The sequence below is a fragment of the Mustela erminea genome, chromosome 10 (assembly GCF_009829155.1).
Source record: "Mustela erminea isolate mMusErm1 chromosome 10, mMusErm1.Pri, whole genome shotgun sequence".
In the NCBI taxonomy this organism is placed as follows: Eukaryota; Metazoa; Chordata; class Mammalia; order Carnivora; family Mustelidae; genus Mustela; species Mustela erminea.
The window spans coordinates 56,653,636-56,941,993 of record NC_045623.1 but is presented as its reverse complement, the minus strand read 5'-3'; the positions used below and the strand labels follow the sequence as shown (position 1 = coordinate 56,941,993).

General features: G+C 40.8%; 2 protein-coding genes and 1 long non-coding RNA gene across 7 annotated transcripts; 2 read left to right on the top strand and 1 right to left on the bottom strand.

Moving 5' to 3' along the window:
- Positions 1 to 45,650: 45,650 nt before the first annotated feature.
- On the top strand, positions 45,651 to 135,830 carry RAVER2 (ribonucleoprotein, PTB binding 2). 2 transcript variants are annotated; one of them, XM_032302460.1, is made up of 12 exons: positions 45,651 to 46,313; positions 66,759 to 66,825; positions 72,094 to 72,563; positions 75,862 to 76,053; positions 85,222 to 85,348; positions 94,054 to 94,136; positions 95,998 to 96,102; positions 96,255 to 96,366; positions 98,285 to 98,553; positions 107,551 to 107,662; positions 109,223 to 109,359; positions 134,798 to 135,830. In XM_032302460.1, exons 1-12 carry the CDS (start codon positions 46,074 to 46,076, stop codon positions 134,942 to 134,944), a joined length of 2,061 nt encoding a protein of 686 aa, XP_032158351.1. In that variant the 5' UTR covers positions 45,651 to 46,073; the 3' UTR covers positions 134,945 to 135,830. The 2 variants fall into 2 exon arrangements, with proteins under 2 accessions (XP_032158351.1, XP_032158350.1); XM_032302459.1 differs by having other exon boundaries at positions 45,653 to 46,313; positions 94,051 to 94,136.
- Positions 135,831 to 136,247: 417 nt separating this feature from the next.
- JAK1 (Janus kinase 1) lies at positions 136,248 to 263,842 on the bottom strand. 4 transcript variants are annotated; one of them, XM_032302458.1, is made up of 26 exons: positions 263,617 to 263,841; positions 259,735 to 259,839; positions 186,593 to 186,675; positions 183,696 to 183,894; positions 180,111 to 180,234; positions 173,875 to 174,028; positions 170,108 to 170,271; positions 167,886 to 168,228; positions 166,173 to 166,358; positions 162,147 to 162,304; positions 159,808 to 159,931; positions 157,658 to 157,844; positions 152,418 to 152,524; positions 149,473 to 149,616; positions 148,606 to 148,693; positions 148,032 to 148,159; positions 147,304 to 147,439; positions 145,491 to 145,642; positions 144,436 to 144,586; positions 144,223 to 144,317; positions 143,019 to 143,211; positions 142,176 to 142,300; positions 141,642 to 141,814; positions 139,992 to 140,109; positions 138,965 to 139,075; positions 136,248 to 138,152 (listed from the first exon to the last, which is right to left on the bottom strand). In XM_032302458.1, exons 3-26 carry the CDS (start codon positions 186,596 to 186,598, stop codon positions 138,057 to 138,059), a joined length of 3,462 nt encoding a protein of 1,153 aa, XP_032158349.1. In that variant the 5' UTR covers positions 186,599 to 186,675; positions 259,735 to 259,839; positions 263,617 to 263,841; the 3' UTR covers positions 136,248 to 138,056. The 4 variants fall into 4 exon arrangements, 2 of the variants coding, with proteins under 2 accessions (XP_032158349.1, XP_032158348.1); XR_004276214.1 differs by lacking the exon at positions 259,735 to 259,839 and adding an exon at positions 138,546 to 138,834 and having other exon boundaries at positions 138,084 to 138,152; positions 263,617 to 263,842; XR_004276213.1 differs by lacking the exon at positions 259,735 to 259,839 and adding an exon at positions 138,546 to 138,823 and having other exon boundaries at positions 138,084 to 138,152; positions 263,617 to 263,842.
- Positions 263,843 to 263,851: 9 nt separating this feature from the next.
- On the top strand, positions 263,852 to 281,753 carry LOC116567419. Its single transcript, XR_004276215.1, has 3 exons — positions 263,852 to 263,997; positions 278,496 to 278,868; positions 281,407 to 281,753. It is a non-coding gene; the product is annotated as an uncharacterized LOC116567419 (long non-coding RNA).
- The last annotated feature ends 6,605 nt before the right edge of the window (positions 281,754 to 288,358 follow it).

Sequence of the window (288,358 nt, the reverse complement as noted above, 5' to 3'; positions counted from 1 at the left end):
ATTTCCCCCATTAACACTTTCTTCATTGATTTTTGGTGAGAACATTAAAGTTCTCGTTTCCACTCTTAGCAGATTTCAATTACACAATACAGTGTTGTCAACTCTAGTCACCATGTTTTACATTAGATCCTCAGACCTTATTCATCTTAGAGTGAAAGTTTGTACCCTTTGACCAACCTCTCCCTAGTTCTCCCACACCCTGTAGCCCTGGCAGCCACTTTACTGTTTCTAGGAGTGTGAGCTTTAAAAAAAAAAAAAAATTACACGTGTTAAGTGATATCATGCACTGTTTATGTTTCTTTGGCTTATTTCACTTAGCGTCATGTCCTTATTACACTTAGCATCATAGTTGTCACAAATGCTAGAATCTCCTCATGGCTGAATGTTCATGTTTTTTGACCTACTTTATGTTCTCTTCTGCTCTTAAAAGAAATACCTGTTCCTCTCACCTCTGCAGATCTGAATTTCCATACAACTTCTTTCATGACCAGCCAAATTCCTTGACCCTACTTACACTCCTGTGCCTGATAAAAATTGAGCTCTGCCCATTCATATCTTCTAAAGCTCCTCCCCAACAGTCTGAGCTTCTGGTTAATCTTGGCTCAGGTGTCAGCTGCATTTTTGTATGACCTTTTTTCAGAGCCTCAGTTAGACCCCTGCTTCCCAAGAGCAAAGATTGTTTCTTCTTTGTTGTGCTCCTGGCCCCAGACCCTCTACTTTGCAGGGAGGGCCTTCAGTGTGTGTTGAGAAGATTAAATGTCTCGAGTGTCAACTACAGCCATACTTACAGTTGACCTTTGAAAATCACAGAGGGGAGGGGCCCCAACTCCCCACACAGTTGTTAGACTCCCCAAAAACTTTTTTTAAAAGATTTTATTTATTAGAGCATGAGTGGAGGGAGAGGGAGAAGCAAACTTGCCACTGAGGAGGGAACCCAACATGGGGTTCGATCCCAGGACCCTGAGATCATGACCTGAGCCGAAGGCAGAGGCTTAACCCACTGAGCCACCTAGGCACCCCAGAATTTAACTCTTAATAGCCCGTTGACCAGAAGCCTCAATAGTAAACAGCTGATTAATGCGTTGTGTATATGTATCGCATACTCTGTTGTTATAATAATGTAAGCTAGAGAAAATGTTAAGAAAATCATGAGAAAATAACATTTACAGTCCTGTATTGAAAAAAAAAAAAAATGGACAAGTGGACTCATGCAGTTGGAACCAGTGTTCAAGGGTCAACGGTAATGAGTTACAACAGATACTATACTATTATTTAAAGTAGTAGATGGAGTAAATTTATTCCTCCAAAATAGTTTGCTTTATCAATTAGTATATTTTTAATTAAGGTGTAATTAGCATAACATTTTAGGTATGCAAGGTAATGATTCAGTCTTTGTATGTATTGCAAAATGATCACCACGGTAAGTCCAGATAACATGCATCACCTTACAGTTACAAGTTTCTCACCATGAGAGCTTTCAAGATCAATTCTCCTAGCTACTTTCAAATAGACAATACAATATCGTTAGCTATAGTCACCATACAGTACATTCTATTTCCATGACTTAAAACTGGAAATCTGTGCCTTTCGACCACCTTCATTTTGCCCCCCCTCTTCCGCCCCCCTCAGACTCACACAACCACCAGTCTGTTCTCTGTGACCGTGAACTTCATTTTGGTTTTTTTGGTGCAACTGTTTCTTAGTACATCACACTCAAAATTAGTACAATGTTCCATGTTTAGCAGCTGTTTAATGTTATCACTGGCATAAGAATCAACTTCCTGAGACAGCGTATATGCCTTTAAAATTCCACCTAAATTTTAATAATCTGTGTGATGTGTACCTACATCCAAGTGCAAAAAAAAAAAAAACAAAACCTGTCGTGTAAGTTAAATGTATAGTTACGCAATACAGTTTTAAATGGCATTGATTTTGAAGGAGTCCCGTTACAATCTTCTCGTCAGACTTCTTGTGTTTGTCTCACACTACTCATTCTATTTCTGGGCACTGCTTGATTAAAATGTTTTATGTAACAATATACCCACCAGGATTACTGCCTTACTTCCTACTTCAGTCTAGTGCTTTTGGAAAAAGAAAATTACATAACAAGAAGCTTGGCTCCCCTGCAAAAGTGTGTCCCTGACTTTCAAGGCTCCTTGGCAATCCTTTGTCCAGATCCAGTTTGTTCTCTAGTACACTCCCCTCAAATTCTGTTCCAGAACGTCTCCTCATCCCCCTGCCCTGTGCCCTGCCCTGCCACAGCCTCTCTACAGCTGCCTTCATTCCATGCTGACATTTGGGTTGAAACCCCACAACTTTTCCACTTTCCACGTCACCATGGCTCTCATACTTCACCCTCTCTGTTCTCAGAGGAAGGAATGTTCCAACTCCTTCCCAAATTTACAAGCCCAGCTTGCACCACAAATGCACATCCTCACTTCCACTGGTCCAGTCAGTGCGCCTGAAACACCCCATCATCCCTACAAGGACAAACCTTCCTTCACCTTGCTTTCCCCTCCAAGGACGGTGAGAGATTCTCCCTGCCTTTCTGGGCCCCTTTTACACAGTTGCAGGGTTCCCTCAAGCCCTCGCCAGCCTCTCCTGCTGAGCCCTGGATGCAAACCCTCCCCACCCCACCCACCTCGGGCTCCTTCTTTGCTGGGGCTTCAGCCAGAAGCTACAGAGGCACCATCCCCAGCCTCCGCGCACCATCTCTGCTTTCCCCAAATCTCCACCCCCTGTCCCGTCGCCTGTGAGATGGGCCACAGGGGTGCTTCACAGGCAAGTGCAGCAGAGGGCATCCCACCAGCCCTGCCCTGCTCCCCGTTGTTGGCCTTTCTCACCTGGGTGGCCAGACGGCTTCGTGGCTGTTCTCCCTGCTCCCTTCTGCCTCATCCAGTTCGCTCTCCAGGCAGACATCCCCCTGATCTCAGTTTTGAGGAAATGTCATGTACCATAAGCTTAACCATTTTGAAGAATACAATCAGGGCACTTAGTAGTCAGTGTTAGGCGATCATGCCCTCCGTCTAGTTCCGAAGTATTTTTGCCACTCCAGAGGGAAGCCTTATACCCATGAAGCAGTCACTCTCCAGTCCCCCGTTTCCTTAGCCCTTAGAAACCACCAATCAGCTTTCTGTAGATTGCTGTGGATTTACCTGATCGGGATAATTCCTTTTTTTTTTTTTTTTAAGATTTCATTTATTTTTTTGAAAGAGAGCAAGACAGTGAGTATGCACATAGAGGGAAAGGGAGAGGAAGAAGCAGACTCCCCACTGAGCAGAGAGCCCGACCTGGGGCTCGACCCAAGGACCCTGAGATCAAGATTCGGCTTGAAGGTAGAGGCATAACTGACTGAACCACACAGGCGCCCCTAATTTGGACATTTCGTATAAATGCAATGAGTGGCCTTGTGTGTCTGCCTTCTTTCACTTGGCATAATACTCATGAGGTGCTCCCGTAATGTGGCATGTATCCGTATTTGATCCTTTTTCGTTGCTGTCTACTATTCCATTATATGGATAAACCACCTTTTGTTTATCCATCATCATCTGATGGATGTGTGGGTTGTTTCCACCTTTTAACAATTGCATACGGTGCTACGTTGACTGTTTGTATATGCGTGCTTGTCTGAAAACTAATTTTTAATTCTTTCGGATAAATCCCAAGGAGTTGGATTGCTTGGTCACGTGGTGATTCTACGTTAAACACTCTGAGGAACTGCCAGGCTGTCTCCTAGAGCGGACATGCCATTTCCCACTCCCACCAGCAAGGTACAAGAGTTCCAATTTCTCTGCTTCCTTGCCAACACTTATTTTCCTTTTTCAAAAAAATTACAGTCATCCCAGTGGATGTGAAGTAATCAAGTAATATGGATTACTTGATTCATATTCATTGTAGCAGAGCAATCTTATTTTTAATGTAAAATTAACACCTGCTTTAACCTTTTCCCATTGCCCCATGCTCCTTCTGCCCTTGGGCTAAAGTCAACCTTAACTCCGTCTTACCCCCAGTCTCTTCATTCCCCCTAGGCTTCTCTTTATTTCTCATGTGCCTTGCCCTAGTCCGGCTCAGGGACTGTGTGTGATCTGCCCACTCCGCCTGGAACCCTTCCTCTCCCAGCCCCACCATGGCCCTGGGTAACTTGCTTCTCCTCCAACCTCAATTTTAAGGCCACTTCCTCAGAGACTTACCCACCAGCATTAGCTTCCATGGTTGCAGGGAAAATGTGATTTAAACCCCAAACGGGCTCTGGCTGCTTCTCTGCCTGCTAGCAGAGAGGGCGGCATGATCCTTCGTGGGAAAGCCCATCCTTACACAGGCCCTTGCCCTTTACAGAGAACAACAGTCTCAAACTCGCCAGTTTTTCTGTGCTGCGAAAGGTTGAGACTCTTCACCCTGCGAAATCGGTCTGCATCAGAAGCTGGGGTAGAGGGTGCTTCTGAAGGGGCTCTGAAAGCAAGAAGCGGGGGACACGTGGGGTGTCTCGAGCACCCACACAGAAAGGGGACCCGGGAGAGCGTGCCGGGCACCAGGTGGCAAAGGAGGCTAAGGGAGTGTCAGATACGGACGTGCTGGCTGTTTCGCGCGCACCTGCACCTCCCCCAGCCTTCACTGCAGGTTCACGGACACGAGCTCCAAGTGAGTGACTTAGAGGAAGTCAAGGGGAATGAACCAAGGGCGACGGGTCAGGACAGAGTAAAGCCAAGAGAACTGCGATGCTGCGGAGTAAGAGGCCAGTGACACAGCGGAGTTGAACGAATCCTCAGTGCGGGAGGCCACCAAAGCTCTGAGGAATTCACAGGCGTCTCGGGAAGGTCACGGGATTACTACAGGGCTCGGGATAAAAGCTCCAGGCCACTTTTATTTCAATCCCCCAACACAGTTGGCGCCCAGCCGCGTGCGGGTATTTCACAGCATCCCGTGTGAGATGTCTCCTCCTTTGCTGTCATCACACAGAGCTATTTGTTTTATGTCTGTCTTCCCACCAGACTAAGCATGGGACAGCCGGGGGTGGGGGTGAGGGGGTGTCTGTGTGTCTGTCTGCGTGCTGCGTCCTGGTGCCCCTCTCCAGCAGGTGCATGAAGATATTTGCTGGGTGAGTAAACTTATTTCTGACCAGAACTGGAGGTGGATTAGGACAGGAACAAAAAATACTAATGTGGGGTAATTTCATATATTTTTTTTATTTCTCTCCGTTGCACTGGGAATAGAGTGAAAAAAGATGGCTGAAAATCCCAGATGCCTGAAATTATAAGAACAGGTTTATTTGCTAGAAGATTGGAAGAGGTTGGAATTGCCTTATCAGAATGTCCCATAAGCACATCAAAAGCAACCTGTCAACTATAAGAATACCAGAAGGAAGTAAAGGCTTGTGTTCATGACTTGGTGTAAGGAAGACTTTCTTAGACAGGGCCCACTGAGAAAGCAAAAGTCCTAACTGAAAGATGGGTATAAATTAAAAATCTCTGTACTATAAAAATAACCCCCCCAAAAAAACCTTAATTGCTAAAATAAAACAAAGGCTTGGCACTGACAGTAATATATATTAAAACTAATGTAATAAGAAGGACTAGCCTAATTAAACTATGAAACCAAGAAGAAATTACCCAATACAAACTTAAGCCAGTCCCTCTTCCGCAAAAAAGAAGGTACATATCACCACTAACCTTGGGAAGAAATGTTCAGTGTTTCTAGAATTAATAAAATACAAATTAAAAAGAGGTAAAAGTGTTCGCCCATAGATTGCAAAATCTCCAAGACTGTATAACCCCCTCAGCATTGATGGGGGCATTTACAGTGGTAGAACTGCTTTGGCAAACTACTGGCATTTAAATGCACACACTCTCTGATTTCACTTCCCCATATGTATCCTATAGAAACACATGTGCACCAGGAAACATGACAAATATGTTTCAGAGCATTTGTTGAAATGGAAAGAACTGGAAAGCACCTCAGTAATGATTCAAGGGTAAAATGTGTATATTATGAAATATTCTGCAGCTGTTTTAAAAATAAGGTGGCTCTCTGTGCATGACCATGGTTATAGCTACAAGACATACCATTGAGAAAAAAAAAAAAAAGCCAGTTGCAGAGAGGTACATATAATGTTACACCTGCTGTTTAAGAAACACAACAGAGGGTATGTGGGTGGCTCAGTCATTAAATGTCTGCTTTCAGCTCAGGTCATGATCCCAGGGTCTTGGGATCAAGTCCTGCATTGGGCTCCCTACTCAACCAGGAGTCGGCTTCTCCCTCTGCCTCTGCTACTCCCCCTGCTGGTGCTCACTGTCTGCCTCAAATAAATTTTAAAAAACACAACAGATATCCTAGATGTCCATCAACAGATGAATGAATAAAGAAGATGTGGTATATAGAGAGAGCAGAATATTATGCAGCCATCAAAAACCCTGAAATCTTGCCGTTTGCAAAGACATGGATAGACCTAGAGGGTATTATGCTAAGCGAAATAAGTCAATCAGAGAAAGACAATTATCATATGATCTCTCTGATATGAGAAATTCGAGAGGCAGGGCATGCATGGGGTTGTGGGGCATAGGGAGGGAAAAAATGAAACAGGATGGGACAAACCATAAGAGATTCTTAATCTTGGGAAACAAACTGAGGGTTGCTAGGGGGTGTGGTGGTGAGGGATAGGGTGGCTGGGTTACGGACATCGAGGAGGGTATGTGCTATGGTGAGTGCTGTGAATTGTGTAAGACCGATGAATCACAGACCTGTACCCCTGAAGCAAATAATACATTATATGTTAATAAAATTTAAAAATTTTTAAAAGAATTCTGCTGGCTGAGACTGAATAGAATAAATAATTTTAGAATTTAAAAAAAAATCAGATTCCAACAAATGATCTCCAGGTGGAGGGGGAAAAGGCTGGCATTGGCCAAAGCACATTAGACTTCTTGTGTATAACATTCCAAACTTTTGCAAGGCAAATGTAACTGCATACTGTTTGTATTTTACAGTAATTTGAAGTGAAATGCATAACAGGAAGACTCTCCAGGGCAATAAGAAGAGAGGAACTAGTGATAGACTAAGCAGAAGGAGCCAGACACTGAAGAGTGCATTCCAAGTAAATCCTCCGAAGTGAAGTTGTGCATGGATGAAATCCACGAAGATGAAGAACATAGTTAGGGGCGCCTGGGTGGCTCAGTGGGTTAAAGCCGCTGCCTTCGGCTCAGGTCATGGTCTCAGGGTCCTGGGATCGAGTCCCACATCGGGCTCTCTGCTCAGCAGGGAGCCTGCTTCCCTCTCTCTCTCTCTCTGCCTGCCTCTCCATCTACTTGTGATCTCTCTCTGTCAAATAAATAAATAAAATCTTAAAAAAAAAAAAACTATTCTATAGTTAGGAACAGAAATCAAAGCTGTGGTTCTTCTGAGCCTGGTGAAGACAAAGCAGTGAGGGGCTCCCAGGTGATGGAAAGATGGGGTTCCTGTGGCTGAATCCATCGTGAAAACTGGACCATTGGGATCAGGGCATTTCAATGGCTGTAAGTTGACCTCAGGAAATGAACAAAACTGTCGAGCTTTGTGTCTGTCATGATACAATGATCGAAATGTCCATTTTGCCCCAAGTTAAACTGATGCCTCTTCCTGAAACACACTCATCCTGGTTTTCCCATCTCTGCCATCCTCCCGTTGGCAATGTCACCCCAGCTCAGCTTACACTCCACGAGAGGATGACCAGGTGACTCTGGCCACACACAGCACAGTTTGAGGAAGAGAGGAATGTGTCCCCATTTGTTAAATGTGGCTGGCGGGCAGGTGTTTTATTTGTGGAGAATGTATGTTGTGAGTGCAGCCTGGCCAGCCCCAGGAAGGGGACCAAGGAGGGGAATGGTGAGTCATCTCCTGTGCTACCCAATCAGTATGTTTTGTGTTCAGGAGTCAGTTTACAGAGATGGGAAGCAGATGAATAGGAAAAGGATACCCGTTCAGCTTTTTAATTATGGAAAAGTTGGAAAGGGGAAAGAAACAAAGAAAAGGGGCATGTGCTCCTGAGAGAGAAAGATGCAGCCTGAGACTTGTTCTCTGCTGGCCTGCAAGGGGTCTTCTCATCCGGTCTTACAGGGAGGGGAACACATGTGTAGAATTTCAGCAACAATGGGAGCTAGGCTGGAAAGGGGGGTGGGGCTGGTGACAGGCATTCCTAACAAGGAAGATGTCCTTCCAACCAAATGAACAAAAGATTTAAAAGGTAAAATATTTGGGGCTGGTTATGAGGATTAAATGAACGGTTGCATTGGGCAAAATTCCTGGCATTAAATAGCAGGCAGAGATGTTATCATGAAAGAATGACTGCCCCTACAGCGGTAATAATATGAAGCAAACTGAAATTCAGACTGTTTTGTCTTTTTGCTAATGTGTCTTAGTTAATTTTAGTTTTAAGAACTTCAACCTATCTCAGCTGGAAGAAAAAGCAAAGAAAGAAAATAGAACATTTTTACAAGTTGGTCCAGATCGAAGGGGGATGTGGTAGTTTCTTCCTTTGGGTTACAGACGGAGGGTGTGGCCCACCCAGAAACTCAACCCGTCCCGGACCTAAGGGAGACTGGGGCAGATGGTGAAATAGCATCAAGGCAGGAGGCTAAGGGAAGCATGGAGGCCAAAGCACCTTCCTAACAGAACCATCCAAGCGGTAGACCAACAGTGAAATGTTGGTTCTTCTTCCTTACTTCCCAAGGTCTCTTAAATCTCATCCGTTAATTGATAGACTGGCTGATTGTCAATGTTGGAGGACTGGGTCCAAACTGTAGAACTTGTTTATATATAAAAAACGTTTTTCAGGGCACCTGGTTGGCTCAGTGGGTTAAGCATCTTCCTTCAGCTCAGGTCGTGATCTCCGGGTCCTGATATCGAGCCCCACCTCAGGCTCCCTGCTCAGTGGGGAGTCTGCTTCTCCCTCTCTCTCTGCCCCTCCCTCCACTCATACACATGCTCTCTCTCAAAAAAATAAACTTTTTAAAAGTATTTTAAAAAATATTTCTAATATGATAAAATACATATGAAATTTGCCATTTTAATCCCAGTAAGTGTCGAATTCGGTGGTATGAAGTACATCTACAGTGTTGTACAACCATCACCACGATCTATTTCCAAAACTTCATCACCCCACTAGGTGGGTATTTTTTACCTTTGCTGACTTGAAAATGATGTTTTTATAATTGAATATTAGAGCTAGAGGTCTCGATTGGACATGGTCTCCAATCACCTCATTTGTATAGATCAGGAAGTTGATACTCATAAAGGTTTTATTCAAGGCCACAAAGCTATGAGATGATGGCAAGGCTGGGACTCAAATCCAGTTTCTTGATTCTTAGTCAAGAGCTCAGTCCCCTACCATATCCCCTATTTATTCTGCTTCCACTGCTTCTAGCTACCCAGATTAATTAGTCTATGGCGGGGGTCAGAATGTCAGATACTTGCCAGAACCTATAGGCTCAAGATAGTCATTCAAGAGGTATTTCTTAGATAAGGGAATTAATAAATCTGACAACCTGAAGAGGTTAATAAATCTTCCCAGCTGAACTAGAGCAGCCGAGGGCACCTGGGGTCCTGAGATAGAGCCCCACCTGGGGCTCCCTGCTGAGAGAGGATTCTGCTTAAGGTTCTCTCTCTCCCTCTGCCCCTCCCCCATCTCCCACTCACATGTGTGCTCAGTCGCACTCTCATAAATAAATAAATAGATAGATAGATAAATAAATAAGCAAGCAAACCAGAGCAGCCAACTTTAACATTATTAACATTATAACATATAGATTGTCAGTTTTTAAATTTAGATTTAAATCTGTATGTGAAATGTCTTAATGTTAAACATTATATGGGAAAAAATATGTTTGGAAGCCATAGTCATTACTCAGACCTCTGTACCCCCCAGAAATCCATGTGTGCTGTGTAAGAATCACCAGAGAAATAGGAGTCCCCAGTAGCATGGACTATACCCTGGGTAGCTTTCCATTGGATTAGTGGGTAAATACATCATGAGTTCACTCCACCACATTTTCTCCACAAGCTTGAACCCTGGAGGTGTTCAAGAAAAGCCCACGGAAAAAAGTTCTTGTGTTTGGTGAGAAGCTAGGAAATTGACCCGTCAAGCTACTTATTTATATGTTCACTCACTGACTTATTGATTCACAAATTCATCGACTCTAGATTGTGTAGCAGGCTCCTTGCTAGATATTGGTTATGCAGAGAAGAGGAATCCCAGGCACTCACAAGCTCATGTCAATAGTATGTCAAACTCATAACTATAATAAATGTTGCAACTGTTATCGGGAGGTTGGTGTACAGTGCAAGAATGATGCGAGTGCACAGGTGGGGAGTGTTGAGGGCTCAGGGGAAAGTTCAAGTGCTAGGAAGAATTAGGAATAGTTGACCGGTGACATGAAAAGGGGGTGGTTGTGTAGGTGGTGATTATTACCCCACGATTCTACCCTCCTCTTGTCTATACTAGAATGGAGGCTCCTCAGAAGTGGGGATGAGCTAGTTGTTCAACTGAGCTTTCACTACACTTCCCTTAAACTACAGATGTCTTTCAGACCTTACGTTATGGTCCCCTTTTTAATGCCTAAAAGAACCAACTACAGAAGTACATTGAGATTTATTTGCAAGGATATATACTATTGTATTATCTCAGTTTTTTAAAAGTAAAAAATCAGAAGCAAAAAAATCATAGAGAACCATTTGAAGAAATTAGGCAGTAGAGTACCTTACAGTCATTTAAAATTACTTTTAAAGAATCTATAATTTCTTTTTTTAAGATTTTATTTTTAAGTCATCTCTGTGCCCAACATGGGGCTCAAACTCACAACACTGAGCTCAAGTGTTGCATGCCCTACTGACTCCGCTACCCAGGCACCCCAAAAATATATGATTTCATGGAGAAATGTACATAATGTAATAGTTTTAAATTTTGAAAAGAATACAAAATTGGGATTTTTCGTAGCAGATTGACTTTTTTCAAAGATTTTATTTACTTGAAAGAGAGTGAACACGTGAGAAGGAGCATGAGCAGGGGGGTGCATCAGGGGGAGAAGCAGAAGCAGGCTCCCCACCGAGCAGGGAGACCAATGATACAGGGCTCCATCCCAGGACTTCAACTGAAGGCAGGCACTCAACTGACCGAGCCACCCAGGAGCCCCCCTCAGTTTTATATACATATATATAGAGATTAGTTTGCATAGACAAAAGAGTTAAAGTAAATATACTAAAATGCTAAATAGATTTTCTTGTTGTCACAGTTATAGATATTTAATTTTTTTCTCTGTATTACTTTTATTTCCCCAACTTTTAACAATGACTACTATCTTGGCTAAAAGAAAAAAAAAATGGTTTGTAATGTTATTTTGGACCCATATTAGGTTGTCTGTATGGCCAGACAACTTGTCTAGGAGGTGTCCCCAAACTCCTCTTCTAAATCCACAAGGTTCTAGAGGTGCCTCTAAAAACCCAAGAGTGTATGAAATAACCTTGTCCCCTTGGCTATGGTCAGGGAGTCCATGGGTGGGCATCTAGCCCAAGCTAGTCTGATCAAATTACATTTCCTAAAAACTTGGAGATTAAAAAGATTCCCAAATCAAGTTCTTGGAATGGAAGAAATACAAACTTGAGAGCTGGGGAGGTGACCATCTTCCTCTTTGTGTACTAGGGATAGAGAAAAAGAGTCCTCGGAGAAGGAAAGAACATTGACAACGTGCAGAAAGGAAGCCAGGTGAGAGACCGCAACCAGGTGTCGCCAGATTCCAGGGACAGAGCTGGTCCTACTCCCCATCCTTCCTGAGGTCCTGGATACCTTCAATGCCATGGGATATCCATACACTTTATAAGAATTTTCCCTTTTTTGCCGAATCTGAGCCAACGTGGCTGTTGTTTCTTGAAACCTGGAGGTCTGTCTAATACAAAGATCTTCGAGAGCGTAAGGAGAAAGGCAAACCCACTAAGAAAGGTTCATGATGATGCTCTTCTGTAAGGACAGGGACTGTGTTTCTCAGCTCAAGCTCCCATCACTGAGCCCACCAGGCACTCGGCAGGTACCTGACCCGCACTTCCTGACTGGCAGCCCGGAAAAGCAAATGAAGGATGGAGAGTGGGGCCTTTAATCCCTCTTGCTCTATGTTCCTATTTAATAAATGGCAAAAATCTATATCTAGGGTGGTGAAAAGGATAATTCTGAGTCACCTTCCCCCTCTCCTATAGGAAAAATACAAAATATACGCAGCATGGGAAATGTCAGGTTTTATTAAATTCCACAATAATTCTATCAGCATTCAAGTTCACCCATCAGTAAAGGCTAGGCATAGGTGAAAACCTCTCTTTCATTGCTTCAGGGCAAAGAGCTTCAAACAGGAACTTTCTCATCAAAGGAAAAGAATGCAGGTTGATGCACAATGTCATCCCATGGCTCTTCTCACAATTCATTATTCCTTGGTCAGACGCTGAAGGGCAGCCACAGTGTGCACCTTCCAGGCCATTCTCTATTTTAAACATCATGGTGAGTTACAGGGAGAAAGTGCAGAATCATTTGAATTGAGTCTTTTTTTCCCAAGGCAATAGGACAAAATATGTACAGTATATAAATAGTGTCACTTGCAAAAGTTTTGGGTTTTTTTGAAATCATGAAACCAGGTCAAATTTCTAAAGTTTCCAACAACTCCAAAATCTTCCTTTGGAAATAGGAGCATCTGTTTCAAAGCTGAGAAAGCCCTTGCATTAATAGCACAACTGGATGTTGTTAACAGTGTGAAGTCTTTAAGACGTTGTCTGACCTACTAAATTTAAATTGGAGGTTTAAAATGTTCTGGAAGTTGTATAATGCACTACCTTCGGATTGCAATGTCAGGCTGTTCATTGACGTATTCATTTGCCAATTTAAGACTCTTCCCCCACATCTATGACTCCTACAGGCCTGGAAGCTGGAAGGGAAAAGCTGGTAGGGTCAATAACAGAGAAAGGGAACCAAATCCCAGCCATCCAAATATTTGGAATGTCTCATCTTTGACTCTTTGGAAAATAGACTTACAATTTTTACTCAAACAGAGCCTTATACGTTCAGAGTTAATACTTGTGTTAAACTCCCCTCTAGAATCATAAAGATGTTCAAGGAGCCTCTGCCACATGTCAGGCACTGTGCTGAACACTGGGGATATAGGGATGAAGGAAATGTACAAGTTCTTCTCATGTATGGTCCACATGACAAATGACCTTCAAGTTCAGATGTGAAGGGTGAGTCACGATCATGTAAACAAGGAATGGGCGGGTCAGTCAGGGGAAGAGTGTATTGAAAAGCCCAAATGAAACCCAAATCTTCTTGAGTTGTAGTTTTAAATGTGTACCTGTATTGGGGCACCTGGCTGGCTTAGTTCATAGAGCATGCGACTCTTGATCTCAGGGTTGTAAGTTCAAGCCCCACGTTGGGTGTAGAGATTCCTTAAAAATAAACTCTTTTTTTTTTTTTAATTTACCTGTATTAATCGTAGTTTGTATTTTTGGTATTTTAGGATGCTTTGGTCTCTTGAGGCCTTGAGGAGCTGGGAAGAGACTGCCACTTCCAGAATTAGCCAATTCCTAGAGATTGCCAACAGGGCTTCTCTCTCTCTATTTTTCAATGGATTTATTTTTTACTTAATTTTATTTATGTATTTATTTGAGAGAGAGACAGAAATAGTGATAGAAATAGTGAGAGAGTGCCTGAGCAGGGAGGAGGGAGAGTGGCAGGCTCCCCACCAAGCAGGGAGCACGATGCAAGGCTGGATCCCAGGACCCTGAGCCAAATGCAGATGCTGAGCCACCTGAGCACCCCCAGGCGTCCCCAAACATGACTTTTCATATGTGTGCCACCCAGTCCTGAGTTCTTACCTCCACCCACCTCCTTTTATGGGGTTCCTGTAGTCTAGGACACTATTCCCCTGGCCTAAGCCCCAAAGGCCAGGTACAACTAGGGATTACCCCTGTGGCGCAGCGTATGCTGAATTATTCAAACTAACTCAACCTAAATCTGCTTACCCTGCCTTTCTTTGCCTTTTCCACAGAAACCAAAGTAAAGGCTCACAATCATTCCTTCCCCACGTTCCTTCGGCCTCCTCACCCACCCTGGTGCTTCCCAAGTGGCCTTGCACAGCATGACATGCCCGCTCTCTTGGGAATCGTGAGTAACAAACAAACTATCTCCCCACCCTACCCCACCATATTTTACCGAGATGTAATTGATAAATAACATTGTTATTAGCTTTAGGGGGGAGACCTGATGATTTGACATATGTACATATTGCAAAATGATTACCACAATAAGTTTAGTAAACATCCATCAGATTATCTTTGAAATGGCAATCATCTCTTGATCTGTTGGCCTCACCATACTGGAATAAAAACAAAATCCCCATACATTTTTAAAAAATATTTTATTTATTTATTTGAGAGAGAGAAAGAATGAGAGAGAGCATGAGATGGGAGAGGTCAGAGGGAGAAGCAGACTCCCCGCTGAGCATGCTCCGCCCCCCAAGAGGGACTCGTTCCCAGGACTCCAGGATCATGACCTGAGCTGAAGGCAGTTGCTTAATGAGCTGAGCCACCCAGGCTTCCTCCCCAGTACATTTTAAAGCAGTACCTACCTCACATGTTGTCATAGAGTGATCCAAACTGAAAAAAATATCAAGACAAATACTGCCTAGAGAAGTATTAGTATACGCACTATTAAAAATATTTTGAATGCAAAACTGAAAAAAGTTTCTTGTAAACATGTCATACGTAATAGAGTGACACCCATTTACTGAACATAGATTTGTAAACATGCCATGTGCCAAGCACTGTGCTAGGTACTTGGATATAAGTGTGAACAGAACAAAGATCTCAGTTCTATAGAGCTTATATTCTAGTGGGGAAGAGTGAAATTAAAAAAAAAATCAAGAAGTACATAGATATAAAAACATAGTATAAAGGGGAAAAAATCGCAGGAATGGGTTGGTCTACGGGAGCTCATTGAGAAGGTGGGGAGTGATCTAAGATTTGAAGGAGATGAGGGTCATGTGGTTATCTGAGGGAAGAGACTTCTAGGAAGAGGTCCAGCCAGTGAATGGCCCTAGAATATGATCTTGTATGGCTGTTCAAGGAAAAGCAAGGCTGGAACAGTGCAGCTGGAACTTGTGAATGAAGGGGAAAGACTGACAAGATTAGGGGAATGACAAGGACAGAGAGGTAAGAAGTCGGAGGTGGCAGAAGGGCAGACTGTGTTGGGCCCTGTGCCTCTTCTTAAGGACTTTAGCTTTTATTATGAGTGAAATGGAGAGCCTCTGGAGAGTTCTGAGCAAAGGAATGATACGACCTGAGTTGGATTTTTAAAGGATAACTCTGGATCCATGCTGAAGACACACAAGAGAATGCAAGGGTAGAAGAAGGGAGCCATTGGAAAAGTTCCTGATAATCCAGGCAAAAGAAGATGGCCGCTCAGACTGAGATGGTGGCAGTGAAGATGGTGAGAGGTGACCAGATCTGGTTATATTTGAAAGGTCGAGTCAACAGAATTTCTTTACCAATTGTATGTGAAGTGTGAAAGGGAAGAGTAAAGGGTGATGTCAACATGTTGGCTTGAGCAACTAGAAGGATGGGGTTGCCATCAACCAAGATGAAAAAAGACAGTGATGATGAGACATTGGGTGTATAGTGTGGAGAGGAGAGAGAGGCTCCTGTTGGTAACAAATTGGAGTGCAGTCAGCACATAGTCAATTAAAGTCATGAGAGTGGGGCGCCTGGGTGGCTCAGTCGATTAAGCATCTGCCTTTGGCTCAGGTCATGATCCCAGGATTCTGGGATCGAGCCCTGCATCAGACTCCTGGCTCAGTGGGAAGCCTGCTTCTCCCTCTCCCACTCCCCTTGGTTATGTTTTCTCTCTCTCTCTCTCTCTCTCTCTGTCAAATAAATAAGTAAAATCTTAAAAAAAAATAAAGTCATGAGAGTGGTTAAGAGTAACTGGAAATGAAGAATAAATGATCAAGGACTCAGTCCTGGGGAGCAGAATCTTCATTCATGATGAAAATTAAGTGATCAATATAAGGAAATCATGGGTATCCACATGAAGAGATAGGATGATCCCATCTAGAAATGTTGAGAGCCCACAGAATATAGAAAAGTATTTGTTGGCATGGGAACAAAGAAGTATATAAAATTATGTATTCGGTAATGCATTTACTGATAATTATGTGGATGAATTTTTTAAAAGATTTTGTTTATTTATTTGACAGAAAGAGATCACAAGTAGGCAGAGAGGCAGGCAGAGAGAGAGAAAGGAGGAAGCAGGCTCCCTGCTGAGCAGAGAGCCGGATGCGGGGCTCGATCCCAGGACCCTGGGATTATGACCTGAGCCGAAGGCAGAGGCTTTAACCCACTGAGCCACCCAGGCGCCCCTGTAGATGAATTTATGAGGCAGAGAGAGGGAAATGCCGTACAAAACTGTTTTGTTTTGTCTTTTAAGATTGTATCTATTTACTTGAGAGGGAGAAGGAGCAGGGGGAGAAGGAGCAGGGAGAGAAGGCGACGGAGAAGCAGACTCCCTACTGAGCAAAGCTCAGTCCCAGGACACTGAGATCATGACCTAAGCCGAAGGCAGGCAGACACTTAACCCCCTGAGCCACCCAGGCAGCCCCATACAAAATTGTTAAGAGCAGTTTTCTCTAGGTGGTAAAACTACAGGTTACTTCTCCCTACTTCCTAATTTATTATATTTTCTAAATTTTTTTGTAGTGAATATACATTATGTTTATAATCAGGGGAAAGTTTCTTTTGAAAATCAGATTTTCTCATTTCAGAAGTCATAAAAATGTTACTTTTCTGCAATGACCAGATTTTTAAATTTTTTTCAATAAACTAAGATACCTATGGGTTAATTTAGTGTGTTTAGATTGTTCGTCAATAATTCAGCAATAGTGAATTTTTTAATGAAATCAAGCACATGTCTTTGAAAGTGAACTGTTGGTGGCAAATCTCGCCGTAGCAAAGCCATGAAATCATTATGCAGAACTTCCAATCATCTGCTACCTAAAACTTTCTTCTCAAGGAGTGGTTCCTCGTTATCAAGTCTTATTGATCTTCTGGCCAAAAATGTGGAAGCCATCTTTGCTTTCTCTTTCTTTCACATTCCATTTCCAATCCATCAGGAAATCCTGCTGGCTCTGCTTTCAGAATGTATCCAGATGTGGTCGCTTCTCATCGCTTGCCCTCTCTCTAGTCAAAGGGGCCGTCACTTCTTCTCGGGGTTACTCGAACAAACCACTCACCGGTCGGTCTCCTCGTTTCCCCACTGATCTCCTGTGTGGCAGCCAGGGCGTGTCAAATGGCTCCAGTGAGGACAGTCTTCAGCCGTCAGCCCTGAGAGAACGCCCATCACACTGAGTGAAAGGCCAAGTCCAGACACAGCCGTGTGGCGTTACACAACCTATTTCCCCACACATACGCTACCACCTCACCCCCAGGAGAGCCTTTGACACGGCTCATGGTGAGTTACTCCCCGTCTCCCTCACTCTCCTCCAGCCATACCAGCCTTGCTATGGCTCAAACATCCCACGCGTGCTCTGTGTTCTACCTCAGGGTCCTGACACTGGCTGGTCCCTCTGCCCTTTTCCTCCTGATACTCGGCAGTGTCAACTTCGCTCATCCCCTTCATGTCTGCTCAAAGGTCCCCTCTCAGTGGATCTGGTCCCCTGTTCCTGAACTCTAAATTCCCTGTATCCTGCTCTATTTTTTTCTCACCAAACATTTGTCCTCTTCTAACATACTATCAAGTTTTCTCATTACCATATTTATTATTTCTCTTCTGTCTGCCCCTATTGGAAAGTAAGCTCCATGAGGGCAGCGATTTTTAATTTTGTTCACGGATATATTCCAGGTGCCTCGAACGGTGCTAACTAGTAGCAAACAATTATGTTGAATTACCTCATTACCATAGGGTGCATTTTATACACACCCCTTAGCAACCCATCCATGACATGATGACCCCTGGTCTTCTGGAATGCTAGGAAAGAGATAATAACCCTGGAATAAGTTAGAATAATAATAACAGCTAAGACTTCCCGAGTGCTCAGTCTGGGCCAGACGCTATTCTAAGGGCATCACAGGCAGTAGGTGATTTGATTCTCAGTCACCCAATAGGGTGGGTGCTATCATTGTCCTCATCGTGGAGGAGGAACATGAGCAGGGGTTAAGAACGCTGTTCAGTGTCACACAGCTTCTGAGAGGTGGAGTCAGCCTGCCTTTCAACCCAAACAACCCCGAGCCAAAGTGTGTGGTCCTCACACCTCTTCTCTACATCTCTTGGAAGCACATGCATTCAGGGAAGAGAGCCCATGGAAGATTTTCAGTGCAAGGTGTAGCATGACCAGTATTTGCTGAAGGGGGAGATAGATGGCCCTCCTCTGGGCAATACCCCTCAAATATTAAGAGATTAACCAGAATTTTTTCCCATTTATGAAACTGTAAAAGTTGAGGTTAGTAAAGATGTATTTCAATCATTTAACAAGTCCTTGCTTTTTCTTAGTGATGGGGGGAACTATTTTTTTCAGCATCCATCTGTTATCCACATATTTCCTTCAATCAATATATTATCTTTCCAAATCAAATTCTTGCTTAAATGTAACAGTCTTTGCATTCATAGGAGCACGGTTTTTTAAAAGAAAATGGATGTTTCTGTTAATAAGAATACCCAGTTGAATATATATCCTGTAATACCTAAAGGATATATATGCCCTGGAAGTATTTTTTGACTATGAGAGAGAAGTGATACCCTGTGCCCAGCCCAGATTACTTCCACAAAATGGAAATTGGTCTTTGCAGCACTGTTCGGATATTTTCATCACTACACTAGCGGGAGAATTTATATCGCTCTTTCCCTGTGTGTTCATCTTCCACGATGATTAAAAATTTAGATAAGTTTGCCAGTAGCCCTGTTTGGCAGCTGTTGCGCCTATTAAATAGAGTACTTCTCTAGAGCATTCCATTCACCGCTAAGTGGAAAGAATTTTAAAGAAAACTAACCTCCCCCCCTCCAGGGAGTGAGGAGGTTATCCATATTCAAGGGAAAGTTAAGACATAATGGAGTCATTGTGAGTAGATAGGATGGTAGTGGGCAAGAGCTTCAAGTCTAATTATAACTTGGTGATTCAGATTTCTTTAGCTGTGGAGAATCCCACTGGGACAGGGTTGGTGTGCCCATCTTTGTGCCTCTCCAAATTCGGAGTTCACCACGGGTGGGCTTCAAGTGAAAAACTCCTTTCCCTCGGGACTTGGTCCATGAAAAATACCTAGATGTCACAGAGCTAAGTTACTGCTTGATGCTTTTGATGGTGTGTGCATCAGATCATATGACCTCTTCATCATCTTTTTTCATCTTTATCAAAGAAGTGAGAAACACCATTCCTTCTTCAGAGAGGTGCTATACATGTACGTAGGACCTGTCTAAATGGTTCTCCTATAGCGGTGCTCCTCAGATATGTAAGGATTATGCAATTACTATGGAGAAAATTATAATTTATATTACCCGTCGCTGGTGTTTTTATTTTATCACTGATATTTAAGCCACTATATAAGAAAAGTATTTATATCTAAAATAGGGACTGGACTGGCTAGGTAAGAATCGCCCAGAGAGTTTTCTTTAAAAAATGCAGGACTCTTAGCATCTGGGTGGCTCCGTCGGTTAAGTGTCTGCCTTCGGCTCAGGTCATGATCCCTGGGTCCTAGGATAGAGCGCCACATGGGACTCCTTGCTCAGCAGGACTTCTGCTTCTTCCTCACCCTCTGCTTGCCTCTCCCCCTACTTGTACTCTCTTTCTATCTCAAATGAATAAATAAAATCTTTTTTTTTTTTTAAATGCTGGGTTCCAAAGCCTACCTTCAAATATTCCGATTGCATAGGCTAGGATGAGATCTAGGAGTCTGGATTTCTAAAAGTATGCCCAACTGGTTTGGATGTTTAACCATGTATAAAAGCCAGTACACGAAGGCATTCATATGGCTCTATTATAGACTCCCAGTCCTTAGCCACTGCTAAAATTGTAAGCAACCTGAGAAGAAGGAGTGTCTTACCCATCATTATACCCCCTTCAATGCCTAGCCCATAAGACTTGTTGAGTTTATTTGAGCTGAGTTGCTTTGACGCAGGAGGTCATGCCTGGAAGTGAACACAAAGTCACTGGAAAGCTTCATCTCTGCAAATTAACAGGCCTTTGGCACAAAACGTTCTGTTACGCAGGTGAGTCAGATATTCCCCAGCCTAATCACCCTTTTGGGAAAGAGCTTGTACTTAAGACTCACACGGGACCCAGGTCTGCCTTGACTCTACCCTTGACCATATATCTGTATCTATATTTATTTAAATAGATAATTTATTTCTATATTATATACACATGTGCTTAACCTCTAGCATCCTGTGCCCCCGTCTATTAAATAAGTATAAAACTAATCATCTAGGATATTTGTAAGGATTAAAGGAGAAAAACATATGTTAAGTGCTTGCTACAGGGAAGAGGCTAAATCTCTGTTTTTTTCTGTGGGGCTAAAAACTGTGGATCTGTGCTATGATGAGTGAGAGACCACATACTGGTCTCAAACCATGAACAGTTTGCCAAAGCAAAAACCAACCTGCTTCTGGAGAACTACAGCTGAAATGACATACACTACCATTACTATTACACCATGCCATGTTGCCCTTGACCTCAGCAACAGCTACAAGCAACATTTTGCATTAGTTTCCTAGGGTTGCCATAATTAATTTCCAAAAGCTTCATGTCTGAGAACAACAGAAGTGTACTCTCTCACAGTTCTGGAGGCCAGACATCTGAAATGAAGGTGTTGGCATGGTTATTCTGCCTCTGAAAGCTCTAGGGGAGGACCCTTCCTTGCCTTTTGTGAGCTTTCTTGAGCTTTTGGTGGCTCTGGTGTCCCTTGGCTTGTGGCAGCATAACTCCAATCTCTGCTTCCATCTTCACATGGCCTTCTGCTGTGTCTCTGGGTCCTTTCCTCTTCCAAAGGCACCAGTCACTGGATTTAAGGCCCATCTAAAATTCAGAATGATTTCATACTGAGGTCCTTAACTAATTATATTTGTAGAGACTCTATTTCCACATAAGACCTTATTCTGAGGTTCTGACATCAATTCTGGAGGGATATTATTCAACCTACTACACTAACCGTTTATGATATAGATTGTGAAACATCCCCCAAATCTGTTCTTTCTTTCTTCATTGGTTAATATAAACTTCAAATATTTGTTAGACACAGGACTATCCAGAACAAAGGCTTCATTTCCTAGTCTCACAGCTAAATGTGATCTTGTTACTAAATTCTGGCCAATAAGATTTGTAATCAGAGCTATGGTGTGAATTTAAATGAAGGAACATGTTCTACTCTCCTATTTCTCCTCCCTGCTTCCTGAAATGTAGTAGACATGGTGACTTGACTAGAGCAGCCATTTTGGACTCTATCACAGAGGACACAGGTTGAGGATGGTAAGAGCCCAGGCCTCTGACAGTTTCATGATGCTTTCTACCTTGGACTCTTCCCTTGTGCACTTTTGTGTAAAAGAGAAATAAATTTCTGTCCTGCATAAGCCAGTGTTATTTGGGATTTTTCTGCTACAGAAAACTGGACCTAATCCTAGCAATCACCATCTGTCTTCTCTTGTATGATGGATTTGAGGCTTCAAACCTCAGAAGAAGAAATCAGAATTGTATTGAGCATTTTAATAAAAGTTTTGGTGGTTCCAAGTAATCAACCTTCCCTTTCAGGGTATTTTTGTCATTATAAATATATTTAGTTGTATATTATATAATACATATAATATATAAAAATATATTTAGTTAATAATTTAGTGAAACATTATGGTATGGTTATTGGTTTTGTATACTTTCTAACTTCCTTTTTATGAGACAAATCAAATAAGATAATTTTTCTGTTATGCCTCTAGCACTCTCCTTGGCTAGGCCTTGGTATAGCACAAATCTGGAAGTGTCATTCACAGTGTAGTCTCAGTGCTCCCAGAGGTGTCTGATATGTTGTTCCTACCGCTAGAGTCCATGTATTATGGGGAAATAAAAGCCTTAGAAGATGGTTGCTCTTATTGGAGGTGCAATAATGAACTTATAAGCTTTCCAATGTTTAGCTTTTAAACCATATGTCAGTGTCATATTTCTGAAAATAACTGCTCAGGGCTTGATCACAGACAACAGAATTCACTAAAGATAGTTTAAGAGGAAAGGTATGACCTACTGGATCAACAGGATGGCCTGGGCTGTGTCTCAGTTATCAACAGCACCCCAATTTTTTTTTAATAAAACAAAGGTTTATATCTCACTCATGCTCTGTGAACACGATGGGTTGACTAGGGATTCCATTCTGTGGCATCCTCACTTCAAGCTAATGGAGTCACTACTTTCTAGAGCATTGCTATTAGTCATGGTAGAAGAAAGAGGTGGCATTTGTTCCCATTGCCCTAGCACAAGCAAGTTACACAGCCAAACCCAACTCCAAGAGGGTGGGGTACAGCAGTCATACCATGTGCCCAGAAAGCAGAAAACCAGAAATGTAACTGGTGAACAACACTAATGGGTTTCCTTGACTGGAATGACTGGCGGAGGGAGATCTAGGTTGAGCTTCCACAAGTGACTCTCAGAAAAACACTGCAGAACAGACCAGTCACGAGTGCTGTTGCCTCTGACAAGATTAGGAAGCTGCAGCCATGACAGCTGACTCTAGGGCCACACTGCCTCAGCTGGACTCTTTTTGAAACATTCCCTAGCTTAGGCTTTCCAGCTACATCCTTCACTTCCAAATACCCTCAGAGTTAGGGACCAGGGACTAGAACCTCAGTTCCATTGCTTTCGAAGACTTAAAAACCTCCAGAGAGAATTGGCAGGCACATGCATGCTTTCTACCTCACAATGATCACTTCCATCTCCCGATTTTTACATAGCTGTATTAACTCAGTGAAAATGAGCTTATATATGGAAACTGGACAGTGAGAAAGTATGAAACATGTGGCTTTGAGCTTTCCAGCCTCAGCTGCTCAAAACACTTTCCAATGGGGTTGGAATGGAATTGAGTGACATATTCCATATGATCTATGCCACGTATAATATTAATTTACTCTTTCATCCATTCCTCCACCCATCTTTTCATTTGTTCTTAAGTCTGACACTGATTGAACTCCTACAGTTTCTAGGCCAGGTACTAGAGAGTTGTGATGCAGGCCTATCAGGGGCTTCAATGCAAGTAATGACCTGGTTTTCAATTATGATCTATGATCACTTCCAAATAAAACTTAGTAATCCACATAACTAAATTGGGAAATAAGTTTGAAATAGAGCTGTGGAAACACTTCTTTTTTACACATACCATAGAATGTTGTTGTTGTTTTTTTCCCGAATTAAATAATTTAAAATGTGTAGAAATCAAAAGGTTTACACATCCAGAGGGGAGAGATGGTTGTCGCTGTAGCAAAGTACTCGAGTGGGAGCTGGAAGACATAAAAGCACTTAGCAGATAATAATTTCCTTACAAATACTAAGGTACCTTTAGGGGTTTTCCTATTATAAACAATGAAATAAATGAAAATTTACTTTAATGAGCTATGTAAACAGCACCGGGGAACAAGTTAAGATTCTTGTTCACTACCAAGGGAATAAAAGTATATATTTGAGGATGCAAAGAGGTTTATAATATTTTAGAGCTCTATGAACATACCTATTCTATTGAGTAAAAAGCTACAGCTTCCCAAGAACCATCATTATTCACCCAGAAAAACATTCCATTTCTTCTTGTCATTCCCTGCCACCACTACCACCGATGCCTAGAACAGCGTCCCACTGCATGTCAGTATCGCTGCAATGAATTTTAGCATCCATGTTACGAATTTATGTTCCTTTGAAGATGCAAAATTACTGATCAAAAACCATTTCATCATCTACTTAATCTCTCATTCTCCATTCCCAACTAGTTCCCTTTTTATTTTTTATTTTTATTTTTCAAATTTCTATTTATTTATTTGAGAGAGAGCGAGTGAGAGAGAGAGCATGAGCAGGGGGAGTAGCGGAGGGAGAGGGAGAAGCATGCTCCCCACCCAGCAGGGAGCCCAACACGGGGCTCTATCTGAGGACCCTGAGATCATGACCTGAGCTGAAGTCCAGACACTTAACCAACTGAGCCACCCAGGTGACCCTAGTTCCCTTCCTATTAGCACTTAAACTTGATCAAGTCTTTCATTAAAAAAAATAAGCCTTCATCCTATACCCATGTTCTCCCCAAGCACCACATTACCCCTCACTTCGTTTCACAGCCATACTTCTTTATGTGTACTTGCTGTGAGGACTGTTCCCACCTCCCCACCACCTCACCTCCCTCTCACTCCTCAGTCACTATTAGGTGACTCCTTCCCCACCCGTCTCCTCAAACCACCTTGGTGAGGTCATCACATATCCTCACATATCCTCCCAGTGGATATTTTTATGTCCTTATTTTTCTTGGCTTCTCAACAGATTCAAAACTGTTGAGCACTTCTTCTTGAAACAGTCTTTGGCTACCGAAACCATACATTCCCCTGGTTTTCTTCCAATCTGCTTGGTGGTTATTCCTAGTCCACTAACAGATAGAATAACACGCTAAATGGGACTTTCCCTGATGTCCCACATTTTAGCTGAAAACAAATGGCCCATGCCCCTTATCCAAAAGACAAGTATTACAACTTGCTAAAAGTGGACAGATCTTGTTATGTGCCCCTTAACTCATCTAGAGATCCCCAGAGGAGGAGGATTTCTTGGAAGAGAGTTGCTGACCAAGCAGAGAGCTGCAACAAATTTTTCTCCTCCCATGAAGGAGGTGAGGGGCATGCTACCTCATCTCAAGCCAAGCGAGGAAGGGAGTAAATGAGAACTCAGAGAAATTTATGGTGAATGCATTCCAGCAGTCAACACTGGACCCGTACTCTCTGCTGGATGCTCAACGAAATGCAAAAACTCCCTGTTCCACTTCCAGGCTCATACAGAGCCAAACATAGTTTGGGGGAGTTTTGTTTCGTTTTGCTTTGTTTTTGAGACCTGACATAGGCTTCAAAGACTCTTGAGAGTCTATATGATAAGACAGGAGCTGGCTAGAAGAAAGGCTCTGTTAGCAAAGGGAGTGGGAAGGATGGGGAGAGATGGTGGGAGTAGCCTATACTACCAGGGTTTGGAATATTTCCTCCAGGCCAACTGGACCATGTGAGGATGTGGTAGTCATTAGTGTTCAAAAATATTCCAGTTCTCTTCATCTGGACATGTGGATTGTACATCCTCATTCTCCTTCAAGTTAGATTTGGTTGTATGCCCAGCTTTGGCCCAAGAAATATGGGCAGAAGAAAGGTGTTACTTCTGGGTGGAAGCTTGAAAAGTCAGCACAGGATTCACCATGGGTTTTTTTCCCTCTTGCCGTGGCGATCATGGAAGCATGAATCAAGAGGGAGTCTTTCCCACTCTGTGTTCCTGGATGACTATGACTAGCAGAGCCACTACTGACACACAATGGACACATAGCATGAGTACGAGTGCGTTTCAACTGAGATTTATAACTGCTGTAGCATAACCTACCTGTCTTGCTACGACCAGAAGACAGCGTGATCTTGCAAGAATCAAATTCAAGAAGTGGAGGGTTGGTGAGCCCAGCAGAAAAAAAGATGAACATTGAAAGGAGTTGTGAGAGGTGAGCTGGATAATGGACTTTCTGAGTCAAGGAATAGTACTCTGTAGAGGTCCCCAGATGTTTGGGGTGAGGAGGGCAGAATGAGGGATAAATAAGTACCTTTAGAGAGTTCACGAAGCTCCCTATAGCAGGAAGAACATTTTAACATCTGTCATGGGAGAGGGCATCTGACAGCCAACTACAAAAGAAACACTTTCGTAATTTTTTTTCTTATTCCACCTTCTTATAGTTACCTAGGAGGGACCAAGAGCCACAGGAGAAATAAAAATATGGCACCAAAAAAGCAAAAGAACAGACCCCACCTTTCCTCCACTCCATGATTGGGAACCCCGAGTCAGGCTAGAGCTAGAAGTAAGGCCGGCTTGGGTTGGAGGAAACTTTTAGATGGAAGTTGTAGCTTAGATTGGTCTGAACATTTTAGCATATGAAAATAGTACTATTTGAATACGAGAATGTAACAGAAATAATGAAGGATGCTCAAGATATTGTCTAGGGTAGAATGGTTTAAAAGCAGCGATGGGGGGAAAAATAAAGCTGAGCGCACTTTACCAATTTCAACCAATTCAATAAACATGCTCTGTTTCCTTTAAAAAAAAAATCTTAAGTGTGGATAATCCTCAGGATTTTATTCTAAGTCCTGTTTTCTTTATTTTATTTTATTTTATTTCTTTTCAGTGTTCCAGCATTCATTCTTTATGCACCACAGCCAGTGCTCCTTGCAATACATGCCCTCCATAATACCCACCACCAGGCTCACCCAACCCCCCGGCCCCTCCCCTCCAAAACCCTCAGTTTGTTTTCATACTCTACTTTCATATATTTCCAAGACTGGAAAAATTCTATGGCTATCCTTTTCCCCAAAACTGTTTTTCAGATACAAGCTGCTCTCCTGATTATAGAATTGATAGACATGATGGCTTACTAGGCTTGGATATTTGGATAGCTTATAAGAATCTCTACTAACTGGACTCATTATCATCCACCTTATGCCCCCCTAACCCTTTCCTCCTCAGGGTGACATTGATCATTTCATTGCCCATGGTGAACATCTTGACTTTTTCCCCTGCACAGCTCCTAATATCCAATCAATCACTAAGTCCTGTCTACGCTGTCTTTTAATATGTCTTAAATCTGTTCATTTCTTTCCATGTCTCCCCACCCCCCACTGCAATTGCATCACTCTGAATCAACTTCATCTCTCATTTGGAGAATCCCAGTGGCCTCCATCTGGACTCTCTGCTTCTAGTCTCATTGAATTCCAATCTATTCTTTTCATTGTAGCTACAAATGATCCTTATGAAATAAGACATTCCTTCAACAATTATGTATTGCATGCTTACTGTGTGCCAAGACCTGGTACTAGTCCCAGGGGATAGCAGCAGAGCCCAACACAGTCAGAGTCATTGCCTTTGTGGACTTTATATTTCAGCGGGGAAAGATAAAATTTAAACAAACAGAATCATCTATAATAGCAGTCAACAAAGAATTTTAAAAGCTGTAGTTAGGTAGTTATGTATATTTGGTAGTTTCTATATATTCTCTCTGTGTTAATACTAATAGAATTATAACTTATTTAGTGGGTTTGAGAGAATATGTTTGGCCCAGACAAGATAAATAGATTATAAATTGTTCACATTTTTGCAACTGCACAAAGGAAACAAATTAAGAGTGGGAATTTGACAAGGTGGAACAAGAAGTCTGCTGAGGCTTGATTGCCTTGGGACCTTTTCCATTTGCTTCTGTTAAAGTCCTCCTATTTCCACCCCCCATCCGCCATTTTATCCATGTTATCATAGTGAGAAGTGCCACATTCAACTGAATTAAACTATAATTAGGGTGGGATTATCTCGAGAACTTTCTGGGGATTGAAGACCTGTTTTATCTCCCACAGATTTGATCATAGCTAGTGTGAACAGACCAGGTGTTTTTTATACCTACTCTTTTGCCTGGCAGGATCACTTCCTAGAAGGCATCTTGGATCAGGACACAGAAAACCTTACTTTCCTGATGACTTTTTGAATTAGCTTCCCTTGAAAATTGCTATCTTGTTGTCTGATTGCTCTCTCTGCTGGTGCCAACCCAAGAAGAGTCAAATTTTCCCAGGGGGAGTAAGGAAGATATGAGGTTGCCTTAGTCGTAATACAACCTTCAACTTTCAGTGGCTCAATGCTTAAAAGATTCTTTGTTGCTCACACCAAGGCTGTTGTAGGCTGGTAAAGAGGTGTTCTGCTCCACGTAGTCATTCAAGGACCCAAATGGTGGGGATTCTACCATCTAGAATGTTGTTGGCCAACTTGTTATAAGAAGAGCAAGCTGATGGAGAATCTTCCAGCTGCCTCAGCCAGAAAGTGACACACATTACCTCTGCTCACACTGTATTAGCTTGTACTTGCTAGACAGCCTATATTATTTAAAGGAGACCCAGGAAGTGAAGATTTTCATATGCTCAGGAAGGAAAGGAGAACTGGATATTGGTAATGTCTACTACCTAAATCAAAGTTGCTTTGTTCAGAGAGCCTTTCCTTAAAAACACTTGCCACTTCCAAGTAAGCTGTTGGTTTGATATGCTTTCCTAGTGCCTTTACATCCATTTTCATTTCAACTATTATACATTATTTTACTCCTTGTTTAATTGTCTTGCCTTATTAGATCTCCCCTTGCTGCCTATAGCACACTTGCCTCTCTACTTTCTCTGGCAAACTTCTACTTATCCTGTTGGTCTTAGTTCAAAACTATTCTCATTAGCAATGAGGAAAAATAGAACATAAACCCCTAGTATTCATAGTTTTTGTCCTTACAAAATTCTTCAGTAAAGGAAGTAGGGCTCCTTAGAAAGTATGTGGTACCAGATCTGAGGAGAGGAGGGGGAAGCAGAGCCTGAGACATCTTGTTGTTATCAAAAACTAAAGTTTTTTAAAGTTAATTTATTTTTAGTAATCTCTTTACCCAATACAGGGCTCAAACTCACAATCCCAAGATTAAGAGCCACATGCTCTTCCAATTGAGTTTGCTAGTCTCCTCCCCAAAACTAATGATGTTTTTTATAAATACCTCTTAGTTTTTTGAGAGTAGTCACTGGACAAATTTGACATTAAAAATGGCCAGAGTGGGGCACCTGGGTGGCTCAGTGGGTTAAGCCTCTGCCTTCAGCTCAGGTCATGGTCTCAGGGTCCTGGGATCAAGCCCCGCATTGGGCTCTCTGCTCAGCGGGGAGTCTACTTCACCCCCCTCCTCTCTGCCTGCTGCTCTGCCTACTTGTGATCTCTCTCTGTCAAATTAATAAATAAAATCTTTTTTAAAAAAATGATCAGAGTAATTGGAAGATGAGTCTGTCAAAGGAACCCTGAGGCCATGGTACTTTTCAAAGGGCAGAGTGATTTAAAATATTGCCAAAAGGATGATTTGAGACTAATATTTATTTATTGAATGAATGAATGAGTTGTACTTTGATTCAAATAGAAAGTGGTCATTTATATAGAAAATAAAACAATTACAAGTTAGGACATATATGACTCACTTTGTAAAAATTTAAAAAATCATGTGTTTTTTAACCTCTATCTACGACATAAAGGTTACATGTCCGACTCTTGATTTCAGTTCAGGTCATGATCTCAAGGTAGTGGGATCAAGCCCTGCATCAGGTACTGAGCTCAGCAGGAGCCTGCTTCTCTCTCTCTCTCTCTTTCCTTCTGCTGCTTCCCCTACTCACACACACACACACACACACACACACACAGTCTCTCTCTCTCTCTCAAAAAAAATATATGTATATATATTCTAAAAAATGAATTTTGAGTCATAACAGAGAGATTTCTATATTCAAAGAAGAAATTCCTGACTGTGATCATTGTTTAACTAAAGCTAAGTGGTTATTAACTTTCTTGGAGGTTTTTCATCCTATCTGGCTTGTTTATGTACAGTTCTGCCCTAATATAGCAGAGATGATTTGTAAAACTCTTTTAGGCATATGACTCTCTAAGGTGGTCTATGAAGCAGGCATAGTTATGCCTGTACTGTGTTAGACTCAATTCAGTGGAAACTTGATGAGCTCTGTGAATGCATATTCTGTAAGTGAAATATTTATCATTGCATTAAATGTGCATCAAAGATAGAGGTTCCTATAATTTTGGGTACCTGGGAAACTTTCAACAGTATGTACAAAATTAGCACTAACCTACTTTACTAAGGTTTTCTTTATCATGCCTTATCCTGGAATCTTTCTCTGTGTAAGGAATAAGCTCACCAGCTGCAAAGTACATTAGGAAAAAGATCTGTGCTCATGTGAAAACTATTCTAGAATAGTACAACTTCAAAGGTTGGGTTTCTGTTCTTGGATGAAGAAAAGCAAAATGCTGCCCGTAAATGGACAATTGAGTGCAAAAGCAGAAAGGGTAATGGAATATTACAACCCAAAAAGAAATGGAAGCCTTGGCAAGAGACCTGGAATACAGCAAAATGGAGGGATGTAAAATTAGCTGAAAACAAAGGCAGTTGCAGGAACACTCCTTTTGAGTGGACAGTTCAAATGCTAATGATTCTACAAGAAATTTAGCCTTTAACTAGAGAATCCTAGGAATTTAGATTCAGCAATATATTTAGGAAGGAATGAGGGGAATTAACTTGAAAACCCATACCTCAGTTGGCTTAGAGGTAGGAATGTAGAATCTGTGAAGGGAAGTTTAGTATTTTTTTTTAACTGTCTGCTAAATGAGACCAGATAATTTATGCATATTGATGATGTGAAGCACCTGTTAGTTTGGCTTCAAAAGCAGTAATTGTCCAAGGGCTGCAATCCACTACTAATTAGAGATAAGACTGTTGTCAGGACTGTGCTAATTAGATATGGTCTTAAAAATGTGCTTGAACGCCAGATTCCAAGTAAGCATTGACAAACGTAACATGGAACTATGCCAGGGCCTGGAAACTAAAGGGATGAAACGGAGGGAATGATGTAAAACGGCAGAAGACTAAACTAAACAATGAGCATATGTCAAAGTGTGTTTGTAGGGAATTCTAAATATCAAAATTCAAAAAACAATTTGTCTCATTTGGGGTCCTCTAAGAAGCAATTTACCACGATAGAGTGAGACAGGCAAGAAATTCCTGAGGAAAATGCCGAAGAAGGGTAAAGAAGGAAGGAAGCAGAAGTGGGCAAGGTGGGCTCTCAGGCCACCGCGGAGGTCTGACCTCTGTGAAAAGAGAGAGGAAAGGAAGGGGAGTCTTGTATAAACAACCTCAGACTGCATGGCAGCAAGGTCAGCGGCAAGTGCCCTAGAAAATATTGCCCACTGGACCCGTTACTCTCTGGAGAGAAACAGCCCAGCTCTGAGAGTGCCACTGTGCTCAGTCATTAGCTAGCAGCAGTTTGGGGGCAACCTGGCTTCAGTAATGAATGATGTGCTGGGTCACAAAAGGCAACACCTGGAGATGGTCAGTCCACTGTACTCTTCACCGCAAGTTCTTTGGGAGGGAAATCTGAGAGACGTACTTGTATGGCTGCCATGGTCCCCCCTTTATGCCACTCAGATACGCTTCTCCACACGTGTCTGGGAGCAGCTCTCCCACAGTTTCTCTTCCTGAGCCTCTCTTCCTGAGAGGAAACTTCAAAGAGGGAGGCTAATGGGGAAAACAAGCAAACAAACAAAAAAAAAAACAAAACTACATCTCCAGAGGCTGTAGTTGGTCTCAGAACTCTAAGTGGTTGGTATTCAATTGTTTCCCTCCTGCACTGTCCTTTCTAAACTTCCCTCATCCTTAACTATCACCTCTGTTGTACCTGTTGGCTTACCTGGTAGAACGACCCATACTTTCATTCCTGAGGGACTTTGTTCCTTAGTAATCATCCCTAGTCATCAAGCTAATGTTGCTACATGTGTCTATTCATGATTATAATTGGTCAAGGAAGTACTAAGAGGCACCCGAATGGATCACCCTGTGAAAATGCAACCTTATCTCCTCCTGCTGTTCTGGGTCTATTACCCGAGCAAAGATGGTGTCTTCTCTTCCTGCCTGCTGGTTACGGATACAAAGAGTCCAAAGTGCTTAAGCTGCAGCCCTAGCTCAAGTGAAAGGGAAGCTTTGCTGTTGCCCTGGCAAGAGCATACTCCTTTTGAGGATGAGAACCTCACCCACTCTGAGCTCAGTGTTGCAGGGATAAGAAGCAAAATGTCCTCCAGTGGACCATTGGCAGTGACGGTAAGTGGGCCATAACTGCTTCTACTGTTGAGTTTCTGCACACAGGCATTCTTCCATTTGGAGATCCAATGTTATGTAGAGGTCTTTGATTCAATACATATACTGTATCCTAAAAGAGGTCATTCTATGCTTGCAGAATATCACCTCCACGATTGTATTTCAGCTATGCTTTAGTAAGCTGTTTCAACATTCTATTCTGCTGGCTATTTTAGGATGGTGAAGGATCACCATCCAGAAGGACTCTGTGGTCAAGGACCCAATCTTGGATCTCTTTCACTGCAATATGGGGTTCCTGGTCAGATGCTATGTAATATGGAATTCCATGTCCATGTGTCAAGCATGGTATAAACTCCTGGATAGTGATGCTAACTAAGCTCTTCAGGCAGAAAAAGAAAATCCAGACCTAGAATAGGTATCTATCCCTGTGAGGAGGAACTGCTGGCCTTTCCAGGACTGAAGAGCTCAATGACACCCAAGTGGGTATTGATTGCCATGAGGAATAGTGCCATACCAGGTCTCAGGGTTGGTCTCTGCTGCTGGTAGATTAGATATTCTGAGGCATCAGTAGTTAGATTGGTCTTTGTAAATAGGTATTCATGCCATGGGGCCCATCCATAAATTCCGTCTTTGACACCACAGCCATTTCATTGATGCGCTCCTTGTGTCAATTCTGGATTGACCAATGATGAAGGCTGGCTAACTGACCACCCATGTAATTTTGGCTAATTGATTTTTCAATGCCTTTTCCGATGTTCATGCTTTTTGATGGACATTAATATGCAATACAAAAATCTTCACACTTCATGTCCACTTCCATATGTCCATCCACATGCTTCCACTGCAGACTTCCTCATCTTTCATCTTCCAGTGGTATGATTGTTTGAGCTATGGTTTGAGCTTTACCTCCTGCCAGCCTCTTTTCTGTTCCAGTTTCTACTGAAATCTGACAGCTTTCCATGTCAGTCGTCAATGGGCTAGAATAGAGTTCCACTCTAATGTACAGATTTGGTTGCCTCCAGAACCCAAAGAAGTTCACCAGGTGTTGTACTTCTTTGTTTATAGCAGGAAATATAAGATGTAGCAATTTGTCTTTTCCTTTAGAGGAGATGTCCTGGCCTGCCCCTGATCAACGAACTCCTAAAAACTTTCTTAAAGTGGTAGGTCCCTGGAACTACATAGGTTTTATCTTCATCTTCCACCTTGTGAAGCTCATGTGCCAAGGCCTCCAACATTGAAACCAACTCTTGCTTGTCCTGCCAGATCAGCATCGTATCACTAACATTTTGGATTGATGTGATGATGCACTCTTTGAACTCTATTATGACAGAGTGTAGAGAGTTAACACAGTCCTGGGGTGAAACTACAAATGAATCTTGTTATCCATTCCATGTCAGTGTGAACTGTCCCTGATCCTCTTTTCTGATTGGTATGGAAGTGAATACAAGCATCAAATCAATGTTTGCAAACTACATAGCTGAGGCCTTGCTGATCTGCTTTACCATCAACATCTTGCTTGGCATAGCAGATGCAATGGAGTTACTAGGTGGTTGAGCTTGCAGAAATCTATCATGGTTGTGCAGGATCCATGTGGTTTTAGAGTTATCTGATTGGTGAGTTAAATGGAGATAAGATAGGGACCACTACAGGCATCCTTTAAATCTTCAGTAGTGGCTGTATTAGTTAGGATTCTCCATAGTAATAGAACCTATAGGGTATGTGTATATGTGTGTGTGTGTGTGTGTGTGTGTGTGCATGCGCACCTGTGTGTAAGTGTGTGTGTTTTAATAAATAAATTTATTTTTAAAAAATAAAAGCATTTTTAAAAGATTTATTTATTTGAGAAAAAGAGGATGAGAGGAAACATGAGATGGGGGAGGGTCAGAAGGAGAAGCAGAGCAAGGAGCCCGATGTGGGACTCGATCCCAGGATTCAAGAATCACGACCTGAGCTGAAGGCAGTCACCCAACCAACTGAGCCACCCAGGCACCCCAAAAGCATTTTTTTAAAAGATATTTATTTGGCTCATGTGATTGTGGAGGCTTGGCAATCCAAAATCTGACGAGGGAGACCAGCAGGCTGGAAACACAGGAAGAGTTATAATTCAAGTCCAAAGGCAGTCTGCTGGTGAAACAGGAAGAGCAGATGTTACAGTTGAAGTCAGAGACATAACTGCCTCTTATTCAGGGGAGCTCAGCTTTTTGTTCTATTCAGATTTTTAGCTGACTGGGTGAAGCCCACGACCGTATGCTTTACTTAAGCCTACCAGTTTACATGGAAATTGCACCTGAAAACACTCTCTTAGAAATACCAAAAATAATGTTTAACCAAATATCTAGGCATTGTGGCCTCGCCAAGTTGACACATAGAGTTAACTATCACAACAGAACTAATCTGCGCTACCATTTTTGGGATGCAATATTATTTTTCATTTATTATCATGGCTTGGGAAAGTGGTGGCTTCGGAAGCTTCCTCTTGGCCTTCCTCAATATGACGGTTCTTTTCCTGCTGTCCAGGGACCTAAATGAGTCAAACTGCCATCAGTGTTAATCCTAATTTTTCACCAAGGACGAATGCAATGACACCAGCTAGGGTCATGAACCCAGTAGATCCAAACGACATTTATTAACTGGATCCCAAATCTCTTTATGGCCATGATGACACTTGAGATTTTCAGTCATCAGTGTCAGCTCTGAAAGTATGTCCAGAAGACCTCAGTATGTACAGTCATCCTCCTTTGTCCAATGTATAGTTACCTGGAGAAATGGCCAAAGATCCCTTAGGGAAGAAATGGGGAAATCATTATAGTTAATGCTTCAATTGCTTTTGTAGCGTTCCTCCACCTTGGGACACAGCCATCTCTCAGTCACTGCATTCTCATCTCAAAACTCATGCAGCCACTATGAAAACAATATGGAGGAGCCTCAAAAAATTAAAAATAGAACTACTATACGATCCAGCAATTGCACTCTGCGAATATATCCAGAGTAAATGAAAACACCAACTTGAAAAGATATCTGTACCCCCATGTTCATAACAGCATTATTTATAATGATCAAGACATGGAAATGACCTGTGTCCACCGATAGATAAACCAATAAAGAAGTTGTGGTGTCAAGGTGCCTCGGTGGCTCGGTGGGTTAAACCTCTGCCTTTGGCTCAGGTCATGATCTCAGGGACCTGGGATCGAGTCCCACATCGGGCTCTCTGCTCGGCAGGGAGCCTGCTTCCTCCTCTCTCTCTCTCTCTGCTTGCCTCTCTGCCTACTTGTGATCTCTCTCTGTCAAGTAAATAAATAAAATCTTAAAAAAAAAAAAAAAGAAGTTGTGGTGTCATATGCAACTATACAATGGAATATTATTCAGCCATAAACAAAAACAAGGAAGTCCTGTCGGTTGTGACAACATCCATGGACCTGGAAGACATCATGCAAAGTGAAATAATCCTGTAAGATCTCACTTACATGTGGAATCTAAAAAGAAAAATAAAAAACCAAAGTCAGAAAAAGAAATCAGACTTGTGGGTACTGGAGGTGGAGGGTTAGGGGAGGAGGGAAATTGGAGGAAGGAGAACAAAAGGTTACCAACTTCCAGTTACAAGATAAATGAGCACTAGGGATATAATGAGCAATCTGATGGTCATAGCTAACATTGCTGTTATATATATATATATATATATATATATATATGATTCAGAGAGTAAATCCTAAAAGTTTTCATCACAAAGAAAAAGCATTTTCCTTTCTTTCTTTTTTTAAATTATTTTTTTAAAGATTTATTTATTTATTTATTTATTTATTTGTCAGAGAGAGAGAGAGAGAACACAAGCAGGCAGAGCAGCAGGCAGAGGCAGAGAGGGAAGCAAGCTCCCCACTGAGCAAGGAGCCCAATGCGGGACTCGATCCCAGGACCCTAGGATCATGACCCAAGCCAAAGGCAGTGGCCCAACCAACTGAGCCACCCAGGCGTCCCTTTTTTCTTTTTTTTTTTTGAATCTATATAAGAAGTTGGATGTTAGCTGAACCTATTGTGGCAGACATTTCATAATATACATAAATCAAACCACCATGCTGCATGCCTTAAACTTATGTAGTGATGTAAGTCCATTATTTCCCAATAAAACTGGAAAAATATTAAATTAAAACAGGGAGACACCTTATGGTCACCTCAAGAGATCAAAAACATTATATCTGTAATGATATCCATTAATAAATTGTACTAATTAATTATTTTAAATTTGTCCCAGATTCAGAAACTGAGCATGAATTTTTATTGGGGCATCTACCCCTATCTTCCTGCTTCTCTGTTCTTGCCTGTTTCTGATTATAGAGGCTAAATGGCATTCTCGTTGGTTGTCTCATTTTGCAGCTAAGGACATCAGATTCTCTTAACCATTTCCACAGCTTTCTATGGGTCATGCTCCCTTGACAGGTACTCCAGTTCTGCTGGTAGTTATAGCTATGGTGCCCCTGTCCCAGCTTCTGGCAGTCAAGTTTTGTTATATGGCTTCTATTATTTTCAAGTGCTATTATCCCTGTTGGTATGAATAAGCTTAAATCTTACTTTCTTACTTACAGGAGTGCTACCACTAGACTTCTTAATGATGCTGGTGCCCCTCTCATCAGTGGGGTCTTGGAGTATGCCCCTCATCATTGCTGATGGCCTTGGAGAAAAGTGTGTTCTCCAGGCCCAGCTATGGAACATACTCTTCTGTTGGGTTCTCTGGTCTCACACTGTGAAGCCATTATAACATACTCCCTCCTATAGCCCTTTTATTCCTTCCTCTACTGTCTGTCACAGCAACTCGGGCATTTCAACTTCATCTTGAGTTATCATCTTTTCTAGGTTTCGAAGACCCACCCTGCAGTGGGTTTGCCCCATCCTATGAGGTGGAAGGTTAGCCCTTGCAATGGTATTAAATCCCACTTTCCAAGAAGGTGCTCAAACAGGCTCTCTGTCTCTCACAACTGTGCCCTTTACTGTTTCACGCTTTCTCAGTTTCTCATGATCCCTCTGCAAGGCATCGTCAAACTTTCAGATAACCCGCCCACACCACTGTAGTTGTAGGCTTTATTCTCCCCATATCTTTCAACTGTCTAAATCATTCCACTAGCAAAGCTGTTTCCACTCCATAAGGATGCATTCCCAAGTCCCCAGCAGTGACATCTTCAGCAATCATGGGGCTTCCTTGTGCCAGGAACTTTCTGTTCCCCACATGCCAGTCAGGATGAGGTCCTACTTGCCAGCCAAGCATGAGTGAAAATCCCTAGACCTAATACTACTGCTGGCTTTCTTGAACCATTATTATTATTATTATTATTATTATTATTATTATTATTATTATTATTTTTACCAACTGTGTCAGTAGGGTCCTCTGGGTAGCAGACACCAAACCAACATCAGATGTGCAAAAGATGTATTGAGAAAATGTGTGCGAAGGATCAAGGGGAGGGGAGCAAGAGTAGGTGGGGAGAGCCTTCAAACCACAAGGCAGGTCTGACACCAATGAAAGGAGAGAAGATCAGGTAGGAAGAGCCCCAGGCCACGGTGCAGCTTGGAGAAAGTCTGGCCACGCAACTGAGGAGTCCCCGAACAAAGATTGCCCAGTAGAGAAGTCTTAGGTCAGGCAGAAACAGCCCAGCGACAGTACTACTCTGTGTTTGGTTATTGACTGGGAGCCTCCTGAAGGGAGCACGGCCGCCACCCCAGAGATCTAGCAGCTAGCTAGAGGCTGTTGGCTGGCAATACCTCATACACTCCTTGAAAGAAGAGTGTGGAAAAGCAGCACAATCACGTCCAAGTAGTAAGAGCAGGAAGGAAAAAAACCACAACGTGGAGGCCAACTGGAAAACGGACTGGGAGCCCGCCAAGGAGCACTGTGGATTAGCACAGCTGTGTGCAAGTTTTACCTTTATTTACATGAGTATGGGTTGGATGGACTAGTTTAAACATTTTCTTTTTTTTTTTTTTTTTAAAGATTTTATTTATTTATTTGACAGAGAGAAATCACAAGTAGATGGAGAGGCAGGCAGAGAGAGAGAGAGAGGGAAGCAGGCTCCTTGCTGAGCAGAGAGCTCGATGCGGGGCTCGATCCCAGGACCCTGAGATCATGACCTGAGCCGAAGGCAGCGGCCTAACCCACTGAGCCACCCAGGCGCCCCTGGATGGACGAGTTTAATGTTACAACAGGTATGAATGAGTCTGTGAATAAATGGGCTTGCAGTAAGAAATGAGCATGGACAAGGAAAGGAGGCAAAAAAAAAAAAAAAATCTCTAACAATCAGACACAAGAATTAAGAAGGCATAGCTTCATGGAGCCATTTAATGTAGGGGAAAATCATCCTATCGTCCTCAATATACCCAGAGAACAATCACTCTATTATTGGAACCTTCACAAAAAGAGAGTCAGGTGGAGTATCATCTGTCCTGTGATGTAAATATGTACTCCCCTATGTATGTACTTTGAGAAGATTTTCAGCAAAATGATTTTTTAAATGGCACCTGCTTAAATGGTACCTCCCTCCGTTCTACCCCAGAACTTTATGATTTAGAAAGATGGATTTCCTTGCGAGACAGCTGGGTTATACTCTATTATCTCTCAAATATTCATGCCACCTGCTTTATGGTTTTTTCCTCTAACTTGATAGCTACCATTTTTAAAAATTACATTTTTGATAGAAAATGTGTTAGAGAGTGGTTGAAAGACTTCTGTAATTCAGAGTGTGAAAAGAATTCAAACTTCCGTGGCAAAATGTAACATTCTTTTTACATTATTTAATGCAATTCCAAGTTCGAGGGAAATGTTTGCGGTTTACATACTAACAATTTTCAGAATACCTTTTGTAACCTTGGAAATAAAAGTAATATAAAGTCAGAGCTTATAAATATTTTAAAGACATGTTTAGATTATAACAAAAGCAAAGTCTATAAATGTTACAGTGTGATTACTGAAATGAAACTCAGAAAAGTCATTTGTATTAAGTAACATCCTTGCATTGTAGGATCTTGTGGGCTGTGCTTTATGGCCTAAAGTTAGACGCGAAACTATTGCTTGTCATTAAATTTTAAGCAACAGAAGCATTTATCTCTCTATTATGATGAGCACTACCAACATCTGATTTCGTCTTACTCATCCTCCTTCCCACTATTATATACTAATATAGAAGTAATAATATTTATAACACTATACTTATTATTACTCCATCAATACTTCCACATGCCCCTTGGTGGTAGTGCAATGAGAAACAGGGAATTTGGCGACAGACCTGGGTTTGAGTTCTAAATTAGCCTCACAGTGCCTGCAGGACTTCTCTTCATTATGTCAGCTGCCTTCATGATGCCCACTGCGAGGGTGGTGGTGAGAATACAGTCCGTATAAATCACCTATGTGGACTACAATTTCTCATTTCTTGCCAGATTTCCTCACTATCAGAGGGTGAGCTTCTTTCTGCTTCATGGAGAAAATTAGAAGGTACAAAGGTAATCTCACCAGTTCTTTTTCATAGATTGGTCTCTTGTCCCTTTACCACTTTTTTAAAAAAAGATTTTATTTTATTGATTTGAGAGAATGAGCCAGGGGGAGAGAGAGAGAGAGAGAGAGAGAGAGAGCGCACAAGCAGGGGCAGAGGGAGAGGGAGAAGCAGACTCCCCCACTGAGCAGGGAGCTGATGGTACGGGGCTCGATCCCGCACCCTGAGATCATGACCTGAGCTTATGACCTGAGCCTTAGGCAGAAGCTTAATTGACTGACACCCAGGTGCCCCTCTTTACCACTTACTTGAAGTTGCTCTTATTCGAAGACACTAGGAGCTTCCTAGCTGCCAAAGCCAATTACCTCCATCTCCGTCCTCATTCTGTTTGCCCTCTCTGCTGCGTTGACAAGTTGACTCTTCTCCTTCTTGAAATGTTTTGCTTTCTTGGCTTCTCTAAAGCTATACTTTCCAGTTCACTTCCAGTCCTTTTTCTTTCTTTCTTTCTTTCTTTCTGATTTTGGGTTTCTTTTATAGCTGGCATATCATGGAATGCAAGGCCAGTAGCAAAAAGCAGTGGTGAGTCGGTTCAGCTCCTGATTCAAGAAGCAAGCCAAAAAACCAACCAAGACCAATACTGTGAAGACACAAGCCAAGGAGGGGAGGTTCCAGAAGCTGTCACAGAGAGCTGGAGCCAAGAATCGGGAGCTCAAGATGGCCACTAAGATAAGTGGAGATAAGAAAACAGGGAGAAATACCTGTGATACAACTGTGCTTGCTGGACACCCTTTTCCTTTTTACCTGACACTATTTTTACAGGTGGGGCACAAAAATAGTTTAAGCAGCGTCTTAATAGCATTGCCGAGTTACCATCCACTTTCTTTCCTTCTGGGCTTTTAAATGTTGTTCCCTAAAATGCGATGTCTTAGACTTCTCTTTCAATATACACTCAGCCTGGATGATCTCATGTAGTCTTGATTTTAACTACCTGGTTTGCTTAAAGTTTTAGACCATCTAAATGGTCTAGATCTAAACCAGACCTAGATGTCCTGCAGTATTTGGAGCTCAGATGCCTACCTTGAGCTTGGTATCTTCTTAAACTCCCTCCTTCACTTGTGGCATCACCCCCATCCAGTCTCTCATATTAGAAACCCGGATGCCGTTCCTCACTTCTTTCTCTTTGCTGACATCCTTGCCAAGACTTCTATAAATAATTAATGAGAATTTACTATTGCTACTACTCCCACTACTGTGGCTGCCTTTTTATCTAGCCCTTGAACGGAGCACTCTCCTAAGCCTTTTCTATACATTACCTCATCTAATCCTCACAATAGCCTTTAATAATAGCCTGTGGGTGCTGCTGTTATCTCTGTCTTAGAGATGAAAAGTTTGAGGCTTGGCATATTTCAATTATTCTCTTATGTTTTAAATAGCTTTCTCCAGTTACACAGAATTGAATCCAGGTATTTTAACTCTGGATCCTGCTTTCTCTATCACCGTGTTCGGCTTCTACTGTGTTCCTCTCAACAAAGTCTCACAAATCGAGCCCCTCCTTCAGCTACAGTTCTGTAAGTTCACGTACCTGAGCTCCAAAAGCTGATGGATTTGTACTGGAATCCTGGCACCCCTGCCTGCTCTGTGACTTGGGACAGGTTACCTTCTCTGCCTCTGATGCTTCATTGGTAAAGACGTAGGTACTAGCTGCATTACAGGTTAATTATAGGGCTTAACATTAAATAATATAAAGAAAAAATGAAGAATTAAAGCATTGGTAACATACCTAAAGCTCTATACACTTAACACATAGGTTGCATGACACTTAATACATTTGTTACTGTTCCTATTCTACTCCAGTATAAGCCCTCAGATGTTTTTATAGCATATCAAAAGATTTCTAACTGGTCTCCCTCACATAAGACTTAGTAAGATCATTCAGTTGTAGTCAGAATTATTTTTTTTAAAGCTGTAGCTGATCATGTCATTTCCGTTAAAAGCCTCTAATACTGCTTTTCTCTATAAGTTTGCTTTTTGTGCCATACCAAAGCATCGACTTAAAGTGGAACCAACTTGCCATCTTTCTCATTTATTTTTCTGCTCCTCTCTCAAAAGTAGCACAGCTTTCATTAACATCAAACTTATTAGTTCATGGACATGCCAGTCCCTTTGATGCTTTGGGGTCTCTTTCTGTCTCCTGTGTTAGTATTTACCCTTTGTCATCTAGAAAACCCCTGCTCGTCTTCAACACCTGGTTCCTTACTATACCTTCCCCTAAGTCAAAATCAAACACTCTTCTGTGCTATTGAGCACTTTATTCATAGTACTTATCATGCCAAATCTGCAATTATTAAATTGCAACTACTTTCCTCAGGGAAAAGACCATTTCCAAATAAAAATCAATGAAATTTGGTGTGTGTTGCACAGTATCTGGTATACTGTAGGCAATCACTATAGGTCACTGAATGAATAAATGATAGCTAAAAGATTCTTAGAGTTGACAGGTCTTTTCACATGCTTAACCTGTTTTCATCACATTAGCATAATATATAAGCTTAAGACTGTCTGGCTATAAGTGGCTCTATTATTATCAGCTGGGACTTACTAAATTTCTCCAACATTTTCCCCATTTGCAGAGCTTCAAAAATACATAAAAACAGCCACCCAAACTTTTGAAAAATAAGAGTATGTTTTAAGAACAAGGTAATTATACAGATCATGATAATTACCTGTGGTTATTGGTAAATACTTTGCAACTTGGTAATGGTACTCCACTTCAGGGTCAGATTAGAATGTTCATCTAATTGCCATGAAGGCTGCTTTTAATTTTTTAAAAATTCAATGTAGTTACCATATATATAAATATATTATTAGTTTCAGGGGGAGAATTTAGTGATTTGTTGGGAGCTGCTATTTAAAACGTTGGGCTAAAACCTGGAATGAGAGAACTGTCTGGAATTATAGTAGCATGTCTAAGTCTTTGCAGTTTTCATCCATTTCTCTCATGTGGCAACATAATCAATTCAGTTAAATAATTTAAAATCAGTGAGTTCTATTATTTCCCTGAATTCCTTGGAAACAGCTCAACCAGAGTAATGAGGAAAATCACTGGTTTGCAAACTAGAGCAGTGTTTATCAAAATGTGAGTAATGACTCATTAACAGCACATGAAATCAATTTAGTGTATCACCCCCCCCAGCAATTAAAAAAAAGGAATAAAAAATACTATAATGTGCTGCATCAGGTGAGTATGTTGTTTCATAAAATCTTTGTTACAGCTGCATGTGTGTGTGTTTACTGGGTTGGGATGTAAAATGTATTTCCTACTATGGTATACAGCTCTCACTGGACTGAGAAGTCGTTTAAAAGCCACCACCCTACAGGACACAGCAATATTGTTCCAGAAGTGGGATCACATCCAAGTACCCACTTAATAAAATTGCTTTAATAACTTGATAACATTGTAATCATGCCCCTCTTGGGGCCCCAAACCCTAATTACATAATCATAATTCCAAAAGCATAGTCAACACCTGATTCATTCACCAGACTTCGCTTCCAATAACATTTAATTATTTCCAAAGTCAAACCCATCTCTGAGACATGCATATTCACTCCCGCAGAAACTAGGCCAAAAAATTCGCCATAGATTCTGAAGTCAATACCAAAAAAGCAGTCTGAAAGATATTTTCAGCAAAAGCAACATCACTAAACTTAGACTCAGAGCACTGTTTTTCAGGGCTACTCCTGAAGTTTCTGTTTCCATGTTTATCACATTTAATTATAATTATTGTATAATTTTCTCCCCATGAAACTGAGTCCCTATTACACAGAAACCTTATTTTACTGCTTCTGTATTCTAGTGCCTGTGTGTGTGTGTGTGTGTGTATGCATGCACATAAGAGATACTTAATGTTAGAAACACAGGACTCATTTGGATAAATACATGTTCTGAAACTTAATGAGTGAATCAGGGTCAGAGCACATGCTAAGGCTATTCATGCTTCCTGCCCACTTCAAAGAATGTATTTCTCATAGTCTCTCAGCTACAAAATGGGACTTTATTGGAATTTAAAATTCACAACTTTTTTTTTTTTTTTGGACAGAGAGGGAGAGATAATAAGTAGGCAGAGAGGCGGGCAGAAAGAGGGGGAAGCAGGCTCCCTGCTGAGCAGAGAGCCTGATGCGGGACTTGATCCCAGGACCCTGAGATCATGACCTGAGCTGAAGGCAGAGGCTTAACCCACAGAGGCACCCAGGTGCCCCAAAATTCACAACTTTTTAAATCAAAGGAATAACATTGAAAACAAAATGAGATACTATTTTGATGTCAAATTATCATGGATGTAAGCAGGGAAATGAGCACTCTCAGATAATGTCTGTGATAGGGAAAAACTGAAGAAGATAGTTTGGAAATACATACCAAAAACCTTTAATTATATTTTTTCTATGATGTAGAAATTTTGCTTCCAGTTCTTTATTCTATGGCATATTAAGCATCTACAAATATAGACACAGGATATTAATCTCAGGATTTTTAACAATGGAGAAATATGTCTAATACTAGGAAATTAATGACATAAATTATAGTGCTTGTCACAATAGAACAATATGCAACCATGAAAAATGACATTCAATTATATTGGCATAGCAGGAGGCTCAAAAAACAAGTTAACAAAGTGATAAATTGTAGAATATCATTTTTTAAATTTCCAGGTGAAATTCACACGACATAATTAAACATTTTACAGTGAAGAATTCAGTGGCTATTCAGTCATTCACTTTATTGACCAACCACCACCTATTAGTTCCAAAACATTTTCATCACCCCAAAAGGAAAATTGCACCTGTTAAGCAGTTACTTTCCAATCCCCTTTCCCCAACCCCTGGTAATCAACCATCTGCATTGTCTCTATGGATGTACTTATTCTGGATATTCTATATGAATGGAATCATACATATGTTACCCTTTGTTCCTTCACTTAATGTTTCAGAGGCCCATCTGCCTTGTAGCAGTACTTTATTCCTTTTTATGCCTGAATACTATTCTGTTGTATGTACATACTACAACTGGTTTATCTGCTCCCAGGTAGATAGACATTTGGGCTGTTTCCACCCTTTGGCTATTGGGAATAGTTTTGCTATGAACATGTACTGCAGAATCATTTTGATGATCTAAGTATGTACTGGTAGAGAATAAATTCAGAAGTATTAGGAGTCATTATTTGGGGATTACAAAGGAATCTCTTTATATTATTAAGATCATTGGGCTTTAGAAATAAGCAGACCAGACTCCATTTCTTCATGTGTATTGTGAGGAAATAGAGCCTCAAATAAAACTGGATTATTGGGGCGCCTGGGTGGCTCAGACGTTAAGCGTCTGCCTTCAGCTCAGGTCATGATCCCGGAGACCCGCATCAGGCTCCTCGCTCAGCGGGAAACCTGCTTTTCCCCTTCCACTCCCCCTGCTTGTGTTCCCTTTCTCACTGTCAAGTAAATAAAATCTTAAAAAAATAAAACTGGGTTATTGTGAAGAGTAGATGAAATATATATAAAGCACTTAGAAATATGTAGGGGTACAGTGTAAGTACTGAATGGTAGTATTTTTTATTGTTTTTATTTTTTGGCTACCTTAATTTGAAATATTTTCCCCTAACGGAATAATACTGGTGTTAAACAGGGTTTTTGTTTTTGCGTATGTTTGCACAGTACACAGTTAAGATGCTTAGTCCAAATAGTCATTTGGGCTGTTGCGAAAGGTTGCTGATGCTTTGATCTGATAACATCATTTTGAAAACAGTTCTACAATGTAACTCTCCCTCTAGGTTTCAGTGAAAATTCTTCAAGTAGGGTATTCTCAAGTCTCGAGCCCCCCGCCGTAGCTCCTCTTCCATGTTAGTTTTTGCTTCAGCATCGCTTTCTACGTTGCACATGCAACCATCCAAGTTTTTCATATTTTAGTAAATTTACCCAGGGGCGGGTGAAAAGCCCAGGCTCTCTGGTACAAAGCAAGGAAAATACTTTTTCATCAGGTTTTTCCAAATATATACAATTTCCTCCAGAATATCTTTGTATTCCCTAGAAAATCTCAAATTTTATTTTTCAGTGTAAACTCAGAGTTCTTTGCCAAATATGCACATCTTGAGCACAGAAGGTTCAAGTCCGGAGCCCGACTTGGCATCTGCAGCCCCCGAGCCGGCCCAGAGCGGGAATTTCGAGGAGAGCCTGGGGACAGCTGGGTGTCACGTGGGGAGGCCGCGCGGGGACAGGAGCCTGGGGTTCGAGTCCCCCGGGGAAGCTGCCGCCAAGGGGCCGCATCCCCGGAGCCCAGGCCTGGGCGCTCGTCTAAGGCCCTGCGGGCAGGGGAGTCGGCGGTCCGCGGCCGCACAGGTGTCCGGGTGGCGGCGCCCGAGCCCCCACCGGCGGGGCGGGCGGGAGGGATGGGCGCCGCCCGTGCGCGGGGGCCGGGGCCCGAGGGGGAGGTTCCCGCGAGGTGGTTCTCGGGCTCCTCCTCGGCGCTCAGGTTTCCTCTCCCGCCCGCCGGCTGCTGGCTGCGGCGCCGCCTCCCTCCCCGCCACGGCCGGGCCCACTCTGCGGCCTCTGCCCGCCTCGCCCCCGCCCGGGCCTCCTCCAGCTTTCTCTCTCCGCTTCCCCTCGAACCTCCGGAGGAGCCCGCAGCCGCGGGGCGCGCGGGAAGATGGCGGCGGCGGGAGGCGGTAGCGGCGAGGGGGGCGCGGGCCTGGGCGGCGCGGCGGGGCCAGGGTCGCGGGCGCGCGGGCCGAGCCCCTCTGCCGGCGCGAGCGAGGACGCCCGGGGCCCCGCGCCCAGCGCGCTGCACCCCGAGGAGGTCGCCGCGCGGCTGCAGCGGATGCACCGGGAGCTGAGCAACCGCAGAAAAATCCTGGTGAAAAACCTGCCCCAGGACAGCAACTGCCAGGTACGAGGTTAGCGCTGGGAGGCGACCCGTCCGGGGGCATCGGGGCAAGGCTCCGGGGGAGGCTGCCCCGCGGCGTCCAGGCGGGTGCCCGGCGCCCTGGAACGCTCGAGGGGAGGAGGGGGTAGATGCGGAGTTAGAACCGTCTGTCGCTTTTGCAAAGCCCCCCGGTTTCTGAGCCTGCGGTCCCCCGGGGAGAGTGGCAGATTGGGAAACCGAGGCTCGGAGAGGCAAAGCGGCTGGTCCAAGGTCACGGGAATCCGGGGAGGCTGTCCTTAGTCCGCCCGCCTCTTTTCTTCCCCTGTGGCCCTTACGTGTGTGGGGGGGAGAAGAAGTCGCGGGAGTAGTAGGAGAAAGGTGGGTGAACGAGAGTGGAGGGGACCCGTGGAGCACAGTTTTGGGGGACCAAGTTTTCCGGAGTACCTTGAGAGGGTCCCTCCGGGGTCCTCCGGACTTGGGTGTGCCATGGGGGGCGGGGTCATGGGAGAGCTGGGAGTGAGTTTTGCTGCTGCAGAAGCACTTGCCCAAGTTTGTATGGAAGAACTCTTGTCTCCTCCGTTTACCAAGGCCTCGAAGTGGAGAGATTATCCCTGAGCTTTGGGGAACCTTGCGACCACCTCTGCCATGCCAAGTACTGGAGGATTTGTTACTCAGTGACTCAAAGAGGCTTAAAGACAGGCTACTTTGTGTCTTTGATCCAGATTAACTGGTAACTGTTGCTTCAAGATTAGAAACTGCATCTATTTAACTTTAACACCCCCCCCCCACGCCCTTGATTGCCAAAGTCTACATGCTCATTGTAGAAAAGCAAGAAAATACAGAGAAGCACAAAGGGGAAGAAGAGAAGTCACCTGTCTTTCTTTTCTCTCTTTTTACTTGTAGTTGACGCACAATGTTTGATTAGTTTCAGGTGTACTGCATAGTGGACAATTCCATACGTTAGGCTTTGCTCACCACGATGTTACCATCTGTCACCATACAAAGTTATTACAATGTTACTGACTAGTTTCCCGATGGTGTACTTCTCATGCGCATTATTTATTTATTTTATAACTGGAAGTTTGTGCCTCTTAATCTCCTTCACCTGTTTCACCCATCCCTTCCCTTCCCCAGTCCTTCTCCCTTCTGGCAACTACCGGTTCTCTGTGTCTGTGAGTCTGTTTGTATGTTCTTTTGTTTTTTAGATACCACGTGTAAGTGAAATCATATGGTATTTGTCTTTCTCAGTCTGGCTTATTTCACTTAGCCTAATACCCCGCAGGTCCGTCCATTTTGTCACCAATGGCAAGGAAATATTTCTGTGTTTCTGATACTTAAAGACAGCCATTGTTAATGTGAGGTAGTATCCTTCCCCCTTTTCTGGTGCCTATGTATACATATGCATTTTTGTTTCACCCCCCCCCCCACACACACATACACAAGGAAAAGAGAGAGACCATTTCTATGTACTTCCATGTTTCTTAATTGTCTAGATGTTTGTGTATATTTCATATACAGCTTGAAATTACGTATTTTGTGTGGATGGGGGAGGGTGGTCTGTCCTGGCAGTGGGAGATTTGGGCCGATTCATGTAGTTCTTCGTGTAACAGGATACAGGAAATTGCAAGTGGGCTGGCTATTGATAACTGCACAGCAGTTCTTCCATAAGACCTGTAAAATAATAAGGGCAATGCCTCATTATTATGTAATTACACCTTAATAAATGAGAGTGTATAACCTTATAATCTATATAAACGAGGGGCCATTTTGTTTCAAAAAGCAATGTATCTTATTCCTCTTTCAGCTCTTTCTATTATTGCCCACTTTCCATCAGGTAGTATTTTGTGATGCTACCTATAAGAACACCTGCAATGGACTGATTTCACACAGGCCAATTTCTCCTACCCATGCAAATAGAAGACAGGAAAGGGGCTCAGGAGGAGGGATGCCTGGTAGAGGCAGGTGGTGTTAAAAGGAAAAAAAACCTGAATGGATAGCAGCTCTGTTTATAGATAATCTAGGAAAAGAGAGATAGAGAAATGTCTTATTATTTTTGTGGAGTGTCATCTATTTTTGTTGTATTTCCTTGCATTCTAAAAATGTTTAGACAACATTCTAGACAGTTGGCTCTATCCTTCTTTTGCTGTTGGTGTCTTTCTCATTTCCCTCATTAAGAGACATGAAAAAATATACCAAAGGGTCTAAAAAAGGGAACAGTTTTAATTACTTGGCATGAGTGATGGATGGAGGTTTTATGCGATTTAGACTGATTTCTATTTTTGAGATATCCTTTCTCTGTTATGAATTTATGTTTGGCCTAAATCTTAGGATTTTCTGTAAGGTAGCAAGCATAAGCTATTGAATAAAATTGGTATAAGATCTACATATCTAGATGAGTCTTCCACTGCCAAGGGAAGTTTCTTAAATTTTTATGTTGTTAAATTCTTATGCCATGTTTTTTTTGAGAATTGAAGAATTTCATCTAAAAGCAGAAAAAAAAAGTTATTAGGATCTAGAGATTCGTTTCCAGACTTGTTCTAGCATTTTTTCCAATGACAATTTATATTATAAAACATTGTTTTTAATATTTCTGATGTGTAGTTTTAAAATCTAAGCATATCAGCACACAAATAACATTTGTTTGAGTATTTTTTTTTTTCTGTCATCTTCTGTATTTGTATCTTTGCTAGTTTTCTGCTCACAATTGTAACTATGTGGTCCGGTTAAATAAGTAGAATAGAATAGTATACTAATTTTTAAAAGCAATTAAAAGGCAGTCTTCAGATTAATTAGACTGAGCATTGCTATTTTTGGTTGAATAAAATTAACATATACTTAATCTACTCTAAAGTTCTAATACTTTCATAAGTAGGTTTTGCAAGAATTTGTTATATTTTCTCTTTTATTTCCCTTCACAATTCTAATTGCCTTAGTGGGTGCATTTTACTGTCAATTAGAAATGAGGATTTAACTTGAGATTTATCTTGTGCCTTTTAGCATTTATTGCTTGGCTAAACTACCTATTTATTCCTTGTGAAATAACTAAACATGGTTTAAGAAAAAGTTATTACTTTATGTTCAGTTGTTGAGTAATCAGATAATTTAAATATCAAATTCCTGTTCTTTTCTAGAAGACTCTATAGGTTCATTCACTCATTTATTTTGGAATATTAATTACATTAAGGACGAAGGCTATTACTAACTTCAGTTCTCAAGCTGTATAGCAATGTCTCTAGAAAAATTCCATTGGTAATTGATTAGTTAGGAGCCCAATAATATCCTTTAACATTTTTAAATCATGAGTTTTTCCTTTATTAAGCAGGATTTTTATAAATCTTACTCAAATTGTAATTTTGGGTAAAAGCAGTTCTTAAAAGCTGCCTCATACAATAGTCACTGTGTAGTCAGGTGCTGTCTGTTGGCCTCCTACGCTTTCTTGAATCCTCCTAGCCCTCTGTGTCTTCAGAGTCTCCTCTCTGGTTCATGTCCGTTTTCATCTCTTGCCCAGACTATTACAACTTTTCTTCTGTTTGTCAATTACCCTCATTATTGTCCTGTGTCTTGTGTTTTAGCCCATCCTGCTTACTGCTTCCCCTGACAGAACTCCCCCAAAGCACAAATCCAATCATGTCACTCTCCTGAAAAAAAAAGAAAAAAAAAAAAGAAAGAAAAAGAAAAAAGAAAGAAAGGAAGGAAGGAAGGAAGGTTGGTTTGGCTCCATATTCCCAGCACTGCTTCTCAAACACTTCCTCAAATGTCCCTCAACATATCTCTTCCTCAAATTGTAAGGAATAGTGGAGCACCGCTAGCCTACCCCAAGAATGAAATTGCTTTGAAGCTTCATGTTCTGACTGAAAAATTCTTATTAATTTTATGTCCTACGAATAAATTTGGATTTAATGTAAAAAACAGTGACTTACACTTATTTCACTGTCCTCCAAATGTTTTTCATAAACTTAACACTTACGGAAGACTCACTGTGAATTTCTGCCCTCCTTTATTACCACGGAGTACTCTGACCTTAGTTTGAAAAGTGTGACATAACAGGATAGAAATCTAAGACTCTAGGCTTTTTGTGACTTGGCTCCGCCTACATTTGCAGTCTCATTTCTTCTTAGTCCTACATTGGATTCTACTCTAGTTTTCTCAAGCTACTTAGAGCCCCAGGTACTCTGGGCCACTGTGATTTGGATATTTATAGTAACGTCTTTGATTGTTTATGTTTTTGGAATGTAATTGTATTAACATATCATGAAAAACATTTGTAATAATTATAATTACATGAATAATTAAACAATAAACAATGTTGATAACACTGCTTCTTAATCAGAATAGCCATTGTGAATGTGTGTATGTGTGTGTGTGTGTGAATAGTCTTTTACAGCTCTGAACTTAGAATTTTGATTTAAGGTAATGTCCTAATATGTGTTTTTAATTGCCTTCCTACACATTGTATATATTTGTTGGTTAACCTGGTCCTGTTTCAATAGAATTATTAATTCTGGGGTTTCAAAACAGAGAAGACCGTGGCATTGACTCTCTATGTTGTTTGAATTCACTTTTTTTTCTAACATGTTAGGTATGTGTAAATGTGTTATGTTCTTGTTGTGTTTATTTTAGAATCTGAAAAAGATTTTCTTGTGTAATTAAGAGAAAATGTGAAGTGCTTAGGGCTAACAGCCAGGATCCGTAATAGAAGAAACATTCTATTGTCTCACTCTGGGCATTATTAGCTTTCATTTCAAAGTACTTTATTATAATAGTTAATTGAGAAGCTTGATGGTTAATTCACAGAGGCCCATTTGAAAGCATGGTATTATCAACCAAGTACTTTTTAGAATAACAAACCACCTAATGTAGAAAACTCCAGTTGATTTTTTTTTTAAGATTTTTTATTTATTTATTTGACAGATCACAAGTAGGCAGAGCGGCAGGCAGAGAGAGAGAGAGAGAGAGAGGAGGAAGCAGGCTCCCTGCTGAGCAGAGAGCCCCATGCGGGACTCGATCCCAGGACCCTGAGATCATGACCTGAGCCGAAGGCAGCGGCTTAACCCACTGAGCCACCCAGGCGCCCCTGATTTTTTTTTTTTTTTAAGAGCTACTTATTCCTGTTTTTCTTTCTTACTGGTTGAAAACCAATCAAATTTTCTCACATATATTTTGTTTTTTAACTGTAAGATTTAAAAATATACATTATTTGTTTCATCTAATACTTTATTCAGTAATTCCAGCCTCTATTTGTATTGGGCTATTGCTCACTTTTTCCTGATAATACTGGGATATCTTTGTATTTTGAAATTACTATTTTTCTTATCCAGAATGCCATTTTGCTTACTTCCAAAAGCTACTTTTCATGGTGTAGTTGACATGCCTGAAAAGTTATCATTTTCTAATATAGTTAATCAGAATTTCATGATGAGTTGTACCTCTTTTCTGCATGTTTTATTATACTATTCCCAATGTAACAAGGACCCTGAAAGCTGCTAGAGGAACATCTTCTAGATTTCTGGGTCGCCACTGGCTCAATAAGTTTCTTGTCTTGGCAGGAATTCTTGAAAAGTCTTTGAGCAATGCTTATTCTCTGATCTGGAAACATAGTCACGGAGAGCAGTACTTGGTGGCCAGCATCACAATGCTGCGTGTTAACAAGCAGCCCAAAGACGGTCAGGTGATTTACAGACCATGTTCTAATTCATGAATAGGTTATGCTCACGAATTATTTTTTTGGAGTTTTACCATGTTTTCTCACAGAATATGGTAGAGGATATTTAGTGCTGTTGGTTAGCATTTTAACAACGACTTAAGCTATGGTGCTTTGGAAGTTTACGAGGACTCTAACTAGTACAATAACCTGTAAAGAGATTCGTGCAGGAAGAGAAACACTCCCAGCTTCAAATCATGGACGGGAGCACTTGTGCCTTATGTCAGTGCTCAAGAAAGAGTGGTGTTTAAGGCAATTGCTCTTTGAGTAAACAAGATTCTGAACATCAGGAAAACAATAAATCATCTCTGATGGAAAGCTGTTGCTGAAAGGGATCCCTCTGACCCCCTGAGTTTTGTCTCTTACTACTTCTATTGGCACTTACCTTCCCTACCTTAGAGTTGGCTGTCCTTAGGAGCTACCAGAGCCCATTTCTTATTATGCTTACTTTTGCTTAGACCAGCTGAAACAGGCAAGTAAAGGGATGTTTTTTATTTTAAGATTTTTATGTATTTATCTGACAGAGCGACCCGGTGAGAGAGGGAACAGAAGCTGGGGAGTGGGAGAAGTGGGCTTCCTGTGGAGCAGGGAGCCTGATGCGGCGCTCGATTCCAGGACCCTGGGATCATGATCTGAGCCTAAGACAGATGTGTAACGACTGAGCCACCCAGGCGCCCCAGGAATTTTTTTTTTTTAAGATTTTATTTATTTGAGAGCGAGAGAGGGAGCGAGAACAAGCTCGAGCAGAGGGAGCGGCAGAGGGAGAAGCAGATCCAGGGTTTGATCCTGGGACTCCGGGGTCCTGACCGGAGCTGAGAGCAGATGCTTAACCAAGCCATCCAGGCGCCCCCGGAATGTTAAAATGTAGATAAAACAAAATTATCTATAAGTTAAATATTTTAAAATTGCTTATCTGAAACCTTGGCTCTATTTGTTTATTGTTGGCTTAGGGAGGTAATTGCCTTACTCTAAGGGGATGATGTGCACTGAGAGGGGTAAGAAGTGAGAAGTGGGAAAGTCAGAACACTAGTCTGTATATTTGGGCTTATCCTTATCTGCAGAGGCTTGTCCTTGGTTGCTGTGCTGAATATCTTTCATTTGTTCTTCCAGATCTGTCTCCATCCTTCTTACCTGCGCTGTATCCTGGGAGGCTTATCTTACTGTGGATTGCAACGACAAGGCTCTGTCCTCTGGTTTCTAGGTTGCATTTGGCCAGACCCACCAGTGGGAGATCAAAGAGTGGAGGAGAGATAGATTGGAGCATTTATTCACCCAGCTCCCTTTCTGCTGGGATACCCTGGGCTGGCCGTTTCCTCTTTCAAAGGTCACGGTTCTTTCCAATGGTGTCCTCCATGCAATTAAGCTCTCGCGGTTGTTGTAATCATCACCTTTGCCTCTTTAGGCTTAGGGGTTATAGGGGACTCTTGCTATCCATAGGCTTTTTTTTTTTTTAAGCCTTTGTAAGTAGTCTCTCTTAAAAATTCTCTCCAATTACTGAGTGTTTAAGTATGCCATATGTTTCGTGCTGAGAACCTGATGCTGTTGCCTGCCCAGTCTCCTTATTTTCTCTTTGTTTTTCCTAATAGCACCCAGATTTTTCTTTGAGGCTCTACTCCTCCCTCATTATTTACCAGCTTATATGGCTTGGGTCAGTTTGATAGAGATTACCCCCATCTGTTAGGACGACATAAACCAACACACAGTGTTCTTCCCTTTTGGCATTAGAGTTGGTTACAGTATGGGCAATAACCTGGCCCTAAGCCAGTCAGTATGTCACAGTGCCTTGGCCACAGTGATTGTTTCAACCCAATATAGTAAGAAGCTTAGAACCTTTGTTGGCTTGTTAAGGTAGGGGATTCTCTTTCTTCTCACTGGATACAAGTGCAGAGACATACTGCCCTGACTGCAGCTGGCAATCCGGGGACAGAAACAGAAATCCAAAGAAGGACTGATCCAAAGGGAAACAGAGTAGAGAAGCTGGACGGGAGCCCTGATCAAACTATGTCTGAAACCTACCTCTGGATTTCATAGTTATACAAGTCACTAAGTTCTTTCATGAATTTCAAGTTGGGTCTTATGTTACAACCAACCATTATTATCCTAATACAGAATTTTGATTTTTGAACAAAAGCAGAAAATCTCCGTATTGGAAGGGATGGTAGAAGACATTTTATCTGACTCTTCTGCTTACTATGTACAGCTAATTTAGAGCTCTTGACACATGAATTCTTGTACACTTTGTTAAAAGGTGTTAACCTTTACTTTCAAAGACATCACTCTTGGTAAGTTATCCTAGTCCATCTTCAGTTAGCTTTGTTATAAATATCTTATTTATACTGAATATGTAAGTTAATTTCCCTGAAATTTTGATTTCTTGATACAAGTTCTCTCCTCCCATAATACAGAGAGAATTTATGGCATTGATTTTTAACTTATAACTTCAATTCCTCCAAACCACTAGTTTTTAGGAGTCCAGATTTCCTTGCAGTCTTATTTACTTTCCCCTGGACACACACCACTACCACTTTGTCATTGTATCTCTTAAAACAGGAGCATGGTTGTCTAATTGAGGTCTTCCTGTAATCCCTCTGCCAGAACAAATTTCTCTTTCCTCTGGATATCTAGAGCAACCATAACCCATTTGTTTTATTGGGTACCTATTATTGCCAGATACTGTATGTTGCATTTTGCTTACTTTTGTTTATACTGTACTTAATCCTCATTTCAAGACTATAAGATTAGAATTACTCATTCCCATTTTATTGGTAGGGAAACAGATGCAAGATTAATGCCAAGAAGTTTGCCCAAGGTCATTCAACTAATTCGCAGTAGAGTAGAAAAGACTAATGTCTGTTTGATTCCAAAGCTCATATTCTCTTTTTTTCTTTTTTCTTTTTTTTTTCAAAGCTCATATTCTTATCCTGCACTGTATTATAATTGTAATTCCCCTTTGCACACATTATAATGTGTTTCAAAGGACTGGGACTGCGTAATATTTACCTTTGTATCACAAATTTTTCACCTAGAACCTGACACATTGTTCCAAGGGAAATTTAAAACAGAAGAGTACCACCCACCTACTTTGCTCTCAAATGTTAAACTTCTAGACATATGTCTGACATGCTGAAGCCCTCAGGATTGATCTGTGAAATGAGCAAATTTTGCATTGTACGGTTGTGCTGGCTTTTTTGGCAATGATGTGACCCCAGTTACTTACAATAATTCAGTCAACTGTTTATGGCTTAGGAGTAGGTTGAAAGCCATAAACCCTCTCTCCAGGAAGTGCTAATATTCATAGACACACAATGATTTACACGCAAGTTCAAGGGATTGTGAATCTCTTATAACTTATGCCTGATCTCGCTGGGGAATTCAGACCCAGGTTGAGAAGTGCCTTTCCAGGCAGATATCGTTTGATCATGTTTGTGGGACTTCACCTGAGTAGAGATCACTTGAGCAGATCTAGAGCTGCTGCTTGAAGAGTTGTCAACAGACACTGTTGTGGGCCACCTTTAGGCCAAGGTGGGGGTGGTCCTCCATCTAGGCAAGAATAGAAATCAGGCTCCTTAATTTTCTTTCCTAAAGTCAACTGTGTCGCTTCATGTTTGATGTAAAAACTCTTTGCTCTCTGGCCACCCAGCAGTACCAACGGATATTTTTAGGCACTATGCCTGGCACAGAAGTTTACAAGGAATTGCAGTGTGTTATTTCCCCCTCGAACACTTATTCAATGTCAAAGACTGTTTCTCTTTAAAGAATGTTTCTCTTTGAAACATGGGAAGACTCATGTGTTGTTCAGTGTTCTTCACAATAAGTATTTATTGATAAGAAACAAGTTTCTCTCTTTTGTTAAACTTCTGAGTCCCTAACTCATTGTGAGCCCCTAAACCTGTTTTTTATGCATTTTGTGCTTAATTTTGTGCTTATTTGCTGTCATTATCTTTAGGTGTGTGAGCTTAGTTCTCACTTCCCTGTGCTTGCTTGTACGTTTTCTTTGTGTTTGAAGCTTTCTGTTTAATGTTTGTTACCATTTGAATGCCAAAATAACATTAGAATTCATTGAATTTGCCTGTATTTGTAGGCATAAATTCTGCCTCTCATCCTTCTCCCTTACCCTACCCCATCAGACCCTTTTTGCCCCCAGTCAACTGGGCTTTTTATTTTTCCGCCTCCACTCACTACTGTGATTATCTGCTCCTAGCTCCCAGCTTACTTTTATTTCTTGGACTTTGTATTTTCTATTACCCACACATTTAACTGCTTGCTTTTGAGTCCAGATTAGTCTCCATGACTCTGACTTTCAACCCTGTGGGCTTTTTATAGTCTGATCTAGTGTAAAGGTAACAGCAATAAACAAGAACATGTGAATCTATGAGGTTTTAAATTTTGAGATACTCTCAAACTTACAGAAAAGAATAATATGAAGAACTCCCCTCCCCCCACCGGGACCATTCAAGAGTGAACACTGACAACATGCTTTACCACCCCATGTACTTTACAAAACTGGACATTGTCTAGACAGCCACATCACTACCATTGAAGTCAGAATAATTGCCCCTAATCCTTGGATCACATTTAAGTTTTGCTAGTTGTCCCATGAAGGTCTTTCATAGTGAAAGAATCTAGTTTGGAATTATGTATTGCATTTAGTTGTCTTTTTAATCTTCTTTGGTCTGGAATAAGTCCTCCATCTTTGCTTGACTTTTATGACCTTGACCCCTTTGAAGTTTGGTAGGCCAGTTATTTTGTAGAATGTCCTTCAATTTGGGGTTGTCTGATGTTTCTCCACGATTAGATTCAAGTTAGTTGTCCTTGGCAGGAATATCACAGGGTGGTGCATGTTTTAGATTTTGGCCCATTGTTGATAAAGTTAACTTTGATTGTTTTGATTGATTTTTATTGAAGTGGGATCTGCCAGACTTCTCCATGCAAAGTTTTTTCCCTTTGCAACTAATAAGGATTTTAAAGGGGGGCACATTAATTAAGACCGTGTGAATATTCTATTCCCTTTCAAGTGTTTAATTTATTTACTAATTTATTTAAAAATGGGCTTATGGGTTCCTCTGTTACTTAATGAGTTATATTTCATTAATATGATTACTTACTTTCATGCTTAAATTATTTTAGATTTGGGCAGTGGGAGCTTCTTCAAGCTGGCTCCTTTTGCATTGTACAGTTGTGCTGGCTTTTTAAATCTTTCATTTTAAAGATTTAAATCTTTCATTTTCCTCTTCAAATGAAGATTTCTTTGAAATCTTTCAAATCCTCTTCTTAAATCTTTCATTTTGCAATAGTTTTAAAATTTAAAGAAAAAACTACAAATGTAGCACATAGAGTTCCCATATATTCTTTACCCGGTTTCCATTCATAATATGTCTTAAATACCCAGGGTACATTAGTCAGGACTAAGGCATTAACACATGGTACATTATCATTAATTGAACTTAAGACTTTGGATTTCATTAGGTTTCCCATGTCCTTTTTCTATTCCAAGTTCCAATTTAGGGTGCCACGTGGCACTCAGTTGTTATCTCACATTAGTCTCTCATCTACACCAGTTCCTCAGTCTTTCCTTGTTGTTGTTGTTTTTTTTGGTTTGTTTTTTGTTTTTTGGGTAAGATTTTATTTATTTATTTATCTGTTTGAGAGAGAGAGTGAGTGCGTGGGGGAAGGAGCAGAGGGAGAGGGACAAGCAGGCTCTGTGCTGAGCATGGGGCCCAACAGGAGGCTCGATCACGTGACCTTGAGATTATGACCTGAGCTGAAATCAAGAGGCAGTCACTTAACTGACTGAGCCACACAGGTGCCTCCATCTTTCCTTGTTTTATATGATCTTGACAGTTTGGGTGAAGTATCTTTTAGAATGCCCCTCAATTTGTGTTTGTATGATTTTCTCATGAGAGATAAGTGTTATGGAATTTTAGTAAGAATTCCACATAGGTGAAGTACACTTCTGATCACATCATTTTAGGGAAAACGTGACTTACTACCAATGATGTTAACCTTGATCATCTGCTTAAGGCGACATCTGCTCCATCACTCATCCACTTTTCCCATTCACAATTCCTTGGAGACTAGTCATTAATTCCAGCACAAACTTATGGAAGGGTCTGATGTCCTTGTGACATGTCACTGTCATTTGCTGAGTCCTGCCTTTGTTTTAACATAAAGATGTTGTGACTTATTTTGCACTTCCTGTGCTCCAGCTCTAGAATCAGCCTTTTCATGAAGGCATCTGCTATGGACTAAATGTTTGTGTTCCTCCAAATTCACATGTTGAAGACCTAACACCCAGTGTGGCCATATTTGGAGATGGGCGCCTGTGGAAGTAATTAAAGTTTAAAAAGTCCTAAGGGTGGGGACTTGATCCATTAGAAATACCCCCCAAAGATTAGTTGGCCATAGAGTTGAGGATCCATTTCTGAGTTCTCTATTCTGTTCCACTGATTGATTTGTCTGGTTTTGTGCCAGTCATACTGTCTTGATGATGACAGCTTTGTAATAGAGCTTAAAGTCTGGCATTATGATGCCACCAACTTTGCTTTTCTTTTTCAACATTCCTCTGGCTATTTAAGATCTTATCTGGTTCCATACAAATTTTAGGATCATTTATTCCAGCTCTGTGAAAAATGTTGATGGTATTTTGATAGGAATTGCACTGAATGTGTAGATTGCTCTTGGTAGCAGACATTTTAATAATATTTATTCTTCCAATTCATGATCATAGAATGTTTTTCCATTTCTTTGTGTCATCCTCAAGTATAAAATACTTCCTAAGTATTCTGTGGGTTTTGGAGCACAGATCCTTTACGTCTCTGGTTAGATTTATTCCTAGGTATCTTACAGTTTGGGTGCAATTGTGCATAGGATCAATTCCTTAATTTCTCTTTCTTCTGTCTCATTGTTAGTGCATAGCAATGCAACTGATGTGCACTGATTTTATATCCTGCCATAATTCCTACATGAGTTCTAGAAATTTTAGGGTGGAGTCTTTTGGGTTTTCCACATAAAGTATCACGTCATCTGTGAAGAGTAGGAGTTTGACTTTATCTTTGCCAATTGGAATGCCATTTCTTTCTTTTTGTTGTCTGATTGCTGAGGCTAGGACTTCTAGTACTGTGTTGAACAGCAGTGGTGAGAGTGGGCATCCCTGCCGTGTTCCTGAACTAAGGGAAAAGCTCTCAGTTTTTCCCCATTGAGAATGATATTCACAGATGGCTTTTATGATATTGAGGTATGATCCCTCTATCCCTACGCTGTGAAGAGGGTTGTTTGTTTGTTTGTTTGTTTTTTACTCTGAAGAGTTTTCATCAAGAAAGGATCCTGTATTTGGCCAGTGCTTTTTCTCCATCAGTTGAGAGGATCATTGGTCCTTGTCCTTTTTTAGTTAATGTGATGTATCATGTTGATTGACTTGCTAATGTTGAATCATCCTTGCAGCCTAGGAATAAATCAAACTTGGTCATGGTGAATAATTATTTTAATGTACCAAAAGGTACAAACGTAGTGATCTGAAGGGGTACCTGCACCCCAGTGTTCCCAGCAGCCATGTCCACGATAGCCAAAGCATGGAAAGAGCCAAAATGTCCATGGATAGATGAATGGATAAAGAAGAGGTAGTGTATATATACAGTGGAATACTACTCAGCCATCAGAAAGGATGAATACTTACAATTTACATCAACGTGGATGGAACTGGAGGGTATTATGCCAAGCAAAAAAAAGTCAGTCAGAGAAAGACAATTATCATATGGTATTACTCATATTTAGAACATAAACAGGGCTGAGGACTGTAAGGGAAGGGAAGGAAAACAGAATGGGAAGTCATCAGAGGGAGGAAAACCATGAGAAACTCTTAACTCTAGGGAACAAACTGAGGGTTGCTGGAGTGGAGGTGGGTGGGGAGATGGGGTGATTGGGTGATGGGCATGAAGGAGAGCACATCATGTGAGGAGCACTGGGTGTTATACTCAACTGATTAATTATTGAACACTACATCTGAAACTAAGGATGTACTGTAAATTGGTTAATTGAATTTAAATTTTAAAAAAATTACCCTCATCTCTTACCATATCACAAGAAGACACCAGAGAGCTTGCTGTCTGTTATGTGCTTCTCTTTCCCTGCCCTGAATATGTGCAAGCACTAAAGCAAGGCTGTGTGAGGATGATGAAATGTTTTTAAGCCATGTTAGGGAGTTTGGATTTTATTTTAAGGAAAATGAGGATCCATTGAAATATTTAAACAAGGGAGCTATGCAATTTGATTTCTAGCTGTCAGAAAGTAAAACTGTGTTGGTTTGGTTTCTATCTTTCAAATCTTGTTCTTGGCCTGATCTTCATGGCAAGATTAGGAGGTCAATGATGCAGTGAGCTTTAGGAATGTGATGGGAATTGATTATTTCATAGACTTTATTTTGCAGTGCTGACACTTAAGATGCAATACACATAGTGGGTCACTGTGTTTGCTCTGGAGTCTGTTAACTTGGGTTTGAATACCAGATCTATCACATACTGTGTGTACAGCAAGGCACTATACTTTCCTAGGCCTCAGTATCCTCATCTTTAAAATCTGCATTATAGGGGCACTTGGGTGGCTCAGTTTGTTAAGCATCTGATTCCTGATTTCTGCTCAGATCATGATCTCAGGGTTGTGAGATTGAGCCATGAGTTGGGCACTGTGCTGGGCATGGAGCCGGCTTAAGATTCTCTCTCTCTCTCCTTCACACCCGTCCCAATTTTTCACACACAGACACACGCACACATGAGTGTGTGTGTGTGTGTGTGTGTGTGTGTGTGTGTAAATAAAAACATATATATTCCAGCTCATTTGGACTGAATAGGTTTGGAGATAATGTCCATAGAATACCTGGGATAAAATGAGCACTCAGTAAATAATGCTTACTATTATTCTGCTAATAAAAAGAAGCTGGTAGTTTATTTATTTTTTTAAGGCAAAATCAGAATGTTCCCCTGGCAAGAAGTTTGTATTCAAATGAACTTCCCAACAAAGCAGTTTCATTGAAAATTGTTAAAAATTTACCCAAGTTAAAATTGATGTCACATTTACTCAGCTAATATCACAAAAATATATTATATGATAAATCCTGCATTGGGCACAAAGGAAAATAGAAAAGAAAGAAAAAGTATATTACCTGGTGTGGAACATGGAAATGCAGTTCCAAGCAAGCAATAGCATATATAGGTTTGGAGCCTAGAAGAGAGGTTTGAAGGTAGAAGTAAGAATTTGGAGATCTCTGCGTGAAGATGGGACTGAAGGCATCTCAACTCATGCAGAAAGCATTTGGTCAAGTTTAACACCCATTCCTAATAAAAACTCATACCGAGCATGAATAGAAAAGAACTTCCTCAAATTTGAAAATTATCTAGAAAACCCAAAGTAATGGTGTTCTGTGGTGAAATAGTGAAAACTTTACCCCTGAGATTAGGAACAATGCTGGCATCACTTCCATTCAAGATTGTACTGGAAACTGTAGCTAGCATAACATGGCTAACTGACTCAAACTTGATGAGTAGAAGGAAAATTTAAAAACTGTTGGAGCACAAAATGCCTTCATGGCTGGGGTAGGAAAAGATTTCTTTTTTTTTTTTTTTTTAAGGTTTTATTTAATTATTTGACAGAGAGCGAGAGAGATCACAAGTAAGCAGAGAGGCACATGGGGGTGGGGGAGGAAGCAGACTCCCCACTCAGCAGAGAGCCCGATGCGGGGCTCGATCCCAGAACCCTGAGATCATGACCCAAGCTGAAGGCAGAGGCTTAACCCACTGAGCCACCCAGGCGCCCCGGGAAAGATTTCTTAAGGCACACAAAACGCAAATGGTAAAGGGAAGAATTACAAATTTTTTTGGCTTCTATGACAAATTTCTCTTCATCAGAAAAAACTCACAAATAAAATGTAGGGGAATACATTTATAATAGTTTCCAACAAAGAATTAGTATGCAGAATATATTTTGAAAAACTCCTATAAATCAATAAAAGAAAAGATAAATACAATAGGAAAATGGCCATCAAGATGAGTGTTTTCCAGAAAGGGAAATAAATGGCAAATAAACACGAAAAGATGCCTATATCAGAGTTCTTCAAAGAAAGAGCTTATATGTAACATTTATATTAACATCTATTTATATTATATACAGATATACATAGAGCTGTTGACTAATTGTGGGAACTGGTAAGGCCAGAATCTGTCAGGTATACCAGTAGGCTAGAGAGTCCGGCATATGTTGGTGCTACCATCTTGAGGCAGGATTTCTTCTTCGGGAAACCTCAGTTTAAAACTAACCATCACAATCCTCTACCTTTACTAATCAAGGGAATGCAAATTAAGATCACAGTGTGGTACAGTTTTATATCAATTAAATTGACAAAACTTAAATAACTGGTAACACCAAGCATTTTACGGTTATGTGTCAGCGGGAATCTCGTATACTCTTGATGGGGACATAAGATGTTACAACCATTCCAGCACATAAGTTGGCACTTTCTTACAAGGGTGATCATTTGTATGTGTGCAGCCCCAAAATTTCATTCCTTCAGAAACTTGCACATGAATGCCAGGAAATACATAAACTTTTAAAGACTGTGTTAGTAGTTTTAAAATATGGAAGTAGCAAAGCAACCTAGAAACAAACCAAATATTCACTGGTAGAAAAGAAAAATGGATCCATAAATCGTACTGTAGGCATAGAACAGAATATCAAACCATAGTGAATAAATGGCCAGGTAGAACACAAGTGAATTTTTGGAGCATAGTATTAAAAAAGCAAGGCACCTGAATAAATAAATGGCCCAGAAGATTAAAAATAGCATAATAGCATTTCTCTAAAGCTCAGAAACAAGTGAAATGAATCAACAAATTGTTTAGGAATACATGCCTACGTTAGGAACTCCAGCCGTGGGGGAAGGTGGTCGGATGGGCTAGCAAAGGAATGCAGAAGTCGACGCAACAGTGTTGCTAATGTTCCAGTCTTCACGTTTGGTGATGGGTTCCCAGGTGCTTATTTCATTATTATGCCTCATAACTTAATATGTTACAGATAATATATTTGTATTATAAAATCATTAAAAATTTTCAAGGACAAGTAGCAAAAGTGTATTTTTCCCCCAAAAGAGTGGACTTTGAAATTAGAGTGCTTTAATCTGTGAAAGACTTTCTTAGGAAAAAGAAATAAATCAAAGTAAGTTGGAAAAGGACTTAGAAGACAGTGTGATTAAAGCTTAAAACTAAGGCTGGGTTTCATTGTGGTTGTCAGTTCTTTCCCAAGGAGATATTTTGTATGTGTAAAAGTTTTTGTTTAATTCCAGGAAGTAATAAGGAATGTGGTCTAGAAATAGGTTGCCAAAGCTCTCTAATACTATTAGTTTTGATGAACTCATCTTACTGTGAGAAATTTGGAACTGATATTCCTGGCCAGAAGGTGCTACTTTATTCTTTAAAATAAACTTGTAAGTTAATAGAAATGTCATAAAGTTAGAGTAGAATAGAGAGAATTTTATTTGTTTGGGTTCTGTGTGGTGGAGCGTAGTAGAATTCTGGCAAATTGTTGTTAGGACTCTCTTTCAGGTTTTAAGTTTTTAATTTGGCCAACTTACCGAGGCTCAAATTGAGGGGTGACCCACTTTTGCCTGGGTCAAATCAACCAGGACATGGGGGGAAAATAATTGTTGTTGTTTTTTCTTTGCAAAAAGCTTTGTAAGGTTTGCCAGTTGGCAGTCTCTGTATCCCATATCTGGTGCATAGAAAAGCTATAATTTGAAAGAGAGGTACTTTAAAAATAAAATTTTTAAGTTGCAAAATGCATCTTTGAATACGTAAGATCTCTCTCAGGTAATTCTCTCAGCTGAACGAGTAACATAACGTCATTTGTTTAAAGATACTTGATAATGTGAGCAGCAGTGTCATGTTTTCTTTATCTGGCATTCGACAGCTGTTAAACAGTGAAATGAGAGATTAGAGTCTGTGCAACTAAAAGCATACACTGGATCCCTTCAAACAAAACTGAGCCACCTTCTATATTAAGGATTAAATTAGTCGATTGGCAAGACGTATACGCTATGCTATTGAGAGAATTAGATCTTCTTAATGAATACACTGTATGCGTTGAGTCCAAGAAAACACTGAAGCTTACAAAAACTACCATAGCAAGATGTAAACTAATCTGTATATTGATCATGCTACTGTATAATTCATCAAACCGTATTATATGAAATCTGTAGTATATATATATTTTAAAACATACCTAATATTGATTTACTAATAGAGAATACTAAACTACCAACTTCACATTTCTCTAATTTCTTATCATAGGCGATTTTCTTTTTTCCACCCAGCATTATGTTTTTATTCTTTGTCTATTATATCATTCTTTTCCCCCTTGCATTGTGTTAAAAGGGAAAATATTGTCTCAACTTGGAACTGTCCACATATTTTTTTTCCATTTCCATGTGATCACATATTAGGGCACTAATAATACTGTTTTTGTAACTATTGGTGGTAGTATACTCTTATTAGTTAGCTCTGGAAGGAATCCAGTAGGATTATATAGGGGTTAAAGGTGCCAGACTGGTGAATCTCCCCTCAGCAAGTTATTTGATTTTGCTCTGCTGAGGTTTCTTGATTTTTATTTATTTATTTTTCTTTAAAGGTTTTTTTGGTTTTGTTTTGTTATTAAGATTTTATTTTTAAGGAACACGTGGGTGGCTCAGTTGGTTAAACATCTGCCTTCGGCTAAGGTCATGATCCCAGAGTCCTGGGATCAAGTCCTGCATTGGGCTCCTTGCTGAGCAGGGAGGCTGCTTCTCCCTCTGCCTGCAGCTCCCCCTGCTTGTGCTCTCTCTCTCTTTCTGACACATAATAAAATCTTTAAAAAAAAAAAAAAGATTTTATTTTTAATTAATTTCTACATCCAACATGAAGCTTGAACTTACAATGCTGAGAGCAAGAGTCACATGCTCTTAACTGAGCCACCCAGGTGCCCCCACCCTTTTTAAAATTACTTATTTAAGTAATCTCTCTACCCAACAAGGGGCTTGAACTCATGACCCCAAGATCAAGAGTCAAGAGCATGCACCTTTCTGTAGGATAGCCCTGTCATTGTCAGGCCGGGTTTCCTGATTTTTAATGGAAAAGGGTGACTTAGTAAAAGTGAAATGAAAGTTAACTATATTAATGGCAAGATTAAGAATTATTATTGAGTTAGTTTCTGTTGTGAACTTAGCATATTGGCACTTGTATATGTTTAATTTATTCATATGCAAGATAAAACAGATCAGCTATAACTTTCCAATCTAGGATCAGAATGTCCACCTATGTGATAGTCCAGTTCCTTTAGAAAATAGTAATTCCATCTGTGTGTATTATGAGTAAATTTTCTAAGGCCACATATCAATTCAGTGACAAAATAATTGTATTCACTTTAGTGTATATTTGAGTGCCTAGTATTTGCTAAGCAATACAAGGTATACACACATATATGAAATATAGTTCCTGTACTTAAGTGTTGTCAGTTTAACAGGAAGGATTAGGAATAGAAATCTGGTTTTTTGAGACCCCAGGTGAGTGAAATTGATACCAGCATAAACAAGTTCAGACTGGATTAATAATGGAAACAGAATGAATAGGAAAGCCAGTTTCAACACCTTAGGGAGCCAAGCGGGACTAAATTGAATTACATATATACCTTGGTGGCGGTTGTTGTTTTCATACCCAGGGATCTCTAGGTTTGCATCTACCTGTATCTATTCTCTTTGCTGATATTGCAGCATCTACAAGTGTATTACTTCTTAAAAACTCAGTTATGTGTCATATACAAAGAGAAATGTTTAATATTTCTGTCAGACAGGCATAAATAAAATATGACCATTGTTAGCATGGAGGTGATAGAGGTCGTATCCCACAGAAAAGAATTGGAATAAACCTGGGGCACCTGGGTGGCTCAGTTGGTTAAGCGTCCGACTCTTGATTTCAGCTCCAGTCGTGATCTCAGTGCCATGAGATTGAGCCCCACATTGGGCTCCATGCTGAGCGTGGAGACTGCTTGGGAGTCCCTCTTTCCCTTTCTCTCTGCCAAACCTCCCCCACCCACCACAACAGCTTGCACACTCTCTCTCTTAATCACAATAAATAAGCAAGTAAGTAAATAAATAAAATTGGAAGAAAACTTCATGAAAGAATATTTGAGTGGGATTTCAAAGGATGCATGTGATTTCAGGTGATGTTCAGGAGCTTTAGTGGTATCTTTGCACCATGCAAGGTCAAGGTATTGGCATGAGTAGCAATTCAGAGTGAGGGCTGGGCATGACATCCTGGTGGAATAGTGAATGCCCATTGAGCAGAAACATGATCTATGTGCACGTTATGTACTGGGAGATATGCTTGGGAGGTAGGTTGATGTCATACTTGGCATGGAATGCGTTTAAGTTAAACAAATAATGGAGATCCTGGCAGATGGTAGTGGTTAGTGGTTGGCTTGTACAGTTGGATTATCCACTAACTGCATTTGTTTTTGTTTTGTTTTGTTTTAAAGATTTTATTAATTTATTTGACAGAGTGAGAAAGGGAACACAAGCAGGAGTGTTAGTGGGAAAACAGGCTTCCCGCTGAGCAGGGAGCCCGATGCTGGGCTGAATCCCAGGACCCCCGGATCATGACCTGAGCCGAAGGCAGACACTTAACGACTGAGCCATCCAGTTCCCCCAACTAACTGCACTTGTGTGTTTATTTGAATTCATGTTTTGTCTCTTTCAGGAAGTTCATGATTTATTACAAGACTATGAGTTAAAGTATTGTTATGTGGACAGAAATAAGCGAACAGGTAAGATTTCAATTTTAATCACCTAGTTTCATTTTGATTCTAAGTGTGTGCATTATTAAACAAGATTACTGTCTTTTCATTCTTAAAATAATCTCTGAAATTCTTTTTTTTTTTTTTAAAGATTTAATTTATTTATTTGACAGACAGAGATCACAAGTAGGCAGAGAGGCAGGCAGAGAGAGAGGAAGTGAAGCAGGCTCCCTGCTGAGCAGAAAGCCCGAGTGCGGGGCTCAATCCCAGGACCCTGAGATCATGACCTGAATCGAAGGCAGGGGCTCAACCCACTGAGCCACCAGGCGCCCCAATCTCTGAAATTCTGAAGTGTTAAGTCATACAAATGCTACTCACACGATGTATTTTCTGAGGATAACATTAGTATCCTAAATTATAATCACATAATTTATATGTATGTCACTAAAGACATTATTTTATAAAGAATTTTCTAATATGTTATGCTATAATAAATATTTATAGGCTTGGTAGCCTTCCATTTTTTTTATTGAAGTGTAATTAACATACGGTGTTACATTTCAGGTGTATAACTTTTTTTTTTTGTAGGTATACAAAATATTGATTCCATAATTCTATGTATTACCCAGTGCTCACCACATTAAGTGTAGTTACCATATGTCACCATACAACATTACGGACTGTATTTCCCTATGCTGTACTTTTCATCTCCATCACTTACTTCATAAGTACAAACTGCAAGTTTGTACCTCTTAATTCCCTTTATGTATTTTGCCCATCCTCCCCACTTCCCCTCAGGCAACCAGTTTGTTTTCTGTATTTTTTTTTAATTTTTAAATTTTATTTATTTATTTTAAATTTCTTTTCAGTGATCCAGATTTCATTGTTATACACCACACCCAGTGCTCCATGCAATACATACCCTCTGTAACACCCACCACCGGGCTCCCCAACCCCCCACACTGTTTTTGTTTTTTTAAGTAAGGCCTATGCCCAGCATGGGGCTCAAATTCATGACTCCAAGATCAAGAGTCACACACTCTATAGACTGAGCTAGTCAGGTACCTGTTGTTTGTTTTTGTTTATTCATTTGTTTTTTAGATTCCACGTATTAGTGAAATCACATGGTATTTGTCTTCCTCTGTCTGATTTATTTTACTTAGTGTTACACCCTGTAGGTCTGTCCATGTGGTTGCCAATGGTAAGATCTCATTCTTTATTATGGCCAAATAAATTATGGCCAAGTAATTTGGCCATTGTATCTTTATCCATTAATCCATTAATGGACAGTTGGGTTGCTTCCATATCTTTAGTTGTTGATAATAATGCTGCAGTAAACAGGAATGCATATGTCTTTTCAAATTAATGTTTTTAATTTTCTTTGAGTAGATACCCAGTAGTGGAATTACTGGATCATATAGCAATTCTATTTTTAAATTTTTGAGGCACTTCCATATTGTCTTCCACAATGGCTGCACTAATTTGCATTCCTGTCAACAATGCACAAGGGTTCCTTTTTCTCTTCATCCTCATCAACACTTGTTATTTCTTGTCATTTTGGTACTATTCTTCTAGCTATTCTGACTGGTGCGAGGTAATATCTCATTGTAATTTTGATGTGCATTTCTCTGATGATGAGAGATGTTGAGCATCTTTTCATGTATGTGTTGGCCATCTGTGTGTCTTCTTTGGAGAAATGTCTATTCAGGTCCTCTGCCTATTTTTTAAGTCAGATTGTTTTTTAGTGGTGTGTGTGTGTGTGTGTGTGTGTGTGTGTGTGCGTGCGTGCATGCATGTGTGTTGACTTGTATGAGTTTATAGGTTTTGGATATCAATCCTTTATCATATATATCATTTGTAAATTTCTACTCCCATTCATTATGTTGTCTTCTTGTTTTGTTGATGATCTCCTTTGCTGGGCAAATTATTTTTGTGTAGGCACAGTGGTTTATTTTTGCTTTTGTTTCCCTTGCCTAAGGAGACATATCCATAAATATTTTGCTAAGGGTGATGTCCAAGAGATCATTGCCTCTTTTTTTTCAACCATTAGGGGTTTTATGGGTTCAGGTCTCACATACAGGTCTTTAGTTCATTTTGAGTGTGTTTTGTGTATGGTGTAAAAAAGTGATTCAGTTTCATTCTTTCACATGTCGCTATCTAGTTTTCCCAGCACCATGTATTGAATAGACTGTCTTCCCTATTGTATATTCTTGCCTCCTTTATTATACATTAATTGACCATATAGGTATGGGCTTATTCGGGGACTCTCTGTTTCATTGATCTATGTGTCTGTTTTTGTGCCAGTACCAAACTGTTTTGATTACCGTGGTTTGTAGTAGACCTTGAAATCTGGGATTTTGATACCTCAAGCTTTGTTCTTTCTCGAGATTCCTTTGGCATTTTGAGGTCCTTTGAGTTTCCATATAAATTTTAGGATTATTTGTTCTAGTTCTGTGAAAAATGTTGGTATTTCGTTAGAGATTGCATTAAATCTGTAGATGGCTTTGAGTAGTATGGACATTTTGAGAGTATTTGTTCTTCCAGTCCAGGAGCATGAGCTATCTTTCCATTTGTTTGTGCCATCTTCAGTTTCATCATTGTCCTAGTTTTCAGAGTACAGGTCTTTTACATGCTTGGTTAAATTTATTCCTAGAAATTTTATTCTTTTTGGTGCTATTAAAAATGAATTGTTTTCTTTCTCTTTCCTGCTATTTCATTATTAGTGTACAGAAAAGCAACTGTTTTTTGTGCATTAATTTTGAATCTTGCAGCTTTACGAATTCATTAATTCTAATAGTTTTTGGTGGAATCTTTACGGTTTTCTATGAATAATATCATGTCATTTGCAAATAGTGACAATTTAACTTCTTCCTTACCAATTTGGATGAATTTTCTGACCTAATTGCTATGGTTAGGACTTGCAGACTATACTGAATAAAAAAAATGGACATCATTGTCTTGTTTCTAATCTTAGAGAAAAAAAACTTCCAGTTTTTTACCATTGAATATGATGTTAGCTGTGGATTTTTCATGAATGACCTTTATTTAGCTTAAGGTATCCCCTGAACACACTTTGTTAAGAGTTTTTTAACATGAACAGATGTTGAATTTTGTCAAATGCCTTCTCTGCATGTATTGAGATGATTTTATGATTTTTATTCTTATTTTGTTAATGTGGTTTATCACATTGATTGATTTGTGAATATTGAACCTTCCTGCATCCCTGGAATAAATCTCACTTGTTCTAGTTGAATGATCCTTTCAATGTATTGCTGAATACACTTGCTAATATTTTGTTCAGGAATTTTGCATCTATGTTCATCAGGAATATTAGTCTGTACTTTTCTTTTTTTCATAGTGTCTCTGTCTGGTTTTTGTATCAGGGTAATACTGGCCTCGTAGAATGTATTTGAAAGCTTTCCTTCCTCTTCTGTTTTTTGAAATAGTTTGAGGACAATCAGTATTAATTCTTGGTTAAATGAAATGTAGAATAAACCTATAAAGCAATCTGGTCCTGGACTTCTGTTTATTGGAAGTTTTGATTACCAAATCAGCTTTGTTATTAGTAATTGGTCTGTTCAGTTTTTCTGTGTCTTCCTGATTGAATTTTAAGAAGATGATATGTTTCTAGGAATCTATCCATTTCTTCTAGGTTGTCCAATTCGTTGACATACAATTTTTTTGTAGTATTCCCTTATAATCTTCCATATTTCTGTTGTGTTGGTTAATTCTCCTTTCATTTCTGATTTTACTTATTTGTATCCTCTCTTTTTTTCTTGATAAGCCTGGTTAAAAATTTAACGATTTTATTTATCTTTTCAAAGAACCAGCTCTTGGTTTCATTGATCTTTTCTATTGTTCTTTAAGTTCCTAATGTATTTCTGCTCTGATCTTCCTTCCTTCCTTCTGCTGGCTCTGGGCTTGGTTTGTTCTTCCTTTTCTAGTTCCTGTATGTGTTAGGTTAGATGGTTTGAGATTTTTCTTGTTTCTTGAGGTAGGCCTGTGAATTTTTCCTGTAAATTTCCCTATACGTTTTCCTCTTCAAACTGCTTTTGCTGTGTCCCAAAGATTTTGGATCACTGTGTTTTTATTTTCATTTGTCTTTATATATTTTCTTAATTTCCTCTTCGATTTCTTTATTCACCCATTGGCTGTTTAGTAGCATGTTATTTAGCTTCCATGTTTTGGGGGGATTTTTTTTGCATTTTTTTTTCCTGTGATTGATTTCTTATTTTATACCATTATAATCAAAGTATATGTGAAAGGATTTTAGTTTTCTTAAATTTATTGAAACTTGACTTATTCTGGAGAATGTTCCCTGTGAACTTGAAAAGAATGTATACTCTGTTGGTTTTGGATGGAATGTTCTGTATGTATCTGTTAAGTCCATCTGTTCTAATGTGTCATTCAAAGACACTGTTTCCTTATTGATTTTCTGCCTGGATAATCTACCCATTGATGTAAGTGAGGTGTTAAAGTCCCTTACTATTATTGTATTACTGTCAGTTTCCTGCTTTGTGTCTGTTAATATTTGCTTTATATATTTAGGTGCTTCAATATAAAAGAAAATTTTTAAGACTTCCCAATACTTTGCATTACATGTTTGGGAAAAGTAAAATCTTTATGTAGCTTGAAAACATTATAAAAATAAAAAAACAACATTATAGTATCTTATAGTAGAACTCCTAATATAATTCCTATACTTTTATTTGAGTCTTTGGTTGTGAAATTAATTGAGTAGTGTCAGCATTAAAAAATAGAATAGATATTTCAGAGTACATCGCATGTAGTAGGAATTTTTGTTCTTATACTTTTGTTTCAGAAATGTGTATTTGTGTACTGAGTCACAGACCAAATAAACTCACAGTGTATATGTTGTGGCCAGTCTCGACAAGGAACAATTCCCCTAGAACATGGCTCTTCACGACTCCATCCTTTTCCCTAAACCTTTCCCTATGGACTGGTAATATCAGCTTGCAAAGTAATTAGGAATATATGTGTCTTTACTAGTTAACACCTACCAGCACTTTTTATTGTGAACTGTATTTACATCAGGATAGATCCTACTATATGTGTGCAAGGTAGAGGAGGTTGCATGACTTAGGGCCCAGGCTGACACATCTCAGAAAACTGCAATTACATGAACTGGATAATGCAGCCTCCTCGGACCTGTGCCGAGAGAGAGGACTGATGGTTTGGATACTGTTCTTCCCTGATTTCCTTACTGTGGGTCATAGTCATAAAAAGTTTGAAAACACTGGCTTAGAAAATTCTTTAATTCATTTTGTTATCTTCTAGCTTTTGTTACCTTACTGAATGGGGAGCAAGCCCAGAATGCAATTCGGATGTTTCATCAATATTCTTTTCGAGGAAAGGACTTAATTGTTCAGCTCCAGCCAACAGATGCTTTGCTGTGTATTACCAACTTGCCCACTTCTTTTACATTAGAAGAATTTGAAGAACTTGTTCGTGCTTATGGAAATATCGAGAGATGTTTTCTAGTGTACAGTGAAGTTACTGGCCATTCCAAAGGCTATGGATTTGTGGAATACATGAAAAAGGACTTCGCTGCAAAGGCTAGATTGGAGTTATTGGGTAAACAGTTGGGAACTTCAGCTCTGTTTGCACAATGGATGGATGTTAATCTATTGGCCCCAGAGCTCATTCATTCTAAGTGCCTTTGTATAGATAAACTCCCTAGTGACTACAGGGATTCAGAAGAGCTGTTGCAATTTTTTTCCAATATACATAAACCCATGTTTTGCCAGGTATGTATTCTTAAGGTATCATTTGAAATGTTTGAAAATTTCTGCTTATGTATTCTACATGCACTCTAAATTTATTATACCTATATGAATATCACAAAGGATAATCTAATTCTTCTTTAGTCCGCAGTGAAGTCTTTATGGTCACTCTAAATTTTAAGTCAAGTCCTTTTGTGAATGAGTCAATTTATATTATTATATAGTAGATATGTCTTAGTAAACCCATCACTTATTCACCTCATTCTATCAATTTTTTGAGCCCTTCATTCTTTGATCCATTCATCTGTCCACGTTTTACTTATTATCTTCTCTGCACCAGACACTATATGGCTTGAAGTTAGAAATACAGAGAAGAGAAACATACTCTCTCAATACTTCACAATTTTGTAGAAGGTACTGACAAGCAAATAATTATAAATACTGTATAAAGAGTAATGTAATGGAAGATAGGAAAGTACTATGAAGTTTAAAAAGAATGTGTAATTCTGTCTTAATGGGAACATGGTGAGACATTTAGAGACGATCCTGACAACTAACAACACTGGTAAGACTTTTCATGCACTTGATCAGTAAAATTATATATATATTCTACTAAATAGATAAAAATATGTACTATATAAAGCTCCTTCTCTTGTAAGTGTTCAATAGCAACTGATGAACTCTTTCCTCTCTTGCTTCCCTTAATTTCTTCCTTCCCTCTCTTCTCTCCTCCCGTGTTCCTTTTCTTCTTATCCTGTATTCCCTGCCCCCACCACCCACCATTTTTCTTTAATCATACATTTGTTGAGTCTTTACTATTATACTAGAAAGTTTGGAGTTGTTATAGTTTTATTTATAGATATATATATAGTATAAATATATAAACTACAAATATTATAGTTTTATATATATAAATGTAAAATTTATGTGTGTATATATATACACACACACACATATATACACACACACAACCACATATATATACACCTATATATTATTATAATGTATTATATATCATGTTTATATAAATATATACATTTATTGTATAATGTATAATACAGATTATATATAACTAAATAACTATATAAACTGTATAACTCTAATTATATAAACAATAGATTAATGCTACCATCTTTTTCTTACATTTCTACCCCTCCAATCCCAATATATACATCAAAGAAACCATCTAGGAGCATCATAAAGTTAGAAAATTTTGTGGCAGATCTTATATCCAATCTTTTCCCAGTTATTGAAAGGTGATAGATGTTGATATCTAATCCATATCCTTTTCTTGGATACTAAAATTATTCAGTGGTATTCTGTGGTCAAAGAAAATTCTTTGTAGTGGAGGCCTTTGAAACAAACGCGAGGAGAAAACCCATTTATCACAACTTGTATTTCAATTATGTATCCCAGAGTTGGAAGGTACATGACAGGTTCTCTAATCTAGGTTGCCAGTGGTAGAAAAATGTTTGTTATATTATTTATGAGTGACCATTTAGCTTCTATTGAATGTTCCAAGATAATGGGAAATTAACTAGATCAGAAGTCAGACCATTCCATATTTGAATGGCTTTCCTTCTGAACTGAAATATTCCTCTCTAAAACTACTGATGCTGTGAACTTAGATGAGTTTGTCTTTTGAAAGAATTAAAATGGTATTATAATTTATATGGCATGAAAGCTATCATAATGAACCAGGAATAATAGTAAATGTTTCAAAAGTTCTCAAAGGATCAATAAAACAAATTTATGATGCCTTTATCAGTGGATCTATGAAATTCAGGCTCTTTTGCCTGGTAGGTTGACATAGATTGTACTGAAGACAGTCTTTTATCTTGTGATCATGAGACACCAAAGACTGATGGCTTTTACAAATCTGATTGTAATATCTGGCTTGGATTACAAGAGGAATGGGGTTGTAGGAGAAATGTTTGGAAGAGGCAGATGTTTTACCTTTCTATCATGTAGTTGGAAAAGTTTTGTGGAAGAAAAGACATTTGAGGACAGTTTTAAAAGGAAGAAGAATGTGAAGGGAAAAATAGAAATTTGTTCTAACAATACAAGAAAGTGAAGTTTCTGAAATAAGATAGAAACTAAAAAAGACTGAAATTATTTAATTGTAATATTAACTTAGGAGACATGAAATCCAAACATGTGTTGAGGCCTACCATGCTGAATTTTATCACATTTACCACTTTATCACATGAATGTGTTTAAGATAAATCAGACATATTCAGAACTTCAAAACTTTTTAGTGTCTTATTCTTATTTTTGCTCTTTGTACCAGTCTTTACAGATCCAAGACTTTAGTATCTTCCTTTACACTCTTACAGGTGGGTGACTGGAAACAAATCAAGCTCAGCATTGCAGGAGTTCATTTAGGGCACATTCAGAAATAAAACTTGTGTGTTGCATATGGCATTTTAACAAACCCTGGGGCAGTTTTCCCAAATAAACTTTGATTTGGAATACTTGACCGACCAAATTCCTGAGATCTGCTTAAAAATTATTGAATTAAAAGTTGAATATGGTTCCTTCTACTTTTCTTCTCTTAATATAAACTTTAATTTACATAGCTATGTGGTCAAATAATTGTTTAGTATCTTTCATTGTCCACATATCTGGTAAATTCAAAGAAGGTTTCAGTTACTGAGTCTCCATATTTCTATGTCTAAATTATCAGTTCTACATCTTTCTTAAAATAGAGGGAATATTATCATTTGAGCATTGACTTTTTTTTTTAAGATTTTATTTATTTATTTGGCACAGAGAGATCTCAAGTAGGCAGAGAAGCAGGTAAAGAGAGAGGAGGAAGCAGGCTCCCTGCCGAGCAGAGAGCCCGATGCAGGACTCGATCCCAGGACCCTGAGATCATGACCTGAGCCGAAGGCAGAGGGTTAACCCACTGAGCCACCCAGGGGCCCCTTGAGCATTGACTTTTAAAATAAATTAGAAAATCAAAGAATTAAAAAACTTGACAGAATCTTGTTTATCATCCTATCTTCAGCAAGGACCATATCTAAGCAACTAATGAACTTTTATTTTTATTTATTTGTTTATTTACTCATTTAAAAAGTAATCTCTATGCCCAACTTGGGGCTCAAACTCATGACTCCAAGATCAAGAGTCTCATGCTCTCCTAACTGAGCCAGTCAGGCCTCCCACAACTAAGAAACTTCATTTTGAGAGAAAGAATATATTACTTTCACCAGCATCATGCTCTGATACACTTGTTTTTGAATTTGAAAATTATATACTGAAAATAAATATTTCTAAATGAATATTAGAGTTCTCCTCTTAACAAAATGTATTAAATCAGCTTGCACAGGATGAAGGTAGTTATGTTGGTGGCTTTGCAGTGGTTGAATATAACACTGCGGAGCACGCCGAAGAGGTTCAACAAGTAGCGGATGGCATGACCATCAAGGGAAGCAAAGTCCAAGTTTCCTTCTGTGCTCCGGGAGCGCCAGGGCGAAGTACGTTAGCAGCATTGATAGCAGCTCAACGTGTGGTAAGTCTAGCGTTCTTTACTAGGATCTAGAAACATTCGCGTACTGTTTTAGTCTCTCCAAACCAGTCGGCCATTCACTGGACCCTCATCATATTTCCATTACACAAAGATATGCTTCCTTTGAAAAAAACTGTCTAAACAGTATCTCTGTCACGTCAAGGTGGAAGTCATTGCAAAAGAAGAAATTGCTTTTGGTAACGTTTATCCAAATAAATATTTTTGGAAGGAACATTCTGTTCTACATTTTGAGTGTCAAGTCTGTTTTTTCAAAGCGTTCATAAGTATCCGTCGTGCAAATACAGGAAGGCGTGTGCTTTGCTTTTGCTCACAGGGCCCATTGTTACTACCTCTCTATTGTTAACTGTGGGCTGCTTCTCTGGGCCTCTCTCTCTGTGAAAGTTCGTGCGGATAGTGACTAATCCTCCTTCAGTGTTGACTCGAGGCACTTAGCATAGTAAATACTTGTTGACCGAACTAAGGAAGGAATACACTTTTGAGGGATGAGGGAAGAAGGCTTCATGATGGAGGGGACATTTGAGTGTGACATTAAAGTCTGATTTTGCATTGTACTGTTGGGAGTGGAGGATAGGGTAGCCAGATAAATAGAGATTTTGCATGAGACATTATATGGAAAAAATTCTTGCTTTATCTGAAACCCCAGTTTAAGTGGCCATTGTGTATTTTCACTTGCTAAATCTCGCAAATGTAAGGCAATCGAGTGAGTTGAACAAAAGCTTTGAAGCTGGAGAATGAGGCGAATTTGCATGCTTCCAGAGTGGTGAGGTGGAGGTGGAGCAGTGTAGGAAGGGGTGCCTGGTGAGACGGGGGGGGGGGGGGGGGGGGGGGGGTGCTCCTGAAGTATATAAACAAGACAGTGATGGGATCAGAGGTAAGCCATCAAGACATTAGTCTGAAAGTGGTTTGTAGGTGAACTGAGGAGGGAGGAAAACAGAGGAGATTGCTCTTGGTCTCACATCTCTTGCCCTTCTCTTCCTGTTCTTTAATCTCACCTCTGGTCCTGGATCCCGCCTCTTTTCTTTTGTAGTTTGTCCTTCCCTCTTTGGTTCTGTCATTCTCCTGTCCCAGCTTGTGTACGTCACAACTTCAGCTCTTCTTTGACTGTCAGCGTTGTGTCTCTGCTTAAATGGCCTCTGCTCGACCAGACTGACTGCGTTTAGAATTCTGAATCCATCCAGTGACGTATTTCTGCACCAGGGCACTGTGTCCTCTTGAAGAGAAACACCTATGCGGCTTGGTGCTCCTTCCCGTGTGTAATAAATGTTAATGGCTGCTCCCCAGCAAAACTCGAGCTCCTCGCCTCTCATCCGCTGCTCGTTTCCACTTTCTACAGCCACCATCTCAAACCTTCACTGTGTTTCTCCCTTTGTCCTTTCTTTCAGCTGATCATGGCTCCTCATGTTTAGAAATACAAAGGCCATATGCTGGGTCATTCATTCACCTCTTCTCATGCTGCCCCAGCAAATGCATCCCATTTAAAGAAAAAAAAAAAATAAGATTATTTGAGAGGGAGAGTGTGAATGTGCATGGAGGTGGGTGGGGGGAGGAGCAGAGGAGGAGAGAGAGAGAGGAGCTCAAGCAGACCTGAGCGGAGCACGGAGCCCATGTGGGGCTCCATCTCAGAACCCTGAGATTGTGACCCGAGCTGAAACCAAGAGTCGGATCCTTAATCTACCGTGCCACCCAGGTGCCCCCTGTCCCTGTTTTTTACTTCCTTTTCTCTTTAGTAGCATTCATTCCACAAATACGTACTGGGCACCTACTACATGCTCGGCACTGCGAGAGACGTTTATGATTCATCAGTGAACAAAATGGACAAAGATCCCTGCTTTCTTGGAGGAAGAGCTGTGCCTCATCCTGCCAGTGCTGGGGCTCATGACCACGTCTGCCATCTCCAAGGACCTTGATCCTCACCTTCCTACTTCCTGTCATTGGGTGCTCCACTAGCTCCATCCCTCCTGCTTGTAGACACGCTCAGATCCTTCCCTTTAAAAATGATCTCTACACAGTGGTCTTTCTATTACTCTTCCTTCACCTCTGGAGCTTCTGGAATAATTAGGCTCCATGTGCTGTCCTCATTTCTTCATTTCTGTCTCCACCAGATCCACCATAGTTTCTGCCTCTGCTATTCACTTGAAACTGTTCTCGTTAAGATTCATAGACATTTCTCAGTATTGAGGTTGAATAGGCGCTATTCAATCTTTTATCGCTTGGTCTCTTGAAAAGTCTCCACTCTAGATTTCTACCCCACCATTCTTTTTCTGCCTAACTACTCCTTCCCCTTCCTTTTCCTTAATGGCTGGTATCAGTACATGTGTGCATTTGGTTTTTCTCACTTTCTTGTGTGCTCTAGCAAGCCCCGGTTACCGCCGATCAAGAATGACTTGCAAGCGCCTCTTTTTTAACCCATTCACCCTCAGCACAAAATCTGTGCTTCCACGTGATTATTAAGCATTCCATCTCCGTGTTATATAAGTAGTTAGGTTATGAAAGTAGTTCAGTTTCAACATTTCCAAAAGAAAACTGTCTTTTCTCTGGATCTTGCTTTTCTGTGTTCTGACCTGGACTTGCTGGGTATACAGGTCTGAATCCATCCAATTGCCTACTTTGCACCAGGGCGCTCTGTTCCCTTGGAGAAGAACACACACCTGGGTGGCTTGATGCCACTACACCTGTGTGACACACATGTATAATTCTGTGTTGTGCATATGGCACCCATTCACCCAAACTAAAATTATCTGAACCAACAACTCTGTTAATCATGATGGGTCTTCCCACCTGCTCCCCAAATCTAGATGTTGAAAATATTAGCAAATCCATTCAACTGCACATCCTAACATCTCTTCAATCCTTGAGGCTTGTCAACATCTTTGTTTACTCAGGATCTCCTCTTTTCTCATCTAGATGATAAAAATAATCACCTGTGTAGTCACTACTATAACTCATCTTCTGTAGGGCCTTCAGAGTGATCTTTTCCATCCTCAAGTTAGATCGTGTCATTCACTTGCTTAATATTCTTTAATGCCTGCATAAGTTCAGGTTTCTTTGCACGGCGTGCTGGGCCCTTCGTGATTGAATGTCAGTGACAATGAGAAATCTTAAATGCTTCTTGATAAAAAGTAAGGCATTTGCATTACTTGGATTCTCGTATGTAGTTTTTTATCAAGTTTTCTGGGATATAAAAACAATCATAAATAGGTACTGAAACTTATCAAAATATTTCTTTAACTATTGAGATAATCATGTGATTTCTTCCTAAATTCATTCATGTGCTGAATCACTCTGATTTCCTAACCTTAAACCATCCTTCTGTTAGAAGCTCTAATTGGTAACATTTTTCCAATACATTGTTTGATTTGACTGGATAATATTTTGTTATATGCTCATGTTGTCATAAGTGAAAAATGCTGAAGCCATCATTTATTTTGGAATCAAGGGTGACTTATTTTGGAATCTATCAGTGACTTCATTAAATGATTTAACTATTTTTTTTTCTCATTCTCCCCCTTTTCTTTCTATTTCATGAATCAACTCACATAAAATAGGGCTTTCCTGTTGTTTGAAAGTTTGAAAAGTCTCATCCATGAAATCATGTAGACCTAGTCCTGGAGCCCCATATAGAGGGAAATCATTGGTTACTGATTACATTCCTTCTACAGATATTTAGATATTTTAGTTTCATTTTTTAAAAAAAGATTTTATTTATTTATTTGACAGAGAGAGATCACAAGTAGGTAGAGAGGCAGGCAGAGAGAGAGGGAAGCAGGCTCCCTGCTGAGCAGAGAGCCCGACGTGGGACTTGATCCCAGGACCCTGAGATCATGACCTGAGCCGAAGGCAGCAGCTTAACCCACTGAGCCACCCAGGTGCCTCTAGTTTCATTTTTTTTTTTTTTTTTTTTTTTTTTAGAGAGAGAGAGAGATCACAAGTAGGCAGAGAGGCAGGCAGAGAGAGAGGAAGGCAAGCAGGCTCCCTGCTGAGCAGAGAGCCCGATGTGGGACTCGATCCCAGGACCCTGAGATCATGACCTGCACCGAAGGCAGCGGCTTAACCCACTGAACCACCCAGGTGCCCCCCCTAGTTTCATTTTTAAATTTATTTTTCTTTCTATAGCATACTGGCATTTCATTATATTCTATAGATTCATCCACTTTGTCTACATTTTCAAATTTATTGGCACATAGTCATTTATAATATTATTTTAAAAATTTGTTCTGATCCATGCTCCTGAAGTCCTGGAATCGAACCCTGCCTTAGGCTCCCTGCTCAGGTGGGAGCCTGCCTCTTTCTCTCCCTCTACTCTTCCCTCTACTCTCACGCTCTCTCAAATAAATAAATAAAATCTTAAAAAAAAATCAAATTGTTCTGTTTACTGTTCTCATTTGTATTGTATATTTATTTGCATTTTCTTTTTTCTCTTTCATCAGTTTTTTTTTGTTTTAGAGAGAGAATGAGAACGCACACGAATGGGGGTGTTGCAGAGAAGGAGAGGAAGAGAGAGAATCTCCAGCAGTTTCCACACTGAGCACAGATCCTGAAGCAGGGCTTCATTGATCTCATGACCCCGAGATCATGACCTAAGCCAAAATCAGGAGTTGACACTTAACTGTTTGATCTACATAGGTACCCCTTCTTTGATCAGTCTTAGAAAAGATTTCCCTGTTTTGTCTTTTCAAAAAAACAGGTTTTCTATCTTTTCCTTATTTCTGCCTTTCTTTTTAAATTTTAATTCCAGTATGGATTACATATGGTGTACGTTTCAGGTGTACAATATAGTGATTCAGCAGTTCTATACCTTACTCAGGGCTCCTTAAGTGGACTCTTAATCCCCTTCATCTATTTCACCCATCCCCCACCAACCTCCCCTCTGGAAATCATCTGTTTGTTCTCTATGGTGAAGAGTCTGTTTCTTAGTTTGTCCCTTTTTGTTGTTGTCGTTAGTTTCATAAACTCCACATGAGAATGAAATCATAGGGTATTTGTCTTTCTCTGATCTATTTCACTTACCAATTACACCCTTTAGATCCATTCATGTTGTTGCAAATGGCAGGATGTAAGTCTTTTTTTTTTTGGCTGAGTAATATTCCTATGTATGTGTATGTATGTATCTCACTTTTTCTTTATCCATTTATCTATCGGTGGACATTGGGGCTGCAGCCCTATCCGGGCTATTGTAAATAATGCTTTACTAAACATAGGGGTGTATGTATTTTTTCAAATTACTGTTTTTGTATTCTTTGAGTAAATAACCCAGTAGAGGAATTACTGGATCGTATTACTGGATCGTATGGCAATACTATTTTTAATTTCTTGAGGAGCCTCCCTACTGTTTCCCACAGTGTCTATCCTTATCTTTATAATATCCTTGTTTTCTTCTTTAGGGTTACTCTTTCTCCTTTGTCTTTATTGATATTAATTCTTAGCACCTTTGTTTTCAATCTATATTATTTGTATTTTCTGATTAATTTATTTAAATCAAGTTTCTTTTTAACTGTTATACTTACGTATCCTGAATTTTATTTTATTTTGGCTTTTTAAGTTTTTCTTTTAATCCTAGTTAACATATAGTGTTATATTAATTTCGGGTGTACAATAGAGTGATTCAACAACTATACAACATGTCATAAATTTTAAATTATAAATGTTTCAAATTGTTTTATGATTTCCTTTTAAACTTAAAGCTTAATTACTTTTGTTTCCATTTTTCAGTTTATTCCACTGAGGAATTTCAAGAAACTGTTCTTCTGACATAGATTTGTAATTTATTGCATTGTGGTCAGAGAATCTAATCCCTAATGTTGATTTGGCTGCATTTTGTTGTCGAATGGTTACTTTCTGTGAAAGTGCTATGTAGGCTCAAAAACAATCCAAACTCTCTGTTTGTGGGTTACAAGGTTAAATGTGCATATATGTATGTATAAATATTAGTTTGAGACTATTGATTGTGACTCAGATCTTCCATATCTTTGCTTATTTTTTAATTGGATCTTTCAGTGTCTGAGAGGAATGTATTAGAAGTTATCATGTATAATTGTTGGATTTTCTTTTTCTCATTCTATTAGTTGTTTCTCCATAGACAGATAGATAGGTATAGGTATTATTATTAGGTATTTGTTTGTAGTCCTATTGATTACCCCTCTGTGTTTTTCTGATGTTATAGTTGCTACTTGAACTTTATTTTCATTTATATTTGCCATCCCTTCATTGCCAATCTTTCTGTCATTTTAGGTATGTGTCTTATAGCTAACATGTCGCTCTAAAACATTTTAGAAAATCTGTTTTTAATTGGTACTTAAACTGTTTAAATATGTAGTTATTATTTTCTTATATCATGTTTTCTTTTAACTATACTTTTAAAAAATATTTTCATTTCCCATCAAACATTGGATAAATAAGAATTTTCTTTGAGTCTGGGTTGTCCTGGGGAGCAGGTGGAAGTAGGTAAGCATCTCTGGGACAGGAAAAAGGAAACCCCTCAGACAGCAAACCCAAATGTGCCTTCCTTAATGTCACCCCCATAAAAGTGAAAATTAAATGGAATTCTGCATTTTCCATGTGAGGACAACAGTTTGAGAACTAAACTGGTTGAGTGCATACCCCCATTGCAGCAGCAATGTGCTTGATAGCTAAAGGCCAACAAAGGAGAGGTTGTAACGACTGATGGTTGGGTTCTCCCCTGGTCCATTTCATTCGAATTCTTCTCTAGAAAGGCAGGGAGCTGTGTCTTGCACATCTTGGTATTCCTCCCTGGCATCAGTCATACTCATTTACACTAGATAATAAATGTTTGTTAAATGAGGTTTTTAAATTATCTGAGGCCCCTACGATCAGGAAGTGAAGAGTTGAGATTTTGTGGATGAGGGGGAAAAAAAATCCATAGAAAGAGAATTACTTAAAAAAAAATTTCTTCTACACATTTGAAAATAATATGTTTTGACTTTATCCTATCGGTGGTGATCGCCCCTACTTTATTTATACACCTAGATTTATCAGTATCCCTTTCTTCCCACTTACTCAATCTTATCTCCATCCTACTTCCTCCTTCCTTACCCCACCTACCACCATACTGGTGTCCACATTTTAACTTTAGGATTGCCTGAAGTATTTTTTCCCCCATGGTACTGGATTTTGTGTGCAAGAATGAAATGAGCTATGCAATTGCATATCTTTATTTGCACATATCATGTAATATTGCATTTACTGTATCTCACTGTCTCATTTTCAGAGAAGGTATTAATGTAAAAATTTTTGAGAATTTGTGTAGTTGGAAGTATTTTTATTTTTCACATATTTAAATAATAGCTGGATATAAAAATATTAAAAATAGAGATTCAAAGTTCTTCCTTTGGCATTTTGAAAATACTAATTTGTTGCCTTCTCAAATCCAATGTTGATGCTTTGAGGGAGAAGATTGTATTATTCATTTCTGTTTCCTTGGAAATACATTCTTTCTCACTGGAAGCTTCTAGCTGTTTCTCTTTGGCTTTGATGTTCTTAAGTTTCAAACCCCAAAATGTGACTATGTGTGTTTTTCCTTATATATCATCTTTGGAACACCGTAACCACTTTCATTCCATGTTCTTTAATTTTTCTTCCCATAATGAGAAATTCTCAGCCATTATTTCTTCAAAGCCCCCCTTCTTTTTTCTTCTCTTTCAGGGGCTCCTATTTTATACAGGTTGACAGGTCCAGCCTCTCCATTGCCTTGCTTTTTCTCTTTCGTGTTTCTTATTTCCATGTTTTGTTTGGTTTATTTGCATTTTCCACTTCTTTATCCTTTGCCTTGTCTTCAGAGAGCTTTCTTTGATCTTTCAAGTCTCTGTTTTTCAGCCACACATAATCTACTATTGATCTATTCAAGCACAGGATAGAGGTTAAGACTGATGCTCTGCATGAGTTTCTTCAGTTTCCTTGTTTATAGAATGGTGATAATAGTACCAGTCCTGTAGAGTTGTTTTGAAGGACTACGTGATACAATCCACATAAAGTGTGTAGAACGATGCCAAGTATGTGGTGAGGGCAGCTTTTTTTCTTTTTTTAACGTTTATGTTTTTCATACCCAGTATTTCTAATTAGTTATTCTTTGTAGCTGCTTGTCCTTGATTCCCATTACTAATAAAAAATTTTTAAGGGTGATCTATTATGCCTATTGCTATGTGGTGTTCTTATTATTTCCTATCCATTAATTCTGGCTCATCTCTTTGAGGTGATTTGGTTTGTTACATTTAATGGCTACATTCTCCAGATGTCTAGCTGTGTTCTGTGAATAGGTATTTCCCTGGGAAGGTTTCGGCTTCCTCGAATGTTAGTGTTTAGAGGTTGGGCAGGGGAGAGCAGAAGCATGTTCATTTTAGCTAGGGTTTAGCAAATTCAGATCAGAGGAGAACCCAGGGCCAAGAACCTCTCCTTTACTATCTGTCCTTGACCACAGCCCTTTTCCCACCCAACCAGGCAATGGCTGCACCTTGGAGAAACTTAATTGAGTGGTTCTGTGACATTCCCTGGATTGATGCTGGGGGTTTCTTTCCTTGTGCTGGCCAGAAAAGCCCTCATTACAGTTGCACAAGACAAAAGCCCTTCCCCAAACTGGCGTAGACCCAGACTCCCTCATACTCCCTGTGGAAGTCTCTACCTCCATGTCTAGACCTCCCCTCCTTCTCTCTTCAGAGAGTTCTCACAGATTTTGTGTCCGAGTCTTAGATATGTCACCCTCTCCCTCTCAGGTTCACAGTATCTCGGTTTAGAGAGGGATCCCACTCATATTGTCGGTTTTCCAATTTTTCATGACTAGAAGTTTATGGTATATTATAACTGTATATTAATGTTCTCATCTATCAGGTTGGTTTTTGAAACTGAAAGCAATTTCATATATTGTATTGTGTGATGAGATTTATCTTACTAAATTATCAGTCCTGTTAAAGCCAAATTGTATTTCACAGAGACATTTTGTGAAGATTTCAGTATATGCTGTATAATAGAATATCTTAACATTATAATTAGGAATTGTAGAATATATACAGAAATGTATCATGTTAAGCAATTTGCATTTATCATTAAAGATGAGTGAGAACTTCTGGAAGAAAGCCTTTACAATCTCATCTTTTGTCCTTTTCCTTGTTCTGATGTTTTCTATTTCTGTATTTATTGAAGATGCACAGTAATCAAAAAGGCTTACTTCCAGAGCCAAATCCTGTACAAATTATGAAAAGTTTAAACAATCCTGCCATGTTACAAGTTCTTCTACAGCCCCAGCTCTGTGGGCGAGCTGTTAAACCAGGTAAGCACACGGGTACAGATTAAATATAGAATGTTGGCATGAAGTCAGCTTGTGCTGTTTTGCGTGAAAAACACATTTAAATGAGTCCAAAAATATTTTTCTAGGACTTGTCAGTGAATTTTAATTAATGATCTGAGCTGATATGTTTTCCCTATTTTTGGTAGATACAATCTGCTTATGTGTTTCCTAATTTCCTTTTAGTAAATGTTAAATATTAAAACCAGCTTAGCTCCTAGTTGACAGGAATTTAGAGACCAGATAATTCACACATTTTTGTTGTTATGGATTCTACCAACAAAGGATATGATACTTTTGCATGTAATATTTTTAGCAGAATCACTTTGTTCAAATGTCTTAAAGGTATGTTTCCTCTTCCCTTGTAACTCTTCTGTTGGAAAATTGTTGTACTCTGTAGAAAATGACAAATATTATGGAAGTGTTATCCTATTGGTATATGCTAAATACCTACCTATTTAGTATTCTGGTAAGAGCCCAGCTTTTGAAATGCACAACTCTATATACAGAAAATGTATATTTTAGCATTAGGAAGAAGTGGATTTTTATATTCAGTACTAAAGTTTAGAATAAAAAATGTTTCAGTATACTTATTGTTTCAACCCCAGCTGGTCTAACACGGACTGGTGGACTGCAATTTGGTTCTAGCACTAACTACCCAGGGTTAGCAGAGACCCCACAAGTTAAGGACTTAGCCCCCCACAGGTCTGCTCCTGATTCACACACCAGCTACAAGCTCAAGGGGTCCCCAGACCACCTGTATTTCTGACCAGCTTGCCACAGATTTGGGGGCTCAGCTTTAATGATTTGCTAGAACAACTCGTAGAACCTAGGAGAACACCAGACTGATGATTACAGTTTTATTGTAAAGAACACAACTCAGAAATGGCCAAGTGAAGATACTCTTACAGCTAGGTCTAGGAGGGCCCTGAATGCAGAGATTTTACACTCTTTTCCCATGGAATCAGAGCACATTACCCTCCCCGCCCATCTGTGTATTCACCAACCAGGGATCTCCATGGAATTAAATTTGGCATTGTTGGAGTTGCATTATGTAGCCTTGGTTGGCTGTTACGGAACTGAACCTCCAGTTTCCTTCCTCTTCCTGGAGGTCAGGAGGGCCAGCTGATACCACGTGACCCAATGCCCCAGCCCCCTAATCACAGGGTTGGTATTTCTGGCATTGACCAGCCCCTGTAAGGGTCCACCTCCAGTGACCTCATTAGCATAACAAAGACATACCCATCACTCAGAAAATTCAAAAGATTTAGAATTTTCCTTCCAGACACCAGAGACAAAGACCAGTTAAAATTTTTTATTATACAATAATATTCATAGTATGTATATCCTATAATCATCAATTATTTGTGTCTAAGAAGAGCATTAAAGGTTTTCTGGCTCAGCCTATTACATACTCAGATATCTTTTCTACAGTTTTAATGGTAGAGAGAGATGTTTTTATGTCTTGACCTCTCAAAGCACAAGAAGCTCATTATTTCCCAAGGCAGCCTATTCCCTAGTTGGACGAATTTAATAACTAGGTTTATTTTTTATATTAGATGGTAAACCCTATAATTTTAGTGACTTATTCTGTGCTTCTTCCTCTGAAGATCCACAGCATAAGTCCATTGCTTCTTCTATAAGAAAAGACTTCTAATAATATCTGAAGACCACTATCATGAAAACTTAGTCATTTTTTTGGTTTCCCAGTCTTCTATTCTCCAGGTCAGTGGTCTTTTTGAAATCTATTTTTTGACTATGCAGCGCTATCAGTAAATTTTTTTTATAGATTCTATTTATTTATTTGACAGACAGAAATCACAAGTAGGAGGAGAGGCAGGCAGAGAGAGAGGGGGAAGCAGGCTCCCTGCTGAACAGAGTCCAATGTGGGGCTCAATCCCAGGACTCTGGGATCATGACCTGAGCCAAAGGCAGAGGCGTTAACCCACTGAGCCACCCAGGTGCCCCACTATCAGTAAATTTTGAGCAAAGCTCCAGTGTATACACTATATTTATCAGTTATATGTCACTTACATAAATGTACCTTGTTAACCCTTACATTAAGAAATGATAAAGCTAATGTCTTTATTTAAAGATGAAAGTAAATATGAACAAGAGTTTTAGCATTTTTTTCCTACATCTCATAGACTTCTTTGGAGATTACAGTTCTATATCTGACTTTCCATAACATATCCTAAGAAATGCTCTCTAGTTTCCCCAACTAGTTGTCATCTTGGAGATATTAGCCTCAGTTTTCTGGGTTGTCCAGCAATATGGTGTACACAGACACAAACATATCCTGGGAATGGGTTTTGATCAGCACAGAATGGGGTGAGATTTCCTTCTTAAGATCATTATATTTATGTTAATGCAGTCCAAGATTGTATTAGTGTTTGAAGGAAATACAGCATGCTCTTGGGTCTTTCGGCAAGTATTGGACACACCTTTGGACTCTCGGCTCTCTTCAGTAATTCCTCTCCCGTATTGTATTTTTGTCTTTTCTTATTGGGTAAGAATATATATTCTCTACTCTGCCTTTCTACTCAGATTGATATGCGGCCATAGAGATCATGCCTATTTTAGTGCAAGTTTCACAGTTGTTTTTTGTAAAGATTTTACTATTAGAGAGAGGGAAAAAGAGAGGATGAGTGGGGTGAGGGGCAGAGGGAGAAGCAGACACCCCACTGAGCAGGGAGCCTGTTGTAGGGCTTGATCCCAGACTCTGGGATCATGACTGGAACCAAAGGCAGATGCTTAACCGACTGAGTCCCCCCAGACGCCCCTAGTTTCACAATTTTAAATAAGGCTTTCCGGGGTACCTGGGTGGCTCAGTGGGTTAAAGCCTCTGCCTTCAGCTCAGGTCGTGATCCCATGGTTCTGGGATCGAGCCCCACATCGGGCTCTCTGCTCAGCAGGGAACCTGCTTCCTCCTCTCTCTCTGCCTGCTTCTCTGCCTGCTTGTGATCTCCGTCTATCAAATAAATAAATAAATAAAAATTAAAAAAAAATAAATAAGGCTTTCCACTCATACACTAATGGAGAAGTTATTTCACCACGTATGGCTTTTTGTTTGTGTGGTATGGCAAGGGAGAAGGGCGAAATCTACCTCTGGAACACACGTAGAGCTTCTGGAGGATGTTTGGAGAGTTTCTTGGCGTTCCGGAAAGATGGAGTTTCTTGTTCATCAGTAAGCTCCATCTTTATTTTCTTCGATATGTCCTTTCTCTCTTTTAAAGATTTTTTTTTTTTTAATTTATTTGACAGAGATCACAAGTAGGCAGAGCAGCGGGCAGAGAAAAAGAGGGAAGCAGGCTCCCTGCTGAGCAGAGAGCCCAATGTGGGACTCGATCCCAGGACCCTGAGATCATGAACTGAGCCCAAGGCACAGGCTTAACCCACTGAGCCCCTATGTCCTTTCTGTGTTAGCGCTATCCGCTAACACTTACACTACTTTGACTTCCTCACAGAGGGCTCTGAGCAACCTAAGAATTGTAATTCCTTCTGCTTATATTAAATGTAGTACATATAGTATGTTTATATTTATACCCTTGTTTTATTTTTCACATAATACACATAACACATATATTTACTTATTTATAATTTGTCTCTCCTACTAGAATGTGAGTTCCATAATTGCAAGGATTTATGTCTTGTTCATCTCATGCACCTAAAGCAGCACAGTTATTTATAATGAAAGAGATATAGTATTTGTTTACAGATTAATCCCCTTCCTCTACATCTCTGTCCCACAACTCACACATACCTGGTTACTCACATGTGGTCTGGTTTGTTAATTCCTAAGGACACTTTTCTGCCTTTTCAGTCTAATCTGTACCCTTCCATCAGGTTGACTTTTCCCCCCAGGCCCGGTTTGGTTATGTTATTCTGACCATACTTATCTTTTCTCTTCAGTCCAGACCTTTTAACCATCTTCAAAAATACAATACAGTGTAAATATTCTAGACTTCTTTCTTTGTATATATGTGTGTGTATCCATTTTAAGTTTTAAGTAGTGTGCAATTTGTTGTAGTCTAAATTATATTTTTAACAGCTTTATTGAGGCATAATTACATATTAATTGGCACATATTTAGAATATTAAAAAATGGTATGCTTTTGACATGTATAAAATTATAAGTATACATAAATTTTGACATATGTGTATACCCATATGTACATCCACCAAAATCAAAATAATGAACATATTTGTTACTCTTAAAAATTTCCATCTGGCCTTTTGTAATCTACCTCTCCCCCATTCCCAGGAAACTACTGATTTGATTCTTGTCACTATAGCTCGTATTTTCTAGAAATTTCTATAAATCACACAGTATGTACCGTTTGGCTTCTTTTCACTCAGCTCACTGAGATTCATTTACATTGCTGCATGTATCAATAATTTTTATTCTTTTTGAATGAGGAGTAGTAGTCCATTCCACAGTTTGCATATTCATTGACTTGCTGATGAACATTTAGGTTATTTCTAGTTTGGGATTATTACAAATAAAATTTCTGTACACATTGTGTACTAGACTTTATGTAAGCTTATGTTTTTATTTCTTGCCAGTAAATTAGTTGTGGAATGGTTGGGGCATATGGCTGATGAATGTTTAAGCTATAGGAAACTTTGCCAACTGTTTTCCAGCATAGTTAAACCGCTTGGCGTTCTCACCCATCACTGTCTAGGGCTCCAGTGTGCTCAGTCTTCTCACCAACACTTGACATGCTAGTGCTTTAATGTTAGCCTTTCTGTTGGGTATATACTGCTATCTTACTGTGATTTTGAGTATCCCTTTTGACGGATGATTTTGAACATCTTTTAATATGCTAATTAGCCATCTTTCTATCTTTCTGTTATATCTTTTTAAATATATTACACATTTTAAAATTGAGTTAACTTTTTCTTATTCAGTTGTAAATGCCCTTTATTCTGGATGCAAATCTGCTGTTGTATATATGGGTTTGCAAATATTTTTTCACTCCCTAAGATGTCCTTTATTAACAATGTCTTTGGAAGAACAAAACTTATTGTTTTGGCGAAGCCCAGTTTATTATATCTGTTACAATTTGTACATCTTTTGTCAGATTTAAGGAATCTTTGACAAATTTAAGGTCATTAAGATACTCTCTCATATTTGAGAATTTCATAATTTTACCTTTTAAAAGTTATTTTTAATTTTACCTTTTGTATTTAGAACTTCGGTTCAATTTGAGTTAATTTTTGTTGATGATGTGAAGTAAAGTTCTAGATTAGTTTTTTTACAGATGTTCCAGCATCATTTGTTAAAAAAGATTACTCTTTTCCTACTGAACTTCCACTTAGGTTCATTATATATTCATGGCTCTATCTATGGACTCTCCATTCTAATCCACTGATCTAAATGTCTGTCTTTATCCCAATACTGCATTGTCTTGATAAATGTAGCTTTATAAGAAGCCCTAGAATCTGTTAGTGTAAGTCCTACAACTTTGTTCTTTTTTCAATTTGTTTCAAATTGTTTTTCAATTTGTTTTGTTATTCTATGTCCTTTGTTTTTGTACATAAATTTTAGAACCAGCCTGTCAAATTCTATGAAAAATGTCAGTAATTTGGTTGGGATTGTGTTGAATCTATATACTAATTTGGGCAGAATTGACAGTTTTGAGGTTGAGCCATGCATATGGTGTATTTCTCTATTTGTTTAGGCTTCCTGTAATTTGTTCCACCAATAGCTTGCAGTTTTCAGGGTACAAATATTACACATATTTTGTCAGATTTATCCATCGTATTCTACATTTCATGTTGTGATTTTAAATAGTTTTGCTTTTTTTTTTTAAATTTTTTCAAAGATTATTTATTTATTTGACAGAGATCACAAGTAGGCAGAGAGGCAGGCAGAGAGAGAGGAGAAAGCAGGCTCCCTGTTGAGCAGTGAACCTGATGCGGGGCTCAGTCCCAGGACCCTGGGATCATGGCCTGAGCCAAAGGCGGAGGCTTTAACCCACTGAGCCACCCAGGTGCCCCAGTAGTTTTGCTTTTTAAATCTCAATTTTGAATTTCATGTTGCTAGCATATACAAGTACAATTGATTTTGTGTATATCCTATCTTGCAAACCTAGCTTATTATTTCTTGTGGGCTTTTGTTCTTAGGATTTTCTGTATAGACAGTCATATAATCCACAAATAAACACAATTTTATTTCTTCCTTTCCAATATCTATGCCTTTTACTTCTTTTTATTAATTATTATTATTTTAAAAGATTTTATTTATTTATTAGAGAGAGAGAGAAGGAGCATGAGAGGGGGAGGGTCAGAGGGAGAAGCAGACTCCCTGCTGAGCAGGAAAGCCCAATGCGGGACTCAATCCCAGGACTCCAGGATCATGACCTGAGCCAAAGGCAGTCACTTAACCAACTGAGCCACCCAGGTGCCCTGCCTTTAATTTCTTTTTTTTTTTGTCTTACTGCAATAGACAGAAATTCCAGCATAATTTGTGCATTGAACTGGTAAGAGTGGACATCTCTGCTTTGTTTCCGACCTTAGAGAGCATTCATTCTTTTATTAGGTCAGCTATAGTTTTTTTCACAGATTTTCTTTTTCTAGCTGGGAACATTGCCTTCTGTTTCTATATTGCAGAGAAATTTTGTTGTGATAATTGCTGGAATGTATACAGTAATTTTCTCCATTAACTGAGATGATCATATGTATTTTTTGTTTTTGTTTGGTCTGTTAGCATGATGAATTACATTGATTTTTCAATGTTAAACCAACCTTTTATTCGTAGGATATATTATTATATATTATAGTCCTTTGTATATATTGTTGATTGATAGTACTGTTCAAGCCTTCTTGAGAAGGGGAGGTTGGGGCGCCATGGGAGATTAGCCAAGAGCTAAGGATAAGGGCAGAGGATGTGAGACTGTAGACATTTTCCAAGTGTTTTGATTTCAGTGGTGGTGGTTTTAAACTGGGAAATACTGTATTCATTAATAACTGTGAAAAAACATTAATGTTTTGTAACAAAATACAGTGACTAACTGAAAAAAGAGAGGAGGTGGTGTTGAAATCTCTAACCATAACTGTGGATTTGTCTACTTTGTCAGTTCTAGAAATTTTTGCCTTACATATTTTAAAGCTTTGTTATTTGAAGCACATTTAAGACTGTTGTATCCTTGATGAATTAATTGACCCCTTTATCATTATGAAATGCCATCTTTATCCCTCTTTGTTAATAAATGGTCTGTCTTTATAAACAACTAGTGCTAATGACCTAATCTTCCAACCACCAATCATGAAATGGACTCATTCTAAAGAAAGTAATTTCTAATGGTCATTTTTCCAAAGATGAAATAGGCTGGTTTAGCAAGTAGTAAAACTTGAAAAAAGTACTTTTGAAAACATGGGATAAACTTGTAGAGATGATATATATTACATATATAATATCCAAATATTTTTGATCATTGGATTAAATGCTTTTTTTTAAAGGCACTAATATTTTAACCCTCCCTCCTTTTTTCCTCAAAATAGGACAACGCAATTCTTTTTTTTTTTTTAAGTAAGCTCTGTGGGTGCCTGGGTAGCTTAGTGGATTGGGTGGCTGCCTGCAGCTCATGTCATGATCCCAGGGTCCTGGGATCAAGCCCTGCCTCAGACTCAGACTCCCTGCTCAGCAGGGATCCTGCTTTTCCCTGTCTCTCTGCTGCTCCCCCTGCTTGCCCTCTCTCTCAAATAAATAAATAAAATCTTTAGCAACAACAACAACAAAAAGTAAGCTCTACACCCACCATGGGGCACGAATTCACAAGCAGAGATAAAGAGTTGCATGAGTCACATGTTCCACCAACTGGGCCAGCCAGGGGACCTGAAATTAAATGCTTTTTGAAATGCTTTCTATGCCTGACCATTTCCAGTTAATTTATAGTAATTCGATGAAATTACTTCATGAATTTTCTATCTCATGGCCCTTTTTGTCTATATACTATGTATTCTGAAAACATCCCCTTGCCTTTAAAAAAAAAAAAAGATTTATTTATTTATTTGAGAGAGGGAGAGAGTGTGCATACGTGGGGAGGACCAGAGCAGGGCTGGATGTGGTTTCAGCTCACAATCTGAGCTGAAGCCAAGAGTTAGATGCTTAAATGACAGAGCCATGCTCTGGAGACATCTCTTTTGATACATACTCTGGTATTGCTCAGGCACACCTGATGAAAAAAAACAAGTGTGGTCACCATTTATTCTTTCTATCCACTATGATGCTCATATTTCTTTTTATTATGTAAATATTTTTTCTGTGCATATATTCTCTTCTTGAATGGATTGTAGGCTTTTTAAAGGAAAGGTCTGTATCTTTCCCCCACCCTGCCAGAATAATACCCAAACACCTAACAAAAATACTGAGCAAATAACACGAGTTCAGTTAGAATTATATTCACTAAAAGATGGAATTAGTTTTGTTGCTCTAAGCGCTAGGGAAAAGAAAGGCTAGGTTTGGTGTTTTATTATGATGATAGAAGGTGTTGGAATTTTAAATAAAACTCTAGGTTTGAGTCACAAGGAAGGGTCCTCACCAGTTTTTGTGCAATGACAAGGTCAGTTTATCACTGAGCTTTGGATGAATTTGTTAAGTTTTAAAAAAATACTATTGGCCCCTTTTGGAGTTTGTTTCTGTCTTATCATAAAGTTAAATTTTTACTTTTCTTTTCTTAAAGCAGTTCTCGGAACACCTCACAGCTTGCCCCATCTGATGAACCCATCCATCTCCTCCGCGTTTTTGCATTTGAATAAAGCACATCAGGTATATAAATAACATTGAGTACTGCAACTCGGAGTGACTCATTTGTTTGTTCCCAAAGTTTAAAATTCTCCTGAAGTTAAACAGGTATTTTGTTTTTTAAACAAATCCTTAGTAATAACTATAGCTACCTGAAAACATACTGAGTACCTGAGATCAAATTAAGCTGGTCAAAGCAGTGTAGTTCTACCTATTGATTTCTAGGCATTGATTTCTGGGCATTGATTAAAGGGGATTAAGGGAAGGAGGTGTGTTTTGTGGTATATTTTTGTAGAAATAAGTGGTTAAAAACAAGACTTCTGCTTAACTCCAAGTATTACAGAAAGAAAAAAAAAAATAAGTGAACATAAACTCTTAATTCTTAAAATTTAATCTATATACAAATAATTCATGTAAGAATAAAAAATAACTCTCTAACCTTTTTCAGATTCGTATTTTAGGACGCATTTGTATATACAAATGTACTCATGACAGTCAGGTACTGCTGAAGGCTGTGTCTGTGTAGGAGCCTGATTACAAGTCCAGCCGAATCCCTAATGGAGGTTTGGTGGCGGTGGAGTAAATGAGCATCTAAGTCCTAAACGTAACTTTTTAAAGCACAGGTTTATCTTTTATTTAGTTTTCATTAGAATCTAACATAGATTTGAGGATGGGGAAAAAATAGATAAAATATGAACTTTATATACGTGAAAGTTTATATAAGAATTTGCTTATTTTCTTAAATAATAGTAACTTGGAAAAGAATACATTAAAATGCATTGTATCCATATACCTCAAAAAAAAAAAAAAAAGAATCTAACATAGGACCATGTACATTGTAGGGTCTTTTTTCATCCCATTACTCCCCAGATTTTACTGGGACTCTGACCTCTACTGGACACTCTGCCGGTCACTGATGCCATAGCACAGAACAAAACCATTCCGATTCCTTGTTCTTAGGGAAATTCAACACATATCAAAAGAAATGTGAATTACAATAAGAGGTGAAGTGTGACATGGGAGGGGAATTCAGAGTATTAATATTGTCAGAGAATAAATAATTCTCTTTATTTTAGAATTAAGACTAGAATGTTTAATTTTGCCCGGAAGGCCTAAGCCAGCTGGGTCGCAGCCTCTCCTGCTCATCGGGTGTCACTGTCCCAGTGCGGGGGTAGGGGGGGGCAGGTAGCGTTAGGTCTTCAGAGGACCTTGCTCTCCTCCTCCTCAGGTCTTTGCTCCCCTGCTGTTCCTTCAGCCAGGAATGCTCCCCACCCCAACACCATCTGAGTCCCCCAGACTTCCCTGGTTACTTCCCCACAGCCTTCAGATCTCCATGGGAGAGTTAGTTCCTCGGGGACACCTTCCTTGAACTCACCACATCTAACTAAGTCTCCAAGTCTTCTCCTAGCTCCCCTGTGTTTCCTTGCTCTGCTTGTCACCATGTATAATTCCATGTGTTTATAATTAATGAATGTCTCCCTTCCCCAGGAGCCTCTAAGATCCGTGAGGGCAGGTCGCATTGTGCATGTCTCACTTTGTGGCACAGTGCTGGGCACGGAGAAGGTGCTCAACAAATATTTGTTGGGTGATTAAGTGAAGAAAGAAGTGATGAAGTGACCTTGACCTGAAAGCCAAAAAGGGGTGAGGGGAGGAGGAAGGATGAAGGCAAAAAATGGAGAGGATGTGGAGTTCGTTTCGTGACTCCACGGTCACGTCTTGTGTATTATTGAAAGAATTAAGTAGCATTGCCTCAAGTGGGAAAATGGAATATTAAGATGCTCTTGCTTTTGAGATCAGCTGGAGAGCGGCCCTTTAAAGTGGACTGGGTTCTAGGACAAGCAGCTCTCCCAAGTCGAACTAACAGAATGCTTTCTCATTTTCACAGAGCACAGTTCTGGGTAATACTTCCAGTTTACTCCTTCAGAATCTTTCTCATGTACCCCTGGCACAGCAACAGTTGCTGAAGTTTGAGAATATTCCTACTAATAACGTAAGTCTGGAGTTAATTTTTTTTATTTTCTAATTCGTTCCCTTTCTAGATTCAGGCCCTATTGTTGATGACTTTTCACGTGTGTAGCCTTTTCATGAGAGAATACCCTGCGGCCATGGGCAGAAGTCTCACTCTCTTTTCTTGTCTTGCAGAAACCCGGCTTACTCGGAGATCCCCCAGCTGTGGTGCTTCAAACCGCAGTAGGGATAGGGTCAGCACTTCCTTTGAAAACAGAGTTGGGTCATCATGGAGAAGCACATAAAAGTAAATGATATGCATTTACTGAGAAGTCCGTAAACAGATTTGAGACTTAAGAATGGTTTACCTATATCCTGTTTTTATTTGCAGAAAGGTCAAAGTTGAGTTTTAGTCAGTCATTTAAAATTTTAAGAGCCCTCGTGCCTTTTCTATTTTTAATATTAGAGAACTATTGATAAGTTATTGATGGACTCGCTTCCATGCCAAGATCACATTTTCCCTGTTGGATATGCTTTAATATTTGATGAAGGTTCACAGCAGCATGAGGCAAAGACCTAGATCCCTGTGAGACTGACATGCTGCCCGCTGGGCCGACAACATATTACAGAGATACCCATTTAATTTTTGCCTGAATAAGAAACCCTAAGCTTTCAAGGAAATATGTGGTATTCTGATGTAAGCGTTGATGGTTTACTTGATTATAATAATTTTTTGAATGTGATCTCCAAACTTAGAAAAAGGAAATGATGACATGTGTACTTTGGGCTTCTGAAAAGATGACAAATTTAAACAAAAGGATTATTTTTTAGAAAAACAAGAGCATGTGGTATATTTTAGCAAGATTTCTTATTTGAATGTGACTTTGAAAGGCACTTTCATTTGAAGTGTAATTGAAATTTGGTGATTATGCTGTGAAAAGCATATTATTATTTAATATTAATATTTATAATATTAACAATATTTAATAATAATAATAATAATATTATTACCACCAGTAATAATAATAATAAGTCAGTTGAATATGGATAGCATATTTAACCTTGACATAAAAACAATGACTCAAACGATTAAATGAGTTCTGACTGTTGGAATTGACTATGTGAAAGCTGAACTAGGATACAGACAGGTGTAGAAATTTTTTGGTATGATGAGGCCTGTTCTAAAAGTTAAATTTTGTATCATCAAAAGCTTATGCCCATGTTTATTATTTGTGTTGGATTAAAGAATAGGCCAGTTGCCTTAGCGTGCACTGCTTTAAGAACATTGAAAAAAATCAGTGTCCAAATAAATACATTGCTAAAAGAACTTAAGTAACTGCCTCTAAATATTAAGTACTAGAAATAATTAAATTTGCATAGTGAAATTATAAAATATAAATTTGACTCAAAGTAGTTATCAAAATTAGCTCTTTTCTCTTGATATTGAACTAGAGATTTTTTACAAGTAGAATGGGTCAGACTTTTCCTATTAAAACTTTAATTTCCTCCAGAATTTTTTGTTATTTCCTGTAAATAAAAATGTAAAACTTTCATGTGTTAAATTTGGTGCATATCTATTCACAAACATTGATGTTTTTTAAACAGCGGTGTGCTGATGTTTAAAAACCAGCTCTCTAGGTTTAAAAAGAAGAGTCTTGATTTTTACAGCATCTTTGGAGTTCTTTGTGTGAACACTACAACTCATAGCCAGTTGCCCACTGAATTCAGGAGCTGGGAAAAGATATGCACAGTCAGCTATTATGAACTGGTGCGAGTAAGCTGATTAAATGTATTATGAGATTCTTAAGTGTCAGAATTTTTTTAACTGAAAATTTATTTAATTATTCCCTTCAAATATGGAAGCAGGCAATTTTCAGTGATCGAGCATAAAAAAGAAGGCACCTGATACAACTTCAAGTGCCAAAAAATACATACATTTTCTCTCAAGATCTAAAATATACAATTAAAATTTGGAATTAAAAAATATCCTTGATATTATCCCAGAAGTTGTCGAAAAATAAGAAAAGCACGATTGCTGATAGAGGTTTTTGTTTTTCTGTATAGGAACCTGCTGCTTTACAACCACTAACTTAGCTTTCTGAGTGTAACTGTTCTCTAACAGATACAGAATAGACTTCACATTTCCCCCATAAGTTAACAAAATCAGACTGTTGGGAATGACTCTTGTCTAACCAAAAGCTTCTTGTATTTGTGATTCCCTACAGCATCTAATCTGATTCCAACTCCAACAACGATAACAGCTGGCATGGGCATATTACCATTCTTTCCAAATCAGCACATTGCTGGACAAGCTGGGCCAGGCCATGGGAATACTCAGGAGAAACAGCCAGCCTCGGCGGGGAAGGCAGAAGGAAATTTCTCAGGGTCACAGGCTTATCTTCAGAGCTTTCCAAACCTTACTGCTGGAGGCTTGCTGACGGGACATCATAAGCCACAGCAAAGTCAGCCAAGAGGCACGGAGATAAGTTCAGGGGTAAGAAAACTATGCACGCCCATGCATGGACACGTGCGCGCGCACACACACACACACACACACACACACACACTGCCTGTGTGTAGATACTATTCAGGAATATATGTATGCATGTATATTCTTTTAAAATTATATCTTAAATTCTAATTTTAGAAGATTTTAAATTGGGGGTTATTTTACATGTGGTATAATTTACGAAGTATCCTAAAGCTTCTTAATTTTTAAATTTCAAAGAAAGTTAATAATAGGGGCGCCTGGGTGGCTCAGTGGGTTAAGCCGCTGCCTTCGGCTCGGGTCATGATCTCGGAGTCCTGGGATCGAGTCTCACATCGGGCTCTCTGCTCAGCAGGGAGCCTGTTTCCCTCTCTCTCTGCCTGCCTCTCTGTCTACTGTGATCTCTCTCTGTCAAATAAATAAATAAAATCTTTAAAAAAAAAAGTTAATAATAGACTTTGAGTATATAAATATGGATTATAATCTAGGTAATTGATATGTCAAGGACATGACTTTTTCATAGTGTGCATTTACTTCTCAAAATAGAAAATACTGCACTCTAAAAAAAAAAAAAAAACACCAAAGTGCTGTTATTATAAGCAAACAAAAATCCATCTTTTGATAAGTGATGCTAGCTCATGTTTGGCCTTTGCTTCATTACTTACCAGTTCGTCTGTAAATAAGATAATTTGAGTAAAATGAGTTTAAATCTGTTATTTAAAATAATTTAAATACAGAATCTTTATCAGAGATATTTGCTTTTACAAAAAGTTCAAGATACTCAAAAATGCTTGATATTTTAGAAATGAAATATAAACTGAGTTCAAAATTTTATAGTTTGGATAAAGCTTAAGAGTATCATTAATACTTATCCAATTTTATATTATTTATGAGGCTTTCTAAGTTAATACTCTTCAAAATATGTTTTCTACTTTAAATGTATACTCTATAGCTAATTAAGGTAATATTGGAATATTTGAAGGCAAGACCAATTTTCTTTTATCTGAAAAATGTCAAAGTTATTTATTAAACTCTGGTCTGCACAAAAGAATCTAACCTCTGTTTTAATTCTGTAAGTTTCTACCCAGTTATTTTATTGATTCTTAGGCCAGTGACATCAGTAAATGTTATAACTGATAGGTAGAATAAAGTACATTTAATTTTTACTCACACCCTGAAATACCCTTTAGCATGTAAGTAGTATAAAACTCAGGTTATAAGCAGCATGTGAGGACAAAAAATTCATTTAGTTGGCCATTTTCAAATGTCAATAATACTGAATTTGGAGGAGTTTTTGCTGTCAATGAGTCATCGCAGCAAGTATGGATAGAAGGTTCTGCAACTGTTCATTGAGAAAGCTAAGGGAATCCTTCTAGAATAAATTTTAAAAATTGACCTGCAGTATTAATTTCCTGGGTTATTGAAAACTAAGCAAATAGAACTCATATATGAATATGCTGTATCTTTTTGGACAGAGAGCACCAGATCTTCAGAAAAGCTTGATTTGAGGTGATTCACATAATGGGCAGAGTCTATCAGGAAGAAAACAGCCAAAGTGGCGCAAGGCCTGGAAAACAGGGGGAGAGAATTGAGGGAAATGATTACATGTAACTCAGAAAGGGAGGACCAGCTCTATATACATTAAAGAAACATACCCTCAGACTAGTCACATGGCATTTTGTGTTTCGTCAGTAGGCAGACCTAGTCCAATAAGTATGACATACAATAAAACGAATTTAGGCTTAATATAACAAAGCGCGGCTAAAGCTTTCAAACAAAGAAAAAGTTGAACATAGTTAAGCAGACCCCAGGTGAGCACTGGTACAGACTGTTGTAGAAGTGTCTTTCTGACAGGGGTTTGAACCAGTTCAAGTAGGTTTTCCAAGAATTGTAACAAGATTTTTGACTTTGCTAGACATAATTGGTTTAACATGGCTTTAGGTTTTTAGACCTACATTTTTTTTTTTTTTTAGACCTGCATTTTTAAGAATTTTTTTTTTTATTAAGGTATAATTGACATACAGCATATTAGTTTCAGGTATAAAACAATGATTTGACATTTGCATGTATTACAAAATGGTCATCACCAAAAGTCTAGTTAACATCCGTTACCATACATTGTTATAATTTTTTTTCTTGTGAGAACTTTTAAGATCTACTCTCTTAGCAACTTTCAAATATAAAACATGGTAATATTAACTATCATTGCCATGCTGTACATTACATCCCCATGATCTATTTATTTCATAACTGGCAGTTTGTACCTTTTGACTTTTTTCACCCATTTCGCCCACACTGCCTCTGACACCAACAATCTGCTTTTTGTATCTGAGCTGCTGCTGCTTTCTTTTTTATATTCTACATATAAGGGAGATCATATGGTGTTTGTTTTCTCTATTTGACTTTTTTTAAAAGATTTTTTATTTTATTTATTTGACAGAGATCACAAGTAGGCAGAGAGGTAGGCAGAGAGAGGGTGAGGGAAGCAGGCTCCCTGCTGAGCAGAGAGCCCGATGCGGGGCTCCATCTCAGGACCCTGGGATCATGACCTGAGTGGAAGGCAGAGGCTGGCTTTAACCCACTGAGTCACCCAGGGGCCCCTCTATTTGACTTTTTTCACTTAACATAATGCCCTCAAGGTCCATCCATGTTATCACAAATAACAAGATTTCCTTCTTATTAAAGGCTGAATATATACACACATTTTATTTATTCATCCATCAAAGAGCACTGATGTTTTCGTGTCTTAGCTATTGGGAATAGTGCTGCAGTGAACATGGGAGTGCACTATCCCTTTGAGAAAGTGATTTCATTTCCTGTGAATATATACCCAGAAATGGGATTACTGAATCATATATGGTAGTTCTATTTTTTATCATTTGAGGAACTTCTGTACCGTTTCCCTCAATGGCTGTATCAGTTTTCTCCCATTCAATAGATTGTCTTTTTATTTTGTTGATGGTTTCCTTTGCTGTACAGAAGCTTTTTAGTTTGATGTAGACCCACTTGCTTATTTTTGCTTTTGTTGCCCGTACTTTTGGTGTCATGTCCAAAAAATCATTGCCAAGACTAATGTCAAGGAAATTTTCCCTTTTATTTTCTTCTAGGGGTTTTATGGCTTCAGGTCTTCTCTTTAAGTCTAATCCAGTTTGAGTGAATTCTTATGTATGGTTTAAGATCCTGGTCCAATTTCATTCTTTAGTGTGTGGACATCCAGTTTTCCCAACACCGCTTATAAGAGAAACTGTCCTTTTCCATAGTGAATTCTTGACTCTCTTGTCAAAGATTTTTTGACTATATATGTGTGTGTTTATTTCTGAGCGATCTCATTTGATCATGATGTACAGTCTGTGTGTCATTATATACAGTTGTGTACAGTAAATGTATTGTTGTAATATGGATTGGTAATATTTTGTTGAGGACTTTTGCCTGATATCCCAGTATCAGGGATATTGATCTGTAGTTTTATTTTCTTGCAGAGTTCTTATCCGGCTTTGTTGGGCATTAATTTTTCTTTAAATAAATGTCTGGTAGAATTCACCAGTGTAACCATCTGGTCCTGATATTTTCATTCTTGGGAGGTTTTTGATTACTTCTTATATCACTCTTGGTCTGATAAGATTTCTATTTCTTTATGATTGTTCTTGGTAGGTTGTAAGTTTCTGGGAATTTATCCATTTTTTTTCTGGGTTATCCAATTTGTTGGCATGTGTTTCTTGGTACTAGTCTCTTATGATCCTTCATATTTCTGTGGTGTCGGTTTTAATGTCTCCTCTTTCATTTGTAACTATTTGTATCCTCTCTTTTTCTCTTGGTTAGTCTAGTTAAAGGTTCTTCTGTTTTATTTATCTCTTCAAAACCCTAACACTTAGTTTCATGGATTTTTCTAGTCTCTCTTATTTCTGTTCTAATCTTTATTATTATCCCCTTTCTGCTAATTGTGGGCTTAGTTTGTTTTTCTTTTTCTAGTTCTTTTTTTTTTTTTTAAAGATTTTATTTATTTATTTGACAGAGAGAAATCACAAGTACACTGAGAGGCAGGCAGAGAGAGAGAGAGAGAAGGAAGCAGGCTCCCTGCTGAGCAGAGAGCCCGATGCGGGACTCGATCCCAGGACCCTGAGATCATGACCTGAGCCGAAGGCAGCGGCTTAACCCACTGAGCCACCCAGGCGCCCCTCTTTTTCTAGTTCTTTGATGTGTAATGTTAAGTTGTCTGAGATCTTTTTTTTCTTTTTGTAGGCATTGCTATAAGCTTCCCTCTTAGGACTGCTTTTTGCTATATTCCATAAGTTTTGATGTGTTATATTTCCATTTTCATTAGTCTCAAGATAATTTTGACTTCTCTTTTGATTTCTTCAACCTGTCGGTTGTTCAGAAGTATGTTGTTCAATTTCTGTGCATCTCTGAATTCTCCAGTTTCCCTCCTGTGATTCACTTCTAGTTTCATACCATTGTGGTCACAGGAATACTTGATAGGATTTCAATATTCTTATATTTGTTCAGACTTGTTTTGTGATCTATATTTAGATCTACATATGATCTACATTTTTTTTTCTTTCTTTCTGTCTCTCTTTTTCTCTTTCTGCTTCTGCTTTTGGTGTCAGACCCAAAAACCTATTGAAAAATTCAGTATCATGAAGCATTCTACCTAAGCTTTTAAGAGTTTTATAATTTTAGCTCTTGCATTTTAGGTCTTTGACCTTTGAGTTAATTTTTGTATGTGGTGTAAGGTGAGAATCCAGTTTATCCTTTCACATGCAATATCCAGATTTGTCAGCATTTTTGTTGAAAATACTGTCCTTTCGCCATTGAATAATCTTGACACTTTTGACAAAAGTCATTTAAGCACATATGCAGGGACTGACTTCTGGGTTTTCTATTCTATTCCATTTGTCTGTATGTCTGTCTTTATGCCAGTATTACACTGTTGAGATTACTGTGGCTTTATAGTAAGTTTGAAATCACAAAGTATGAGCCTTCCATTCTTGTTCCTGTTTTTCACCTTTTTCAACATTGTTTTGACTATTTGGGGTCCCTTGAAATTCCACATGTATTTTAGGGTGGATTTTTCTTTTTCTGCAGAAAAAGTTGGAAGTTTGATAGGGACTAAACTGAATCTCTACGTCACTCTGGTTAATACTGACATTTTAACAATATGTCTTCTAATCCATGAACATGGGATAACTTTCCTTTTATTTGTCTTTTTAATCCAGCAATGTTTTAAAAAATGTTTTTAAAGATTTATTTTAGAGAGCTGGGAAAGGGGCAGAGGGAGAGAGAGAATCTCAAGCAGAGTCTACACGGAGTACAGAGCTCCACACAGGGCTTGATCTCAGGACCCCAAGATCATGACCTGAGCTGAAACCAAGAATTGGACACTCAAGCAACTGAGACACCCAGGTGCCCCCGTTTTTAAAAAAACATTTTTAATGTTAAATATTAAATATTTATATTTAATATTTATATGGTATATTTAATATAGCATATTCAAAATATTAGTTCAAAATGGATATATACACTGAACTATTAAGATATTTTACATTCTTTGGTACTAACTCTTTGAAATTTAGTGTATATTTTACATTCCACATACATCTCAGTTTAAATTGTTTACTATTTCTTAGGCTCAGTAGTCATGTGTAGTTAGTAGCTACCATGGTGGATTTTCATGGCTAATCCCTCACTTTATTGAGATTCTGCTTAAATATCACTTTCAGCCATGTTGTATAGTTTTTAGTGAGTATTTTTCTTCTTTGGTTCAGTCACTCCTTTTTTTTTGTTCAGTTAATTCTTAAATATTTTATCCTTTTTGATTCTGTTGTAAATGGAATTATTTTCTTAATTTTCTTTTTGGATTATTCATTGTTAGTGTATAGAAATGCAACTAATTTTTGTATGTTGATTTTATATCCTGCAACTTTGCTGAAATTGATTTAGTCTAACAGTTTGTGTATGTGTAGCACTTAGCGTTTTCATGCATTCGCAAGCGGAAATCACTTTACTTCTTCCACTCTGGTTTGGATGTCTTTTATTTCTTTTTCCTACTTATTTTCTCTGACTAAAACATCCAATATTATGTTGAACAGAAGTGGTGAAAGCAGACAGCTTTGTCTTGTTCTTTATGTTAGAAGGGAAGATTTCAGTCTTTCACTATTGAGTATGATGTTGACTTCGTATATAACTTCTGTTTTATTAAGGTAGCTTCCTTCTGTGCTAACTTTGCTGAGTGTGTTTCATTTTATTTTGTTTTTTAAAGACTTTATTTGTTTATTTGAATGAGAGAGAGCCCACAAGCAGGGGGAGCAGCAGAGAGTGAGGGAGAAGCACGCTCCTTGCTGAGCATGGAGTGCAATGCGGGGCTCAATCCCAGGAGCCTGAGATCATGAGCTGAGCTGAAGGCAGATGTTTAACTGACTGAGCCACCCAGGTCCCCTGAGTGCATTGAATTTTAATCATGAAACCATGTTAAATTTTGTCAAATGCTTTTTCTGCATCAGTTGAGGTGACTGTGGTTTTTTTTCTCCATTCTGTTAATATAGTGTATTATGCTGAATGACTTTTGTACATTGAATCATCCTTGCATTTTAGGAGTAAATCCCAGTTGGTTATGATGTATAATCCCTTTAATAATCTACTCAGTTTGGTTTGCTAGTGTTTTGTCAATGGTTTTGGCACCAAAATTTATAAGGGAAATTTATCTGTGGTTCTCTTTCTTTTTTGTGGTGTCTCTCTGGCTTTGGTACTAGAACAATGCTGAAAGTATTCTCCTTCAGTTTTGTGGAAGATTTTGAAAAGAATTGGCATTAATTCCTCTTTAAATGTTTTATTGAATAGTGATTTGAAGGAACACATGCACCCCAATGTTTATAGCAGCAATGTCTATAATAGCCAAAATATGGAAAGAGCCCAGATGTCCATCAACAGATGAATGGATAAAGAAGCAGTGGGGTGTGTGTGTGTGTGTGTGTGTGTGTGTGTGTGTGTGTTTGTACACATGTGCATAGGCAGTAGAATGCTACTGAGCCACCAAAAAGAATGAAACCTCAACATTTGCAATGACATGGATGGAACTAGAGGGTGTTATGCTAAGTGAAATTATCAGAGAAAGACAAAGATATGATTTCACTCATATGTGGAATTTAAGAGACAAAGCAGATGAATATAGAGGAAGCGAAGGAAAAATAAAATAAGACAAAATCAGAGAGGAAGACAAACCATAAAAGACTCTTAACTCCAGGAAACAGTGTTGCTGAAGGGAAAGTGGTGGTGGGGTGTGGGTAGTGATGGGGTAAATGTGTGATGGTCATTAAGGAGGCCACTTGATGGAATGAGCACTGGGCGTTGTATGCAACTGATGAATCATTAAACTCTACCTTTAAAACTAATACACTATATTAATTAATTGATTTTAAATTAGAAATAAATATTTCATTGAATTACCCAGTGAAGCCATTTGGCCCAGGGCTTTTTTTGTTGTTATTGATACACTCTATTTTTTTTTTTTTATAAGTGATTTTCTTTCATAGCTAGAGTTGAGAACCCTGATAGGATAGAATCTGATTATCTTGGCAATTTAAGTACTTTAAAGACAAAATCTTAGAGTACCTTCCTGGCTACATTTTCTCAGTCTTTGAATTCTCTCTAGGCCACCATCTTTCATCATGCTATACATTTTCCTTTGGCAAATATGTAATGGTGGTAGCTCCTACCTAGAATTTTATGTTTCCATCTTAAACTTCTTTTGAGCTATCATATCTACTTAACTGGGAATTTTTTCTTTCTTTTTTTTTTTTAAAGATTGTATTTATTTATTTGACAGACAGAGATCACAAGTAGACAGAGAGGCAGGTAGCAAGAGGGGGACGCAGACTCCCTGCTGAGCAGAGAGCCCGACTCAGAACTTGATCCCAGGATCCTGGGATCATGACCTGAGCTGAAGGCAGAGGCTTTAACCCACTGAGCCACCCAGGTGCCCCTTAACTGTGAATTTCTTAATGGTAGTCTTCTTGTCCTACTCATTTTAGTATTATCAATGCTTACCACAGCACTGAATGGTAAACATTCAATAAGCATCTTTGAATAAATACATCTGTATCTGTGATTTATCTATCACAAGCAAATCTGGACTTCTTTGAGTTTTATGAAGATGTACAGGACAGATTTCTCAACCCAAATACAATAATATTGACCAGATAAGGAAGAAATAAAAGGAGTTGTTTATTGAGTTGTTTCTCAAATATAGAAATAAACACTTGATATTATATTTCATTCTGTTCAGGGAACAAAACAAAAATTAACTAGAAATGAAAACTTAGCTTCTAGCTTTAATTATAGTAACCTAAATTGTCTTATTTTAAAAAAAATTTTTTACTAACAGAGAGTTGAAAAGTAAAAAATTCCATCAGTACAAAACAAAATGATCTGAAGAATCAGCCCTTTTCTTCTGTTAAATGCTAGAACGCTTACACTTAATTATATAAAATTTATTGATTTATTTTCAAGAAATGTGAATTTCTAGGGTTATCTTCTAAATGTGGATTTGGATTTTATTAAATCCACTTATTTTGTTTGGTATTACTTTTAGAACCAGAAATGCGTAAGCTTTCCTTTATCATTTGGCTGTAGCCATACACTATAAAAATCCAAGTAGGAAAATTTAGATAACATATTTCTGGAAATAAGGTATGGGATTTGCTTTTTCTTGTGAACTAATTCTCTCCTAGTTCCAATGAAAAGAATTTACAAGAATGCCTTTAATTCTCTTTCAGTTCTAAAGTTCTAGGGTAGTTTAAAAAAAACTAATTGAAAAAATAAGTGGAGTGTGATCATTTTAATCACTATCCAGAAATACTCCATAACTTCATATGTTCAAACATTGGGTTCTACAAATTTCTACTACACTAAACTAGATTTACTGAAGAGTAAGTATTTCTCTACTTTTTCTGCATTTATATTTTCCTGTACCTCTGATTAAACACCTACTGTTTAATTTTTGATAAATAGGTGGCCTCTAAGAATCAGACTTCACTATTGGGAGAACCACCAAAAGAAATACGGCTCAGTAAAAATCCATACCTGAACTTGGCAAGTGTGTTGCCCAGTGTGTGCTTATCATGTAAGTAAGAGCTCAGTATTAATATTTTGGAGTTTTATTAAATACTTTCCATAATCAGTCTTACTCTAATTAAATGGAAGCAAATAATGCTTATTGGCCATGAAAGCCTAAATTATGACCTCATCTTTAAATTAAACAATAACCAAAATTAAGACACTTAAAATGTATTTTAACTATTTAAGGAAACATCTTTTGTAATATTTTATTAAGAATATAATAAATTTATTGAATTAGTGAATCATAATAGAAAATCTGGCAAGAGAATTCTTGGCAATACTATAATGCTGTATAATACATATAGAATCATTTGTATTCTAAATCTATTTCTAAAATAGAGATTTAAACCTCTACATATCTCATATATCCAGAATATTTGCAAACTATTCCCCCAAAACTGTGAGCTAATGATAATAAGCAGAAGTTGAACTCTTACTTACTTTTTTGGAAGACTTTCTCAGGCCTTCAATTAAGGTAAATTATTAAATATAGTTTTAAGAGAAAATCACAAATGTGTGTTTGAGGCACTAGGATGGATATTCACTACAATGTTGGTTGTCAATAGTGTAACTGAAAAGTGCCTTAATATTCCTCAACAGGGGAATGGTTAAATAAAAAAATAGTTCATCAGAAAATGGAATACAATACAACTCTTTGTTATAGTTGAGGGAGAGCTACATGTACTAATATGAAATTATCTCTAAAGCAAATTAAGTAGAAAAAGCCAACGTGTGCCTCAAATGATTCCATTTATGTTTGTTTAAAACTATGTATTCTTTTTTTTAACTATATATTCTTACGTGTACATATTTAATGTGTAAATGCATACAGTAAATCTGGGAAAATAAATTCTAAACTGTTACCTCTGGGGAAAAAAGAATAGAGTTAAAAGAAATGAAATAATATATATGCTCTGTATTTTATAAAGTATCCTCTTGTACCTCGACATTAATTTGTAATTTTTTAAAAGAGCCAGAAAAAAAAAATTTTTTTTTTTAAAGATTTTATTTATTTATTTGACAGACAGAGATCACAAGTAGGCAGAGAGGCAGGCAGAAAGTGAGAGAGGAGGAAGCAGGCTCCCCGTGGAGCAGAGAGCCCGACGTGGGGCTCGATCCCAGGACCCTGGGATCATGACCTGAGCCGAAGGCAGAGGCTTTAACCCACTGAGCCACCCAGGCGCCCCAGCCAGAAAAAAAATTTAATGTGCTTCCTCTATATCCACTGCATTTTTTACCTGGTCTAAAATTGATGGTTACAACTATTGCATTAATAAGAAGATTAGTTTACATTTTGTTTGCCTTCTTTTAGAGATTAGACATGTATCTTAAAAATTTTTCCATCAAAATTATCTATCCATTGGACAAACTTTCATGTTCAGTTGCTTTAAATGAACAGGACAGCATCATATACTGTATATCCTCCCCCTGGGGGATAAGAACTATAGCTATATGGAGGCAAATGAAAATCTGTTGAATTAAAGTTGAATTAATGAGTTTTGTACTTTGTTTATAATTTATAACAAAACAACTTTTGGCTAAAAATATTGAAATTTAACTTTAGCCCCTGCAAGTAAAACCACTCTGCAGAAGACTGGAATTGCAAGCAATATTCTGGATGCAATCTCTCAGGGAAATGAATCACAACACACATTGGAGAAGTGCATTTCTTATTCCCAGCCCTTTGGTGATTATGCACAGGTAAGTGATCCTCAAGTTTTGATGATATCTAGAAAAATTGGTTCAACTGTATATTGAGTTCATTGAATATGAAAATGTGATTCCTATGATATCATAGGAAAGTAAAATTGCATTAATCTACACAATATTCCTTGCTCATTTGGGATTTTAGGACATATTTAAGCAACACTGATATTTACCTAGATATTTATGCTAGATATTTACCTCTTGGTGTTTACACTAGTGGTCAACAAACTATAGACAAAATCAAGCCCATCGCCAGTTTCGTAAGTAAAGTTCTACTGGATACAGCTGTGTCCGTTCATTTACATATTGTCTATGTTGCTATTATGCCACAATGGTAGAGTTGAATAGCTGCAAGAGAGACCATATGACCCATAAGATTAAATATTTATTAAATATTTACTGGCTCTTTACAGAAAAACTGCTGACTTGTGGTTTATACCAATGTACACCTGACTAAAGAACTCAAGGAGATGTCCCTTTTCTTCCCCACTGCTTACGGATTACAGACACACAACCATAATGATGGGCGCTATTAGGCTAACATTTAAACCAATCAATCACTAACATAAAAAAATATTATATTCCAAAGGTATATTGTACCATTACTTAAATATGTCAATTTTACTTTGGCCTTCTCTCCTTCAGGTCATTCTCCATGGCTTAAGCTGAGAGTATATATCATGTTAGCAGGATATGATGATATAATCCTTGGGGTCTTGTACTATCCTTGTTCTGATTCTTTCTTATTACTCAGCACATCAGCTGCTTCTCAGCTCTGCCCTATCTGCGGCAGCAGTGCTTCCACTTTGATTTCCTTGGAGCACCTGTGTTTGCCTCATCTCTCTCTAATAACCTTTAGAACAGAAAATCTGTGTGAATTCACTTGGAACAATCGATGCCTCCTTATGCTTTTATGATAGGGTACTAGAAACACAGGTGAAATAGATTCTGTAAGAATGGTGCAGCTGGATATTAGAATAATATGTAATAAAGTCTCTTATATACCTGTGGAAAGGTGGAGAAATATAGGTTGGAAGATGATGTGATTAGGTACCAACAGACCTATATCCCAACAGACCTATATCCAAGGAAGAGTAATCATGAATTAATACAACCTGGAAAGCATTCCCTCATATGTTTCATAAGACTCCATTTTTCTTCCTTTATTAATTCACATTTTAAGAAATCAAGGTGAGGACATTAATTGACATTAATTGTATACTAATTATATTTACAGATGACAAAACCCAAGGAAATTATCAGAGATCTGTAAAATTTGTAAATTGATAGTTCTGTAAATTAGAAACAGCCTAAATTTCCAATAATTTTTAATACTAAGTACATAAATTGTCATATTTATTCCAGAAATACAATGCAAATAGTAAAGATCAAGTAAAACACTATGTAAATACATGATAAATATTTCATAATCTATTGTTCATTTTAAGAATTTATAAATTATAGTCCTGTACAATTCTAGTTTTTTGTTCCTTTACAAAGAGCAAAATTTACTTTCATAAATGGAAGCACAGTAAACTTTAAAAAAAATTTTTTTAAACATGTATAATTTAACTTTTTATATAGCTTTTTAATTTTTTATCACTTTATTTTATGATAAGAATACTCCTTACTCTCCATCCCCCATGCCCCCCACCACCCGTAACCATCAGTTTGTTATTTATAGTTAGGAGTCTGTTTCTTGATTTGTCTTTTTCCCTTTGCTCATTTGTTTTGTTTCTTAAATTCCACATATGGAATGAGTGAGATCATATGGCATTTGTTTTTCTTTGACTTCTGTTGCTTAGCTTAATACAGTCTAGCTCTATCCATGTTGTTGCAAATGGCAAGATTTTGTTCTTTTTTATGGCTGAATAATATTCCATTGCATGTATATACCACATGTTCTTTATTTATCTATTGGTGGACACTTCCATAGTTTGGGCTGCTTTTGTAGTTTGGCTATTATAAATAATGCTGCAATAGACATAAGGGTGCATGTATCCCTTTTCTTAGTGCTTTTGTATTGGGGGGTAAATACCCAGTGGTATAACTCCTGGATTATATAGTAGTTCTATTTTTAACATTTTGAGGCATCTCCATACTGTTTTCCAGATTGGCTGTACCAGTTTGCATTCCCAACAAGAGTGCACAGGGCTTCCTTTTTCTTCATATCCTTGCTCATACTTGGTGTTTCTTGTGTTTTTCTGTTTTAGCCATTGTGACAGGTGGGGGGTTATAATCTCATGTAGTTATAATTTGCATTTCCCTGATGATAAGTGATGTTGAACATCTTTTCACATGTATGTTATCCATTTGTATGTCTTCTTTGGAGAAATATCTTTTCATGTCTTTTGCCCATTTCTAAATGGGTTATTTGGTTTTGTTATGTGTTGAGTTGTGTCAGTTCTTTATGTATTTTGGATACTAACCCTTTATCAGATATGTCATTTGTAAATATCTTCTCCCATTCAGTAGGTTGCCTTTTAGTTTTGTTGATTGCTTCCTTTGCTGTGCAGAAGCTTTTTATTTTGGTGTAGTCCCAGTTATTTATTTTTGCTTTTATTTCTCTTGCCTCAGGAGACATTTAGAACTGTGTTGATGTGGCCAGTGTCAGAGAGATTACTGCCTGTGTTCTCTTAAAGGATTTTTATGGTTTCAGGCCTCGCATTTAGATCTTTAATGCATTTTGAGTTTATTTTTGTGTATGATGAAATAAAGTGGTCCAGTTTCATCCTTTTGCCTGTTGCTGTGGTTCTCCCCATCACCATTTGTTGAAGAGACTGTCTTTTTCCATTGTATATATATTCCCCCTCTGTTGAAGATTGGTTGTGGGTTTATTTCCAGGTTTTCTGTTCTATTCTATTGATCTGTGTGTCTGTTTTCATGCCAGTGCCATACTGTTTTAATCACTACCACTTCGTAATATAACTTGAAATCTAGATCGTGATACCTCCAGTTTTGTTTTTCTTTTTCAAGACTGCTTTTGACTATTTGGGGTCCTTTGTGGTTCCTAAAAAATTTAGGATTATTTGCTCTGGTTTTGTGAAAGGTGCTTTTGGTATTTAAGAGGGATTGATTAAACCTGTAGATGGGTTTGGGTAGTATGGACATTTTAACAGTCTTGGCTCTTCCTATCTATGAGCATGGAATGTCTTTCCATTTCTTTGTATTGTCTTGAGTTTATTTCTTCAATATTTTATAGTTTTCAGAATTCAGGTCTTTCTTTGGTTAAGTTTCTTCCTAGATGTTTAATGTACTTGGTGCAATTGTAAATAGGATTGTTTTCTTTTTTTTTTTAATTTTTAAAAGATTTTATTTATTTATTTGACAGACAGAGATCACAAGTAGGCAGAGAGGCAGGCAGAGAGAGAGGAAGGGAAGCAGGCTCCCTGCCGAGCAGTGAGCCCGATGCAGGGCTCTATGCCAGCACCCTGGGATCATGACCTGAGCCGAAGGCAGAGGCTTTAACCCACTGAGCCACTCAGGCGCCCCAGTAGGATTGCTTTCTTATTTTCAGTTTCTGCTGCTTCATTATTAATGTATAGGAATCCAACAGGTTTCTGTACACCGATTTTATATCCTGCAACTTTACTAAATTTATCATTTCTGGTAGCTTTTTGGTGGAATCTTTAATGTTTTCTATATATAGTGTCATGCCATCTGCAAATAGTGAAGGTTTTACTTTTTCCTTACCAATTTAGATGACTTTTACTTCTTTATGTTGTCTTAATGCTGTGGCGAGGACTTGCAGTTCTATGTTGAATAAAACTGATGAGGGTGGACATACTTGTCTTGTTCTTGATCTTAAGGGAAAAGCTCTCAGTTTTCCCCCATTAGGTGTGGTATTTGCTGTGGGTTTTTCAAATAAGGCCTTTATTACCTTGACATATGTTCCCTCTAGACCTACTTTGCAGAGAAGTTTTTATTATGAATGGATGTTGTACTTTGTCAAATGCTTTTTCTGCATCTATTGAAATGATCATATGGTTTCTATCCTTTCTTTTACTGATGTGACATATCACTGTGATTATGAATATTGAACCACCCTTTCATCTGGGAATAAATTCCACTTGATTGTGGTACATGATTTTTAAAATATATTTTATTGGATTCAGTTTTCTAACATTTTGTTGAGGATTTTTGCATCTATATTCATGAGAGATACTGGCCTATAATTCTCTCTCTCTCTTTCTTTTAATTTTTTTTTTGTGGTATCTTTATGTCATTTTGTTATCAGGGTGATATTGGCCTCATAAAAAGGACCTAGAAGTTTTCCTTCCTCTTCTATTTTTTGGACTAGTTTGGGAAGAATCAATATTAACTCTTTTTCAAATGTTTAGTAGAAAAAAATAAAAATAAAAAAATTAAAATGTTTAGTAGAGTTTGCCTGTAAAGCCGTCTGGTCCTGGACTTTTGTTTTTTGGGAGTTTTTTGGTTACTGATTCAATCTCCTTACCAGTACCTGGTCTGTTCAGATTTTCTATTTTTCCCTAACCTAGTTTTGGTAGAATATATGTCTCTAGGAATTTATCCATTTCTCCTAAGTTGCCCAATTTGTTGACATATAGGCTTTCATAATATTCTTTTAGAATTGTTTGTATTTCTATGGTGTTGGTTGTTATTTCTCCTCTTTCATTAGTAATTCTGTTTATTTGGTTCTCTCGCTCTCTCTCATGGGTCTTGCTAAGGGTTTATCAATTTTTATGTTTTTTTTTTAATTTAATTAAAAAAATTTTTTTACAAACATATAAAGGATTTATCAATTTTATTGCTCTTCTGAAAGCTCGTGACTTCATTGATCTGTGCTATTTTTTTTGTTGTTGTTGTTTTCGTTTCTGCATCATTTATTTCTGCTCTAATCTTTACTCCTACCTTTTGCTGGGATTTGGGTTTGTTCTTCTTTTTCTACCTTCTTTAGGTATAATGTAAGGTTGTGATTTTTCTTGCTTCTTAAGGTAGGGCTGTGTTGCTATAAACTTTCTTCTTAGAACCACTTTTGCTGTATCTCAAAGATTTTGAGCCATTCTATTTTCATTTTCATTTGTTTTCATGTAGTTATTGATTTTTCTTTAATTTCTTGGTTGACCCATTCATTGTTTAATAGCATGTTGTTTTAGCCTCCCAAGTATTTGTGCTCTTTCCAGATTATTTTTTACGGTTAATTTCTAATTTCATAGTGTTGTGGTCAGAAAAGATGCATTGTATACCTTCAGTTTTTTGAATTTGTTGAGACTTGTTTTGTGGCCCAATATGGATCTGTTCTGGAGAATGTTCCATATGTGCTTGCAAGAATGTATATCCTGGTGTTTTAGGATGGAATGTTCTGAAAATGTCTGTTAAATCCATCTGGTCCAGTGAGACATTCAAAACAAATTGTTTCCTTACTGATTTTCTGTTTGAATGGTCTGTCCATCAATGCAAATGGGGTGTTAAGGTCCCCTACCATTATTGTATGACTATCAATTGTTCCCTTTATGTTTGTAATTAACAGTTTTATGTATTTGGATGCTCCCATATTGGGTGCATAAATAAATACCATTGTTATATCCTCTTATTGGATCGTCCCTTTATTCTTATACAATGTCCTTCTTTGTCTCTTGTTACAGTCTTTGTTTTAAAGTCTATTTTTCTGATATAAGCGCTGCTACCCTGACTTTGTTTTGCATGATAAATATTTCTCCATCACTTTAAATCTGCAGATGTCTTTTGGTCTGAAATGAGTCTCTTGTAGGCAGCATATAGATGGGTCTTGTTTTTTAATCCATTCTGGCACCCTGTGTCTTTTGTTTGGAGCATTTAGTCCATTTACTTTCAAAGTACTATGGATAGACATGTGATTATTGCTATTTTGTTTCTAGTTTTGTGATTTTTTAAAAAAAAATGGGTTTTCTCTAATTCTTCTCTTGCTCTCTCTCATGGTTTATTGGCTTTATTTAGAGATATATTTGGATTTCTTTCTCTTTATTTTTGCATATCTATTACTGGTTTTGATTTGTGGTTACCATTAGGTTTGCATGTAGTATCTTTTGCATATAGCAATTTCTATTAAGTTGATGGTCACTTAAGTTTAAACCCATTCTTTACTCCTCTCCCCACACCTGACCCCCCCACATTTTAGGTATATGGTGTTGTATTTTACATCCTTTTATTTTAGGAATCCCTTGACCAATTTTTACACATATATTTATTTTTACGGCTTTTGTGTTTTTTACTCCTCCTACTCTCTCTATGGTTTTCCTTTCCATTCAAAGAGTTTGTTTTTCAACTTTAATATTTCTTATAGGACTGGTTTAATGGTCATGAACTCCTTTAGTTTTTGTTTGTATGAGAAACTCTTTACTCTCCTTCTATTCAGAATGATAGCCTTGCTGGAGAGAGTATTCTTGGTTGCACTTTTATTTTCTTTTAGCACTTTAAATATATCCTATCACTCTCTTCTGTCCTGCAAAGTTTCTATTGAAAAATCCTGATAATGTTATGGAGTTTCCCTTGTATGTAACTGTTTTCTTTTCTCTTGTTGCTTTTAAAACTTTTTCTTTATTGCTACGTTTTGCCATTTTAATTACTTTATTTTTTGGTGTGGACCTCCTTGGGTTGAATTTTGGAGGGAAGCTCTTTGTGCCTCCTGAATCCATGTATCTCTTTTCTCCCCCAGATTAGGGAAGTTTTCAGCCATTATTTCTTCAAATAAGTTTTCTGTCCCGTTATCTCTCTTTCCTTCTGAGATCCCTATAATACAAATGTTATTACACTTGACAAAATCACTGAGTTCCCTATGACAGATCTCAATTTGCATAATTTTCTTTCCTCTCCTTTGCTCAGTTTGGTTACTTTCCATTACTTGTGTTCCATTTCATTAATTCATTCCTCTGCTTCATCAAGCCTATTTATTCCATCAAATGTATTTTTAATTTAATTTATTGTGTTCTTGGTCCCTGATTGGCTCTTTTTTTTTTTTATCTCTGTGCTAAGGGTCTCCCTGATGTCCTCCTTTCTCCAGTCCAGGGAGTATCCTTGTGATTATTACTTTATATTCTCTATCAGGCACATTATATATGTTTTGCTTTGGTCTCTTGCTTGGTTTGGTCCTGTTCTTTCATTTGGGACATTTTTCTCTATCTTCTCATTTTGTTTGATTTTGCCTATTTCTCTCTGTTAGGAAAGTCAGCTACTTCTTTTGCTCTTAACAATAAAAGCCTTATGAAGAATAGATCCTTTAGTGCCCACAATGCAGTGTTCCCTGTTGCCCATGACCTGGTGCTTTAGGGAGTATCTCCTATGTGTGTTGCATGTGCTATGCTGTTGAGTTGTGGCCTCTTTTTCCTTCAGTCCAGTTGTTCCCTGGTCTTCTGGGGGAGAGGCCCACAGTGCCAGGAGTGAGGGATGTATGACTGAGAAGGATGGATCCACTGAAGGTTAGGATGGGGGTGGGGGGCGGCATGGATTGATGTAAACAAGTTAGGTAAGAAGTGTCTATACTGCTCTGGTTCCTGCAGGTAGCTGTTATTTATGCTGGGTGTAGGGGAGGGAATGATGCCTGCCAGGCCATGCTCTGAGATGAGAAATCACTGTCCTTCCTGTCTGCCCCAGCGTTTTCAAACTGCTGGTTCTACACCATATCTGCTTGGGCTCTTTATTGTCCTGTCTTTTTCAGGGTGGGGGCTCTGCTCCTTAACACCATCGAGGCTCTCCAAGAGCCAAGCTGGCTGATTTTTAAAATTCCAGATCTTAAGTCCTGATGATTTTAAGAACCACAAAATTTGGCCTTCTGAATTTCAAAAACAAATATTATGGAGATTCATCCTCTTCATTTGTGAGCGCCCCAGTGTGAAAGTCTGTTTTCAGCCTTTCTCTGTACCATTGGCTTCCTCCCTACCAGGATACAGTCCTTTTCACTCCAGACCATGTCTTTGCCCTTCCTCCTTCTTCACTGTGACCTCTTCCTGCCTTTAGTTGTGGCGTTCTGCCAGTCTTCAGGTCATGTCCTAGTATCAGTGTAAATATACACTGATACAGATGTTATCTATTTGTATCCAGGTGACAAGGCAAATTTAGGGTCCTCTCACTCTGCCATCTGCCTGTCCAACCTGTATGATTTAATTTTTTTAAGTTAATATTTTCCTTACCTTTTCATTTATTTCACTCTTGAAATGTGTTGAGTTTTTTTTTTTTCAGCAGTTTTGCTAACTAGATTACTGTGGTTTATTGTATACTTATATCCACAGAAAAGCCCTTTTCTATGTACACAAGGAGAAATTCTGTGATAAAGATCCCTTTTACATTGCCAGTCTTCCTCCTGCCTCTACCCTTGCTGTCCCAGAGACACTGTGGAGGTGCACGTCTTCCCTGGATTTATCGTCCCCCTGGACAGTCCCTGCTTCTACCTCGTTGTGTTCATCAAGTGAGATTTGTTCTCAGTCTGGTGATCTTTCCTCCTCAGGAAGTGAACTTAACTAGATGTTACTAATGGGATAAAGTAACTAGAAAAAGAGCAGTCATGTTTGAGAAATTCCTACTATTTCCACTGCTGGAATGGAGGAAGAGGTCTAAGGAAAAGAACCTGACATTTTTTGTTTTGGTTTTACCATGTGCTGAACACTTTGCAACGTAAGCATTTAATCTTTCTAACAAGCCTGTGAGACTGTCTCCATAACACAAGTAGAAGAGCATAAAGAATTTAATCATCTTTGTAAGTTCATAAAGTTGGTAAACAATTTCTGTGAAAACCAAGGTTTCATTATTTTCATTATACCTTGGAGAAGTTTCTTCAGACGTGGAAGTAGTGTCTTGTCTGGTAGAAACTGTTTCTTTGTTTCTTTTGAGTCAGCCCTGTGCATAAGGATTAAGAGATGAATGTATCAAAGTGTAGAGGGATATAATAATCTTTATTTCCAATAAAACTGTTACATTTAAAAATCCTACCTGGTATTCCAATATTGGCAAAGTTGCTTATATCAGATTATTCCCCCTGTAGGTAACCATTATTAAAACTGGACTAAATACAAAAGAGAAACAATTGTTTGAAGGTCCTGGGGTATGATCAAAAGCAGGCAGAACCTGAAGTGGGGAGTTAGTCCTTAAAAGAGGACAAGATTTATCATTTTGCCTAACACCACCTGTAGTCCAGGTTCTTGTTGGCTGCCGGAGTCAGAGCAGAGTTGAGAACCCTTAGGAAGGCTGAAAAGTAAGCATGAACTCTCTGAAAAAGGGAGTTGCTTAGGAAGGAGTCCCAGCTCAGCCAAGACATACTTGTCTGACCTCTGAACCATGTTTATGAGGGAGATTTCAAGTCCCTAATGAACTGAGAAGGGACTCAGTTCCTCCCCTGCACAGAAGTTTGAGTTTGAATTCAGCAAAGTTATCTCCTCCTTCCAACAAAAGTCAGCAATATTGGGGTGCCTGGGTGGCTCAGTAGGTTAAAGCCTCTGCCTTTGGCTCAGGTCATGATCCCAGAGTCCTGGGATCGAGCCCCGCATCGGGCTCTCTCCCTGGTGGGGAGCCTGCTTCCTCCTCTCTCGCTCTCTGCCTGCCTCTCTGCCTACTTGTGATCTCTCTCTGTCGAGTAAATAAATAAAATCTTTAAAAAAAAAATCAGTAATATTTAGAGGAAGGCTATACATCTGTAGTCTTTATGATATGTCATCTCTAATCAGTATATGAAAATCCTAGATAATTGAAGAAACAAGAAATGGGACGCACAATTAAGAAGAAAAGCAATATATAGAAACTGACCCTAAGATGACCCAGATGTTGGTCTTAGTGGACAATGATTTATTTAAAGCAGCTATTATTTGTTCAAGGACCTAAGGAGTATAAAGTCATAAAAACAGGTCGGGATTTTCAGCAAGCAATATAGACTAAAAAAGAAGTATGGAAACTCTCCAACTGAAAAGTGTAGTATTAGGGAAAGAAACAAAATGGTGGAGGGGCTTAGCAGAGATTGGAGAAAACAGGAAAAAAAGTTTCAATTAACATGAAGACAAAAATAATTCAATATGGAGAACAGAAATGACAATGAAAATCCATGAACAGATTCTGAAGACCTGAGGGATGATACCAAGCAGTTTAAAATATGGATAATTGCAGTCTCAGGAGGAGAGGGAAAAAATAATGTGTCACGAAATATTTAAAAAAAATAATGGTAAAAAATTTCCTAAATTTGGTTTAAAAAACCTCCAGATCTAACAGGCACAGACACAACCCCTGCAAAGCAGGATAAATAATAATATTTACCTAGACATGTCAGTTAATATGATGAAAACTTAAGTTCTAAGGAGGGTTTCTTGAAAGTAACCAGATAAAAATAATGTGCAGTATTCTTAAGGTAGAGTTCCTCAGCCTTGACTCTGTTGGCCGTCTGGGCTGGGTAATTCTCCGTCTGTGCTTGTAAGATATTTAACAGTATCTTTGTCCTCTACCCAGTAGAGTGCTTCTCATTGAGAGTTACAGTGTTAAAACAACTGGTAAATTTGTGGGGTAAATAAAATACTGTATTTTTTTTTCTTAAATTATTTAAAAGTTAAATTATGACATTTTAGTGTGGGGTTTATAATGTTCATAGATACAATGTATTTGATAATAGTACAAAGGACTGTATGGAGTGAATGAAAGTACAGTTGTGTTGCTATTCAAACGTACATTTTAAGTAAAATTTTACATTACATTTTACATGAAGTAGAACAGTAACTCTGAGTCATCTGTGATAAGTTATGTAAAACATTGTCATTCATAAAGCAACTATTTAAAAAAAAATACAAAACAGTATACCTGAAATGTCAGTAGTTTAGTTATAGTGGAATTCTAAGAACATTGATTAAGCCAAAAAATGTCAGGAAAGGGAAAAAAAAAAGAGGTGAATAGAAAACAAATAGCTAGGTAAGAAATCTAAATTGAATGATGGTGATAGTTAAATAAAAATGGAATACATGCTCTAATTGAAACAAAGAGATTGTCAGAGTAAGGCTTGACTATGCCTCTTCAAAAATTTTATGGGAGGTTTAGTGCAGGTAGGGTTTTTTTTTACAAGGGTATAAGAGGGCACGTGAGTGGCTCAGTCAATTAAACATCTGATTCTTGATTTTGGCTGGGGTCCTGATCTCAGGACTGTGAGATCGAGTCCCTGCACAGGGCTTATGTTGGGCTCTGCTCTGGGTGTGGGCCTGCTTAAGATTCTCCGTCTCCCTCTGCCTCTCTTCTCCAAACCTCGTTAGCTCTCTCTGTCTCTCTCTCTTTCTCTCTCTCTCAAAAATTAAATTTAAAAAGGGCATAAAATGGGAAGGAAATGTAAAAATGTCTCTCTTTGTCTGAGTGTTTATATGAAAAATCCCCCTAAAAAGCAATCATTAAACTAATAAACTTTGCATAGTCACAAGATAGAGGGTAATAAGCAAAAATCAATTGTTTTTGTGGACAAGCAGCAAACAATTGGAAAAGAATATTTAAAAAAATTTTTTAAATTTATATTTACAACAGCATCAAGCATGAAATACGTAGCAATAAGTTAACAGAAAATTTGTAAGAACAATGAAAGCTAAAGATATTGCTGTGAGAAATGAAAGATGCCTATGAATGGAGAGCTGTCCCATGTCAGTGAATTGGAAGACTTAATATTGGTAATATCACGGTTCCCTCTAAACTGATCTATAGATTGTTATCCCAACCAGTTACTCAGTAGCCTTTTTCTCAAATAGAAATTTTTAAAGTTTGTACTAAAATGGAAAGGAGCTAAAATTTTACGAAAGAGCACAGCTTGAGGACTTCCTCCGTATAACTTCAAGATATACTATAAAGTCGTGACAATCAGACAGTGTGGTGTGGACAAAATGATAGGCAATAGATCACTAGAACAAAATAGAGAGCCAGCATAGGCCCATACTTAAATGGTAAACTGATTTTTTATAAAGATTTTATTTATTTATTTGACAGACAGAGATCACAAATAGGCAGAGAGGCAGGCAGAGAGAGAGAGAGGAGGAAGCAGGCTCCCCGCTGAGCAGAGAGCCCGATGCGGGGCTCGATCCCAGGACTCTGGGATCATGACCTGAGCTGAAGGCAGAGGCCTTAACCCACTGAACCACCCAGGTGCCCCGGTAAACTGATTTTTGACCAAAATGCCAAAAGAATTAAATAAGCAAGGAACAGAAATGTTGTTAGAGCCACTGATTATCCATATTGGAAAACATGAAGCCTGATTCTTGCCTTGGACCATACTCTAAAATTGATTTGCAGCGTATCATAGGCCTAAATGGAAAAATGCAAGCCATAGATGACATCAGCAACAACGGACACAGTAAGAAGTTCCATCTATTCTCTCCTCAAGAAGAGCATCAGTAAAACTGGCAATAATTATTAGAGAAGGACCAAGAGGAAGTTCTGGATTTGAATAAGTACAATAGCTGAAATGATTTACTAGAGCATAGCAGATTTGAACAGGCAGGAGAAAGAATCAACATGTTTGGAAGATAGGTCAGTTGAGATCATCCAGTCTGAAGAATAGAAAGAATCGAGAATGAAGAAAAACGCGCCATAACAAACGTTGGCAACAGTATAGAGAAATGGGTACCCTCATACACTGCCGGGAGGGAATTAAAGTGGTGCAGCTGCTTTGGAAAAATTTGGCAGTTCCTCAAAATTTTAAACACACGGTTACCATAAGACCTGAGAATTTCACTCCTACCTATATATCCAAGAGAATTGAAAATCTAGGTCTATACACAAAGTTGGACGTTAATTATCATAGCAGCATTTTTCATCACAGCCAAAAGGGAAAGGACCCAAAGGTCAATCAGCTGATGAGTGAATAAACAAACTGTGGCGCAGCCATACAGTGCAAAGTTCTGTTGCTATAGAAGGAATGGAGGACTAATCGTTGTCACTACATGGTGAACCTTGAAATGATGCTAAGTGAAATAAGTCAGGCATGAAAGGCACATATTATATGATCCCGTTCGTATGAAATGTCCAGAATAGACCAGTTCATAGAGAACGTGAACAGTTACTGGGGGTCAGGGAGGTAGGAGTTGGGGAGTAACTGTTAACAGGTACAAGGCATCTTTTTGGATTGATGAAAATACTCTGGAATTAGATTGTGCAGCCCGCGTGAGTATCCGCAAATGTTGGACTCGAATTAAAAAAAAAAAAAGTCTGACTGTAGTAAATAGAGGGTAGCATTTTCACTCAGTGTTTTAGAGATCTTAAAAGTATGTAATGGTAAGAAAACAAGTTAAATTAATTATAGATCTCGTTCTAATTAGAAAACAATTGAATGTGGGTTACCTATCCTATTTCTCTTATTAATTATAACAACGGAGTATGGCCATTGAGCCATAGTTATGAATTTTCTCAACAAGTGCATCTCTTAAATGTTTTCTTATTGAGAAAACTTTAAAAATAGATGAACTTAAAAATTTATAGTAACACTTTAGCAATGATGGTAGCATTATAGTAGGCTCTATAATCCTCTAAGCTTGCATGTATGGGTTTTTATTTTATTTTATTTTATTTCAAGTAATCTCTACACCCAGTGTGGGGCTCAAACTCACAACCCTGAGATCCCTGAGATCGGGTTGTACACTCCATCCACTGAGCCAGCCAGACACCACATAATCCTGTTAGTTCAAATGTATAAATGGAGTTTGAAATGTCAAGTTCTCAAGTAACAGTAAGTAGGTACATCTATGTCAGATGGTTGGGAGAAGTCCACCCAAGGGAAAAGACTTTGAGCCAATTAAGTTTTTATTAAATGCCTCCACCTAATATTTTATTATAATCTATCAAAAATAAGACATTTCCTGGGGCACCTGCATGGCTCAGTAGTTAAGTGTCTGCCTTCAGCTCAGGTCATGATCCCAGAGTCCTGGGATTGAGCCCCGAATTGGGCTCCCTGCTCAGTGGGAAGCCTGCTTCTCCCACTCCCACTCCCCCTGCTAGTGTTCTCTCTCTCGCTGTGTCTGTCAAATAAATAAAATCTTTAAAAAAAAAAAAAAAAAAAGACATTTCCCTCCTCCCCTCCTTGCGTAAAATATGGTAAAATTGGTCACAATTCTCTTAGGCGGCTTTTCAGTTTGACATAGTCATGAGTGTAATAATGTAAAGAATGATATAGGGATTATTTCAGTTGTTTAAGTTGTGGTTTAGGGTTTTCCTTGGACTCTTGCCAAACTGGTTAGCTGTCTGGTACGTGATGCGTTAGGGGAATACTGTCTACCTGCCTGTTGTACTCTTGTGTTGCCCTTGGTTCCAGGAGTCTTTTCCTGCAAGGAAGTCGGTTGCCTGTTTCAGAATCAACCACAGAACGTGTACAAGACTCTGTGATGAGGAAATAGGAAACAAAATTGAAAAATGAACAAAAAGGCTTCGGGTTCCTTCCTTTCATCTAGAGCCTAATGCTGCCACCTAGTGGGCAAAAAGTGCAGAGACTGGCCAAAAAGATTTGTGTGCGGGCTGGTAGATCAGAATCTGGTGACAAACAAACGTCAACTATATAAAATAGTTTTTAAAGACCTAAGTCTATAAATAAATAAAATCTTAAAAAAATAAAAACCTAAGACTACTTTAACAATAACTATGGAACCACAGGTTATATTAACCCTAGCCGGTAATTTTGAAAATACGATAAAAATGATTTTTGCTAAAAACTGGAATTAAAACAACTGCATTTGGAATTTAGTTACCCTCATTACTTTAAAATCTTTGTCTATAAACCAACTCAGTTTTTTTAAGTGTTACAAAAAATTAATAGTGTATGGTATACTTAAATTGAAAGAGAGCTTTGAATTACTGCTCTCACATGTTATCCTTATTTTTCAAAGGATCTTAATGTTGTATTTTGATATTTTAAGAGTACTTTAAAAAAAAGATTTATGAGTGGTAGGGGAGGGGCAGAGGGAGAGAGTCTTAAGCAGGCTCTACGCTGAGCACAGAGCCCTACATGGGGCTCGATCTCACGACCCTGAGATCATGACTCAAGCTGAAACCAAGAGTTGGTCATTTAACCAACTTTGCCACCCAAGTGTCTAAGAGTCCTTATTAAACATACTTAAACCTAAGATAGAGAAATTGTATAACCTGGCACACTGAAACTAGCAAGGCAGTCAAATTTTACTTTTATTTTTTGGAATGTGCTGCAATACTTTCAGAGGATCAATCCTTAAATTCAAAGTTAAGATTTAGCATTATTCATGAGGAAAAGTAGCTGAGAAGAAAAAGTCAATGTGAAAATTGAAAACATCTATGCATATATATGAAGAAGAGCTATTTTATTGTTAGCTGTATCTTTAATGTCACAAAACAGCAAAGTTGGTTTTAAAAACAATTACAACTGGGGAGAAGAGAAAAATGATATTTAAATAAAATTTTAGAAGTGAACTATGGTTAATGCAGAAAAGATGAATAATTCATGTTTCTCTAGGTATAAAGTCTAAAAGCCGGACTTGAAGCTATGAGAAAGGAGTATTAAAGGGTTGCTACAGATTCTAGAAGAACTAGTGCAGTTGCTCACTTTAGGTTCTCCATCTAATCTACCTCCACGAATGAGGTAAGGCTTGGAGAATCTGAAATGGGGCTAATGGTAAAAGTGAGGCTGAGGAGCCCTAAGGAGAGGCAGAATTTTTGAAAAATCAATTTGATTTTGTATTTCAAGGACTATACACCATGTGTTCCAGTCCTTTCAGAAGAGCAGGAACGATAACTAGTGGGACTTTGGGCCAGCAGTACTGGAGATGAACCCAGTCCGCTATCAGCATGAATCTCCCAAAGGAATCTCCCTGGGGACTAGTCACAATCCCAGTTCTGTGAATTCTGCCCAGACTTTTTTTTTTTTTCAAGATTTTATTTATTTATTTGACAGACGAAGGCAGGCAGAGAGAGAGGAAGGGAAGCAGGCTCCCTGCTGAACAGAATCCGATGTGGGGCTCGATCCCAGGACCCTGAGACCATGACCTGAGCTGAAGGTAGAGGCTTTAACCCACTGAGCCACCCACGTGCCTCATGACCAGACTTTTAAAACCAGCCTTCAGTTCTGTTATGGAAGTAAGCTTAAATATTGAGTTTAAGACACATTGAAATTATTAAACTTTGTCAGTCCAAAAATGAAACTGCAATGCACAGGGGACTAAAAGGAAATTAGTCTACATTTACATGACGATAAAAATATTTGCTTTAATTAAAGGAAGAAAATAAGTCTTTAAATTAAAAAATAAAAGAGCAACTGCATAGTTACAGAATGAGCTTCATACCAACTAAATGTGTACAAAAATGTGTTTTTAGAAATAAGGCAGATAGGATTAATGAAAAGGACAGCAGAGTGAGAAAAAATGGGTTGGATTCATGGCTCTAACATTTAATAACTTTGTGATTTCATCCAGGTCACCTAAAGTATCTGAGCGTTTGTTTTCACGTCTGTTCAGTGGAGATCATTCCTTTTCTGTTTACTACACAGGGCTGATGTCAGTGTTATGGTGTAGAATATCATCATTATTAAATTTTGTCTGTTTCTCTCCCAAATATATTATGGTTGGGATATTTTGCTAATTTGATTTTCATCTGAATAGTAGACATTCTCTTCTACTCAGTGTCTTTCTCTAATCTCTCCAAAGCATAAATGCCTGTTGAAATTTTTTTATTTTCAGATTTTCAAAGTACACCACTTTCTCACTTGTTTATTCCATGTAAAATTTTAACCCAAAGTTTTAAATCGCATCTAATCTCTGTGTTTGCCCACATGTATGTATCTATTGTCTGTCTCTTCCATTACCCCATTTTTTATGGAGCTGCTGATTACATTTCCCAGATTCCAAAATCAAATTTATTATCCCACTTATAATCCTTAGCCTGGCATTCCAGCCCCTCCACGACGAGGCCAGATCGCCTTTCCACCCTATCTGCTCCACTCTCCTCCGTGACTCCGCCACTGCGTGCCCTCCCAGGCCTGCGCCTTCCTGCCACCTGCCTTTGCTCAGGCAGCCCCTCTCGGCCAGAACGGCCATTCCCGCTCCCCTCACGTCCACACCTGACATCCTCTCCAGATCCATCCAAGTGCCTTCTCATCCTTGCAGATTTTGTCCATGTTTCTCAAACTCTCCTCTCTCATTTTCCCTTCTACGAGAAGCTCGAGCTCTTCACCTCTGTGTCTCATTTGGCATGGTGGCGTTCTCCTTTTAGAAATAAGTGTTGGCTTTTCTTACTCCCCCTCCTAGGATATGAGCTTTTGGAGGGCACACCTCAAGCTTCGGTTATCTAGGTAGCCCCCTAGCACACAGCCCCATGCCCTCAATAGTTAGTCTAGGAAGGAATGCATGTCTGTATCCTGCAAATATGAATTAGAAAGAAGAGTGTTTGCCTGCTTTATACTCTTCCCGTCTTTTGTGGTTTTCCCTTTTTCTGATGTTTGATCCAGATTTATTTCTCTGAGAACACTGAGCTTTGTTTCAAAATCCTAATCAACTATCATCACTTCCCAATGCACCCAGCAGTCCTTGCACTAACAATTTATATATTTGATAAATGCATATTTATCAGTGCATATCAGAAATGTTAGTGCATATCAGAAAAATGTTCCTTTCCCCATGTCCTATGGGTGATAATGATGTCCATTTTCCTTTCCTCTTCTTACTGATCTTCCCTGTGCCACTTGGTAAAGTGTTTTGCTGATCTCCTGCCTTTCACTTGATTCTTCCTGTGAATGGTGTAGCACTACTGGGAAGTCTGTCTGTGAAGACACCTAATACATTTCTTCCCTGGCTTCTGAGAATAGAGATAGTATAGAAAGAGAGGAAAATTCAAGTTATTGATTTGCTTTATACTAAGACAGGAAATACGGACTACTACATAGCAGGAAGAATCACCGGAAGGGAACTGAAAGTGTGCGATTTCCAGATCCCAGAGTTAGGTGTTATTTCTTTCCCTGTTATCTTTGAAAAATGGATCAGGTTATCAAACGAGTAGCTTTTCCAAAATTTAGTTTAATGGACTGATCATTTGTTAGAGGAAGAACACTAATAAGAAAAAGAGTTCTTTATACCTGAAGCCAAGGGTCTGAAGGTGTTAGTGGTCACAGTCTAACACATGGTAAGATCACCAGACCAACCAAGGGGCTCAAATGAAAAATACAGCCAAGGAAAATTATTAGAGGCTTCATAGTGGAGGAATTAGGCTCTTTGTATGCAATTTTGTTGCAGGCAATCAAAATCTAGGGTGGAATTTCTTTTTTTTTTTAATTGAACTATAGTTGATATATAACATTTTTTAGTTTCAGCTCTACAACATAATATTTGCATATATTGTGAAATGATCATTATAGGAAGTCTAGAGGAACATCAACACACAGGGTTACACATTCTTGTGCTGAGAACTTTTAAGATCTACTCTTGTAGCACCTTTTTTTTTTTTTTTTAAAGATTTTATTTATTAGAGAGTGCATGAGAGAGAGCATGAGCAGTGGAGGGGGCAGAGGGAGGAGGGAGAAGCAGACTCCCCACTGAGCAGGGAGAACGATGTGGGGCTCGATGGCAGGACCCTGGGATCATGACCTGAGCCAAAGGCAGACACTTAACCAACTGAGCCACCCAGGCGCCCTTCTTGTAGCGACTTCTAAACATACAACACAGTATTATTATAGTTACCATGCTGTGCATTGTATCCCCAGGACTTGTCTATTAATGGAAGTTTGTACCTTCTAACCACCTTCACCCATTTCACCCACCCCACTCCCCACCATCTCTGGCAACAACCAGTCTCTGTTCTGTGTCTGTAGTTTCCTTTGCTTTCTTTTCTTTGTTTTTGAGCTTCACCTATGAGATCACATGGTATTTGTTTTTCTCTATCTGACTTATTGACCACAACGACTTCAAGCTCCATCTGTGTTGTCACAAATTGCAAGATTTTCTCTTTATGGCTGGATAAGCACTCTCTCTCTCTCTCTCTCTCTCTCTCTCTCACTGTGTGTGCCTGAGTGAGAGAGATTCTCTCTATCCATTTATCTGTTGATGGACGCTTAGGTTGTTTTCATGTTTTAGCTATTGTAAATAATGCTACAGTTATCATGGGGACCAGTTACCACTTACGAGTTAGTGTTTTTGTTTCCTTCAGGTAAATACCCAAAACTGGAATTGCTACATTGAATGGTAGTCCTATTTCTAATTTTTTGAGGAACCCTCTACGTTTGTTCATAGTGGCTGTACCAATTTACATTCCCACCAGGAATGCCTAAAAGTTCCCCTTTCTGCACATCCTCACCAATATTTGTTAATTTGGTCTTTTTTATAATTAAGTTTTTAATGTTAATTCCAGTATAGTTTTTGATAGTAGCCATTCTACTAGGTATGAGGTGATATTTCATTCTCACTCCCTTCATGACTGAGCCCAGAATGTCTTTCCAACTTCATTTGCCATTACTCTCTTCCATGTACGATCACAGGCTTATGCATTCCTGCTTTCTGTGGTTTTGATCTGCATTTCCCTGATGATATTGCTATTGGACATCTTTTTGTGTACCTGTCGGCTATCTCTACATCTTTAGACAGTTGTCTGTTCAGATCCTTCATCCATTTTATAATCATAGTTGGGTTATTAGTTATTGAGTTGCATGAGTATTTTATATATTTTGGACATTAACCCCTTATCAGATGTATGATTTGCCAATATTTCCTCCATTAGTAGGTTGTTTTTTCATTTTGTTGATGGTAACCTGTGCTGTGCAGATGCTCTTCAGTTTCTTGCACTCCCCCCTTGCTTTGTTTTTTGCTTTTGTTTCCTTTAACTTTTGGTATTAAACCCAAAAAATCATCACCAAGACTGGTGCCAAGGAGTTTACCACCTATATTTTCTTCTAAGAGCTTTATGGTGTTAGGTTTGCTAAAAAAAATCTGCTTATAGTCTTAAGGGGGTTCCCTTGCATAACAACTTGCTTTTCTCTTGCTCCTTTTAAGAATCTCTCTCTGTCTTTACTATCTAACAGTTTAATTATAATGTGCCTCAGTATAGGTCTCTTTGAATTCATCTTGTTTGGTACTTGAGTTTTATGGACCTGGATGTCTGTTTCTTTCCTCAGGGTAGGGAAATTTTCATCCATTATTTCTTTGAAAAGCTTTCTGCCTCTTTTGCTTCCTCCTTTCCTTCTGGGACCTCTGTAATATATATATTAATTTGTATGATGGTGATCCATAAGTCCCTTAAACTATCTTTGTTCTTTTTTTTTTTTTTTTCAACCTGATTGGATGAATTTCACTGACCTGTCTTCAAGTTCACGAATCCTTTCTTCTGGTTGCTCGGTCTCCTGCCGAAACTTTCTGTCGAATTTTTTCAGTTGTATTCTTCAGCTCTGAGTTTTCTGTTTTGTACTTTTAAGATATTTCCTATGTTGAAATTCTCACTTTGTTCATGCATTGTTTTCCTGAACTTTTTGACTGTTATTCCAAACTCCTCTCAGGCAAATCACTTATCTCTGTTTAATTGCAATCTGTTTCTGAATATTTATCTTGTTCTTTTGTTTGCAACACATTTCCCTGTTTCTTCATTTTCTTTGACTCTCTCCACTGGTTTCTGGACATTAGATAAAATAGCTACCTATCCCAGTCTTGACAGAATGGTGGTGTGTAGGGATGAACCTGACCTAACTCTTAGTTGTCCCTCAAACTTTTGTGGTTGTCCAAGCCTCCTCTTCTGTTGTTAGTGACTCCCAGTAGTTGAGAGTGTGCTAAAACGTGTTCATGTCCTAAAAGGATGGGTCACAGTTAACACCTAGATGCAGGCTGGTTGGAACCTGGACACTCAGGCAGGCAGGTGGAAAAGTATGTAGTTAAACCTCTTCCAGGGAGAGCTAGAAATGGAAGTTCTGCCTGTTCCCCCTGTGCTGGGCCCAGGTATATAGTCATAGGTGGAGCTAGAGAGGATGTTCCTGCATCCATTAAGAATTTGTGTTTTTTGTTTGTTTGTTTGTTTCCTACAGTACTGCGGGACTCATGAATATAAGTTCTATTGGCTCTCAGAGTCAGGCTATCTAGAGATCATCCCTTGGATGGCAGCCAAAAAATCTGGGCACAGACATGTTTTTAAAACTCCTTCTAGGGAGACACTGGTGGTTTGCAGTGGGCTGGAAGGAGCAGATGGGTTTGGTTTTTGTTTTATTGATGCTTTCCTTCACTGTGCAAAAACTTTTTAGTTTGATGTAAGCCCAATTTTATTTTTTATTCATTGGTTTTGGGGTTTTTTGCTTTTGTTTTCCTTGGAGGAGACAGATCCCAAAAAATATTGCTAAGTTTGATGTCCAAGAGGTTACTGTTTTCTTATATTAGTTTTATGGTTTTAGGTCTCACACTTAGGTCTTTAATCTATTTTTAATTTATTTTGTGTATTGTGTAAGGTGGCTCAGTTTCAATATTTTGCATATAGTTGTCCAGTTTCCTCAGTACCATTAATTGAAGAGACAGTCCTTAATTGTGTATTTTTGCCTCCTTTGATATAGATTAATTGACCATATAAACATGGGCTTATTTCTGGGCTCTCAATTCTGTTCCATTGATCTACATATCAATTTTTGTGCTAATACCATTCTGTTTTAATTACTACAGCTTTGTAATATAATTTGAAATCTGGGATTGTGATACCCTCAACTTTGTTCTTTTTCAAGATTGTTTTGGCTATTTAGGGGCTTTTTTTTTTTTCAGACAAATTTTGGGTTTTTTTTTTGTTGTTATAGTTCTGAAAAAATATTGTTGATATTTTGATAGTGCATTAAATTAGTAGGGTGCTTTGGGTATTATAGACATTTTAAGAATATGTTCTTCTGGGGCACCTGGGTGTCTCAGTCATTAAGCATCTGCCTTTGGCTCAGGTCAGACAATCCCAGAGTCCTGGGATAGACCCCCACATCATGCTTTCTGCTCCACTGGAAGCCTGCTTCTCCTTTTCCACTCTCCCTGCTTGTGTTCCCTCTCTGTCTCCCTCTGTCAAATAAATACACAAATATCTTTTTTTAAAAAAAGAAGAATATATTCTTCCAATCCATGAACATGGTATATTTTTCCCATGTATTTGCGTCATCTTTGAGTTCTGTCATCAGTGTCTTATGGTTTTCAGAAGATAGGTCCTTCACCTTCTTGTTTAAATTTATTCTTAAATATTTGATTATTTTGATGCAATTGTAAATGGGAATTGTTTCTTCATTTTCCTTTCTGTTATTTCATTATTATTGTATAGGAATGCAACATATTTCTGTATCTTGATTTTGTATTACACAACTTCCCTGGATTAACTTATTATTTTTTAAAGATTCCTTTTAGAGAAAAAGAGAGTGTGCTGAGGGAAGGGGCAGAAGGAGAGGGCAAGAAAGAATCTTAAGCAGGCTTCACACCCATCACAGGCCTCATGTGGGGCTTGATCTCATGACCCTGAAGTCATGACCTGAGCCAAAATTGAGAGTCAGATGCTTAACTGACTGAGCCACCTAGGTGCCCCTGAGTTAATTTATTAATTCTAACAGGTTTTGGTTGAGTCTTTAGTATATATATTATCCTGTTCTCTGCAAATATTGACAGTTTAACTTCTTATCAATTTGGATGTCTTTTCTTTTGTCTGATTGCAATTGTTAGAACTTCCAATAGCACCTTGAATAAAAGTGGCAAGAGTGGACATCCTTGTCTTATTCCTGATCCTAAAGGAAAAGCTCTGTTTTTCATCATTGAGTATGTTAGCTGTGGGTTGATATAGATGGCCCTACCACAGCTGGGGTATGTAGTGTGTTAACTAACATCCCTTACTATTATTGTATTACAGTCAGTTTCTCCCTTCTATTTCTTAATACTTGCTTTATATAGTTAGGTGTTCCTAAATTGGGTGCATAAATATTTACAATTGTTACATCTTCTTGGATTGATCCCTGTATCAATATGTAATGACCTTTTTTTCTCTTGTGACAGTCTTTGTTTTTTTTTTTTTTTAAGTATTTATTTGACAGAGAGAGAGATCACAAGCAGGTAGAGAGGCAGGCAGAGAGAGAGAGAAGGAAGCAGGCTCCCCTCTGAGCAGATAGCCCGATGTAGGACTTGATCCCAGGATCCCGAGATCATGACCCGAGCTGAAGGCAGAGGCTTAAACCACTGAGCCACCCAGGCGCCCCAGTCTTTGTTTTAAAGTCTATTTTATCTGAATATTGATACCCCAACTGTAGGGTGTGTTTTGTTGTTCTTTTGGGTTTTTTTTTTTTTTTGCTTCCATTTACATGAGGTAACTTTTTTCTATATCTTCATTTTAATCTTTATATGTCTTTAGGTCTAAAGTGAGTGTTTTGTAGGTAGCATATAGATGGGTCTTTGGGTCTTGCTCTTTTTATCCATTGTGTCTTTTGATTGGACCATTTAGTCCATTTACATTTAATTATTGGTGTGTTCATTGTTATTTTAACTTTTTTTTTCCTGTTCCTTTCTTCTTTTGCTCTCCTCTCTTATGGTTTGATAGCTTTTTTGAGTGTTATGCTTAGATTCCTTGCCCTTTACCTACTATAGGCTTTAGGTTACCACTGGGTGCGTATGTAGCAACCTATATATGTACAGCAGTCTTTATTGGGTTGATGGTCACTTTAGCTCAAACACGTTTTAAAAGCATGGAATTTTTACTCCCTCCATATTTCATGTATATGATTCTATATCTTATGTATCCGTTGACTAATTTTTGCATATATTTACTACTTTAGAGTTTTAATATCCTTACTGGCTTTGTGATTGAAGTACTACCTTTACTATGTTTACTTTTCCCAGCAAAAGGTTTTCCTTTTATAGTTTTCTTCTAGTAATGGTCTTTTCTTTCTACTTAAAGAATTCCCTTTAACATTTCTTGTAAGGCCAAATATAGTGTTCTTGGTAGTCAATTTTATCCTGTCAGCACCTTGCATGTATCAACTACTCCTCTAGACTGTAAAGTTTCTGCAGAAAAATCAGATGATAGCCTTATTCGGCTCCTCTTGTATGTTTGAAAAATGGTGCTGGCCAGCACTTTTATTTCCAGAAAAAAATGCTGCAGATCCCTGCCCCACTGACACAAGCCCGAAAATTAGTCAATAAATCTCCATGTATAGCCCAGGTATTTTTCTTTTCTTTTTTTATTTATTTTTATTTGACAGATAGAGATCACAAGTAGGGAGAGAGGCAGGCAGAGAGAGAGGGAGGAGGAAGCAGGCTCCCCGCTGAGCAGAGAGCCCGATGCGGAGCTCGATCCCAGGACCCTAGGATCATGACCTGAGCCGAAGGCAGGTCATGAGCCACCCGGGCGCCCCCCCCCCCCGTTATTTTTCGAACCCTGTCTTACACACTGTGTGTTGGGCCGTTGTTTGGCTTGTTGGCTCTTTAAGGGTGGAGACTCAGTTTCTTTCTTTTTTTTTTTTTTTAAAAGATTTTATTTATTCATTTGACAGAGAAAGATCACAAGTAAGCAGAGAGGCAGGTAGAGAGAGAGGAAGGGAAGCAGGCTCCCTGCTGAGCAGAGAGCCCCATGCGGGACTTGATCCCAGGACCCTGAGATCATGACCTGAGCCGAAGGCAGCGGCTTAACCCAGAGCCACCCAGGCGCCCCGGAGACTCAGTTTCTTACAGCTCTCCAGGTCTCCTGGAGGTAAGCCTTGCTGATTTTGAAAGCCAGACATATGGATACTCACCTTCCCAATGCAGGGTTGGTGGTATTTGGTATGGGCTGTGATCCCCTTGCTCCTCTGTGCTTATGATGTCCCTCCTGTGTGTGAGTAGTTGTGCTGGGGTTGGGTTCCATCTTGCATTTCTGTTCTTTCCTTTTTCAGTGTAGCCTTCTCTCTGCTATTAGCTGTGGAAGATCTGTCAGTCTTCAGGTCATCCTTCAGAATTGCATAGATGTTGTTGCTGCCTCTGTGGGATGAAGTAAGCTCAAGATCTTCCTATTGCTACCATGTTTGAGCTCTGGAAAGTGTCTTGAATTCCCTGTGCACACCCGAGTTTCACCTGGGTCTGGAACCATTTGTTTTTATACCTACTCGTGTATGCCACTTCTGTTACTAATCTGATATTCAGTTCAACTTCTTCCCCACTCACCTTTCTCAGAGGAATATGGTCATGTCACACAGGTATTCTGAGTCAGTGGGGTTTAACTAGGTGGGGACAGCAGAAGCAATATAATTGCTTTTTTTTTTTTTTTAGCCCAAATATTGTGGGTAGAGGGGAGAGGGCACTCAGAGGCTGGTGTATGTGTGTGTGTGTGTATATATATGTATATATATATATATATATATATTTTTTTTTTTTTAAAGTTCCGCAAGTGGTTTTGAAATAAAAATCTTAATCTGTTTTAACTTTTTGATAGATTTGCTATTTATCCTATTTTGGTTTTTTAGGCCAAATCAGAAGAATTGCTTTTCCTATAAACATCGTTAGTGAATAAACCAACTTTTAATTTAGATATGTGCTTTTTCTCATAGGTATCCTCTTTGAGAAATGAAAAGCGAGGCTCATCATATCTCATCTCTGCCCCAGAAGGTGGTTCTGTGGAATTTGTTGACCAGCATTCTCAGGGCACAGGAGCATATTACATGGAAACCTACTTAAAAAAGAAGCGTGTATACTGAGTTAAGTTCTCTTCTTATAACCTCATAAGGTTTTTGCAGTATCTCTGCTGTTCATCGCTGCCTTAACTACATCCAGACTAGCCATATCCTTTAAATACGGGTTTCTAATTTCCCAGAAGGAACTGTATCGTGCAGCAAGCAGAATTGCCAAATAAAAAATAAGTAGCAATAAGATAAGACAATGGAGGACATTTTCCATTACAATTAGATGTATCTTAATTGGTATTAACTTATAGTCCATTGGAGAAAGTAACAATGTTCCAATATTCCTTGTTTAGGACTGGGAATAATTTTGACACCATATATAAAAGTATGAAGCAATAAATGGGAAACAGTCTTGTTTCCTGAGCCTTAGAAGAATGAATTTCTTATATGCCAATGTGCATTTCAATCTACTTTCCCTAGAAGTAATCTCATTTATAGATTTTTTTTAGACCTTTTCCTAGAACTACAAGAGTGCAAGTACAAAATGCAGTGCTGGTAATGTTATAAAGATGCTCTACATGCAAACTAATTACCCCTACATCAGTCCTGCAGTATAAAAGCCAGAGTGATGTCCAAGTTCTACACAACTGCAGATGCTTTACTTTTAATGTTCTCTACCTACCATTTATACCTTTTGTGAAAAACGAGCTATTTTTGAAAAAAGAAAAAAGTAGCTTTGGTGAAATAATTTCATGGGTTGGCAGACTACACCCTGGGGTCAAGTTCCGTCCTCCATCTGTTTTTTATACTGTCTGCAAGCTAAGACTGAGGTTTACATTTTTAAATGAAGTAGAACAGACTTGAATTAAGTTCTATGAAATTCACATTTCAGTGTCCATATATAAAATTTTATTGGAACACAAACATGCTCATTCATTTACATACTATCTAGAGCTACTTGTGTGCTACAGTGGCAGCACTGAGTAGCCCTGGCCGAGACCATATGGACTGCAAAGCCTAAAATATTTATTGTCTGGGCCTTTATGGGGGAAAGTGTGCAGACCCTTGGTCTAATGGCACTAATTCCCTAATCCTTTAACTTCTGCAACAGACTTGTAAGTGGCAAGCAATGTAGGTTTCTATGTCTGATTTCATGGCATAAACCAATGATGATCTAATTGCTAGAAAAAGGCCTATTTTGATCCTCAAATGCCCTATTTCCACAGTATAGTTCAACAGTCAATACTGCTCTTTCTGGAGGAGCACTATGGAGTAACAAATATAACAGTTTTGAGCTAGTGAGTTATACTTCATTTTCTGCTTTGTCTCTTATTCTTTTGTAGTGTTAGGCTGAAAAATTATCAGCTATTTAAGTCAATTTACTTTGGCAAGAATTGTGTTTATTGCATATAACTTTTGACATCTCCATTTCCCGAAGACTTTGGTATTAAACACATGAGAAACCCTTTGCCACCTAGAAGTTTCCAGGTTTGTTCCTTGTGATCCTAGTCTTTTTGAAATCAGATCATTACATATCTTCTAATAAGGTACCTTATTCTAATTATCAAGTTTAAAATTGGTATATATGACTTAAAGAAATTGGTCTAATTTGTTTCATACATTAACTTCTACTTGAAAGTGACAGCTAGAAAGTTAATCACTAAGGATTGGCATCACTCAGTTATGATTCAGCAGATGCATAATGGTTTCTCCATGTTCTGCGCTTCTCCTTCCCATTTCCTATTGCATTAAGCATCTTCAGTGCTTAGTCACACCTCTGAAAATACAACCAGCAGATGGTGAATTTTAAGTCAGAGCTGCAAAATGAAAGCAGGAAGAGGGTGAAAGAACTAAGTACTTTGGATGATAGCCCATGGGGATCTGCCCTGTCACTGGATAGAACAGATAAGTATAAATCAAGTGGTGTTTGTATTAAGGGCCACTACCAAACTCCCCACCCCCCTGCAATGTCTATACTGTTATTTTTCTATGTAAACAGTTTGAATGCTTTGAAAGTGAAATCTTAATATTAAAAGGCATATGCATGTGAAGTCTCTAGTATATTTATTTGTATAAAGAGTAAACAAAGTGCATATAGAGTGGCCACAGGTTTGACACAGAGACCTTGGTGATGTCGGGTTATTGAATAAATTTAAATGGCAAGTTTATTGCTGCCATTGAATCAATCCAGTACGCTCTTTCAGGCTCAACAGGAGAAAAGTAATGATATCAAACAAATGCTAGACAGCATTAACAAAAAGTTTTTCAGACTCTTGGTCAAGTTCTTAGGGTTCACACTGAATCAGACATTAGACACTTTTGATTACCCAGCTACCTCCAAGCAAACTGAAAACTGTCTAGTAGCTGCTGAACTCTTGCAGATGGATGGTTAGGTACGGAAACACAGACTGGTTGCACACAACATCCAAAGCCAACGCTGCAACAGCTCGCCGCACAGTGGTCGAGTTAGCAAAGGACTGACAGGAGCATTTCTGAAAAGCACGTATGCTAGCATCCGGGGTCTTGGGAGTCCGTTCTGCCTAAAGGGCTCCTGGGTAGGAAAGCGCTGGCACAGGCCTGGTTCTCAAGAATCAACAGGCAGCAGAGTCTCTATTCCACCACTGTCCCCGGCTCTGACCAGTTTTCTCAGACATCAGTACGGCTGGTCACCCATGGGGATAGGAGCAAAGCCACTGAAGAAACAAAGTTTAAGCCCTACTGGTGACAGGAATACACTCAGCTTTGTATAGAAACAATAGTCTACTAACGGGTATCTAATATTTCAAGAACGCCTGGGCTAGCACTGTAGAGACCCTGAAATCTGAGGGCATGTCAGAGTACTGGCAACATCCGTCAACCTCTATCTGCCGGGAAAGCATTTCCAACCAGCTGGGAACAAGGGCTTTTGTTGGCTCCTCTCATTTTCTGGTAAGCAACTGGGGCAGTACACTAGCCAAACAGAATGGTGCTTTCCGTTCTTTCCAAAAGGAGGAGTGCTTAAGTGCTTTCTATTGTTTCTATTACAGGGCCCAAATTTCAAGAGGGAAGTACTTACACATAATAAGCACCACAGTGTGCCTTACATACCCAAATACAAATTTTTTTCCATTAAAAATTTTAAATGGCTTGGGTATTGGTTGGGGAAGGAGGACTTGATACACAGGAGTTTAAATGTTATTCATGCTTCTTATTTTAAAAGTGCTTCAAATCCTTCGATAAGGTTCTGAAAAGTTGTCCGATTGGATGGTTGGAACTCCCAGCATTTTCTCATAAGTTGATAAACCTGTAAGAGGAGGGGGGAAAAAAAAACTTTTTGGAAATGGACTTTTCTTATTACTCAAAGTATTACTGATAAACAATCTATCTTGAGAAGCTCATGAATCAACCTTCCAAAAATTCCAGGTCATCACATCTCAGTGTAGACCCTAAATGTCCTCACTGGCTGTTCTCTGATGCATACAAACTCTTCAGTGCATCTCCAATAGTCTAAGAATTGGCCTTAAAGGCTCAAATCACTTTAGAATACAAAAAACTGAATAAATGTCATAAATGCTACTGACGAACAAACATGCAATTATAGCTGACCCGCAACAACACGGATTCAACTGTGCACGTCCAGTTATACACCGTTTTTTCAATAAATATGATCTAGTGCTAAAAATGTATTTTCTCTTACCATTTTTTTCTCTTATCAGTAAGGCTCCTGGTCAACAGCAGTCTTAAGTTTTGGGTAATCAAAAGTCACATGCAGATTTTCAACTGTGTAGGAAGTCAGCTCCCTTAATCCCATGTGAGTCAACTCTATATGAATGTGTCACATTTGGGCTACACCAGACTGTGTTCCTGTGCCTTTAGGGTGCTCACTGAGGTAAGCCTACTTTTGGAGGGAATCCTTACTTTAAACAGAACTTGCAGCTGTCATCTGCCCCAAAGATGGTTTTTCAGATGTCTGATCTGAAATTCAGCTTGAGAAAATTATTTTAAAAACAACTTTTTTAACTTCTTCCCACCCCTCCACCCAAACCCTTGCTGGATAACTCAAGCCCTGAAAACATAACATAAATTGAATGTTACTGTAAAATGGCCCCCAAATACCTCATCTGGACAGTGAAGTGGACAAGGCAAACGTTTTCCTTCTTTTAATGTATTCACAAGTCTTGTGACTGTCATCTGGCCATGAGTTGGGCCTATCATTTTCAGGAACAACTGTGTAAAATCAAACCAAACCAAATATTTTAGTACATGTTTATATCAACAGATTAAAGTAAGATTTCTAGAATTACCTGGAAATTAAGATAATAAAAAGGCTTTTCTCCTTAGTAATTATTTTTCCTAAAGATTTTATTAGAGGTGGGAAACAGCAGAGGGAGAGGAAGACTCCCTGTTGAGCAAGGAGCCTGATGCAGGGTTAGATCCCTGGACCCTGAGATCATGACCTGAGCCGAAGGCAGATGCTTAACCCACTGAGCCACCCAGGCCTCCCTCCCTCTCCTTAGTAATTTGAAATGCAAGCCCAGGGGCACCTGGGTGGCTCAGTGGGTTAAAGCCTCTGCCTTCAGCTCAGGTCATGATCCCAGGGTCCTGGGATCGAGCCCCACATCGGGCTCTCTGCTCAGCGGGGAGTCTGCTTCCCCCTTCTCTCTCTGCCTGCCTCTCTGCCTACTTGTGATCTCTCTCTGTCAAATAAATAGAAAAAAATCTTAAAAAAAAAAAAAATCATTGAAATGCATGCCCAAAATCTTGATTAGCTCTCAGTGATTAGTCTGTAATCACGCTCTCAGACTTTACCAAACCACCCCTTCCCCTGGCTGAAGAGCCTGTCTCAGTGAAAATGATCTCATTAATGAATACCTGAGGCTCAAATAAGGCCCTCCCCACTGCCCCCCTTTGTCCCTGGATTCCTCACACAGGTAAGATCCTTGAAAGTTAAGCAGCATTTTCTAGAACTTGAGCTTCTTGTGAAATGAGGACTCGAGAGGGCCACAAGTATCAAGTGACAAACCATGTTAAATGGAAAAGTGGTACTTTCCGCTGCAACACCCTAACTGGATTCCGTTTAAGAACAAAATTTACACATTTTCAATGGGTGCCAGGTGTGGACGAAGGGACAAAGAAGCCTTACCGCCATGGGGCTGTAATCTGAGTCACAGTAAGTAAGCAACTCATGCAGAGTCACTCCAAATGACCAGACATCAGAGGCGATGTAAAATTTACACTGAATTAAACATTCGGGAGCATACCTGAAAGAAAGCAGATCATGAAACTACAGAGCAACTCCAAAAAATCACTCCTTTGGCTTCTCTCAGTGCTGAACATACTAATCATACATCTGCTGAAGCACACATCTGACCCGAACACCACCACCATCACAGGCTCGCCGTGGCACACGTCCACTCTGAAGTAGTAGACAGTTCATGCTCTCTGCTCCACAGAGCAGGTGCTGTCCATGTGGAGGAGGCAGAGGATGACATGCCCCAAGTGTTCTTGGCAAGTTCAAAATTAGTTAGCAGTGACCTCACCGTGTAGCCTTCTTCCAAGGTCTGCCTCAGTGGATGGCACCCAACTTCCCCAGCCAGAAACGAAGGCACCTCTGTATCCAATTTCCCAGATGCTTTTCAAACCTACTCCATTCTCTTAAGCCCCACCGTCATGTCCTAACCACTGCCCTAGATCACACCCTCACTGGCTCTGGCTGAATCAGACTCCCTGGCTCCAGTCTTGCTCCCCCCATCCCCAGTGGTCTTTTTAAAGCAAAAGCTGCCATTCTTACACCTCCAGTGATATATCCCAACGCTCAAAGCTGGAGTGCCAGCTCTGCGGCTCCACTTCCAGTGCTCTGCCGCAGTAGGTCCTCGAGAGTGCCCACTTCGGGATCCAGCCCTACCGAGCTGATTCAGATGCAGGCGCCAGGATATTCACTCCTCTCTTCTCACTCTTGCTAGTCACACATGCTTTCTTCTGCCACCCTTACAAACCCATTAGATCTTTTAAAGCCTTAGCAGGACTTCCAGAAAACCAAGCCTGAACCCTTCTATGCTTTTACCACCAAGAAACTGGCTGCCTGATCCATTCAATTCTAAACTCAGTCTGCTTGTTCTTCTGCAAGCAGATCTTCTGCACGGATCTTTTGCACCCGGCACAAAGTCTGGCCTTGATCCACATTCATGAGGGAACAAAGGCTTAGGCTCCTCGGGTGGAGAGATCCAGGCTTGTGTCCATGCAGGATACACCTCGGAGGTGCTCTTTTGTTCTGCAGGAGCCTTGGAGTAGAGGCCTAAAGAACTTCTCCCTTGGATGGCATTCCAGGCTGCAAGAGGTCACAGGGTGCACCCTCCTGACCAAGACACCCTGGTGATCCCTGAGCAGACAGCCAAGTTCCCTGTGGACTGTGCTCTGCTCTGCGCTGTCTGGGATCTCCCTGAATCTGTCAGCGCCTACTTCCTCAACTCGTTCCCGCCACTTCCTCCTTCCTACCCTCCTGCGCAGGCATGTGACCCCTGCAACTACTAACGGTTTCAAGGACCGTGTCAGAGGAATGCCCTCTCCTGGGAAGCTGGCAATGCTGAGTCACCGGACGGCTGGCATCCCCCACTTCTTGGAAGATGGTGTCGGACGAACTCAGGCATTTCTGTGTGGGATGCCTTCAGTGAAACAGCGTAACAGGTGTTTCTCAAAGGCACAGATCAATCAATTCCAAATGTGGGAAGTTGTTTCTAACCTTGACAGGGGCAGGAGGACCGAGAGACATTAATATAACATTAGATTCAGTTACCAAAACACAGGGCTGTCCCGATCATCCTTGACGGTGTAGTACTCTTTGTCAGTTTCTATTGCTTTGGTCAAACCAAAGTCTCCAATTTTCACTTGGTGCTCACTCTCAACGAGGACGTTTCTTGCTGCCAAGTCCCGGTGAACATACTGCCGAGAACCCAAATAGTCCATCCCCTGAGGGAGAGAGGTGAAGGAGAGTGCATTTGCTAAAGGTCAGTTCAGGTTCTGTTTTGTATCCATCACTGCTTCCCGAAAAAGGACCAACGTCATTTCATTTACCTGGCACTTCTTTGTTGTTTTTAATGCAAGAATAGTAAGACCAACCCAATTCAAAAAAATACACATTAAGTCAGCCATATTAACAAATCAGTTTTCTAAGTACCAGCTAATTTTCATCCAAATCATGCAGCACAAAACGAACCCAGGTACAATTACTGGAAAGCTTCCCACTTGCAGACTAATTGCAACCCAAGTACCCAGGACAGAGTACCCGATTTTTTAATCTTTAACATTTTTTTAAATTTTGTTTTTTTACCTTACAAATCTGAACAGCGTATTTTAATTGCTGTTTGAGGTTAATTTTGTTCTTATTCTTTGGAAGATATTCCTTAAGGCTTCCTGAAGGCAGAAATTCCATGATGAGTTTAATACCATTTCCTCCTGTTTAGAAAAAAAACACCCATCAGCACAAGGTCTCCAGATGAAGGAACTGTGGGAGCAGAGGGTTGCAGGAGCTGGAGAGGCAGGCCCTACACTGATTTTGCTGTCACTCCTGAATCACTACTGAAACCCTTAAGCTCCAGAACCTCGGGATCCTCAGCAACGAAGGGAGACACACAGGTCCTATACACATACAGCCCAGTTGTCAGCATCCACTGAGCTCACAGTGCTCTGCAAACCACTGCAGACGACTGATTTTAAAAAAAATTATGAGCCCCATCATTTCATTACCCATTTTAGGCACAATATGTATTATATTGGCTTGTAAAAAAAGAAATGCTATTTAGTCAATACTGCTTTCCACCTAGACAATGAAAGATCCCACTAGGGCTGTATCAGAATAGGAAAAGTAGACAGCGGTGTCCGCTTCATAGGGCCTGAGTGTGAATACCAGGACGAGTGAAGTCCAACCTCCAGCACCGAAGGGAGAATGCTGGGGGCATCCCTGGCGGCGGGGGTAGCTGGGGGGCTCCCCTGGCAGCTCCACATGGAGGGACAGGACCGTGCATACGACAGCACAGCCCCAGATCTCCTGTGAACCACCAGCGAGCATGTTCAGGTGGCCCAGATAAGGCTGAGGGCACTGCCTGCTCACGCTGGCTCTTCAACCCCAGATAGTCCCTTCCTCTTCAAACCAGCCCCACTGTGCCCAATATACCGTCTTCTGTACAGATGCCTTTGTACTTCACAATGTTCTCATGATAGAGGTTCCTTAGGATTTCAATTTCCTTCTTCAGATCAGCTATGTGGTTGCCTCCACTCTCGGGCTTCAGGGACTTCACCGCCACTTGCTCCCCGGTATTGTCCCCCTCAGGGTCATACCTGCAGAGCTCAACCTTCCCAAAGTGGCCCTAGAAGGAAAGATCCACATGCCTGATGAGCCCCATGCGGAGCCAGCAGGAACACGTACATGATGCCTGCTCCTTGTGCTGCTCCCAGAAAGGTCAAGGGTGAGAGCACAGCCCAACTTTACAGGTGGCAAGCTCCTACCTGGCCCCTTCCTCCCGTGGCCTCACAGGCCATCCTCTCCATGACTGGACTAAGACAAGTTATGGAGGGGACTATTAGGGGGCTGGGGAACAGACACATCAATCCCAGTTTCCATGGAAATGTAACCCAAAAGGAAATGAAAGTGGTTTCTGGCCCCGCGGGAAGCATGTTTATAAGACATGGGCTCAGATGCCGACAAGCCCTAGACAGTGATGTGGGCCCAGTCACTCCAGCCTCTGAGCTGGCTCCAGAGGGGCTCCCCACACACAGCAGCAGCAGCCTCGTGGGGACAGTGTGAGGAAAGAGGACACTGTGCCTGTAAAGCGTCAGCACACAGCCTCGGCACACAGGAGGCACCCAGCATGGGCCGCAGCCCATGTTCACTTAACCGAACAACAGAAAATCGGGACAAAGACGCAAACTGCAGTAGCTTTTCTGGCCCCACTAGCTGTTCAGAAACTACCACTCAAGGTCCAGGGAAAAGAAGACACTCTATTTGGCCTGTGTAGTAATGAATCTGCCATTTAAGCAGCCTGGCCAAATACAGCCACCCAGGGAAGTCCCAGACAGGGATTTTTCTGTTTCTACCCCATCTCGACCTGTTCCCCTAGTACTCTCCCTTCCCATTCTCTTCATCCCTCAGGGAAAAATCAAGTCTGGAAGGAACAGACCAACATCCTGTGTGCACATCCAGCCCCTCGGACAGGCAGGCATATGTGTGCCTGTTAAATGGAGAATTGCTTGGATTCAACCAGCCCCAAGGAAATGCATAAACCTCTCATAAACCTTGGCCCCAAACAAGAGACAATGGAGAGCAGCTTTGGACACACAGAAAGGTGACAGGGTCAGTGGGGCACTCCAGTCTAACTTGCCTCTCCCAAGTCACGGATCCTCTTCAAGAACCGCTTTTCAAAATGTGTGGGATCTACTTCAGTTGCCGGCTTTCTTTCAGAAACAATGTCTGGATCTAACAGAGGAGAAAAGAAACCACATTACAAAGGATGACTGGCATTCACAGGCCCCTCGTTATTCACCTGCTCCAATGGGCACTGGCTGTTCTCAGGTACGGAGCACGACTGTCTTACTCTGCTCTTCTAGTTTGTTGATGTCTCTCATGATGGCTCGGAAGAAGGGTCTCTGGTTGGGGTCATAGTTCATGCAGCGTGTCATGAGGTCAGCCAGCTCCTTACAAGATGGTGTCACCGGCCGGCACCGGCTTTCGTAGAATCTCTCTTTCTGTAAAGAAGAAAACCACATGGAAGAAACCAAAGGAACTAGTCACTAACCTTTTAGCCCAGTTACCACCCCTAATTTAGTTCCCAACTGCTATACTTCAATGTAGATTTCATAAACATGTGTGTTACTGCTGCCTCACTGCTGCCTGGGGAAATCTTAGTCCCCCCATAGAAACCCACAAGGAAGATGGGCAGGATACCCCAGCCCAGAACAAGCTGTGTTCCCGGGGAGTCATGCAACCTTCCTTGAATACAACTTGGCCATATGTGTAACAACCTTTGGATTCTTCAAATCCTTTGACTCATTAATTCCAACTATCGAATGACTCAGAAATAAGTCAGATACAAACAAAGATTTATGTTCAAAGATAACCCCTGCAGAATGAGACAGAACATTACAAATTTAAAAACAACCCAAATGCCAAATATAAAATTAGTTAAGTAAATTTGAACTTACTGAGACAACTCTTACATTAAATTTATAAAATTTTAAGACATATTTAACTGCCTAGAAAAGAACTCACGATATTAAGAAGTACAGCCTATATATCTGTATCTATAGTAAAGAAACTCAGCAAGTATCTGTGTTATTTTTGATGACTAGCGGGCATTTAAAATGGAGCCAAGTAATATTATAATGTTCTACCAGCACATATTGTGTGCCTGGCACTCTACATGCATCATTAATCTTCACAACAGCCCCGCCCAATAAGTAGGTGTTATTTACCCCATTTTACAGATGATGAAACTGAGGCTCAGGGCAGTTTAGTGACACTTTCGAGGTCACACGCCCAGTAAGCCTGTGGAGGGGCTTCAAACAGACATCCACCTCCTCCCACAACATGAGGCTTCCTGACGGCTCAGGAGACTTCGGTTGGCTCATACCCTGGACAGCAACTGCTCACCTCAATCAGGGTCTTATCTTTCAGAGGGATCTCGCCATTGTAGCAGATTTCCCAGAGTGTGGTTCCAAAGCTCCATTTATCAGCAGCCACACTCAGGTTCTTGGAGTCTTCAACACACTCAGGAGCAATCCACGGGATTCGTTCTATGCACTCTAGAAAAAGATGGGAGATGTTTCCAGATCAGTTTCCGGAATCGCCTGGGAAGTAAATCATGGTCATTGCAGCAGGAACCGTGAACTAAGGAAGCAACTATTCTAAGCAGTGTTTCCAGACACGGTCCTCGGCTACACTCTTCCCTGGGGAGCTGGAAAAGGTGCCGTCTTCCGGCCCCTCGCCCTTAGCACCTCAGATCCATCAGTCTTTGTCAGGGCTGGCAGGTGTGTCTGTTTATCACACGCCCCTGGGAGGGTCATGCAGGGCCAGTCTTCTGAAGCTCTGGCCTCAGACAGAGCAAAGCACCCAGGGTAGATGCCAACACCCTGGGGAAGGAGAACCAACGCTTGAGAAAGGAAAGACAGGAGGAGAGGCACACACACCCAGGCCAGGCCTCGGCTAACCTCACGCACTCTGCACAATCCACCTGCTGTGCTGTGCTTGCTTTCTGTGGGAAAGGCAAGGGAAAAAGACAGATGTAAGGTTCTCCTACATCGCTTTCCCCTGGCTACTTTGCAGCCCTGTTCAGGCTTCTGGCCAAGACCAGCGATGGGAACAGACAACCCTGCTGCATCCAGAGAAATGTCCCTTAATAAATGCTGCAGCCCCCTGGCTCCTGCTGCAAAGAGAGGCAGGCGGGCCATTCCTGAGCGGGACATTCCTGGTCAAGCCTACCTCACTGACTTACAGGGCCCGCAGGAAACCCCAGTGCCTCCCTGAGTCACACTCCAGCCCCAGCTAGATGACATCCCTTTCTCTCTGAATGCACACAGCATTCAAATGGCATCTCTTGTGGGGTACCCAGGCTTCTCCATTTGCTCTGGAGTCTCCTGTGTCTGTGTCTCAGATGCTTGCTGAGGACAGGAGCCTTGAAAGATTCAGGACTGAATCTGCACAGACTGTGGGAAGTTGGGTGGGTGATAAACATGACACAGGCATGAAAGGAGGCTTTCCATTTCCCTGCTAAGGAATGTTTATTTTAGGTCTTATTTGTAACGCTTGTTTTCATCCTGGTTCCGTTCCAAATGCGGCCCGTTCTTTGAATTACTGAGCAAAACTCTAAGCTCCAGGCAGTGTGCTCGGTGCTGGAAACTGTTGGCCAGCAGAGGTCAGGGCCCCAGGCCCAGGGGCTCGCTGACATCCCGGATATGACCTCCTAGCACAACTGTGCAGCGCTGTTTTCGGGGTCTCAGCTCCCAGGCCTGCGCCTTCCTGTGGAGCACCATAGCTCACGATAACCTCAAAGCACAGAGGACCCCAGCAATCACCCGGGTGCCTCCCCAAACAGCTCGCCAACTCCAGTTGAGCACCAAGGAGACCCGGTTCCTCCTGACATCCTCTGACCACCCCCAGGCCCAGCAGCCTCCTTCTGTGCTACCCCAGCACCTGGAGCAAAGATGTGCCTTGGCTGAGCTGTGTTTCTCCCTCCGCTCGCTTAGCTCCCCGAGGGCAGAGACCGGCCCTCCCTCAGCTCCACATCTTCCCCGGCCCCCAGGGCACAGCAGCAGCACCAAGTCTGTCCAACCGAAGTGTCCTTCTCAAAAGGAAACACACCTGAGCACTAGCCGCCTTCTCTCTGCTGGTCTGACCCTAATTAGAGCAGGGGTATGACGAATGGCAAGGTGGAAGGGAAATAGGGTGGGCGGGAAGGGAGACACACCTTGCCTGGACAGCACGGTGATGGGGATGCCAGGGTCACTGAGCTTGATGAACGGGCCACACTCGCTGTCAATGCCCTCACGGGCCAGGAGAAGGTTTTTCGTGCACACGTTTCCATGGACCAGGTCTTTATCCTCCTACAGAGGGAAAAGGGTGAAATCAGTCTGGCTGCCCACGGGGCAGCCTCTCCTCCTTCCCTCACTCCCTGCTTCCAAGCCTGGCCCCTCGCATCATCTCTCCATATTCCCCAGGGACAGCCAGGCCCAGGCCGCATCACTCACCCCCAATTATCTGTGTCACTTGGGCACATTATATCATGGCCTTCTGCCCCAGTTCTCTCACCAGCAAACCGGGGATAATGGTGGAGCAGGCCTCCTAGGGCTTGTGAGAATGAACCTGTATAACACCTGAACGGCTGAGCCGTGGGAAGCGCTACTGATCCAAGCAGTTTCACTCACTCATTCGACAAGTATTGTGCTATTTCCACTTACTTACGTTGCATTCCCGAGGTCAGTTCCCTGATGTGATAAAATTTCCCTCGAAACAGGATTCATACACAAGCACACAAACAGCCCCAAATGACCATTTTCAGCAAGCCCCAGGCACACCTGTGTTCAACCACAGAGCCCAGGCCCTTGGAGCCCGCCTTCCTAGACCACCTTCCTGCCGCCCCCTACAGGGTATTCTGGTTCCTGGTGGAGCCCACCATGGACCTCAGAATGTACTTACCAAGTAACTCAGGGCGCTGGCTAGCTGTTTGGCAACTTTGAACTTCCATGGTGTGGTAAGGACATCGCTTTTCCGGTGCATGAAGAGATCCAGGGGCCCCCCTTCCACAAACTCCTCCACCATGATATCTACAAGCACAAGAGTAGCCACATCTGGAACCTTCTGTACATCTGGGACAGTATTTCCCTCATCCTCTGAGAAGAGCTCACTTTAGTGGCTGGTAATCAGCTTGGGAGGATGGCAACGCCTTGTGAGGTGCAAAGCCCAGAGTGTTTCCCCTAGCCGAGTGCCTTCCGCTCTCTCTGTTTGCTCACCCCACTCTCCCGGGTCCAGAACAGCGTGTAGCCAGAGCTGGGGACAAGTAACATCCAAGCAATAAGTGAAAAACAAACAGGACTTCATTCTATGCCCACTATTGAGCATGAGACCTGCTCAGTACCTCAAGTTCCTCGACTGCAAGAAGAGGCAAGAAGCCCAAGCTACTACGTGAAGGCAGCATCATCCCTGAATCGTCATCACCACACCCACTCGCCCCAGCCAGGCCAGGCTCCCCTCCCAAAGTGAATACACTTACTCTCTACATCTCGAACACAGACACCATAGAGGTACACGATGTGTTTGTGGGAGACCTGCCTCATCATGCTGGCTGCTTCGAAGAAGGCCTGTGGGAGAAGACCACAAGAGAATGTCAAAGGTCAGACTCCACAGCTCTGGTGCCAAAGGAGCGCTGCTGAAAAGAAAGTCAGGGGGACCCAGGAGCACTCACCACTGTCGTCATCCCAGGTCCTGAAACTGTTCCCCTGGCCTTGACTGCCCACGGGCATTGCCAAGACTTTACCAAGGGCCCAGTCTGGCTGGGATATGGAATCTATTTAGAAAACCTAACAGGATACAGAGCCAGGCTGGTGGCAGAAGCTGGGTGACAATTTTCCCACTGGATACTCATATTGACCACCTTCTCTTCCTTTAAACTTTGGGAAATAACAACATTTGGAACTGCAGCAGAATAAGTGAAAAACCAGATCTCTGTTGAGACTTGGCTTCATCACTCTCTAACAGTATGCGGGATCTTGGGTAAGTCCTTTTACACCCTTTGGCTTTAGTTTTCTAGACCGCATAGTGATAGCCCTGGACTACATTAGGGACTTCAAGAAGATTCAGCTAGAGTCCTGGGGCTCCACAGAATGACCACAAGGACCTCTACGGGACGAGAGTGCGAGGGGGATAGGCTGCTCATGCGCTTCACCTTTAATCCTCCCTCACTTACTTTACATGCCTGCTTCATCTAAGACTGTATTTGATGAAAGGAATTCAGACTAAATATCAAGTTTGACAACCACGAGACCAAAACAAAGGCAAAGGTTCTTCCTTGCTCACTGTTGCTCCACTGGCTCCAGAACTGGGGGTAGAGAGGGGTCAGGGTTCTGAGGAAGACACTTGCCAGAGAAATGTCCCTGTGGCTGGGGTCTAAGACTTTGAGGATCACTTTTATTCTCTTCTCTTCGGAAGTTCCTTCGTCATCCTTGTAATCCACCAGGGTGCCGGAGTAGATGTGTGTCCGTGTGCCTCTCCCGAGATGCTCACCCTGAAGGAGGAAGCAGGAGGTTGGGGTGACTTCGCTCTAGGGCTCAGTGACAACCGAGTCTGGCACTGAGGCCTTCATGGGAACCCGCCACACCAGAAGGGGCAGAAACGGTGGGGCAAGGACGACAGAGCCTGCATAGCCACAGCCTCTCGGGGCCTTGTCTGGTCAGGCCTCCAAAAGACACATAAAGCTACTTAGCTGAACGGAAATGGGACCCTTCCTGGGCCCCAGGAGACAGTTAATTCCCAAACAGTTCCTTGCCTTTCAACTTCTGAAACAAGCTATGACTAAACCGTAATCCTGACCAATTGCAGAACTTCCAGCAGCCCAGGGGCTCTGAAACGATGCAGAGAGGACCCCACGGGGCTCTACTACAGGCTGGGGCACAAAGAGAGGGGCCTGTTAGTGGTGGTTTGACTGCTTGCTGGCCATCTAACTCAGAGATGTGTTTTCTGTAAAGAGGGGTAACCATGGCACCCACTTCCCAGGACTGTTCTAGAACCAAGTGAAGAGGCAGGAGTAAAGGCTCCTCAGTGCAGAGCCCGGCACATCGTGGGTAGAAACCATCTGCCGGGCTGATGTGCTCTGTCTGCTTGCCCTCCGGACCAGGGACTTGCTCATCTTCCATCCGTCCACCCAGCACGTGTGTATACACGTGCCCGCATGCTGAGCTTTCAGATCTGTGGCGTGTTTGTATCTGGGTCTGCCAGAGCGACCCCACGGTGGGGAAGGGGTGTGAAGACTGAGGCAGACACCAGAAGGGTGGGCTCTCAGTGTCCTCACATACGAAAGGGGATAACCCCATAAAATAAGTGGTATGAGTCCTAAATGAAATCATCTCACATAATCATCTGTCTCTAAGAACCCTTCCAGTTCAAGCTTTAATAATTCTGATTTAAACATTCTTAATATTGGGAAATCCAAATACAATTCATTAAACTCAGGCATTCTCAAGCCACTAAGGTTAATCTCATGAAATCTGTAAGTTGAGGTGCTATCATCCTATTAGCCCAGGACCTTCTCCGTAAATGAAGAAAATGGATTCTCTTGGAATCAGCCCTGCCACATACAGGAATATATACAATTGCTAATCGGGTATATTAATTTGCACAAATGGCACCATTTGTCATCTGTCATAGCCGAGTGGCGATGCATCTGCCCTGTCTCCCACATCCTGGCAAAGTCCTGCGACTATTCATTAAAGCCGCAGCTGTCACGAAGCGATTCATCAAGGTTATGGGAAGTTGTGTTCCCAGAACATCCCGTAAAAGCCGTATGCTTTCAGAATAATTACTCTTCCCCAGAAGGGCTGCTTATTCCAGTGGCCAAGTCATGGCAGCAGGCTTCCACAGCAACCCACAGAGGCCCGGGCACATTCTCCATCAGCTCCTTCTGAGCCACTCCCTCTGCCTTCACCAGGCACCTGCCGTGCTTCCCCCAGAACTCTGCTTTGATGCCTTTTCCCCAAGAAGCCATCTGTGTCCTCCCAAGGCAAGGCAGCGTGGTCCTCTCTGATAGTCCCATATCCTGTTCTATTTCCCTACTTAGGACTTGGGTCTCAGTAATGGGATTATCTACTGAAGAGGCAAGAGCCGGCTCCCCCTCCAGGCCGTGGGCCCTCCAAGGGTGGCAACCACAGCTGGCATGTGCAAGGGCTCAGTCACTGTGGGCTTGGCAAGCGCTGGGGGCACAGCAGATGGTTGGGACCTGCCCAGGGGCTTTAGGGCAAGGAAAGAAGGAAGGGCCCAAGGCCAGTGCCAAGTTTAGACAGAAAAAAGCCCAGGGTACTGCTGCCCTGGTGATTTTAATCTCTGGCCACAGCTCTGACCCTATGAAGGGGACAGAAAACAATAAAAACTGGCCTTCAGTGAAGAATGTATCCAAAGAGAAGTGGGAGGGGCGGTTGGAGCAGTGGGTTTCTACTTCCTGAAAACCCTACTCAACAATTTTAGGGATTAACTTAAAAAAGTAAGTTTTTTACTTTTTTAAGTTATTCCCTAACAGATGTGAGCCCACAATTGGCTCTCCACACCTGCCAAGTTGTGATCTCTCCCAGGCAGTCAACGGTTCCTTCCTTCCACAGCTGCTGGCATGTTGTCTCCTTAGCCTCCCTGGTGTGTGGCTCGGTGTACAGGGACTGGGGTGGGGGCATGGAACAGAAAGTGGGCTTTGCCCTGGGCCTCACACCCCTAGCCAAGGCCCAAGAGCAGCTACCAGGGAAGCTGGGCCTGCCTATGGCTGCAGACTCTGGGCAAAAGGCCTCCCAAGCTGGAGCACAGGTCCAAGGGATCTATTTCTCAAGACAGCTCTCCTGCAGGCTGCCACTGCACCTCACCAGCTCCCTTACTGCACTCTGTATGCCCCAGCTTTGCTCCCTCTGGAAGCATCATCAGAAAGCCCAGACATTGAACTTGAGTAGTGCTCTGTCACACAGCATATGGTAGGTTAGCGCAGGTCATCGGCGCAGACTCCCTCCCGGACACCCGATTCGTGCCGTCCTGTCAGCATCCCCACCCAGTTCTCCAACTCCTATGCACAACAGAAGGTCCCATAACCCTAGAAAACCCCATGAAGCCTGACGCATCCACTTCCCTTCAAAGAGAAAGTATCCCTAGGGAACACCGGCAAGGCTGGAGGAGTGGCAGGGCGGTGGCTGAACAGCTCTAACTATGAAAGGAAAACCCTTATTTATTCTCTGATAGGATTTCCCGAAACTCCGACTTCACTCCCCTAAATCCTCAGACTAGTTGCTGTGAAGAGGCAGGCCCGAGGTGGACCCAGGAACCTTAGCAAAGACTCACTTGCACGATGTCTTTCTTGAGGATTCGGTCAAAACTCAGCTGGCTCATGGGGTAGACAGGCTGCCACTCCTGGGCTTTCTTTGTAGCCACCAGCAGATTGGAGATCTCTGTGGAAGAGAATGAAGAAGTCTGAGCAGGGTAGCAAGGGTTCAAGATCCGTCAGGCAATGCCTGCCAAACCATGGCGCTCACCAAACACGTATCTGTGCATGTGTTAGTTCAGTCATTCAGTAAATGTTTATTAAGTACTTGATTTAGGCCCCCAAGAGCTTGCAGGCTAATAACAGAACCTATACTAATCAAATAATCCACCCATCAAAAGGAAAGCTCCAATTGGTGCAGCTCCTCTCTAAGCCAGACCCAAGAGCTCGAGGGCTGACACAGCAGGATCTGCTCGGATAGAAGACCTTAGGGAACGTCTGCCTACAGAAGTGACATTTTATTTTTTTAACAAATTATTCTTTTTTTTTTTTTTTAACATTTTATTTATTTGACAGAGATCAAAAGTAGGCAGAGTGTCAGGCAGAGAGAGAGGAGGAAGCAAGCTCCCTGCTGAGCAGGGAGCCGCATGCAGGGCTTGACCCCAGGACCCTGAGACCATGACCTGAGCTGAAGGTAGAGGCGTTAATCCACTGAGCCACCCAGGCATCCCGGGAAGTGACACTTTAAAATCGGAGACGAGATACTCCCCACCGATAGGGACGGTGTCTATCTTATTTCCTGCTCTACCTCCACAGCTTGGTACGTGGTAGGTACTCAGGAAGTTTCTGTTCAACCTCCACAGCTTGGTATGTGGTAGGTACTCAGGAAGTTTCTGTTCACCGTGTAAGAATAATCAGGATATGACCTGAAGGACAAGAGCTGGGCAGGGAGGAAACAGCAGTCTGCTGGGTCTAGGGGGTAATGGCAACCAAGGCAGGAGGATAAACAACATTGATCTTAAGCAAAAGAACAGGACAGATAATCCAGAGAGAAGGTAGTGCCTGAACCTCTCTCTGGGCTCCCAGCAGTGCCTGACTCCAGGAAGGCGCTAACTCAATGTATAGGTTATGAGCAGACCAGAGCCCCAACTCTACGGATTCAAATGGCAAACCGAACACTTTACAAAATCTGCCAGGCCACTAGGAGCACAGGGGGCTCATGGAATTTACAATCCACAGAAGGTGCCTTTCCACCACGGAGCTACTTCAAGCTACGTCACTGTGGGGGTTGAGAGAGCCCCCTTCCAGACTCAGACTGCAGTGAGAGGATTCTGGAACTCCAGAAGAACCTGAGCTGCTGAGGTCCAGGTGCCTGCAGTCAGCCGAGAAACTCGGACACGGTCTCTCAAATCCTCACTTCCCTGCAGGCTCAGGCTTATTCTTGTTTTTTTGTCAGCTCACATTTTCTGATTGCTTCTTCTTGGCCAGCCACTGCCCTAAGAGCTTTCCTCACAGTAATTCCTTTGTCCTTATGACAATTCTATGAGGTACACGGTATTTTTACCCTTCTTTTTTTTAATTTTTAAAAAAATTTTTTAAAAAGGTTTTATTTATTTATTTGACAGAGATCACAAGTAGGCAGAGAGGCAGGCAGAGAGAGAGGGGTAGGCAGGCTCCCTGCTGAGCAGAGAGCCAGATGCAGGGCTTGATCCTAGGACCCTGAGATCATGACCTGAGCTGAAGGCAGAGGCTTAACCCACTGAGCCACCCAGGTGCCCCTTTACCCTTCTTTTTATTCTATAGGTCAGAAAACAGAGATTCAGTGAGATTAAACAGCCTGCTGGAGATCAGGCAGTTAATAAGCCCTGAACGCTCACACTTCAGTCACAGATGGCTCCAGGCTTGTACTTCCTATGGCCCTACTGCGGGGTACAAATCTGGGAGCCACACACTGGGTTCAGGCACCAGCTCCCCTTATTACTATATCCTGGGTGCCCTTTCTCTAGTGTGATCTCCTCCATTCTGTCATCCTGACTCCACTCTGGAACCTGGATAAAATCAGATTCAAACAGGCAACTCAGGACTGCCTTGATGGAGAAAAGACCAAGAAAGGGCCACCTAAATGGTGTCCCCAACAAAGGGTTGGAGCAGTGGAGGTGTTTTGAAAATCAGAGAGGAGGATGAAAACGGGCGCCATTTATGGGCCGATGATTTGTATGGTAGCTTCAGGAAGCATGGCACTAAAGTCAACTGTGTGAGCTGGGGAGATGTTAAACCTGTTTTCTCACTAGAAAAATGGGAGACATAGCCATGCCCCTCAGCAGGCTGCTGTGAGGGATAAACAAGACAATGCACACAGAGGGCTTACTTCAGTGCCTGGTGTACAGGGAATGCTCCAAAACTGGCAGCCATTGTGGTTAAGACCAGTATTACATCTCGGCCAGCACCACCATCCTGTACCAGCTTTGGCAAGTTAGAAGTTTACAGTGTCAGAGCCAAAGGTGCAGAAATCACGCCCCTGGCCCCACTCCAGGATGAGGGAGTGCGAAGGTCAGTGATGACTGGGCCAGTGAGTTCTGCGGGCTGCCTATCCCCTTCTTCACTTGATCTTAGCCAAAAGGCTGAGAAGCGACTGGCTAGCCCTTTCTTGTCACGGTCACCCTCAGACGTGGAGAGGGGCAGTGGGACTGGACAACACAGAGATGTGGGCTTGCTTTACTGTCACATCCACTTGAGTGGCCACCTGCTTTTCCTTTATTCCATGAGAAGTTTCTCAGTTGCACTTTCAAGTGAGAAACCCGGGTCGGAGTTGGACCATCAGAACCTTGCAGTTAAGAGGGCAGAAGCACTGAGGAACCAAAAATGACCTTCTCCTTAATTTCCATGTTTTTACCACTTCTCTAATTTGCGGGTGGCAGAGGCAAGACAGAGGGTTTCTGAAAGCCCACAGAAGCAGGCCTCACACACAGGCCTCATTCCTCCTCTCCCCACCGCCAGGCCCTTCCCTTCGCCAAGTCAAGAGAACTGGCTCTCACCCCAGAGCCTTGGCTGATAGCTGCCCCTGCACCTTTGCGGAGCATGATGGGATGTACAGGAAAGATCACCAGAGCTGGAGTCGGAAGACTTGAGTTCACTTCCCCAGTCATCCTCTAACTACCTAGACAAATATAATGGGGATTATAACACACTCTGGCTTGTTCTGAAGATTAAATGACTCTGAACATGAAAGACCCTCAAACAGGGCCTGGAGCATAGGAGCCCTCGTTATCATCACCGCTACTTGTTGCTACTATTATCACTGAACATCTCTGAGACTCCATTTCCGCATTTCTGTAATAGCTACAAAGAGCCACTGTCAGATGGAATAAATGCAGATATGCATGAAAAGCTCCTGAGATTAGCAGGTACCCACAATATGGTGGTTACTACTGTAATCCTTCACGTGACAGGCATCAGTGAACATGGACTCCATCTTAAGAGTCCATACTGATTCTGTCTTAAGAGTTCATACTCAAGTGGGAGAGACAGACACTAAGCACATTCGGTGTGGAGTTCCAGGAGCCTCATGAGAAGCCATGAGAGGTGTTCAGTCCGTTCCTGTGCTTCTCCAGTACTGTTACCAGATCCCAGATCCGGACTAGTAGGGTGGCATCATCGACACCAGTGACCTCCCCAGCTAATTCCAGCGAAGTAATCATGCCCCTGTCTCCCACCTGCCACCAGCCCTCGCTACCTGTGGCTGCAGCTCTCCATCTCCTCAACCTTACCCAAAGATCATGCATCCCAAGGAATATCTGTTAGGAGAGATCATGTGAGTAAATAGGGTCCTTGGGCTTTAAGGTTCTATCTCACCCTGAGGTCTCAGGACCAAGGGGTAGACGTGTTTTTACCCTTACAGAACATCTTCAAGCATGAAAACAAAGGCTGCAGTTACCCCCAGAGCTGGCAGGAAACCCTATCCGATCAACAAGAACGTAAGTCCTTCCTCTTTCACCGAATGCGGTGGCAGCCCCTTGCTGGGAGGCCAAAAAGTGATTCAAACATCAAGAACCCAGGCCCCTTTGGGTCCTGGTGTTGCTTCCTCTGCCCACCGCTGACATCAAGGTTCACAAATTCCCTTAAGAGAACCAGAGGCATCTCTGCCAAAGAGACTCCTGAGAGCATCTCCCACCACACTTCCTAGGGCATCAGAATGACGGTGCTGCCCACCCTTTCTCTGAGGCCGGACCTTCTCTCAGGGAAGGATCTGACCCATGCAGGCAGCACCCTGCAGTAAAGGACGTCAAAAAAACACTTGCAGTAGATTGGTACTCAAACCCCTTTGACCCTGACCCTCAGTGAGACCCACTCCACTTCTCCAGGACTCAGTTTTCTCATCTGTAAGATGCAGCATTTGACCAGGTATTCTCTAACTGTCCTTCCAATTCTCACATTCTAGGAGGTGATGAATCTGCCTCCAGGACAACGTTGACACTATCCACAGGGCTTCAAACACAAGAACCAGGATCCTCACCCGCCCTGTCCATTTCACAACCTGACCCTCCCATGGCTTGGCACTGTAACTCCCCGGCATGACACCCAAAACCTCCTTCTGACCCAAATCTTCCTCCCCCAACCTCACCTGCCCCTTCTGTCTAACTTCACCAGACACATTAGCCCTTCAGCCCCTGCTTCTCTGCAGCTCCTGCTGTGGCCTGCCACGTTGCCCCTGCACACGCTCAGCAGGAAATGTCAACTAACAGGCAAGCTCCACACTCACTGTCCAAGAACCACCTCCTCCAGGCAGTGGTCCATGCCACAGCTTGGATGTTTGACCATCCCTGTCCAAGGTGACTCAGTGGCCTCGGTTCCCAGGGGGCATTTTCTGCATCCGACTAGAAACCCTCGAAGAGCAGGGACTGGGTGCCAGGCATTTCTGATGCTTTGCATTCACCATAGTTCTTGGCCCACAGAAGATGTGCCAGGAATGTTTCCCAGATAATAAACCACTCACAAGGGAACTCTCAAAACATTTTATCTTAAAGAGGAAAGTGGTAAGCTTCTGCTTACTAATCCAAATGTGACTCTTCCTGAAGCCTGAGCTGCTAAAAAGAGGTGTGTAAATTTTATTCTACAGCTAACACAGACACTTGAGGGCCGGGATTGGAAGTGGGGATGGACTTGCAACAAGATGAAGTGAAAAATACCTAGAAACTGTGGGGGAGGGGCCACTTTCTTCCAACCAACCAGCCTCTCTGGGTTACCAGTGTCTTGGAGCATTGCCATAGGGCAGGGGGAACCCTGCGGGGACAGGACCCGTCTCTGGCCCAGGGAGACTGACCTCGGGGCTTGGGCTGGCAGCAGCGCTTCAGAACGAAGCTGATGTTGTCCGTGCGCAGGATCTGCTTCTTGAGGTGGCTCATCAGGTCCCCCAGGCTGGGAAAGCTGCGGTCCGAGCCATGCAGGCTATAGCGGCCCTTCTGCACTTCGATCTGAAAGTTCTTGAACTGCTTCTGGCCACCCAGCACCTGCCCATCAGGAAAATGACCAGAAACCGAGTGTTTTAAACGGGTCAAGCAAATGTACCATGGGCATGTCATCTGTTAACAATAGGAGAAGCTGGATAAAAGACAGCTAGAACTCTGTATGATCTCTGAACCCTTTCTATAAAACTGTAATTATTCAAAAGTAAAATGTATTCTAAACAAGTAATCAAATAAAGAAATAAATCAACCCAGAAGAAGACACTGACCGAAGGGAGTTAACATTAGGGAGAAAGCATAACCGAGCAGGGACTTCTAACAGCATCACCTCATCTTAAATCTGTAAGAGAAGTCCACTGAAAAACCAACGTCATGGGACTGCTATGATTACACAACAGAGTAAAAAACCTAGTAAGCACTTTGTAAAGACTGGCAAATATTATTATGTATGAAATAATAATTACTATAACAATATTTATCTAGGCAGTCTCTCAAACTGAGCCCTGCCAGTCATCTATTTGAGGAGAACCACCCTGGGAGGTGGCAGTCGGTGGTCCGGTCTATTTTCAGGACTCTGTGGCACCACAGACTCAAGTATAAGCAGAGGTTTTCCTTCACAGGTGCTTTCTGTACAGAGAAAAATATTTCAGTAATGAAGGATGAGGGTCAGAAAAATCGACTTATGGTATAGAACAGGACAAGCTATTTAAGATCCTAATGCCTTGGTTTATGCATGTTTATTCATCTCTACAATGCGCATAATACCACCTATTTCACAGGGTCAGCATAAGGTTTAAATAAGGGAAGGCAGATAAAAGTGCTCAGCACAGCATCTGGTGAGCTACCTTGAACAGCAAGAGTAACCACAGCTATGATCCTGTTTCCCCAGATGATCTGACCCCAGGCAGACCATGCCTCTGAGTCACCGACATTCCTGGTACAGCGTAAGCTACTCCCCCTCCGAAGGCGGCTGGGCTGTCTTGTGCGCCCATCCATGTCCAAAACATTAAACTTCCTCAAAGACTGATGAAAGCAGAAGACAAGCATGCTGCCCAGGAGCAAACCTGACAAGTTCTGACCCACTGCGTCCACACCCACCAGGAGACCTTGCTGTGCAGGAACACTCCCAGGCAGGCAGTGGCACCTCGACACTTTGCCCAGGACACTTGGCAGCACTGGGTTCCTTGAGCCATTTCCTCTTCCCACTCCTGACAGAGTCTAGCCCCCAGGAGCTCCTGTACTTTTCCTTCCACCGTCTGAAGTCTATGGCACGCTCGTGTGCTGACTTCCACCTTGCAGCTCCCCGCTCCCTGTTCCCCTGCTGCCCCAGTTCTCCCAGCTCACACTGACCAGTCAACACTAGTGTATTTATCTGGACTAATTCTGTAAAACTCATGGTCTTTTAAAATATTCCATTTCCTGTATTTAAAAAAACTGCATGAATGACAAAGGCTGTACTACAGTCTAGTGAGGTAAGGTCAATAATTTTGGCTTTTATCTTTGTTTTTGGGATATCATTCACACCATTCCTGGATTCTAGCTACACTAGAGTCACTAAACAGAGTCATTTCCACTTGTCAAACACAGGACAGCAAGTCATCTGTTAAAATGTCTGACTCAGTAGACACTGGCTCTAGGTCTCTGATTTTGTCACTAAGTATAAAATCAACCACTTGCAGTAAGTGCATTAAACTTAACAAGAGTTTGGTGTGAACTGGTTTTCTGGCCACGCTCTACCTTCCAGAGCCACCATGGATCCCTGCCATGAGTCCCTTGAGAGAAGAAAGGGCCATGAGGAAGAAACATTTGGGGTCTGGCTGCTTGGAAATCTCCTTTTGAAGACTGGGGTTGTTCTGGTCAGAACTGCCAAGGATTTTCTCAGAAACCCAGGCTTTTCTAACCCCTCACCCCAGTGTGGTCCTCTCCAGAGGAGCTCCTGGGCCTGCTGCACCAAATACCCTGTGGCGGTATGACTTGGCAAGACTGACCAAGACTTTTCCTGACTGACCTCAGATTTCTCAAAGCAGGTGACCGTCATGAGGATATTATCAAAGTCGGTACAGCTCCACCTCAGCACATACATCCCCTCCTCGCTTCCTTCTTGCCGCAACTTATTGATGGCATATTCCGTGCTAGAGGGAGAGAAAGGGAAAGGGAGAAAGAGCTCATAGCAGATAACCCCACAGGATTTCCACATCTCTCACCTGACTCGAGGACTACAGACCCATCATGTTACCTGTCCTGGGTCCCGAAGTCCTGTTGAGCAGACACATGTGGCAGGCCGAGATGCCAAGAAGCCTCAAGGCCCATCAAGTCTCCGAGGTCTAGAAAAGCACTGGCCTGCCACCCAAGGCACTGGGCCTGACTTTGTCCCTGACATCCCCGCACATGTGATCTCCAGCTTGCGCAGGAGATGTCCCCACAGAGGTGATGCAGGGCTGCCCATCATACAGCGCCCGCCACAGAATGGGGTCCCTCTCCGCCATCCCTAGGCTGCCTAACTAGAACACAAGCCTCAGGAGAGCATGAATTTGGAGTTATTCTGTTCACTGCTGTATCCACAGTAACCAGAGCACACATGGCTCACAGTAGCTACTCAGTGAATAAGTAATTGAATAATTAACACTGAATAAAAGAACAAAGAGAAAGATATGAATAGGGAATATGCCCGTCTATACTCTTTTGTAACCCCAGGATCAACCAGTGCTGGCACACAGAAAGCAGTGAACAATCACTAAATAAATCTACAAGTGAAGGTACCACATAGCCCGTGAGTGGTGGTCACTGTCAGTGAAAGAGGACTGACATGGTCAACACATGTACGAAAGGCAGAGACCAACCGCTCCGTGACCTGGAACATCATGCCTTTGCACATGGTGACCCCTCACCTGGGAGGCCTTTTCCCGCTTCAAGGCCTGCCAAGTTCCACTGATTGTTCTAGTTTAATCTGATCTGAATGCTGCCTACTCAGAGGAGGCAGCTGATTTTCAGCCTCCCACAGAACACAAAGTGTTCACCGCTTCAGCAAATGCTTGTGGAGGGCCTGTAGTATGTGTCAGGGCCTGCCATGGACACCGAGGAAAAGCAGCGAGCAAAAGCACATAGTGCCTCTGCCTCCATGCAGCTCGTACTCTGGGCAGCGAGGCTAGGCAGGCGAGAAACAAACGAGCCGGAAATAAAGCAAGTCAGGAGGTAAGAAACGCCTCTGAAGAAAACTACAGCCCAGTGAAGGCGCCAGGAAGTGTGGTGTGGTGGAGGAAGAGGTGTTGTTACTTCACCGAAGGTAGCTGGGGAAAACTCCACTGATAAGGCGCTATCTGGGTGACATCTGAAGGAAGTGGTGTCTGTACACATTTCAGAGGAAGAGCATTCTAGGCCAAGGGAAGAGCGAGGGCCAGGGCCCTGAAGCCTAACTGTGGCTGGGATAGTCAAGGGAGGTGTTTTATTACAATGCTTGGCAGCCTGCTCTGCCTTTCTCTGTGTGTCTATCTGCCCACAAGTCTGTGAGCCTCTCGAAACTGGGATCCCCCACCAGTGAACTCGCTGTCCGCAAGTAACCAGCAGAGGGAAGAGGTGGGAACCTATCATGAGGAAAGCAGCTGAAGAGATGCTTCCCCAGACGTATTTCGGTTTGGGAAGAGAGACTCAGAAGAAATAGAGCAGCTGCTCTCCTCTAAAGAACAGTCCTTTGTGAAGGAAGTACACTGAATCCCCGCTGCTTCAAATGGCAGAAGTCAAGTGGCAAGGAAGAAATGACGGAGGCAAATTTCCAACTCCCTAGCAGAGACACGTACGTGTGTAACCATCAGAGCTATAGTCTCTGGCTGCCTCGTGCAGTACTCAATGCCCCATCACCGGAGGGATCTGCATAAGGGCTACTAGGTCTGAGATGCAAGTGAGACAAGAAGTCTACCAAAGCCCCTTGCAGCTCTACGGCTTGGTCACCCCACTGTTCCCACCATTTATCTGGCACTTTAAGACAACCTCACGCAGTTGCTCACTACAGTGCAACTGGGATCCATGTCCTATCTGTGTGTCTGGCACAGCATGGGGTTAGGAAGTGTAGGATCTTTTAGTCAGCTGTAGAGAAGTGAGGGGGTTAAACTGTGAGGAGACCCCAAGGGAAAGAAGAAAGGGTCTATGGCGCGAACCAAGGTAAGAGATGACAGGAACCCCTGAGCAATGGACAGCAGGGATGGAAAAGATGGCACCAAGTCAATCCTCAACATGTTCAACCAGCCCCCACCTAAACAACTGATGACCGCTGTGTCTGAGGAGGCCACATGCCCCATTACTAAAATGTGGTACTTTTCCACCAATGGCAACTGAAAAGGTGCGAGAACCAACCAGATTGGACCGTGACAACCATTCTGTATGTTGTGGACGATCAATGGGGGAGCCACATCGGTGCAGAGGTAATGATGGGCATCTGCTGTGAGCCGGAAGTAGCCATCTATCAGGGACACAAAGGACAAGGCCTCTTCATGGGACGAGAGCTTCAGTTCCTGGTGAGAGAGAAGACACAGCCATGGTTACATCATGTGCCTACCACTTGAGGCAGCTGATTTTATGAGGAGGTCCACACTGACAAGATGTTTAATCATTTATTTTTTTTAAAGATTTTATTTATTTATTTGACAGAGAGAGATTACAAGTAGGCAGAGAGGCAGGCAGAGAGACAGAGGAGGAAGCAGGCTCCCTGCTGAGCAGAGAGCCCGATGCGGGACTCGACCCCAGGACCCTGAGATCATGACCTGAGCCGAAGGCAGCGGCTTAACCCACTGAGCCACCCAGGCGCCCCACACTGACAAGATATTTAAAACACACTGCAGAACACATGACCTCAAAGTAACTGTACCCCTTGCATTAATACAGGATTTTGACTGATTAGCATACGTTCTTATCTATTATCTCCAAACTATCAGAAGAGGTATGGTGTGTCTGTGTGGGAGGAAGGGCAGAATGGGCAGCTGTGGCAGGCAGGAGACCTATGGAGAGGCTGCCACCCAGGTCCAGAGGTAGGAGCAAGCCTGCATCAGGGGTACAGTGGTATAAAAGTGGAGTTAAAAAAAAGTGGAGAAGTAGGAGCAGAGGGTGTGCAAGTGGTACCCTGGTCTTAGCAAGGAGCAATGACTGACTCAGTAGCATCAGTCCCATTTTACAGAAAAGGAAACAGAGGCACTAAGGCTTCCTCTCATACAGAGTTGGTCTAGAAAGTGAAACGCCCAGATTTTAATCCAGGAATGGTCCCAGACAATGATGAGGTTGCTAGATTAAGCCCAGAGACCTCTGAGGGTTTGGAGGAGGCAGAGAGTCTTACTCAAAGTGGGAGAGCAAAGGCAAAAATGGAGAAGATGAGAGAGCTAACTTCCAAGGAAGGAAGGTTTAAAAAACAACAACAACAACAAACAAAAAAACACCTGGAGGTGAAAACAGGTGATTTTTTATTTTTTTTTTTTTTTTGGCCTTGGTCATAGAGCCCTGAACAAAAATTACCCATGTGAGAGGAGCCATGGGCTCAACCAGGAACATCTTCTAGGGAAGGAAGAAGGAAAACCATTTAGAGGTTTGTCTCACAAGAACGTTAAAAAGCACCAGAGCCTTCTGAGGGCAAAATGACATATGAGAATAAGACTCTGTCCACAGCACTGGAGAAAGGACAGGCTGCTGTCAGAGAAAAACAGAGATGAGAAAATCAAAGTTTCCCTGTGGATAAAAGCAACTATAAAGGATGTAAGTAAGTGGGGCTAATGACAGCTATCTTGCAAAAGAAGGGTCTGCTGTGGGCTTGTGAGCCAAGGAGGTCAAGGCCACCACAGGGACAGATATTCAGTCAGGAGGCTCTGGGCTAAGTGTGCCTTCTTTCATCCACCTGCAGCTCCCCACAGAGCAAACGCAGGGTAGTCTGGCTCGGGCAGCCCTTCAACCAACCACATAAAAAATCAATACCACACAAACACTTAAGTTCCCTAGAACAGAAGTCTAAATGGAAATGGAAGATGTCAAGAAGAGGCAGAGAGGAGAGATATTGAACCTAATAACATGCTACCACCATGCTTTCCTGAAAGACCAGCCGCCAAAGTATTGCCTGATCAAAGGGCTTGGAAATTCCATGCCTAGGAAGGGACAGGGGAAAGAGATAAAGAAGAGAAAGCATCACGGTGTTAGCTGCAGGTTCTGGAACTAGTTTCTGTGGGCTCAAGTCACAGTATCTCTACTGGCTATTATGGTGAAGCAGAGGTAATCATCATTTTTACAGGTCACAAACTGTCAAATATTTGGCCATTTCAAATGGTTTAACCTAAGAGCTGTGTGACCCTGGGGAAGTTACTTAAGCTTTTTGTGCCTCAGTTTCCTCCTCTGTAAAATGAAGATAATAACACACCCACCACCTCCAAGGTCAATGAAAATGGAAAGAGTTTACATCTGTAAAGCACTCAGAATCGAAGTGCCGCATATAGTAAGAGCTAGTGTTTGTAAAGAAAAATGAAGTCCTGGAGAGATCACACAGTTCTTTCTCCCCACCTTCTTCCTACTCCCCACAGAGCACGCAGCTGGCAGACTCGCCAGCCCATGCAGTCCGAGGAGGCTCTAACCAAGGGGACAGGTGTGCCACCCAGGTGCCAGGCCAGACTCCACCAGCTGGGACAGGGTAGGGGCAGGCTCACTCACCCACACTGTCCCAGCTGGCTGCTTCTCCGCCTCTGGTGCGCGTCTTCAGGGTTTGACCCTGCTGAAAAGCCAGAGCACGGATGCGCCAAGTTCTTCCTCAGGGCAGTCTCTGGGGAAGAGGGTGCCTTGGGGCTGAAGTTGCCACTTTCTCTGTCTACACCTGTCCATGGTCTCCCATGTCCCCACTGGAAACACAGCCAAAATGCCTACAGCTACGATTTCTGTAAAGACTAAAGAAGATCCTGCGGACACAGCATAAGATCCAGCCTCATGTCTGTAATGTGCTGAGGCAAGAGCACTTATTTTGACCTTCTCCCTCCCTCCGTCTCCATCTTCACACTAACATCTATCTGGACTCTTCTACCACTTCTCCCTTCACTTTAGTTTTCACTAACAGTTTCCTGATGAAATTAACTGTTTATTGCTAAAGGGGGAGTTAGGAGAATAGAAAGATTTAAACTACAAATAACAGCTGCTAATATTTGACTTTCCTAACAGTGTGTCTATATATATGCATACCTTTAAAAAACGTTTTGAACAAAATTGGTACTGTTCTATAGAGTTTTATATTCTGCCTTTTTCCACTTACAAAGCATCTTCCCAGATTATAAAATTTTAGCAAATTGTTTATGTAATATTCTACTACTTGGGTAGAATAGTCTACCATTCTCCTATTATTGTATACTTGGGTAATTTTCAGTACTTTTATACTGTAAATTCCACTGGGACAAACATACTCATTCACAGACCACTGGCTTCATCTCTCATTGTTTCTGGAAAACAGCCCTAAGTTCCCAAATGGAGGGACGCATAAATACTTTCAAGGTTTTCAGTATGTGTTGCCAAACTGCTTTCCAAAAGGCAAGTTACTCTGGATGAACAGGGTGTTCATCTGTTCTAAACCAGAGCACCAGATTCGTTCTCACCACTGAGTGTTATCCTTTTGACACAGTTTTTGCCAAATCTGGGGAAAAACATGGTTTTTCCTTGGTGCTAACTACCTTCCTTCTGCGAGTGCCCCGCCTCGGCTGCCCATCCTCTCCACGTGCAGTCAGCCCTGACTTCCCCAACACAAACATGTTTATTTTGGCAGCGTTCCTACTTCCCCTGCCAAAACTGGCCTGTCTAAATTATGTCCTTAAGTGATACCAAAAAAGAGGAAGTGAGATTGAACACCCCCCTTCCTCCATCCGAGAGTGACTAGGGTGTGCCTGACACCACAACGAGAACAGCCACTGTGGCCACAGCCTCTAGCCTGACCAGTCTGCTGGCATGCAAAGCGGGGCTTCCCACTGACCTCATCCTAGAGGAAGCATTGGACTCCAACTCCACAGAGAAGCCAAAGGAGCCCTTGGGGGAAAAAGCTAATGTTCACCCATCTCCTTTTCCTTCAAATCCACTCCCCTTCATGAATTAAATATTTATGCTGTAACATCTTTGGGAGGGCAGCAAACCCAAGGTAGAGACACATTGGCAAAACCAAAGAGAGGCACTCAAAAATCCCAGTGTCACTCAAAAATCAGCACTGATAATGTCAGTGAAAACAAGAGGAATTTCTGGCATTAAGGAGGAGAAAGAGATGGTCGTCAGATATTCTCTTTGGGACAGGAACTCCATAAAGCAAGTGCCGCATCACTGTCCTCCACGAAGTCTCCCTCTCGTCACCGGATCAAGACAGAATTACTTCCCTAGCAAACTTACCATTTTTTTGTTGTCCTGCTTATTGATGCTGACCACAGACTCCTTTATTACAATGTGAGTGATTTCAGGGAAGTAAGAAAAATTGTTCCACTCTTCCCGGATTTTGTTTTTCTCCTCATCCTTCTTGTGTTTATTTTCCAGTTTTTTCCGTTTCAGTTTGTTTTTTTCCTTTTCAACAGGAACAACCTGATAAGACGCATACGGGTGCCAGAGTTAAGTTGGCTTTCTCATTTTCTACTGGTGAAAAAGGTTCATGCTTCTGGAAAACTAAAGCAGGGCTTGCTTACGTTCAAAGAGAAGAAAGCCAGCCTGCCTGGACTTACAAAGGAACTGGGGCAGAGGGCACAGGTGGGTTTAGGATTGCAGTTTTGGGGCCAATCAGGGAATCTTGGGATTTTATACCTGGGAGGGACCTTAACGAGCACAGTGACTAAATGCTTCACATAATCTATAATGTACAAGTGAACTCAAAGAGGGAAATAACCGCCCACTAGACAGGCATCTACCATCAGGTCCTCTCACTTCCGGACTGATAAATGTTTCAACACAAGCACAGAACATGTCTTCCCAAATGTGGCTGGACAGAACCTGAGCTTTCTCCTTTTAGAACCTACCACTGATTAGCTTGACTTCCTAACAACATTCAAGTTGAAACTTTCAAAAGGAGATATGAATCCCATGCTTGAATAATCTGCTACTTATTAACTAGTTGGGTCACCAATTTGAGCCCCCATTTGCCTGTCCGTAAGACAGAGCTTACACTTCACAAGGTTCTTTGAGGATTAGGTAAGTTCTCATTAAGAGTATACCTATTCTACAGAAAAAAAGCACCCGTTAAGTGTTAGGCATTGTTTTCTTAGTATGAATAAGAAGGAGAAAATAAATCTCACCATTACTTTAGTATTATCGATAACCATAATGATGATGATGGCAGCTCTAATAATTTTTGAACATTTATTACATGCTGGGCTCTGTGCTGCCATTTAGTTCTCTCAACAGCTCCGTAAGGCAAATCCAGTAAGTATCTCCATTGTACAGATGAATAATATGCAAATGATACAGGGGAAGTAATCCCCCAAGCTGGAGAACTATAAATAGTGGCACCCGGATCTGAACCAGGTCCATTTAGGTCTAAAACCCATGCTTTTAAACCACTCTTCTCCATTGCCTCATCCAGCAAATACTTCAAAAACAGCAGCTTTAAATCGCAAAATCAATTACCCTATTTCATGGAGCCAGAAGCCCAAGTTCAATTCTTGGCACAGTCGCTCATTAGTTAGTTATGACCTTGAGCAAGTTTCTTAACTTCTCTGTGCCACTTTACATTCATCTATAAAATAGGGATAATTGGTAGTACATTCCTCAGGGCGCCTTTTTTTTTTTTTTTTTTGCATAAATGAGTACTACATGTAAAATGCTTAGAAAAGTACCTGGTACATGGAAGGTGCTCAGTAAATGCCTGCTATTATTATTATATGACTACATATTATATAGGCCATTGTTCTATTTCTCTGTGTCCCTACAGAACTCAATAAATGCTTACTCTGATCTACTGCTGCACGAACACAATAAAAGACACATGGTCTCTAACCCGAACACCCTCAGCTGCTGGGGGTGATGGACATGCAAACAGGTAGTCCCAATCAGATAAACAGAACAGGTCTGTTCTGATGCACATCAGTCCATGCTGATCAGCTACCCACCACCACTTACATTTGGTTTCTGTCTCCACTGGATTCCAAGATTTCCAGTTACCATCACTTCATAGTAGAGAACGTTTCCACTGTCGTTTGGATGAAACCAATTCAACTCATTTTCTGAAGAAATCAGTAACATGGAAGTCTCAAATATTTCTGCGCCATAATGTTTTGTCAGTGTTTCCAAGGTGGCCAGGTACTTCACCTTTAGGTCATGAGTAGATACACTGCTGTCACAAATAGTCTTGTTGTTAAATTCCTTCAGGAAATCCTTGAAAACATTATTTATCCGCATCCTGGTGAGAAGGTTCCTCTGTCTGATGGACTTATTCAATGTTTCTGGAATATATCGCTTGTAGCTAGAACAAAGTAGAAAAATAGGACTCTCTTTCATGTCCAGGTCAGCAGAGAACAGTCCAGAAACAAACCCAAGTCTACAAATCTTCCTTCCATGTGTTGCCCCATGAGAAAGGAAAACCTATCCTCAAGGGGGTTCTTAGATGGGGTAAGCATGAGGAGAGGATAATCACAAGGAGAAAAAGGTGAATAGGGACTGGAAGAGAGGGAAAAACACATGTTCCACAAGTTTTACTGAAACGGGAATTCCTGCAAGTATCACCCAGTTTTCTGGGTCACAACGGCAGGCAGCAAAACTGACTTCGTGTGTTCACTGGCTGCTGTCATTGTTCCTGCGCTCGCTGGTGCCCATATACACTGTTACTAAGACTCAGCCTCAGTTAGACAGTGGTTTGAAAGGTGTCAAGAGTGATTATAGATATTCTGCATATTCTACTTTCAGGTCTGTTTTATACCTTCTCTATAAGATCACATGCTGCTTTTATAAGAAAGGGGAAAACACACGAAATCTAAATACAAACGACTTCGCGTCTGCCATATCAAAGTGTCCTAGATGTGGTAAGCGGATTGACAAGGAAGCTGAAGGATCAGTTACTTACGCTCCTGCTGATGGAAGAGTATCTATGACTAACAGTCTCAACAAGAAGAGTATGAACACCCATGAAGGGGCGCAGACAAGTGGGGAGACTGGTCTGCCTATCACTGCCAGGCCTGAGATGGCATCTGGCACTGGGCAGTCCCTGATACACAAATGCTAACAGTGGGAAACTGCAAAGTTTGGAATTTAACCCCACAAACACTGTAACATTTTATTTTATTTATTTTTAAAGATTTTATTTATTTGAGAGAAAGACAGTGAGAGAGAGCACAAGAAAGGACAAGATCAGAGGGAGAAGCAGACTCCCTGTGAGCAGGGAGCCCAATGCGGAACTTGATCCCAGTACTCGGGGATCATGACCCGAGGATCATGGCAACTGCTTAACCAACTGAGCCACCCAGGCGCCCAACACTGGAACATTTTAGATTAAGGCAACAGAGAGGAAGATTAAAGGGGAGGTGTCATTTTTCACCTTAGTCTCATGACAAAGGACAGAGGAGGTGCCCAGAGCAAAAGCCACAGAAAAAAATGAGAAGGCAGTAGCAGAGTACAAATCCAGCCCCAGCTCTGAGGAGCAGTCCCCACTCTGTGTTCACTTCCTGCCAGACTCTGCCCCGGGACGAGAGATACACAGAGGAAACTTCTGAGAGATACATGGACGAGATACACGGGACGAGATACACACTTCTGAGAAAGCGCATGCTGCCTGTCACAAACAATATAGCTCTAAATAACTCACTTTTCACAATGAGACATTTGTAAGAACTCCTTAGTAAATACACACACATTTTATAGATGGGTTGAAATTACCCAGATTGAACATGTCTTCATAAAGATTTGATCATGAATGATATTTTTAAGTAAATACATTTTTCTTGCGGTAACACGTTCACATCAGCCTCATGGCTCTCTGGTGAACTCTAGTTCAGGGTGCCTGTAGAACATACTGAGAAGGATGTTAACATGGGTCCTGCACAAAAGGAAGAGAATAGGTATAAAGGCAATGCCTACCATGGGCAGAGGCACACGAGGTAGGCACGTAGCCCACCCATCTGATTGGCATCCCTAGCCCAGAGCTTTCACCCAAGTCAGCCAACATTCAGTATCAGGTCACTATTATCATTATAACCGTGCTGTCTTTTATAAATGTTCTAAACCAGATTTGGGCTCTGCAGAGAGAAGCGGTCAGCCAAAAACTGGCAGCAATTACACAGCGCCGGGTGAGGACATATAAAAATAGCACCATCCCCACAATCAATTCTTCAGCCAGCAGGAAGATTTACCTGATGTCCTTGGGCAGTTCTGGCAACTGCATCTTCTTCATCATGGCATAGTGGGAGATGGCCAGGACAGCCATTCCCAGACACTCGTTCTCGATATCATGCCCATCTTGCTCGGTCTTGGGGTCTCGAATGGGAGCCAGACATTTGACCAAATCATACTGTCCCTTTGGAGCAGAAATGAGAAGAAATGAACCACCACTGAAGTTTCAATAGTCCACCCCATCTCTGTTCTTGAGAGGAAGGTTCCCCACACAGGGAGATGCCACCCAGAAAAGCAGGACAGCAATGAGACTAACAAGGTCTACAGCTTCTCTGGCACCAAAGCTCCTTCTCAACAGATGGGTATGGAGGGGCTCAGGAAATGTTCTCCCCAGGTTAATTCATTTGTTTAACAAATATTTACTAAGCAGTGTATTAGCCGCTGCTGAACAGCATAAACACGTGAGGCCCCTTCTCAGGACTTATCTAGAAAGGATGGCGGCCAGCAGCACGGACTGGGCTCAAATAGCACCTGGATAGGGGAGGGTGACAGCTGGCTGGGGTTGGCTCTCTGGTCCTGCAAACATATGCTGAGATATCCTAGCCTGGGAACTGAGTGTATGACAGGCATGGTACCACACCCCGTTCTGAGGTAGACTTAGAGAAAGGGGAAGGAATCCACATTTTACAGTGCATCATTACCACAGAGAAGTTTATCAGCATGTGTTAAGTTCTAGTAGTGAAATGTCTCACCAAAATATGCCCCCCTCCCGTGGAGGGGCACAGCATTCCAAGAGCCAGTGAGGGCTTCAAAAACAAAAAAGAAAACTAAAAATCAGTACCTGCCACTTGTCTTGTACAGAGTAATGACAATGATGTCAGTGCTAACTCCCCTTTCTTGAACCTTAACCTCAGTGCTTGACACTGTGCTAGGTTTCTTTTTATTTACTGTTTCACTTAATCTTCACAACAGCCCTATGAGGTGGATGCTGACATCATCAGCTCTACCTAACGGCAGAGGAATCTAAGGTACCCAAGGGTTATAAATCCCTTCTCTCACTCGTTTGGTAATTACTGATTACTGAGCACCAATTATGGGCCAGATGTCATTCTAGGTGCTGGGGAGATACAGAGCAGTAAGCCAGACTGCATTCCTGACCTTAGGGAGACTCTGTGCTGAGAAGAAAGAATAAACAGAAACAGAGAGCACGAAGCAGCTACAAGAGACAAAGTCAAGTGGAAAGACAGAGTGCCGTGGAAGCCAGGGATCCAGAAAGCGGTAGGGGACAGTCAAACCCGATGTGACCCCAGTGCTCTGGATCTTCAACACTGCGCTAAAGCCACACTAACCTTACTAACCCCAAGTGCACGGAATTCTTTGGCCTTTCTCTAGCTGGAAAAGAGGCAGACGTGAAGTCTAGGGGTGGTGTTTGTACAGAAGTAAGACACTCACTTTCCCTGAAGGAACTTCAGTTTAGTGGTTTCTGGACAGAGGCTTCTCACTGCTGCAGTTCCTCTTCTTTCCAAGATAGGACTGCTTGTTTCTCTCACATACGAAAAGGACACTGTTCACTTCCATAAACTCCTAAGGGCCAACAACAATCGTCTCTGCCAGCAATGTGTGAAGAGCAGAACAAAATCTGAAACTGTTTTGTTTAGCTATGCCCTTCTGTAAACATCACCATATAACTACCTTAACTAACTCATTCCTGAACCTCTTGAAGGTCAGATTCTAATGCAATACTTATTCTTGGAAGTATGGCACGCCCTTCCCTTGAATATATAAAACTGGGAGATTGAACAAAAAATGATCCATCTGAAAATGGCCAGTTTGTTTTATTTTTTCCACACACTACCTGCCTGGGGCTGTGCATTTCTGTTGTCTCTAAGGCCAATCCTAAGGTATGTATGGAATGGGAATCAAATGCAACCAGAAACTAAAGCTGTACAACAGAATATAACTCAGACACAAAAATCACATGTGAAAGTGTATCTTAAAGAAATAATACGACACATGTACAAATACACGTGGAGGCTGTCCACAACAAACTGTTACTATAACGATGATAGCATAATAGGGAAAACTTCAGAAAACGTCCACAAAGAGGAGATGAGTTAAATAAATGAGGCCTCTCCCTCTGGATTACAGCCTCATACTCACTTCCTACCTGCAATCTCCAGAGCCATCTCCAAAAGAGAATGCCTAATTCCCACCCCTTCTCCAACCTGCTGCTCTCCGTCTTCCCAATGTAGGGAAGGACTCCATTCTTGATCAAACACTGCCCCAAATCATCTTTGTTACTTCACATTCTCTCCCTTGCCACAGCCAAACCCATCAGCAAGTCCCATCAAGTCTATCTCCGGAACTGCAGCTCCACCCATTTTTCTCCAACCCTCCTTCCACCACACGAGGCCAAACAAGCACCTTGCTCTCACATGATCAGCTCGTTGTCAGTCTTCCTAGTCTCACTCCTTATTTATCTCTCCTCTCCTGCAGCCAAGCTGCCTCTCCTCTCAACTCCTGCCTGCCTCAGAGCCTTCGCACATTCTGTTCCTTCCCTATCAGACTCTTCTAACCAGGGAGATTTTGCCCTGCAGGGGATATCTGGTAGTGTCTGGAGATATTTTTGGTTGTCACACCTGGTGGGGGATGACATCTAATGACTGGAGGCCAGGGGTGTGGGTAATTATGCTACAGTGCATAGGGCAGTTCCTCATAGCAAAAAACTTATCCAGCCCAAAATGTCAGTAGTGCTGCTGCTGAAAAACTACAGGCAAGAAATACTTTCCCCTCTCCTTCCTGAGAACTGCAGACTCCTTGTTCTTCCAGATTCAGCACAAGTGCCACCTCCTTAGAGACCTTCTCCGATCTTTAAATTAGATCTTCCCACTCCAACCCCCTCCCCATATTCCCTATCACAAAAGCTTTTTCCTTTGTGGCACTTCTCACAATTCTTATGAATTACCTATGTATCATTTCATTTGCTTATTTGTTTTCTGTTTGTCCAACTTGGGTTTCGCGTCTCCTGCTTGCAGAGACCATGTCTGCCTTGTTCCACAGAGTACTCACAGTACTGCAGTGAGGAGTACACAGACACCCAGCAGTAAGTATCTGCTGAATGACTGAGTGATTAGGAAGTCATTAAGACAAAGATCTATATTTCTAATTGACATCTGAAATATCATCAAGAGGATGTATTAAAAAAAGCAGTTAATAAAATGGTATTTTAAAAAACTACACAGTACATAATAAAGACGTGTATGGCAAAATCAGGAAGCATATCACCAAAAATATTCATTATCTCAGATAGGGTAATATAATTTAGGTGACTCTAACTTCTCTTTTTTTGTCTAGCTTTGAATCTTCCTACCCTACTATTGCCATGACTCAGGGCAGCCACCTCCTACCTCCCCGAACATTACTGCCTGCTGAGATGCCCCCACCTTCGCCCACTGAACTACACCCTCCCTCGCTTGCAGCATCCCTCTGCAGCTCCACGGGAGGCACCACAGGTGAGAAGGAAAATGATAGGAAATGAGGGGAAAAGAGAGGAATAGGGAAGAGAGAAGCCTCAAAAACCCACAAGTGGGACAACTAGCCCCCAGGCACTGAATTTGCTGCCTTTCTCCACCTCATCTCAGGTTGAGTCCAAGGACAGCAAGGCCTGCCCACAGAGCAAGCCCCACATCCTAGCTCCCAACCAGGTCAGCTGCCCAAGGGAATGTGAACCCTGTGATGCCCGACCCACCGTGGGAACTCCAGGTTCTCCTGGGCCCAAACTTCTTACCTGAGCAAACAGATATTCCAAAGAACTGGCATCAAGGAGAGGGGTTGCATCTGGGACTTTTTTTTTCTCATAGCCATTTTTCTGCTTCTTTGGAGAATGTCGCCATACAGACTGCTCATTATCATTGGTCCCATGCCAGTTGGTGAAATAGAACCTGGAAAGCAGGAAAATAAATGTCAATTTTGAGAAAGGGGACCTCGGAATGCATGGGAGAGGTGTCCTGATTGTACCAACAGTGCTTGGGGCTGGAGGCTAAACTTGCCTGAAAAGCAAGCAAACAGATCGACCTTTCAGCTGTGGAACACTTCACTGGTTATAAAGTCCTTTTTCTTTTCACTCTTACAAACACTCTGTGAAGAGCATCCTGCCAGAACCTGTCTATGACTCAGGAAGATAAAGTGACTTTCCACTACATCTTCCTAAATAGGAAAATACAGCTGACTAGAACCAGAAGTTGGCCCAGCCACTCCCTTCACCTTTAATAATGCCATCCTGCCTTGAATCCAAGACCGATTTTATGCCCATTTCAACACTTCGGCTCAAACATTTTTTTAAGTTTCCTTGTATAATCAAGATATACAGTGAATATGGCAGTGGCTCCTATTTCCCAGACCGCTGTTATTAAATTGATAGTTTATCTTACAATAAAGTTAAAGCAGAAGAAATACATGAGCACTACTACAACCATCAGTTTCCAGTGGTGTGAAGTTAATAAGCACTTTATGCCATTTCATCCTTAGAGCAACTGCACAAGGTAGATTCTGCTGTTTCTATTTTACAGACGAGGAAAACTGAGGTTCCAAGAAGCTAGGTGACCTGAAAACAAGCCTGTTCTCTTAACTACCGCTTGCCTCTGCCACCGATGAGAGAAACACAGCAAGCTCTGGGACGTGTGAAATTGACTAAGCCAAGCTGCTGCGGCCCATCTCTAGAGACTCAGCTGGTACCCAGGTCTTTCTCCCTTGACATGCCCAGGGGCTGACCAAAAACAACTATGGTAGGAAGAAGCAACAAATAAAATTTCTTCCCAAAAAAGTGCTACCACTAAACTCAGACATCCGTCACTGAGCTATATTTGCAAAGCTTACACACACCAGGCCCTGTGCCAGGCTGGGATTCAAAGGGCATAGTCCCTAGTGCTCTGGAGTTCCTTGTCTATGTGTGTATATATGGCAATCGGTCAAATCCAACAATAGCAATGAAGTAATATAAAAGGGGTATGTCTCATAAGTAGGATAACAACACTGTGACTTTCATGCAGCCCAGAGTTTTTCCTTCATAAAAAAATATTCAAGTTATATTTCATATTTGTGTTGACATAAAGACTAATATAATCCAGGCTACATTACATTCATTGTTTTTCTCTGATTTTAAAAGAAATTAAAGCACTTTTGTGAGTCCTTAACAATATTATGAGCCCTAGGCACTGTGCCTAATAGATAAGTTGTCCCTGGACAGAAGAGAGGCTTTGATGAGGTGCCAAAGGAGGGAAAAACTGCCCTCCACTGCTAGGGGAAGTGGCAGGGAAGGAGTAAGGGCTGGGAAGAGAAGCTGGGACCACTATAAATAAATGCCAGGATTTAGAGCCAGCACAGTACACAGCTGGCAGAGAAGACTGCGAGGCTAGTTCCTGTGAGGCAGGATATCCACAGACAAGCAGATGCCTATGGCAATAGTCGGGACAATGCTGTGACCTCTGTGGGGGCAGAGGCCTCAGCTGTCTCGTTCAGCACTGAACCCCCCATCATACAACAGACACTTAATACATGATTGTTGGAAGAATAAACGACAAATGAACGGACTAGTTCGAGAAGCCGCAATTAATATGGAAAGGGAAGGGTGGATAAGGAAGTTACTAAAAAAGTAAAATTAACATTTTAAAACTTTCCTGGATTCTATATAGCCCATCTTCCCTGTAGTTTCCGAAAGTGACTGAGAATCTGACAGTGGGTTTTGGTGTCTCTCACTCACACAAAGAACCATATATCCATGGGGCCCATGTGTAGCATGAACCACGGCAGTGGGACTGTCCTCTCACGCTCTTATGCGAGGCGATCAGGCCCTGGTAATGGCAGAGGCGTGAGGCTATCAGCTGAGGAAGAGGCTGGCATTTATGCTCTCACCAGACTGAGGAGTCTACTCTTCAAGGGCAGGACAGAGCCCAGGACGAGAGGACTCAATGAGGATCAGCGATCTCAGGAAAGCAGAAAGTAAGAGGTCAATGGGTGGTACCAACTGAGTAAATAAAGGAAGAGCTGAGACTGGGGGAGAAAAAAAAAAATCCATGAGAACACAGCCAGCTCCCCTGGCTACCAAGTCAAGTCCGAAACAGAAAGTTTTTGTCATTCACATAATAAACAGACATCTGCTAGGAGTTCTAGGGATCTGCACGGAAGGAGACAGGTGAACAGGACGATGGAGAATAGTAGTGAAGAAATTCTGAACATTTACCCCGTGCTAGACACTCCTTACGCAAACATTCAAAGCATGGCTCGCAAAGAAGGCGTGCAGACAGGTAAATTCTGTGTGGCAGTAGAAGACGGTGGTGATGAGAAAACGAGAGTTCTGTGCAATATGGAAAGGCACCTGGGAGAAGGGGTAAAAGGATCTCCGGGACGGAGGAGGTTGTTTGAAAGAGAAGCATGGAGGACAGCTTCTCTTTGAACCAGTCCAAGGCATGGTCCTCTTCTGCCATATCCCACTCAGTCTCTATGAGAAAGAGTCCTCACACCTGGTAAAGCCAACAGCCCAACCTACCCTCTTTGGACAGAACATCATCTTCAATCAATTCTTTGAGGCTGTTGTCTGAGCCCTATGGGACCAGCTTTGATGTGGAAATCTTTTGGCAAGATGTTCAGACAAGATGAGACTGAGGGAATCAAACTAATGGGCAGCTTTGCTACCTCAGTAATGGCTAAGCAGAGCCTAAAGCAAGGCTGGGTCTCTAGAAATTGCCCATGGCCAAAGCCTTTTATTTAATAAAATGACGAAACAAAAAACAAAAACCTTTAAATCAGTAACTACCAAAATCAACACCTTCCTAATTCTGTCCTAGTAGGACAAAACCAAAAGGTACCTTGAAAAGAGAAACTCTATACTTTGTTTTATTAACATACAGTGTTATATTAGTTTCAGGTGTACAATATAATGATTCAACAATTCTGTAACATTCCTAGAAGAAAACACAAGCAGTCATCTCTCTGACATCAGCCTCTGAACGTTTTTTTCTAGGTAGGTCTCCTGAGGCAAGGGAAACAAAAACAAACTGAATTACTGAGACAACACCAAAACAAAAAGCTTTTGCACAGGCAAGAAAAACCCTCAACAAAACAAAAACACAACCTAACAAATGGGAGAAGATAATTGCAAATGACACAGCCAATAAGGGACTAATATCCAAAATAAAGAACTTCTACAACTCAAAACCACATAATGAATAATCCAATTAAAAACTGGACAGAAGGGCGCCTGGGTGGCTCAGTGGGTTGAGCCGCTGCCTTCGGCTCGGGTCGTGATCTCGGGGTCCTGGGATTGAGTCCCGCGTCGGGCTCTCTGCTCAGCGGGGAGCCTGCTTCCTCCTCTCTCTCTCTCTCTGCCTGCCTCTCTGCCTACTTGTGATCTCTCTCTGTCAAATAAATAAATAAAATCTTTAAAAAAAAAAAAAACTGGACAGAAGACGCGAACATTTTTCAAAGACAACAGACAGCCAACAGATACATAAAAAGATGCTCTACACTCCTTTTCAAAATTAATTATCAGGGCACCTGGGTGGCTCAGTGGGTTAAGGCTCTGCCTTCAGCTCAGGTCATGATCTCAAGGTCCTGGGATGTGGTCCCACATCGGGCTCTCTGCTCAGCAAGGAGCCTGCATCCCCTGCCTCTGCCACCCTCTCTGCCTACTTGTGATCTCTGTCAAATACATAAATAAAATCTTAAAAAAAAATCAATTATCAAGATGTTCATCAAACTTGGGCCACACACAAATGTCCCAAATTAGAACATGCTAATGGAAAAAAAATAAAGAATGGCATAAATAAATATAGTATAACAGCTGCGTAGATTCCTTTTCAAAATGGCGTGAGGAACGACACAGGAAGGAAGAGGGAGGGAGAGAGAGATAAAAAGATAGACCTATCAAGGAGATACGCCTTCCTTGCAAGTTTTTGAGAAAACTACATTACAAATGACTGCATATTCTAAGTTTACATACAGATATTATACACAACAAATTCTCCCTGGGTTTCTATTTCTTTTTACTAATGGATAGTAAAAGATCAAGAAAATATTTTTTTTCTTAAAAAGGAATAAAACATAGGCTTATATTAAGATATATTATTAAAAGAACTATTAAAAGCATTATCTAAAAACAGAAAATTAAAATTGAAGCACAGAGTATTTCCCAAAATAGAGCTGGGATTTCACTAAAATAGTCACTAACATTTGTTTTGTATTACACCTCCTTTAGTGGTGAGATTATGAGGTTTCAAAGTTTTTGTAGTTTGTTGTAATGCAAATGTTTTAGCTTTGGGTGGGATCTTTTTTCCAAGTTCAAAGAGCCTGTGGTAACAAAGCAATATCCTGCTGAAAGCGCAATGTCAGGTACAAAGTCGAGGTGCCAAAAAATGAAGTAGCCCAGCACTTCCTGGCAGCTAACCAAACAAGGAGGAGGAGAAGATAACTAGCTTTTAATGGTGAGTGAGGGACACACACACTCAACAAAGACCAAAGTCTCAAAGAAGGCCACTGGGACTGACAAGAGGATTCACTAGGTGTGTGACTCTGGGTAACTCACTTCTTCATCTGGGGCACAGTTCTCCCTAAACAACTGCAGTAGTTGAATTAGGTAAACTCAGGTCTCATCCAAGTCCCCAATTCTACCATTCCAGATTCTGAGCCAAGTGGAGAGATCTACAAGGAAAGACTTTAGAACTCAGTGACATGCCCACTTCCTGGACTGCCAGCTACAAAGATACATTTTAATGCTGGATCACAGAGCCAACCCCTGAGGCCACAGAAAGCAAGATTACACTTTGAAAAACAAATCCAAATATAGTCAGGAGGCTCAGCTGGGTGGAGTGAATGTTTCCCTAAATCTGGGGCGTGAAATCTCACATGCTACACACCTTTCCCCTTTAAGTAAAACCTTGGGTGAGTATAGAAAGAAGAAGAAGGAAAAAAAAAGTCAGCCCTAGGATGATTACCAAAGAAAGATCTGGTTCAACTGCCGCTGAGAAAAGCACCCAGGCCAGTCTGGAATGTTAACAACTCTAACAACTTCCCAAAGGAAACAGCAGCTAAGATATTGGGGAGAGCCTCCCAGATCCCAGAGGGCTTTTCAAGCTAGTCCCTACATTCCATTAGCACCTGAGGGAATCCACAGATTTTATCACCTCTATGTAAATTAAGATGCTTTTCAAAAAGAATTCACCCTTTTTATAAATTAAGTACACATTCACTTGTGCTTAACTAGTATCTAACAGACCTATTTTCAATTCTGGGTACAGCGCAAATGGGCTTATAAACTCAAGACCCTACAGTGAAGTACTGACTGTGCCACCCTGGGAGACTACATGACATCTAAGAAAGTCTAAGATACAGGAAACAAGGCAAATACTTTACTCATCAGAAGAAAAACTTGGGTCCCACCCACTAGATAAAAATCCTCAGGGAGTGGATCACAACATCTACCCCTTGAGAGCAAGACCAACCTAGGATTTCTAGGGAACCCCTTCAAGTGGTGTTTCTCAAACGTTTTAGCTGGAACTTTTAAGAAGAAATCATTTATGGTATCATGACCTGGTACATACATCTTCATATCTCAAGAAGAAGTTGTGAAAAAACAATACTCTTAGGATATGTGTGTACGCCAGTATTACCTATTCTCGCCTGTTCGTTTTTTTTGTGGGTTTGTTTTTTTTTTTTAAGACAAATTCTGGTCACAACTCACTAAATTAAATTAATAACCATGATTCACTGCTTGAAAAACTCTGCTGTAGGATACTAATTCTATTCAAAATACCCTCTGCATCATAACGATGTTTTTTCTAAAATGTGGCAGACAGTGGTGATCGAATTCATCTTGAATTGTATCTCAAATACTGAAAAAGTCCTTTCTCAGACCAAGCAAATACAAAACTCACCAATTACAAAATGACTATAAATCTTCCCAGTAAGTGACTCAGGGCTCAGGGCTGACTGTCACACCCCCACAAGAGGCAGCCAAGCGGGCCCCCATACCTCATCCGGTAGTGGAGCCGGAGGGATGTCTTGTCGTCAACAGTGATGGCGCGATTCGGGGCATACCAGAGCTTGCTGTTCTCGTCATACAGGGCAAAGAGGTTGTGACACAGGGGAGAGATACCTAGGGATAGGTAAAGAACATATCAGAAAATTAAAGACAGATACATTAGGCCATTTGTTTCTGAAGCAGGATGTAAGAAAAGACAAGGAACTCTATCTGAAGAATCTAGGTCACATTTTTATCCTTTCAGGGCAAATATGACTACCAACCATGTTTAATCAGGCAGTTTTAATCATGATAATTTAGAACCATGGCTCCCCAGGAATATGTACTATAGCTCCTGGCAAACCAGATAAAACCCATTTGAAAATAAAAGTCTAATGGTATTTCTCATCACGGTGTCTATGACAGTCTTAACAAATCCTGCCTAAAAGAAAAAATATGCCAGCCCACATTCCCAGATCCCACCTGATGGGCAGGCACCTTGCTAATCCCAGAAACATTCTTGGAGTTCGGGAAATCCCCACAATCTGTCTCGTACAGAAATGTTTTACCAATTCTAACACACTCTGATTATGCATTAAACATGAAAAAAAGTTCCTGGCAGTAGTACACGAAATCGTGAGTTAGAATAAATAACCAAATTGATTTTTGTCAGTGATAAAAATCTATTACCATTAATAATAAATACACTTCTTAAGTACTCTGTATAGTTATAATAAATATTTTTTATTAGTAGCCAACTAATAAGAAGATACATGCTTAACAAAAGTGGTCCTATAGTGCTCCCTTGCCTCCCCCCACTACCAACTGCCTCCTTTGATACAGGAAGGGTTAAAAAGACAAAGGAGATCCCGAGGCCAGGAAAGCACCTTTCCACTTACTTCTGAGGCCATAATTAAAATTACACATACTTGTGATGTAAAAGCATGGGGGAAGGGAAGAAGGTGGTGATTGCACATACTCAGTTATGACTGATATCTTCATGCATGACCAAGCCTCAAGCTAAGATACAGTCAACTTAACCGAAAAATATATGGAAATATAAGGTAATCGGCACTTCCCAAATCAGACCTCTGAAGCGAGACACACACTGACAGGGACCCTCACCGCCCCTGCCCATCCATTTAGCCACCAACTCTCTCCAGCACACACACACTGCATGAAGATGCAACAAATGCCTTGGCATCCTGATGCCCCCTCACTGGAAGCCCTCAATTCCTTCTGCGCAAGGTATCTGGACTCATCCCTCAGAAGTCCCTTACAACAGAGAAGATGGGGGTAAACTTCAAAGAGCATTTTTCTTTGGGAACAAAAGCAAACGAGTTCTAGATCCAATATTATTAAGACTATGTTTTAGGTATACTATAGTTGTTCATTCATGAATTGGCCCTTCTGAGCCAGCCTGGAAACCCAGCCTCTACTCACAAGTACGCAGATTTGAATGTGCACTGACACGTACATACTGAAGCGTAATTTGTAATCAACAATATGTATTCTACCATATGTCTGACTTTAATACTATTCATACTTATAATAGGAAGATCAAAGATAGCTTTTTATACAAAAGTACTGAATAATGGTAACAACAACACTAACATTTACTGAGAGTTAAGTGTCAGGCATCAGGCTAACACACTGTACACTGATTATCTTTTAATCCTCTTGACACTTAATGAGGTAATTAATATCTTTGCGATTTTACAGGTGAAGGAACTGTGGCCTCCCGAGATTTAGCCTAATTCAAGGCTACTCGGCTAATAAAATGCAGACTTAACGATTCAAACCAAGACAGAGGTAATGAGGAAGTAAAATAATGAGAGCTGAAAGAACAAAAAGAGACCATATCTTTAATGGACAACAGAGAAGAAAACAATACTGCCTCTAAATACTACTTACTATAATAATAAGCAGAGCTATAAGAACATGTGGCATTCTGTACTCATACACTTTTTTAAAATTAATAAATGTCTGCAACACTCCCCTGAGTCAGTTATTAAAGAGCCCACTCATTCTCTCCAGACTGGGCTTGGCGGGTGCCCTACACCGACTGGCCCTGAGCCCGGACCTACAGCAGACTCAGTGGCTACATCTGCCTGCGGACTCAGGCTCTCTCCCCTCTTCTATAGCAGCAGCCCCTTGCTCTCTCATTAACTGCAGCCCAGCAATTCTGTACAAACACCATGGCTAGGCTAACAGAATAAACACTATAAACCAAACCCCAAGGGAAAGGAGAAAAAAACAACACCTTAAAAAAATACATTAGAAGCAATAATTTACATCTAGTTGTTTTGCTAATTACAAATCCTTTGAAAGCTGTTGTCAAAAGCTGGTTCCTTATTTACTTCGCTATCTAGTCAAAACAACTTTAGAAGATTAATACATTTCCCCCCTAATAATTTACATAGCTCAGCTGATTTTATCTAATGTGTTTAGTTAGTAAGGGCCTACTACACTCTTCCCTGTAGCACCAATCTCTCCCCTTTTATTGGAACTCTGGTATTTAAAGCATTTGAGGCAGATATATATATATATATATCAGGCAAACTAGGTAAGTATTTCTTGAAATGTCTCTACTATCCCAATATAATTGTCCTGAGGGCTAAAGATGATATATAAATGAAACACGGATCAGACGACTGGCCATCATCACTAGTCATATCATCATCATAAAATAGTTTTTTTTTTTAGAATGAGCTTTATTAAGATATAATTTATATATTATAAAGCCTACCCATTTTACTGTAAATTTCAGTGAATTTTAGTATATTTACAGTTATACAACCATGACCACAATCCCAGGAGATCAGATCGTATATTTATATTTCTATGATTTAACTTTACTAGTCATATACAAGGATGTAGAAAAAAGCTATGACTGATTCCAAGTTCAAAGGATAACAAAGAGGGCTTCATTTTGTTATTCAGTTTGGTTTCTCACCTTCCGAGGGCAACAGGCTAACTTAAGTAAGACAAGGTTCACATGGAGGGGGGGAAAAAAAAGAGCATGTTGTTCACAGCCTCACTGCCCTTTTTACAAGCTGGCATTCTGACCAAGCCACAAAGTGACACTCAACTTCTCACTTCAAGTCAGAATCATGGGGGAGGGAGCAAATTAAAGTGGCGAAAGAAAGGATCACACTTTTCAGAAGAAGTTTTGAACAATCATTCAGATATTGAGAGATGCCATTACTGAGCATGTAACTTTGTACTCCCTGTTTTTATTCATTTAGTGCTGATATGATTCCAGTTTCCTAGAGGTAGGGGAAATAAAAACTGAGCCTCCACAGCAGGCAAGCATCATTCCCTGGTATCCCAAAGTCATGAGTGACAGAGCAAGAACAAGACAATTTACGATCAAGAAAGTGAAAAGTCAGGGACACCTGGGTGGCTCAGTTGGTTAAGAAAGTGAAAAGTCAAACTTTCAAAATTAAAATCACTGGCCTACAGTCAAATGCAAGTAAGTGGCAGAGGCAGGGCAGAACCCACACAGCAGAGTTCCGGGGTGTGGGGGGGTGGGCAGAGACACTGGGATGCACCTGCTGGACAGCGGAAATGTGCCCCGGGCAACCTGTACTCACAGCATTCCTGCGCAGCCCTGATGCAGATCTCCTCCGCAGTGTACTCTCCGCTGCCCAGCCGGAGGGGCTCCCTATCAGAAAGATAGAAGAGCACTTCCACTCCTGGCTCGGGGGCCTCCAGATTCACCTCCGTCTTCTTAGAGCTCCTCATTTTAGCACAGAAAGCCATGGCATTGCAGTCCTCTTTTATATTTAGATACTGTAGTGGAAGGAAAACAAGACTGTGTGGTCATTCTACGTGCTAAAAGTTCGAGTGGTGCAAGAGAATGTCAGGAAGGTAATGGAAGCAGGCAGAACTACCTCTCAAGCAAGTTAAGTACCTCTCCCTGCACCTTGCCTCTCCTGAAAATCAAACACATCAGAAGGTATAAGAGGTGAAACCATCCACTCTAATTACACACATAATCCATTATGCATTCTAATTATGATTAGATCATGTTCTCAAAAATCAGAATAATTTTAGACACAGCCTAAATTTGTTTTCTCTATTGGCACACAAGTAGTAGTTGAAAAATGCGGCTCATTCTGGAACCACTGATGTTAATGCTGCAGCTAGCTCTACCAGAATCATTTCACTTCTGAATTGACCCATGGCACAGATCAAATGGTCTTTTAACTTTGTCTATCTCCCACTAACCAGGAAGCTCAGTGAGGGCATGAACCATGTCTTTTCTATCCTCATGCCCCGAGTCTAGCCCAGGGCTGGCTCTGAGATGGCACACACAAAAGGACTACCAATTCGGGTTCATGAGCCATATAGAAGTGTCTTGAAAACTAATGAACAGAGCCAGGTCCCTGTCACTCCATGGGCAGGTAGGAGGATGGGCAGCACTTTGTGACAGGAGAATGAGGGCTGGAAGCCTTGCTTTGAAGAGGTCAGAACTTGTTACTGAGAAACTCATAAATAAGTCATTCACCTCTGCTCCCCACTAAAGGGAGGGTAACAAGGATCGAAGAGTCAGCCTCAGCTACTTAGCCTTAGACGAGGCAGAAAGTAGGGGGAACAAAGGAAAACCCTATACATTTTTTCTTCCCCTCACTCTGACACCAATCACTTAGACACAAACTAACTTCCCTGACCCCAAGTTTCTACTTTCCTTCTGCCTGCCAGCCCAACCTTCACTTGGCCCTCAAAGTAATGTCTCTGTAACACATATCAGATCCTCCAAAGGCTTCCCATTAATCTACAAGCGCCATCTCAAACTCCTCACAGAGCCCCTCCATTGCCTGCCAGCTAGCTCCCACCCCACTCCCCCAACTTCATCTTCCATTACTCCTAGCCTCTGACTTCATGCCTGAAAACCAACAAAGCTGCCATTCATCGTTCTTGTCACTCCAGCTCCGTCCCCATCCTGTTTTTCACACCTTCCTGCCTTTGGTCATCCTGGTTTCTCTACCAGGAATACCTCCCCACTTCATCCTCTTCATGGCAAGCTGCAATTTTCTTTAGAGCTCAGCTTGGACATTACCTCCTCCAAGAAGGACTTAGGAACCTCCATCCCATCCCCTAAGATAGATGCCCTCTCCCAAGATCACCTCGCTGTACTAACCACACTGGGTTATGACCATCTTATGCACATGTCTGTCTCTCTCAATCATGTATGCTGGGAGTTTCTTAAGGGCAAGGACCATGTCACTCATCTAGTGACATCATAGATATTCCCAGTACCTAGCACAGAACCTTACATTTAATAGGCGCTTGCAGAAAGGTCCAAGGAAGCTCCTCCAAACAAGACAAGTCAAGAGTACGGACAACAGCCACAGGTCTTTTTTTTTTTTTAAAGATTTTATTTATTTATTTGTCAGAGAGAGAGAGAAAGAGCACAGGCAGACAGAATGGAAGGCAGAGGCAGAGGGAGAAGCAGGCTCCCTGCGGAGCAAGGAGCCCGATGTGGGACTCGATCCCAGGACGCTGGGATCATGACCTGAGCCGAAGGCAGCTGCTTAACCAACTGAGCCACCCAGGCGTCCCCAGCCACAGGTCTTTTCACCAAACTCATGTGCTTGTTTATTAGCTGCCCTGGTGAGGCAAGATACTTACAGTAGAGACACGAATCGGATATGCCTCAATGCTACAACTGAGAGGCACTCAATTTTACTTGTTTCACCTTGAAAACCAGAATCTTCCAGAACACAGGCTGTAAGACTAGCTCATAACTTACCCTGAGGGTTCAGATCAACTGTCAAGGAAGAAAGTTTTTAAACCCAACACTGAAGCTCCCAACTCCACCCCACAATGAAAAATACACACAGAAAACAAAACAGCCGCAGTCGGCTTTACAATGTAAAATAAGCCTTTGTCATTGAGATCCTATAGAGGTGTGGCATGGGAAGAACTCAGAGACGGGGTTATACCCTTTCACCCCAAGGAAATGATCAGGTAAGTATACAAATTATATATGTACAAGGTGTGGCACCACTTAAAATAAGAAAATAACTGGCAATGTCCAACAGGGGATGAAACAAAATGAGAACAATCAACATAAAAGATTACTATACAGCTGTTAAAAAAGGTGAGATAAAGCTACATGAACCCACACTGGCAGACATACAGGACATACAGCAAAGTGAAAAAAGCATAATGTGTATAATATGACCCTTTCAGTCATGCATATGCATAATACGGAAAAACATACAATAAACTGTTAAAGTGCTGAATATCTAGGAAGGATTATAAGGGAAGTTTACCTTTTACTTTGGAATTCCTATATTTCCATATTCGGGATTTTTAAACCAGCACACTCAAATTTGGAAACAAACAAAAATTAAAATACCGATACTTTAAAAGTAAAGGATATAAGAGTGCATAGCCCTGTAAATCCAAGATCAGTTTCATTATTCTTTCTAAAAGCTATTTTCCTTTTGGCCCTTCTTTAAAAATATGCAAATGTATATACCTGCATTTATTCGGCTGTCCAAAGTCCTCCAAAAAGCAGACTGGATTTTCTTCTCTACTTTCCAAAGTCCGTTTAGAGCTGAGCTAAAAAACAAGGATAAATAAATAAATCAGCTGCAGAGGTAATTGCCTCAGAAAGTAAGAGGACACTTTTATTAAGGAAGCAGCCCAAACCATAAGTGGGCAGGAAAAAGCATTTGGGAGGAAGAAGGAAAAGAAAATTGGTGAGGACACTGAGAGGACAGAGAAGCATCTCAGAAGATGATATTTTCAATGCTTCAAGAAAGGAAGCCAGGGACTTTGCTTCCTGGCATAGGGCGCCCTGTCTAGTTTAAGTGAGGACCCTGTGCTTTTCCATCAACAACCTCCCTCCTGAGGCTGTGAACAACAGGACACCCAAAGATACATTTCCTTTAGAATTACCCTCCCCCAACTTGGCCTCATTTTAATGGTGAAATATCTTACAATACGGTGAAAGGGGGAAGGCCTAGGAATAAATCTAATGAAAAATGCTTTTTGTTCTCCCAGTATTTTTTGAGCCATTCTTCCTTGAAAACTTAGGTAGCAACATAAAGATACCAGCTTGATTCTGTAGAATTAAAGTACTTGATCCCACCATCTTCATCACCAACCACCACCCTCCACCCCCTGCCCAAAACATGCACACAGAACTCTATTTTTTTTTTTTTTTTTTTAAATTTGACAGGGAGAGATCACAAGTAGGCAGAGTGGCAGGCAGAGAGAAAGAGGAGGAAGCAGGCTCCCTGCTGAGCAGAGAGCCCAATGCGGGACTCAATCACAGGAACCTGAGATCATGACCCGAGCTGAAGGCAGAAGCTTAACCCACTAAGCCACCCAGGCGCCCCCACAGAACTCTCTATTAACAACTCTCCAGATGCCTCTCACAAATTTTTTAACAGTAGAATCAAATAATTTTTGCAACTAAGGAGTAACCACCCTTAGTCGTTTCCGAGTTAAGACAGATTACGGTCTGTTTTCTGTCATTCATTCAATACACTTCATCAGAACTCTACATTGGGAAGTGCACAATCCCAAGCAGTACATGGCAGAAGTACAAAGGGGGTGGGGAAAAGGAGATGAATATGGGTAACCTCCAAGGCTGCACGCCAGTATTCCCACAGGACCTTATGATCAAAGTGGGAGATGGCACAAATGAAAACATAAAAGAAATTTAAAATCAATCCTGTCACAACGTCATCTTCTGGAGGCCAGGAAGAGGATACAAGTATGAATTTTGATATGACAATTTCGACTTGGCTATTTTGACAGGGACAATGTTAACAAGAGTCAAAGAATAAATCCTTATACTCTCAGGTTTTAAAAAATTAATATAATCAATTATTTTAATTATGTGAACAGATACCCTGCCCTGCATCAAAAGAGCAATGTAAAATTAGCTACATGCTAATTAACACTTTGCTTCAGCTCAGAATCAGAGTTTCAAATGTCACATTTAGGAAATTCATTATTTTGAGCAGTTCTTCATTGCCAGAAACTGACCTATATTAGGAGGCCACAATAAAGAAAAGGAACAATATGGTCCCTGCTTACATGGAGCGGACAGTCTACAGTGGAATCAAACGAAAATGCACATAAAGGGGTAATTATAAAGAGTTTAAAAGGCCATGATGGAAAAAGAGAGAGATATAATAAGAAGAGTGTCATCTGGTGCCGGACTCAAGAGCGAAGTAATACTGAGCTGAGATGTAATGGATATCCAGGGAGGTGGGGAGAAAACAGTAAAGGATTAGCATGTGCAAAGGTCCTGTAGAGGGAAGGGGCTAGTCTCATCCCTCCTGTTTCATAAATGGGGAAAAACTCTCCAATACTCTATTTGACCTGGGCAAAGCACAGCACTATTGGTTCAACAGCAGTATTTGCTAACAACACGTCTGGGGCCTCTCTGAGTATTCCTGGAAGCATGCTATTATATGCTACTGCCACGGAGGAATGAAAATGTACCAGATGGACTCCATGCTCTAAAGCATTAAGAAGTCTGCTCCAGGGGCACCAGGGTGGCTCAGTGGGTTAAGCCTCTGCCTTTGAGCAGCATTGCTCTCTGCTCAGCAGGGAGCCTACTTTCCCCCTCTCTCTCTCTCTCTGCCTGCCTCTCTGCCTACTTGAGATCTCTCTATCAAATACATAAATAAAATCTTAAAAAAAAAAAAAAAAAAGCCTGCCCCAAATCAGGAAAGGGACACTTACTCAAAGCTTTTCAGATCAGGAAGAGAGCTATAGGTTCCACCAGCCCCCAGCTCTTTAACAAAGACTACAGCATAAATCCTTTTATAACTCACAAAGGATTTTAAAATGCACCATCAGATTGCATATTATAATTTGAACTCAAAAGTCACAGGGCTGTTCTGAGCCTCATCTAAGATTTGAGAGTCAGCCAAAAATCACCAAGGTTTTTCTAGAACTAGGATTATATGAAAACCTAGAGTAAAGGAGAGTTTGCTTTTTCCATTAGCCTTCTCTACTGCAAGCCACACTATATTGAAATCAGAGAGTACTTAATTTTCAAACTGACCTCCAGTATTACTGGACAGGACAATAAAATGGTATTGATTTGTGGCACTACCCTAGAGATTAAACTCTTAAGAAAAACAGGATCAGTAACAGAATTTCTAGATAATACGCATTTACTATGATGTTTTTATATGCTGATTCAATAACAACAAAATCTCTGCTCTCAAAAAACTGACACTCTAATAATAAAAATGTAAAAACACCCATAAAGCACTTAAAAGACATGCTAGACACTCTTATCAGTACTTAAATCTAAAATTGCTGATCCACTTTATATGAAATGACACCTGTCCTCATTCAGGATGAGAAGTTTTTTGCTGCTACAGACTGTGCAAAAGCTTCACTCAAATAACATCTCTTTCCACATAAAGCAAGCAAGATGCTCTCTATTTATTTTAAGAACAGGTAGGAAAGAGCAAGATCAGTTTCTAAATACGCTGGATAATTCCAAGAAATCAATTTAAGTTTCTTGTTACAGATACAAAAAGAAAATCTTTAATGCTAAAAAAACTGACCAGTAGGAATCGCATGACGCATGATACCCTTTAAAAATAATAAGATTCACTGGGTCCCATTCCCAAAGCAAAGAAGCTCAGAAAATGGGAAGAATAAGAGTGAGTAATCAAAAGCTCTTTGATAATAGCAGTGAATTCTTCCACACTAATTTACTTACAAAATTTCAAGTTTTTGAAAAAATTGCTTTTATTTCTATGATCAGAGGACTGCTTTCCTGGTCTTGTAGATGTTACTTTTCATTAAAAAGGGGGGGGCAGGGAAATCTTGTGGGGTCTCACAATTCTTTGATTTACAAAGTCTCATATAGGAGACAAAGTCTGATACTTCCTGAATGAGGAAGAACTAAAAGAAACAAAACACAACTCTGTGGGTCTGAACAGGGCTTGGTTACAACAGAGGAATTTTACAACTATTTTCCAAGATGTTAAACTCCTAGAAATCTAGTAGTTTGAAGATAAACCCTCTTACATTGTCAAGGACATCTTCTTTTTTTTTTTTTAAAGATTTTATTTATTTATTTGACAGAGAGAAATCACAAGTAGATGGAGAGTCAGGCAGAGAGGAAGAGAGGGAAGCAGGCTCCCTGCTGAGCAGAGAGCCCGATGTGGGGCTCGATCCCAGGACCCTGAGATCATGACCCCAGCCGAAGGCAGCGGCTTAACCCACTGAGCCACCCAGGCGCCCTCAAGGACATCTTTTGAAATACAGGTATCTGTGTAAGGGAAGAATATACAATTAAACTTTGAATAGTGAAGAGACATAGAAATAGACCATGAATATTCGTAAGTATGATCAGAATAGGATGGCTTTTGGCCAAAGGCCACTGTCAGATTTACACGATAAAAACAGACTGGATGATGGTTAAAAATCAATGACAAGAGTCAGACTACAACACTTTGGGTATCTGGTTGTTTTTACTAAAACACACACAGTGAGTCACTATATGTACACCTTAAAGGAATCAAAGCTTTTGGTTTGTGTTGGGCTGGCAGAAAGGGCTACTTAAGATGACGAAAGTTCCCGCCACAAAACCTGAGCTTGGACAGGAGAACAAAGACTCAAGCAGGAACCCAATGGGACCCTGACAAGCGGGAATCTGAGACCCCCGCCCCAGGCTCCAGTGGACCAATGGGACCCCGACGAGCAGGTGAAATATCCAAATAAGGAAACCTTGCCAAAAGACCCCTGAACTCCCCTTGAGGCCCCTTAAAAGTCCCCTCCTCCATGCCTTGGGTGTGACTTCCCCCACTCTGCTTTCCAGAGTTGCGGAACCTCGCCCGAGGGTGCCCACCTCCTCCCGGTGCAACTTTCCTGGCTCCCCTTCTCCTGAGCCCTGAAACTTCGCGGGAGAGTGTTTTTAATAAATCTTGCCTTGCACCCACTTTGCCTGGTGTTATGTTTATCTCGCCAGAAAAACCTTACAATTTGGTTTCTTTGAAGTAGAAAATACAAAAGTTGAAAGTTAAAGTATGAACCTAGAAAAATTGAAAAGAAAAATATGTAATTTAGAAATATTTCCTGAAATCAGCTGCCTTAAAAATTTTAAGACTAAATTTCTTAGACCTTAAAAAACTATTTCAGCAGGCACAGCCCTAAGGCCAGGGAGGAAACCTAACATAACAATACAAGCTCCAAGAGGGCAGGGACTTTTGTCCTGGTCAGTGCTGGTCACCAGCACATATTAGATAATAAATAAATAATCAAATACAGTTGAATCTTGAACAACACAAAGGTTAGGCACACTTGCTCCCACAACATAAAAAATCAGCATATAACTTTTTATTCCCCCCTCCAATTTAACTACCAATAGCCTACTGCTAACTGGAAGCCTTACCAATAACACAAATAGTCAATTAACACATATTTGTATGTTTTATATATTATATACTGTATTCCTATAACAAAGTCAATTAGCAAAGAAAACGTTATCAAGAAAATCATAAGGGGGGGGGTGCTCGGGTGGCTCAGTTGTTAAGCATCTGCCTTTGGCTCAGGTCATGATCCTAGGGTCCTGGGATGGAGCCCCACAGCCAGCTCCCTGCTCAGCAGGAAGCCTGCTTCTCTCTCTCCCACTCCCCCTGCTTGTGTTCCCTCTCTCGCTGTGTCTATCAAATAATAAAAATTTTTAAAAAATTAATTTAAATGGAAAATCATAAGGGAAAGAAAATACATTTATTTACAGCACTGTATTTTATATATATATATATATATATATATATATATATATATATATATAAATGTATATAAGTGGGCCCATGCAATTCAAACTTCTGTTATTTAAAGATCAACTGCAGTTGTTAAAGAAAAGATGAAGGTAACAAAGTAAGCTACATTACTGAGCTGATACACAACTAGCAAGTGTGCCCCTGGACAAAACATTTTAATCTCTGAGCCTCAGTTTCCTGATTCCTCAACCTGAGAGGAAACATCCTAAAGGAAGCATGCCTAAAGGATCAGAAAGATCTTTCAAAAAGTCTTCATTGAGCTCCTACAATGCCTTTTTCAAACAGGGCTGTTGATGTGGAAGTACCCAGAAAGGTGTTAAGTGCTAAAGCAATATATTGTAGGCTTCATGGCAAAGGCCTTGGGCTGTGAGCCTCTCTGAAGAACAAAAGAATACACAGGGATTCAGAGCAAAAGCCTGGCCATAAATGAAGTTCCACTTCATAAATCTAGCAGGGCCGTGAAGAGAGTGAGCCATACTGAGCAGGGTGTAAATCCTGCCTTCCCCACCTACGAGCTCCTGTCATCTTCAGCAAGCTACTTAACATCCGAAACCTCCATGTTCTCAGTTATAAGGGGGAGGGGGCTAAAAAATGGCATTCATCTCACAGAGCTGTTAAGGGTTAAGTGAGTTAATGCAAATAAAGAGCCTAATGCAGAGCTTACCAGGCAGCAAGCATTCACATTCTGGCCCTAACTTCTGTTAAACGGATTCCACCTTGATGGAACACAGTTCCAATCAAGGAGAGGAAACTCCAGTCTATACAGAGCACTAGCAACATCTCATGAGAGGAGCTGGGCACTTTCCACTTAATTCTCATAAGAAGCGGGGGAGGTTTGAGGCCAGTCAGTGGGAGTACGGGAAGTCAAACAGAGGACTCCTGATTCCAAGGACCTCTCTTTCCTCTGAAGGGCAAAAGCTACTTTAAAATGCCCCCGATCACCTACATCACTGTCTTCTCTGACTTTTTAGTATTTCTCACAGCCTAACATCCACCTAGGAGACTGAACTCATTCCAAGGCTTTCCCTCCAGAGACTGAAAGTACTGTCATTTTTTTTAACAGATTTTTTTAAAAACAGATTTTATTTATTTATTTGACAGAGATAAAGAGCACAAGTAGGCAAAGCGGCAGGCAGAGGGAAAGGAAGGATCAGACTCCCTGCTGAGGAGGGAGCCTGATGCTGAATTCGGTTCCAGGACCCTGGGATCATGACCTGAACTGAAGGCAGACACTTAACTGAGCCACCCAGGTGCCCCAACAGCTGTCATTAAAAAAAAAAAAAAATTGAAGCACCCAGGCACAGCCCGCGTGCACACAGACCCTCCTTGAGGCCCTAAGACAGGCACCAGGCTAGGGAAAGAAAGCATCTCTGCTTCCCTTCCAGTCTCCTCACTAGAGACTCTGCTCCCACGGGAACTCTGGAAGCGACTTCTGTCAGTTGCTCCCAATACCCCCTGCCTTGCTGAGACCTAGAGTAAGTGCTCTGATGAAAGCATCACAAGATACTGTGCAGAGTGGATGGATTCCAGCCAAAAGGACGACATAATCTAAATACAAAATCTGCTATTTTTTCCTGTCAGCAAGTCAGAATTATGGCTTTTCTATATGCCATTCCTGCCACACAGAATAACTCACTTCTAACTATAGCAGCAATTCCAGGAATATCCGAGAACCGTAAGTGCTGCTTCATTTACAATAAACTGCTAGGGATGATCAAACAATCAATGCCAACTCGATGGGTCAGGGCTCTCTGCACAGCTCCCAATGAGCCTGCTTACCCTGACAGACAATTTCTGATCAAAGCAAATATAGTACTCTGCCTAATTAAAGTCAATAAGTATTTTCCTAAAAGCCACATTGTATCAAAATGCTTTGCTACTTTTCTTTTCTTCTTTTACCACTAATACATCTATAATGTCACTAGAGAACACAGATTATAGGGGTCAGGAATATGGTGGCAGGAGACACTCCAAACACAGTGGGGAGAATGACCTGTCTTCACCTTATGTGCTTTTCAATCATTCATCCCTAAAATACATATTAAGCACTTGTGCCATCACAATAAAACCTTACATTTGCACGGTACTTTATAGTTTAAAAGGGCTTTCACATCTATAACCACATTTGAGTCTCACGGCCCCTTTCACAGATGAGAAGATTCAGGTTCAGACAGTCCCACAGTCAAGTGAGTGGCAAGATGGGGCTCAAACACATTTCTCGGCCTCTGACTTCATTGCCTTTTCTCACTTTGCCCCATTTCCTTGGTCAAGGCACGGGGCTTTGGCAGAATCTAAAGAAGCATCACGATTAAAACCGAGCCCACCAAAATCTTGCCAGCTGTTAATGCCATCCATTAACAGCTGGCAAGATAAACAGATCCATGGGGGACCACCAGACAGCAGTTGTGGGGGGATGCAGACAGGCAGTAGGAAGAGCAAGAGTCAGTAAGAGAGGGCTGTGCAGTGATCAGGAAGAGTGGAATCTGTTTCCAGCTTTGAGGAAGACAGAAGATTTTAAAAGACAGAAAGGAAGGGTGTGGCTGTTCTGGAAAAGAGCCAGGCAAAAAGAAAATCACAGGGATGGGTGTATAAGAAGGAGGGACCATGTAGGAAAGAGGCAGGAATCATGGAAAGGTGAGGAAGGGCCCAAATGAGGACAGGAGGACGCCAGCTTCCTCCTGCCGGCAACAAGAGAAACCACCCATAGGAGCCCTGGTTCCAGCCTGGGTCTGTCAGGACCTGCCTGGTCTTAAGCAAGCCTCCAAAGCTTCCTGAGCTGAAATACTGTGTAATAAAAAAAAAAAAAAAAAAAAAAAAAAAAAAACAAGATGACCTCCAAGGTTCCTTAAAGAATAGGAGGTCTGAAACCATAATATGCCACACCTTAATACAGCTAATTTTTCATTCATTTGTATTTCCAAGACGACATGCTTCAACAACTTCTGATGATGCATCTGACAAAGTTTGAGGGTAACTGTAATTTAATAGAATACACAGGAAACACGGAATCCCCTCACCCCTTGCTAACTTTTACTAACTTACTCGTGTGTCTATTGCAATATTAACCTACCCCTTCTCTGTTATGTACTAAGCTGTTTTAGGGCAAAAACCAATCTAACATTTTTCCTGTAATTCTTTAACTACTTAGGGTTCTTGGGTGCAAACAACAGAAACCAGTTCCACTCACCTCAAGATAAAAATGAATTAAGAGAAAGCTATAAGAACACAGGAACAGTCTTATCAGGACACCATTCTAGCATGGTTACCACAGGTCCCTGGCCATTACCACAACTGGACTCCTGGCTCTGCTGCTTCCCTGAATGATCTCAAGCCCCCACTACATGCTCACACCATTCCCTCCAGATTCAAAGCCCTGTGGCATGGGGATCCAAGAGGCTGCACCGAGTTCACCCAGTCATGTGTCTGCAATTTCCTTCAGCTTCCACAGCAACAACACATGATCACTCTAGAAATGAAGGGAGTTCAGAGCTAGATAAATGGCAAATGTCCAGTCCAGTCTATAGTCTCAACAAACTCAGCTATTACCTCAAAAGACAGGTGAAGTTAGGGGAGAAAAATAAGAAATCTCAGGAAAAATGGTCCCCTATACCTCTCCTCAACCAAAAAACTATGATCAGTTCTTATGGTTAGCATTGAAACAGTCTGCCGACCAAGTCTCCAATCTTAAACTGCAGGCAAAGCTCTTCAGTGGACCATATTTGTACAACGAGCAATGCACTCTGTCCTCATCAAGGCAGCAGACTTGACCACTAGGTCAACACTCAGAGCACTGAGCCACCGCTCATTCACCCGTCTGGTCTGTCCCAGCTCAGCTGAGAATCTAGTAAGGGTTAGTTATACATCACTATCTGAGATCCTGTGCCAACAGCCACGCTTTACAACATCTTTCCAAACCTTTTTGACTATAAGCCACAGTAAAAAATATATTTTCCAGTATATTTGTGTATATGTGTGTGACAAAAAATCAGTTTCACAGAAAGATAGAAAGATAGACTTACTATACACAATTCATTCCATTTTCTATTCTATACTATTATTTCTATTCTATACTAGTTAATACATTTTTAAAATGCTAAACAAGTCTCTCAAAACAGTTTTCACAGTCCACTAATGAATAACAAACTAGTTTGAAAAACACTGGTTTAAAGGATTCTACAAGACTACCAACAATATTTACTTTACAGTCACTGTTTATATCCTTTTTTTAAAAAGATTTATTTGAGAGTGAGCGAGCGAGCAAGAGAGAGAACGAATGTGCACAAGGGGAGGGCCCCGAGGGGGAAAGAAAGAGAGAACCCTCAGAAGACTCCCCATTGAGTGTGGAGCCTGATGTGAGGGTCAATCCCAGGACCCCGAGATCATGACTGAATTGAAATCAAGAGTTTATATTCAATGTGCCTGCCTTCCCCAGCTGAACATAAAATACTGAAATGTATTTCATCTGAAATTCCTGAATTCCCAGAAGATCGTTTCTCTTTTCCCACAGTATACAGAATATCCCAAACAGCCACACTGAGATCCACTGTACAAAGCTACACTCATAATGTTTGTTTCCAGATATAGTTTCTTCTCCCAGAAAGCTCTTTAGTTGGTTACCTTCAAAATCTATATAATGGGGGCGCCTGGGTGGCTCAGTGGGTTAAAGCCTCTGCCTTCAGCTCAGGTCATTATCCCGGGGTCCTGGGATCGAGCCCCGCATCGGGCTCTCTGCTCGATGGGGAGCCTGCTTCCTCCTCTCTCTCTGTCTGCTTCTCTGCCTACTTGTGATCTCTGTCAAATAAATAAATAAAATCTTTAAAAAAAAAAATCTATATAATGATGCCACAGATTGAGAAAACACAGAAACTATAACCACAGAGCACAGAAGATCTATGCTTTAAATTTTGCCAATAACCACTATTGTTAAGAACCACAATTTATTCATAAGCCCACGATTTATTCCCATAGTCCCCAGTTTCAAATTTTATAATCACAATAAAGTTGATGCTTTGTAGGAACCTAAAGAATTCAAAATCCACTGTTTACTTCTCATCTATGCAAAATTTTCCATATATTTCATGTAGATAACCATTATGAATGGACAGAAGGACTCAGTGTATGGCCACCAATGGGAATTTTTGGGGAGTGGGAGTTATGCAGGTCTTGAAAGTTTAGATGATAGGTGGCGTATACCATGGATTCGATTATGAGTCCTTTGTATCAACTTTAATTATATTTCTCTACCAGTGAACTGAAAAAGGTAAATAAATACAGCTACCTTTTCTCAAGATAAATCCTCACTTTACAATCTGCAAACCTCGATGAAACACTTTTTTGTACCCCTTGTCCCAAACACATCCATAGCCTGACTGTATCCATAATTCTTTTATCAACTAGCCTTTGTCTAGCAGACAACACTTGAATTTAAGCAAACTGTCATCCATCTCAATGCAAACTATTCAGTGGCAATGCCTGGTAATCATTACATTTTTTTTTTTAAAGACTTATTTTTTGGGACGCCTGGGTGGCTCAGTTGGTTGGGCATCTGCCTTTGGCTAGAGTCATTATCCCAGGGAATCCTGGGATCCAGTCGTATGTCGGGCTTCCTGTTAAGCGGGGAGTCTGCTTCTCCCCCTACCACTCCCCCTGCCTGTGCTTGTGCTGATGCTCGCTCTCTCTCAAAAATAAATAAATAAAATCTTTAAAAAATAGTAATTTAAAAGGTTTATTTATTTGAGACAGCATGAGCACGGGCAGGAGCAAAGGGAAAGAATGCCCAGCAGACTCCCCATTGAGCCCAGAGCCTGACAGGGGTCTTGACCCCACGACCCTGAGATCATGACCCCAGCTGAAATCAAGAGTCAGAAGCCTAACCAAGGCACCCAGCACCCCCATTCATTACAATTATTTTCCTGTTGAAAAGCGGAAAGGAAATAAAAGGGTAAGGGAATAAATGTGTAGAAAGACAGGAGAGGAGGATACTTTGCTAAACCTATTATAGAGATAAATATTATGGTAGGATTTGACAACTGATTGGACTTAACAGAAAAATATAAACATAGTAACAACTACGAGGAATAACACTCCCTGACCTCATTCATGAAGTCATTATAAACAAACAAAACTCATCATGAAAAGCCTATGATACAAAGCTATGCTGGAAGAAAAGAATGCAAGAAAAGATTTATCATCAAAGAAGAATTAGCAACCCAAGAATGTGACAAGGTAATAACACATGATTAACTGCCAAACACAAGACATACCCAACCAAGCCAAAAGAGCATGTTCAGAGAAGGTATGAGGTGGGGGCTGGTGTAGTTAGTCCAATCCAGAAGGCTTCATGGAAAACTAGCATGTGGAGTTGAACATTTAAGTCAAGAAGACTCGAACCCAAACAGTGGCTCTGCCATTTAGTACCTGGGTTCAAGTTACTTTTTAATTTTCTGTGATTGTTTTCTCATCTGAAAATAAAAATAAAAGTAATTATTTTTCAGGATTGTTTTAACCTCTGTGATCAGGGTACCTGGGTGGCTCAGGTGATTAAGTGTCTGCCTTCAGCTCAAGTCATGGTTTCAGGGTCCTGGACCAAACCCTGCATCGTGGGTCTCTGCTCAGCAGCGAGTCTGCTTCTCCCTCTCCCTTTATGATCTCTCTCTCTCTCAAATAAATAAAATCTTAAAAAAAACAAAACAACAACAACAACAAAAAAAAACCTCTGTGAGAAATAATGTACATAGGTCTCGTGGAACAATTGGCTCACAGTAGCCACATAACAGTATGATAGATATGGAGGTGGGATTTGAACTGGGCCTTTCAGGATGGGGAAGATACAAACAGGATGAGAATGGGAGCTGACTAAGGAAACATGAAGAAACATCAAAAGAGGGAAAGGGGGAGTCCCGCCTGGGAGAGTAAACAGACTGACTGTGTAGAACAGAAAGAAATGAGGAAAGGAAGAAAGCAGAGGTCAATTTACAGTGGACCACAAATGCCACCTAAAGAGTGTGGACTTTCCTCTGAGGAGACAATGCCCAAGAAGAACTCAAATCCCCAGACTCAGATGAATTCCTCTGAAGCAAGAAAGTCCCTTGGTTTGTGAATGTGTGTTCTGTGGGGGTGGGGTGGGGTCTCAAACACAAAGAGTGATAAGAAAGGGCACAGGGACACCTGAAATTCATTGTGGAAAAGTAATACCCTTGTTTTAAACTACTTGAAATGAATCATGGATATATAGGACTGGACACTGAGACTCCCGATCCCTCTTCCCTCAGTGTGAACATCCAGAACAATAAAAATTGACTGACAAAATAGTCCCCAAATACTGCTACTGGTAAGAGCTAGTTTGAATATTCATTTGGGAGATCCATGCTTTAACATCATATCTTACTACAGGCACACGCATGCAACTTTAAAAAAAAAAGAAAGAGAGAGAGAGAGAAGCTAGACGTTTTCTTCCGCGAATTACACTGTGAATGAGTCAGAAAAAACTTTCCCATTGCTTGTGTCCTCACTGCTGAAGTGCCTGGCTGGGACAATTACTAACAGCACCGGGGGAATCAACATTCTGCTGTGGTGATTCACCCTCCTCCACCATACAGTCCAAGGAGTTCATAGGGCTACCCTTGGGAGTCACTCTGAATTATTTTTGTAACATCTTGTCCTTGGATAAAAGGGAACACAGTGTCAGAAATAAAAGGCCAGGAGGTCATCTATTACTCAGTGGAGTTGTTTACTCAGCCCTGTTTCCCTATTATCCAGAATTCAGCGTTTTGGATAATGACAAACAAGGTACCCATGTTTCCAGAGAGCTAAATATAGAATTCACAAAAAACCATGTTGGATGGAAATTAATCTGCCTTTGATAATTCAGAAGAACATATCAGACTGACCTTCCAAGGCCTTAGAATCATGATTTTGACCAATTTTCATTTCACAAAACTATGAGGAGTGGAATAGGGTGGGGAGAATCCAGTTAGTGGAATCTGCACAGACAAGGTTCCTTGTACTATCAATCCATTTAAACAGATGGTCTTCATGAGCTTGCATGAATGCTTTCTCAGTGCACAGAACTCTGATGTGCGTCAGGCCAGATGTTCCCTGAACGTTACTGGTCTTGACCAAAGAAATGTTTGTGTTCAATGCATTATTACACCTGTACACATAGCTATTAAATAGTAGAAATGCAGCACAAACCTAGTCCTAAGAAGCCAAATCTCATGAATCCTACATGGCACGAAAATAAATACTAATGAAGGAATCTCTGACTTTTTAGCCTTTCTCCCAATGAATGCAAAAAAGCAAAGCTGGCCTAACTGTTCATAACCATTAACTAATCTAAATCAATATAAAATCAATAAACACACAAGCAATAAATACAATTATATACTTTTTACAGCTTACAAAGCATCTTCCATACATGATCTCCATTAATCCTCACAATAATTTTAAATATCATTCCTCTTATGTTACTCATAAGTAAACTAAGGCCTACTGATACTAAGTGACTCATCAAAGGTCTAAAGAAAAAATGACAAATGATCCTGGTGAAAAGGTCAAATTTTACCAATCATCAAATTAAAATAATAGGATGCCATTTTTAAATTCATCTGATGAGTAAAGGTCATGTAGTTGTTTTTAAATGCAAATTCAAGCCTGGATTAAGTAGAGGTATAAATTACTGTCATGTTCAAACTATAAAAGTTATTTAGACTTATATTAATAAAAATATATATTCAACAATACAGACAGTTATCACTGAAAAGCAGAAGTTTCTCTCCCTATTTCCCAGAGACAACTACTATTCAGTTTTTGGTGCAAACTTCTTTGAAGACAATTGGGCCCCACATGTCAATCTGTATTTAAAAATCCTCATGTTTGGGGCACCTGGGTGGCTCAGTGGTTTAAAGCCTCTGCCTTTGGCTCAGGTCATGATCCCAGGGCCCCCGCATCAGGCTCTGCATCAGGCTCAGCAGGGAGCCTGCTTCCTCCTCTCGCTCTCTTTGCCTGCCTCTCTGCCTACTTGTGATCTCTGTCAAATAAATAAATAAAAATCTTTTTTTTTTAAATGTTTTTTTTAAAAAAATCCTCGTGTTTTGATTCAGCAACCCCACAATATATTAATGAAAAAAGCAGGTTACTTAACAGCATATAGAGGATAGTCCCAGCTATGTTGCAGAGATACATGCATATAACCCTAGAGTGAGAAAAAAAGATGGAGGATGGGAAGGACACAATAAGAACATAATAATAAAAATAAAAAATAAATAAAAGCAGACAAGAGCATGGGAAAAAATTATCTGTTAACAGTGATTATTTCAGGTGCTGTGGATTGAGGGTTAATTCATTTTGCATGCTTTTTAAGATTTTTCCAAGTATTCTATGACAACTACATGTTACTACTCAAATTGGGGCTGGGGGGGTAATTCTCCCAGGTTACACAGGGAGTTGGGCATTGGTACTGGGATTCAGGAGAGCTGATTCATAGTCTACAATTTAGGCCATCATATCACTATGTCAGTCTACCTGCTGTAATTTTAAAACAGTTCAGATATTACTAACAAACAAAAGCAATTAAGAGATGTGACAAGGCAAAATGTAACTATTGGCTAATGGGTAACAGAGATACTAAGTACTATGATTTCAGAGGAGAAAGAGCATGAAATGATTCCACAGGCCTCGTAAGTCAGAGAACGGGACAGGTAAAGAGAAATGAGCTCCGTTCCAGGTGAAAATAAAGGTGTGATCCCAGGCAGGACGCAGAAAATGAGCAAGCCTCCACTGGGGGCAGTTGGCAGAAGACTCCTCCACATTCATGCAAAGAGGCAGAGCTAAGACTGGGGAGGTATGCTGGGATCAGACGGAGATGGATGGGACAACAGTGCAGTGGACAGAGGTCCTGGGACTCGCAGGCTGCTTACATGTCCAACTGGTAAGCCCCAATCATTGTTAACTGTTTTGTCTTCCTCCCACTTCTCTGCATCATTCTGTGATTTCTTTCTCAAATTAGGGCAACAGTCTCCTGAAAAGTTCCTGCCATCCTTCTCATTTCCTCTATTCCTATCTCCACAATGTAGCCAGTCATATTTTTAAACTGCAAATCTAAAAACCTTATGCTTCCTCTTTCCTCCTCTCTTAGGAAAGACAGCCTTCCAGGCTACTTGTGATCTAACCTTCTGTGGTTACCACCATTTGTACTTGGACTCCAGCTGTGCTGAGTTAGGAAGGCAGGCTTCCCTGACTTGACACATCTGCCAGGTAAAGCATCCCATGCTTCCTTTTACAGCAGCATTTATAACCCTGCTCTGTTACTGTCTATAGAATTGTGTCTTCTCCATTGTCTGTGAGCTGTTAACAGGTTACACGTAGCACCAAACAACAGTGCCTAGTGTATAGCAAACAGTCAATAATTACTCATGGAAGGAATGCTTAAACATTTCCTTTTCTAGGATGCCTTCCCTGACCATCTCACTTCCCTCCAGAAGTACTCACCTAGTCTATGTGAACACAATATAACATTCTGCATTTCAAAAACCTTTATAACACTGTAGTTATATGCCTAACTGAACTGTGAAAACCAATTCAACTTTGTATTTTTCATCTTCCCCTCACCACGGTACCCATCAAGGAGCCCACAGCTAATTATTCTTTCTCATAAGGAAAAACATACTCAGATTACTCAGTGTGCTGGGAGTTGCCTAGGATGGAAATGATAGTCAAATATGGTATATCAAATCAATCCAACTGGGCCAATAAATGGAAAAACTCAAGTTCACAGTAGGTATGGACCAAATATGTTGATTTCTATTACAGAAGATGATAAATTGTGCACCAAACCATAGACAAAGCTTTAAAATATACTGTTAACTTACAATTGCTCTGGGAATACCTTTAAATATTTTTTAATGTTTTAAAGTGTATACTTCAGTGCTTTTTAGTGTATTCATAAAGTTGTACAACCATCACTACTACCTAATTCTAGAACATTTTCATCACCCTCAAAAGTAACCCCATGCCATTAGTGGCCACTCTCCACTCTCCCTACCACATCCGCTGGTGATCATTAGTCTATGTGTCTATTCTGAACATTTCATATAAATGGAATCATGTATACATTCATATTTTAGGGGGGTTGACATTGAATTGTATGAGTTTTGTTTATATTTTAGATATTAATCTCTTATCAGATACATGATTTGCAAATATTTCCTTCCATTTAGTAGGTTCCCTTTTCACTTTGCTGATGGTTTCCACCACTGTGCGGAAGCCTTTTAGTTTGATGCAGTCCCAGTTCCTTGGTTTTGCTTTTGCTGCCTTCACTTTTGGTGTCAAATCCAAAAAACTCCTCTCCAATAGTAATGTCATGGAGCTTACCGCCTGTTTTCTTCCAGGAGTTTTACAGTTTCAGGCGTTATGTTCAAGTGTTTAGTCCATTTTGAGTTGTTTTTTATGTGTAGTAGAAGTTTGGTCCTGTATCATTCTTCTACATGTGGCTGTCTAGTTCTCCCAATGGCATTTATTGAAGCCCATTTTACAAACAAAGGAACTGGGGCTCAGAGACTTAGGAACATGTCTAAGTTGATGTATGTCCTGAGTGAAAAGCCAGAAGTAGGACCAGGTATGTGATTTTAAACTTCATGTACTTAACCACTTGGCTTCCTGTTTTCCCATTCAATCTTGGTACCTTTCATTATCCCACTCATATGAGAAGCTCTGAACCTTACGTAGGTTCAGAGGATGTGCATGTTTCGAGAAGGGATTAAGAAAAAGGAGCAAAAATCTCATACTCTCCTTTCGGGAAGAAGATGCTACATAGTACATGTGCTTATATCCCACTGGCCAGAACTTATTCACATGGTTTCATACTGCTCTAGAGGAGGTTGTCAGTTTTAGTCTTTATTGTGAGTGTCCACATGCACAGCTAAAAATTACTGAGGAAAAAGAGGAAGAACAGTGGCTTAGAAGCAGCAGTCTCTGCCACCCCTCTTAACTGGGAGATCTCTTGCCTATCTACTCCATCTTTTGACCATTGGTCAACAGATCATCCTTTCCCCCTTTCATACCTTCACCTTCATCCTTTTAATTCTTCTCATCATCATTTAAATATTCTCAAGTCTCTCTTAATATGATGTAACACAAAAGAACAACAAATCTGTGAATAAAGGCACTTTTATGCCCAGTGTTTATGTTCTATCCCTAGATCCTTGTACAGGGCATAGTGCACAGGAGATTTTCCAATAATTGTTGAGAAAGTAACTGAAGAGTGAGGGGCTGTCCTTTAGCTTTTATCAGCTGGTTAACAGGGAAATGCTGCTTAATTTTACCTATGGCAAAAACAGAACTGATTTTACTAATGGGAGAGCCAAAGAGAGTAAAATATATTGGCTCTTCTGGTTTTATCACTTACTGGCTACACTGACATTTGGCAGCTAACGTAATCTCTACGAGCCTTTGTTTCCTCACTCATTGGAAGAAATGAAGATTCCTTGACCTCCCTCACAAGGTTGTTATTACGATAAGTGAGAACACTATGGTAAAGAATATATCGTAATAATACTATTTTCATTTTCTATGGCGATTTTTAAGATCAAGGAATATCGTATATAATATAATAATAATATCTTCTATTATTTTATTTCCCTAGGATAATCTTAAAATTTTAAATGTCTTCACACAGAGGAATATTACTCAGCCATAAAAAGGAATGAAATATTAATACAAGCTAAAACACAGATGGACCTTGAAAAATTGTGTTAGCTGAAGGAAGACAGATGCAGATGGATGTTAACTAAACTTATTGTAGTGATCATTTCACTGCACACACACAGAGATCTCAAATCATTATGCTGCATGCCTAAAATAAATACAGTATTATGCCAATTATACCTAATAAATAAATAAAGGAATAAACAGCTAGATGAATGAATGAATAATCTCTGTCGACCTGACAGGCTGGAAATGTAAGCAACATGTTAGAAACGTATTTAAGGAAAAAAATGGGAAGAAAGACAATAAAATTTTTACAAGAATTAAAAAATATAATGGGAATGATACTAGCTCTTATCTCCTAGTGCTACTAGTATTAGAAAGTCCTTGTCAAGGATAAAAGGACTATGCGGTTGCTACAGTGACCACAGCTCTTAAACGACACCTTTTGTCATGAAAGTTATGGTACACAACCCACTTACGTTCTAGTCCACACATCTGACTCAGGGTCAGAAATCATGTACAATATATCTACCTACATCCTACAGATCATCACAATCAAACTCTAACTTCGGTTCTCTCTCTCTCTCTCCTCTCACATCCCATGCTCTTAGAAAGTTACCAACTTGACTACAGGTTCCTGGAGGGCAAGAATAAGATCTCTTGTCGAAAGCATCAAGGTATAACTGGCAGAGTGTGCAGAAACTAAAAGGTATGTATTTGTTCAGTAACATCTGCTGAGATGCTAGTGTCAGTGTCAGGCACTGTACTAGATGCTATGGTTATAGTGAAGAACAAGAAAGGCTAATTTCTTTAATACAGAAATAGATACAATTTTTTAAAATGCTGGTTTGTTAATGAATCTATCTGAACCAGAAAGTGTCACAGCCAGTAATTTATCAGTTTTTAATTAATTCAACCTACTCTTACTCATCTTATAAATGTGGACAAAGACCAAGAGAAGTTAAGCAGCAAGCTCAAAATAAATATAAGGATTAGATTAAATCAGCTTCCCAAACTGTTTTCTGAAACCTTGTATTTCTGTGCAATGGCAGTAATTGTTTTATATACATATTACTCAGAAAGCAGGGAGAAGTGGAGGTCCATAGTGAAATAAACTGGGGAAACACTAGCTAAGCAAAGTTAAACAGAATCTTTAACAGCAAGAACCCTTGGCCTTTAATATGTTAATAAAAGTAATGAGTCGCCAACTTTAACAAAATTATTTGACCTAGGGATTTCTTTTTTAATGGAATATACATTTGGAAAAATGTGAATCAAATGATCTCTGTGTTCTCTTCCACTTACCAAATTCTACAAGCTTATCTGAGTATCCACCTCAGAAATCCATCCTTCTTTCCTAGGCAGGTAATTTAATATACCAGATTCTTCGGAAAAGGCACTAATTCATGCGTCCAACCATCCATCCCGCCATCCATCATTCAACCCCTTATATTCATAGTCTCTGTCCCTCTGTCTCTCTCCACACACATCTTCCTCTCATGTCCCTAAAACTGGATAGACACAAGCATAGGAATTAAATTTAAGATTTCAATTTAATCAGATCAGACTAAAAGGTACTTACAAAAGTGAAGGGGAATAGGGGCATTTTTGCAATGTCATCTCCAGCAGGCATTCTGAATGGTAATACCTGGGGAAAGTTACATTCCCCTATTACTCAATAACCAAACACCCGGGGAAGGTCCTTGCGATTCTGATTATAGCAGGTGGGCACAAAGAAAATAACCCAAGGAGAAAGGGAAAAAACCAAAAAACAATCACTGAGTCAGCAGTGGAGGTGCCTATCCCCAACTCTGTCCCAAATGAACCTCTGCCTTCATTTGCCTCTGCCTTGCTTCTTTCTCCTCTGACCCACTTGATTTTCCTGTTTTTATCCCCTATCTTTTTGCAAGTCTTCTCTTTCACCATGTGACTGGATAAGTTATATGACACACTGGCAACTTGCCACTGAGTCTTCCCAGAAGAGAGCCCACTTTTCAGGAAACCCTGCCTCATTCCCACTGAAGGGAAGATGACAGAAAAACAGACAACTCTAGCTGTATCCAATTCCTACTGAGTACACACACATGATATTTATGCATGGGTATACCTTTTTATATATCGATATCAGTGTTAAATATTTTTTACTACTATAACCCTGTTAAGGGTATTATCATGACCCCTTGGCTGCAAATTTATTTTCTTGAATGGATAAAAACAGAAATAACTATATTTAAAGCATACGTCATTGTTACAGGCCTCTTGTAAACTTTTCCAAAGGTCCTCCCCATGCCCACCCCCTCTTCCCTCACAGTTACGTAATCTACACACTGGGATCCTCTGCTATCTCTCAAATTCATGCACACCTCGCCCAATCCTATAACAAATAGATTTTCAGAAGAAAAGTCAAGTAGGAAAATGATTTTCCTACATAACTTCCCCTACTCTTATATTTATTCATGCAATTAGATGGTAAGAATATTCAGTGTGTGCTCATGTAAAGTATTTTACACAATCTCTGTGACAATTTTGAGAGAGAAAGAGGGGTCAGGTTCTAGCACCCTCATTTTCAGAAGTTGGAACCTCCTCCATTTCCCTGTCTCCAAACTGTGGGTGGGCCCCAGGTCTCCGACCTTGATCTTCACACCTTTTCTCTAATCACACTCACAAACATAGCAATCACCCCCAGCTGCATGATTTACATGCTGACCATCTTCAAACTTAAACTTTCAGACTCCCTTCTCAAATACTCAACTACTTCTTCAACCTCTCTACTTAGGATCTAATAAGCATTTAAAGTCCCTATACGAAGCGACCCTTAATTCCTGCAACACCACGAACCACTCCCTTCCTCCTCCGTGTTCAACATCTCAGTAAATGCCACTACTACTCAACACCCCATTTGAGCAGAAAACCCAGAGGTCAGCCTTGACCTATCTTTCTCTCACACCCCACATCCAAACTATTACCAATTCTAACTGCGTTAGCTTTGAAGTATCTCACACATTCAACAACTTCTCACCACTTTCAGTACTCAGTGACCACCTTCTTAACATAAACAATCAAGAAGGCAGAGGCTGTGTCAGTGTTTTTCTAGATTACACCTGCCATGTTTTGACACACAATACATGCTTCAAAATTAATGAGTAAATGAATATTGGCTCAGAGAGGTGATAGGACTCACAGAGTAAGTTCATGACAAAAGTCAGGGCTCCATATATGAAGGGATATCTTTCATCCTTGCATGTGTTTTTTTCTTTTCCTTGCACCTTTCTTTCTCAAATGCACACACTCAAAACTTCTTTTCCAAAAAACCTCTACTCTACTCAGTGGGAAATGCACACAAAGGAGAGACACATATGGGAACCCAAAGTACAGTAAACTCTCAAGTAACAACTTTAAAGCCAAGTCTGCATGGTAAAGCAGTGTAAACAGTTTTAGAGAGTGACAGTGATGATGGGGGAATGGAACCAGTACAGAGGCTGCTGTAGCCTAACCCCAGTTCTGAACTGAAAATATCAGGACAGAGTTTGGGTGTGGGGGTACTTCTGTAAAGTTAAGCAATATAATACATACATCTTCTCTAAAGGCACTTACAGATTCCACCTGATGTCGGTAAAGAATAGCTATTAGAAAATGAAAAGGTTGGGCTCTGAAGGAAAGAATAACACTTTTCTAGCATAATAAACCTCCCTGGGCCTTCATCAGACCTAAAGCAAAGTGGAATTTATAGAGTGGTCAGACCCATCACAGGTTTGCTACATAAATCGTTGTACCTCTCTGAGACTCGGGTTCCTCAAGTGCAACACAACCATACAAATAAGATGTGTCAGGAGTGTGCTCACAGCCTGAACATGCCAGGATTCCCCTAATTTTATGAAACTGAGCCCCCAAGAAGACATAGGAGCTACCTCCAAGTGCAAAAAACATGCTAGTGAAATGCACACATTCCTTTTCCACCAGACAGTAAAGACTACAAAAAAGCTCAGAAACCTCAGCTCACACCAAAGTGTGTCCGCTGACTGAAATGTAATTATGATCTTTGCTCTGCTATTCCCATCAGCCAATCCTCTAAATCGGATTTTCCCAGTTTGGGTTTTGAGACATATTCCAAAGTATTTAGCCTGCACCGTCTGTCCAAAATGAAGCTATAAAGAAAAGGAGTAATGATGAAGCAAAGGAGACTACTGACCTCTTTAATAGAAGATTCTCTAAAAATGTTCAATTATCTTTAAAAGTATTGGTAATGTAAAATGTCAAGTCAGCATGGCTCGGGTTAAAACATCCTTCACTGTAATCTCAAATAATTTTTTATCAAATCCTTAACATAAAATTTCTATTAAGCCTAGTTCAGCCTTATTAAGGCTAGTTTTTTTGGTCCTTACGGTCGGGGTGGTGAGCCTCTCAAAAAGACATACATATTGGGTTGTATCCTTATTCAGTTTAACATGCTAGGGGTCATTCTACTGAGCTACCATTTGCAGGTCCTCTATATTCCTGTGTATATATATTCCCCTGTTCAAGCTTTTAACATAGCCAGGCAAGTAATCCTCCCGCTTGTTCCAATTAGCAGAAGTTTTACTACGCATATGGAAAAAGAAAATATTAATTATGTTTTGCTTAAATTAGTGCATTAAGGAAAAGGTCCCTAAGACCTCAGAGTAGAAGCAGGTAGCTAAGGCTCCTATCTTTCCCAGTATTAATAATTTTACTCCTTTTCCTAGAAAAATTCCTTTTAAATAATCTCAATCAGACATTCAAATTGCTGCACTTCATTCCAAGCTTGCTAAAATGGAAGCATATGCCAACAGACTTCAATATAATAGACTGTATGTTCATGGCAAACATACACACCTTGTTTAAATAAACATTCAGCGTAAATATCACCTTGTTCAGTCTGAATGTCTGTGTCCCCCCCCCCAAAAGTCACCTTGGAATTCTAACACCTAATGTGATGGTGTCAGGAGGTGGGGCCTTTGGGGGTGATCAGGCCATGGGGGTGGAGCCCTTATGATGAGTATTACCGCTCTCATGAAAGAGATATCCCAGGGCTCTCTTGCCCTTTCTGAACTATGAGGATACAATGAGAAATGCATGACCCGGCAGAAGCCCCTCACCGGACCCTGCTGGCACTCTGATCTTGGACTTCCAATAACTATGAGAAACACATTTCTGTTGTTGAAAAATCTCATAAGTCTCTGGTATTTTGTTAGAGCAGTCCAGTGGACCAAGGCAAACCTCTATGTACAGGTAAAGTTGCATAATTAGAGGTGGCCTTTCTCCAGATCGAAAATCAAGCAAGTACTAAATTTCCTGATGAGGTCCCATCCCAAGCTCTCTGCATCAAAAGCCCAAATCACTGAAACGTGACTGGCAACATAACAGACACAGAGTAAGTGGCTGCTGAGTGAACAAATAAATGAACCAACAAATAAATGAACAAAAAACACAAGAACTGAGGTTTACTGCTATCTAGCATTATGCTAGCTACTGCCAAGTTTTTCTTTCTCCTTCCTATTAAACTACTGAAGGGCAGTGTAAGGTATTCCAATCAAATTTAATGCTTTAATCTGTTTTTCTCATCTTGGTATTTGACGGAGTATTTGACGGAGTATTTCTTTTCCTGGTTTGAGAGTAGCTGGTTAGCAGGGGGCTACTTCCGATGGCAGCTGCCTGACAAGCAAGCTGGCACACGCATACCACTCTATTTGATGTGATTAAGAAGACAGGGTCCCAGAGGCAAAAGGGTCGAAGGCAGATGGGGGTGCAGTGTGTTTCCCAGAGGGGAGGAGACTATGCGGAAAGGGAACTGACTGGTGACCAAATACCAAAAAACCTCAAGGTTTTTGGACCAAAAGGGAGGGAGAAGGCAAGACCAGGAAGGAACGGTGGATAGGAACAGTGAAGGTGAGAAAACTGAAAGAGAAACTCAAAGATACAGAGGGAGAGATGTGGAGAGACACGGTCATGAGAAGCATATCCTTTTTTGTTGTTGTTTTGTGTGTGTGTGAAGCATATCCTAATCCAGGTTTTTGAAGACTTTTGAAGGTTTTGAATCCAGTATTTTGAAGACTCAGTCTTCATCTCTTCTTAGTTAATGCTGCCCTGTACTAGTTTTGCTTCTTCAACCAAGAGCTGACATAAGAAGGTGATGTATTTTGTTTAGCCCTTATTCTTACAGGAGAGAGATGGCTTCTTTGGTAGGATGGGGCATCCACATAGACTCGTTATTATTCAGAGTTAATACAGGTCTCTGTGCCACAAAAACTTTGGCCTTCTCAGCTCCAAACAGTTACATGAAAATAACGCTGAAACGACATGCTGTCTTTACATTTGTTATTTACTTAACCTCTGACTTAACTCATAAGATTCCATGGCAATTGGTAAGAATATATTTAGTAAGACAGAAATATATCAAAAATAAAAACAGGAGCACTTGAGTGGCTCAGTTAGTTAAGTGTCTGACTATCGGGTTGGCTCAGAGTCATGATCTTGAGGTTGTGGGATCAAGCCCCACGTTAGGCTCTGCACTCAGCAAAGAGTCCTCCTGAGATTCTCTCCCTCTCCCTCCTCCTCCCCCTTTGCCTCTCTCCCTGCTTGCGCCCTCTCATTCTAATAAATAAAATCTTTAAAAATAAATAAATAAAAATAAAACCCAGGTCCAAGGAAATACTATGTTATTTGAAATAATGTTATAATATTATTAATAGAACAGGATAAAAAGTCAAGATGAAAGCAAAGTTATTTGCAAGCTGCAGCTTTCTAAACAGATGAGCCATGGATTTGGCTCCTAGATTCAGAGGGGTCAAAAAGAAAAAGGAAACAATGAAATACATTATTTTCAATGTCAAAGGGATAAAGAAAATGCACCAGTTATTTGAGAAACAAATTTTTTCTGGTCTTAGTTCTAAAACAAAATTTTCCTGAGGAGGGAGGGAGCATTTGAAATTTGATCTCTAGAAGCTTCTGTAGTTCTTCTAATTATTTAGAGATTTATGCGCCCCTTGGGAATATCAACATAAGGCATTTATATTCCAAAAAAATCAAATAAGGACACCAACCTAAAAACTGTATCTCTGTTTTTTAGTATTTTTCCACAAAGTCACTTCCCCCTCTATGATTCCTATCTTCTACTTGCACTTAGATACTACTTCCTTAGGACACATCAGAAATGAGGAATTAAAGTGTCTAAAATGCTAAAACTATGACAAATCTAGAAAATAATTCAAGAGTGGAGAAAACATTTTTATCCACTGATCAATCTAGTCAGAGAGATGAGATGGACCTAAAAGTAAAGAAAATTACCAGGAGAAATGCTACATTATTTGCCTGAGTGATTTGGGGCTATAAGAATAAGGCAAAAAAAACCCCTCCCACTGTGCAGATTAAGTAATGGTCAACAATGGCTGGGTGTTACGAATACTGGGTGACCAAATAATTTACCATCCAAACTAGGACACCTGAGAGTTAAAGAGGGTGCTATTAATAATCACACCTGACAACAGGCATAAACCAGGGCCATCCTAGCTAAACCCGAACATATGGTCACTCTGTGAGCTCATCAGGGCTTTACATTACTACTGAACAAATTTCCTCATTATACCCCTCAATGACATCACATAGGATAGAGAAGGCCAATAAAACCCCCTTTTACAGATAAAGAAAGCACATGCCCATGAGATTAGATAAGTAACTAATTCAAGTTTATAAAGGGAAATATCAGAGCAGAGACTCCACCAGGGTTTACTGACGCCTAACTCAACACCTTTCCACTAAACAATCTAACAACCTGGAACAGCCAGATATCAATGATGTGGACCTAAGGTCTTTCTCTTTTCCAGTATCAAGGATAAAAAACGGAAGATGTTTTCAAATACAGAGGAAAAAACCTTCCTTTATGCTTGAAATGCAAACATAACTGGGTTTATTTTTTGAGTATTTTATATTTCCTTTTTTTTTTTTTTAAGTTTTTATTTATTTATCAGAGAGAGAGGGCGAGAGAGCAAGCACAGGCAGACAGAATGGCAGGCAGAGGCAGTGGGAGAAGCAGGCTCCCTGCCGAGCAAGGAGCCCCATGCGGGACTCGATTCAGGACGCTGGGATTATGACCTGAGCCGAAGGCAGCTGCTTAACCAACTGAGCCACCCAGGCGTCCCATATTTTATATTTCTAAGATCATTTTTTTATGGTTTCTGATATCAAAATTTCCTTGTTACTTCATTTGAAATAATCTAGATATAGGCAAAAATCCTGGATGAAAACAACACAGATGCATGACAAGCTTAAATTCAAAACTGTCATAAAATCTGAGTTTAACTCAGTTAACTCAGGCTCTCCATTTTACTACATTAACAATAATCTGTTTTCTGACCCTAAAATTATTATTACTGTACCAACACCTGCCCTACATTAAGCAGCAAATGATTAGAAAATGTTTTATGTAATTACTGGGTAATAAATAGTCAGCTAATCTAGTTATTCTCAAATCCGGCTGTACATCAGAATCACCTGGCAGCTTTTTAAAAATATATTCTTCCATATCGTACCCTGTACATACTCGATCAGGTATCCAGAGAAGAAAAAATTTTAAGCTCTTCAGGTGATTCTGAGATCCAGCCCTTCTAATCCCAATCCAACCAACACTTCAAGGTAGACGCAGGTAATACTCCATCCACTACAACCACACATCTATCGTTCTCTCTTCTGCAACCCACATGAATTCTTTCTATTAATTTTCTTTTTTCCACTCTGCAATGCAGCACTGACCAGCAGCTGAGGACATGCACACTGCAGGTGGGAAGCTGTGGGGCTGACCCTTTTCACTCTTCCCCCAACATCCTCATAAACATCTTCTGGATTAGCCTGTGGAAAGAAAATTGTCATAATAAAAACTGGTATCTGCTAAGCACCTATGTGCCACTACTTGTGCTAACTGCTCTGCATGCATAATCTCAATCTCCACATAAACCCTTTAAAGTGGGATTATTCCCATCCCCATATCACATTATTGAAGAGGTTAAAATAGCTTTTCCCACTGCTAGGAAGTGGCAGAGCAAGGACTTGAACCTAAATCCCAAGCACTTCTCAATACACCACCAACTAAGCTAAAGCTATTGAGTCCCCTTAGCCTTCAAACTAGCTTCCATTCAGGCTGTGCATCACAAATCCAGACTTCACGGGGGTCTCAATGGGAAACGAATCTGAAAAGCTCTTGGCTTTTCTAACAGACCAATTAAAATCTAAACATTAGCATCAGGAAAGGGAAGCAAAGGTCCATTTCTGAAATATAAACTGCTCTTTATAAAAGTACTTCTGGAAGGAATCAGCAGTCCTTCTGGAAAATGAAACATTTAGACTTCGAAGGTACATCAAAGGTGCCTCTTCCATTGTGTAATTTGGGGCTTTCCTCTCTAGCGGGGTGGAGAGAAACAAAATTCAATATTCCAAGTGTAATCTCAAATCCCAACTATTTCTTTCTCTTTAGTTGCTCCACTAAAGAAAAATAAAGAAAAAATGGGTTTCCACCAGGATGTGTTTGGGTGGTCATACAGTTTAGTGTCCAAATTGAAAGACTATTTTAAGAGTGAAAGTGGGGGGCTATTCATAATTATCCTGGGAAAATAGACATACATGGAATTTATGGTCACCATGATGGCAGAATTCAAAGACAACAAAGAAGAAATCAATTGCCATAAACTCATTGAACACTAGGGCTCAATTTGGTTCAATAAATAATAATCCTTGTGCCTACAATGTGCCAACCTCTATGCTAAAAACTGGTATATGAAAACCAAATCCCTCCAAACCAGAAGGGAGAACTGACCAGTCATTTAACAGTTACAACATGAAAAAGCCAGCTGTAGAACAGTATGTATGACAGGATCCCATCTGGATGGATGGATAGGTGGGTGGGTGGGTGGATGGATGGATGGACTGATGGGTGGATGGATGGATGGATTGATAGGTGGATGGATGGATGGATGGGTGGATGAAGTATACTGAAATGTGGTGCTGTGGGAGCAAAAAGCAGAATCCTCTAACTCTATATAAGGGTGGATCGGGCATGGTTTCACAGGGGCGAGTACCCTGGAGTGGAGATTTACAGGAAAACAGATATTAAACAGAAGAAACAGATGGAAAGAGCAACAGCACATCTCATGCAGAATAAAAGCATGTGTAAAGGGCACAGATTGAAGAGCATATAAAGACCCTTCCATGAAAGGCAGGGTGGTAATAGTACTTCTATGAAAGGCAGTGGGGCCAAGGTGAGCCTAAAGTGGTGGGCATAGTTGACCCTCAATGCCATATTGAGGAGACAGGAGTTTACAGTGAAGGTTAGAGGAAGCCAATGACTACTGCATTTGAGAAAGACCAATCTGTATAGATTATCTCAGGCAAACGGGAGGTAGAGGGCAGACAGACCTGCAGATGGGGAGGCAATGCAATGGCCCAAATAAGAAATGATGTCAAGCCAAAGAGTGACAAACATTTATGAATCCTGTACCTCATATAAAGGATTCAGAGATAAACAGGACCACTCACTGCCTTATGGAAGTGGGGTCCAACCAAAGATAAATACAGGGACAACGGTACATGAGAATGACAACAGATAGTTTGAATAAAAGGCTTAAGTTAAACAAGAGAGTCTTTTTTGACTGTAAGCACTTCAAGAACTGTTGAAGAGGATGCCAACACAAAGTTTCGAAGTCATGAAGTCCTGGAACAAAGTTGAAATGAACAGCTGGGGAAAGAAAATCTTTTTGAGATGGAATTACTCAAGACTGACCTCTTTTCTTAAATAAACTCTTATGTTTAAGGATAATGGAGAAATATCTGTAATAATATAATTAAAACACAACTATAAAGTATTGCAACTTGGGGGGGTACATTGGGAAGGGAGAGGAGTCTTTCTTGAGTACAAGATGAGGCATACTACTACTCCATGAAAGAGATACCCGAATTCTAAACCTGACTTGAGTTCAAAACCCACTAACTGGCTATTAGACCTTGAGCCAATTATTTTACCCACCTCTCTTCAGTGTAAAATGAGAAGAACTATGCCTATATCTTACAGGTTTATGAAGAGTGAATGAACTAGAAAACGGCTGACTGAACACAAGTGTACAATTTCATCCCCTCTTGAAACCCAGCTAACCTGTGTGTGTATGTGTGTATGTGTGTGTGTGTGTGTGTGTACACACAACAGCAGATACAGGAAGCCTTTTTGTTCTAAGACCAAAACCACAAATATGGAAGGGGAAGAGGAGAGGAGAAATCTGCAAATGACTTCTGGAAGCTGGTAACTAGACAGATGTGCAGCAAAATGACTTAGATAACCCATGAAGACTAAATTCCACACTGACAGTGGCAAAAGCCAAGAACCAAGTAAATATATACCAGAGAAGCCTCAAAAGTCACAGGAATTGGAAGCACCAGCACCTGAGGTAAAAGGAAGCCTGGGAGCGATGTCTGAGAAACAATTCTCTTGCCTACTCCTTCACCCAGCAGAAGTCTAGACTAGCACTGTCCAATAAAATTCTCTGCAAAAAGGGAAATGCTCACTCTTTGCTCTGCCCAGTATGGTATTCACATGAGGCTACCAAGAGCTTAAAATGTGACCATGGCAAATGAGGAACTGACTTTTTAATTTTACATAATGTTTACTAATGTAAATTTAAACGGCGACATGTGGCTAGTGGCTTTTGCATTTTAGGGCTGCATGGGTCAAGAAGCTTATTTTCTGGAGAGGATAAGACAGAGGATCCTGGGGCTAGAGAGGCCAGGCCAAGCCCAGGGGCCTTTAGCACACGGGGGGGATTGTGTCTACAGACACACTGAATGCTGCAACTTCACCCTCTTCCCCACATGGCTCCAGAAATACTGGCAGCCACTCTCTGACCCTCCAGGCAAGAGTGAAATATGGTTTTCTGAGGAATGTTACTATCCCACAAAAACACACCTAAAATACTAACACTGAGGTTCCCCAATTAAATGGCCCATTCAAGTCACTCCTTAGTGAAGTTCAAAGTTCACAGGTCCCACATACACACTCAGGTTTCTTCTCATGTTTAATCATGAACAGCCAGCCAAGATAAACCCATGTCTGAGGAAAGCCTCTAGCGTAGAAAGGAACAAAAACAACTCAAAATAAATAAAGATTATTTACAGAGAGAAAAAAAAATGTTTTAAGTAATTAATGTCCTCAGACTGATAAAGAAACATATCTTACTTATGAAGCATGAATAAGATTCTTTTTAAAGTAACATTTCAAAGAAAAAAGGAGTTCTTGATTATTAAAAAGATGACTACAGATGACTGCAGAATCTGACTCTTCATCTCAGCCCAGGTCCTGATCTCAGTGTCACGAGTTCAAGCCCCATGCTGAACTTCAAAAAAAAAAAAAAAAAAGTTGATCACAGGACTGGAAAAGGACGATCTAGAACTTTCTATATTGATGAAAACATTCTATACTTTGTTTTGGGCGCTGGTTACATATGGGTGGTTACTTAGTTTTGACAATTGTCAAATAAGCGTTCAGAATGGTGCACTTTATATCAATCATACCTTTATTTTTTAAAACTCAATAGAAGGGTTTGAGGATAAAATCTGGGAAACTGCTTAGCAAATAACAGTTTGAAAATAAGAGAGAAAACATAAGAAAATTAGAATAACCAGGGAACCTGGGTGGCTCAGTCGGTTGAACGGCTGCCTTCTGCCCAGGTCATGATCCCTGGTTCCTGGGACTGAGCCCCTCATCAGGCTCCCTACTCAGCAGAAAGCCTCTTCTCCCTCTCCCTCTGCTGGTCCCCATGCTGTGCTCTCTGTCAAATAAATACAATGGAAGGAAGGAAGGAAATAAATTAATTAATTAAGATGACCAATCTAGAAAATCACACATCTGAGTAAAAGGAGTTCCTAAGAGAAAGAAAGAATGGAGGGAGAAAACCATCCGCAAGATCATTTGAGGAAGATTTTCCAGGACTGAAGGCTATCATTTGTCATACTGAAAAGGCCTCAAAAGATACTGAAAAGGCCTCAACGGATAAGAAGACCTGCTGAGCATTACTGGGAACACTGGGAAAACAGAAGGGTCTATAGGCAGCCAAGCCAAATTCAAAAGATCAAAAATTGATTTGTTTTAATAATTGGGTAGCTTTTTAACAGCTGCATGAAGCAAGGAGACAACTGACAAATGCCTTCAAAATCTTGAAGGGAAACAACACCAACCTAAAAATCTATAACCTGCCAAATTACCAATAAAGTCTAAAGGAGAAATGAAGGCATATTTAGGTATTCAAGATCTTAAAAAACTTACCTGCTATGCACCCTCAAAAAGCAAATAGAGGAGAAGCTCCAAGACAAGAAATAGAGATTAAACACAGAGGAGGCAAAGAGAATTCCTAGGAGGACAGGAGAGAGATCTCAAGATGAGAGCTGTAGCCAGTCTCTGAGGATGATCTGTCCACACTTGGTCAGCAAGACACAAGAGATAGATGGGTGTAGTTCTGACATCATCGAGATTCTCAAAGACCGCATCAAGGGACATCAAGCTAGGAATCAGATTCCTAGCGAAATTTGGCTCTTCTTAATTAGACACTGATAAAGTTCTTATTCTTTTCTCAGCATCTTGATGTCTGAATCGGTAGACCACATTACCACAGAGAAGTCTCCTGCTGTGACCTGCCCCTGAGAGCTAGACATAAACCAGGGTGAACTTAGAAGTGAAAATGAAATATGGAGCAGCTCACTCCCTGTGACTATAGTATTACTTTCAGGCTCCCAAGAGCTGAACCCACAGCAGTCCTCCCAACATCCCATGTCCCACAACTCCGTAACAACCTGACCCATTGACTTTTCCAAAAGTCCCTCAACCTCTCAATTCCAAATCCAGACTTGACTTGACCCAGAGCTTTTGTTCTAAACCAGAGGATTAAGAATTCAAACTAAGGCCATTAAGCTCTCCTCTTGAGAATGATGGCAACACTATCGTTTCCTTACACATGTGAGTTTGGCTTGCTTTAGGGACACCTACACTGGGAAAAAGGGATTGATTAAAACAGAGGTTGGGCTGGTTGATACCTCTGAGAGGAGTGCAATGAAGAGGGGTACTTGGCGAATTCAAAAATAATTATAATGTTCTACTTTTTTTAAAGATTTTATTTATTTGACAGATAGAGATCACAAGTAGGAAGACAGGCAGGCAGACAGAGAGAGAGAGAGAGAGAGAGGAGGAAGCAGGCTCCCCACTGAGCAGAGAGCCCAACACAGGGCTCGATCCCAGGACCCCAGGATCATGACCCAAGCCAAAGGCAGAGGCTTTAACCCACTGAGCCACCCAGGCGCCCCAATGTTCTACTTCTTAACTGAATGGTGAATACATAGGTATTCTTCTCTGACTATACATATGTTTTGTATACTCTTCCATATATTTAATACATTTTTCCATTTAAAAATTGAGAATTTTTTAAAAATTTCCCCTTCCTGGGACACCTGGGTGGCTCAGTTAGTTAAGCATCCACCTTCAGCTCGGGTCATGATCCCAACTGGGTTCCCTGCTCAGCAGAGAGCCTGCTTCTCCCTCTCCTTCTGCTTGCGCTCTCTGACAAATAAATAAATAAAAATCTTCTTTAAAAAAATTCCCTGCACAAAGAATTAAATGGGCTTATATATATATTTAAAGCTCCTACTACAATGAGAGATCTTTATTAGGCACTCATTAATTACCAATTACCTACCTTATCCTCTGCGGTCATCCAAATCCTGAGCTACTTTAAAGACCATCTTGAAAGGCAGCAACCTTCTGAAGTCCTGACTATGCAATAAACCCCTTGATTTTTACTGCCAGTTTGTATCATTATTCACTGGCAATGTATATCTCCCTAGCTAGGCAGAATTTTTTTTTTTTTTTAAATCATTACTTGTGCTAATGAGTGCTTCTTTCAGCCTTCCATTCTCTACTATAAAACACATGGTGGCCTTGAGTCAAATGAGGGTGGGACTGACTTGCACACTCGATCCTCCAGAGAAAGTCAAGTTCTTAGATGAGGGCCTTCCTTCTATGACTCAATGCCTCCCCACTCATTTCAACTACCTAGCAGAGGGCCTGGCATGGAGTAAGAACTCAAACTTCTACTGAAGAAAAAAGTTCTAAGAAAAGTGACAAATACGAGTAAACAGATTAATGGAAAAGTAGTCCCTTGTGGAAAGGGAAAAGTCACTGTAATCATTCCTGGATAAATGAATCAAGCAAAAATCTCAAGCATAAAGAAATCATATAATATAAAGGATAATCCTTGAAAATTATTTCTAGTTCTGAAAAGAACTACCAGAGGCAAGTAGGTTAAACTAATCAAACCATGAGTTTTAAATGGAATAAACTGGCAGTGGTCGTGAAGGGGGCCTTCTTACCCAACACACTGACCAAATCTTCCTGGAGTCTATCTCCCTGTGTTAGCAGTGTCAGGTGCACTGAGTGAGTTCTAATCCTCCCTCTGGGTCTTAGACAGTCCAGTAGCCCCTCTGGGTCTCAGCTTTCCCCACTACAAAACAAGTAGGCAGAACACATGTCCATAAAGCTCTCTGAAAGCCATGTACAATGCAAATCTGTCTCTAATACCCTACTAGTAGGAAGATCAAAAAAGTTTCAAATTCAGGTGCTTTCACACAGAGTTTGAGTTCTAAAAGTTGTTTGTTGTTTGTTTTTTTGTTTGTTTTTTTGGTTTTTTTAATAAATGCTATGCTTTAAGACAGTTAAATGCAGTGACTTTTAACCTGAAAACTGCTAAAGCCAGGGAAAATAATATAAGTTGAACCCATGCCCATCTCTATTATGATTCCATTTTTTAAAGTAACTCCTAAATGTGTATGACTCACACAGCTGAATATATTGTGATGTTCCTTTATCATTTTATCTTCCGGTGCCAGTAATCCCACATTAGAGTGCCAAAACCCTTTAATAAGTATAGCATGTGCTTCTGGCCATACTCCAAAAACCACCACAGGACTGCTGCATTAGGAAAAAACTCCAGTGAGGATTTCTGGGCTTCAGAATACAGGACCCCCAGTCAGATGCCCAAAATATGACTTCCCTCACCTCTCTAGCATGACCACTTTTGATACTAGAAACGGTAAAGACAATTATCCTTCAGGCTTATAAGGCCCTTATAAGTTTACAAAGCACTTCCTCAACTATTAGCTGATTCCCAGTGACCCACTAAAGTGCCTATAGCAGACGTTACTACACCCTTTGTAACAGATGAAGAAAGAAGTGTCTCAGAGAATTTAAGTCACTTGCCCAACAGTATCCAGCTAGCAAGTGATGAAGATGGGACTTGCACGCTGGTTATCCAAAACCAAAACCTGGGCTCTTCTAACCAAACTGCTTTGTGATTGAGGACAAGAAAACAATGGATTGAAATAAAGCCTGTTGGGAACTCTTGTGATTTTACTTAATGAAAATAGTTCAATCTTTTGTAAACTTTACTTATGAGAGTAGTTCAATCTTTGAAAGGGCAGCTAGGAAAAGCCCATATATAAAAAAGCTACCACCCCTAACTTGTCCCAACCCTCAACATGACCAGTGAGTGAATTCCGTCTACTTCCCCAAAGGGCAAAAAAGTGATAGAGCCCAAATGAGAAGCAGGCCTAGTGACAGAGCCATGGCTAAGTCCACCCCAGTTCATGCCCATTAAGTTCAGAAGAAAAGAGGAAGGGGAGGCTAGGGTAGAAATCCCAGAGGTGGAGAAAGGGGCCAGTTAGGATAGGAACTGAGTCAGCCTACCCGTTTGGACTGGACCCCAATGTGTCCCCCTCTTCCATTCCCAACTGAGAAGACAATCCGGGAGGTCAACTCTCAGAATAGAAACTACTAGTTATAGCATGACTTGAGTCAATGGAAGCAAGGAGGAATTAAGTAACTGGCCTCAAATCACAGAGCAGCACAGGGCCTGCAACCTTCTCTCCGCGCAAAGATATTTAGACATGTGGTAATCCTTCCCAAGAAACATGGCTTCCTGGAGTACTTTCAGTGACAAAATTTCCTTAAGCAGCCAAAGATGGTGTTAGGTTCCTCATTAGATCATTCTTAAGAAGAAACAAAACAAAACCACTATTACATGTCATCACCAGTGGAGAACAGCTAACCAGACCATCCCTATTTAAAAACAAGATTTGTTTCATTGACCTGACAGTTTCATTGGCAGCTACAACTAACTTCATGAGAGTGGAAGACACAGAAATTCATTCTGTATTCTCACCTTTAATTATACAACAAGGACTGGAATCCCCTGCCAGTTTATCCAGCCAAATTTTTAAAAAAGTCACCTTGAGGGAATTTCCAAAGTCCATCTAACATCACTATATAAATACTGATCACCTAGGCTTCTCTGTTCACAAACACATTTTTTAAAAAGCAGAGTAGTAACAATATGAAAAATCTCCCTTACTCTTAGCCACTTCAAACATTTAGTATGATTTAAGTTTTTGGTTAACCATGCTAGTCAAATGCTTTAAGTTGCTAAATTACTAACTGGGCTGGAGGTTTCTAACCATATCTAATTTAAATACAATCACAGATTACATGTCGAAAACTTAAAACAAATCTCCGTACTTGGGCCAAATGAGATCTGCCTTATAATCTGGGTTGAAAATGGTGAGTAAACAGGCTAATCATGATCACCATCTCCACAGCAAAGATATGGAACAGCCTTAAGGAGTGGTTCCTGGCATCACTCAAACCTGAATTTCAATCCTGGCCCTGCCACTTATGAGTTATGTGGCCGTGGGCACTTCAGTTTCTGAGCTCAGGTTTCTGCATCTATAATACCGATTCCCATCTCATCTAATTGTTACCAAAAACCAAGCACAAAGGAAATCATACATTAGGTACGAAATAAAAGATACCCATTAATTCCTATGGATGTAAATTCAGAATATAAGCCAGTGTAACTACTGGGGTAATAACAGTATGGAAATTCAGGGTAGAAAACAATTACATCTTTTTCATACTCAACTCTCCTACTTTGGGGTCTAACCCAATCCAACGTCCTCCTTCTCCACCACCTCTCTCCATCAACTCCGGCCTAAAATAACTGGCACATAACATGATCAGTCCTTAATTAAACACTGTATTATTTTTCCAAGATTACTACTAGGCCAGTCCCAATACCCACTTAAGACCTTCAGGGAAAGAGTTCTCTGTTTCTATAACTTCCAGTCTTGTTACCTTTTCATTATTCCCGCAGATTACAAACTACACGGAGACCACAGCAATGACGCTATGCCATTTACTGAGAATCAGAAAAGCTTCAAAATGTCAAAATCACTCTTGAACACTAAAAGATAATGTTAACATTTGAAATGAGCATTCTGACCCCTCTCTGAAACCACTTTGGTTCGGCTCACACAGGGACACGCCCATTTGGGGTTGTGGTGACTAGAACACAAGTTAGAATCCCTCCAGCTAAGCTTCTCAGGCACAGGGTGCTGGGGACGAAACCACTGAAACCACTTCACATCCACTCAGATATACCCATTTTCTAAAGCTGCGAAACCATCAGCTAAAAACAACTCTTTATGCAAATGAGCTACCCATACTATGATTTAAAACAGACTGGAGGTTGAACTCTCCCCAGAGACGTCTCTGCATATTATCAGGTATAAGTGATAAGAATTAACAAGAAACCAGGGCACCAGACAGTCTCCTTCACCTTTTTCTAAGCACGTATTTTGTATCGCTCCCCTTACTACCCTGAAGTGAAAATCAAATATAAACTACTCACATGCAAAATTTCAAAAGAATCAGTATGATGTCCAAATGATAAATAAAGGAGAACTTAAAGAAATTTATAAGAATGTGTATTTCAACATGTAATTCCTGTCATAGATCCACTAGAAGACATAATAAAGTAGTCTAATACTTGCAGCAACACCAGAATAGCCATGAATGCAGTAACTACAAATACAGACACCGGTAGGTCCTTCTTGGTGACACAAATAACATGATTTGGTTCAGTTGGTTAAATGTCTGCCTTCACCTCAGATCATAATCTCAGGTCCTGGGATCAAGCTCCGCACTGGGCTCTGTGCTCAGCATGAAGTTTACTTCTCCCTCTCCCTCACCCCTCCTCCCCGCTCATGCTCTCTCTCGCTCTCTTGCGCGCGCACGCGCGCTCTCTCTCTCAAAAATAAATAAATAAAATCTTAAAAAAAAAAATGGTGAACAGAGTTTGGTAACGTTCCAAACAATATAAAACAGTATCTTTCTATGGTACAATATATTAATTTATATAACACTTGCATTCCTAGAAAATTTAGATTATATCAAAATAATGCAAAAATCACTTTATGTAAAATAAAATTAGGTTCTAGGCCCATAAAATTATGACCATATTTTCCACTTACAAGAATGTCTGGAGAGACATTCAGAAGTCACATAGGCTACTGAAAAATTCTTCTTTGCACAGGACTGTCCCTATGCACATTAAAAGACAGTTATTATTTCTGGCTATTCCCTCTAAATGCCAAAGGTACCCACCCCACCACCAACCAACAAAATCTCACAGAAATCACTGACCAGCTGTGATGAAGGGTGCTGCTCTGAGCCAAGTGCAGTCTTACTGTCTTTGTCTTTCCTGTACAGACCTTAGAACTATGCTTGGCTCCTAAGCAGGCTCTCAGTCTGAGGAATTGGGTGGTATTTCTCCTAAAATTCATTCTTTGGTAGCAGAAAAGCAGAGTCAGTATTTTCAGTCAATACAAAGACAGAATCTACTGAACCGGAAATGTAAAACTGCCAACACTGCATTCACAGTCAGAAACACTTTAAAGGATGCTATTGTTCCTGCCCCAAAATGACAGCCTAAGACTAGGACAGCAAATACACATCGGGGCATGATGTCCCACCAAGCCTGGGAATGGCTTTATGATCCATTTCAACATGGCTCCAATGAGTCCTCCCAACTGTTTCGGTTCCCCAGCCTCAGCAGTATGAGAGAAGGCAATACGTAGCCTCGAAAGAACCCCCCGTGGGTATTTAGAGCCTTCCACACCGCAACCTAGTAACTTCGACTACTATCGTCTGAGTACTTACTATGTGCTTCAGGTACCTAGTACTAACTGCCTATTTGATCCTCATTTGACAGTAGGAGGTGGTATAAATCTCTACTTAACAGGAAACTAAATAAGGCCCAAACACAAAATCCAAGATCAAAAGCTAGAATCAAAGCCCAAATTCCAGCCCAGATATCCACCTCCAAAGCCTGAGCTAGTTATCTGCCTGCAACTACCTACAAGACCTGTCTAAGGAGGCGGGGTAATAAAGCTTCCTACAAGAGTGGTACTTCCCTGCACGGACCCAGGAGGTGGGCAACACCTCTAGCTGGACAGCCAGACAACATGTCAAAAGCCAAAACAAAAGATCCATCTCTCTCACTGACTCAGCCAGAGGCCAATCTGAGACGTGGGGGAAGTCTCACATTAGATCTTTCAACCAAGCTTTGGATACCAGGACACCACGTTCCCTGATATATAAAGACCCAAAGCTTCAGGATGGCATCAAGCCCTGCTGAGTGTTGGCTCCAGCCCGTCATCACTCGGCCTGTAGCTGGATTCTGCTTCTCTCCTCAGGAGGGCCAGGGCTGTTGCCCCTCTGCCCGACTTCGCAAGCCTCTGAGCAAATGCTAGATCTTTGCTTACCCAATAGCTTGGAAGAGATACCCCTCTTACCTGCTCTGCGTATGTGAGTCCTGCCCGTCTTTCAAGGTCTGCAGTAAGGTGGCCCTCCCTTGCCTCAAAGTCTGTCCACATTCCCAAGCTGGAGATATATGACCCCACTTACAGCCTTCACGGCACTCTCCTGCCTCACAGCGGGCAATATACGCATCCCATCCCCAGAGCTGTAGTTCCTTGTTTCCTACCCCACCCCGCGCCCAATACTAACACTACCACCACCGGATAGAAAGTCCACTTAATGAGTGCCTACCGCGGTGCCAGTAACTCTTCAGACCTCAGCTCCTTTAATCTACATATTAGTTCCAATTTCACTGATGAGGAAACAGACTCAGCAGGATTCAGCTTCCACTGGCGTTACACCACAGTGGATACCAGCACAGTGTGCAATCAGACTGCCTATGTTTGACTCCCTGCTCTACCGTTTACCAGCTGTAGAGTCTTGGGCAGGTTATTTAGCTTCTGTGCCTCGGTTCCTCCTCTGTAAAACAAGGATAATAATACGTACTTCATAGGACTATTCTCGGCATTTAAAGAGCTAACATATGGGAAGCACTCAGCACGTGCCTGGCACAGAGAATATGGACAAAGTATTTTCTACTGTTATTAGTGCTGCCTCCAACCTCATCTCTACTATGCTCCAAGTCCATACTTTGAGGGCCTCAAATATACATTTGTATACTTTTGTCCAAGCTGCCTTCACCAGCTGCTACCATTCTTTAGGTCTGATGATACACTTATCTCAGAGGGATGTTCCTGACAACCCAGTTCAAGATGATCCCGGTCATCCAGGCCCTGCCTCGAGTGCCGTCCTCGCCCTTCCCCTACTCCGGTCCACCCCTTACCACACCCTTGTTTCTTTTCCTTAGAGCACTTATCACAACCTAGAATTCTGCCACTTATACTAAGTTGGTCTCTGTATTTGTTTGGGGTCCACTTCCCTGACTTCAGATGAGGGAAGGAACCATGTCTGTCTTTCTCAGTATTATATCTTCTTCACCCAGCCAGAGCCTGGTGTATTATGCATGCTAAATAAACATTTGTTGGTACTTTGCCTGCTTCTACATAGTTTAAGTGCTCAAGTAGCCTCTGCTGAGCTAATAAATGATGAACTATGGAACCCTTCAATGCTGGATGCTTACTGCTGCTACGATGTCAGTCTGCAAGGTGCCATTTTCTGTGTTTGGTCAACTTTGAACTATCAGTCACTCAAAACATCTATTAAGCACCCACAATGAGCAAATCTGTGTGTTCTCTATATAAGGCAAAACAATAAAGTCACTGTATTTGGCTGGAAGACAACAGGGAAGATCAGGACTGCAGTCCTGCCAAGAATACCCAACGGAGGGGAAAGAGTGATGGCTGAAATCCCACTGCCTGCTTTCTAGTGGCCAGGCCACACTGCCAGTTCAGGGCTCTTTTCTGCTTCTCACAAAAGGAACAGATCAGCAGCAGCCCTGGGGAGGGCCAGTCTTTTGTTCTTAAGGCTGGGTTTCTGTGCCGTGGGATTTTTAAGGGCACACAAGACACCAGTAGGAACACCCTCTCACCCTCCCAGTGGCCCTGAAACAGCCAGTTGGGGTGAAAGTTATTGTGTTCCATGAGATGCTTATGAGAATTCAAAAAACGGGGGTGGAGGGGGGAGCCAGTCAGGTGACTCCCACCTTTCGAGTCAGACAAGTTGATCGGATTAGCTCTTATTACTTGTCCGCGCAGAGAAGCCTGAAAGTGAAGTCCTGAGAAGATGAAGCTTTCATACAGCAAAAAAGGTGGCGAGACAGATTCACAAGGAATTCTGCCAGGAAAGGCAAGCCCAGTCTGGAGACCCCACACTTCACACACTTTACCCTCTGACCGGAAGCTAGCTCGCTCGGTGTCTAGTGAGTGAGAGGGCTGGGGAACGCGTGTGCAGACCTACACACAGGCACAACACAAGGGGAAGGAGGCCATTTCGGTTTTCCCCTCAGGACGTCCTAACTGTTTGACAGAGAAAAACCGTATAGAGAAGAGTCTAGAGACCCAAGGATCCCTCCTCTCAGCTTTTCCAGTAACTTGTAGAGTGACCTTTGGAAAGTCACTTCCCCTCTTTAGGCCTCAGTTTCATCATCTGACAAATGAGTGAGGCTATACTACATTACAGACAAGAACTTTCAAGCTATGTTCTAAGCAACCCAAATGTTTCTGAGTCCTATAAAATTCGGGGGGGGGGATATATTCAAATTTCGCTTTTCAACTGTATTTTAACAATTTTTGAAATTATAATAAACACCCACAAATTCAATTTTTTTTTTAAAAAAATTTGACAGAGATCACAAGTAGGCAGAGAGGCAGGCACAGAGAGAGAGGAGGATGCAGGCTCCCTGCTGAGCAGAGAGCCCATTGCGGGGCTCAATCCCAGGACCCTGGGATCATGACCTGAGCCAAAGGCAGAGGCTTTAACCCACTGCGCCACCCAGGTGCCCCACAAATTCAATTTGATAGCAAATTTTAACCCACTAAAGATCACCAATGTGATATTCTACAGACCTCAGAATAAAGCCGGTCTTATTCAATCCTGAACATCTTTTGTCTCTGGTTCTCAAGGAAACTGGAACTCTATTCTTTTTTTAAGAATTTATTTATTTATTTTAGAGAGAGAGAGACTTTGGGGGGGGGGGGGACAGAGGTGAAAGGGGGAGAGAGAACCCCAAGCAGACTCCACACTGGGCACAGAGCGCAACCTGGGACCTGGTCTCATGACTCCAAGATCATGACTGGAGCCGAAACCAAGAGTCAGTTACTTAACCGAATGAACCACCCAGGTGCCCCGGAACTCTATTCTTTAAATTCAGACCTATACTTGTTGGCTCCCTTGAACTTGCTCAAGCAAGTACACTACTGCAGCATACTTGCAGCATGCTCAATCAAATGCCAGGCAAATCTCAGGCACATCTGCTGGGCTCACACTCACAGAGAAATAATTATGTAGTAACAAATGAATTCATAACAGGTTGCATTGGAATAAAAAGAGGAAGCACACATTATTATCAGTCTTGCACTATTTTATAGAGAATGAAAACATTTGTTTAACAGTCATGATTCTACTTTGTGATCAAAGTTCTCCCTATTCTTCTTTCAGGCTTCTGGGTCAATTTAATTGAAGGCTATCCTGAAACTGCAAGGTTAGTTATTAGTAAACACTCTGCAATTACTTATTCATGTGAATCGGATTTTTCTATACTGCAACCAAAACTAAATTCTTAAGTAAATTAGGTAACAAAACTGAAAGATGACTGGGATTGCCACTCTAAACCCAACTCAAAATTCAGTGCCCACAATCAGATTCGCTGTTCTCTTAACTTCAGCATCATTGCTATGATATGGTAAGTTATGATACTGTATGTCTGAATTTATGAAATTAGTGTCTTCAGTACACTGAAGTTCCATATGGGATTCAATTTGAAATAGAGTTCCCTGGCTTCCAAAGAGTCAAAAACCACCATCAAAGTCCTCTTCAAGCTCCAATATTCAAAGGGGAAGGCAAGTTCTAATTGGGTCTATATTACCGGTCCACCCTGCATACCCACACTACAGCCCCCACGGGGAGTGCAGGCCTAAGCAAAATCCTCCCTTTCTGCTCCCTGATCTGTTAACAGTAAGGTTCTGTACAGCCGGGGCAGCTGTCCACCCTGCATGCCAACCATCCACGTCCCCACCTCCCGCAGCCCCAGGATGAGGGCCATTCAGTTCACCTGAACTATGTGGTGAACACTCAGCTATTTGGCACAAGGCTAGCTTCCTGTGATCTAAGAGCTCAGGCCAACATTCAGAGGAACCCTCAACTTTTAACATTACGGTGAAGAGAGCACCTCTTTTGTACAGGGACCACCTCCCCTTCCCCATGTGTATCAAAAATCTGTTCTCTGTAACTGCTTTGGAGACTGGCAAATAGTTATAAACTATCTGGAAGCAGTCTGATAATGAAATAAGAAGGCCTGCAAAATAGGAACCATGTGATTCGCTGAACTATAGTCTAAGAAAACAAAATGTATGCACACAGAAATTTTGCTAGAAAGCTATTAATCACAGTATTAGTTACAATAGCAAAAACTTGAAAGCAACCTCAGTGTAACAAAAAAAAAAAGCGTAGATTTAAAAATGGGATCCAAACAAGAATATATCAGTTCTATCATCAGTAATACCCACAATATCCACTATACACTGGATCCTCTGACAAGGTTCTTTAATCCTATTTAATGCTCACACCAACTCTGATGTAGATATTATTTCACTTTATAAATAAACAGATTCATAAAAGAAAAATAACAGAGCTGAAGCCTACCTACCTAGCAAGTGTCAGGGTCAAGTTCAAACCTAGCTCACTCATACTCTTGTATCCAACAATTAAGCATCTACTAATGTGCCAAAATGGCGCTGCTTGCCAGCTTTGTCACTGGAGCTTTTATTTTGAACTTTAAAAAACTTTTTTCTTTTTCTTACTGTGGTAAAAATACCTAACATAAATTTACCCTTTTAACAATTTTTAAGGGTATGTTATGGTTTTGTTCCCTATAAGCACGCTGCTGTTTTCATCTTCCGTGACAGAAACTCTATAACCATGAGCAACTCATTTCCCTCCATGTTTAAAAACTTTTATTTTGGATTAATTTTAGATTAACCCAATTAAGATTAATTAGATTAATCCAATTAAGATTAATCCAATTAAGACCTGGAAAGACAGTCTAGAGAGTCCTCTATGCCTCCGTTCATCTTCTCCTAACGTTAATCCTATGGCTTTTTTTTGTTGTTGGCAAATGGGAAAATCACTGATTCCATCACCAAATAATCTCAACAGCCTAACCATGAGGCAGGAAGTAGCTCTGGTCAGGGCCTCAGCTGGGCAACCACACACCTCTGCTCCCCACTGACTTCTGATTCTGCACCACCCTCTACCCTGTACCACCCCCAGGGCAAGGGGAAGGAAGAAGTTTTAAGTGGGGATGGATCCTAAAGCCATAGAAGAAGTTATGTTTTTTTTGTTTTGTTTTGTTTTTTAAATGAGTACAGAATCTCAGGGAAATCTCAAATAAGAAAGAATAAGGGGGTGCCTCAGTCTTAAGTGGCTGACTCTTGATTTCAGCTCAGGTCATGATCTCAGGGTCATGGGATTGAGCCCCACATCGGGCTTCATGGGAGTCTGCTTGACTGCTCACCCTCTGCCCCTCACTGCACTCACACTCTCTAAAATAAATAAATCTTTAAAAAACAAAAGAAAGAAAGAATAAGGAAAATAAATAGAAGTAAACACGTTAGCTCTATGTACCAGACATCATGCCAAGCCATTTACCTATACTTACTCATTTAATCCTGAACATACCAGAAGGTGGGTAGCACTATCACTTCCACTTTGAGGAAACCCAAGTGCAAAAAAAGCTAAGTTTTACTGAAAGTTTCACAGCTAGTAAAACACCTTCCTTGCCTGGGAAGAGGGAGAACATAGGGCTCCCACTGCTCTGCTTTGAACTTGTAAATTCCTAGATTCCCAGACTCGGGAAGCTATTTTTAATAACCATGGCCATCATCCAAACATCAGAACTGACCAATCTCCAGCTCAGCAAAACTGTTTGCGAGTGCAGCATTTTTCGGCCCCTGAGTAATCTTCACAGAGTGACGTATCACTCTCTGTACCCGTTCCCGGGGAAGTGAGGAAACTTCTGAGGGATTTGCACAACTCGGCCTAAAAGCAGATTCCAAAAGGCTCTTCACATGTGTCTTCACAGTGTCCCAGCAAGTTACCCACCTCCCACCTGCCTCCTCCCCTCACTATCTGAGCAGGCAACATGCTGAGTGACTCTCACTCTTCAACAGGAATTTCAGGCGCACTGGACAGCCTCTGTTCTCATGCTGCACTGTTGCAGTGATGGTCACCACAAAACTGTGTGGCCAGAATTCACTCCAAAGGATCCTCCTATCTCTGGCCACACAGCAAGACCGAGAGTATGAAAAGAGAATAGTGTATTACTGGCACCACAAAAATCTGTTTACTTCAATGAACACATAGTTATAAACAAAGTTTTTGCTTTCAAAGAATTCTTGGTTTGCTTTAGACTCCCTTTGCTTCATTCATTGAATGAAGTGACTAACTTTGAGTCATTCAAGCCAGCCTTGGCCTTTAGGATTTTCAGGCACGACAGAATGTAAAATTACTATATAACTATGGAAGACTCTCAAGCAATGCAAGTACACTAAACAGGACAGATGGCCAAGGGCCTAACTCAGGTCCAACCCTTGGAACTGGGGTCCTGGCACAAAGTGACACAGAGACTACCAGGAGTTCTACACAGGAGGAATGATAAATGCTGGCCCAAACCCAGGAAAGACAGACGTACCTCAAGAAGCCAGAAAACACATGGAGAAATGGGAAAGGAGCAAAAGCAGCCTGAGTTCTGGTTCCCAACTGAGATCAGTGAGGAAGGGTTTCAGTGAGATCCCAAAAGGCATCACTCAAATGTTGTCCAGTCTGCTCCTGAGAAACACGCCCAATAAGTGACACAAAGACACAACACACGAGGCTTTTTCTGAGAAAGGGAGGGTGAAGGGTGAGGGCGGACACAACCAAGGTTCAGTCAGTGAAGAGCTTGGCCCTCTTCTCACCGGCAGTACCTGGCATCGCTGTAAACAAAAGCTACAGTGACATCATGATGAATCCATAGAAAAATTAAGAATAACATATTAAAGGGAGAGTCTGGCATTCCAGTAACAAAACAAGATGGGCAGGGACCTCAGGTCATAGACCTATATGGGTGCTCCCTCAACTGACTGTTCTCAAGGCTCCATCCTCCTACGATTTTCCTGAAAGTTCTCCCATCTATTGGTCCTGAAGAATTCTATCTCATTTTCCAGAAGTCCAGCTCAGTGCCTCACCCTCCCTGTGAAGGCTTCCTGACGTCCCCAGACAAATGCAGTCAGTCTCTTCTCTGTGCCTCCACAGCACTTCATTAAACATAGGAATTATAAGCTTTGCCTTGTAAATATCACCCACCAGACCATACCAAGGTCTGAGGCTACACTTTATTTTTTCTTATTTCTCATAGTCAGGGCTTATAATATCATAGGTACTAAATGGGTGAATGAATATCCACCAGCAGGACCATCCAGAGTCCCCAAGGCCATAGCATTCTGCAGGAAGATTCATGTTCAACTTATGAAACTAACTTACTTGCAGACCAATCCTATCCTAGCCATGGTGATATGCACCACTCCCCTCCTTACTTTCTCGAACACAGGAATGAGGGAGCTTTTCCCTTGAATGCCCTCTAGAAATGGTAATGCAGGTGCAGCTGACATGTTTGGGGATGACCCCACTGAACAAATCAAACTGGTCTTTAGTTTCATATCCACTGTGACCAACTAAAGCACCAGACTTGGAAGGTATTGAAAAATACTTATAAAATAGTTTTCTGACCTCTTCTCTCCTCTGCCCATGAGAGGATGCAACCAAGAAGACTGATCATATTTCAGTCTAGACCAAGCCTCCAACAACCTATCCTTTTCTCCTACTCAGCCTGAATGGGAAGTCATCTGGGTCTCTGGCAGTCACTCACTGTTTGTCCAGCCTTTCCTGATGTGACAGAATATCTGAGATGCTGATGACAGAATCGCCCACAACCATGATGGCTCATCTCTGATGCTAAAGGAGAGGAAGAGGGAAAGTCCCTGGAAGGGCACTACATTCTGTCCAATGGATGTCAGAGCCATAAGTGATGTACAAATAAATCAAGAAAGGCTGGAGTGTGACATGACAGGATCCAGTAGGAGTGTCGTAGGAGAGATCTGCATGTGTCTCAATACCTAAAACACTGCCCCAGAAACAGATGACCCAAGTACACACCCCTCCTTTCCCTGATCCACAAAGCTCCCAGGGAGCCTAGTCTCCTAGCCCCCTGCCTCACTCCACCAATATCAATATGGGACTTGGCAAGCAAGAGCCCAATGAGCAATTTCCAAATAAAACGTCCTCATCACTACGGCACTTCCTTTCCTTCCATGCTCAAGACTGCAGAGATTGAGCAACACAAAAGGCAGAGGTTCATTAGAGAACCACAGGATTCATGGTTGGAATGGACAAATAAACACTCACCCTCCTCTTCTACGGCAATAACCATCTCATTCTCATTACTATGGCAAGTCTCTCTTCTTATCCTCAATTCAAGACTCCAAAGACTGAAAGAGCATCCTTGTTAAGTCCCCAAAACTCTTATATTGTAGAAGAATTAATTCATTTTTAGGAGAAAATGAAGTTCTTTTTCCCATGATGTCAAAAATAAACACCTACATCATCATTGCCCATCAGCTGCCGAGACACCCAGGATTTTTGTTAAGCATGACTGGAGAGGTAGGGCCAGCGACATGTGCTGGGAGGAAGTGCAGCTCCATGACGAGACTGCCTGGGTGTGAACCCAGCTCCACCACTCACTACCTGTGATCTTAAGAAGAGGGAAAATACTAGGACCTAACTCAGGATTATTAAGATTAAGCTATAAGATTATTAAGATTAAGCTCAGGATTATTAAGAGTGCTATATTTCCTCCACAAAGACAGAGGCAGAGCCAATGGCTCCTTGAAAATATGCTATTTCACATTCATAAGAATTTTCAGCATGATAGGAGAAAACATTAGACTGAACCATATCAAACTTCCAACATTTAGCTTTTTTTTTTAACCTACAAAAATGGCGATTTCATATGGTTCAATCAAATAGGTATGAAAGAGAACACAAAGCAAGGGATTTCAAATAATTGTTAACCAAAAAAAAAAAAAAAAGGATCAAATATCTGTGTGGGGCTGATCCTCCCACCCCGGGTTTGGTCTATAGGACCTTGAGAAGGTTGAGCAACCCCGGCTATTTGCAGAACTGAATGGCTGCCAAGCTGGCTTCCAGCTACCACCCGTTACTTTGACAACTGTAGCTTCTGGGTTACTAGGACCATTTGCAAAACCCCAGGGACCTACAGGAAGTTCAAAAGGCTCAAGAGGCCCAACCTGTAGTGACAAGAGAACTCCACAGCATTCTTCCCCTTCTAAATGGGGCTTCTGGTCGCTAGGGAAACCCTGTCACATTTAGGACACAGTCACATTCTTGACCAGCGCCATCTGGATTTCAGCCATTATTCCAGTTATACCTGAAGTCATTTAGAAAACTAATTCAAAAGAAGTTTCAAGTATCTTTTATCTTAGGTTTTTCCATAAGTTTAAAATCTTCAAAAACTAGAGAGAAAAGCCTATCACTTGTGCTAAAGTTTAATGAACACAGGCCCTCTCTGTACTATTGTTTACAACTTCCTGCCAACCTATAATTATTACAAAACAAAAATTTTTTAAATGTTTTAAGTTCAATCATACAAAGACACAAGAAATGAACCTTAATAAAGAACTTCAATCAGAAATTTTAGATGCACTGTATGATTTTGCCATTTTTTCCATTAATGACAGGAAGACTCTTCAACTAACTAGCTCAGTAATAATGGACTCTTTCTCTGACCTATAAACTAAGCCCAGTTAGGGGGAAAAAAAAAATCCAGAAGCACTTGTACTTGTCTGAGTCCTTAATTCAGCCTTACATGAAGACACACAAATGATCTGATTAGTTTGGGCTTAATGGCCATGTCTCAGCTTGATTTTATTGCTCTCCTTCCCTCAACACCAGAACTATTTCTCTTTTTCCCTCCCCTCAACACCAGAACCATTTACAAGGCCCAAAACAGTTATTAGCTCTAAATGAAACTAGCAAGCAAACTCTTTTATCAATACCAGATCGTATAATTCCATGTTTCTCAGCTACAACTAACAGATTGCTGCAAAAGAAACTGGAAAACTAATGTTTCCTTGTGGAGTCCCTCATCTTAATATTTTATGTCTACACAAGGATATGATGGGGGCAGAGGCAGATGACAGCATCACACAGTCTCAGCAGATGCTTCCTAGGGCCCCAGAACAGAACTGGTCATTTGCCCTCCTCCAGCATTCTCATTTAATGCTATAATTCACTGAATGTTTAATAATTAAAGAAATTAACTGAACAAAACCAAAGATCCATCTAGCAGTCTTTTCACAGAGACTCTGTTGGCTCATATGTGTTTAGAGCACTGCTATGTGAAAGCTGATAACAAATTTTCCCCTAAAGATCTTTGCCATGGCACATTGTTCTGGCTGCCATCAGCCCTCTAGGCCACCAGCCCTCTTTTTTAGAGGCAGGAAGATGCCAGATGGTTCTGTAAGCAGTGGATCTTTGCATGAATGTATACATATGAGAACAAACACCTCTAAAAGCAACCGTGCACTTGAGAATAGCAGATGGCAGCCTACTGCTCATTATATAGGACAAAGTACAGATATCTGCCCCACCCCAACTCCAATACATCCACCCAAGTTCACATAAGCTTCAGTGTGGAACCAACATACAGGATGGTTTTATGGTAAAAAGCATGAACCTTCTTCAGACATGAGTTACTCATTTATAAAATGAATAAGGTACTTAATTTCTCCAAATCTTGGTTTCCTCATCTTTAAATGGGGATATCATCCAGTGCACAAAGGTTGGGCATTTAGTAAGATATGTAATTTATAAGGTCAAGGTCATAGACATAACACCCATACAAAACTTAAAAAAAAGAAAACCACATGGTTTCAATCTGTGCTTTGGAACTCAGATGTATTATACCATTAGTGTATGTGTGCCACATAGCCAATGAAAAGGGGAGAGGAAATAATAGAACCACTTAGACTCTGGGTCTCCCCACTGGCTGGCTCAATACTACCGTGCAAATATACTCTTACGTTTGAATGATGCTAACCTTGTTTTGGAGCACACATAAAATATGAGTTCACCAAAGGAAATGCTGCAGAATTTTCAGAAAAATATTCATGAACATTACATATTCCCAGCCCTTTCACTTAGAGTTGTACATAAAATAAGAGTGCCTGGATGCTAACAAGCCTGTAAATCCTCTGGGATAAGGCTTTATACACAGGCACACTGATCACTTTAAGAAGTAAAAATAGAGAAGTGGTTAGAAAATCTACAGGAAGCCCAAGAATTCTAGTCCAAAACTCGTTAGTATGAAACAAATACACTAGAGTGGCTGGGTGGCTGTCGGTTAAGCATCTATCTTCGGCTCAGGTCATGATCTCAGGGTCCTGTGATCGAGCCCCACATCAGGGTTCCCTGTTGGTCAGGGAATCTGCTTCTCCCTCTCCCTCTGCTGTTTCCCCTGTTTGTGCTCACTCTCTTCCTCCCAATCTCTCCCTCTCTAAATAAATAAATAAAATCTTTTTAAAAAAATTAAAAAAAAGAAATACATCATGTGTGTATGTGTGTGAATGAAAGAGAGAGAGTGTGTGTGTATTGTGTATATACACAACTCGGTAGAAATGGAGGGCATCTCTATCATAATAATAAAAGCTGTAATTTTGGAAGATCTACCATATACAAAGTTTTTCAATCTCAGTTTCTTAAAAGCCGAAGAAAGTCAGGTTAAAAGCGGTTTGCCATTCCAAGACAACAGAGCCAACAAGTGGTAAAACATAAATTTAAACCCAGGCATTTTTACTCCAACCCATGCTAGGCTCCTATAAGCGCAGTGCTCAGCCTAAAAATGTGTGTTCGTAGTGAACCAGATTAACAGAGAAAAATAAATTGGACTGCATTACCTCAGTGCAAAGACATAGCAAAACTGTTTAACTTTTTCATCAAAGTAGTTGAAAGTTTTTAAAATATGGTGATTATAAGAATAAACTCCCATCCATCTAGAAAACTTGGCTATCCCAAAATGATTCATCCCTACCGGTTTGAAAAGAGTCAAGAATTTAACTCACATCCACATTGCAAGTAACTTGTACTGTAACCTGCATCCACATATTAAAAAAAAAAAAAATCATTCCTTAACTCTATGGAAACATTTTTAAGTACAGATTGCAACAATACTATTGGATGTGGGGCTTTGAGGCTTACCTGCTCATTACTCTGATAATAATCAGGAATGAAAGGTAAAACACAGATCATTTGTATTTTAGGGACCAAAAAAAATAAGTGAAGTCAGCAATTACTGCAAATTTCCCATGATTAGAATATAAAAAACTGACCTGCTCTTAGAGTCCCCTGCTCCTCCTATCAGAGAAACTGGGGCGGCAAAGGGGACCTCAGAGCTGGGACATTGTGCTCAAACACCTACAAAGGAGCTTCATTTTACAGGTGAAGAAACCAAAGCTTGGTAGTATGAAATGACTTAACTGTAGTCTGAAAGTCAGTTACTGGCAGACCCCAACACAAGTGCAGGTGCCTGACTGGGTAAGTTAGTGGCGATGTCTGATTCTAAAGACCAACTGAAGAGCCTGAAGTCAGCTGTGTCCCATCAGTGTCCCCCAGGATTTCATTTTCAGGTGAGGCAGGGGAGATAGTGGAACTGTGGTACATGGGCCAGAGGAACCCCTACTGACTAAAGTCCAGTCAGCCTGCCCCAAATGCATCAGCTTGGCATCTGTTACGAGTAATGGGCTATGATAAACATGAGAACAATCCAGAATTAGATAATTTAAAATTAGATAATTTAAAATTAGATAATTTAAAACCCCAAAAGAGAAAACCACACCCGGATAAACATAATAACCACAGGCGAAGACAAACTACCACATGAGAAGAAAGAATTAAGATGTTTTCTGAGAACACTGGATGATGAAATCTGATATCTCTTAGATGGGAGTGGAGATTTTGATATGAGAGGTAAAGAGGACAGTGGATCCAGATTTTCATGGGAAAAGAAGTCACACTAACACTTCTTGTAGGACTTCATTACTGCTTCACACTGAATGAAAAGAATTATGATCTTATCTTCTGGCTGTTTGCTGGAGAACCAGTATGGACCATTTTGACCCTCATGGAGAGAACACGAAATTTTTGGACCGGGCAGCATAGTTGTGCTCTCTAGAGATTAATACATTATTTGAAAAGGTCCTAAACATAACTGAACAGAAAATTAAACATTATTCTTTGCTTTTTTATTGTACAAAGCTAGGTTATCTTTCCTTTGCAAGACTATTTCATCAGAATATTTTTAAATAAAAAAAACAGTAAAATTGATTTTTATATGAAAGAAACTGCAAAAATATGGACAAGTCACATTTGTTTTCTTTCGTTAAATTAAGAATAGTGGTTCAGTAGCTCTATGTTAGTACATGCATTCAAATTTAATCTAAATTAAAGTTTAATCTCCCAAAATGTTAACTACTTAGCATGTTCTAATTGGGCATGATTCTTAGACTTTAAGCCAGATATCAAAAAATGCCATGCCATGCCTGATAATAAATAATATAATTAACAAAATATGGTATTTTTCCTCTCAAAATCATATCTTGGGGTATGCTATACAATGGGGGAAGAACCTCTCTATATTGTGGGGCATTATTTTTGGTTGTTTACACAATTTCTTTTTCAAAATAAAGGAACTGTCTTAATTTTTTCAAAAAAAAGAAAAAGACCAGATAAAGAATATCATCATGTGAAAAGTTAAATGTGGCATATTTGCTTTCTATTTGCAATCATTAAGGAAATTAAATACTATATTTAATTCCTGTAAACATTTTAAAAATAGTTATAACATGTTTATTTTTAGTTTAGTGATTGTCTTCTATTTGGCTAATAGGAAATTACTCTAAAGCCAGAGAAGCTATTTTGTTGGGTTTTTTTTTCCTAATTCCTCCAAAACTAAAAAATGTAACCTTTTCTTTTGTTGTCTTATTAGTTCTAACTACGGTTATAGTTTCTTAGGAATGCCTGGCCCTGCCTACTTGGTAGCATTATAAACACTCTCTATACAGAATTTTATTATTGATATCCATTATCTTGTCAGATCTTCATAAACAACTCTGGTGGATGGTAAGATGTGATTTCACGAAAAAAATCTAGTCGAAGAGAGGTTAAGCTACATGCTCAATATCACCCTGACACCAACTGCCTGAAAACAGCCTAGAGTTCTAATGTCCCTTTCCATAGAGCTTTAACACAACTTTTCAAGTGTGTTTTTAAAAAACAGAACAATTTTTAAACACATGGATTTCAAATCAGAGGGAAGAATGATAATTTTGCATGTGTGCAGTGGGACAACTAGATAGCCCAATCAGAAGAAAAAATTAAGTCAGCATTCATCCTATACCATACACTAAAATAAATGCCCCATCATTTAGGTATACCAACTACTTAGTCTAAATGAGATAAATATTTATGCAATCAGGGAAGTCAAAAGGTCTCTCCAACATGACATCAAAAGTAGAAATGTTTGGTAGAGGGGCACCTGGGTGCCCTGGGTCAGTTGAGGATCCGACCCTTGATTTTGGCTCAAGTCATGATCTCAGGGTCGTGGGCCTGAGCCCCATGTCAGGGTCCACACTCAACGCAGAGTCTGCTTGTCCCTCTCCCTCTGTTCCTCCCCAACTCACGATCACTGTCTCTCTCAAATAAATAAAATCTTTTTTTAAAAAAAAAGTCTGATAGATGAGAGTAATGAAATGAAAATACAAAATGAAAATATAAAAGATAAAATATGATATATTTTAAATATAAATATAACAATATATATTTAATATTTAGTAAATTAATAATTAATTTGTTTAATTATTTAAATAACTACTTGATTGATTTGTTAAATTAAATATTTAATATTTAATAAATAAATAGTAAATATATAAAATGTAAAATATATTTTACATGAAAATATATAACTTCTCTATCCAAAGACCATAAATATATAGGCAAACAAGCTGAAGAAAAATATTTGTACCATATTTGAGAAAAAGTTACTATCCTGTACATTTACAGTGTTCTAAAAAATCAAAAATAAACACACCAATAATAAAATGGGCAAAGGGCATGACAAGGCAATCCACAAAGAAAATATTAATTCTCAAGTATGAAAAAAAAGAAAAAAAATCTAGAGAGTAAAATATAGGTTAACCTATATTTAGCAAGATTAGCAAGTTTTAAAAGATTACAATGTCCACAAATTGATTAGATATGATGAAACAAGTATCCTCATTTAGAAATATAAATAGTATGCCATCTTTGAAGAAAAACTGCATGTGTACTTTGACCCAACAGTTCTACTTCTAGGAATTTCTTCTAAGCAAATAACAATGATATACAAGATTTAGCTACAAGATCTTCATTATAAGGCTGTTTAAGATGACTAACAACGGGGGGCCTGGGTGGCTCAGTTAAGCATCTGCCTTCGGCTCAGATCATGATCTGAGATCAAGCCCCGTGTCAGGCTCCCGGCTCAGCAGAGAGTTTGCCGCCTCCTCTTTCCCTCCCCCTGCTAATGCTAATAAATAAATGAAATATGAAAAATAAAATAAAAATGACTGACAAAACAATCTCAAATGTTCATCTAAGGAACACAGAATCTTGGTGAAGCCATCCAACAGAATTCCATACAAACATGCACATATACATATAAAACATGTACATATGTGTGTTTATGATTATTGGAAGATAGAATGATATTCATAATACACTAATAAATGAAAGGAAGGTTATAAAATATCATGCAATATATCATGACCACTTACAATGACCATACAAAACTGAGAAGATATTCATTAAAATATTAACAATGATTGTGAGGGTTTTTTTTTTTAAGATTTTATTTATTTATTTGACAGACAGAGATCACAAGTAGGCAGAGAGGCAGGCAGAGAGAGAGGAGGAAGCAGGCTCCTGCTGAGCAGAGAGCCTGATGCGGGGCTTGTTCCCAGGACCCTGAAATTATGACCTGAGCCAAAGGCAGAGGTTTTAACCCACTGAGCCACCCAGGCACCCTGATTGTGAGATTTTAAGTGTTTTTTATTTTTTCCCTTAATTCTATCTTCGATAAACAGAAACAACTTTTGCATAAAGCTATGAACATAACTCCTTAAAAAAATAAGTAACTTTCAAGGAGGGGAGACAGTAGCCAATAACATTTTATGATCAGAGCAAATGACTGTCTCCCCAGACCCACCTGGTGCCTCAGGCACACAATACACCCAACCATTCCATCCTCACATCCCAAGACAGGGACAAGAACAGATAAGGATAGGCAGAATGCCTCATTTCACACCCCACTACAGCCCTGTGCCAGAGTATCTGGTTTGGAAAACACGGGATCTGAACAGCCCAGGGACACTTAGGAACAACAGGAAGAGATCTCTTCACTTGTACAATACTCTCCACATTAACAAGATGGCAGCTCAAAAAAGGTATAGAGGGAGGGGTAAGAACTATCTGCCAATGCACACATAAAAATAAAAACAAATGCATGCCAATGTATGCAAAATTGTACAAACCCCAGGCAGAGCAAGTTACCATATTAATATAAATTATAAATACATTTATCTCTTAATCCAACAATACCAACTGGGAATTTGTCCAACCTAGTACATATGAAGAAGCACTGTTTGCAACAGCAAAAATATAGGAAAAAAAACAAACAACAAATGTCCATGTATGGGGACTGGTTAAGTAAAAACAATACATTCATAATGGAAAACTCTGGAGCTCTAATACACACACACACACACACACACACACACACGCATGCATATGAATAAGGAAATAGTCTATGTCCTAATAAGGAATGTGAGAAGGATATACCACAAAATGAAAAAAAGCAAAGTCAGAAAAGTATATAGAGTATGCTACCCTTTAGAGAAGAAAATACACTTGTATTAATTGTAATTAGTAAAAGGATACTTAAGCAGGCAGAGAAGGAGGCTGACAGGAACAAGGACAGGAGTAAGCCTTCTCAATTTGTACCATGTTATATCGGTTGGCTTTGAGAACCATGTAAACACAGCGCCCATGCCAAACAAAATATTAACACTACCACCAATAACAACAATAACAATAATAATGTTTAAAAGGCTTGCCAAGTGAGCCCGGGTAAGAGGGAGGTTTGCCACCCACACTGTGAGGATCACTGGAGCTGAGCAATCCATCACTCAGTGATTCTCTTCTACTTCCCTGGAAGAAGAGAGGAAACGATTTACACACTACCTACCAAGGCTATGTTTTCTGTATATGTCATCTCATTTAATACTCAAATTAACCCTCGCAGGTATAACCAACTCCATTTCTATAAACAAGCAAATGGTGGTACATAATTAGTGGCAAGGCATTAGGTGACTTGCCCACAGTCACAGGACTATGATGGAATTCATGCTCTTACCTGCTGAAACTCTCAAAGGAAAATATTTCACTCTCAGTAAAAATAAAAATCCTCCAAGTCAGCCGTTCACCCATAACCATACTTCCTTCCACAGTGTTTCCTCCAATATTCTGCTTTCTACGTTTTGAGAATAGGTGTTTGTTAAACAAAGCAAACATTCTACACTAACAAAAGGATGGTCCATATTTTCCAGTTACTGAGCACCAACAAATTACGGATGTCATCAGATGCATTTTTCCTTCATTGGGGGATGAACTATGGAAATGCGTGCAAAATCTCCAAATAAGGAATCTCAGAGGAACTGTAGATCGTCTTTTGCAATATGATCGAAACAATGCTCCCCACAGGGGGAGAGAGGAGAGAAATAACAACTAACAGCTATTGGGCACTTACATATCGCAGTCGGCATTCTAAGTGCTTTAAAGATAGGACTCAGTTATTTCAGAGCTACTCTATGAGGTAGGTACTATTATTATCTTAGTTTTCCAGATGAGTAAACTGAGAGAAGTTAAATAACTTGCCCTCAGAGAATATCCTAACTCAACTGCCCACGCTATTCTCCACCACATAACACTCTGTCCACACAGCATTCCCAGTCTGCAGCAACTGCAGATGAACCAGAGGACAGCCTTCTCTAGCAGATCAGCAAATGATTTATAACCCTATCTATTTAATTGTGTATGTTCTCTCATTCCAAGAGAAGGAGGCTCCAATTGACTGCCAAATGGATCAATGAGATGGGGGTGGAAAAAAAGGATTTATAAGCCCTGATTTCCGAGGTTTGGGCTCCAGTCCAAGCAAAAGAGAAAAGGGAGAGAAGAGCAAGGAGAGGATAGCTGCGCTTCTCACTCCAGTCCGGATCAGTGTGTCACGTCAAACAGGGGTTCCGTGATCAAGTATGGCCGGAAAATAGCTGACTGAACAACGTCTAATAGTTTCTTTGCTGTGAGACTTCCCAAGACTTCAGTCTGTTAACAGACATTCTGATTCTCCAAGAAGAGATAAACTAAGCAACACACAATTCCCAAACTCAACCTGACCACGAAATCCTTTATTCACAGGACACCTGCAGAACAAACATACTCAGCGAAGCACTGGACTAAAAGGATGTTTAAAAGTTAAAAACTGGTAAAGCTTAGTGACTAACAGTCCATGAGCAAGGAGTCGAAAAAGCTCCAGGATCAGGCTTAGGTGACCAGTGAAGGTGATAAGAGAGAGAGGTTAAAATGAAGGGCAATTTTTAAAGGGAAAGATTAACTTAGTTTTGGTCCTGTTTGAGTCAGAGTTGTCTAAAAACTGCCAAGTCACAAAGCAGCTGAAACCAGGGTCTCAAAGAGACCATATTCATAGGGTTATTTATAACAGCCAAAAGGCATAAGGCAAAACAAGTGTCAGTCGACAGATGAATGGATACACAAAGTATGTTACGTATATTCAATGGCATACGAATTCAGTTTTAAGGAAGGAAAGTCTGGCACATGCTACAACATGGATGATTCCTGAGGACACTATGCTAAGTGAAATAAGTCAACCACAAAAGGATAAATACTACATTGAAGGAGTTTCAGGCAGGCCACCCTACAATGCCACTCTGGCATATGGATTATTTCGAAATTAAAGTTACTTAAGAAATGGCCAGTACAAGAAGGACACTCTGACCCTCCTCTGTCCCCCTGACAACAGGAAATAAATTCCCCATGTGAAGGGTATCCACCTTGCACCTACAGGACAGAAAGCATCCTTACTGCTAGAAATAGGAAATTCGGGGTAGAGAAGGCTATAGAATCGTAACTTGTTACTTCTACATTAATTTACTACCCCAAGCCCAGACTTTTTGTCTTGCCACTTCTTCACAAATTTACTGTTTAAGGTATAAAAAGCTGCCTGCTTTGGTCACTTCCTTTAGTCTCATATTTTTATGAGCTTCCACATGTATAAAATTAAATTTGTTTTTCCCCTGTTGATCTGATGTCAATTTAATTTTTAGACCAGCTGAAGAACCTGCAAGAAAGGAAAAATCTTCCACCTTTACAGTGGGATTCCACGCACATGAGGTACCCAGAATAGTCACATTCACAGAGACAGAAAGTAGAATGGTGGTACCCAGGGGATAGAGGGAGGAGGATGGCGGGGGGTGCATTTAATTGGGAATATATTTTCAGTTTTGCAAAACAAAGAGAGTTCTGGAGACAAGTTGCAAAACAGTATGAAGGTACTTAATACTTTTGAACTGTAACTTTAAAATGGCTAAGATGGTAAATTTTATGTTGTATATTTCACAATTAAAAACAAAAAAAATTTTTTTAACTGCCAGCTCAAGATGTTATGGTAGACATTATCTTTATCTGTCTAGAAGCTTCTCTTCCCATTTGGAAGAGAAGTCCGGCCTGACCACCCCCTCCATGACCCAGGCCTGACCAACCACTATCTACTTATGGGATCGAAAGGCTGACTCAAGAGACCTTCTGGGAGATTTGATGAATGGAAGCTGAAAGAATACCATCTTGGGGCAGGCAGTTGTTCTACTTCAAACTACTTGGAGAAAACCTTACTGTAGCAAGATATGAGACCAATGAGAGAAACAGAAACAAGGACTCCTAATGAAGGGATCATGCCTTGATTATCACTGAAGTTCACAGATTCTCCCCCACTCCTCCTCTTAAGAGGCTCTAGGTACAGGGGCAAATAAACCCCAATATCTTGTTTTTTGGTTTAACTCACCAGGAGAGAACACAGAAATCCAAAAGAAATGCAATCACGTTGAGCTATATAGGTCCTTGAATAAGAATTTTCTCTCCACAGCTCCATTTGGAATTGTATCTGCAGTATCACATACCTTTAGTAGAACAGTAGTACACAATTCCATGATTTTGTGAGTACAATTTCAAATTTAAATTCAAGTTGGTAAATATATCACTATGTTAGTCCAGAAAGCTATCGCATGTATGAAGAAAAAATAATTTTTAAAAAATCACTAAATCTACACTAGATTATACATAGGAGAAACACACAAAGCATAAAAGGTTTATATAGAAACAGACTGAGTTAGAGGTATAAATGTTTCTAAATTACCTGAAGTATAACACAGAAAAGACTGCCTAGGTTATGACCTGAAATAGAGGGTTTTGATGGAACACACTAACACTGAAGTCAAAGAACAGGAAGATAATATACAGATAAGATCTCTCATCTGTGCTTAAAGAACTTGACCCATTACCACGTCTTCAACCCAATGCATTATTAACTACAGGTTCTCGTGCTCTGGTTTTCACTAATTACTGACACAGTTTAATTTTACCAAATACAAATCTAATTTAAAAAATGACAGGACTGGGGCGCCTGGGTGGCTCAGTGGGTTAAGCCTCTGCCTTCGGCTCAGGTCATGATCTCAGAGTCCTGGGATTGAGGCCCTCATCAGGCTCTCTGCTCATCAGGGAGCCTGCTTCCTCCTCTCTCTCTGCCTGCCTGTCTGCCTACTTGTGATCTCTGTCTGTCAAATAAATAAATAAAATCTTTAAGGAAAAAAAAAAATGACAGGACTGCTTAGGTATAACGGTGTTCATATGAACGAGGAGGTATGAAGAAAGGAGCAAATAAAGAGAAAAGAAATTAATGTGGCGAGCGCAGCACTAGCTCTGGAGACTTTGACTTATGCAGAGAGGCTATCTAAACAGCAGTCATGCTATGAGTTAAAAGCTGTCATCATCAAGACAGCATGGTACTGGCACAAAAACAGACACATAGATCAATGGAACAGAATAGAGAGCCCAGAAATAGACCCTCAACTCTATGGTCAACTAATCTTCGACAAAGCAGGAAAGAATGTCCAATGGAGAAAAGACAGCCTCTTCAATAAATGGTGTTGGGAAAACTGGACAGCCACATGCAGAAAAATGAAATTGGACCATTTCTTTACACCACACACAAAAATAGACTCAAAATGGATGAAGGACCTCAATGTGAGAAAGGAATCCATCAAAATCCTTGAGGAGAACACAGGCAGCAACCTCTTCGACCTCAGCCGCAGCAACATCTTCCTAGGAACATCGCCAAAGGCAAGGGAAGCAAGGGCAAAAATGAACTACTGGGATTTCATCAAGATCAAAAGCTTTTGCACAGCAAAGGAAACAGTTAACAAAATCAAAAGACAACTGTCAGAATGGGAGAAGATATTTGCAAATGACATATCAGATAAAGGACTAGTGTCCAAAATCTATAAAGAACTTAGCAAACTCAACACCCAAAGAACAAATAATCCAATCAAGAAATGGGCAGAAGGCATGAACAGACATTTCTGCAAAGAAGACATCCAGATGACCAACAGACACATGAAAAAGTGCTCCATATCACTTGGCATCAGGGAAATACAAATCAAAACCACAATGAGATATCACCTCACACCAGTCAGAATGGCTAAAATCAACAAGTCAGGAAATGACAGATGCTGGCGAGGATGCAGAGAAAGGGGAACCCTCCTACACTGTTGGTGGGAATGAAAGCTGGTGCAACCACTCTGGAAAACAGCATGGAGGTTCCTCAAAATGTTGAAAATAGAACTGCCCTTATGACCCAGCAATTGCACTACTGGGTATTTACCCTAAAGATACAAACATAGTGATCCAAAGGGGCACGTGCACCCGAATGTTTATAGCAGCAATGTCTACAATAGCCAAACTATGGAAAGAACCTAGATGTCCATCAACAGATGAATGGATAAAGAAGATGTGGTATATATACACAATGGAATACTATGCAGCCATCAAAAGAAATGAAATCTTGCCATTTATGACAACATGGCTGGAACTAGAGCGTATCATGCTTAGCGAAATAAGTCAAGCAGAGAAAGACAACTATCATATGATCTCCCTGATATGAGGAAGTGGTGATGCAACACGGGGGCTTAAGTGGGTAGGAGAAGAATCAATGAAACAAGATGGGATTGGGAGGGAGACAAACCATAAGTGACTCTTAATCTTACAAAACAAACTGAGGGTTGCTGGGGGGAGGGGGGGTGGGAGAAGGGGGGGTGGAGTTATGGACATTGGGGAGGGTATGTGCTTTGGTGAGTGCTTATTCACAGACCTGTACCCCTGGGGATAAAAATACATGTTTATAAAAAATAAGAAATTAAAAAAAAAAAATCAAACCGGTTTCACATGGAGAATCTGAAAGGCCCACAGCAGTAGGCTGCATGGAGGAGGTGCCTGAAGCAAAGATCTTGAAAACGTACTATGCTCCCCAGGGAATGCAGCTACAAGCTTGTTGTCACAAGTCTCTGCAGAGATAACTAGACTGGCTGACTTCATAGAAACAGATCTGACCAATAAAATAACTTCAGAACACTGAGAATACTATCCATTGTGAAATCTTTATAACCACTAATCAGTAAAAGATCCATCCTCTGAAACTGCTTTTGGGTATCTTTGTCATGACAGACTAGCAGCCAATAGTTTAATCATTAAGGAGGGGAAAAAAAAAAAGAAGACCCTATTTTACTTGGAAGATTTTTCCAAAGTTCACTGCAACACACCTGGTAAACACAAAATAATAAAGCCTCTCTCTTCCACAGGATTATCCTCCAGCTACTGAAGGATATGCCTCCTGGTTCATATGAGCACCGTTATACCTAAGCAGTCCTGTCATTTTTTAAATTAGATTTGTATTTGATAAATTTAAACTGTGTCAGTAATTAGTGAAAACCAAACCACGAGAACCTGTAGTTAATGAAGCACTGGGTTGAAGACAGTGGTAACGGGTCAAGTTCTTGAAGCACAGATAAGAGATCTTATCTGTATATTCTCTTCCTATTCTTTGACTTCCACCTCACACCTTCAAAGTAAATCTTGGAATCTGGCAGCCCAGGATGCTTATGGTACTGTGAGGAAAATCTAACTGTTAGAAACACTGCTTAGGCATCCAAAGTCCCCAGAACTGTATATTCAACCAAAGAACCTACAGAACTTACTGTTGTAAAACCCCCAGTTGGACAGATGTAAGATGCTGCCATTAGACCAGGCACACGTTTTTCAAATTACGGCATAAATAAGTATCCAAAATCTTCAAATATGAGAAAAATTCAGAAAACAGTATCATTTACAGTCTTCTAAGGAAATAATCAGAAAATGACACAAAAATGGAGGCACAAAGATGTTTTCAACAGGATTATTTACAGTAGGAAAAACAATGTATATTCTTCTTTAGAGGGTTAGATAAATGAACTTTCATTCATTCATACTAAGAAAAACTCTGTATCATAAAAAGTTATGTCATCTAGCCAAAATTTATTACCACGTGGGGATAAAACTGTGAAGAATCAGGGCGCCTGGGTGGCTCAGTGGGTTAAGCCGCTGCCTTCGGCTCAGGTCATGATCTCAGGGTCCTGGGATCGAGTCCCACATCGGGCTCGCTGCTCAGCAGGGAGCCTGCTTCCTCCTCTCTCTCTCTCTGCCTGCCTCTCTGCCTACTTGTAATCTCTGTCTGTCAAATAAAATTAATAAAATCTTTAAAAAAAAAAAAAAACTGTGAAGAATCATTTGGTTGGAAAAAAAAAACAGATTACAAAACAGCATTACGATCTCCTTGAATTTTTTTTTAATTTATAGGTCATTATTCATGAAACAAAGTCTGAAATCATAAACACTAAAATATTAACAAAAATGTTTATCTGAGTGATAGGTCTTGGAATTTTTATTTAATTTTTCTAAAATTCAAGTACAGTATTTAACTTCTTTAAAATTCTAAATAAAATTTTAAAAGAAGACTCCAAGAGGTAGAGCAAGTTTCAAATGATTGCCTAGGAAGTGCCAATATCAGGCTTAATCCTGACTTCTCCGAAAGTAAACAAAAGAATGGCTAAATGTATTCTGTATGAAACTATACTTGTTGAACACAGACTGGAAAATTTATCTGAAATTCCAATATAACTCTTTAGAAAAACAACTAAAAATGCAAGTGCCTACTACCTATAGAAACTAAACATGATACAGATCAGAAAAGACTCCACAGAATATGTATCTTTCTTGTATAAAATCAAATGGCTACAATTATTTTTGAATTTGTAGGCTGTAGCTTTTTAATGATTTAAGGAAAAGGTCAGAAGAGGTTTAAAATTTTTTCTCTCCTCAGAGGCCCAAGTCAAGGTGAGCAGACTATCTTACTTTGACACACCAGGTTTCAGCCAAAAATACCTTGACTCAATTACTTCCTGAGGCTTCATTCCCACAGCAAAAATATGGTGAGGGCGGTCACTCTGACCCAGTTACGTGATGAAGGCCTTGACTGTGACCAGAAGGCAGCAGACATAAAGACCAAGCCTCTAGGGGGCTCTGTGGAGCCAGGTGGCAACAGAGGAGCAGCTGGACTTGAGCAGAATGCAATGTGGGGGTGGGGCGCTGGGGGTCGGGTGGCAGCAGGCATTACAGGCTATGCTGTTCCCTCAAACCAGTCAACAACAGTTAAGTGCAGCCCTGGGGCCCAGTGGGAGAGTGCAGGGCTTGGGTCTAGCTCTCAAATGAAAGTTATACTGGAGAACTCCTTTTTATCTGTAATGAGCTCTCAACACTTTGCTTTTTGCTGTTCTAGTATTAATTGCTACCCCCATTAGGGTCTAACAGGCTGGGGTTGCTTTGTAAAGGGTCTTCTCTCCTGATAAAAGGAACAACATAAAAAAAGAAATGCCAGTCAAAATATCAGATAAGCCTTTCACAACACAAACCCATAGGCAGCATCTTATGATTAGCATTTATGTGTTCAATAATACTTACTGACCATCTGCTCAATAGAATGCACAGGGCTGAACTAGAACTAAAGGATAATCAAGACAGACTTGGTCCCTAACCTCTGGAACTTCCAGTGAGGCAAGAGCCAAAGACAGCACCTTCCTCTCTTCTCCTGCAAGACACTGCCCTTTACAATGTCCAGTGTCCAATGGCTGGATCCTACATAATCCAAATTTCTCTTAATCACTTAATCTTCTACCTACCAATACATCCTAAACTTCTCCCAACTATTTCAACAAATGGGCATTTAGTTTCTTAAGTTCTACATGTAAATACCTTCTGTATAATTTTATAACTCAATCACAAATCCAGCACAAGGTTGTTATGTTGTTGTTGCTGTTGTTTTAAGTAGGTTCTATGCTCTGTACAGAGTCCAACGCGGAGCTTGACCTCATGTCCCTCAGATCAAAACCTGAGATGAGACCAACAGTCCGACACTCAACGGACTGTGCCACCCCGGTGGCCTGAGGCTGTATTTTTAAAAATACACAAAATAGTGGCCCACAGAGTCTTGGGCAAGTCATATGAATGCTCTGATTCTTAGTTTTCTCTGTTATAAAACTGGGGAAGTATCCCTGGGTGACTCCTATTTCTTCCAATAAGATTTTCTGGTCATTGTGTGCTATTAACCTTTAAACAAGACCAACTAGAAAATGTTTATAACCTTAGAACCCAGTATGCTGGGATTCATGGCAGACCTGTCTCCATAATTACTTAAAACCGTTCGAGCTATCACTTCTAACCTGAGAAAAGTAAACAAGACTCCAAGTCGAGAAAGAACTTGTTTGACTGCTTTCCTTGCCTCCCAATTATCAAAGCAACATTCTGTTGAGTGTCTGGCTCCCAAAGACCTTTAAATGTCTCAATTCAGCCTAGCATAAGCAGTATTTTCATCTGATTGGTAACTGTGTGGCAATACTCCTCTTTCAATGTTGCCTGAACCTTACTGCATTGATTTTTTTTTTAATTGAACTATATCAAGCATACAGAAAAGTATAAAAAACCATTGATTTTTTAAAGAGGACTAAATAGGTCTCTTCATAGGGTTCCTAGTATGTGCCAAACACCATGGTTGTGGCGGATACAAAGGTCAGCCACAGATGAGAACAGACAGCTAAGCGAATAAATGCAATAATGTGTATAAATTCCAGAATGTGCATAATTCAGGCATGACATATAAGCCTTTCAAGTGTATCACTGTAGGTAATATATTCAAACAAACACACTGGTACTCTCTAGTTTATGAAAGGTTTTGCCTTTTTAAAAATTCATTCCCAGCTGGTTATCTGAAATTTAAAGCCTGTTCTCCCCCAACACACACTGGCATAAATGTGGTTAGGTTTCCAAGCCAACACACAAAAGACCCATTTAACACCTAACCTATATGAAACAATATACATGGGCCCTGCATAGAGAGCAGAAAACAAATAGAACTGTGAGTGATCTGGTCATTTTGAAAGCTGGAACTTAAGGGTAAGCAGAGTGTAGGTTAATGAGGGATGCAGAAGGAGTGGTGAGGAAGTGCCTGAGGGCTTTAAGACAACTAATCTCAGGAATTTTGAGACCAAGAGCCAGGTAGGCCTCACTTTCATCAAATCCAGGTGCCTCCACTTAAAAAATGGATGCCTTTAAACATGTTACTCAATCATTCTTAGCCTCCCTGTACCGATCTGAATGTTGGGCACAGAGTAAGCATTCAATACACAATAAAGTAGCTTATACATTTTTTTTACTTGCTTGAAACTACATAGCTTTCATCTGCTTTGGCATAAAAGTACCCTTAACGCATAGCTGGGTTTAAACATTCATTGTCAGAAAATGTTTAGCTTCCACATAAAACAAAACCAGATTTTTTAAGTGTCTAGATAAGAAACGTACAAGGAAGAAGACTGCTGAGTGTATATGAGAAAAGGACAGCCTGAATTAAAATGAAGTCACTGAGAAGGCATGGAAGTTAGAGGGAAAAGACAGATTTGTAATGTATAAGATGTATTAGGATCCTCCTGGTAAGAGATTTGAGAGGGAATTCCAAGGAATTTCCAGGGACTTAGGGGCTGTCTACACAATGAGGCGAAGACAGGAGGGATCATAAATAACAGTAGTGACAAGCCCTGCCGGGGTGCCGGCGCACGTACACATATATGCACGCGCATGCGTGCTTGTGCAATCCTCACAACCTAAAAAGTAGTGCCACTATTATCCTCATCTTACAGAGGAGGAAACCACAACACAAAGAGATCAAATAACTTGCCCAGGATCACTCAACTAGTATAATAAAGCAGAATTCAAACCCACAGACTCTGGTTCCAGATTTGGAAGTCTGAGCCACTATGTTATACTGGTGCTTTTGTAGCAATAGGAAGCCAGCCATTTGCATACGGGGGTTTCCTGCATCAGAAGTACATAACTTGAGTAATAAAGTTCCCACTTATAGACATCTAAACATTACGTAATCATTTACAGATTCCCTCTCAATTTTCAGTATCTCAGGTAGGAATGGGTAACATTTATTGAATGCTGCTGAATCCTGCTGAAGCCCAGGCACTGTCTGAAGTATTCCCTATGTTCTACCTTATTTAACCCTCACAAAACACCTTTGTGATAGGCACCATTAAATCCACCTTACAGCTGAGAAAAACTGACCAATTATGAGCCCAAAGTCGCAAAGCCAGCAAATGGCAGAGGACAGCCTTAGACCCAGTTCTTCCTGGTTCCAAGTCCAGGCTGCTTTTCACAATACATCTGGTATACTCAGATGCAAACACTGTAAACATAGGACATGTTATCTAATAACCAGGTAATAAAAAGCAACAGTAAACCAAGTTTGATTTACACTGTCAAAAATATTTCATAAGAAAGTACTGAACTCTAAATGTTTAGGGAGAAGCAACTGAAAAGTTGAGGTCTTACCATGAGGAGCCCTGAATGCCACGCTAAGGTGGAGTTTAGACAATTTTCTGTATGCAATTGGGACTGACGGAGGCTTATGGTCAGGACAATTCTATGACCTGAATCCAGTTGCAAGACTATTCAATGTCTGTGTGGAGGACAGACTGGAGGGAAAGGGCTGGAGGCAGGGAGACTATGTTAGAGATGGCTGGGATCACGCTGGTAAAAGAAAGCTGGGTCAGAGGCAGGCACTGGTGAGCAGGCAAAGGTGTAAATACTGGGAGGGAGCACTAAGAGCGCTGGGCAGACTATAGTCTGTGGGTGGGGAGAAGGGAAGGGGAGGAGTCAAGATGAGTCTAGGGCAGGGTCAGGAAACTCTGTCTCCTATTTTCACTTGTCCTCCAGTCTCCTATATCACTTATACAGCTTCGTAACTGTACAAAATTTTATATTTTTAAGTAGTTGAGGCAAAAATAATATTTTGTGACATGCGAAAATTCAAATTTCAGGGTCCATACATAAAATCAGAACACAGCCACACTCATTGGTTTATATATTGTCTACATTTGCTTTAGTTCTCCAAAAGAATTATATAGTTGTGACAGAGGCAGCCTGGCCCTCAATGCTGAAATATTTACTGTCTTTCCCTTCGCGGAAAAAGTTCTCTGACTGCTGATCTAAGAGGTTTTGAGGGTGATGAAGAGAGATGGTATTAAGAGGAACAGAGAAATCTGCCATTGGTATTGGGGGGGGGGTCAGAAAGAGAGATACCAATTTTGAAGCAGTTAAATCGGAGGTGTCAATAAGAAAGTCAGTTAAGGGGGCCCAGCACGAAATGGAAAGACCACCCTCCATGGGGCTTGGGCATCTGCCACTCTCCCTGCCTTGTACACTCTCCTTCTAGATCACCACATGGCCTGGCTCCTACTCATTATTCAGGCCTGAATTCCCATGTCACTGTTTGGGAGGAAGCCCCTCTCCCATCCACTTCTGCATTCTCTACCCATTACCTTATTTTCTTTATTGCACTTATCACCACCAGAAATTATCTTATTTATGGACAGGTGTGACATCTTAGAAGGCTGGCTCTTTAAGGAAAGGCCTTGCCTTTTCTTTTCTAAAGCATCCCCAGTGCTTTGAATCATGCCTGAAGCTGCTCCACAACTGGAGTTCAAAGAAAGCAAGTCATCTGCACAGTTTTAGGAACAAAATGACTCTTGCCATTGGGGAAAAGTCTTCACTAGGGGAAAGGGAGAGATGAGAGGCAGAGAAGAGAGCAAAGACACAGAAAGGAAGGAGACAGGTACTCTGTTTCAGAAGCCAGACAGCAGTGCGGCTGTGGGGTATCTTTCAGGAAGAGGGTGTTTAACAGCATCATACGTCTTAGATAACAAGAGCAGAAAAAAAAAAGGTCAAAGTGTGACAGCAAGAAGGTCACCAGTGACCTCAAAGAAGGCTCAAGAGTGTGGAGGTGGCAGGTTGCAAAGAATTAAAGAATGAGAGAGTGGGAGGGGCACCTGGCTGGCTCAGTGGGTTAAAGCCTCTGTCTTCGGCTCAGGTCATGATCCCAGGGTCCTGGGATCGAGCCCCGCATCGGGCTCCCTGCTCAGCAGGGAGTCTGCTTCCCTCTCTCTCTCTGCCTGCCTCTCTGCCTACTTGTGATCTCTGTCTGTCAAATAAATAAAAAAAATCTTTAAAAAAAAAAAAAAAAAAGAATGAGAGAGTGGGAGAAAGTGAAGGCTTTCGAGACATTAGGCAGAGAGTGGGCAGAGAGAGGAGAGAGGGGCTCCAAGAGGAGCAGCAAGTGAGGAGGGGATCCTTTTTTTTATACAATAACTTAAGTCCCATCATGTCACTGCCCTGTTTTAAATCCTTCAATTTCCCCTTTGATAAGGCCCCAAATAATATGGCTCACAAGGCCCTGCCTAATCAGGTTCCTGTCTGCCTCAGCAGCCTGAATCTTTATCCTCTGTTCCAGCTGCAGTGTTGGTTCCACCCCAGGTCCTTTGCACATGCTGTTTCCTTTGGGGAAAAAACCCTCCCCTTCCTCTTAGCCTGGCTAACTCTTTTACCCTTCAGATTTCATTCTTTCAAAAAATATATACCACAGAGACATCCCCCCCCCACTTTGTACTGTCTCCAACCTCTATAGAAAACTAAGACATCTCTCCTGGTACTTAGCATAATTATAACAAATAGCTGTATAATTGTTGAATTATTGTGTTTTCCACTAGCAAAGAAGCTTCCTGAGGGCAGGAATCAGGTCTTCCCCTCACATAATACATGATTTACAGGTAATTATTAAATATAAGAATAAACATGAAAACCTAAAAGCATTTTTAATCTCAGCTAGTTTGTGCATCTCAAGTGGCCAACTTCCTAAATCCACATACATCAAGTGGGCTTACAACTTATATTCCAGCCAGTTGGCTTTCTCTGACCTCCCCCTCCCACTTCTAACCAACTTGACTGAATGGTCATTCTATTTTTTTTTTTTTTTTTTTTTTTTAAGATTTTATTTATTTATTTGTCGGAGAGAGAGCGAGCGAGAGTGAGCACAGGCAGACAGAGTGGAAGGCAGAGTCAGAGGGTGAAGCAGGCTCCCTGCGGAGCAAGGATCCTGATGTGGGACTCGATCCCAGGACGCTGGGATCATGACCTGAGCCGAAGGCAGCTGCTTAACCAACTGAGCCACCCAGGCGTCCCGTGAATGGTCATTCTAACCAAGTAAATTGATGGGATTCTTTGGGGATACCACCATATATCAAATGATTTTTCCAATTAGAAAACTAATATGTGGTTATTAGGAGACCTAGTTTTACAGAATGGCTTTAACTGAAAAATAAAAATAAAAAAAATAAACAAAGAAACAGCCAGAATATTAAATTTAGGCATTATGCATCTAACTTCTTTTAAGTCTGTTTTGTGAATCAGCCCTAAAATGAGTTTGCAGGTATACAGTAAAAGATCCATTGCATCTCTTTATTATATAAATCACATCTGTCTGCCTCCCTGTGTGAGATCTTGTTTAATAACAGAATCTTTTACTGGGAAAACATACATTTCACAGATTGTTTTCTCCTTATTTTTTTACTTTGCTTTTTCTCTCACCATAAATAAAAGATTTTAAATTCTACTAATTGAAAAAAAAAAATGCTATGAATTACAGCCTTGCTACAGCTTGAGCAAATTAACAGTGCAAATAAGTCTGCAGACATAATTGTGCTTAATTGAATGAACTATTGTCAGTTCTAATAGCTGGAGGCCTTTAAATCACTATTAAAAAGAAGAGTTGCATTAATTACAAATTGTTCTTAACTATTTCTACCTCATATATACATTCAAACTTGTCGGAATTACCCAATACACCTGAAAATGATAAACCTAAATTTATTTTCTAAATACCTACAGGTCTACCTATTCATCATTTGAGCTAGACTTCTCTTCCACAAATACAAAGTAGGGAGTTTTACTGCCTTTATCCTTCTCAAATGGGAAGATACAGCTAATTTCTTTGCCATCCAAGAACATGGAATGAAAAGATCAAGCTCTACTCCAACTATGTGGCAACTGTTCTTGAGAATACAAATGCAACACTGAGAAGGAACTAAATGCCTATTTAAAATATGATTAGGAGGAAGGGCCAACTTCTTGTACCATTTATATTTTGGGTAAACTTTGCTTTTGGAAAGCACATATATGGAAATAGAAACTGATAAAACAGCATTCAGGAGAAACTGAATATATATTTCAGAGTTCCTTCAAACTCTTCTAATTGCTTAAACAGCAAAACTCCCCAACACATCATCTGACTTACAAGATTTTTAGTGTCACACAACTCTGAAGACACCATTTTAAAATGGGTATGCCTATGTTTCTACCACTTCCTAAGTAAACTCAATCAGTGAGAGCAACACAGAACCTTTATATTGATTTTCCCAGAAAGTCTAATACATTCCTACTGAATTATATACCTTGTGTGACCTTTTAAGTTAAACTAAAGGCACCTTTGTTTCTCATTTTTCCTTAAAAATACAGCAGAACCTAATGTATCACCTTCGGTGCTGTCTACATAATAAACTCTAGATTTGAGAAACTGCCTACTTTAAGCGCCTAAACTTTTTTGATTTAACCATTTCTAATTGAAGTCTTTCTTAATACAGAATGTTTCAGCTACTGTTTTGTATTTAATAGGCCCTCCTTCCCTACCATCTTAAAGCATCCTGAATACAATCTGAGCTCTTTGCTTTCAGTCCGAAGTATGGTCACCAGTAAAAAACAAATAAAAATTAAAAACTAAAGCTAACACATGTTTAGCTTACGCCATGTGCCTGGCACCATTCCAAAATCTTCAGGCGTAGTCATTCAATCCTCAAAACAATCTGACAGGTAGAAACCCTCTTTACTTTCATTTTATTGATAAGGAAACAAGCTTAAGTTGCCCACATTATCACTGGATAATGTGGGATCAAAACAAGCAGACTGGCTCCTGAGCCACCAAAAACACAGATTACGAAAAACAAGGCGAAAACACAGTAACTCCGTTTTCCATCTCGAGATGTAGTAAGCTGAGACTGATTTAGCCTTTCCCGGCTGGGTTCAAGTTATTTCTAAGTAACTCTTTCCCTGAAGAGTTAAAGCACCTCTTGTGAGCAAAGATTCCTCACTGGCTTCTCGTTCTGAAGAAAACCTCTTCTTTGAGCTTGTCCTATTGCAATCGTGACAGCAGCTTCTTACTCCATCCCAGCCCACCACTTGCGCACCTCCCAAAAGCCCAACCACTAGAGTTGCCCTTTTCTGCTAGAGACCAATCTAACCTGCCCTTTGCAGTGTACGCGCCACAACCCAGCCTCCTCTTAATGGCTTGGTCATCATTAGCAACACCAATTACCATCCTGTGTTGTGACGGCGACTAGGGTATTTACAATGGCATTTGCCCCTCCACTAAATGGCATCATCCAGACTGTTTCACTTTTTGAGTTATGGTTCTGCTTTTCATTCTGCTTCTCACTCACTTCCAAGATAAAAATTAACACTGCCTGTCTCAGAGAATGTACCTTCTTGGAGTCATCCTCTTAGTAACTCCTGTCTCTTACGTTTGTAGTTAATCTCCCACTGACTTGAACACCAGTTAAATGGGCTGTCAAGAAACTCTTTATAAATTACAAGCAAATCAAAGTAGGTTTTTCTCTACTATCGGGAAAGCACATATGGATTCCATGACGTCTCTTGTGGCTCGAAACATTTCCTGCCTCCTAGCAGTCTTCTGGTGGATAGTTGATAAGGGGTGGATAAGTAAGAAATATTTTCTGTGACAGGGAGGAAAAGATATCGGTGGATTGAAGCTGATCCTTTCAGTGTCTCACAGTTGTTTCATTTGCTAATGATGTTATATGCTTAAGCTCAAGAATTAGGAATGGCTCCCCATTCACTCAATACAGACCACTGCCCCTGACCTCACACTGCTCAAAGACTTGAGGACAGCCTCAGTCTTCATTGACAATCTGGCCCCATCCTACATGTCCAGCCTCACCTCCTTCTGCTGCCTCCCCGTATTCTGCTCTAATCATAGTGGCTGCCTCCAGATTTGTCACCCACACCACATACCTGGCCGCCTTTGCATATTCCATCTCTGCCTAGATTCCCTTCCCATCCCTAGACGAGAGAACTCCTACTCACTCCTCAAGGCCCAACTCTAGTGAAACCTCTTCAAAAAAGCAGTGGCCAGGGCTTCAAGCTAGGTTTAGCTTTCCTCAGGGGTCCAAGCACTCTTAATTCCAACCTCTATTACAGCATCGCCCCCATTGTGTGACAGTTATACACAACAGGCTTATTTCCATACAAACTGTCTTATTCATCTACCAGAAATTAGTAGGTACTGCAGAGATGTTTGCTTATACAGAGAGCTAATTAAACTGTAACATAAAAAAAACAGAGGAAAGGTAGGAAGCCAGTTCTTAGTCCTCAGACTTTAAAGGAGTGCCATGAAGGTTCCTAGGAAACATTCTGCATTCCCAAAGTAGGACTTACTTTTTTGTATGTGTAAAATCTACAGCTGAGAAACCCTGAATGAACAGCTTCAAGGCTCTTCCACTAGACTGTAAACTCTACAAAGACAAGGATTTTTACGTGTTTTGTTCAGTTTATTCACACCCTGAGATTCATAGCAGGGGCTCAACAAGTATTTACGGAATGAACAGAAGAATGAACAAAGTGTTGAGTGAATATTACTGTAAAGTAAACTGGGTTACCACAGATTAAAAATATCCTAACAAAGACCAGCTCTGTGTTTTGGCTAGAGTAGACTTAAAGAAATTTTCATTTTTCTTCTAAAGCAGGTCTTGCCTAGGGACTGGGCAATTTATTCACAGAGCACCAAGGAAAAATTTGAGCCCACTGCCAGCTGCTTAGAATCACAGATCATAAAACCTCAGAAGTAAAAATATCATGGAAACGAACTTAATGTTTTATGCTTTTTTGTTGCCAAAAAAACTGGTGCACTTCAGAAGGAAGAATACTCACGGGAGGTAGTTTCCTGCCCCTGAAACCTGGTCACTTCAACAAGGCAGCTGTTTAAAACTCCATGTTACCATTGGGTTTTCAAGACAGGAAGCAACAGTGGCACACCTAGCCGAGTACAGGGGAGAGCAAGAAGCAGAGAGGAAACAACATGCCGAATGAGAACACGGCTTGGAGGTTAGCCACAGAGTACAAAAACAATGAACAAATTTTTCTAATGTCTCCCATAATGTAATTTACCTGTCCATGGTAATTATGAGAAAAAAAAAGAAAACGAAGGGCATAGAAACTGATAGTACTTCTCTGGTCACCAGCTGTTCCCCCTTTTTCCACCATTAGTTCTTCTTCCAATTTTAAGGACTCTTACAGAAAAGAAAATTGGTAAGATTTGATTGTCTTTAAATAGGAAAGGGAGTAAACCACTGATGTCTTTTCTCCTTTACTTTCCTCAATTTCCTGATTTTCTAGGAGTGTTCCCTCTTGTTATGCTAAGAAAACAATCCGTACGTTCAAAAAACCTGCAGAGCTGAAAAGTTCATGTTCTAATAAGAAAACTATATTAAATTCTTTACCCAAAAAAAAATTAATAACAAAGAAATCAGTAATATCAAACCATCCAATCTTTTCACTCAATAACCTTAACCTCTTTACTCCTCAACTACTGGTATATCTAATAATTTATTTAAAATAGGTTTCCATAACAATTATAATTTGTGTGGCACGTCATTTATTATGTGTTATTTACCTGATTTTCCCCAACAACTTTCTGAAATGGTGAATACTCTGATTTCCATTCTACAGATGAGGAAAACTGGGAACTGAAGGGAAGCTATTTGCTATGACAGATCCCCATATCTTCTTGTTCCCCACCTGGCATTCCAAAACAGAATTTTTCAACCCCAGTGCATTCCAAAACAGAATTTTTCAACCCCAGTGCTACTGACTTTTGAGCCAGGTTATTCTTTGTTGTATGGGGCTGCCCCATGCATCCTAGGATGTTTAGCAATATCCTTGGCCTCTACCTACTGGATGCCAGTAACACTGCCTCCTCCCACCTCACCCCAGCCCCTAAGTTAAAATAACCAAAAATGTGTCCAGAAACTGCAAATATCTCTTTGAGCACAAAATCATACCCAGTTGAGAAATGGTCTAAAAGAATCCAAGAGGTTCTTTTTGGCATCTCTATTCTATGACAAGGTTCCATATACCACTGAGCCACAAGAAATCACAAAGCATCAGATGTTGCTTGTTCACGGACATTGGGTCAATTAACCAATCCCCTATTCACTTGAAACAATTTTTAAAATGTGGAAATGAACAAGAAAAATTTCCTTGTACAAATATTCACATCTCAGAGGATATATTTTCTAAAGGCATATTATCTCATTAGAATACATTAAGGAAATACATAAGGAAAATATATAAAATATGTGTGTATGTAGGGGAAAAAAAACACTTATCAGAGGAGTTAGAAAACACAGATCTTAGTCTTTTCTAATAAACCTTATTAACTCAGTTATAGATCAGGGTTCCTCCTATAAAAGTGAATATAAACCTACACGTTCTCAATACTTGCTTCAGCTGGGTTTCTGTCCTAATATACGCATGACCTAAAGCTATTCAGAAGAAACTGAATGATAACTTTGAAACATCACTACAATTTGTGGCCTGCAGTTGAAACCACTATGGTTTGTGAACCCAGAATCTAAACTGGCAGACCTAACAATCTTGACTTAAAAGCACTCAGTTTAAGTTTCTTGATGCCATTTAATCCGAGTCTCTGTTCCTGCAAAAGCAACTCCACCCTCAAGATTCCTTATTTTTACAGCTTTTAAACAAATGCCTGAGTTGCAAAAATTCTGCAGCCTAACTCACCTTAATACCTTAATCTGTAAAGGGTGGATACCAAAAGACTAGAAAGATAATCAAAGTATAGCATTAACCAAACTGATACAAGACTGCTTAAATTAGAGCAAATTGAAATGTAGTTATAGAAATTATATTTTGGAAAATGTTTAAATTATTTTTATCTACACATGTATAATTTATTTACCCTCTATCATTTCCCAATGGTTGTAATTAGTATATAGTGGAACTGGGAATCAGTGTGGAGTGTGTCATCTCACACGGCAATCCTCAGATTTAAAAATAATTTTTGCAGCTATTTAGAGAAATTAAGATACAGTGAAAGAGCTTAGTTAATATGATATATAGAATTAAGAAGAGGTTGTGATTATTCCTATTCATAAGTGTCCACAATTGCTCATATGATTACTTATGTCTTTAAACATGATCTGGACCTATATACATAGACATTTTTCTCCATAATACACAGTATGCTGTACCCCAAATGTCTAGTACCCTTATGGTCTCCATTAACCTTCACCACAAAGTACAAAAGAACACACTGATCCTTCAGTAAGGACTCCCTGGTCTTAAAAAAATACCAGAGTCACCAAAAACAAAAGAGAGAAACAGCACAAAATGGGGTTTTGGAAAGGGAGGAAAAAAGCATTTAATCAATGTAAAATGCTAATCTTAAAAAAAAAAAAAATTGCACTGTATATATGCCCATGATTTGAATCCTTTTCTTAAAAATTTGCCAACAAAGACTCCATGATCACATCTAATTGTCTGCATTCTACTCATCACTTAACTATACAAGGTTTTTAATGCATTTCTCCTGAAAGCAATGACAATTATACACCGCTGTGAACTACTGCCATGAGAGAAAAACCTATGGCTCGTAAAAAGAAAAAAGGGAAAAAAAAGTTAATAGCATATATTCAACGGGGGCAGAAGACAGACCGCTCACAGCTACATATTAGAAAAAGTGGCAGGGTCCTGTTCGCAACGAACACACAAGAATTCACAGAAAATACACAGTTTTTTGAAAAATGCGAACACCTGCAATAATCACACCTTTTATCTAGTCTCCTTAAAAAAGTTCCTTGGTAAAGAGACATCCAAGGAGCCCACATCCCTGGAACCTTGGGGGTGACTTGAGAGGGGTGTTTACTAGCCCGGCTAAAGCGACGTCTCCCTTTAAAGCTTGGCGACCACGCGTGGAATGGGTGAGGAGTAAGACAGAAGGCCAGAGACCAGCCCGAGTTTCAATTAATCAGTCCCACTACAGTAGAATTCGCACTTCCCCGGGGCTCGCTCTCACTGTTCCTCTTCCCTGGCCCTCTTCGCCCAGGACGCGTCATCTTTCGCCCGTCTCAATGGCTGCCTAGGGCCAGGGTCCCAAAAGAACGTAAAAGGAGAGGGGGCGTTTCCTGATTCCACAGAGGACCCTCTTCTAGCCCCAGACATGGTCCCAAAGCCCAGAAACTTTCCCTCACTGGGATGGCAAAGGAGGAAAACGAAGACGACCCTCGGCCTCCGTACGGAGGCCGGAAAACCTCCTCTCGCCCCCCACCCACCCCCCACGACAGTTCTGCCAGAGAGCTGGCGGTCAAGTTCTCGGTGCAAGGGCGAGGGACGTCAGACCTCAAGCCCGCGCCTGTATCTCAGGGTGGTATAAACAGGATGTCAGCGCGTTCCAGGCTTGTTTATGAAAACTTGGTGTGAGCTCTAGGGGAGGGGGCGGCGAGCCTTAACCCCCCCCCCCCGGCTTCCCGGCCTGGGGCCCCCGCCCCCCAACCTCCCAGCCACCGGCCGGCTCAGCTCGGCTGGAAATCCCCCGCTCCCCGCCCGCACCCACACGCCCCCAGCCCGCCCAGGCCCCCGGTCCAGCGTCGCGCTTGCTGAGTGGCCGGGGGTGCGCGGCTCGCCGAGGGCAAAAAGCGGCGGCCGCATCGCCCGCCAGCGCCGGCTCTGCGCCCCTCGCCCGGCCGTCCGCAGCCGCCACAGGGTTCTCCACCTCCCCTCCGCGATACTCACCACTTCCGTGTGCGCCTAGGCTGGGGTAGGGGAGTGCTCCGGGTCACGGCGCAGGTCCCACTGCCGACTCGCTCAGCAGCCAGCCCCGCAGGGCCCCGGCGTGCGCGCGCCAGGGGGCTGAGGAGGGGGCGCGGGAGCCGCCACCAGGGCTGCGGCGCAGGCCCGCGCTCTCTGCGGCTGCTAGCTACTCCGCCGCCGCCGCGGCCTGCGCTCCGCGACGTTCCCGCCCCGCCCCGCCGCTGCCTCCGCCCCGCCCCGCCGCTGACTCCGCTCCGCCCCGCCCCGCCCCGCCGCTGCCTCCTCCTCCCAGGCCGAAGCCGGCTCCGCCTCCTCGTGATGTCACGAGCTACAGCCCAGGAAAGAGTGGGCGGAGGCCGCAAGGTAGGCGTAGGCTCTGCCGCGGAGCTGGTCCCTGCGCCTCCTGTCTTCCCGTCCGGTCCCCATCTGGTTTCGCTCATGCCCCCATCCTTCATTCGCTGCTTAACCGCGCCTTCTGGAGACACCAGTCTAGGAACGAGAGTTGTGCCAAGGCAGACAGTAAAACTGTCAAGTTTTGGCTACAGGTATATCCCTCCTAAGTTTGGGGTGCCCTCCACCAGATGTTCCTGCACCGCGATGCCCTTACCACAGTCGTCTGCCGGTTGTCAGACTAGAGTAAAAGATGAGCTGCGTGGCCTTGACTACCAGCAACTTCAAAACAAATAAATCTTATCTGAGAAAGACAAGTTACTGCAGATCCAACGCATTCCGTAAAGAGCTCTTTTAAATTTAAAAAAAAAAAAAAACTTAGCTAACATTTTGTTGATACCTAATGTATTAGGCGCTTTTCATTTTTTTTTTTTTACTAATAATCTCTCATAGTAGATATTATCCTCATTTTATCCATGAGAAAACAAATTGAGTCTTACGTATCTTAAAGTCACACTGCAGCCAGGGCTCCTATCCTTGTAGACAGTCTACAGCCAAATCCTGACAATTTTGCTTCCAAGGTATCTCCAGTCCTTTTGTTTCTCTATTTCAACAACGTGATTCAAGCTCCCCTCATCTCTCACCTGAAGGACCACAAGCACCTCTCAAATCCAGGCTCTGCATCACTCCAGTCTCTAATTAATTTTCCACAATGAGCTTTTAAAAGTTCAAATCTGTTCCGCTCTTGAGCTTGAAACACTCCAGTGCCTTCCGCTTGAAAATCCTTCTGGGCATGGTCAGGCTTCTACAGCTCAGGTCACTGTGGACTGAGGCTGCACCACTCGCCCTGATTTCACTAATCCTCCTGGAGGGCTTCCGGTAACTTGGGGTAGGTTACTACTACTTAACCTGATACTAAGCAAGAAGTGCTGGTGTGGTACCTGGTGAGAAGAGAATTTAGGTCTGGCTACCACCATTAGCCACCTGAGATACCCGAAACAATTTACAGCTTACTCATAAAAGTTGAAGGACCGTCTAAGAGATCTCCAAAGAGAAAGCCTTCTGGAAGGATGTAGAAGAATTCAGAGAAGCCAGGAGAATCAGGCAGGGAGGGTCATGGCCCAGTTGCCTCCACTTGTGGGTGTTTGCGTGCATGTGCTGCCTCACCTGCCACTCAGGGCTCTTCCATCATATTCTTCACCTGTTAAATTGGGATATCTTCCTTATGGGGACTATACTGAAGACAAACAAAGATAATGCAGGCCTGGCACACGTGGTGGGCTTGGTAAATCATATTTATTGATCTGGGCCTTGAAGAATAAGTTGGGAGTGGATGAATGGAGACAGAAACATGAAAGGGCCACATTTCAGGGAAGGCAAAGAATAAAGATCAAGGAAAGCCAGGACGGCAGCAATGACCCCTATTGTACCCAAAAATGAATCTGACTGCTATATAAATGGAATAAGGACAGAGGGCCTTGGTTGAGTGTATTTCCCTATACTGGGCATTGCACTAAGAGCTGAAGATTCTGGGAAAAGAGACCCAGTTCCTGACTTCTGATGCTCACATTGGGGTGAAATAACAGGTGAGTGTTCAGTGTGATTCATGCTCTGCGAAAACTGGTCATAGAGGAGAATTACCCAACCTCCCCTTGGCAAATCAGGAAGAAAAGAAGAAACTACAAGCAGCAGATAAATCACAGGAGCCCAGGCAGGGATCATGGCATATTTTTTTACGTAGTAACACACACAGGTGGTATGGCTGAGGAAAAGATGAGAGTTATGCACAAACCTTATCTGAAAGACACCATGTGTTCTTGAGGTATTTAAGCATGTTTTTATTATACAAGAATGGTCCTAGGGCAGAGTTTCTCAGCCTCAGTACTATTGACATTTAAGCCCAGAAAATTCTTTCTGTGGGATGCTTACTGTGTATTGCAGGAATTCTAGCAACATCTCTCTCCTCTAACCACTAGATGCCAGTAGCAATCCCCCTTGCTTCTCCTTCACGCCCCTCAGCCCCCCACCCACCTCCTGGCCCAGTTATGACAATCAAAAATGTCCTCAGGCATTGCCAAATGTTCCCTGGGGGACAGAAACCACCCCTGTTGAGAACCACTAATGTAAAAATAAGGTGGACGACGGATTGAAAGACAAAATTAATGTCCATAGCATTGTAGAGCTACAGGCTACAAGTGATGACATCAATATTTAAAGCAGTGGACTAGGGAGGGATAAACATGAAAGTGTCCAAAGCCTGAAGAGGTAGAATAAACTGCATGGTAACTCCTTTAGATGTGGGAGCTGAGGCAGAAGGAAGAGCCTCACGTGACCAAAATTGTTCAAATTAGTTGACAAGTCGACTAAGAACAACACCAAATTGGATAAGGAATTCAATTTTATGTTTGAGAATAGAAAAAAATTGGAAAGTCAACCTAAAAGGAACATACGAGAGAGAGAGTATAAAAGGAGAACTACCCATATTTCCTTCTGATATGTAACATATAGCATAAAACCTGCAAGCCTTGGCGCACCTGGATGGCTCAGTGGGTTAAAGCCTCTGCCTTCAGCTCAGGTCATGATCCCAGCATCCTGGAATGGAGCCAAATCCAGATCTCAGCTCTGCAGGGAACCTGCTTCCCCTTCTCTCTCTGCCTGTCTCTCCGCCTACTTGTGATCTCTGCCTGTCAAATAAATAAATAAAATCTTTAAAAAAAAAAAAAAAACCTGCAAGCCTACTACAACTATTCATCTAAATTGAACTAAACCAAATGCAATGAAGCAGAAAGCTCTTACCAGGGAAATTCTCAAAAAACAACCCCATCCAACCAGCAATCATACACATGGGTTCCCCACGGAAATCTTCATCCAAAAAGTGTTTGCTCATCAGTGTGCTTCTCTGGAAAAGGTTAGATTACAATGGGGAAATAAATTCAAACAGTAAGGTTTGCCTCAAAAAGTTGAACTGAACAAAACTAAAATACCCTTGTACAGATCATGAAGTTCAATTACAAGGACTTGGAAACTAGAGAAGGGAGATAAAAAATCACTGTAATTTTGCAATCCTAATATATAGTTTATCATATTATATATTTTCCTCCAGTTTTGTTTTACTAGGTATATTTTTTAAAATTTTATTTATTTATTTGACAGACAGATCACAAGTAGGCTGAGAGGCAGGCAGAGAGAGAGAGGGAAGCAGGCTCCCTGCTGAGCAGAGAGCCGGATGTGGGGTTCCATCCCGAACCCCCCCCCCCCAGATCATGACCTGAGCTGAAGGCAGAGGCTTTAACTCACTAAGACACCCAGGTGCCCCACTAGGTATATTTTTAATTTAAGTATAATCATGGTGTGCATGTAATTTTATAAGTTGTTCCTTAGATTTATTTTAATTTATGAGCATTTTCCATGGTACTACAAAAGTCTTTATAACTAATAAATTTCTTCATGCAAATAAATAATAATTAAATATATACTATTTAGACAATTTCTTAGGAAAGACTTACAGAAATGGAATTATTGAGTAAAATGCACTGCATATTTTTGGAGTCCTGATTCATAGATACATATTGGCAAGTCAGTTTCCAGAAATTTTCCAAAAATTTTTACTACCCTGAAAAATGCACACATTGTAGGGTTCTGCAACAATGAACGTTATTTTTTTTTTTTTAGAGTAAGTGAGAGAGAGAGAGTGCACGAGAGCAAGGCAGAGGGAGAGGGAGCCTGTCTCAGGATTCACTCCCAGAACCCCAGGATCATGACCTGAGCCAAAGGCAGACACTTAACCAACTGAGCGACCCAAGTGCCCCAAATGATATCATTTTAAAATGATTCACATATTTGGGGCACCTGACTGGCTCAGTTGGTAAAGCATGCAACTCTTGATCTTGGGGTTATGAGTTAGAACCCCACACTGGGTGTAGAGGCTACTTAAAATAAAATTTAAAGGTGTGCCTGGAATTAAAGCATCTGCCTTCAGCTCAGGTCATGATCTCAGGTACTGGGCAGCAAGGAACCTGCTTCTCCCTCTCCTCTTCGCTCGTGCTCTCTCTCTCTCTCTCTCAAATAAATAAATAAATAAATAAAATCTTTAATTAAAAAAATTTTTTCCAGGGCACCTGGGTGGCTCAGTGGGTTAAGCCTCTGCCTTCAACTCAGGTCATGATCTCAGGGTCCTGGGATCAAGCCCTGCATCGGGTTCTCTGCTCCGCGAGGAGCCTGCTTCCTCCTCTCTCTCTCTCTCTGCCTGCCTCTCTGCCTGCCTCTCTGCCTACTTGAGATTTCTGTCTATCAAATACATAAATAAAATCTTTAAAAAAATATTTTTTTCCATTTTCTTATAGTCAAGTATTTTGGCTGTTGTGGGTTTTTGTTTGTTTATTTGCATTGTGGTTTCCTCTGCAACTCTTTAGGAAGTCATCCTCTCTCCTTAGGTTAGACAAATGAAAACAACGAATATTTGTTGAGTACCAAATTATGTGTTAGGCACTATTCTGCACTGTAAATACAGCAGTGAAACAAGACAGGGAAAGTTCCTAGTTGGAGAGGATAGCTGAAAACTAGAAAATGAGACAATAATTAGAATAATGTCCTAGAGTGATATATGTTAAGAGGTTGGGGGGGAGATTTAAGAGAATAGGAAGGATGACACAATCGTTTGTTTTACATTACTCTGGGTTTTATACAGATCAATGCTTTAAATGTCCGATATTTAAACCATCTGAATTTTCAGTTGTTGCTCCAAGGTGTCTGAAATGCTATTTGTTTTAAATTACGATTGTCATTTATATCAAAAATGTAGTATTCAATAAATGTTCTTTATTTAACAATACCTTTCCCTTATCCCACCCTCAAAAGAAAAAGGAAACATAATATAAAATGTTAGGTCTTTCACCTCTAAACTGAATTTAGACAGTAACTGAACAGATACAGATGTGGTCTCTAATCCGTTGAATTAGCCTTCTTCACTTCTAGGTTATATGATAATTGTGCACTTATCTTAATAAGAAACAGGTCAATGGCTTTCCAAAGTGCAGTCTCTTACTGTATGCCCACCAGTGATGTATAAAATTTTCGTGGCTCCATAGCTTCACCATACTTGTATTACCAGTCTTTTTGTAATTCTAGCAATTCCAGTGGGTTTGAAATGATCGCTTGTGTTGTCCCAAAGAATAAAGAATGATGAGAATTTTTCATGTGCTTCTTTGCCATGTGAATGAGTATCTTCTATTTTTGAAGTGTCTAGTCAAGTCATTCTCTTTTTTATTAAATCAGTATTTTATCTTCTTATATCACTTTAAGAATGAATTCTATTCTGGATATACATCTTTTATGGTTGACATGTTTTATAGATAGCAATGCGAATTGCTACAAATAGCAGTGCCGTTTTAATTGCATTTTTGCATTTTGTTTTAATTGCATTGTTTTAATTGCATTAAATTGAGTGCATTTCAAACAACAAAGGTCTTCGGTTTTTTTTGTTTGTTTGTTTGTTTTAAAGATTTTATTTATTTATTTGACAGAGAGAAATCACAAGTAGATGGAGAGGCAGGCAGAGAGAGAGAGGGAAGCAGGCTCCCTGCTGAGCAGAGAGCCCGATGCGGGACTCGATCCCAGGACCCTGAGATCATGACCTGAGCCGAAGGCAGTGGCTTAACCCACTGAGCCACCCAGGCGCCCCAAGGTCTTCGTTTTGATTATCCTCCTTGTCAATTTTTAAAAGGTTTTGATGTATGTTTTTTGTGTCACATTTAGGAAATCTTTGCCTAATCCAGGATAATAAATATGTTCATCCATTTTCTTCTAGAAAATTCATAACTTCAGTTCTTGCTTTAAGTTCTCTGATTCACTTCATATCTAAAAACTTTTGTATATTCTCTGATTTTTTAGTACATGGATAACCAAGTGTTCCAATAAAATTTATTTTTAAAAAAAGTATTAGTCTCCTTCTAAGGTGGAGAAATTATCACACTTACAGGAAAGAAATCCTTTCCCATTGCCTACTACCATGAAAACAGCAGGCCTTCAACAATGTTGATAATGATAGACTGAAAGTAAGAAAATAAAGTCTGATTAAGTGTAATGGGGAAGCAAAAGGGATGTATATAAATTTTTGCCTAGAAGGAATAATATATGACGTAGAGTAAAAGTTCAGTAGATATTTGCTAAAGTATAATTCAGAAAAAGAAAAAAGATGAAAACAATGGAATCACATAGGATGTCCAGTAAATGTCCAGTTGAAAACCTTCTGGACTAATATTATTGAAGGAACACTGTCCAGAACGTTGATGTTTCTATCATTCATTTTATGAGAGGATCAGTACTGCCCTAAAATTATTGCTTGAGACACACCTTGATGTTGATTTGGAGAACTTCCTTGGCTCGCTCCTGTTAAGACACGAGGTTCATCTTCCTTAAAGACTTCAACTCTCTTAAGATGTCCACTCTGCCCTTAGACCAACTGTCCCATAGCTGAGCAGTAAAGGTGGTTTAGGAGTACTCCAGATCTAAGTTTGAGTTTCAGCTCAGCTCTGCCACTTAGCAGCTATAGACCCCAGGAAAGCTCCTAAATTAATCCTCAGTTTCCTCATATATAAAATAGTAATAAGTAGTATCATTCAATGATTATGAAGATCAAGTAAAAAGGGATATGCACACTCACTGTTTCAACTACATATGACGCATGGATTGCCCTCACTTTTCTAGTCACCAACTGGGGAGCATATATTAGTTTAGGTGCTTCAAGAAGCAAGTACGACAGGATTAGATAAGCAAGAGATTTATTGGGAAAATATCTGGAAAAGGAGAGAAAGCAAGAGAAGGAGAGGGAAGCCACCCAACCATGTTGCAGCTCCAATATCTGTGGAAGGAAAGTAGGGGAATGGGAGGAAGGGATAGATAGAGGCTATTTCCAAGAAAAATGTCAGGGAAGCCCCTTGGGAGTCCTCAGGCCAAGTGGTTGCCGCTCACATAGTATGCTTGCCATGCTCAGTCGTGGGCATGGGAAGCCCAGTTCCCACACAAACATGATAATGGATTACACAGAAGAGCTGGAACTCTCCATCAGCCATGCTCCCTGCAGGAGGACATCTGAGCCGTACAGTTTCATGGTGGCTACATTCTACCCATCACACTGCTCAGGTCCGCTTCTGTAGTAGATTCAGGGAGTAGGACCTCCACAGGTCTGTGGACCCGTCTTTCTGCAGGCAAATATAGAAAAGGTGGTTAATGATGCAAACAATGGCCAGGTCACTACTGTTGGTCTCAGAGCCACAGCTGGTTCACGTCCTCTCCTTTTTCTGTCCCTTCTTTTTGTTTGTTTGTTTGTTTTCTCTTATGTCCATTCTAAGTTCCTCTCATGCCTAGCTATTAGTCTGGCAGGTCCTGGTGGCTTACCTGGTGAAGTGACCCAAATCTTCCTTCTGGAGGGATCTGAGCCTTTTGCAGTCACACCCTTCCCAGGCCAGGAGTGCTGTACACTTCCGGTCATAGTTCCGGTGGGGCAAGTGAGTGCCTGAAGAGACCCCAGTGGTTCTCCTGGGTTCCACCCATGTTCCTCCCTAGCTGCATGTATAAAAAGAACTCTACCTCCTGCTCTTGAAGAGGGATTTTCCCTGCCATAAATGGTTGACTCTTTTCCCCTTGCTGGTCCCTAGAGACAAGGAATCCAAAGGGCCTTGGTGACAGCTATAATTCATAAACCCAAAAGACTCTTGTTACATCCCCTGGCAAGGGCCCAGGACCTCTAACACTCGAAGAGACCAGAATGTGGACAAAGTTTCCCAGTAAGCCATTAGGAGTGAGGGTAGATGGTGCCACTCCTGCTCTGATTCCTTGGTTCCTGGATCCAGTCACCCTCCTAAGTGTGGACACACAATCATACAGAGGTCTCAGCTTTAAAGCGTATCCTCCAGGAAGACAACCCGGTCTGTCAGAGAGTTTCCTCTGATCTGTCACTTCAAGTGTGCCTTTCCAAGGCCTCCAGCATTCTACAAGGTCTGCTGCTCTAGATGGTGTCATATGGGATATATATGGCCGGAGGACCACGTGATCACAGGCCCCCTCTTTCTTAGATTTTATGTAGTACCTTTGTTGTCTGCACATTTGACCCTTGGGACACCATGAGCTGTTAATCCTGTTTATCCTGTTAATCCATAATTCCTACAGGCCGAGCCCCTGTGGCCACCCCTCTATCTCTACTGGTGATTATGGTACCATGGCCTCATGACTTCTGATAGGTAAGCACTTCCAGCTGGTCTCCGTTCTTTAGAAAGAGCCCCCTCATGCCCGTGGCTATTAAGGAGCCCAGCTCTGAGACCACTCTCCTCCTTTAATCCCAGACCTTCAGAAGTGACTTCTTAGTGACACTGCTACTTCTCTTGGCAGTACATTCTTAACAGTCTTGGTGAATGGTATGTCCTTTGGGCCTCCCATGAAACGTAATTGTCTCATGGGGCTTCTGGTCTGACATGATATTTTAACTCTACATGCCCCTTTCCTCAACTTCTTAATCCTTCCTCTGCCTTCTGCCGGGGCAACTCAGGCATCTCCACTTCACCCAGGTTTGGCCATCCCTTTTTTCAGGCGTCTAAGCAGCCATCCCATGTATTCCAAGGTGAGTTTGCCTCATCCTCTCAGGTCCTTGTTAGGATGTTAAATGCTGTGTCCTGAAAAAGAGCTCTTAGGTCTGGAGCTCCAGATAATTATAATTCTCTCCGGCAAGGTCACTTATCATTTGTATAACTGATTATATTTCCCCTGTTGATTGTTAGGAAGCTCAGAATCCAATTTTAGTCATACATTTTTTTTTTTTTAATGATTTAGTTATTTATTTGAGAGAGAGCACATGGAGCAGGGGGAGGGGCAGAGGGGGAGACAGAGAATCTCAAGCAGACTCTGAGCTCAGCGTGGAGCTGGATGGAAGCTCATCTCATGACCCTGAGATCATGACCTGAGCCGAAACCAAGAGTCAGACGACTGAGCCACCCAGGTGCCCCCAGTCAAACATGTTTTATATACAGGAATTATATATCTTACGTACTATCTTTGGAATAGCTTCAACTTTCTGCTCACTTCATACTGACTCTTTCTATGGCATTTATTCAACACACTATCTGCCCAGCACTGTGCTAAGTGCATATATATTATCTCGTTCAGTCTTGGCCTTCCTTACTGTGGGATCTTGGGCAAGATACCAAATTTCTATACGATTGTATTTTTTCCCCTGTGAGGCAAATCCTAACATCCACTTGATAGGGTTATCATGAGGATGAATAATCATGAGGATGAATAATCTAATAATTAATATCATTAGTTATTAGAAGACACTCAAGTTTTTTTATTAAAAAAGTCCAAATATCTGATATAATTATAAGACATCAATGTAGTAATTTCTGAAAAGATGAACATCCATTTATCATAAAAGCACTCAATATAAAGAGTATTACTAATCTTATTTAATATGGCTTAATCTAACAGAAGGCTTTTGTGGTCATGTAATTAATAGCACTGTAGAAAGGAATCAATAAAACTATTGTAATGAATGTTCATACAGAAGTGTTCATTTATGGGATATATATATATATAAAATATATACATAGGATAAATGAGATGATGGCCCCACTGGAAGGCAGTGAAGCCAAGGATTCTTTACTTCAAAATCTATCCCATTTTATAGGAATATCAGATTGCTTTGGACTGACTTACTAGCTCTAATAATGGGCTTATTCTACCCCAGGGACTTAGTATACTGCATTAATAATGAAAACACATTTTGACAGCCAACCTTAGAGTCTGGAAAGGCCACTGGACCATAAAGCATGGGACCTGACTTCCCAGTGAGCTCTGTGACCAACCAAGGAAGCACAAGGCTGTCTGTTTAACCTCTCTGAGCTCATACTTCTCTTCAGTTAGAGCACATGATTTTATGACATCTGTCAGCATCAAAATTCTGTGCATTTTCATTTTTTAAGCTCACAGTATCCTTGTAAAAGTGATTGGCCAATAAATCATATTTGCATTTGGAGTGGAAAACCTAAATTACATGCTTAAGAGCAATAGGAAAATCAATTATAGTTTAACGAGAATTAAATTTCATTTCTCCCCAAGTTCTAATTTTCTGTTTTTTTGGCAACAGAGTAATATCTAGGACTCATAGATTCTCAGAGGTCAACTCAGTTCAACAACATTTATTCAGTACCAGTGTATGCCAAGTACATACGAAACTCTTAAGTTTCTGGGACTATGATGCAAGATAACCACGATCAGTAACAATCAACTCAATAACTATGTGTGTAGGATACACACTCAGCCCGTAGCAAGGGTTGTCCTGAGACTGTGGTATAGAGAAGAAAAGGCAAAACATCCCTCTGAAAAATAAACAATCAAGTTTCAAATGGTTGACACAGAAGGGAAATGGCATAAGATTTCAGAGACAGGAAATGTCCCTGAAAATCCAGGTAGACTTCTTGGAGGGTGAGATGTGACTTGAACCTTGAAGGATACCAAAAAACAAAGAGGTGGAAAGTGGTAAGCCTACTTAGATGGTATTTATATCCTTCCCAGAATTTTTAGGATTAGGCTTATTTTTAGAGGTGAAATACATGTGTGTGTTGACTTTACTCAATTTTAGGTATCACGACAGCGGAAACCACACATATTTATAGACTTCAGCACGACAGATGTTTACATTGTGCCTACTGTATGTCAAGTACAGTACTGGGTAAGCTTTGGAGGGGAGGGAAAAGTAAAGAAGGAAAGAGAAAGAAATCAGAGATATAACTGGGAAATCAGCTGAGGCCCCTTTGCCTCTCAAAGATCTGGGTAAACTTGGTTTGAACCCCCAACCCTTAATCTGGCCTGTGGAAGTCTATAGCCCTTTCCAGAGCTGGATGACATCCAAAAGGACACTTTCACTTCCTCACACCTAATCTGTTCTGCACAATGTGGAAATGAAACTCCGTCCCTTCCCGGTTTTCCCATCAAGACACTCACACAAATGTGCCTTGCTTCGATTGTCATTGCTGGAGATGCGGGGAATGGCAGGGAGAAATCACAGCTGCTCTCTCCCTTTTCCCTCTGCCCTCCCTCCTCTCTTTGCCTCACTCTCTCCATCCCAGACCACCCCCAAGAATTGCACATTCTCCCTGTAGTAACCACAGCAAGTGCCCCCCCCCACCCCTAGCATCCAGGTCCTCAGGTTCCAACATTCTGCCTCAAGCTCTCCAACAGATTCTTTTATACCCAATTTTCCACACATAGATGTGTCTAGCCCCAGGAGGAATTTTGGCACCAACTATTAAGAGATGGTGATATTCTCCCCACCTTGTTACAAAGAGAAAGATACGGGTGACTCTAAGAGAGTTTGACTCCCAAAGTTGCTATGGGATGACAGAAGCAAGAGAGAGGGCAGGAGGGGGTTATGGCGGGTTCCTTGACCTCTTCCAACCGGTCTCTCTCCCCCACACATTCATACAGCAGGTCCTATGTGCATCACTTTTGGGGAATCTGTTTCTGCTGCCTTCTATTGCTATCTCTCCTTCCACCTGTCCCTGTGTCATGTTTCTGACCAGAAATTTTGTGGCTCCAAGATAGCAGCATTTCTGTTTTCACCCCAAAACTCTCATGAGTCATGGGCCTCCCTGATGGGTCTGGGAGGTCCTGCTTGTGGGAGCTGTATAATTTGCCTAGTTTCACAATACCTTCTCCAGATTTTCTCCCAAAATATCATATAGCAGGAATTTGTTTCAGTTAAAATAAATTAACAGGGGCACCTGGGTAGCTCAGTGGGTTGAACCTCTGCCTTCGACTCAGGTCGTGATCTCGGGGTCCTAGGATCAAGCTCCAAGTTGGGCTCTCTGCTCTCAGCGGGGAGCCTGCTTCCCCCTCTCTCTCTGCCTGCCCCTCAGCCAACTTGTGATCTCTCTCTGTCAAATAAATAAATAAAATCTTCAAAAATAAATAAATTAATTAACATATCTCTAAGGATGCATTGAGTATGTAACCAATTAGCTTGAGATGGCTGGAGATGTCCATTTGTGTCACACCGAGGAGGAACCGAAAAGGACCAAGGTGTACTAAGGTACCCTAGGCGCCAGCGACCTGCTGCCCTTCTCACAATCATCTCTTCAGGTGAGATGAGGTTATTTGCCAAAGGTCACACACTTCAGAGCAGACACTAGAAGCTTAACGCAAGAATATCTGGGTTCCAAGTTCCTGCTCTTTGCACTACACCACATTGCTAAAATAATAATGCTCCTTTAGGATCATTTGAATTTTCATTTTTAAAAAGAAGAGCAGTTATTTGATGGGATACAAACGAAAGACCTCCCTAATGTTAGAGTCCTGGAGTTGTAGAAAGAAAAGTGACTCCTTGACCTTGAACGAGTGGTTTCACCTTTCTGAGCTTCAGGTTACGCATTTGTACACACAGTTTTACAGAGATGACATCAACACTAACTTAAATTACATATATATCTATTTATTATATAGTTAATTTAACATCTTAATCTAACACTGTCTGGCAAGAAGGGTCCAGTAGAACTCCTGCTTCCTTTTGCAGAACATAAAATGGGAGTTGACAGCTCTGACAGTTCATTTAGTTGGGCAGCTGTTTTTAATTGGGCTAACATATTACATTATTTGGAGGGGCATTAGCTGAGTTCTACATGAGCAGATTAATCATTAATTCAACATCACCCAGAAGCAGCCACAGAACTTGGAGGTAAGCTGGCATCAGCATCATAGAAAGCCCTCCTCTACAACTATGACTGACCCCTACACGAGGTGCTTTCAGATTGTTGCTATCAGCCCAAGTAGGAGGTAAGAGGGTTTGAGGTATTTGCGTTATAAAACGTGGGGAAGGGGCACCTGGGTGGCTCAGTGGGTTAAAGCCTCTGCCTTCGGCTCCGGTCATGATCCCAGGGTCCTGGGATTGAGCCCCGCATCGGGGCTCTCTGCTCGGCAGGGAGCCTGCTGCCCCCCCCCCCCCACTGCCCGCCTCTCTGCCTACTTGTGATCTCTGTCAAATAAATAAATAAAATCTTAAAAAAAAAAAAAAGTGGGGAAGTTTTGGAGGCTTGTTTGGGGAGATGGATCCAGTCTTCCTAGTCCCTCATACACCAAGAACCTACTGGCTCATGTTTCTAGGAGCACAGTCTTGACTGTGAATTGGAACTGGGTCTTAGAATCAGAACTCTGCCTATTCCTAGATGTGAGACTTTGGGTTTAAAATCTGTTTTCTCATCCATAAAATGGGGATGATTACATTTTCTGTCTTCTAAGGTTGTTGTGAAGATAAAGTTACAGAATGAATTTAAAGCATTTAAATTATAGTCTGTGGCACATTGGAAGCCCTAAAAAGAGTTGGTCATTATTTTATTAGCAGGGACCAGGGCCTTGAAGCCCTAAGATGCAAGGCAATAGAAGGGGAAAGGAAAGGCTTCCTGTTGCTGGAGGATCAAGTTCAGTGTCACAGTAAAGCATACAAAGTCTGTCATAGTCTGGCCCCAAACTCATTACCCTTTGGTCACCTGCACATACTCCGCACGTTTTTTGCTCTGCAAAAAACCTTCTCAGCGACCCGAGGGAAGCAGGATCCATCCTTTGGTTTCATAGAGTACTTCGCATATACTTTTGTACTTTTCCTTCTCACACCTTATTCCCACTATTCATTTGCCTACCTGTCTCCACTCTATCCAACCACATCCCAGGCTGTGAATTTATGGAGTCCAGGACAATATATCATCTTTGTATTTGCAGCCATTCCATAAATCTTGGGTGGATGAATGATGGGCGGGTGGATGGATAGATGGATGGATGGATAAGCAACATGGGAAAACACAGTGACTTGGTCAAGGGATTAAGACCAGGTACCCGGGATAGAAGGTAAGTCTTTGTTTGCTTGACAGATTTTCTTAAGCCCAAGTGTAGAGGACATGCCATTTGCAGAATCATTTGCCTAATAGGGGTGGTTGGGTAATCTGTGTGTGTCTTTCAGGGAAGCATTTCTGGCTGGTAGCTCCTGGCAGGGCCAGTATCAAGCAGAACATGTTAGCAACCAGGGAGCCAAGGCCTCTAAGTCCTCCTTCTGTCTTCAAGGTCAATATGTTAAGCAGGTAGGAGCAACAGGCCCTTCCAGGTGTGGTCAGTTGCCTGTGGGGCAAACAGACTCATTGGCAAGGCCCATTGTCCCTGTGATTATGTTCACTGTAAACAATGATGCAAGACCTAAAGATAGAAAGTGGGTATGAGATGCGATTCCCACAGAGGATAGACCATCTGAGGATAACATTTCAAAGTACCTGTAATATAAAACATTTCAGAACATAAGGCAATACAAAGGGAGGTTATATATCTTGACTTTTTAGGAATCATCCTATTTTCATTTTATTTTTTTCTCGTTAAAGGCAAATGAAAATGATACTTATTGATTAATCACTAATTATGTACTTTACACTTTTTTTTTTTTAAAGAAGTGATGCGCTCAAGTCAACTCCCACTGGCAAATGAGAACAGACCGTGTGCATGTCTCCTCAACTCCAGATTAGATGATTTCACACTGGAGCCTTAAATGAAAGACCTGGATGAGCACCACATGTGCCAGCTGCTCTTTGCTGACTGGACCAAAGCTGCAGCCAAAGCTAGAGGAACTAAGGAATGAATATTGCACTTGCTTCAAGCTCTGGTACATGGAGAAAAGAACCCCTGCAGCTTCAGACTACAGCTAGTGCTTCATGAATAAGAGATGATCTGGGACCAGCTACCACTCCGGAAGTGCCGCCATTGCTGCTCTTGCCCATGAGCCAGTATGTCTGCCTGTCCAACCTGGAACCCGTGGCCACTCCAGTGAGTACTGCTTCACCTTCTGTTGGCCAGGCTCTGGCAACATGCAGAGCCCAGACATCATTGCGCCCTGTCTGTATTCAGTACCCCCTGCAATTATTGTTTAACACTGTGGCCAAGTTGAACCTGGCTTCCTCGTGCCCTGGTTGCCCAGCAGGGCGGAACTGACGGGTCCCTCTTGGGAGCAGAGTTCGTTTCAGGTGGGCCACAGCTGGCCAGGGCAAGTTCCTACCTGGCTATCATTCATCCCTGTACCTGCTTCATGACTCCTTATCCCTCCTTCTCTCCTTTTCCTTCTCCTCTGCCATATACACACACTACAGGGCTAAGGCTGCCAGCACCTTGCTCAACCCACCTCTCCCTGCAGTGGACCACAGTCTGGAAATAAGCATAAATGTATAGGCATACCAGGGGCCAAGAGCTACCCCAGCCACAGCCCTGGGCCTTTGCCTGCCACTGTCACTGTCTGTCTCAGAGCTAGGCTTCTGCAGCACCCAAAACTACATGAGGCCCATAACAACAAAAATTCCAGGGTGTGGGGTTGTGATTAGAGGGAGGGATGCTGGGGTGAAAGGCTGCCTCCTATTCTAGGGCCCCGGCAGTCCCCAGTGAGCCAGGAGTTTGGCTCTCTGAAGTGGGAAGAGGGTGCTGGCTCAGGGCTCTGAGGGCTGGCATGTAGGCCATCTTGAAACCACAGCATTTTCCTCTAACACACCCAAACATTCAGGCAGCTTGGGAGTTCCAAGCTGTCAGCTTGGCAGAGTCTTATTTACCACAAAAAGGGAATTTAGACAGGGGAGGGGGAAACTGGGCTCCCATTTGGGGCCACCAACCCTAATGGCAGAGTTCTACCCCCTCCTCTTGCCTTGGCCCCCAGTGTGGGGGAGATTTTGGACACTACCTCTTGTCTGAGAGACATTCTTTGTGGTTTCCACATTGCCTTTAGATAATAACTGTTAGCTATCAGCTTTGTCAGAAGATTTTTTTATAAGCAGAAAAAAAAGTTGAAGTAAAATTTTGCTAATGTTTTTAAAAAGTGAAAAGACAACCCACAAAACGGGACAGAATATTTGCAAGTCATGTATCTGATAAGGATTTAATATCCAAAATATGTAAGAATTCCTACAGCTTAACCTAAAAAACTCAATTAAAAAATAAACAAAGTACTTGAATAGACATTTATCCAAAGAAGATATACCAATGGCCAGTAAGTGCATTAAAAATGCTCAGTATCATTAGTCATTAGGAAATACAACTTAAAACCGCAGTGAGATACCACGTCGTATCTACAAGGATGGCTATAAAAATGAAAATGGAAATAAGTGTTGGCAAAGGATATGGAGAGATTGGAACCCTCATCTCCTGATGGTGGGAATGTAAATTGGTGCTATCCCTGTGGAAAAAAGTTTGGCAGTTCCTCAAGAAGTTAAACATAGAATTGCCCTATGACTGAGCAATTCCACTCCTGGTATACACCCAAAAGAATTGAAAAAAGGACTCAAATAGGCACTTGTAAGCCAGTGTTCATTGCAGCTTTATTCACAATAGCCAGAAGGTAGAAACAATCCAAGTGTCCATCAACAAACAAATGGATAAACAAAATGTGGTAGATACATATAATTAAGGTACTCAGCCATAAAAAGGAATGAAGTTCTGATACATGCTATCACATGGATGAATCTAGAAAGTCAGACACAAAGGGGCAGATATTGTATGAAATATAAGAATATAGGAAATATCGAGAATAGACAAATTCATAGAGACAAAAGTGCATTTAGTGTTTATCAGGGGCTGGAGGAAGAGGGAATAGGAAATTTTGGCTTGATGGGTACAGAGTTTCTGTTTGGGGTGATGGAAAATATTTAGAAATAGATCATGGTGGTGGTTACACCACATTTTCAATAATTAATGCCACTGAGTTGTACACTTTAAAAATGGCTAAAATGGCACTTTTTATGTTATATATATTTCACTACAATGAAAAAAAAACTAATTAAACTGTTCTTGTCAACCGTCCACTGAATTTTCCAACATCTTTTCCGCCTCTTTTGAGCCCAGTGACCTAATGTTGCCTACTTCTCTCCCAATTGCTTTTTCCTCCATGTTGTACATTTGGCAACACCTGTGGAGAAGTGTGCACCAACCAGCCCTTCGTGCCAGCCAACCCCCACCGCCCTGACAGAAAGTGCTGATCTAAAACACTGGGTATCAGGGAAAGAACTTTAAAAGGAGTACAAAAATATGTTGGTAGTGTAAATATGTATGGATAAAAAGTACACTGAATAATTAAGTTCTAGAAAGCACAGTAAACCACACTGGATAGCTCTAGAAACTTATGCAGGAAGATGAGCTTTTTTCCTGGATCACCTCCCTGGGTGATTTGGAGGACAAAACTAAGGCATCTCAACCTCCTGGGGTAGATTGTCCCTCCAAATATTAGGCCACAACGACTGGATCTCTTTAAAAGATTTAGACCAGCCCTTATTGTGCTAATCCTTTAATGTCCTCTGTATTTACACTCTGTTATTTTGTTTTTGCTAGGTTTGGCAAAATGTCTGCTTGACTACCTGGTCTTTTCACGGTTATCTTGAAGCTTCAGGGTGTTTTTCCATGGGCCAGAACTTTGCTTTATAAAGTAAGAGCTTTGAACGTAATAGATCCCCGGTCTCTGTTCTATCTCCCAGGTCTGCCAACAAGTCAAGGGAGAGGGAACTCCAACTGCTTTGTTTGCTTTAGAGGCCTAGATGTATTTTTTATGTACATTTGTAAAAAGTCTAGTTTTTAAATCTTAGGGTAAAATTGTATACAATGGTGGTTAAGAGTTGAGGCTCTGGTGTCCTCAAATGTTCAATTCTGGCTCTGCCCCTACTGTGTGCACCTTGAAAAAGTCTGCCCTGTACAGTGGAGGGTAATAACACCTAGCTCAGACGATTATGGTGAGGTCTAAATGAGGGAAAGTACGCTCGAGAGGTACCTCATACAGTTGTCAACACAGACTTGGTACTCAAAGTGAACTTCTTAGTTACATAATTTGTTGTAGAACATCCATGAAAGTCCACAGGCGTCCTACATGAAATTTTCCCCAATGAACAGCCCATAATCTCTCCTTTCTCTACATTCTGAAAACACTTAATGAAAATAAAATTGATGCTTTAGCCTTTTCCTCAAACTTTGGCCTAAATCAGGCGCCTGGGTGGCTTGGTTGGTTAAGCACCTGCCCCCGACTCAGGTCATGAGCCCAGGGTCTTGGGATTGAGCCCCAGATTGGGCTTTCTTCTCAACCAGGAGTCTGCTTCTCCCTCTACCCCTCCTTCTGATCTCTCTCTCATCCTCTCTCCTCTCACTCACCCTCTCAAATAAATCTTTTGAAATAATAAAATAATAAACTTTTAGTCCTCTCAGAGGAGGTAGCAATGCTGTGCACTCTTACCACCCTTAGAACCTGATGAGATGGGCCCTGAAGAAATACTTGTGAAATTGAAGGACTGAGAAGCAGTTGGGGACTCTACAGAAAGCACTGGAATTGCTGCCGTAAGATTTAGGTGCTTGTCCTGGTTTTCCTATGTGCAAGCTTTCTGACACTGGGTGAGAAACTTGAAGGCAACTCTGATCATTGGCCTCTGCTGGGTGTAACAGGTGGCCCAACTGCCTTCAATGGACAGTCTGCACACCCCCCACCACCAAATTCATATGTTGAAAACTAAACCCCCAACAGGAAGGTATCAGAAGAGGAGACTTTGGGGAGGTGATCAAGTCACAAGGGTGGACCACTGTTTCTACCACGTGAATGCACGACAAGAAGCTGGCCTTTTGCTACCCAGAAGAGGGTTCCCATTAGAACCTGAGCAGGTTGGCACCTCAATCTCAGCCTCTCAGCCTCTAGAACTGTGAGAGATAAATTTCTACTGTTGACAATCCACCCAAGCAATACCTACAAAGCCTGAGACCAACCTACTCCCAGGACAGAATTGCTATGAGATTCAAACGTGACCCCATACATGTGAATGTGCTCGCTGATTCCCACGGTGCTGCAAACCTTACCCTATCCGGATTCCTGCATTGTTCCTTTGAATCTACATAAATAACCCAGGTCTCCTACTGCTGTCTATTCTAGACTGCTGATAAATCCGCTTTGGTTCTGAAGTTAGAAAGGGGTAGAAGAGGAGATAAAAGAACTTGTGGGGTGTCAATCACTTATAATGAAGCTATTCTCAACCAATTAACAAGTTACACCTAAAATTAAAGCCCATTTGCGTTCTACTGCAAGGATTGGGAGATTGATAGATTTTTAATGGTAAGCTCTTTAAATACATAAAGGCTTATGCTCTAAACTCCCATTAGCAATAATGCAAGCTATGCCTGTTAGGCCCTGGGAGAGATGAGAGTTGAATGTGATCCATAATCTATCTTACTTAATGTCATCAGTTTTCCTACAGCCCCTTCAAACAATCAGACGCCAGTGAAATGCCCTAAGTGGAACTAATAGCATTGATTTAGGAGAATACAGATGGTCTACTTCAATGATGCTTTTCCACGTGAGATACATGTTTAAGATCCTTTAAAATCTTGATGTACCTGTGCACATTTATTTTTTGTTCATTAAAGGAGAAAGGCAGGGACTCCTGGGTGGCTTAGTCGGTTAAGCGTCTGCCTTCGGCTCAAGTTGTGATCCCAGGGTCCTGGGATCAAGTCCTCTGTTGGACTGACTCCTTGCTCAGCAGGGAGCCTGCTTCTTTCTCTGCCTCTGCCTGCCACTCTGACTGCTTGTGCTCTCCCTCTCTCTCTCACAAATAAATAAATAAAATCTTTAAAAAAAGAAAAGTTTAAAGGAGAAAGACAATCCTTTAATGATGAGAAAGTAATAAAAAAGGCTAATATATATAAATATATCAGTTTAAATATTTCCCCTAACACTTGGATTCCCCCCCTTTTTTTATTATGTAAAAACTGATTATATTTCTTGAGCCTTTTATAAATGAGAAAACCTTCTGCCTTGCTTTTGGTTTATAAGAAATGGACAAACCAAAAGGAAAGGGACATTGAGCTCTTTTGTTTCCTTCAAAATAATCACTGAAGCCACCCTTTGGATAGTCTTGCAACACTATGCCTGGTTGGAATTTTCCCAAGTACAGAAGCACAAATACTATTTCTCCCTTAGTCTTATACTACGTTCATTCAGTTATCAACTCCTGTCACAACTTCCTCTAAATATCAGATATATGCCCGTTTCCATCCAGTGCCATCACACCCACCCTGCCTGCAGCTCATTTATTTGTTTTGAGAGAAAGAGAGAGAGAGAAAAGAGTGAGACTGAGCCAGGGGAGAGGCAGAAGGAGAAGGAGAGAGAAAATCTCAGCCAGTGTCCCTGCTGAGCGCAGAGCCTAACACAAGCTCAATCTCACAACCCTCAGATCATGACCTTGGGATCACGATCTAAGCCAAAATCAAGAGTTGGACCCTTAATCAATGGAGCTGCCCAGGCACCTCAATCTACAGCTCCTTTAAAGCAGACCCAGACTGAGCTAGTAAATTCGTGTGTGCTCCTCTTTCTTTAAATCTCTCGATACTTCAGTCCGTCTCACATTCTATTATAGCACAGAATGTAAAAACTCTGTGAGGGCAAGGACTATGCCCTACATTTCCTTATATTGTAGGTACCAGTGGCCATATTTCCTGAACAAAAAAATCTAGACACATGTACATTTATAAAGAAAAATAAAAAGAAATCAGAAATTGGGCATTTTTTCTCCAAATCTGAGGATATTGTGATCTAACTGATGCATTCTAGCAATATGTATTCTACATTGTATACATAAACACAGATTGGCTGATGGATGGGCTGACTACTTAGCCTGTTTAGAACAACAGAGATTATAAACTGATAGCCTGAAGCCCATATATGGCCCTTGGTGATTGTGTGTGTGTGTGTGTGTGTGTGTGTGTGTGTGTGTGTGTGTATGTGACACTTGAAAAACAAATAAGTTTCAGTTGTTTGCCAAAATTTAAAGATTGCTGATTCCACATAAAAATCAAGCTACTCTTGAGAAATCTGAAGATCTAAGAAGACTGGGTCATTAGAAATCAGCTTAGGCTATAAAGTCCACCCAAATGGGGAAATCTAATGAAACTGGAAACCTGAAGGGGGCCATACTTCCAGCGTAATGAGGAACAGGAGAAAAAGCTGCTGCACAGAGACAACAAGGAAAAACTTGCCTGTCTGGACCTTGGCACTTGGAGGAGGAGACACCTACATCTATCAAATTATAAATTACCAAAACCCAAATATTTATGTGTAGTTTTATTTTTACACAATGAAAGGATGTCACTTGGTAGAACTGTATCATTCTTGGTAGGACACAGTTCAAGATGTGTTTGTCTAAAATAGTTTGAAAAACAGAATATTCCAACTGATTAAACACTGATTAATTCTGAGTTATCATGCAAGACTCTCTACACATTATAAATACTGAATTAGAATTAGAATATGAGATGATGAAAACAAAATTTACATTAACCATAACCTTTTCAAAATCATACCATCTTTTAAACCGTCACTTTTCCTTCATGGGTCAGGAATAGCATTCCTACTGCTTTCCTGCACATCATAAGCATCGGTTTGTCAGCAAACAGACATTACATCCTCCCACCAGCTGGCCTGCCCCTCCCTCAGGACCGATGCTGTGGCTTTTTCTACAGCTCCATAAGCAACCTTATGTCGTATATAGTCACTTTGTAAGTCTACTCCATCATTGGACGAAAAGCCTCTATGTAGCACAAAGATTATGATTGTAACCTACACAGTGAGCATTCAATACACATTTACATATCTCGAACTAATTTCCCCGACATCAGTGAGGGGTAAAACAAATAACTGTAGCAACTCTAATTGTTCTTTCATTTCAAGTAAAGTAAGCAAGAAAAGAAAAACTTAATAGATAACGATCTTTGATGAGAAATTTATGAAATGCTCACTTTGTGGCACACACCATGCTAAGTGCTTTTAAATTAGTTCTCAAAATTCTTAAAACAATCAATGAGCTATATGGTACTTAATGTACAGAGAGAAAACTGACAATTAGGGATTAAATCATTAATTCAAGTATTTGCTGAGCACCTAACATAGGGCACACTAAACTGTATCAGTGGGGATATAGCAGAAAATCGACTCTCTGCCTTTTGTGGAACTTACGTTCTAATGGAACTTGCTAAGATCACATCCATAATATATCAGCCTTTCAGATTTATATATCACTTTAGGCATATAATAAGCTTCGACAATGTGAGTTCATCTCTGAAATGGGCCCATACCCACTACTGATAAAAATCTGAGACAGTGTTGGGGGGTGCTGAAGCAGTTAAGCACCTGCTTTCAGCTCAGGTCATGATCCCGGGTGCTGGGAGTGAGCCCCAGGAAGCCCCACATTGGGCTCCCTGCTCAGTGGGGGAATCCAGTTCTCCCTCACCCTCCGCATCTCCCCCTACGTACGCTCGCACACGTGCTCTCTCTCTCTTTCTTCCTCTCTGTCAAATAAATCAATAAAATCTTTAAAAAATTTGTTCTGAAGAGCTGAGGCTCAGACCCTCACAACCTCTTTGAGATAAAAGTAACCCTCAAAGTCACTCTGCCTTTGCTGGCAGCTTTCAACCTTTACTGATCTGATCTCTAAACCACCAAGAAACAGAATATATTCTCAAGAGAAGATTTATAAATAATAAAAGGAATCGGACAGAAATAAGAAACTATGGGATTAAAGAAATGAAACAGAGTAAAGATCGCTCCAGATATTTTTCTGTCTTGCTTATAAGCCTCATTGAAGAGCAGGGGTGAAGCCACAGTAGAACAGAGGTCAAAGCACAGAAGGGACTTTGGCCTCTTGGCCTCTAAGTGGGATGGGGAAGTCTAGGGGAATGGTGAAACCTCCAGGCACCATCACAATTCACATGGCAAAGCTGGGGCCCCTGGCTGCTGAGCCATTTTGAATTTTATTTACCCCTCTGGAGCCAGGAACATGACGAGCCACCCAGTTCAAAAACACAGAAAGAAAAAAAGGAGTAGTTTCAAGTCTGAAATTTTCGAATTTGCATCAGACACTTCCTGTCAAACACTGAAGCTGCTGGGATTAGATTCTGAGAGCTCCTCTCACTAGGCCTGTGCAATTTAATCATTAATCTTCATGGTTTTCATAACTAATCCCCAGTGATATGAGGGCATCTTCAGGGAAAGTTTCATTCAAATAAAACTGAAGTTGAACTCACAGTGAACAGAAAAGTGGTTGTAGAAGCTACCTTCTAATTCTGGGTGGGCAGAAAATTGTCTTTTACTCTAATTTAAAGTAACATAGTGGGGCGCCTCGGTGGCTCAGTTGGTTAAGCATCTGCCTTCAGCTCAATCTTGGGGTCCTGAGAGCAAGCCCTGAGTGGGCTCCCTGCTCAGCTGGGAGTCTGCTACTCCCTCTCCTTTGCTCCTCCCCCACTGGTGCGTGCACCTGCATGCGCCCTCTCTCTAATGAATAAAACCTTTAAAATAAAGACATAAATAAAATAAAATAACACAGAACAACTTTCTCCTCTACGACAGTATTACCTAGGAAATCTGAGGCAAAGTCACCAAACTATTTCTAAATGCAAAGACTTGCAAACAGAGACCAACTGCAGCTTTGTATCCCTTGAAATCTACTCAAACACACCTCGGCAAGGGAGACCAACACAGCATGCACAACATGTACATGCACAATAGTACCAGTCGGACATTAGAAGCCTTTGACTGAGACAAGCAAACATGAACTACAAGTATCAAGGCATGAAGAAAGACTGAGGAAACCAATCTGACTTCCTTTTCCTCTATGGCAGTCCAAATGACTAACTGAAGACACTCCAAGCTTACTATATTTGTGCTTAAGGCAATTTAAAAACCAAGGTCTTCACCAAAAAGCCTATACCAGGCCTTCAAAAAATATTTAATTTTTTTGGATGGGCTACAAGAACTAAATTGTCTACACAAAATCTGTACCATGGGGACCTGTTTTCAGCAGGTAAGCCTATTTACGACTAAGAACCTTTTGCTTTCATAACATTGTCCTGTTTTGTTTGAAGAAAATATTTGTCTTTTGATCATTTATATCCACACACATGGGTTCACAACCCAATTCACCCTACCTTTGTAGTTTAAAAAAAAAAAACAAAAAACAGACACAAAAACAACAAGCAGGGATATTCATTTGGTCCTGAGTAAACAGTTACCCCAGACAACTAATCAAAGTAAATACAAATGATCACTCAGTAAATGAACTTCAATCCATGCCTCAAAGAATTTCTACAGATAAAACCCAAGGAATATGAGCTTAGAGTAAAAATCCACAAAACACACAAGTAAACAAGGCAAAGGAAATAAGAGCTAGCAGCAACAGCTGACGAAAATCAGACTTGCAAAATCCTTAGATATGGAATGGCAAGATACTGAATATAAAATAAAGAAGGTTTAATATTAATTCAC

What these genes read in the sequence shown, in the direction of transcription:
- RAVER2 (XM_032302459.1), top strand. Translation starts at nt 46,074, where the DNA reads ATGGCGGCGGCGGGAGGCGGTAGCGGCGAGGGGGGCGCGGGCCTGGGC. An exon ending in AGAATATTCCTACTAATAAC is followed by an intron (nt 96,103 to 96,254) that starts GTAAGTCTGGAG and finishes CTTGTCTTGCAG; the next exon opens with AAACCCGGCTTACTCGGAGA. An exon ending in CCTTTGGTGATTATGCACAG is followed by an intron (nt 109,360 to 134,797) that starts GTAAGTGATCCT and finishes TTTTTCTCATAG; the next exon opens with GTATCCTCTTTGAGAAATGA.
- JAK1 (XM_032302458.1), bottom strand. An exon ending in CGGCTCCACTACCGGATGAG is followed by an intron (nt 174,029 to 180,110) that starts GTATGGGGGCCC and finishes CCTGCTTTCCAG; the next exon opens with GTTCTATTTCACCAACTGGC. An exon ending in AAGATAAGACCCTGATTGAG is followed by an intron (nt 144,587 to 145,490) that starts GTGAGCAGTTGC and finishes TCTTCTTTACAG; the next exon opens with AAAGAGAGATTCTACGAAAG.